At 38.9% G+C, this 231,350-nt stretch overlaps 1 pseudogene; it reads right to left on the reverse strand.

Annotated features, from left to right (window-relative positions):
* Positions 1–13,543: 13,543 nt before the first annotated feature.
* LOC126474798 (F-BAR domain only protein 2-like) lies at positions 13,544–131,685 on the reverse strand (annotated as a pseudogene).
* Between the last annotated feature and the right edge of the window lie 99,665 nt (positions 131,686–231,350).

Genomic DNA, 231,350 nt, shown 5'->3' on the forward strand with positions numbered 1-231,350 from the left:
CACATCTGAAGTTACTTCTACATCTGTTGATGACTCTCCATCTGAAATAACATGATGTATCTTCCCTACCAAAAAATGCTCAATCCAGTCACAAATTCCACTTGATGCCCTGTATGACTGTACTTTTGATAATAAGCATAAGGATAGTACAGAGTCAAATGAAATACTGCCTTTATCTATTTGTCTTTCAGAAAGTCATGTGAGGTAAGAGGGAGTTGGGTTTCACAGGATCAATGTTTGTAGAATACATGCTGGTTGACATGTAGGCTAATAGGCCATTCAGATCAAGATTCCTCATTATTTTTTAGCTCAGAATATTTTCGAAGATTCTACATAAATGGATGTCAAGAATGTTGCATGGTTGTTCTGAGATCATTTCTGCTACACTCCTTGTAGACAGGTGTGACTTATGGTTTCTTCCAATTATTGGTCACAGTATTTTGTCTGAGGGATCTGTGGTATATATTATAGTTGAAGACGGGTAATCTCAGCTGCAGATTCAATATACGAGTGTTGGAACTTAAATAGTGGCAACTACTTATTTACAACCAATACAAAAGAGTTACATATTTGGACCTGTTACTGTACTTCAAAGTAGTCGCCAGCATTGTGTAGAACCCGTTGCCACCAATGTGAAAGGCATAGTATACTGTTATCAGAGCCTGTTCTGTTGATGGTGCAAATGGAGTGGTGTAAAGTTATGGTGATTCTCATATACAACTGTGAAGGTGTTATCCTAATGTATTACATTCCTCCACAGCAGACCATCAATGCACAGCATTACTGTTCATTTTTGGAACATCACCTGTGATCAATTTTGTGAAAGCAGCAGCAATGATTTCTGCACAACCCACCCATCATTTTGCATGACAATGTGCGGGTGCATACAATGCAAGCTGTGGCTGCTATGTTCAGTCAATGGGACTGGGAAGTACTGTACCGTCCACCATACTCCCTGGACTTAAGTCCTTGTGACTTTGATTTGATTCCGAAGATGAAGGAACCACTTTGTGGCATTTGCTTCAGATCTGTTCCAGAGATTCGACAAGCAGTAGACTGCTCCATTTGCACCATCAACAGAACAGGCTGTGCTAATGGTATACTACACCTTCCACATTGTTGGCAACAGGCTCTACTTTGAAGGACAGTAATGGGTGCAAACATGTAACAGTTTGTGTCGGTTGTGAATAAATATTTGCCACTGTTTAACTTCCAACTCTCATAAAATTTGTTAGTGATTGATTCCATCAGGCTTTATCTAGCCTTTGCAGATAGTGAAGGCAGTTTTACGTGTTCTAGTCATATTTGTCTGCTGTGTACATGTATTGTGCTTGTTTGAGGACACTGAGGGAATCAGAGCAGATGATGAATTTCTCAACATGAATTCATTCCCTATATTACAATGTTCTCAATATTGCATGTAATTCAGCATCAAATACAGTAAATTCATTTGGTGAATGACTCTGGAGGAGACACTCAGGGAAAGCCAATGTTCGACCACGGGAGTTTCCATGCTTTGGTCCATCAGAAGATATTGCCATATAATCAAGATGCTCCTTCGAAATGTCATGAAATATTAAGCAAAAGACATAGGGCATGTCCTCCTGCTTCAATAAATGAAATTACTTTAGGCCTCATCAGTAACAAGGGTAGCAGTTGGCCTCAACTCTTTGTTCCAGTTAAGGTTTCTCCTACAACATCTAGTGCTAAGTTGTGCTTCACATGGATCTTAAGTGAACTTGTGCTTGTAGATAATTTATGAAAATTTCCTTTCATGGCAGTGTGAGCAACATATACAAATGTTGATGATTCAGGAACACTTAAGAAACTGAACATATGACAAACCATGAGGAACTGGCACCTAATAGCCAGTGTTGGCTCCCCAGCCTCAGCAGAGAGACTGGTATAGGCATCCATGATCAACCAAATCCCCTAATGGCAGATAATGTCAGTAGTCTTTGGGTAGACTTACATTGCTCTATAAACTGTGAATCCACAGTCTAACCAGGATCATATGAAAGCTTTACAAAATTAGTAAAGACATACTTTGCCTCCTCTCCAAAATCTGTGTCAGTTTAGTTTAGTTTTTTGCTTGTTCTATGGATCATATCCAGAACAACTCACTTTGATGTGGATCATGTCTATCGGTTTACAAATAAGATACATTTTATTTCACCTTTTTTTGGGAGTGCATGTGGGATATTATTAACTCTTGTACTGGTATTTTGGCTGACAGCCATTCCCAAGCTAAGTTGTTTCCAAGACTTTTAAAGTACTTTACACACATGTGCATGCACATTTACTCCACAGTGTAAAATGCTTTAAAAATTTTGCAAGTGACGTGACTTGGGAATTACTGAAAGGTTGTCAGCCAAAATATTGGTACAAGAGTTAATGTATCCTGGATACACTCCCAAAAAATGGTGGAACATTTGACCCTCTGGAATAACTTCAAGGAAAACAAGATACATTTTCTCTGATAAGACATGTTTACATGATAGTCATTTGCATAACAAGATATTTCCCTTATTTCTTACCTTACCTTAATCTTACCTTAATCTTTAATAAAATACCTTAATCTGTAACAAAATTACATAAATGTAGCCTAATCTATTCAGAAATTTATCTATGAAGTAGTAGGAGCTGTCAAGCTGGAATCATCTTATTTAGTTTTTACAACTTTCATTAGCTGCCAGAACTTTAATTCACAAATAAGGTGGTCAAATTTTCTTTGACAATGTATTTTGTTCCTTCCTATGTAAGGATAAGGTTAATGTGTCAATAGTGGATGCTGTTTTTGTTCCTAGTATTATATTTGAGTGTTGCAATAATTTTCAAATACATGCAGTGTGAATAAGGACACCCGATATTACTCTTAGCAGTTTGTTTCTGTGCAATGGACATTTCATGTCTACATGTGACATTGTTCAAGAAAAATTGTTCCATATGACATAAATGAAGGAAGTAATCAAGATAAACTAATCCTCTAACAGTTTAGTCACTTGTTCCATATTACATAAATGAAGGAAGTAATCAAGATAAACTAATCCTCTAACAGTTTTGTCACAAAAATAAGCAATAACACATAGAGAAAATGGTCATGAACTCAAGAATTTGAGAAGATTTGAAATTTAAATGTAGGCTTCCATGGCTGTTGTCACTTTCAATAAAATTCTTCTGGGTTTTGGACTACATTGCCAACTATAAGATTCCAATGTTTTGGCGACTATTGCAAGACACCATCCTCAGGGTGTACTGCTAACTGCTGAATGGGCACTAGTTTGAATACTTATATACTATGGAGGAGTGCTGTCATTGGATATGAGTGTGAGGAGGAAGGATGTATTGTGTTCTTTATTAGTCTTTGCATTGCGTGTCGTCATTGGCAGAAATACTGTAGGACTTTCCTTTATTGCTTGCCATTGCTGGAAATCAGTGAATGGTAAATGGTTATGGATGTGTTGGTCAGTTTCAACGTGAAGTCTTTATTTACAAATGTACCCATGATGGACATAATTAACATTTTAGAGGAACCAATGGCACTCGAGATCTATGAGTTAGTGCACCACTGTTTGATGAGCACCTATTTCAGGTGGAAATGGGATTTCTATGAGCAGACAGATGGTGTAGCTATGGGTTCCCCTCTACTGCCTGTCGCAGCAGACATTTTTATGCAGGTGTTCAAAGAAATAGCACTCTAGTCCACCCCATTACATCCAGAATGCTGGCTATGATATGTTGATGACACTTTTGTCATCTGGCCACATGGAGAAGAAGAGCTTCAGAACTTCCACCAACATCTCAATCAGCAGCACAGCAAAATTCACTTCACCATGTAAATAGAAAAGAATGGGGTATTGCCTTTTCTCGATGTGGAAGTTTACCATGAGCCTAATGGGAAGCTTGGACACAGAGTTTATAAAAAGACCACCAACATAGACAGGTATGTATCCTCCCACCACCATCCTACACAAAAGAAATTGACCCTGCAAACTTTAACTAAGAGAGTCTATAGGATTAGTGGTGAACACAATCTTAAAGCTGAACTATAGAATCTCAGGTTAATTTTTGGAGCTAATGGCTACAACATGAGGATGATAAAGAAAACTATGGCACCAAAGGAGGAGGGCAATAGGGAAATGCAGAACGAAGCACAGAACACTGTCTGCTACCATACATACAAGGGGTCACTTAGCATCTGGGCAAAATTCTCTGTCAGGCAGGTATCAATCCGATTTTTTGTAGTAACAACAAAATAAAAGATGTTCTGGGCTCAACGTAAGATACTATTGACAAATTTCATACCACCAGAGTTTACGAAATCAGGTGTGAATGTGGACTGGTGTACATAGTCAAGACCAGGTGTCCAATAAGCACAAGGTTATCTGAACATGAGAGACATATCCGTCTCAAACAAAACAACAAATCAGCGGTGGCAGAACACCAGGATCAGTGAAGGATGAAGGCAATTTTGAGAGGCCCACATGCTGGTGAAACAGCCATTTAGCTTGAGGAGAAAGGTCAGAGAGGCTATAGAAATAGCCAAGTGACCTGACAATAGGAACAGAGAAGACGGGTACCAACTCCCAGCATTGTAGCTGCCAGCAGTGACAGCTTTGCGGAAGGACAGCTCTTGCATAGCAACAGGTGCGTGGTAGGCTACAGTGGCGGAGGGTATACAGAGTGCTGAGGTGCCCTAGTCAAGACTAGGCAGTTAGTAAACAGTGCTATGCTGCAGCTGCTGCTTAATTTCCTATTCACCGATTTCCACCAATGGCAAGCAATAAAGGAAACTCCAATGGAAAATGCCTACTTCTGCCAATGACAACACACAATGCAAAGTCCAATAAAGAGTACCTAATACCTTTCCTTCTCACCCTCATATTCAATGACAACACTCCTCCGTGGTATATATGTAATCAAACTAGCACCCATTCAGCAATTAGCAGTACACCCTGAGGAAGGCGTTTTGCAGTAGTCACTGAAACATTGGAATTTTATAGTTGACAATGTGGTCCAAAACCCAGAAGAATTTTATTCACAAGATTTGAAATATGATATTTTCAGTCAGCAGTGCTGACCAATATCCATTTTCAGCAAAGAAGCACTATTTCTGTGGTACCAGTGTGAGATTGGATATCATATTTTTTGCATGTAGCAAGAACAGGAATCATTCCAGAATTGAACCTGTGGAACACTAGCAGCAATTTGTCTCCACTCAAAAGAAGATTCAGCATGAGAGCTGTCTATCAAAATCCTTTGCTTCCTATTAATTGAATATGAAGTAAACCACTTATTCAATGTACCTAAAAAGTCATAAAAAATTTCTCAAATTTCCACAGTAAATACTATTGAGAGGTCCCAAAAATCCAGGTTGGTGAAATCTTGCCACACACACATATTTTACACATGGTCACTGAAATGGCAAATGGCATGGTCAGTCAAGAGCTCCTTTTGTAACACAAATCATTAGTTACTCAGAATATTGTATTTGGAAATATGTTCATTTGTTCTTAAATACAAATGCAACCCCACTGTGTGTGCTATTCTTGGGCATGGGTTGAATTAGTTGATGTTTGTCAGCAGCTTGAAATTGCTCTGACTATTGTCAAACAAATTCAAGCTGCTGCAAATAGGTGTGTGGGGAGGACTACTGGAAGTCATGTACCAGAGATACCAAAGGTACCTTAGGAACTATTCTCACCTGCAGATGCTTGGTCCTTGCAGCAAGTCCAGGAGCCATCACAGCTCGTCCACTTGACTGTGAGTGATATGTAAATAGTAGTTCTACGCCCCTGTACAGGGGAGGCAGAGGCCAGGGAGAAGCCAGGGTGTTATACCTATCCCCCTAACCAGATGCTGTCTTTCACTGAAACTGTCAGTGGTACACTCACACCACCTGTTGGGTTCTGTGTCCTGTGTCAAGGTGAGGCAAACAAAAAAGAGTAGGAGTTTATTAATCAAGGCATTTCAAACATTTGGTGAGTGATGGTACCACCTGAGGGGAATGGCAGTAAGGGATGGGAAGAAGCATGGGGTGCACTCATTATGTAGATCTGGGCTTCATTTAGCATACTGAACAGACTATTACAGCAACTATTGAGAAAATAGGGTGCAACCAACTGCAATATTTGTGCATGTCACAGCAAAGGATTCCCATTGTCTGGTTTCCAAGGTTAGACTTGGATTATTTCAGTGACTGGCAGAGAACCTTGAGAAGATCAGCCATGCTCACAGAGTTTCAAAAGAGCTCACCATTGGCAGCATTGTCCACAGAATTAATTTCTGAATCAAGTGGAAGGGTTGAACCAGAGTCTTCGAGAGTTCTGTGAGAAGCTTGGCTACGACTTCCTAGACTTGCACCAAAAGGTTGAGAATTGAAGAGTCTCCCCATTTGGATCAGGTGTGTACTACACATCAAAGTCTTCTACCCAGTTAGTTAATTGTGTGTGGTATACACACAAGGTTTTTTTTAGATTATGTGACTCTCCACCCACACAATATAACAACATCTATATGAGACCCAAAGATATCAGTGTAAGATTCAAAGAAATCCCCACCACCACAGGTGAGAGAATGAAAATTATCATGAATAACTGTTGAATCATTCTCAACCAGAGTTTAAAGTGCTCCCAAAAAGCAGTGGAGCTCACATAATACTAGTTAGAGAAAGCTGTTTAAAATAAAAAATTGATAACAGTAAGATTTTTGTGGAAAATTTAAGTATATGTAGAAAGGATAGGCTAATGGGAAATAGAGACAGTCTATCTGTCACAGTAGACAAGAAACTTAATTCCATCAAGGTAGAAATTGAAGCTGCATTTTAGACTGTCTAAGAAAATCTTAGTATCAGGTTTAGGCATAAACTCTTAATTGGATCCTTCTTTCAGTCACAAGACTCACCTTGAAGTAACCAAAATGTTTACAGGAAACATCTATGCAGATGACACAGCTGTTGCTACATAGGGAGCAACATTTGAAGAAGTGGAATTCAAGCAACATTTACTCTCAAAGAACTTGCGATCTATTATGATAACAACCACTTGCAACTCAGGTGTGTGTGTTCCACCTAAACAATAAGGTGGCAAGCAGAAAGCTGAACATTACCTAGAAAAAACACAGTCTAAACCACTGTGTAACTGTCAGTACCTGGGGTTAGAGCTGGATCATGCCTTAACCTACAAACAACAGTGTATAGATGCCAGACAGAAGGTATGTACCGAGAACATACTTAGCCACAGACTGATAAACACTACATGGGGAGTGCAGCCCAGCATCTTCTGCATGTCTTCACTTGCTCAGTGTGTCTCTGTTGCAGAGTATGCCACACCAGTCTGGAGGAAGTCTGCTCATGCTAACCAAATTGATATGGCTCTTGAAGAGACAGGCCACATAGCCACAGCGTGCCCAATACCAACCCCAGACAATAAGATCTTTCCACTCATGAGAGTAGCACCTTCAGATATAAGAAGCAGAGACTGAAAAGAAGAAGCAGGAAGCAGATCCAAGGCATCCATCATTTGGAACTCACCACTGTACATCACAGCTGAAATCTAAAGAAAGTTTCCTACTTACAACAGCAACAGTTCCAAGTTCAACAGAAACCTGCTGAACTGAGCTGGAGAATTACGAACATGAAAAGAGAAGCTATCAGGTTGTATGCAATACTTCTATCTGCTGGAAGACTGTCAAAAGGGCGAGAATAAGAGGTGACAAGGCACAAGGCTAATTTGAAAGAGTGTGATATGAGTGATGATGAATTTTGTGACTGTGGGGCAAGGTAGCACTCTGAGCACTTGTTGGCTTGCAGTAATCTGAGTGAACCTGTGACATAAAACTCTTGTTTGCAGGAAATAATGTACCATTCTGCCTGCTGAACACTGTGAAATTCTCTTTAATTAATATTACATTTTGTGTACTTTGGACTCAGATAAATGAATAAATAAACTTACATTCATGTCTGAAAGAACAGACGCTACTTAAATCCACATCTGTACAAGTATCACAAAATTTATTCATTGTCTGTGAATTCTCACAGTAGAGAGAATGAGATAATAAGGAATGAAGACCAACGTTGCTATTGTCATATGCCCACCTAGGCTTGTAATACTTGCATAAATGTCTAAGAGAACAGACACCGCTGATGATGCACAGCTGTACAAAAAAATTAGATATTCATTTGTTGACTGCAAATTCCTGTGGGAATAGGATCTCCTGGCAATGACATATCAACTAAATAGCAGAAACAGTTCTTTTCAGAGCTCATTAACAAGAGACATTGGACCAACTATCAGACTCCTTCAACTGAATATCGAAAGCATTAGCAGGGGAAAGTGTGACTACCTGTCAAAATTTTTGCTGGACAACAATATCGATGTCGTTGCCATTCAAGAAACTCGTGTTTCCAGCGAAGAAATATTCTGAAGCCGAGGTCGAATTCCTGGATATTCTGTACTTGGTGTAACTTACCACGAGGTGTATGGAATTGCTACGTATGTCCGTAACAACATAAACGAAGCTTCGCTGATTTCTGTAAGTGTGGAGGCAGATATACATACAGTTGTCATACAATTGCACGGCATTACTATTACAAATGTTTACAAACCCCCAAAACAACATGGCCTGATTTTGTCCTACACACAGCAGAACATCCTGCAATTTACATAGGAGACTTCAATAGTCACCATGAACTTTGGAAGTACTCTCAAAACGATGAAAATGGGAGCATGCTTGCAGAATGGATCGAAGAGAATAATCTTCATCTAGTGTTTGATGCCAAAGATCAAGGCACTTTCAGGTCAGCTGCTTGGGACAAGGATTCAAATCCTGACTTATGCTTTGTTAGCTGCAACGAAACTGGCTTTCCCATCAATACCACAAGGAAAGTGATAGATGCCTTTCCTCACAGCCAACACAGACCTGTAATAATACAAATTGGCTGCACTGTTCCTGTCATACGATCAACTCCGCATGCTCGATGGAATTTCCAGAAAGCCGACTGGATGAAGTTTTCAACGGAACTGGATAAGACCATTCGATGGATACCTCCATCACATAATAACTATCAACGCTTCATTGGTGCAGTAACAGCAACAGCTAAAAAGTGTATGCCAAGAGGATACCGAAAAGAATATATTCCAGGATGGAATGAGGAAAGTGAAACACTGTATCAATACTTCCAGCAAAGTGGTGACCCAGAGATAGCTACGGAACTATTGTCCAGCTTGGACATGTCTCGGAGGCAGAAATGGGCAGAAACAGTCAAAACTATGGACTTTACCCACTCGAGCAGGAAAGCATGGAGTCTTCTGAGAAAACTGGGAGGAAGTGCACCAGCATGCAGAAAAAATTCCGAAGTAACACCAGACCAAATTGCTTCCCACATCATTACCACCTCAAGAATACCTCCTGACAAGAAACATACAAGACATATCAGACGACAGCTTCATGACCTTAAAAAGAAGGCATCTCCCTCATCTGAGTATACCCATCCCTTCACAGTTTCAGACATTGACTCTGGACTGAAGGACCTCAAACCTCTTAAGGCACCTGGATTCGATGGTATCCACCCAGAATTCCTGATCCATATGGGAGGAAAAGCTAAGAAATGGCTGGCAGAATTCTTCACTGACATCCTGCTGACTGGTCGACTTCCATCTGAGTTTAAAAAGGTGAAGATAATATCTGTTCTGAAACCTGGCAAACCCAGCAACAGGGTAGAAAACTATCGCCCCATTTCCCTACTCAGCTGCTGCTACAAGCTTTTTGAAAGGCTAATATGTAACAGAATAAGTAGCGCTATCTTAGAGAACGTTCCAGTTGATCAGGCAGGCTTCAGACCAGGGCGTAGCTGCTGCAACCAAGTATTGTCTCTCACATCCTTCATAGAGTCAGGATACCAAATGAAGCAGAAAACATCTGTGGCATTTGTTGATCTAACTGCCGCCTTCGACACTGTGTGGAGGGAAGGCCTTATCTACAAATTTCTCCGCATCATACCCTGCAGAACAATGGCTCGACTGATTAACAGCATGCTAAGTGATCGGAAGTTCCAGGTAATCACTGGAAGCAACGTAAGTAAGGAGAGGAAGCTGAACAACGGATTGCCTCAAGGATCAGTTCTCTCACCCTTACTGTTCAACCTATATCTATCTGATCTACCTGACACTTCGTCCAGAAAATACTGCTATGCCGATGACCTGGCTCTAGCCGTCAAACACCAGGAAATGAAGACAACAGAAGAGATTTTAGCCAATGACCTGTCTGCATTAGACAATTACTTCAAAATCTGGAGACTCCAACCCAGTGTGAGTAAAACAGAAGTGTGTTGCTTCCATCTAAATAACCAGTTGGCGAACGTAAAACTGGAGGTAAGTTTCAGAGGCAGAATTCTTCATCACAACTGGAACCCAAAATATCTTGGTGTCATCCTGGATCGTACACAATGCTTCAAACAACACCTTCTTAACTTAGCTCAAAAGCTGAGGACTCGAAACAACATCCTCCATAAGCTATGCGGAACTACCTGGGGATCTTCAGCAACCACCCTGCGAACTTCAGCTCTGGGCTTGGTATACTCAAGTGCTGAGTATTGTGCACATGTTTGGATGAATAGTCATCATACAAGGCTTGTTGATACCCAGCTGAATACGACAATGCGCATAATATCTGGCACAATCAGATCTACTCCAGTTTATTGGCTTCCACTGTTAACCGGTATAATGCCTCCTGATCTACGCAGATGTACTGCCCTTATGAGAGAATTCCACAAGATCTCCAGGAATTCTAACCTACCCGTGCATAGCGACCTGCCACTTTTAAATCGCAAGAGACTGAAATCACGTCATCCAACTCTGTGCGATGCTGCTGACATGGTTGCTAAGAATTTCAAACCTCTTGAAGAATGGAAAGGTCGGTGATAAGCAGTGACAGATGTGCACCTGCATCTTCTCAGGTGCTAAACTTCCAAGTGGATTCGACTTACCACGCAAGACGTGGTCTACTCTCAACAGAATCCGTACCAGCCATGGGCGATGCAGGGATGCTCTCTTTAAGTGGAACAAGCTGCCTGATCCAGCTTGTGACTGCGGGGCTCCATACCAGACTGTTCACCACATTGTCAGTGAATGCAGGATTCGAGCCTATCACAGCGCCAAAGAGGACTTCCTGCTAGCAACTCCAGATGCAGTGCGCTGGATTGAAGGACTGGATATTCAGTTGTAAAGACAAACTTAAGTTTCTTGTGTGTCAATATGTACATATGTATATGTAATTTCATGATATGTCTGTATTAGCTATACGCTAAATAAAAAATCCTGTGGGAATCCAAGTAATGATGTAAGCATTAGGTGATGAATATAGTGGACTGTGATACAAGGATGTAGACAGTTTGACACATGGAAGTTTGGGTCAGTCCAGGGGCTGTGCATGCATAGCCAAAGTGGTTATGGTGACTGCTTGTGATAAGCTCTAAATCCAGTTTTGAGTCCCAGTCCAGAACAAATTTTCATATGTTATTATTAGGTAGTGAGTCTATACCTAATACAGCTGATATCAAGGAATTCACAGTCAATGAATAAATTTTAAAATAAATAAAGTCAGTTTGATGTTATGTAAGTTCCCCAATCATAAAACAGTTGTCAGAGGAGATTTTAATGATCCAGTAATCAATTGGGACAATTATGATTTTGTTAGTGTTGGTTTTTACAAGGTATCCTGTGAATCCTTACTAAATACCTTATCTGAAAACTATACAGAACAAGTATTTTACAAGCCCATTCATAATGGAAATATAGTGGATCCAATGGCAACAAATGGACATGTCTTCTTTGAGGATATCCACACTGGAATTGGCATTAGTAACCTAGAAGCAAAGGCAGCAACTGTTATTATCAAAGTATAAAGGGCAATTAAAACAAGCAGAAAGATTTATATGTTCAGGAAACTTCAGCGCCTGATCAAAATACTGAAGAACCCAGAAGACATGGTTGGATGTTAATGTAACTTCATACATGAACACACCATCTGCTGGTATGTAAATTATCAAAGTTGCGATTCTTTGTTACAGGAAGAATGGCTACCAGAATTCATTACTATTGTTTGTGTTTTGTATTGTTAACAGGCCTGGTTGACTGAATACATCAACAAAATATCAGTTTTCAATTTTTGAAAATGCAATGTAACTGAATAGATAATAAAAATCTATTCACTGAAGTAGTTGCAGGAGAACACACACATACCAAGGTTAAGGAAGTTTGCAAGCTTTTGGAGCCAATGGCTCCTCCTCCTAGCAGAAGGGCTGAAGAGGAATAAAGAGAAAGGGATGGTGAGGTTTACAAAAGGTGGAGAGTATGGAAAAGTCACCCAGAACCCCAGGTCAGAAGAAACTTACCAGACAGGACGAGAGAGAAAGAATGATTCAGTCTAGTATGTGTTTGTTTTCTTGCTGCTGCTTCTTAGTAGACCTTTTATCTGTTCAGTTACACTATGTTTTCAATAAAAGGCCTGGTAGGGTATATAAATGGCATGAATGGCATCAGATGTTGAACGATAACTGTGAAGGACCTGGACATTCCATACACTCATGTAAGACAGCATTATCAGCAGCTGAAAGAGTTTCATTTGCTGGCTGGTCAAATCGTGCAATATCTAGATTTGTGGGGCCTTCAGATGTGATAATGACCAGAGGTTGGCCTACTTGGGAACATGACACCATGCATACTCATTGTGAAAGTTCTGGTTGACCCTGTATGAACACTGCAAGGGAAGATCAGCATACTGTGCACCAGCTACACTGTAACCTCTTCACATCTGTGCCTGCCATACAAGAACAAGTAATGGACTCCCTGCAACACTCTGTGTCATCCCACACTAATGGTGGCAGCCTAGCAACTGCTGGACTAGGGAATTACCCAGGCATGGCTAGGCTGCATTAGTACCAAAACAAATGACTGCATTTGGGACAGTGCCATGGCTGGGAAGCATGGACTGTTGATTAATGGTGTTGCAATGTATTCAATGATGAACTGTGTTTCTGCACTACATTGGATGACCACTGTATGATGGCAACTTGGGATGAACTTCCGTTTGTCCATTGTTTTGAAGGGAGCCACCAGGCATATTGCAGTATTCTCCCTCCCCCAGTTAGCCTCAAGGAATCATTGTCTATTTTATATGGAACAGTTACGTATGTTGGTAAGTTTTAACTGAAATGTCTTTCATAGTAACAGCATTATTTCACACATAATTTTGCAATGAATTTAAAATTCAAATAAATGTTGAGTATGACTTAGATCATTACAAACAGCAAATTTGGCAAATTAACTTTTTGAAACACACAACAGCAAATTTTCATTTCACTCACAGTGTTTTCTCATATACACTCCATACTTACACACAAACACTGTAAATGGAACTAAACAGCATGGAACTTATGAGTTTCCAAGAAACAGCACAGTTGATAGCATTCTGATTCTGGTGGAGTTCCTTGGGTCTGGGACACCATCATACATATAACTGTCTGAGACAAATCTTCATTTCATCTTCATTTCACTAGATACTGTCTGTAGCCATAACCAACCAGCTTAAATTCCAAGCCCAACAAGGAAGTGCCTTCACAGTTAAATGTGCTGCTATAGAGCTTTGATTTCTTGGTTCATTAGTTATTTCTGAACACACCCTCTGGGAACCAGCACCATGATTTTTACTGTGTTGGGAGAGTTCCATGAACTTCCATAAATCATGGCTATTTGGCATAGATTCCATAGTTTTGCCACCACCATCAACTGGGACAGCTACTGTGAGATTAAGCAGAAGAAAGACTGAAGACATTCCATGACTATTATATTTATAGTCAATTATGAGGCCAGTATGGCTGGATTCATATTTCCAATAGGCTGCCAGCTGGGAAGGTCAAGATCCTGCTACACTTTTTAGCTTTATCTTGTACTGTAAAATATCTACATTAAAGTAGAATGCTGATGGGTTCTGACATCATTGCCTTTTCAAGTACAGTACTTGGAGTGTCCTGACTTGGGGCACTTTCGCTGTAAGTCAGTTGATTGGACTCAAAAATCAGTTGACACACTCAGTTTATGTCCACAAATGTGTTTCTGCAATCAATTAGCACTTTTTTTTTTTTTTTTTTAAAAAAGGTCCTTCTTGAAAATAAAGGAATGACTTCTTTGACAACCTAAGTTTTTTGGAGAATAACTCAAGTAAATCTCTGTTTGAGACTATCTTCTGAAAAGTTTTCTTACAAATGGTAAAGACTATCTCCTCAGACATTAACAGTAGGGAGAAAATTAAAGTTCCAGCTCACAAGCAATACAAGGAGTTCCAGCATTGGTTGTAATATGTGGTGGTCTTGGGTGGCAAGGGCGATGTCAAGTCTGGGTGGCGGTGTGGTGCTGGCGATCTTCTAGTTCTGTTGTCAGAAATGGAACTGCCTGCTGCTTGCTGTGAGGGCAATTTTTCTACCTTTGTGGCAAATGAGTGAAGTTTGGCTGGTGTGCCTGTGGAGCTGGACCAATGACCCACATAGTGATGCTACATTGTGAGTTGGTGATGTTGCAAGAGATCTCAAAAACACGTCCGTACTGTCATGTATTGATTGGTTAGAGTCAATTGTGATGAGCTGTTTATTGGCTAGCATTCCCACAAGCATAAGTGTGTTACAAATTCTAGATGGAAACTGTGCAGGACTTAGACTGTTAGAAAGTACAGTAATAATTCCAGCAGGAAATGAGGGCACTGTGCCACTGGAAAACTTTATGTGATACTTTGTTTCATAGTAAAAGGTGGTGGTCCTGATGATGAACCTGCTGTAACATCAGCTGTGCAGAACTCCAAGCTTCTAACACTATTCACACAGGAAATTGGAGCTGGACTCATTCTCCCATGTGTAGATGGGCCCTCCCCTCATCTTGATGATGAACTTGTAACTGCAGCGATGCCCTATGTGGATGTGGTTGTTTTCAATGACTGCATTGATGGTAATGCTAGCTGTTGCATTTCACCAACATCAGAAAAATATCTCCCAGATCTGCATAGTGTGATGTTGTTTATGCAGATGGGCTGCTAACTGTAGGCTGAGTTGGGCACTGTAGCAGTGTATATGGATGATTTCCTGTTGTGTTTGAGGCACTAAATGCAGTCAGACATACTTTGGAAGAGATACAATCCCAAAAGATCACTACTTGGTTTCTCAACTAGTTGTTAAGAGACAGACTGTGAGCATTTGATATGAGACTCAAAGTCAGTAGATGAATCTCTTTTTGTTGTAACTGTAGCTACTGATGAAAGCAACATGTTTTCCTCCACTGGACAGAACTCGTTAACACTGGCACTCATTGGAGCAGACCTTTCGCTTAATTTATGATTGTCACACAAATTTTGTGTTCCTTTTCATCATATGCATCAGTGTCTGAGCTTCAATAAAAGCTCCCTTTATCAAATTCCTAAGGACAAGGTTTAGGTTGATACAGTAGCCCTCCTCATCCACTTTAGGAGTTTGTGTCCCTGACTTCCTATTGTCATCTTTGTCTTCCCTGGAAGCATCTAAACTTCCATTCTTTACATCTGACTTGTCTTCTTTGCTGCTAGAATTATCTGTGCCTACTATCTTCTTTTTTGCCTTCTCTTTCTTTTGCTTCTCACACATGATTCTTAAAAACCCTTCTTTCTTTGAAGGCTTTTTGTCAAAAAATGGTTCTAATGGCTCTGAGCACTATCGGACTTAACTTCTGAGGTCATCAGTCCCCTAGAACTTAGAACTACTTAAACCTAACCAACCTAAGGACATCACACACATCCATGCCCGAGGCAGGATTCGAACCTGTGACCGTAGCGGTCGTGCGGTGTTCCAGACTGTAGCTCCTAGAACCGCTTGGCCCCCCCCCCCCCCCCCCCCCCCCCGTCCGGTGAAGGCTTTATATCATTCATTGTATTTTTGAGTAATCTTGCACCTGTCTCATAATGGATGAAAGCCCTGATATCCTAAATTCCTCAAATTAAATTATACATGGTCTTCCTAAGCCAGTGTATTTCATCAAAATGAACTGTTCAAGTAGTTTTTCAGCAGTCATTTCCAAACACTGACGTTTGAAGTCAATATGTTTGTGTCTAATGAGTTCATGGTTGTGCTGGAGATCATCAGCATAAGTGCTGAGGAGTTCTTTCATCTGTTTCAGATCAGCGCCCTCAATTTTTTGATAAATCGAGAAAGCCAATATCATTTTCCTTTCAAATTCTTTCTTAATCATCTTGTATTTGTCTACCAGTGCTTTAAACTCTTCCTGCACATTCTTGAATTTTATTTCTTATTTTTCCAGATCCTTAGGTGATGCATTTTCTTTTCTTTTTTTTAACTTTTTTGTATTGGAAACCCCTTTGTGTGTATTTATCTTCAACCTTCTGTAATACTGGGGCTGGTGATTAAATAGCTTGGACCACTTCCAACATGCTTCCTTCATCCTCTTTAATCAATTTATGTATTTTCTTTGGCGTATCTACTAACTTCCTTCACAATTTCAGTAACTTTCTTTACCATCTGCATGCCAAAATTTGACAATTTCTCTGCTGAAGAGTGTATAACTTACCAAACTTGAGCAAATGTTGTAACTGGTAGTGATTGAGAGAACTTGGATGGCTCAGTGGTATGCCACAGAAATCATGTGTTACCTTTCATGAGGCAATATTATGGCACAACTTTTGCACCCAAAAGTGATGGTCTTTTGGGATTTTCTGAGAAACTACCCATGAGCTAAAAGTGCTTTTATAAGCTGTTTAATGTCCACCCTAGAACATAATTAATGCACAAGAACCAATCAACTTGCTCAATTTGCATGGGCTGGAGGAAGTGTATAATATTTAAATTTTGACTCTCTACTGTAGGATAGCAACATGTATAGCTATATAAATGATCACTAGGATAAGGGCTAACTAAAATCTCTTTATTGTTTGAACCTGAGATATGGCCCCCTAGAAAATCAAATTTTTGTGCATGGCATTTTGAAACATTTTAATACTGTGCACTTTCATGCACAGAGTGATAGCAAATACTTCACCTCTCAAAAAGTCTGAATGAACTAGGAACTGTAGCAGATCTTAAGAATTGTAATTGAACTGTCAATTACCACACATCATAAAAACCCAAACCGAGATCTCAGGTAGCCATGATAACTTTACAAGAGTGACTATATTTTATCAACAAGTTAAAGATGCTCTTTTTGCTGTATAAGTTTTGTTTCCTTGTGAGCTATTAGGTACAAAGATCAAAACTTATGAATGTCTGTGCTGCATATTAATTTGCAAACAAGTAAGTGGCGTGAGAAAAATGACCTCAAATTTAACATTGCAACTACAGGAGGTCAGGAGGACCAATGTTCCCTTAAAAGGTAGATTAAACTGATTTGTCTCTCATGTTTTAATTCAATAAATTTTAAGTTTTCAGTGTACTTTTCATAGTGTCATTTAGAAAGAACAATTAATAGGATGAAAGTGATTCATGATATAAATTAACATGTTTCCCTGTATATTAATTTGTATCCAAAATTTCTTGTAGCACATGCAAAAAATCACAAAATGCAAACCACTGATACCTGGTCTTTATGCATATTATTGATCAAAACCATATTAGTGTATGCATAGTTTGCATTTTTCCACTCCCAACTTACATATGCAGTTCTTCCATGGAGTAAATAAGCTGTCTTAAAAATTTGGTCTGAAATAGTAAAATGGCCATTGTGCTAATATATCTATGAAAATAATCAATGTTTGAAAATATAATGTAATTGGATTGATAAAAATCCTTTGTTGTTGTTGTTGTTGTTGTTTTAGTCTTCACTCCTGAGACTGGTTTGATGCAGTTCTCCGTGCTACTTTACCCTGTGCAAACTGCTTCATCTCCCAGTACATACTGCAGCCTACATCCTTCTGAATCTGCTTACTGTATTCATCTCTTTTTACCCTCCACACTGCCCTCCAATACTAAATTAGTGATCCCTTGCTGCCTCAGAACATGTCCTACCAACTGATCCCTTCTTCTAGTCAAGTTGTGCCACAAACTCCTCTTCTCCCCAATTCAGTTCAATACCTCTTCATTAGTTATGTGATCTACCTATCTAATCTTCAGCATTCTTCCGTAGCACCACATTTTGAAAGCTTCTATTCTGTTCTTTTCCAAACTATTTACCATCCATGTTTCACTTCCATACATAGCTACACTCCATACAAATACTTTCAGAAACGACTATCTGACATTTAAATCTATACTCGATGTCAACAAATTTCTCTTCTTCAGAAATGCTTTGCTTGCCATTGCCAATCTAAATTTTATATCCTCTCTACTTCAACCACCATCAGTTATTTTACTCCCCAAATAGCAAAACTCCTTTACTACTTTAAGTGTCTCATTTCCTAATCTAATTCCCTCAGCATCACCCGAGTTCACTCGACTGCATTCCATTATCCTCATTTTGTTTTTGTTGATGTTCATCTTATATCCTCCTTTCAAGACGCTGTCCATTGCATTCAATTGCTCTTCCAAGTCCTTTGCTGTCTCTGACAGAATTACAATGTCATCAGCAAACCTTAAAGTTTTTATTTCTTCTCCATGGATTTTAATACCTACTCCAAATTTTTCTTTTGTTTCCTTTACTGCTTGCTCAATATACAGATTGAATAACATCAGGGAGAGGCTACAACCCTGTCTCACTCCCTTCCCAACCACTGCTTCCCTTTCATGTCCCTCGACTCTTATAACTGCCATCTGGTTTCTGTACAAACTGTAAATAGCCCTTCGCTCCCTGTTTTTTACCCCTGCCACCTTCAGAATTTGAAAGAGAGTATTCCAGTCAACATTGTCAAAAGCTTTCTCTAAGTCTACAAATGCTAGAAACATAGGTTTGCCTTTTCTTAATCTAGCTTCTAAGAAAAGTCAGTATTGCCTCATGTGTTCCAATATTTCTACAGAATCCAAACTGATCTTCCCGAGGTTGACTTCTAGCAGTTTTATCATTCGTCTGTAAAGAATTCACGTTAGTATTTTGCAGCCGTGACTTATTAAACTGATAGTTTGCTAATTTTCACATCTGTCAACACCTGCTTTCTTTGGGATTGGAATTATTATATTCTTCTTGAAGTCTGAGGGTATTTTGCCTGTCTCATACATTTTGCTCACCAGATGGTAGAGTTTTGACAGGACAGGCTCTCCCAAGGCTGTCAGTAGTTCTAATGGAATGTTGTCTACTACAGGGGCCTTGTTTCAAGTTTGGTCTTTCAGTGCTCTGTCAAACTCTTCACGCAGTATCATATCTCCCATTTCATCCTCATCTACATCCTCTTCCATTTCCATAATATTGTCCTCAACACATTGCCCTTGTATAGACCCCTACATATTCCTTCCACCTTTCCGCTTTCCCTTCTTTGATTAGAACTGGGTTTCCATATGAGCTCTTGATATTCATACAAGTGGTTCTCTTTTCTCCAAAGGCCTCTGTAATTTTCCTGTAGTCAGTATCTATCTTACCTCTCGTGAGATAAGCCTCTGAATCCTTACATTTGTCCTCTAGCCATCCCTGCTTAGCCATTTTGCACTTCCTGTCGATTTCATTTTTGAGACGTTTGTATTCCTGTTTGCCTGCTTCATTTACTGCATTTATAAATTTTTCCTTTCATCAATTAAATTTAATATTTCTTCTGTTACCTAAGGATTTCTACTAGCCCTGGTCTTTTTACCTACTTGATCCTCTGCTGCCTTCACTACTTCATCTCTCAAAGCTACCCATTCTTCTTCTACTGTATTTCTTTCCCCCATTCTTGTCAGTTGTTCCCTTATGCTCTCCCTGAAACTCTGTACAACCTCTGGTTTAGTCAGTTTATCCAGGTCCCATGTCCTTAAATTCCCACCTTTTTGCAGTTTCTTCAGTTTTAATCTACAGTTCATAATCAATAGATTGTGGTCAGAGTCCACATCTGCCCCTGGAAATGTCTTACAACTTAAAACCTGGTTCCTAAATCTCTGTCTTACCATTATATAATCTGTCTTCTTCCATGTTTACAACCTTCTTTTATGATTCTTGAACCAAGTGTTAGCTATGATTAAGTTATGCTCTGTGCAAAATTCTACCAGGTGGCTTCCTCTTTCATTTCTTACCCCCAATCCATATTCTCCTACTATGTTTCCTTCTCTTCCTTTTCCTACTATCAAATTCCAGTCACCCATGACTATTAAATTTTCATCTCCCTTAATTATCTGAATAATTTCTTTTATCTCATCATACATTTCTTCAATTTCTTCGTAAAATCCTCTGTATATACCTTTATATGTGTATTCTCATGCTGCCACTTGGTGAGTGGATTTTTTTATCTAAAAGAAGGCTATCTGATGTACAACATCACTTACTCCAAGAGAATAAAGAGCTTAATATTATAATGGTCCCTAGCCGCTGTATTTGCTTCCCCAATGTTAAAGAAAATATAAATCATTCTGGCTGCTGGATTTTAATATATGAACACAACACAAGAACTGGACATTCTGTTCATTTATCGAACAGTAAGCTAGCTAAGATTCATAACATCCACTAATATATTGGCCACAGACTTTTCAACAGACTTCCAAAGACAGACCATTCTGTTTCCTGCAGTACATTTAAAATAGTCTTAGGAAAAAAAAGAATATTACTCAGTAAAAGAGAATGAGGAATCACATTCAACTGGGATAAAGTTCTGTCACACTAAGTTGTAACACCAGAGAATGCTAGAAAATACGAATAATCTATATCAAATGGTTTGTCAACAGATTCCTGCACATGTAATATCGACATTATATGTAACACAATATCATTGACACAAATGTCGTGAAATTTTACATATCTCTTCTTTTAGCTGTATAGGTAAATATTTTCACTAATAACATCTGCAATGTTCAAAGGTGAATAAAGAAATATATTTGTGAAGATCAGTTATGACAATCCTTCCATGGAATATGTTATTTTATTTTACTGTATATCATTCCACTTATTTGTTCTAACTGTATACTCATTTCTGTAAATATGGCACAGATCCAAGCAGAGCTACAGTTAAGTGAGGATTTCTTAAGCTGATGAGACATCTGCTGCATCACAAGTGAATTAGCAACATAATCATTACCATCTACTATGGTGGGATATCAACTAATAAAGTTGTGAGAAAAAGGGGAAAGTACAAACCAATGTGCAAAAGCCTATTCTTTCAGTCTACAAAAGAAAATCGAAATGAGAAACACCTTCACTGAAATGCTGTGTGGAATCTCCCTTCCATAATTTTACAGTAAATTTTGATATTAATATAATTAATAAACATTAATTCATAAACAAATGACTGTATGGCGGCTATTTGAATTGGATAGATTGCTGCTTGTCACACAGAGGAGGCAATGAATGGCAAGCAGGCACACTGAAAAGAATGCTGCTGTCAGACTAAGCCCTATTTTTTTCTGTAATCTTGTCTGGCACATGGTGTCCCACCTAATGTATATAGCACTAAAACTGACTTTCATGCTGTCACCCATCCTATTGCAAAACCTTCACCTTTTCCAATTCTGTCAGTCCCTCACCCTCACCAATTTGGTCCTTGATAACCATACAATCCAAGCTCAGACCATACTTGACAGCCTGTTACTCTGTGACCACAACATCCTGAGTGCCATCACTGTAATAGGAACTATTGTCCTTCACCAGCTGAATTAGCATTTCCAACACCCCCTGACCATGCCCTACTGGCATACTGGCATGCCCTACTGGCATAACCGGTTTCACTCTGGCAAACTACTTTTGCAGATCAATATCAAAGCTTGGAGGAAGCTGCATTTATGTAAAAGAAAACATAGACTATAAGATAATAGACTGTGTACATCACTTAGGAAGCAAAAGACACTTTGAAGCCTCAGCTATTGAAATAACATCAGGAAATAATAATGTGTGTTTACAGATCACCCAACAGCAATGTAAACATTTTCTTTAAAAAACTTGACCTTGCACTAGGAAAACTTAAAAATACTTGCAAAACTATAGTTCTGTGTGGCGATTTTAATATTGACCTCTTAACACACAGCCACCAAAAAGAAAAATCCCTTAATATTATTCAAGAATATAACCTGTGCGCTAAAATAAACTCCCCTACACACGTAACAAAAACTAGTGCTACACTTATTGATCCGATCTTTGTAAACACTGACATGCACACCTCAGAAAACTTTAATACCGACTACAGTGACCACAATGCACAGCTACTTGCCATATGCGGAAGTATTGATTTGTCTAGGAATGGAAATGTTATCTACAAGAGAAAATTCAGCATGCAAAATATTGAGCACTTCAAACATATGCTAAGTACCCACTCGTGGAATAAAATCTACAACAGTTACAACACAGATGAAAAGCTGGATAATTTCATGGAAATTTACAGACATTGTTTCAAAATTGCATTTCCAAAAAAGAAAATAATTTGTAAAGGCCCCAGCAAACCCAAACAGATAGCAGCCCTGAATTTGCTCACCACTTCAAAAAATACAAGTTAACTCTGAGTCATGTAATAAGGGAAGCAAAATTAAGGGAAAATGACAAACTTATTATGGAATCATCAAACAAAGCTAAGACAATGTGGAATATGGTATAGAGACTTACTGGAAAGGTGGAAACACACAAAAATATTGTATTGTCACAGGCGGGCAGCAAGATCACTGATCCAAAATTAATTGCTAATCACTTCAATTCTTACTACACCAATATTGCTCGTGAGTTAGCGAAGGAACAAATGGGAAAAACATCAAACAAAATATTACAGGAAATTTCTGGAAATAGTGTAACAAATACATCCATGTTCCTCCGTCCAATAAGTAGGGAAGAACTGTTAAACAGTATAAAGTCATTAAAAAATAAATATTCAGCCAGAGTCGACGATGTGCCAGACCTTATTATAAAAGTATCAGCTGAACAGATACTCGCACCACTGCTAGATATATGCAATTCTTCACTATCAAGTGGTATTTTCCCATGACAGTTAAAAACTGCAAAAGTTGTACCCCTTTACAAAAAGGGCGATCGGCAGCAGATGGTCAACTATAGGCCTGTGTCACTCCTATCAGGTTTTTCAAAAATCATTGAAAAACTTGTTCTGCTACAACTAACTGATTTCTTTAACAAAAATATATGATTTCAGGATGTCAGCATGGCTTCAGGCCTCAGTGCAGTACTGAAACAGCCACTTTTAGCCTCATAAATCGTATTTTAAATTCAGTGGATAATCACAAAAATGTTTCGGGGATTTTCCTGGATTTAACAAAAGCATTTGATCTAATAGACCATGAAATTCTCCTAAGAAAGTTAGAGTGGTTTGGTGTAAGAGGCCTGCCACACGAGTGGCTGAAATCCTACCTAGAAAATTGCTCTCAGATAACAAAGGTAAAACACATGGGAAAAAACGAACTCCAAGCTTATCAATCGAAATCTTCCACATTAACCCATGGTGTACCACAAGGATCAGTTTTAGGTCCCTTTCTCTTCCTAATTTTCATAAACGACTTCCCCCTACACGTTCAACACTCCGAACCAGTGCTATTTGCAGATGACACAAGCATATTAATTGAAGGTGAAAATGAAATGGCTCTAAGTTTAAATGCTAAAGTCACAAGTGAAAATGTCTCAGAGTGGTTTATGAGGAATAAATTACTGATAAACCCTCAAAAAACAGTCATCTTACACTTCCATACACAACAAAATAAAAACCCATTAAAACCAAACATGTCAATGGAAAACCAAAGAATTAACAGTGTCACTGAAGAAAAATTTCTTGGCATCTACTTACAAGACAATCTTAAATGGAATTCCCACATCACTTTATTAAATTCTAAACTATCCAAAATGACTTATGTGATGAGGATTATATGGAGCAACACAAGTCCTGAAACAGTTAGAGCAGTGTATTACGCTTGCATACACTCCCTATTAACCCTCTAACCGGAACATCTTTTACTCGGCGGTAAGATGGAACATCGGTCTGCTAGACCGCTAGGACATTTAAAGTGTATTTTTCTCTATTTTTATGACTTTTCCGCACTTCTACGTTGCTTCTCTCTCTCTTTAAGGTGTAATTAAACATAATAATAGGTTTTTGAACCATAATATTTGTTAAAATACCAGTAAATTCAAGTTTATTACTAGGAAAAACTTTAATTTGCAGTGTTTTGTTGTTTACACATTACTCCTTTAGAAATACTTTTTTTTTACATTATTATAGTTACAACACAAAGAAAATGAATACTAAAATGTAATGCAAAGAAAAAATTTAACTTTTATTTTTAATTGCACAAGTCTTGCACACTTTTCGTGAACACTCCAAGCACGTTGGTTCTTCGCAAGAAATACACTTGTAGGCAGTTTTCCTCTTTTTTTGATATGGACAAAATCGACAGGTTTTTCTTTTACCAAGTGTGTCCGTCGGACACTCATCAACTCGAACAACAAATTTATTCCGTTGGCTAACGATTTGCTTTTCTTTTGCTGCCTCTTCTTCTAAAGATGAAATAATACTTTGTAGCTCTTGAGGCAGATTGGAGATTGCCAGTCGGGATTTTACGAAATCGTAGACCAAATATAGAGAAACTCTTTTCAGGAAATCAAAACGTGATACGGTTTTCTTCTCTCCAAAAAGTCCATAAAGTATACTTGCGTTTGATCCAGCCATGGCCACCATGTGGTAAAAAATAGCCAACGGCCACCTTCTTGTTTTGCGATTAGTAGAATAAACACTGCACTTCATATCTAGCGTGTCTATTCCACTTTTTGTGGCGTTATAAAAAGATATGATTTCAGGTTTATCATTTGAAACGTCAGTGTAATTGGAATGATGCATTGACGAAAGAAGTAGGACTGCCTTATTCCTTTTTGGGACATAAGAAAGCAGAGTCATTTCTTTCGTAAAGCCATAAAGGCTGGACCCAATTTCACGATCGCTTCTTGCTTGAAATTCTGCTGGTATCTGGGGTCTGTTTCTTTTTAGTGTCCCAACTAATGTCAAATTGTGAGCTAGTAGCTCCTGGGCAAGTTCCACAGAACAAAACCAATTGTCGCAACTAATATTTCTGTTTGTGCCATACAGCCCTTTAGATAGGCGGATTACAGACTGCGTGGGAATGCTCTTTTTCTTTTCTGCTGTAGAAAGTGTGGCTCCATCACAGCCTTTGCCGGAGTAGATGTAGGCATTGTAAATATATGCATTGTGTGCATCTGCCAGACCCATGACCTTAATGCCATATTTAGCCGGTTTATTCGGCATATATATACGAAATTTAACCCTCCCTCTGAAAGGCACCAAAGTTTCATCAACTGTCAAATGCGCTCCAGGGCTATAAATTTGTTGGCAGTTCCAAATAAACTTATTAAATATGTCTGTAATGGCAGCAGCTGGGTCATATTTTTCCCTCTGTTCCCTCGTGCTCGAGTCATCGAATCTAAATGCCCTAAGCAATATTCCTAATCGCTTTTCTGTTATTATTGATCGAAAAATTGGCCTCCCCAAGACCGAAGTGGAAAACAGCGAGGTCATAGGCTCCCTCGCAGATTTGAATATGCTGCAAAGAACTGTGACTCCAATCACAGCGTTCACTTCCTGCACAGTAGTGTCTCTGTAAGCTACACTTTCTTTTAGTTCAATAACAGAACGAATTTTGGCCAACTTTTCATTAGTATGCTTTACAATCGTCTCAATCATGTCGTCAGTAAACAAAAGGCGCCACACTTCACCTGGGAGTGGGTTTTTCCCCACGGTAAGAGCAGGCCCTTGTATCTTTGATAGCCGTACCTTTATTATATTGGATGCTGCTGTTCGCGTCTTAGAGCGAACAGGAGTTGATGACCATGTGAAACACTTGTTTCTTCCGTAGTAAGAAACTGGAAGACGACTCTCATCTAGAGTGTCATCAGAACGCGTAGATGAGCTAGCAACATCAGCAGGCTTCTGTGGAGTGATTAGTCTGCTTCCACCAGAAGTTATGTCAGACTGTGGTTGCTCTCCAGTTTCTTCGCGAACTGCGGTATTTTCGACTTCAAATATTTCTCGAATAGTTTCATCATCGCGATCATCATCATTGGGAGAGTCATCGTCATTATCTGTTTCATTGCGAGGATCTTGGATAGTAAGGTCCTCATCTGGAATGCATGATTCATCTGAATCCACTTCCGAGTCTGATTCTTCAAGGTAATTTTGAGAGCGTGCAAGGGCTACAATTCTTTTCGACCGATTTGAAACATATTTCGGACCTTCCATTGTAAACCTGCAAGGAAAAAGGGAAAAATGAGTTTTAACGAAATTTAATGGGGATAATTCTATCGCTGTAATAAGTTTGCGCGGTAAATTGGAGAATGTGTGTGAAAAACGGAAAGAGGAAAAATTAAAACGTTAAATACGAGTTGTTACACTTTTTTCTCGTTCTTCTATGAACACAAAAGTATTAAGCATCGTGTGGTGGCAAAAATTTCAATCAAATAGATGAAATGTTGCTACACAGAAAACAGAAGAGTTCAAAGAGTGGAACATCGGTCATACAGACCGACAAATGCGTGATACTTTTAGGAACACCGGTCTGGGAGACCGGCAAAAATTTGACACTTTTAGGAACACCCGGTCTGTCAGACCGGGAGGGGAATGCATTTTTTCGGAACACGGTCTCACAGACCGACAATACGTAACAAAAATTCTACTTACTTGAAAACAATGCATGCGCCGACAATACGTTGTTGGCCAGCTGCGGTTCGGGACCCGACTGAAGATTACTGGGCTTCTCCCCACCCTCACGAACAATGCAGCGCCGTTAGCATTGTTAATGTCAACTATGGCGGTATCTCAGACCGATGTTCCGTTCAAAGGGTTAAGATATGGCATCATATTCTGGGGAAATTCTCCTCATTGCATAACCACATTCCGGAAACAAAAAAAGATTGTGAGGGTAATGAAAAATGCCAACAGCCGAAAATCATGCAAACCATTCTTTAAAGAACTGGGATTCTACCCCTACCATGTATCTATATACTAGAAGTTGTAATGTTCCTAAAAAAAAGCATGCTAAAAAATGGAAATGTATTTATTCAAAATAAATCTGTACATGAACACCATACAAGGGCAAATAGTGACATACACAAACATCATTGTTATACCACACTGTGCAAGAAAGGTGTATATCACTCAGGTTCACATTTGTTTAATAAGCTGCCAAGTAACCTAAAGGCCATAAACAAAATCCATAGCTTTAAAAAATCTGTAACATCATATCTCTTGGAAAACTGTTTTTACTCAGTAACGCAGTATCTTGAAAAATAAGTTGGTTGTAACAATATAAAAATGTAATGTAACAATATAGCAATATAAAAATGTAACAATTTATAAATGTAATGTATACACCAATGTAACAGTATATTAATGTAATATCATTTTGTCCAACATCTAAGGTATGGTATATGTACCACAAAGATTTAGGACATAAATAAATAAATAAAATAAATATACTGCCTAACACATCCTCATAAACTTCCTCCTCCCTCCATGAGACACACCACTCCTGAACACACAGCTCTCAACACTGTTGTCTGTCTTTCTGACAAAACTATCTTCTTTCCTTTTTTTTCCTGATAAATCTTTCAGGGGCCTCACTTCTAACCTTGTCACACCTTTCTTCCTAAATCCCTCCTCAGTCCACCATACCTGTATGGAACATACTGCCACCCGTAACCCGAAAAACAGTCCAGACCTTAACATCCTTCCTGCACACAAAGGCTCAGCCACAGAGGTCCTGAATTGTAGTGCCTATGTGGATAAGGGTCTCCACCAACTTTCTGGCATCTCTGCATTCAAACCTTACAACCATGAGTACATACCAGAAGTCTAATATGGCTTCAAGCAGCTTTTCAATGCCTTAGGTCCATTCCAAAACCTGACACCTGAATCCCTATCCCTCCTCACACCAGCAGACTCTGCAGTTCTACCTTTTACCAACTCTCCACACTCCACAAACCCAACTCAACAACTGGCTATCCCACTGTGGCTGGGTACAATGATCCTACAGAACAAATCTATGCCTTTGTTGACCAACACCTCCAAACTGTTGTCTGTCATCTCCCATTGTACAATCAAGACACTGCTCACTTCCTTCACTGTCTCTCCACAGTTCCTGTTCCATTACCACCAGACTCCTTGCTAGACATTGTAGATGCAATGACCTTGTATACCAACATCCCCCACATCCATGGCCTTCCAGTTGTGTGGCTGTGCATGCAAATGTGAGTAGTTTTGCTAGAAAAATAGCTAACTCAAAAGATATGGTTATCATCATCTTTGTTTTTAGATATATAACTCAAAAGATAGTCAGAATAATCTTTGTGATACAAAACTGACCACCTCTTCCTACTCCTCATAGCCACCTATATCCTGACTTATAAATATTTCACTTTTGAATGTGAAATCTATAAACAAAGCCATGGGTGCTCAGATGACACCATCCTATACCAATTTATTTATGGGCCATCTGGAGGGGTCATTCCTATCCAGTCAACACCTAAACCTCTTGTCTGATTCAGATTCATTGATGACATTTTTATCATCTGGACTCATGGCAAGGGCAACCTTTCCTCTTTCCTCCATAACCTCAACATTTTCTCCCAAATGCACTTCATATGGTCTTTCTCAACTCATCAAACCATCTTCCTAGATGTTGATCTCCATATCTCAGATGGCTCCATAAATAGGTTATCCATATCAAGCATATCAACTGCCAGCAGTACTGCTACTTTGACAGCTGGCACCTGCTCCATGTGGAAAAGTCTGTTCCTTATAACCTCACCTTCCTTCGGGCACTGTGTGTGCAGTAGAAATATATCAATAACCTTACCAGAGATTTTACTGACAGACAATATCCTATCCTGCTCTTTCATAAACAAATCTGTGCCATCTCCTCCTCCAACACCAGTAAACCTATTAACCAACCAACAACCAGCACTTCTCTGATCATCCTGTATCGCCCTGCCTTTCAAAAGCTCAGCCACATTCTCCCTCAGGGTTTTGATAACCTTTCATCATACCCCTTGTATTGAATATATTACCCAAAAACCTGTCCGTATCACCTACTGCACTACCCACACAATCTATAGAATATACTTATCCATCCTCATTCCAATGCTCCTCCCAATTATCCACCCTATGGGTCATTCCCCTGTGGTTGATCCACACAGTAGACTTGTCCCATACTCCCACCCACTACCTCCTAATGCAGTCCAGTCATAGCAATTTCCTACCACTAAAAGAGAGGTCACAAGTGAAAGCAGCTGTGTTATATATCAGCTGTGCTGCAATTGCTGTACTGTGTTCTGTGTGGGCATGACAAGTAACTAACAGTTTACTTGTATGAATGGCCACTAACAAATTGTGGCAAACGACAAAGGTTACCATCCAGTTGCTAAAAATGCTGCACACTACAACACAAGTGATTTCAACAGCTGCTTCATTATCTGGGCCATTCAAATACTCAGTCTCAGCATAAGTTTCTTTGAACTATGTAGATGAGAATTGTCTCTCCAGCATACCCTAAGTCCTTGCAGTCCTCCTGTCCTAAACTTTTGCTAATCTGTCCCACTGCCTCACCTAACCTTTTCCCTCCCTCCATCTGTCCACGCCACTACTTTTCAGTCCAGATGTTGCACTGCCTTCTCCCACCACATTCCCCCTCCTCTCCCCCACTGTGGGCATTCTGTATCTCTCTCCTCATTGTCTCTCTCTCTCTCTCTCTCTCTCTGCCCCTTATCCCCCTCTTTATCCTCCAATACCCCCCTCTTTCTCCTCCCTTTTCTAACACTCTCTTTTCTCTCTTTATTACCTTTCTCCCTCTTCATCTCCATCTTCCTCTCCTCCCCCTCCCCCCCCCCACCCTTCCTAAAACTCTTTTTGCTCTACTCTCTGTACTCCTCTCATCTTGTTGTGTAGCCACTGAGTCATCTGTTCAAAGACCTGCCTCTTGCCCACTACTTTCTCTTTGTATTCCCAGTTACATCTGTTCTGGCAACTGCTTTTAAGAATCAAGTATCAATAATTGGTCTTGTCGTGGCCATGGAAATGCTTATTTGGATGTCTATGTGGTTGTGCATGTGAATGTGAGTAGTTTTGCTAGAAAAATATCAAGAACTCAAAAGATAGCCAGAATAATGCTTACTGTTACCTGTCTCTGTGCTCCATGCATTGGTTCACTGTAGGAGGGTGTTGCCTTTCCATTATTTTATGTACCGACTAAGTCCTTTGTCAGGTATAGACAAAACACCAACATTCTCATATGCATAAGACACACACATATGGCCACTGTCATCACCAGATGCTAAAATTTGATTGTGACTGTATCAGGGATGGGTAGTGAGGATATAGGAGAGACATGGGGCACGGAGGAGAATGGATGGCAAGGTAGGGGTGAGGGAAGATGCTAGTGGTGCCTGTCAGGGTGTGCAGGAACATGGCGAGGACAGATTGTGGACTGCTAGGTGCAACATTAGGAGGCTGCATTTGATGGAGGAGGGTGGAAGGGAGTGGGGAATCGTAGAGGGGAAAGGAGAGAAGCAGAGAAAGGGAGAGGACTATGCAGCTGCACTGATGGGGTAGAAGGCATGCGTAGGGCTCAAGTGGAAGCAGGGAATGTGATAGGCAGGTGGAGGACATGGACTAGAGAAGGCTGAGGCCAGGGGATTTATGGGAATGAAGCATGTGTTGCAGAGAGAATTCCCAGTTGCACAGTTCAGATAAGCTGGCATTGATGGGAAGGCTCCAGATGATATCCATTTACAGGTCATGATAGGAGAAATATGTTTGCCACTATTATCCCTACTCCTCCCACAGAAGTATTCTATCACCCAACTAACCTTCACAATATCCTTGGCTGTCCATATTCCTCCCATTGTTCCTAACCCCTTGCCTCGTGACTCATATGCCTGCAAACAAACCTAGATGTAAGACCTGTCCCATACATCTTCCCACTACCACTTACTCCAGTCCTGCCATAGGCATCTCCTATCCCACCAAAGGTAGAGCTTCCTGTGAGAGCAATCATGTAATCTACCTACTTAGCTGCAGCCACACTGAAGTGTCCTATGTGTCCAGTAACAAATGACCTGCTTGCTTTTATGGCCACAGCCAAACAGTGACCATGTGTCAACTGGACCAACCAGTTGCTAATCATGCCACCCAACTCATTATACTTGACTTCAACAACTGCGTCACAGCTGGTGCCATATGGATTCTTCCCACCAACATCAGATTTACTGAACTGTGCATGTAGGAACTCTTCCTGCAATATATCCTTCATTCCCATAATCCCCCTTCCCTCAACTTTCACTAGTCCCTGTCTCCAACTACCACTATCCCTGCTTCAATCCAGCCCTACACATGTCTTATATCCTGCCAACACACCCACATAGTCCTTCATCTTCTGTACTCCTCTTCTCTACCTCTTACTCCCTCCCCCCCCCCCCCTCCCCCTCTCTCCCCACTCCCCAAAAATCTCCTAATTTTGTACCTAGCAGTCCACTAACCTGCATCCACTGCGCACTCCCACAGGCAGCATGAGCTTCTTCACCCCCCCCCCCCCTCTCACACATACCCATGCGTCTTCTGAATCTGCACTACTTACCCCAGCTGAGAGCACTGCTCACCTCAGACACAGTCACAGTTGGGCTTTTACACCCACAGACAACAGTGGCCATATGTGTGTGAGTTCTGCATGTGTGAATGTGTATGTGTTTTGTCTACATTTGACGAAGGACTTAGTCGAATAGCTAATGACAACTAGTAGTCTCTTTTAAGCATGCCACCAATACAATGTGCTTCAATTTAATTACTGTTTCGTAGACTGTGCCATCTGGATTCTTCCCAGCAGCATTAGCCTTCCTGAACTGTGCAGCTGTGTACTCTCCCTACAACATATGCCTCATCTCATGGTAGTTCTTGTTGTTCAGCTGCCTATCCTCTTCCTTGTTCCCATCGCAGTACTACAAAAACCTTCTGTGCTGCCAGTGCACCTATGTAGTCGTTTTCTCAGATTTACTTCTCTCCTCTATTCCCTCCCTCTCCACCCTCCCACCCCTCCCTTGCACTACACTCTGATGTTAGTAGTGCTATCCTGCTCCCACCACATCCCTGAATGCTCCCAAATGCAGAACTGGCTGCTTCCCCACCCTGACATGATACCCCCTCTCCTTCTCCCCATCTGCCACCACTTCTTTACCCCCACTACCCACTCCAAATGGAATGCTACTCATGTTGAACACAGCCTCATTTGGGCCTTTGCACCCAGAGACAGTGGCCACATGTGAGTTGTGTGGACATGTGTGAGATTTTTGTTACTAAAGAAGGACTTGGTCGAAAAGCTGGAATATTCTAGCACCCTATTTTGTTGTGCCTATCAGTGATTCAGGGCCTCCCCTGTGATGTGAATAGCAATATATTATTTCCATATTGTTGTTGATCCATACTGGAATTTCCATTGGGTCATTTTACAGCATAGTTAAGCCTGATCAGATTTTACATTATTTTACTGGTAGCGTAGTGTAGTATCTGTGACTAAAGCTATCCAAACCTACCAAAGGCAGCATCAATCTTCAGAGCTCATTTTTGTACAGTCTGTCTAATTTAGCTCTATCAATCAACTGGTACCACAGGGAAATAGCTTTCTACAGTTATGAGAGTAAAGTAATACCTCAACCAGTCAGCTGTGCATGTATTTTCACCTGGGATTACTATCACAGAACATTACAAGGAGATGCTAGGTATGCACATCTATGCACATTTTCAAAGTGACTCCCATTCAATGAGGTAAACTTCTTTTTTAGTGTTATTTGGACAATTTTTGATTGCCTCAACTTTGGAATAATATTATATAATTTAGAGCATATTTTGCATTTTAGTAGGTATTACCTGTATTATTTGTCAATGTTAGAATCATCTCTTTGGTTTCACCTCGGCAAACTTTCCCAAAATCCAGAAGATCCTCTGAGACATGAATGGTAGGAAAGATAACAGATATCTTTAGTGGTATGTACTGTAAATACATAGAATATAATGTGTGCAAATTAATTTGCTGGAATGATTCTTCTAATAAGACAAACACAGACAAATTTAAAAGGATAAACAAACCTGATGAAGAAATTTGTGTTGAGTCACTGAAATGCAACTTTCAAATTCAACCACTTTCTGATTTTTTGCGGTAATCAGTTCTTTACTCTTAGGATCCTGAAGTGCTAAAAGAGCTTCTGCAACATAATTTTGGTTAATTTTGCACTGGACAGTTAACTGAAATAAGAAATAAAATATGTGAGAGGGGCAGTTTAAGGAAATATGGTCCAAAAACTAAAAATAATAATGAGAACATAAAAGTAATGTAAAGGTACATAACAGAAACAGCTTCTGCCATGAATAACTAACAGCTTCTCATAGTTTTCTAGCTTTCTGGTTACCTTAAATTCTAACCCCCTTCCTGCCTTGTTCACGTTTGTTGAAGATATTTTCATAACCATATGTAGGGCCATGATACTTAGTCATTGTGCTTCTGCATGCTCAGCATCTCATTTCCTATCCATTTCAAACCACCTACCTCTATGTTAACATCCACATCTCCGATAGCTCCACAAAAACATCAATTCATATAAAAACTGCTTTATACCGGTCACCATTCCACACAAAAAAGTTCTCCCATAGAGTCGAACAACCTGTGATGGCACATCTGCAGTAACAAGCAATGTCTTGCCCAGTGTGCTGAAGAACTTAGTAAGACATTTGAAAACAAGCACTAACATTTAATCCTAGTCCATAATCTGTTAGTGTGCCAATCTAATTAATGAAATATTCCAGTCAAGCTTTATACCACACATACTCCTATTTCCTGTTGATGGCCCAAGCACTTCGCCTGTACTGTGCACTTACCAAGAACATTCTTTTCCCATCAAGCCACAAAAATATCCTGTCCTGTAACAACATGGTCACTTATGAAATGAATCATCTCATATACCACCTCTGCTGTAATTTCTGTGCAGTGTTTTATGTTGACATGACTGCCAAGTGGCCTCATCTGATTAATGGGGTCATACAGAGCTGCCAGAGCACTCCAGTAATCTCTCTTTTCACAAAGTCACCCTAAACACACTATGTCAGGTTTAGGTTGTAGCCAATATTTGATTTTCCAGGGCAGAATCCTACTTGCTAGTGAACAAATTTTTCTTTCATTATGTTTGTGATAAGTGGAGCATTTTATTTCTTATACTTAATGGAATGATGGAATAATGACACAGACAGGAATTTTTCGACTCATTTCATTCCTCCCCTGGTTTTGACACAACAACTGGCCTGACCTTCCTTCATGTCTCTGGGATGTGCAAGTAGTAAGATAAACTTTTATTGTCTCCAGTAACCATTTCATTGATTTGTATTCAAAGTTAATTTTTATTTATTTATTTTATTCAACCATTAGTTTCTTGATACCAGCTTTTCTGTTTTGCTTACTGTTAGATATTACCTACTCCAGCTCAGCCACTGTGGATGTATTTGCAAGGAAGCTTGAGACCTCTTAATGGTTTCTAAAGTCATGTCTGTTGTGATTTTGCAGCTGAACAGCAATTGGTGTACAGTCACTTAGGTGAAATAATTGCAGGCATCTGTGGGATCTCCACTGAGTTTTTTTGAACTGTTTCCAGACTACACTGCTTTCCACTTTGATGATGAGACTTTTTGCTAGTTTGCTCTACTTTGTCTTTCAGATTTTGGTTAAGACATTGTAACAGTTCTCCACCTGCATGTATGGCCTTTTCAGCAAATGGATTGTTCTGGTGAAGCTCCTGGTGTGGTATGGGTAGAGGTTTGGTAGTCCCTATCCAGCATCCTCACAGTATTAATCTGTTTGAAATTAGCTTGGTGAGATCTGTGAAGTCATAGTCTCCACACTTTTGTGGTATTCTATCTAGCTCTGTGCCAAGACCCTTTCTGTAGCAGTTCCAGTTGACTCTTGAAGTGTACCTCCTCTAACTTCACCACAGTGATCAGAAAATACATTATGGGTCTGTGCTACGTGTGAGGAGTCCAAGGTCTTGTTAGGATTGTACAGTCATCGCTATGTGCCACTGTCAGATGAGAATGGCAGTTTTAGTGTCACAGATCAGCGTTTGTTTCTAAGCCACTTATCATGCTTTTAGTGCAGCTCCATTGTCTGTCGTATGACTCCTAGTAACAAAATTTCATTCACTACTTCTTCTGTCATTGTTTTTATTTCTTAATTTAACGAACTTAATTGTATTCCCTGATGGCAGAAGTAATTTTCTCCTGTTTCAAAGCCAGTGTTATTTATTTCAATGACAACAAGAACGACAGAGCAATGTTTTACATACAAACACTCCAGAATTCCATATGTAATTTATACCTATTTATATTAATAAAAGATGATCCTGCCCTCCTTTATTTTGAAGAGGCTTGATGAGAATTTTCTTATTTTTACCAAACTTTGGCTAACAAAATTGTAAATTGTTTTATTTGTATACATTATCTTAACCATGACCAAAAAAGTTAATGTTATCTATTCTGAATTTATACCAATTATTGCTTTGTTAAATTGTAGGAATAAAATAGTAGGACTAAAAGAGTAAAATAACACACAAATAAAGGTGTACAATATACAAGAATTATTACTTGATAGTCCAGGTTCATTTACGTGGTGCCTATGACACAGCCTGGTGACATTTCTGTTCCTGAGAATACTCGATAACCTTGAAACTTGATTGGACTTTACAGTTAAAAAAATAAGATAAAATTGATTTCTAAAACAACTAACTTTGCTAAATGACATTTAAGACACATCATAAACAAGGAAGAAGAGTGTGCAAGATACAGGAGCCAGTCAAAATACCCAAATACTTCGAAAAAGGCAGGGCCTGACAGGTGTGAATATTACTGAAGAAATTCATGTAGTTATTTAATTTATTTACATTTTCTTTGCATGAGGCCACCACAATGGCTTTTTCAAATGCCAGAAATAATAGCACAACAGTAATTGCACTTACAAAATATTTTATATTCTGTAACTGTTGCATCTTATGCCTATTTTGTCCATTTATTACATTACAACTAGTATGTTACTGGTTTATGAATATAAACACTTTTCTATCAGAAAAGATTTTAATTTTGTTTGAAAATCGTTCCCTGTACATGTTCTTAGAGAGTTTGGTGGTTTGTTAAAGCAAATCAAATCATGGATGTGTGGGATTCTGTCATTTTTATTGTTGTACCTTGCTGGAAAGTTTAATAAGTTATGGCTGCAGTATACAGACCAAGTTATTTTCAAAATAACAGAAAACCTGAAACTTCCTGTCAGATTAAAACTGTGTGCCAAACCAAGACTCGAACTCTGGACCTTTGCCTTTTGTGGGCAAGTGATCTACCAATTGAGCTACCCAAGCACGACTCATGCCCCATCCTCACAGCTTTTCTTCTGCCAGTACCTCGTCTCCTACCTTCCAAACTTTACAAAAGCTCTCCTGCGAACCTTGCAGAACTACCGCTCCTGAAAGAAAGGATATTGTGGAGACATGGCTTAGCCACAGCCTGGGGGATGTTTCCAGAATGAGATTTTCACTCTGCAGTGGAGTGTGCGCTGATATGAAACTTCCTGGCAGATTAAAACTGTGTGCCGGACCGAGATTCGAACTTTGGACCATTGCCTTTCGCGGGCAAGTGTGAGCACTCATCACAGAGTATGACACAATCGTAGGTAGCTGTGAATGAAGATGTGTGGAGCTATTTGAGCATGGGGAGAGGCACACAAATGCACGAGATGTGTGAGCATATGCACTTAACTAATGTGGGTAGGGTGGAGGAGGGCGGAAGAGGATCAGAGCCCTCAACATACTCTGCAGGAAGGATCAAAGGTTAACCATACAGTGCCTCAACTACAGATGATTCAAAATCCTCTTTGAAGGTGGTACATATGCCCAAGAGGATGCACAGTAACATTTCTGCCCAGCCACTGATGTGACACAAGAGTGCCACTTTCAGAGTGCGATGCAAACGTCCTATAAGTCCGTTACTTTAGGGACAGTAGGCACTGGTACGAAGCTTGGCAGTACCCCACAGATTACAGAGCTTAGCAAAAAGGAGTGATTCAAACAGACAACCCTGATCTACAGCAACATGATGCACTGCCAAAGTGGGCCAGCCAGGTGTAAAGAAATGTATGGGCCGATCTGTCTAGTCCAGTTGATCATAGAGAAAATGTATTTGAAACCTTCCAATGGAGGCAGGGGATCAACTAGGTCAAAATGGATGTGGCAAAAACATCCTTTTAGGATGACAAAATGTCCAAGATAAGGTAGTGCCTGTTGACCAACCTTGCTACGTTGGCAGGCAATACATGTGCACACCCAGGTATGGCAGTCACTTTTCACGTCAAGCCAAACAAAGCACTCACTAAGCAGGTACATGGTGGCTTTTATGCATGGATGGTCCACATTGTGAATGATGTTGAAGATTGTGCAATACAAGGCAGAAGGGACTAGGGGTTGTACTGTACCAGTAGAACTGTCACACAACACTGGAGTAGCTGAGCCAAGTAGGAGTCAGAATTCCATTATAAAGAATGTAGACAAGTCTTGTAACAGATTCTGTACATCTGGATCTTGTTGCTGCAAGTGAGCCTGCTCATCCATTTCAAGAGGAGAAGTAATGGAGTTAATTCTCAACATGTAGTTGCGCCTGATGTTTACCATGCCCATAAACCTGCAAAGATGTGGTAGGTTTCAGGTAATGGTAGCTCAGAGATGAAGGCATAGAATGCCCTCAGGAGTAACTTCATGATCAAGGAACATGATACCATTATGATGAAGTTGACTTTTATCTTGATTAATTTTAAGACCATTGTCTGCAAGGACATGTAACATATGCAATAAGTGTTTCTTGTGTTTGTTATTGGAAGAGGAAAAGATAAGGATGTCATCCAGATATGTATAGCAGAATGGCAGTAGGAAAAGTAGAGAATCAATAAATCACTGCCAGGTTTGGGTGGCATTTTTCAGTCTGTAAGGTGTGAAACAATATTTGAGTAGGCTGAGTGGTATAATGTTGGTCATTTTCAGGGCATCATCAGTTTGCATAGGGTTTTGATGGTAAACCTTGTGGCAGTGTCTGACACTAAGCACATGTGCTCCATACAGCTGTTGTGTAAAGTCTCAGATGTGTGGAAGGGAACAGTTATTAATTACTGTGTTCATGTTTAGTGTGCAGTAGCTTCTGATCAATCTGTAGGTACCATCTCTCTTAGAGACCAGGTGGACAGGTGAAGACCAGTCACTAGAAGAGCGGTGGTCTATTACCCGTGTCTAACAGTTGCTGCACGGGGGCCTTAGTGTGGTGCAGTTTGTTAGCTGTCAGCTGCCTTGCCTTCTAATGGACAGGAGGGTATTCTGTGGTCATTAACCTATGACAGGCACCATTTGAAATAGCCATGAGGTGAGAAGAGGGGGTGGGAACATAACACACAATGCTCATACATGAAGGGTCACTGATGTGTCAAATCCATGGCTTGGGAGTGTGTTTTTTCATCAGCAAAAGTTGCAGCAGGCAGTACCAAAGTAGGAAGAGCATTGACTATGCAAATTTCACATGTCATGTTGTTGGATGCATCCATTACCAGTAGATGGAGTGTATTGTTGCTGGCATGAAGGGCATCGATGTCATGATGTTGGAGTAAGAGCTCAATCAGGGAGTTGGCAAGTTGAGCTGTCAGATGTGTACACTCTGATGACAGATGGACAAGCTTGTTACATCAAGATGTGGGGGTTGTAGCCAGTGGAATGAAGCAACCTGTTAGGCATGTGCCAGAAGTATGATGCAACAGCATGACAGACTAGATGTCCAGTGAGAGGCAGAAGTGCTTAAGGAAGTCAGTCCCAAGAACAGGACTCTCGACATCTGCCACAGGGAACTTCCATGGGAACTCTCATCTGGAGCAAGCTGAAGCTGTAGCATGGCTACACTGTGAACTTTGATATCTGAATTATTAATTGTATGGAGGGTACCAGGTGCTGGCAGGATGCTCAATGGAGTGAGAGTTGGTGGGATAACACTTGCATCCATGCTGATGTCAATCTGGAAACATGTGTCAGTAAACCTGTCAAGCATGTAGAGGCATCCAGACATGAGATGAACATTGTATGATGACTGATTTTGGAATAGGTAGAGTGAGCAGTAGTACGTGAAGTTCTGACGTCCACTGCCACAGTGTGCTAAGAGCCGTTGAGAGTAGAAGGTGTAGAGTGGGAGTGGAGAGTGCAGATAGTGCAACTGGTCTGCTGTTAGTGGCTGCTCTCTCCATCTCATGATGTGCACAATCTTGCGTGGCCTACTCTGGGTGAGCAAGAAGGAGGGGTACCTGTATCCACAGCAGAACTGTCAATATAGGTAGCAGAATCTATTCTTGCAGAAGTGATGAGCTGGCAGTGCCACTTGTTTGATATATGTAATCTGCATGTCAGAGTCTACATTCCAATGGTTCTGTAGAGAAAGGTAAGAGCTGCAGCTAGATGTCATATGGAAGCTTGACTATCCAAACCACCCACAAGGCAGTACCCTGCAGGTTGTTAGGATTGACAAAGGCATATAGGTGATGCCAGAGTTGAGAGGGCAACCTTTTGCTGATAATTTACACATAAATTATGTGGTAAAGTGCTTTCTACTGTGAGCGAGAAAGGTGGTTGACGATAGTCTTCCATGCGTTCAGGCATCGGGGGCAGAGGGTGATGGGGAGGGGGCAGGCGGTGGGATCAAGCTGGTACCGCTGATAAGTTCCAGGTCAGCATGTCAGTGTACAGTGATGCATACAGAGTGTGCATCATCACTACTGATGCTGCTAAGGTCCAGAACAGAGTCCGCCAGGTTGAACCATGTGTGACAGCTATCTTTGTTAGGGTGAGGCAGCTTAAGGAACAGGCCATGTGGAGTGGCCTAGGCCAGCACTGGAGTACAAAACTGTGTACTCAATGAAGGCAGTACACTCAAATGAATGAGGGTGGGGTGCAAAAATGGAATGGTGCCTGACATCTCAGCAGTAGTGGGAGGGGCACTTTGGGACATCAAGGATTGGCCATGGCTGCTATACTGAGTAGATGGGGTGGCTCTGCCTGAAGAGCAAGAAAATGACACAACATTGGGAGAGGTAGATTCTTAATTGCTGTGCAGTTTGTTGTGGGTTCAAGACACTGGGATCCTGTTTGATGACCACTTACTCAAGCTGAGCATTCATTGTCTATAGTGTCGAAAATAGCTGCCATCAGTGGGGGAGGGGGGGGAGAGGTGACGGAACCCAACGCAGGGATATTAAGGTGGTATGTGAAGCTGTGAGTGCATAGTTAAAAGTGGTGTCCAACATATTTGTGATGACACTCTGTACTGCACATGAATGAAGAGGTTGGCACAAGACATCTGATGTGTGATACGATGAGGAAGCACTGTATGGCAAAACATTTTTCACAACAAACAACAATGATCATTGCTGAACATCAACATGGCATGGGAATGCAGAATAATGGGTTACCAGTGTGCATACTCAATACTATACTACAACCAGAAGTACCAGAGACATACTATTAAATAGTAAGCACTTTGTTAACAGAGCATTTTTAATATCAGATACAAAAATGACACAGAACATGGCTGAACGAGAGCATACTGAGAGTAAGTCAATGAAGTTGTTCCTCACAGAGGTGGTGGTTGACTTGTACTAACTTGTTGACTGCCACCATACATGTAAGACAATACTGACCATACAATTTATCATACAAGATATGTTAAATACAGTTAAATTTATGTTTATAGCCGATGTACTTTCACTCATGATGTGCACGATTTCAGAGATTGCATGTCTGTACAGTTCACAGGTACACTTATAGAGGCCACCTGGGTCAGCCTCTGGGATGCTCTGGTGAGCCGCCAAAGAAACAGTATTATTTAAGCAACCACAAACAAATGTTTGGCCTATAACCTGTATTACCATTGTTCAGTCAGTGCGTTCAGAGTTATACTCAACCAGTACTTCATGGTATCTTACGTGTTTCTCTATAAAGTACTATGTTCCATAAATTACATTTGTTCTTGCTACAACAAACTGGGTGACGAGTGAGGGTTTCATTTTCTCCACATGTTAATGTCAGAGCTAAGTCATCTTACAAACATTTTGATGAAAGAAATACTCCATTATATCACTGCCCAGCATGCATCTTTTACACAGGCTTTTGTCACGAACGGTTGCGGATGGGGGAATAAAATGTAATATATATTGGAAACTGATTAACAATTGCTGCTTAAATAATTAAAACAGAAATTTTGAAAGAATAATTGAAAGTAATTGGAAGGTACACATATCCTGAGTGGACTTTAACTGGCACTAATATCAACAGACCTTCGATATTCATACATATATTCAGCATTTAACTTTCCGTACTTCTTTATCTTGTTACCGGTATTGCGCACACAGCTTGATATTACAATAATGGTTCTGGATTGTCCCCTCCTCTGCTCACACAAATTCTTCTTGTCTACTTTGATCCTCTTGATGTAGGATTCTCAGTGCATCACAGAATGATGAACGAATGGTTTTTAGATAGACTTCGTCTCCCAAATAATGTTTATAACACTTCTTTAATGTCCGATTTGAATATGCATTTTTGAACTATATATATATATATATATATATATATATAGTTTGATCCTCTTATATATATATATATATATATATATATATATATATATATATATATATATATATATATATATATATATATATATATATATATATATATATATATATATATATATATATATATATATATATATAGTTTGATCCTCTTGATGTAGGATTCTCAGTGCATCACAGAATGATGAACGAATGGTTTTTAGATAGACTTCGTCTCCCAAATAATGTTTATAACACTTCTTTAATGTCCGATTTGAATATGCATTTTTGAACTATATATATATATATAGTTGTCACGAACGGTTGCGGATGGGGGAATAAAATGTAATATATATTGGAAACTGATTAACAATTGCTGCTTAAATAATTAAAACAGAAATTTTGAAAGAATAATTGAAAGTAATTGGAAGGTATACATATCCTGAGTGGACTTTAACTGGCACTAATATCAACAGACCTTCGATATTCATACATATATTCAGCATTTAACTTTCCGTACTTCTTTATCTTGTTACCGGTATTGCGCACACAGCTTGATATTACAATAATGGTTCTGGATTGTCCCCTCCTCTGCTCACACAAATTCTTCTTGTCTACTTTGATCCTCTTGATGTAGGATTCTCAGTGCATCACAGAATGATGAACGAATGGAGGACAATTTGAATATGCATTTTTGAACTATATATATATATATATAGTTCAAAAATGCATATTCAAATCGGACATTAAAGAAGTGTTATAAACATTATTTGGGAGACGAAGTCTATCTAAAAACCATTCGTTCATCATTCTGTGATGCACTGAGAATCCTACATCAAGAGGATCAAAGTAGACAAGAAGAATTTGTGTGAGCAGAGGAGGGGACAATCCAGAACCATTATTGTAATATCAAGCTGTGTGCGCAATACCGGTAACACACACACACACACACACACACACACACACACATATATATATATATATATATATATATATATATATATATATATATATATATATATATATATATATATAATAGAGGGAAACATTCCACGCGGGAAAAATATATTTAAAAACAAAGATGATGTGACTTACCACACGAAAGTGCTGGCAGGTCGATAGAAACACAAACAGACACATACATACACACAAAATTCAAGCTTTCACAACAAACTGTTGCCTCATCAGGAAAGAGGGAAGGAGAGGGAAAGACGAAAGGAAGTGTGTTTTAAGGGAGAGGGTAAGGAGTCATTCCAATCCCGGGTACGGAAAGACTTACCTTAGGGGGAAAAAAGGACGGGTATACACTCGCACACACACACATATCCATCCACACATATACAGACACAAGCAGACATATTTAAAGACAAAGAGTTTGGGGCTCTTTGTCTTTAAATATGTCTGCTTGTGTCTGTATATGTGTGGATGGATATGTGTGCGAGTGTATACCCGTCCTTTTTTCCCCCTAAGGTAAGTCTTTCCGCTCACATCATCTTTGTTTTTTTTTTTTTATAACACAGATGATGTGACTTACCGAACAAAAGTGCTGGGAGGTTGATAGACACACAAACAAACACAAACATACACATGAAATTCAAGCTTTCGCAACAAACTGTTGCCTCATCAGGAAAGAGGGAAGGAGAGGGAAAGACGAAAGGATGTGGGTTTTAAGGGAGAGGGTAAGGAGTCATTCCAATCCTGGGAGCGGAAAGACTTACCTTAGGGAGAAAAAAGGGGTATATACTCGCACACACACACATATCCATCCGCACGTACACAGACACAAGCAGACATTTGTAAAGGCAAACTCTTTCCTGATGAAACAACCTTGGGTTGCGAAAGCTTGAAATTTGTGTGTGTGTTTGTGTGTTTTGTATTGTGTCTATCTACCAGCGCTTTCTCGTTTGGTAAGTTACAGCATCTTTGTTTTTTATATGTATGTTTCCCACGTGGAATTGCAGTAGCCACCAGAAAGATCACGGGAGGCACACATCAGGACGGCGCGTCACGGACATTAGTTGCCGCAAGTAAAGTCCCGTCCACCAGAGGGCACACGAGATTTCGGCCATGCCCTCTGCCAGCGGAACAACAACAACAACTCAGGCAGCATGGGCCGTGCCCAGTCAGTTCACATCGGGCATGCCTAGCAGACAGTTCTCGGTCCACACTATGTGAAGTGCGACAGAAACGTGAATCGTGTTACTACACAATTGGCGATGAGTAGGGTCATTCTTTCGCATGCTGCGTCGTTGTTCTGGTTTCGCAGCTTATCCATGGCATGGAGGATTTAGTGTGGGTTTTGGTTGAGCAGCAGACAGAGCTCATGGCAACCATGAAACAAGTGCTTCCGGCATTGCTCTCCACGCAGTCTGCTCCAGCACTGTTCCGTCCTCCCTTTCCCCGTATGATGAGATGGCGGAGGACTGGGATGCATATGAACATCGCCTTCGGCAGTATTTCCAGGCTTTTCTTGTTGTCAATGCGGAGGCATGTCATGCTTTTTTCTTGTCTTGGATATCTCCCTTGCTGTATCACATTTTGCGGTAGCTAGCGCCATTGCAGGAACCCTCGTCCTTGTCTTTTGACACATTGTGTTCATTGCTGTCTTCATATTATCGCCACCACACGCATGTTGTGGCTGCTAGGGTCGAGTTCTATCAATGCAAGAAACAGCCCCATCAGTCTTACCGGGCGTGGGCTGCTACCCTGCACGGTCTTAGTCACAAGTGTCATTTTGTCACGGAGCAGTCGCGGGAGTCGTATGCCCACGTGATGGTGTGCGATGTCATTGTTCGTTCGGCCCCTGATAGGGAGGTCCAGCAATGGGCCCCGTAGTTGGAAGACCCTTCCCTTGAGGAAGTCATGTCCATTGCTCAATTGTATGAAGTCTCTCATGCCACAGGTCAACAGTTGGAAGCGTGGTGGGACTTTGCGGCGGTTCAGGGCGGCGTGGCCACATCCACTGCATCCGGGATGGACAACGTGTGAGCAGTACAATCCGGCCGTTATGGGTGCTCCCGCACGGTGTGTAAACAGAGTTCCGGCTGCCGGCCCCTGTTACCGTCCTGTGCATCGTGCTATATACATCATGATTGGTCAGAGTGCCCCCAGCGTTGGGCCATTTGTCGCAAATGTAATAAAAAGGGACACGTTGCTAAAGTTTGCCACCCAGCCTCAAAAGAATCGAAGGAGGCAGGTACAGAGGATATGGACGTTGACATTCAGGAAGTTTCATCGGGCCAGGCTCCCGACACATTGGCACACAAACTCTTTATTGAGGTGTTGGTTCGGTTGTGCCGATTACAACTGCAAGTAGATACAGGTGTGGCAGTTTCCTTGTTGAATGCACAAACTTACTCCGACCTGGGGTCGCCCCCGTTGGCGCCAGTTTACCGGCGTCTACGCGGTTATTGTAAACAGTTAATTCCCCTACTGGGTCAATTCACTACCGACGTTATTTACAAATCAGTCACTCGGCCTCTTACTTTTATTGTTGTCAGTGATGCGAGCTCCGCTAATCTTTTTGGATTGGATGCCTCTCAAGCTTTCGTTTTTTCTATCGTAGGCACCATACAGTTGGTCTCTGAAGACGTTCCCTATCAATCATTGGAATCTTTGATCTCTGACTTTAAGGATATCTTTGAGGAGGGCCTGGGGCATGTTTCAGGCTTTGAAGCTCACTTAACGTTGAAGGCGTTGGCTCACCCGCGTTTTCTACGCGTGAGGCAGATCCCCTTGGCTCTCCGCCCTCAGGTAAAAGTGGAGCTAGACTGGCTGACAGCCCTCGGGGTCATTCTTTCCATTTCTTCTAGTGAGTGGGCTTCACCCCTTGTTATTGTCAGGAAACCCTCTTTGTGGCGATTTCAAGGCCACCATTAATTCCCAATTGGTGGAGGACACCTATCCCCTGCCTCGATCTGATGAATTGTTCTCCGCCGTGGCGGGAGGTCAATATTTTCCGAAAATCAATCTTTCGGAGGCTTATCATCAGATACCACTTGATGAGGACTCCAAACAGCTGGTGGTTGTCAACACCCCGTTTGGCCTTTACTAATACCAGTGGTTGGCCTTCGGAATATCCAGTGCCCCGGCGATATTTCAGCGTTATCTTGAGCACATCACGTCAACAATCCCTCATTGTATTAATTACCTGGATGACATAATTGTCACAGGGTGCAGCACGAAGGAACACTTGCACAACCTTAGAACCCTCTTTCTCAAATTCAGGTCCGTGGGCCTGCATTGCAGCCTGCGTAAGTCGAACTTCTTCCAACCGTCTATTGAGTATGTGGGCTACACCATCTCTCGGCATGGTGTCCAGCCGCTAGGAAGTTTGGTCCAAGGTATCATTGACCTTCCACCACCCGCTTTGCTGAAGGAGTTACAAGATTTTTTAGGCAAGATTGCTTATTACCACCAGTTCATTCCCAGGACTTCCTTCATAGCCCTTTCCCCTGTACTGCCTTCTGCACAAGGGTGTTCCTTTTGATTGGTCGCCTGCATGCGAGTGAGCGTTCACCTCATTGAAGGGCCTCCTCACATCAGCGCCTTGTTTTGCTACTTTTGACCCCAATAAGCCGTTGGTCCTGGCTACAGATGCTTCACTGTATGGGGTGGGGGCGGTCCTGGCCCATTGCAACGTGGATGGCTCCGAGCAGCCACTGGCATTTGTGTCTAAAACTCTTAATCCTGCGCAGGCCCATTACTCCCAGGTGGAAAAAGAGGCTTTGGCCATTGTCTATGCTCTTACCAAGTTTCACTCTTTCTTGTATGGTGCGAAGTTTCAGTTAATCACTGACCATAAGCCATTAATATCGTTATTTGGTTCCGCCTCTCAGGTTCCAGATAGGGTGGCCCACAGACTGCAGCACTGGGCCTTGTTCCTCTCTAAGTACCATTATGACATTCATTTTCGCCCTACCGGACAGCATGCCAACGCCAATGCTCTTTCCCGTCTTCTGGTGGGCCCGGATCCTAAGTTCGATCGGGAGGAGATTATGCGTTTTCATTTGGATGTAGTGTCCCGCCAAGCAGTTGATGGCTTCCTGATCACTAGTTCTAGAGTCGGCAGGGAAACGACAGCTGACCCGGTTCTCTGGCAAGAAGGTCACCTCATTCAGCAGGGGTTGTCGTTCCGACCTCCAGGCCAGGCCTTGGACCCTCGTTGTAATTATTTTGTTCTACGAGACAGCCTCTCAGTCTTGGAAGGAGTTCTCCTTCTGGCTACAGATGATACAGCTCCTTGTGTGGTTGTTCCTGCAAGTTTGCGAAGGGAGGTCCTCACGTTATTACATGAGGGGCACTGGGGTGTTTCCCATACTAAAACCTTGGCTCACAGACATGTGTACTGGCCCGGTATTGGCAGAGAAATTGAGCACTTGGTGGCCGCCTGTTCCCAGTGTGTGAGCCAACAGGTGTCTCCCAGGTCAGTGTTCTCTTCATGGCCGCCTGCAACCTAAGCATGGGAATGTGTTCACATAGATTTTGCGGGCCCGTTTCTCAATGGCTTTTGGCTCATTGTCATTGATGCTTATTCCTGATTCCCATATGTAGTTCACTGCTCCTCAACCACTTCAGAAGTTGCAATCCAGGCACTAGCAAAAATCTTTTCTGTGGAAGGTCTGCCAGTCACCCTGGTATCGGAAAATGGACCTCAGTTTACTTTGCAGACCTTCCAGGATTTTTGTAGGCGCTTTGGTATTCGGCATGTTTGCTCTCCTCCCTTTCATCAACAATTGTATGAGGAAGCCAAGCACACGGTGCTCACATTTAAGATGCAGATGAAAAAGTATGTGCACAAATTTCCTGCAGAGGAGGCGTTGACGTTTTTCCTGGTGGCATACCGAACCACACCAATGGGAGAACGCAGCCCCACAGAGCTCCTCCTCAGGCGCCAACCTAGGACTCTGCTGCACCTCCTCCGGCCTGGTCCTTGCCAGTCTTCACAAAATGGGGTACCCGGCTTACCACCGGGTATGTCGGTCTGGGCATGTGGGTTTGGTTGCAATCCACGTTGGATACCGGCGGTGGTCCTGTGCCGCAATGGCCACTGGCTCTATACCTTGCAGGCGGGGGACCGGGAGGTACGTCGTTACCAAAATCAGCTACATCCACGTTTGGGCACCCACCCTCCGACCCCTCGGGCACTGGCTTCCCCATTGCCGGCACCCGTGTTGTTTTCTCAGGGAATGCTACCACCCCTCCCACCTGTGACTCCGCCATACTGCGAAGGTTCTCAGCCTTGGTGGCCTCCAGCAGCTCCAGCACAAGCATCGCCATCATTAGAGGTGCCCCGGCGAGAGCCGACCCCCTCGCAGGCCCGGTTTCTCAGGAGGCTGGTTCACCTGTGGTCGTCCCTTCCCCATCATCCCTGCCACTGGGACTTGACCCTCCTGAGGTGGCCCGGGATCCAGAGTTCGACGGCTTGTTGCCCGTTCTGTCCCGGCCTTCGGTGGTGGTCGACACCAGCCTTCCCATGGATGTGGAGGTCATTGCTACTCCACGACGCTCCACCTTCTAATGTAGTGGATCACCGTGGCTTCACCTCCTGAAGGAGGAGGATTGCAGTAGCCACTAGAAAGATCACGGGAGGTGCACATCAGCACAGTGCTTCACAGACAATAGTTGCTGCAAGTAAAGTCCCGTCCACCAGAGGGCATGCGAGATTTCAGCCGCAACCTGTGCCGGCAGAACAACAACAACAACTCAGGCAGCACGGGCGGTGCCCAGTCAGTTCACATCGGGCATGCCTAGCAGACAGTTCCTGGTCTACACTATGCAAAGTGCGATGGAAGTGTGAATTGTGTTACTACAGGAATGTTTCCTCTCTCTCTCTCTCTCTCTCTCTCTCTCTCTCTCTCTCTCTCTCTCTCTCTATATATATATATATATATATCTAAAAAGAAAGATGATGAAACTTACCAAACAAAAGCGCTGGCAGGTCGATAGACACACAAACAAACACAAACATACACACAAAATTCTAGCTTTCGCAACCAATGGTTGCCTCGTCAGGAAAGAGGGAAGGAGAAGGAAAGACAAAAGGATATGGGTTTTAAGGGAGAGGGTAAGGAGTCATTCCAATCCCGGGAGCGGAAAGACTTACCTTAGGGGGAAAAAAGGACAGGTATACACTCTCGCACACACACACATATCCATCCACACATACACAAGCAGACATATTGAAAATGTCTGCTTGTGTATGTGTGGATGGATATGTGTGTGTGTGCGAGAGTGTATACCTGTCCTTTTTTCCCCCTAAGGTAAGTCTTTCCGCTCCCGGGATTGGTATGACTCCTTACCCTCTCCCTTAAAACCCATATCCTTTTGTCTTTCCTTCTCCTTCCCTCTTTCCTGACGAGGCAACCATTGGTTGCGAAAGCTAGAATTTTGTGTGTATGTTTGTGTTTGTTTGTGTGTCTATCGACCTGCCAGCGCTTTTGTTTGGTAAGTTTCATCATCTTTCTTTTTAGATATATTTTTCCCACGTGGAATGTTTCCCTCTATTATATTCATATATATATATATATATATATATATATATATATATATATATATATATATATATATATATATATATATATATATATATATATATACAAAACACACAGATGATGTGACTTACCAAACGAAAGTGCTGGCAGGTCGATAGACACACAAACAAACACAAACATACACATGAAATTCAAGCTTTCGCAACAAACTGTTGCCTCATCAGGAAAGAGGGAAGGAGAGGGAAAGATGAAAGGATGTGGGTTTTAAGGGAGAGGGTAAGGAGTCATTCCAATCCCGGGAGCGGAAAGACTTACCTTAGGGGGAAAAAAGGGGTATACACTCGCACACACATACATATCCATCCGTACATACACATACGGGATTGGAGTGACTCCTTACCCTCTCCCTTAAAACCCACATCCTTTCGTCTTTCCCTCTCCTTCCCTCTTTCCTGATGAGGCAACCGTTGGTTGCGAAAGCTAGAATTTTGTGTGTATGTTTGTGTTTGTTTGTGTGTCTATCAACCTGCCAGCACTTTCGTTTGGTAAGTCACCTCATCTTTGTTTGTATATATATTTTTTCCCACATGGAATGTTTCCCTCTATTATATTGATATCATTAATTTGAATCCAACAATTACGTTTGTTATTGTCACTGTTGCATTTCGAAATCTTTTCTGTCGTCTTATTTTCCTCTTTCTGTTTTAACCAGTAGTTTCACTTTGTATTCACCTTCTCCTTTTTACCGTAATCTGCTATACTATTTTATCCCGCCTATATATACTCAATAATACATAACCCACTTCCAAACCATAACCAAAAAAATTTTTTTGCCTCTTTCAGCACTACCGCCGCTATAATATCCACCGTTTCTAGTTCACAAACAGTTCCTTTCACCTTTTAAACAACCATTTCGGCCAGTTCTAATAACTTTCGCTTTATTTCCATTTCCGTTTTTCCCACATCACTTATAATTTTTAGCCGCTTCCCACATGTTTTAACGTCATTATTTCTTCGTCAGACAATTGTTAGCCTCATTTTCATAATCTGCCACCACAAAACCACTCCTTTTAATATACTACACGCAGTTTTTTCGAAATTTTCCCGAATTTCTCCGTCCTTTAACGTGTTTTGGCGGCAACACAACCACCTAACCTTTGTGCACATCGTTGTCTACCAACCCAAGTCCAACATAGCCCAGCTGTAACCAACACCTTTTCACCTTTTTTCATTCCAGATCTCCAGTTACTTTCCAGTTCACCTTTATCTCTCCCCATATATTTTTATTTTCATTTTCATTTCACCTCATGTTACACTTTCCACCTTCTAATACCATGTCACCCTCACAACACCCCCACAACGACCCCATTAAGTTTTGTTTACATTCCCTCCGCAAACATGCCTTCGCCCTAGCCAGATTACGCTCCCATATTCTATTTTCTCAGGCTTGTCTGACATTTGGCATTACCCCCAAAGGCCTCACACTTAAAGTTCCCATCTCTGGCTGCAACCCTTCCTTCCATCAGTCCCTATACCAGTTCCAAACTGAACAATCCATTGCCCTCACCCACCTAATCCTTCACCTACACATCAACTCAGCCATGAACACACCCGTCAACTCCTATCCTTAATAAAAGTCCTCGCACACACACACACACACACATATCCATCCGCACATACACAGATACAAGCAGATCTGTGTATGTGCGGATGGATATGTGTGTGTGTGTGGGAGTGTATACCTATCCTTTTTTCCCCCTAAGGTAAGTCTTTCTGCTCCCGGGATTGGAATGACTCCTTACCCTCTCCCTTAAAACCCACATCCTTTCGTCTTTTCCTCTCCTTCCCTCTTTCCTCATGAAGCAACGGTTGGTTGCGAAAGCTTGAATTTTGTGTGTATGTCTGTGTTTGTTTGTGTGTTTATTGACCTGCCAGCACTTTCGATTGGTAAGTCACATCATCTTTGTTCTTAGATATACACTCCTGGAAATTGAAATAAGAACACCGTGAATTCATTGTCCCAGGAAGGGGAAACTTTATTGACACATTCCTGGGGTCAGATACATCACATGATCACACTGACAGAACCACAGGCACATAGACACAGGCAACAGAGCATGCACAATGTCGGCACTAGTACAGTGTATATCCACCTTTCGCAGCAATGCAGGCTGCTATTCTCCCATGGAGACGATCGTAGAGTTGCTGGATGTAGTCCTGTGGAACGGCTTGCCATGCCATTTCCACCTGGCGCCTCAGTTGGACCAGCGTTCGTGCTGGACGTGCAGACCGCGTGAGACGACGCTTCATCCAATCCCACACATGCTCAATGGGGGACAGATCCGGAGATCTTGCTGGCCAGGGTAGTTGACTTACACCTTCTAGAGCACGTTGGGTGGCACGGGATACATGCGGACGTGCATTGTCCTGTTGGAACAGCAAGTTCCCTTGCCAGTCTAGGAAAGGTAGAACGATGGGTTCGATGATGGTTTGGATGTACCGTGCACTATTCAGTGTCCCCTCGACGATCACCAGTGGTGTACGGCCAGTGTAGGAGATCGCTCCCCACATCATGATGCCGGGTGTTGGCCCTGTGTGCCTCGGTCGTATGCAGTCCTGATTGTGGCGCTCACCTGCACGGCGCCAAACACGCATACGACCATCATTGGCACCAAGGCAGAAGCGACTCTCATCGCTGAAGACGACACGTCTCCATTCGTCCCTCCATTCACGCCTGTCGCGACACCACTGGAGGCGGGCTGCACGATGTTGGGGCGTGAGCGGAAGACGGCCTAACGGTGTGCGGGACCGTAGCCCAGCTTCATGGAGACGGTTGCGAATGGTCCTCGCCGATACCCCAGGAGCAACAGTGTCCCTAATTTGCTGGGAAGTGGCGGTGCGGTCCCCTACGGCACTGCGTAGGATCCTACGGTCTTGGCGTGCATCCGTGCGTCGCTGCGGTCCGGTCCCAGGTCGACGGGCACGTGCACCTTCCGCCGACCACTGGCGACAACATCGATGTACTGTGGAGACCTCACGCCCCACGTGTTGAGCAATTCGGCGGTACGTCCACCCGGCCTCCCGCATGCCCACTATACGCCCTCGCTCAAAGTCCGTCAACTGCACATACGGTTCATGTCCACGCTGTTGTGGCATGCTACCAGTGTTAAAGACTGCGATGGAGCTCCGTATGCCACGGCAAACTGGCTGACACTGACGGCGGCGGTGCACAAATGCTGCGCAGCTAGCCCCATTCGACGGCCAACACTGCGGTTCCTGGTGTGTCCGCTGTGCCGTGCGTGTGATCATTGCTTGTACAGCCCTCTCGCAGTGTCCGGAGCAAGTATGGTGGGTCTGACACACCGGTGTCAATGTGTTCTTTTTTCCATTTCCAGGAGTGTATTTTTCCCATGTGGAATGTTTCCCTAAGAATGAGGGAGAAAAGAAAAGATAATAATAACAGGAATAATAATAATAATAATAATAATAATGATAATAATGATAATAATAATATGATACATTACAATTACCCCCCACTATGCACTGATGTCATACAGAGGTGGACAGTGTCTGACCTTATTTTTATTTTTATAGGTTGATATCCCTGGCCGGTATGATAATAGCCTTTATTTTTCGGCCATTGGAGTTATCCTGTATGGCTATCAATTTGTATTGGCATGTTAGCTCCCTTAAAACATAATACATAAGTTTTCCTTCATAACAAAGTGATTGCTTAAGTGCATAGTCCCATTATTGTCATTCAGTATCTGCCCAGTGTTTAGCCTGCGAAGCATGCACACGCAGCTCAACATCCATTACTGTCCCTGCTCACTTTCACATGTTTAATACAAAGTCAGAGTGCCCGTGTCGTGCATTCATATAGTCTTCACTGCACAAATTTGTGAAGCTCGTGTTCAGTGGTGTGATCATTTGTGAAATCTTTGATGCAGTGACAAGTGGTTTCCATATCGGCAGCACGAGGAATGTATTTCAACTCGTCACTTGCACTTATTTAGTGGGAACCCCAACTGCACATCTAATATCCGCTGACAAGATAATTTTCTTGCCACTTTTACAACATTGTCGAGCACAGAAAATTCATGTTTTTATGATGTTGTCGAGCACAAGAAATTCCTGCTACATGAGGTATTGTCATTTTTAGTTCATCATGCACACACCCACATATCTCACATGCACACTTAAACACTTTGTAGGCAGGTTTCATATGTTTTTGACCATCTTTCATACCATTGCATTACACAAAATTTCTGTAGTATCCTTTCCACACACTATACAAAAAAAACAAACTTATCCAAGAACATTTTTTACTCTCATTTGATTTTACATTCTTTACATAACATTCATACAATAATAGATTCGTTTTTCCTTTATGGCATAAGTTGACATACATTTTATTCCAATTCACAGTGACTTCTTGTCGGAGCATATTTATCAGTTTCAAAGAATTAAAGAAGTAAATAATAGTCACTACAATAGATTCTATGCACTTAAATAGCTACGTGTGGCCTCACCTCTCTAGCATTCTCCAGGAAGGATCTACACACTACAGGGTTGAGGAAATTTCACAGAAAGGCATTTATGTGTTCATTCACGTCTCGTTATTAGACTTAACTGTGATCCCAAGAACAAAATAGCTTTTTGTTTATGAAAACAACACAAACCTGATGATACTAAAAAAAAAAAAATGTTCAAATGTGTGTGAAATCTTATGGGACTTTACTGCTAAGGTCATCAGTCCCTAAGCTTACACACTACTTAACCTAAATTATCCTAAGGACAAACACACACACCCATGACCGAGGGAGGACTCGAACCTCCACCGGGATCAGCTGCACAGTCCATGACTGCACTGATGATACCAACAGTATCAAATACTTATTCAGTGTTTAAAGTGCACCTCAATATTTACTTGTTGTGTTCATTGTGTAAAGGATAACCATTTCATATGCTGAGGTATACAGAGTTGTATCATCAATACTATATGTCGTGTACATGTCATGTACAATGAGCGTAAAATAGTGTTTATATAAGTAACAAACGTGTATGAAAATTTCAAAGTAAATCAGGTCTTAGAAGCTTTCATGAGTAGTTGATACTCTCAATAGTTAGGTTTCAACCCCTTGTATGAGTACTCTTCGACTAAGGTTGGGGAAATAACAAAATTTAGTTATCTTATCTGTGCATTTTGCAGTGCCATAATGGCCCCATGTATTGTGTGTGTATAAGATAAAAATCATCCACATATTCCTATGGGAAACACACGTACCATTTCTCTGGTTTGGGAGGTTTCCTATGGAACAGAACACCTTTGTGAATAGTGAAAAACATTTTTAACTTTTCATCACTGTTATGTGCAAGTTTTGCTCTTACCTTATTCCAGTGTGTGTCTTTCTGCTGTAATTGCTCCATATGTTTGCACATGTGGACACAGTATGGTCGGAGTGTTTTGCCCTCCATCAACATAGCTCTTATCTCATCTTCCCACTCTAAAAGATCGCTGAATTCCTCTAAAGCTTGTGGTAGTTGAGAGAGTGCATCAGATATTATGTTTTGATTTCATTTTATGTATACTATTTCAAAATTGAATTCTTCAAGATACATACACCACCTGGCTATCCATTGGTGTAGCATTTACAAGTTAACAAAAATGATAGGGGCTGATGGTCACAGTACACTTTTGAGTGTTTAGCCCAAAGGAAATATTCAAACCTTTTAAAGAACCAAATTACAGCCAAACTCTCTAACTCTGTGACTAAATATGGACACTCAGCATTGGATAAGGTGTGACTTTAAGGATGAGATTTCCCTCTTCTTCTACCCATTTGAAAAAAAGCATGCACCCAGCCAATGAGAAGACCCATAAATGGTGCATAAACAAAAATCTTTCTTCATGTCTGGTTGAGATAAAATATTAGCATTTAATAGGGCTCACTTGATGTTTTCAAAATTGGTTTGACATTGCTTGTCCCATACCCACGGTTTGTTTTCCGGGGAACATTGAGTAGAGCGTCACTGTTCATTAAGTTGGTTAGGGATGAATTTCCTGAAAAATGTCGCTAGGCCTAAGTATGCCTTTAATTGTTTCTTGTTTTGAGGGATTGGGCATTTCCTAATGGCATCAAGTTTTTTAGTATCTGGCAGTATGCCTTCTGAAGAGATTATGTGTCCTAAAAATTTACCTTTTCTTGTCCAAAATTAGATTTCTTGAGATTTACTGTCATTCCATATTCAGAAAAATGGCTCAATACTCGTTCAATTAATCTTAAATGTTCTACCCAAGTGGGTGTAGTGACTAAAAGATCGTCCACATATACTATTACCTTACTCAAAAGTTCGGGCCCTAGCACTCTGTCCAGTGCAGAGATAAATAGACCTGCACTTATATTCAATCCAAACAGCAATACCTGAAATTCTAAGCTCCTGCCCCTATATAAGAATGTGGGCTTATTTTCAACTTTCTTCATGTACTTTATTTGCCAGTACACAGACCGGATGTTGATTATAGTAAGAAATTTAGCATTATGGAATTTCATAAGCTGTTCCTCTAAATTGTTTGTACATATCTGGACTGGTACAGTTATCTTATTAATGTTATGTGGACAAGAACCAAGCACACCTTGCTATATGGGTTACTCACAGCCAGAAAAGGACTACAATAATGGGAAAATCATGGTTGTATTATGCACCATTCAAGCATTCTGTTAATCTCTTTTCTTACTGCTTCCCTCTTTGTCCATGGTATATGGTATCAGGTAGAACAAAAGGTTTCATGAGGATATACTTCCATTTTGTACACAAAAACCTTAATGACACCTGGTCTTTTTTCAAATACATGTATATAAGCAAGTATCAGTTTCCTAAGTTCCGCTTGCTATTCTTGAGACTAGCACTTTTATTCACTTACCTTTGATCTTATTGTGTCGACATTTACTTTCTTCTGCTGCTGGCTGTTCATTATTGTATGTGTTGAAAAACATAATTATGGGATTTATCAATTGAATTTCAGTGTCATGAGTAGCTTCAGTTTTACATCTATTAGTACTTTCCCTGATTAGGTCTATTAAAAATAATTTGTGAAGTGACACTGGTCCTTTCCTATATCAGTTTGTACTTGGTATGTACTAGATGTATCCATATCAATTAAACAATCAACTATTAATTTCTTTACTATCAAAAAATTGCATCATACAGAAAACTGTCCTAATTGTATGAGACTCCTTTCGATTTCTGATCAATGGCAGTTTGTACCTGACAATTTTGCACTGGCAGGGTGGGTATATGCCCATGTTTCTTCAGTCCTTGAAAAAATCCCTGTGTCATCAAATGAGTCATAGCACCTGTGTCAAGCACAATGGGTACATCAAGGTCAAATATGTTGGCTTTAATAGTAGCTTGAGCCTTGTGCTCTGTCAAGTCTTTCCGCATATCCTCATTATTTTGATGAAGATCATCTTTCAAATCACTACCTTGATCATATCTGATAATGCAAGTGTCGATCAAGCTCGTGCTCCTACACCCTTCCAAGGTCACAAAATGGGGGCCTACTGTGACTGGTTCAAGTTTTCCAGTGTTTTGATGGCTTCAGTCTCTGAGTTAGGTGCAACTTCCACTATATGGACTGTTGGTGTTTGATTATGACAATTAGTATCCTGTGAGGCCCTCAGCTGTAATTCCTCTTTGCCTTTACACATTATTCGGCTTACATGCATTACTTTGCTGGATGAATTCCACTGTCTGTGATTTATTTGGTTGTCTGATTATTGCTGGTAGCCTGTGTCTGTAAATATTGTACAGGCTGCCCATCACTACTTACCCATTGTAGTTGTTTTTGTTAAATTTTTGCTCATTTCTTTTATATCCATGTTTGAATTTATGGCTTTCTAGATTGCTGTTGTGATTACCTTCACCTTTACAATAGGTGTGTGAGGTAAAGTTGCCATCCATATTATACTACAAATCCATTGTTTGTTTGTTGGACTTCAAATCTTTATGGCTCTATCTGCATATTAACAGGATAGGGTTGTACTGGACTCTCTTCATATATCAATTCTATTGAGTCCAGTGTAGATAGAAAGTATTTGGTGTTGTGTTCTGGAATGGTAATGAGTTTTCCCCAAATGTGGGCAGAAAGACGGCTCTTTAAAATTTCAGCATGTCTACATGAAATACTGGGTCCATCCAGTATCTGGTTTTACTCAAATATTTTTCAAAATAGCCCCTTAAGCTTCCATGTTTGCTACTGAATGGAGCTACCTTGAATACTTCATGTCTGAGGCACTCTTGTATGGCTTGAGAGCAGTATTTATCCAGAAATTCTCTCTCAAACTGTTCATAGTAGTGGCAGTGTTCCGCCATGTCCATAGCCCATAGCAGAACATCACCCTGTGTGTATCCAACAACAAGTCTAATTTTCTGGGCTTTGGTCCAGGTATGAGGTAAGACATTTTGAAATGCTCTGATAAAGACCATGGGGTGTGTTCCTTTCCCTTCAGAGGTAAATATCAGACATTGTCATTGCCTTAGTAATCCCTCATCTGCAAGTAATGTTGACAAGCACGCTACACTTTCAACATGGCAACATGGCAACTGTGCTTGCTTGACTGTTACAGCTGCCCTCAAGTGTTGGTGCATTCTTCAACCTACAGTATTTTCCTTTGACGGACGACCCATGTATTGAGGGTAACCGGTGAAAGTATCTAACTTCCCTAAAAGCATGGGTTTGTTTTCCGCGAAATGTTGTTTTGAAATGTCAGTAGTTTTAGCAATACTGCCTAATAACCTCTCCTCTGCCTCCTTTAAACCTGAATTTACTTTAGCTAGAAGCTGACTTTCTTTCTCATTTAGAGCTTCTTCTACAGTATGTACATAAATTTTGCACTCTGACACAACCTTTTCAGCAAGGGTGCTGCCCTTATCTACCTACCTAACTATATCTACCTATATACTTTGCTAGCCACCAAGCATTGTATGGTGGAGGGCACAATTCATGCCAAAGTCATATTTCCCCCCCCTCTATTTCACTCGCAGATCGCGCGAGGGAAAATGACTGTCTGAACACCTCAGTAAGAGCTCTGATTTCCCTTGTCTTTGAATGGTGATCATTGCACAATTTGAAAGTTGGTGGTAATAATATATGCTCTACATCCTCGCCAAAGATTGAATATTGGAATTTAGTGAGCAGCCCCATCTGTTTAGCAAGTCCCACTTCAAACTTTCTATGAGATCTGTAATGCTCTCGTGATGGCTAATTGTACGTCATGAATCTTGCCACTCTTCTTTGAACCATCTCAATCTCTTGAATCAGACTCAACTTTTAAGGGTCCCATCCAAATGAACAATAGTCTTAGACTGGGCAAACTAACATATTGAAAGCAATTTCCTTTGTTGAAGGACTGCATCGCTTCAGGATTCTACCAATAAACCACAATCTAGAGCTTGTCTTGCCCGTTACTTGTGTAATCTGATCATTCCATTTGAGATCATTTCGAATAGTCACACCCAGGTCTTACCGCTTCCAAAGACTGGGCATTTATTTTGTACTCTTACATTAATGGGGATTTTTGCCTTGTTATATGCTGTAGGTTACACTTACTAATATTGAGAGATAACTGCCAGTCATTACACCACACATTTATTTTCTGCACATCCTCATTGATTTGTTCACAACTTTTGTATGATACTACTCTCCTGTAGACTACAGCATCCTCAACAAACAGTCTAATGCAGCTGTTGATACCATCAACCAGATTGTTTATGTAAATCGTAAAAATCTGCGGACCTTATACACTACCCTGAGGCACATCTGATGTTATACTTGTTTCTGTTGAAGTCACTCCATTCATTCAGGATGACATACTGCTCTCTGCCTGTTAGAAACCTTTCTATCCAACCACATATGTCATTGGATAGACTGTAGGCATGCACTTTTCGAAGCAAGTGACAGTGTGGAACTGAGTCAAATGCCTTTCAAAAGTCGAGAAATATGGCATCAACCTGGAAGCTGGTATCTAGAGCCTGTTGTATATCATGCTCAAAGAGGGTCCACTGTGTCTCGCATGACTGCTGTTTCCTAAAACCGTGCTGGTTTCTGCAGATTAGCCCCTCAGAGTCTAGAAAGGTCAGAAATACGGAAGCATCTGATCCCACCTGGATGCTTTGACACATGACTTCACAAATATGTCGGAAACGACCATAAACCACGAATCCAATATGGCAGATATGACGTAATTATGTAAACATTATAAAGACGAAACTACATCGACAAACAAACACACACACGTTCCACAAAAAGCCTAATGACACTAACGGGACAAGTGTGGGAAATTGGGGGTTTTTGGGTGGGGACAAACTAAATATAAACAAACTTAGACACCCGCCCCCATACAAAACCACACAAAACAACGAAAAAAACTGACAACACAAAACTCCCCAAATTACACTAAACACAATATCATCTGGAATCGGACACTTCATTGACCTATATAGCTCAACAGCAGCTACCGATCCCATAAATTGGGATCGAACACATCCCTTGGCCTATATAGCTCAACAACAGCTCCCTATACCACAAGTTAGAATCTACCACTTCCCTTGACCTGTATAGCTAAACAACACCTCTTGATCCCATAAATTGGGATCGAACACTTCCCTTGACCTATATAGTTCAACAACAACTCCCGATGCCGGAACACCAACAGCCGTAACCATACATTGTAATGGAACACTTCCCTCGATCCCAACACACAACACATACACTAAAAACAAAAAAAATAATAACTTACCACAACAAAGTTCCGGTGCCACAACCTATATTGGCCACCACAATCACACACACACACACACACACACACACACACACACACACACAACCACAAACCAATGAAAAAATACTCAACCAAAACAAAAACCCAACCCCCCCGCCCAACCAACCCAACCTCCCCCTCACCCCAAAATAAAAAACCCATAAACAAAAAACAAATGCAAAATAAAAAAATCTCAATCACGCACTACAACTCAACAAAAACTTCAACAAAATAGATCCTCCACAACTAAATCACAAACCAACACACTCCCCCCCCTCCCTTACAAACACTCTAACATGAAATAAACCACCCACATACCCTGAGCCACAGCCACCCACCAACCCACCCAAACCACCCTAACTAACCACTTTCAGCCTGTACATTTTACTAATAGCCCTTAAATAAACCCGAAAAAAACAGTAACCCTCAGGGATGCTCTTCCGCCAACAGTACTCATCTAAATGAGACTGAAGGTTGGAAGAGTGCCTCTCCCCCCTCCAAAGAACTAACTTAAGGGCCCCCCACAGCCCCTCTATAGTATTTTTACAAGCCCTTGTCTCATAATTTTTAAACTCTAAGCTATGGTTAACAACTAAATGATTGTGTCCCCTCTCACCCAACCCCATATACGAAGAAAATGCATCTGAAACTACTGTGGAACCTGGTTCTATATACTCCTCAATTAACCCCACTAATTCTGCCTTAGACCTCCCCTCCACAGCCCTGAAAACACATTCGGAACACCCACCCTCCAGAAAAACAAACCCCCACACCTAGACACAAACCACAGACTTACCCCTCCCATACTTCCTTTTCCGAAACTGTGACTCGCCCACTCCACAACAACCCCAGCCCCACCCCCCCCCCCCCCTCCCCAACTTACCCCTGTATTTAATAAACTCAGAACAAACTTCATGATGAAAACGAAAACCAATCAAGCGCACTCCTCTCACTCACACCAGTCTCATGTGTGCAAAAACTATGTGAGGATCTATAACAAAAATAATACGTCATCAGTACAATCTCACACATGCCCAACCTAGACTTCTTGAACCAGGAACCGCGCTGTATGGAATCCCAAATGCCATCCTTACGGCAGCGCCACATATAACCGTCCCTGGTCTCAGACGCCAGACCTTTAACCAATCTCATTTCTTGCCCACAAATAGAGCACTTCACGATCTCCGCTAACAAACCAAAGATCTGTAAAAACTTAAGAAGCTTCAACGAAGTATTGCCCATCATTGCATGCGGAAGAGTGGTGTTGATCTTCTCCTTCATATCCATACCTGACCAAAAACAACAACCAATTAATTTACTCAAATTGACACACAACCTACAGCGAACAGCATGACATTAACTTTCACACAAAACCACTAAATCGTTAGCTCACTGAAATGAATTCTGCTAGAAACACAGCCAACACTCAAACAATTCAGTACAATGAGCAAGAGCAAACTGAACCCATTACACCACACAAATGAAAGCCCTAAACACACCACCAGAGGGCACAACAAACCACAACACAATGACATCTACAAACACGCCACACTCACAAACCAAACTCCACGCCGTCACGATGTCACACACCACAACAGCCTTACATCACAGGTCAAATCTGACAGGTGGTATCAGATGCTTCGGTCGACCCAAAAGGTCTGAACACAAAATATGTTCTATGATTCTACAACAAATCAATATCAGTGAAATTGGCCAGTAATTATGTGCATCCAATTTGCTGCCCTTTTCATAGATTGCTATGACCTGGGCCTTCTTCCAGTCCCGAGGAACTTTACACTTTTCCGATGATCTCTAATAGATGATGGATAAGAATGGTGCTATATTTGTAGAATAGTCAACATATAATCTTACGGATATACCGTCTGGGTCAGATGTCTTCCTGGCATCTAAGGATCTTAACTGTTTTACAATCCCAGATAAACTAAACACTATGTCAGCCATCCTTGTGTTTGCTGAGTAATTGAAAGGGGGAATGGTGCTGCAGTCCTCTATCGTAAACAAGTTTTTGAAAGCTAGGTTTAGAATTTCGGCGTTCTGTCTATCATCACCCGTTACATTACCCATACTGTCAGCAAGAGAAGGTATTGAATTATTTGTAGCATTCATAAATTTTATGTATGACCAAAATTTTTTGGGGTTATTTTTAGAATCTGCAGGTAAAATACTGCTTTCAAATTTGTTAAAAGAACCTCTCATTGACCTTTTGACAGCTGCTTTCATGTTGCATAATTTCTGTTTGTCAGCATGACAGTGACTATGTTTGAAAAGAATGTGCAAAATTCTCTGCTTTCTCAGTAACTTCCTTATATGTTTGTTGCACAACGGTGGATCCTTTCCCTCCTCTATATTTTTGCTAGTCACATACTTCTCTAGCACGTGGTGGACAATACCTTTAAATTCTAACCAAAGGGGCTAAATATCTTTGTGTCCTGTGGTGAATGCTTGGAGCTGACTATGAAGATACTCATTAATGACACTTTTTTTTTTTTTGCAACTTCCACTGACATAGAAGCCACAACTACATTATGGTCACTAATAATTGCTTCTAGATTAACTTCCTCAAAAAGAACAGGTCTATTTGTCACCAAGATATCTAATATTTTCCTATCTTTAGTTGGTTTCCTAACCAATGGGCAAGGTTGTATGTTGAGAGTGCTCCTAGAATAACTTTGCTTCTGTCCCCTGTAATAAACATGTAATTTTCCCAGTCAGTGGATGCCAGTTTAAAGTCTCCGCCTGTAACTAATGGATAATTTGGATATTTATTTCCTATGTACTCAAGACTTTCCCTGAAATGTTCTGTGATGTTTGTTGTGGATGCTGGTGGTCTAGAAAAACGTCCTAATACAATGGTCAACCTTGTCTGATTGACAGCTTCAGGTTTTAACTGCAATGAACACACCACCTCCCATAGCATCAGTCCTCTCCTTCCTAAAAATTGTCCAACCTGAGTTCAAAATTTCGCTGCTATTTATGTCTGGTTTCAACCACCTTTCAGTAACTAATACAATATTGGCATTGCTACTGTTTATCCAACACCCAGCTTCAACTTTTTCATTTATTTCCTCTACATCTGCAAATATCTTATCTCTCTGTTTTTTTGACAAATTTTGACTCTGCACTTAATTGGTCTACTTTTAGACTTAACTTTTGCATTTCTGTAGGTAATTTTTGCATATGTTTTGCAGCTCGCTGACTGCATTTGTCACATTTTTTTTACTAACGCATTCACTTGGGATTGTGTCTCCTGATTTTGAGAATATGCTTCACTAAGGTTTTGTAACTAACTTGCAAGTTGTTCCTGTTTATCATCTATGGATGACACTTTTTCTGTTAAAGCATTTATACTGCAGAACATGTCATTAATTATTTCTTGTTTTAGTTGTTTACCTAACTCTGTCAACTTCCCAAGTAGTTTGACCAATAATTCAGTGCATGTAGTTTTGCTCACCTTACTCAACTGTTCACCAATACTATTCTTGAAATCATTAAATTCCTGTTTTTGGTGTGTAAAGTGTTGTCCTATACCCTTAAGTTGCTATGTTACAGTCTGCTGAAATTCTTGTTGTTTTGTAAACTGCTGTGTTACACTTTGCTGAAATTCCTATTGTTTTGTAAACTGCTGTGTTATTAGTTGCATAAGTTGTGTCAAATTGTGGGTGTCACTAGTATTTAAAATGCTTTTACAAACTGTTTCCTATTCTTGCATTTGCGATGTCATGACCAAATAAGGAAAGGTATTTTCGCGGTCGCATGCTTCAGTTTCATTATTTGAAAAAATGTTTCCTGGTGAAAACTGAGGAATTGTCTCATTGAGCGTCATAAAAGTGACATCATGATTAGTTATATTACCAGTGTCATCATTTTTTGATAGTGGGAGGCCACCATTGTTGTTTTGGTAGCCATCAGTCGGTTCACGAGTTGGTGCATTACCTTCAACTGTTGCCAAGCTTGGATTTTCGACATCTTGGCATATTCCATTTTGTAATGTGTGTTCCACAATGGCCATTTTCTTTGACTCCATTGTGAATAGTGTTTGACAGAATTATAAAAATTAAAAAAAAAAAAAAAAATTGTCGGTACCGGTACTTTTCAACTAAAGTTGATTTATCTGTGTATTTATTAATGAACCTGACTGATATCTGACACATTCTTATAGAATTCAATGACTTATTTCATACTTCAATGATGACTTTATACAAATTTTTGTCTTTTCCTTAGAAGTGCACTTTCCATAAAGGATATTAATTGGAAGGATAAGACGTCATCTACCCCCAGAGAAATGGTGCCAAGCATGGCCATATAAGCATAGAGCATAGCAGCTTCCTACCTTTACCTATGAAACCAGCATTCTCAGTGCATCTAGTTTGAGGCAGAATTTAATTTTAATTTGCTCCTTCAACATTTTTCTTATTCCCAATCTCACGGACATGTAACAAATACAACAAATGTCTCATTTCTTTCTTGAACAAAAAAATGGATCATTTATCTCAAAATTTTTTTATCTGGACAATTGAAAGGTCTGCTCATATTCGGCTCGGTGCCATCCTTTAAATGATTGCCATTGAATAGTGGCAGAATGTGTAGGGGGACAAATAATATAATGGAAACTGATTAATAATTGCTGCTTGAATAATTACCAAACCTAATTGGAAAGAATAATTAGAATTCATTGGAAGGTACACATATACTGAGTGAACTTTAACTGGTACTAATATCAACAGACCTTCAATATTAATCTGGGTCTGTATATGTGTGGATGGATATGTGTGTGTGTGCGCGAGTGTATACCCGTCCTTTTTTCCTTTTTCCCCCCCTAAGGTAAGTCTTTCTGCTCCCGGGATTGGAATGACTCCTTACCCTCTCCCTTAAAACCCACATCCTTTCGTCTTTCCCTCTCCTTCCCTCTTTCCTGATGAGGCAACAGTTTGTTGCGAAAGCTTGAATTTTGTGTGTATGTTTGTGTTTGTTTGTGTGTCTGTCGACCTGCCAGCACTTTCATTTGGTAAGTCACATCATCTTTGTTTTTAGATATATTTTTCCTACATGGAATGTTTCCCTTTATTATAAGATTAATATTCATTATTTAAAGTTGTGTACTTCTTCTCATTAGCTCTATTGTGCATAGAGCTGATAACAATAATGCTGAATTGCCCCTCTGCTGCTCACACAAATTCCTCTTGTCTGCTTCGAACCTCCTGATGCAGGATTCTCAACGCAGGTGAAATGATGAACAGACAGATGTGATTAATCCAAATATATACATGAATAAACTTGCCTTCCTAATAACTTTTATAATACTTTTTAATATACTATTGAAATACACAGATACAGAAATTAATTAATTGAAGAGTGTATCTCTTCTCTTTTTTATATAAAAACATTATCTCTGGCACAAAAGCAATTCATTAATCCATGTTTGTCTTTCCATTTATAAAAAGAAAATAACAAAGAAAAAACGAAAAAATAATATGATCCATTACAATGCCTTGCCTGGCAAAGATAAAATGAAGTTGAATAGACTGTGGAGATGACAGATGAATTCCACCAGGTGAAGAACTTTTTAGTACAATTTGTTACTTTGACACACCCTCACTCTGAAGTACATATAAACCTCATGACTGATGTGAGCGACATTGTGGTAGAGGCAGTGACTGATCAGGTGGTAGATGGGGTGCCCCAACCACTTCAGTTCCTCTTGAAGAAACTATCTCCCTCACAATGTAGCTGGTCAGCCTTCAATCAAGACCTCCTTGCAATATACATGGCAGTCAAATACTTCTGCAAGTTTATCAAGATCTGTCAAGTGACCATGTACACAGATCGTAAACTACTGGCGAATACCGTCAAGAACCCATCTCAGGATGCCCGTCGACACCAATTTAGACATCTAGATCTTACTGCACAGTACACCACCAACATACATCATATCTACACTGCAGACAATATCATTGCAGAATATCTGTCTAGGATCAATACATTTTCTCTCCAATTCAATTATGACCATATGGTGAATGAGCAGATGAACAATCCAAGCACCACAGACCTCCTAACAACTGGAACACAAACGCTCAAAATGAATGTCAGTCACTTACCACGTCTCAATCAACACTGCTCTGCAACATTTCATGGAACAGGCCATAACTGCTGATGCTGTGAAATATTTGAGCAGTTATGCAACCTAAGACAACCCAACATCAAACCAATAGTTTGCTTAGTGATGAACAGATTGTATGTGTCATGTTAAGTGAAACTGTTGTCACTGGGGACAAAGCTGTCTTGGTTGCTAGTGGAGCAAGAAAGGATGTCATGCACAGCCTTACCTCAAAAGCTTCCCCATCCTGAAGACTTCATTTTGGTAGGTTCACCTTGACATTGTCAGACTTCTGCTTTAGTCAGCAGGATTTTATTATCTCCTATCCATGAGTGACAGGTTGTCATGATGGGCCGAATCTGTACCTATCCAAGACATCACAGCTGAGACTACTGCTTGTGTATTTTTCAAGATTTGAATCACCCAATTCAGCACACTGAAACAGTTTATTACTGATCAGGGCTGCATGCCCCATTCAAAACTCTGTGCTGCCTCTGCAGTAGCACTCACACACAGACTATTGTACAGCATCTGCAGAGTGATGGCACAGAATTTGGAGGTGGCCCTGATGTGGCACAGCTGTTCCTGAACTGAGGTGCTCATGTGGGTCCTACTTGGCATTTGCTCAATGTACAAGAACAATCTACAGACATTGCTGGCAGATGTGGTTTACAGTGTGCTGCTGGTCTCACATGCAGAGTTTTTGCACCCTACAGATTACACAAATCAGATGAACTTACCTACACTATTGCATCATGTTCAGCAACACATCCAGAACATGCATGTTCTGCCACCCTCACTTTATTTGACCCACAAGTTTTTGTACACAAGACTTTGCCTTCTTTGACTTCATGATTTTGTGAGATGATTCTGTAAGAGCAGCTCTGCAGCCCCTTATTCATGCCCATGCAAGGCGATCAAATGCGGTCAATAGACATTCGACATCTTAGTGCATGGAAAATCTACAACTGTCTCACTCACCTATCTTAAGCCCTCCTGAGGGACTCCAGGTTGACTCTGCCTCAACACAACCAGATGCTAACATGCTGGTCAATGAGAATGACAACAAACACTCATTGACCATGTCAAACACTCATTACCCACACTGTCTCCACCCTCGGATTCAACGAGAGACAGACAGGACTTCAATGAGCTCCTGTCTCCACTCCCTCCTTCTGTTGCACCATCTCAGTCATGATACTGCCATGTTAGACACCACTTGCGACATATGGCACTGTACCACTTGTACAGCATCAACACATAATACACACCATGAGAAACAGTCCTATCATGTCTCACTTACACACCTGCCATGGCACAATTGGTTGTGCGCATCTACACTTTCTTCTCTGAGAAAAGGTCTGATCATGTCTCACTAATGCAAGTACTTCAGCATGACTTGTCATGCATACTTGCACATGCTGACATCCATTGACCCACACTTCTTGCAGTTCTCTGTACTCCCTGTGGGATTATCAACCTCTTCATGAGGCTCGAATCTTTCTGACTGCCATGAGGTGGGTGGCCATTGGACAGAGTGCTAGAAAAGAGTGTGTCCCAGAATAATGTATGAGTTGGGAAAATGTAAGTTGCTCTCATAAATGAAATTACGTTTCATAAATTTAACTATGTATGATTGGAAAAAGTTGCTACTGTACCGTGTGTGATACTTCCTAAAGCCCCATGGTTCGTCTTGTGGCCTGCCTGCAGTTCAGTCTGTCAAGCCCAAACAAAACAGGTAATCGAAGGGGACTAATGACCTCAGCAGTTGAGTCCCATAGTGCTCAGAGCCAGCCAGGTAATCGAAAAACATGAAGAGTATGACAAAGAAATTCAGAAAGCTCTTGACAATGTTATCAGAGAAAAATACTCAGGTGTTATAAAGAAGAGGGGCTATCCAACTAATGTTATAAATGAGGAATGAGATTTTGAAACATTATAAATTGGTTTGAAGCAGATTTCTACTCTAGAAGGTGTGCTGCATCAAGCTAAGGTGTCTTTTCAGTCAAAATGCAATTTTTTACCATTTAAATCAAGTGCAAAGTTTGGCCTTCATTTCATAACACAGTATGTCCAGCAGGAAATCTGATTGAAATTGAGATAGGTCCCATTGTTCCTGACTGTTAGTCTGACTAGTGCCTAAGGTCTAATAAAATCTATGACACCAAGACAGGAAGCATTTTGAAAGTTTGCAACAATGTTTCCATTGTATTTTACTTAGTGCTGTAGCCAACACAACATAATATACAACGGGTTTGTTGTCTAGCATTGTGCTTTTGTATGTGCCTGCAGCTCATGTTAAATATGACATTCATGGAAGAAAGAGAACGTGTAGAGGACTATTCTTCCAGATACAGGAAATGGCAGAAGGGTGAACTGAAAAGAAAAGTGGAGCTGATGGAAAGATAAATAATTGCAAAAGAAAACTTTTTATGAAGTTGACTACTCTTCTTTTTCTCCATTTAAAGTATTTATTTGGACTTTACAATAAGTTTTGGGGTGCTTTATCCCATTTTAAAGCCACTTAAAAGCAAAAGCTGTAAAGCATCATCACAATTGAGCACTTTAAAGTCATTTGAGACATAAGACTTTGCCATTTGGTTACAGATTCATGGTGAAAATAATAATATTCATTACCAAATGTACAGGAAATCTTCATTGCACACAAGTACATGTAGATATGAAGAATACAATAAAAGCAGATTTTTTTTCTGATAGTTGCCTAGAAAAATAAATAAAAATTCCAATGCATGCTCATTCACACTTGCCTGCGGACGGCCTTTTTGATAGAGTGGAAAAGAGTCATACAAACAGGTTGAAATATTAACTCCTTAAAAATACCATAATATTTATCAGAAAATAGAGGATGTTTAAATAATAGGAACAGACTGGAATATTTTAAACTTTAGGAACCTTTGCTATTCTCAAAAAGCTATAGGATCTTTCTATAAAGAAGTGTAGCAATGGATCATATACTTGACCAGAATGTTGTCAGTTTGATGTACTGCATAACATAAAAACAGAAGAAGGAATTTTTCAACCTTCTGAAACAACACATTAGTGATAGTGAAGATGAAAGATGGGAATTTTATGTTCAGCTTCTAGAGAGAAGTGATTTGGAGAACAATGTAGAAGAGCAATTTGAGGATGAAGAGTGTGATTGGTGGAAGGAGTAACCTGGATGCCAAGTTAATTGAAGAGGATTAAAAAACTTTCTTTCTGAAAAAATAAAAATGTGTCGTTAAAATACGAAGTTTAATTACATATTTTGTTGCACTGTTTAATGACTGTTTAAAATTGCAATGCCTAGTTACTATTTTGAATGAATGCTCAGAGAATAAATCGAAATTTCTCACACAAACAGTATATTACCATTAAACCACACTCATCAATTTTGATTGTGTTTTTTACACTGCTTTTGTACACATTTTCTTGTTTCTTTGTATAATGTATTATTGTCTAAAATAAAAATTAAAGAATAGATTCTTGAAGTTTTCTTATGGAAATTTGGCTTAAAACATGAAATGTCCCGAGTTGATGGAAAATGAAATAAGTCCACAGATTCTAAAAACTTGAGTAGCAGCTGTATGACTGAAAAAAGAGTGAGATTTTATGTACTTATCCTGTTTATTTATATTCACAATCATTAATAATTTCTCATATTCAAGTCATCAATTATTATAGAATTTTACTATTTATTAGGTTTGGTACATCCTGTAAATTTTTTATTTGTGGATTTACCACATTTTGATGATTTAGTCATCAAATGCAGTAATAATTCATACCTATAGAGACAAATGGCAAATTGATACAACCAATCACAACAAGCAATAGGTCAGATAAGAATGTAGCATTTTACACATACTTTAAAAAATGAGTCTACATTCTGAAGAAAACTTTTAGGGAATTTGAAATAAAAGTACCAGTGAGAGAAACAAAAAATATGGCACTTATTGAAAAGACTTTGCAGTAGTTTGTGACATAACATGATGATGACAGTAAAGATCCAGATAAGAAACTATTAAAGTCTGAGAATATATATGGGAAAAAATTACAAAACAATGGCAGTTTATACTTGATAATATGGAAAAAAAGGATCACAATGTGATAACAATTGAATCATATGAAGGCGTTAGAAATCATGTTTCTGAGAATAATGAAAAGTTTTAATAGATCAGATAATCTTAGTGGCACCAGACAACAAAATGATACACGTAGCTGATTGAATTCAATATTAGAAATTGAAATGGACATGTAAAAAGAATGTAGAACAACAATTATTTCCCAAAATTAACAGCTACATACCAAGAGAATGAAAAGTCTAGGCAGACAGAGAAAATGACTACTACTGCAACTGGCATATGGCTATTTTGTAAGTAAATAATAATAATAATAATAGTAATAATAATAATAATAATAATAATAATAATAAGTTCACCTCAACACATTCACATCTAACTAAATTATTTAACAGTTACATTGCAGACCCATACACATTCCCTGATACACTTACACATGGAATAACATATCTGAAACCTAAAGATCAAGCAGACACAGCAAACCCAGCTAAATATCGCCCCATAACATGCCTACCGACAATATACAAAATATTAACTTCAGTCATTAAACAGAAATTAATGACACATACAACACAAAACAAAATTATAAATGAAGAACAAAAAGGCTGTTGCAAAGGAGCACGAGGATGTAAAGAGCAACTGATAATAGATGCAGAGGTGACATATCAAGCTAAAACTAAACAAAGGTCGCTACACTACGCATACATTGATTACCAAAAAGCTTTTGATAGTGTACCCCACTCATGGTTACTACAAATATTGGAAATATACAAAGTATATCCTAAATTGATACTGTTCCTAAACATAGTAATGAAAAATTGGAAAACCACACTTAATATCCAAACAAATTCAAATAATATCACATCACAGCCAATACAGATTAAGCGTGGAATATACCAAGGAGACTCATTAAGTCCTTTCTGGTTCTGCCTTGCTCTGACATATACCTTACAGTTAAAAGGAAGTCACACTTGATCAAGGTCCGTGTCACCTTCCATTTTTAACCAGACATAACGTCTGAGACAAGAAAGAAACAATAATAACAGGAAGAGGCAGAGGGTGAGGAGGGAAGAGGAAGAAGAAAAGGAAGAAGAATCAATTTATGAAGTGTGTTGTTTAATGTAGTACTAACTTGATATTTTTAGTATTGCACAAAACTGTGTGCTGCATCTTAACTTACTTTCCAACATATTTGGTACCATTATTACGATAACTAGGACAGAAAATTTTTTAAACCTATTCTTGTGAAAATCTGTCTGCTTTGCCAGCTGATGTTGAAGAACTGTGTAGAACAAAGTAGTATTTCATGGGTCTTAGACCAGGCCACATGAAAGCTGACTGAGACATGTGATGTGATGATATTTTGTGTTTGTTCAGTTGTAGCCAAGAAATCCCTTTTCTAAGCAAGTCACGACTCTTGTTTTGGATTTCTTTTTGAGGAAGGTCTCACACCATGTCACAAAATTATGTGACAGTGTGCCAAATGGTTCCATTAGCAACACTTCTTCCCTATCCAGAAACACAGTGCACATGATTTTCAGACTAAAATTGATTGTTTGAACTGCACTGTCAAGTTGACATTAAATGCCTTCATTCCATAGATTGTCATTTTATTTCTGGTGTAAAAGAAGTACCCACATTTCATCTCCAGTGGCAGTTCAGCTTAAAAATTCATCACCTAAATCACTGCACTTTTCAAGAAAATTGAAAGCAATTGCTACTTGATTTGTTTTATACAACTCAGTCAGCATTTTCAATATCCATTGTGAACACTACTTTTTGTAATTTAAGTGTTCTGTGAGAATTCAGTAAAGAACCCTTCTTGAAACCTGAGGAAACTCATTAAATAAAGTCAAACTCATGAAGTATCTGTTCTTTTGAACTTCTGTAGCAACTTTATGCACCAAATCTTTAGTAATTACAAGTGGTTGGCTACTTAGCACTTCATCATCAACATTAATACAGCCTGACAGCTCCACAATAAAGTGAAAAACATGGAGGATCCTGAACTGCATAATACAAGTAAAAGGGGTGGCATCAGTGAAAAAAAAAAAATGATCACTTGGGGTGACAGGGAAGTGGATGACAACAAGTGTGACTGTGGTTCTGCACAACACATGGAACAACTCTTGGCATGTCCAAACTGTCCCTACAGATGCAACCTTGGCGATTTGTGGCTGGAAAAGATAGAAGCCCCATACATCACCCAGTACTGGCTGAAGGACAACAATTGGTTTCCTGACATGAAAAAGTAAAGTACACTAATACAGCCATTTCAAATTCTGTAAACCATTTTCTTACTGTTCTGTTGCTCATAGTATTGCCATGATAAACTTCACTATCTGATAGTGACTGTCACTGCTTTCATCTCTTCTGTATACAGAATACTTGTCAGAATTGTCAGTTAATTGAGGCACTGTAAATAAGAACAAACATCTGTAAATATGGGAATCTACTTCCATAAAAATATGGGTAGCCAACAGATGCAAGTACTTGGCACTCTTGTGCAGTGTCTCTGACTAGAGTACTGTAGTGACTGTGTTTAAAAATCCAGCAGTAAAAGATCAACAGCCGTTATTTTGGTTTTGTTTGTTAGACAACCAGTTTTGACATTACATTATGCCACCTTCAGGCCTGCAAATATCGAATAAACCTTATGTTAGAAATCAATGCAGCACTGTTGACTGGTATCATGAAGGTTTTTTTCTCATGGGCTTGTGCACTCCTTGGACAGTTGTCAGGAACTTTCCAAGGAGCACACAAGCCCGTGGGAAAAAAAATCTTCATGATGCCAGTTGACAGTGCTGCATTGGTTTCCAACATGAGGGTTACATGATGTATAAAGGCCTGAAGATGGCATAATGTAATGTCAAAACTGGCTGCCTAACAAATAAAACCAAAATAACAGCTGTTGGTATTTTATTACTGGAAATTGACTGGCTGAAGTCCCACACTCCAGACATAGGATGGAACTACATATATTAAAAAAATGTATATATAATAAGCTCCTGACACAGGGTCCAACACAATATCAATAGAATATTGTAGTAAGAACATTATTACTGCAGACTATTAAATTTTGTGTAATCCAATAATCTTAAGATGTTGGTTCCATATTCTATTGTAGTGACATTTGTTGTTTGATCTACAATGCCCATTTTCATGTTCAGAATTGACAGAACAAGGTAGAATTAAATGTAATATCAAGAATTTAACATCTGGAGCAATGATCCACTGTACATAAAACAGTATTAGACTTGATACTGGGAGGACAAACAAATATGTGTACCAAGGACCTATATCAGCCTGACAAATAGATTTGTAAATAGTAGGCTTCCATCGGAAGACACGATGTGTCCTATGATGAGGCATGCTGCCGACTGTGCATCAGCTACTGGAAACACACTATTTATAGACGACACGTCACCCAAGGTCATGGACTTAGAATAATTTTGACTGCAGCAGTGTGCTTATCCCGCCGTCGCACTGAGGAGCTGTAGTCAGTGTGACGGCAGCTGGGCGCGGCTGGCAGATGGCCAAACAGGCAGGCAACCTAACTACAAGGGGCGCAAACTCACGAGATATAGCAAGATATGAGTAACTGGAATGTTTGGGATGGGTCATTCATAATGACCCAACAGGTTTCTTTTTTGCTGTCATGTGCTTTATTAAAATAAAGGATAGGGCTCTATGTCTAGCGTTCAGAGGATGTACCACCATTTTATTACATACTATTATATACAGTCATATCGCCAACTATTTTACATTTCATATCAACACCTCTACCACGGGTAAAGACACAGATATTATCATCATGAGACAGTTTACAAGACCTATGGGTTCTAACACACAATGGTTTATCAATAAAAAAAAATAGTTGGTGTTTCACCAACACCACGCATTTGAGACATAGTTACCATGAATGTCCGATAACCGAGAACATCAGAGGAGGTATCTGCTCCAAAGACATTGCAGCCGACTTAGTAATATCTGTGTCTTTATCGATGGAAGAGGTGTTGATATGAAATATAAAATAGTTGGCGATATGACTGTATATAATAGTATGTAATAAAGTGGTGGTACATCCTCTGAATGCTATCTGTCCTGAGACAAATATTCTTCATTACTTGTTTATAAACAGTGGTTCAAGATAATGAAACCTTGTACAAATTGACAAATGTCACAGTTATTGTGTAGCATTATAAAATCATTTACCTCAGCTGTTACATTTTTATTAAGTACCACAGCATCATATGGTCTTCTATTTGAAACTGTACCATCAGTTGTAGTGATTTTACACAAGGTGAATGGCTCATATGTACTGAAAACTGCTGTTGCTTCTGCATTGTTATAGTTTTTAACTCTTATCACTTTCTCCTCCTTGTGTGATTTGTTAAATTTACTCATAATATCAGTGGCATACATTTTGAAGTTACAATCATCTTCAGGAGTTTCAACACACAGATATGGGATTTCAATGTCTGCTTCAATGTTCATCTTTATAGGGCTCATGTTGTACCCCATTTGTCTCTCATAAATATCAGGACAGAATCTGCAAGATTAAAGAAAATCTGTATTAGATCTTGGACATTATGCAATGCAAATGATAGAGCTAAATTAGACTGTATTGTAGACACAACCAGAAGGCTTGAAACAAATTCTTGAAACAAATTGTTTGGAATTTATTCAGATGAAGCAAAAACTGAAATAGACTATAGCAAAATTTATCTGGGAGTTGAAATGTACTAATATGTGATTATTAGGATAAGTATGATATGCTACTGCAGCTTCAGAGATGATTGATAAATGAAGATCAGTATTTGCTTGTATGAATGACTAAGTTGGCAAGTCATTATTCTAGAAAAATGTCAAAAAATGGAGGTGTATGTATCTTTACTAAATCAAGTATCAGGTACAAAAGAAGGTGTGTAGCTGGATCATTGAGTGTGGAAAATCATTTTGAAGCAGTAGCTATACAGTTGTATGAAATATGGGGAAAAGTTACAGTCATAACAGTAAACAGACTGCCTGCTGGGGATACAGACATATTCATTAATCAATTAAAAACACTGCTTAACATTCTTTTTATTGAAAGAGCCACTGTAGTTGTTTGTGAGGATTTCAGCATGAATCTTATAAATGAAAGTAGTCTAAAAAATCAATTCCTAAATCTATTACATAGTTTCAATATGTTTCCACACATACACAAACCCACAAGTATAACATATAATACAAACAATCTTATAGGTAATATATTTTCAAATGTATGATCCACAGAAGTAGAAGTAACAAATACTGATTTGCGATGCCACTGCAAGAAAAAAAAGTGTACTTCATGAATAAAGGAAAATTTTCAACTGAAAACTGTGTAGAATTTACAAATATCCTAACTAGTGAGTCCTGGGCAGAAGTGCTGTCCTTAACAAATACAAATGGCGCATATAACATTGTTTCTTCAATTTTCATGGGATATTTTAAAATGTGCTTTCCAAAGAAGCTGTCAAAAATCACATTACATCACAATACAAGCCCAAGTTCTTGATTTGATTTGATTTGGTTTATTTCGTGTTCCATAGGTCCAACTGTGTTGGATACACAAGGATGTGGAATGAGTCAGTTGTTTACAAATACAATCTGATAATCTTATAGCATATACAGAAATTTGAGTACATAATTATATAAAAATATATCTAAAAACAAAGATGATGTGACTTACCAAATGAAAGTGCTGGCAGGTCGACAGACACACAAACAAACACAAACATACACACAAAATTCAAGCTTTCGCAACAAACTGTTGCCTCATCAGGATAGAGGGAAGGAGAGGGAAAGACGAAAGGATGTGGGTTTTAAGGGAGAGGGTAAGGAGTCATTCCAATCCCGGGAGTGGAAAGACTTACCTTAGGGGGAAAAAAGGATGGGTATACACTCGCACACACACACACACACACATCCATCCACACACACATATATCCATCCACATCCATCCACTTTATTGCGAAAACTTGAATTTTGTGTGTATGTTTGTGTTTGTTTGTGTGTCTGTCGACCTGCCAGCACTTTCATTTGGTAAGTCACATCATCTTTGTTTTTAGATATATTTTTCCTACGTGGAATGTTTCCCGCTATTATAATCATATAATTATATAAAAATTTATACAGTAAATTCTTTGGGCAGCAATACAGAAAAAGAAAATACATATTTTCTTAGAATCATTAAACATTACTGAAAACAGATACAGAGCACACACAGATACAGAACTCAGGTCAAATAACATTCTTAGTGGGATTATGTCAAGTTGTATTATATAATATTAAAATATCACAATTTATTTAGTTAAAAATTCATCTAGACTGTAAAAAGCTTTTTCTAGCAGAAATATTTTTATTGCTTTCTTAAACTTACTCTTGTTATGAATCTCTGTCTTTATTTCAGGAGGAAGAGCATTGAAGAGTTTTGCTCCAGTGTAGTGGACACCCTTTTGAGCCAAGCTCAAATTTCTGAGCTCGCTGTGTACGTCATTCTTCCTCCGTGTGTTATGTTCATGATAATTACTGTTTGGTTGAAATATCTCTATATTTTTACAAACAAAACACATGAGAGAAAATATATATTGGCATGTAGATGTGTATATTTTAAGTTTATGAAAACTATTTCTACACGAGTCTCTTGGGTGCAATCCACATATAATTCTTAAAGCTCGCTTCTGTGCAATGAACACTTTCCTTGCTAATGGCTGGTTGCCCCAAAAAATAATTATGTACTCAATGAGAGAATGAATATAGCCATAGTATGCCACTTTTGCAGTGTTAGGTTCAACACATGTAGTGACAACCTGTAAAGCATAGGTAGCAGAGCTAAGCCTCTTACAGAGATCAATAATATGTGAAGACCAGTTCATTTTCTCGTCAATGTGCACTCCAAGAAATTTTGTTATTTCCATTCTTTCTATTGGTTGATTACCACATGTCACACTTATCCCTCTCTCTTTTTTCTGTTTTTGTACAGAATTGAATAAAGCTGGTCTTACTGGAATTTAATGAGAGACCATTCACCTTGAACCAATTAACCACATCTGAGAGTATGTGAATAATGAGTTCCTCAAGATTTTTGTCTGTTCTACTGCTCATAAAAATTGTGGTATCATCAGCAAATAATGTAAATTTACACAGCAGGCTTGTACATGATGGTAGATCATTTATTGGATCGCAGTTGGCATCAAAACTTCTTGTGGAACTCTAAAGCTACTAAATACGAAGTTTAAGACTTCTAAAGGTCCAAAGTTCATAGAACATGTTAAGAATTACAAGAGGGTCTATCGAAAAGTAATTGACAAAGCAAAATTTATGAGTAATGACAACTTAATAAGACAGTCTGATAACAAAACAAAAGCCATATGGGGTATTGTGAAGACTGAAACAGGAAAGAGATGTGAAGACCAGGATATCATTCTAAAAAACACAGAAAATGTCAATATTAAAAAGTAAGATTTGTCAGATTATATTAACAATTATTTCATAAATGCAACAGTTTATTAAGCTCAAAATGTGCAAAACAAGAAAAACCTGAATTTCCAAAAGCTGCTTGTAGTATGAGGATAGATCCAACAGTTAAACATGAAGTGTTCAAAGTAGTAAATAGCTCGAAACCTAAAATGTTAGCAGGAGTAGAGGAGGTGCCTGTTTATATTATAACAATGACAGCTGCACAAATTGCAAGGCCCTTGGCATACATAACCAACTTATCATTCAGTGAAGGAGTATTTCCAGAAAGGATGGAAATCTCAAAAGTGATGCCATTATTCAAAAGCGGTGACAAGTTTAAGGTAGAAAACTATCAAACAATATCCCTCTTTCCAGCATTTTCCAAAATAATAGAAAAATTAATCAAGCACAGAATCAACAAATACCAAAATGACCATAACTGACTAAATAGAAATCAGCATAGCTTACAGGCAGGTAAAAATGCAGAAACAGCTCTAATGTGCTACACTGAACAAATAATCAAAAATCTAGAGAAAGACAACAGCGAATAGAAAAAAATTTAGATCTCTCCAAAGCATTTGACAGTGCCAATCATGGCATTCTTTTAGAAAAACTGGAAGCATTAGGTAGTCATGGGACAGAGAAAAGTGGTTTGAATCATACCTACACCAGTTGACATTAAATGCAAATAAAACAAATTATAAGCAGTTTGGGAAAATATGTCAAAATGTAAATTTTGATGTGTTGTTGGGTAAAAGGCCATAGACAGACTGGCATCAACAAAAATGCTGTGGATTCATGTAGATGAAAATATTAATTTTAATGACCATGTATTGAAACTTGTGCAGCCTGTTTTGCTCTTAGAATTATTGCAAATGTCTGTACTGCAAAGAGTTCCAGGATTGTAGACACAATATTTTGGTTATTTTCAGTCTCTTGCAGCATACGGAATAATATTTTTGGGTTCCACCACTTGCCATCAACAGACACAATGCAAACCCTTATTCAACAAGTTTAAAGTTCTAACAATATCTGACAAATGCTGACTTGCATAACTGCAATACTCGTTATAGCATAACACTCCATACTCAGTGAACAAAAATAACACACACACAAAGGCATGTGAGACATATTGGTACAAAACTCTACAACATACTGCCAGCCAACAGCAAAAAGTTAGAATATGAAAACAGATTTAAAGTAGAATTTAAAGAATATCTACTTGAACAATGTTTTTACTCGGTAAATGATAATTAGGCCAATAAATAATTCTGATGTTTATATTAAGGAAAAACTGAAAACATCCCCTAAAGTTTCTGTTAATTTCGTAAATCTGATGGACAGCTGCTGTGTGTGGTAAAATCTTTACTGAATTATTGTAGTGTATATAAGGGCTTCCTGTTTAGGAAAGACAAAAGTAAAGCCTTAAGGCAAACAGACTATGCAGTTACAATACTGTTAGTATACTGTTGTATTACTGTGTCTTGTATGATGAAGTATTATTTTTTGTAAATTTTTTGTACTATTTTGTAAGTATTGTTCTTTGTAGTACTTAATGTAAAATTTTGTATGTTCCTTTTGCACAAATTGTTTCCCACAAATTTACATGTACTTTTGGACAACATCCACACAATCTTTATTTTGTACAGACGGATAAATAAATAATTAAAATAAACAAGTGCCGGTCCACCAGATGTCACTGTCTTGCGACCATTGTGTTGTGTGCAGTTCAGTACCACTTTTTGTAACTGCTGTTTGTCACAAATAATGTTACTGAGTGTGATAATTACACCGAGGATAAAAAATTTGTGTCAAGATAAAAAAGAAACTATCTAAGAAAAGTCATATGTAATTACATTTAAAATGTCACGGGAGTGATGATTGTGATACGAAGTACCTTCCTATTTTTAAAACTAAATGCGCATCAACCATTCGGTTCCTTAAGGACATATATGTTGTACAGAAAATATAATCACATGAAAAGTTTTATGGAAAAGGTTCATATATTATCACAGTTATCTGTTTTCATTACTAAAACATAAGTCTAGGAATATGTTTATCTTTTAGTTACTTTACCTGTCTTCTTCACTAATTTGTATAAAACCAGCTAACACAGCTCGCAGAGGTGTAAATCTGGTATCCTGGTCACAAATACAAGGGTAAACAGTTAGCTTCAGTGTTGCCTCTCCAAAAGGTTGCAGAACTGTTTCTTTTGGAAACACCTACATAAAAAAGTGCCATTATGAGTATACTGAAAACTATAAGAAAAATGATTTCTGAATACAATGTATGATAGCTATACCAGTAGCTGTGAATCTTTTTAAAACATATACCATAATAAATAATTAAAGTAAGGCTGTCATCAACCAAAAAGCTGGTTTGAACATGCTTTATTAGGCATGATCTGTTCAAGATGGTATGCCCTTGCTTTCTTTCAACCTTTGAGATGATTTATGTGGACAGTCATTGGAGGATTTACAGTTTAATGGCAACTCCAAAGTATTATTCAGCTTGACACTTGTCACGTTAAACAATTGTTGGTAGAGGTGAAAGAAGCAATATATGACAGAAAAAGATTGTGGGACCAATTGAAGATTGAATGCCTGACACTTGGATTTGTAATTTGACACATAGTTCATTGGAACATGAAGCCACACATGAAAGTAAATATTACTCTGAAAATGCAATAACTGAAATAGTGAAATATAAGTCCGATGGCCAGAAATAACAGAAAAAGTTTATTTTTGGTCACAGCAAAAGCCACTGATCATCAGATTCAAATACACCAAAACCGCAGAAAACTAGAGGAAAGAGGAATAAGATTAGGGTATAACATTCTGTTGACAATGAAGTTATTATGTCATAACACAAGCTTAAATTGAGGGGACGTGTGTGGAAGAAAATTGATCATAATCTTTTCAAAGGAACCATTCTGGCATTTACCTTAAGCAGCTTAGGAAAACTCTGAAAAAAAAAATTAGATGACCATACAGATACCTGAACCTCTATTCTCCCAAATACAAGCCCAGTGTGATACCCAGTGTGCTACCTCACTGACTGAAATGGCTGTGATCATGTCAAATGAAGATGCCAGTGGAAGAAACTGCTGTCACATGTTGGTGCAGTTTTGAATGATCCTATGTCATATGTTGGTCAAATTCAGAGTGATGGATATAAATACAATAAGATAAAATAATGTGTACAGGGTGGTCCATTGATCGTGACCGGGCCAAATATCTCACGAAACAAGCGTCAAACGAAAAACCTAAAAAGAATGAATCTTGTCTAGCTTGAAGGGGGAAACCAGGTGGTGCTATGGTTGGCCCACTAGATGGCACTGCCATAGGTCAAACAGATATCAACTGCATTTTTAAAAATAGGAACCCCCATTTTTTATTACATATTCGTGTAGTACATAAAGAAATATGAATGTTTTAGTTGGGCCACTATTTTTGCATTGTGATAGATGGTGCAGAGATAGTCACAAACATATGGCTCACAATTTTATATGAACCGTTGGTAACAGGTAGGCTTTTTAAATTAAAATACAGAACATAGGTACATTTGAACGTTTTATTTCGATTATTCCAGTGTGATACATGTACTTTTGTGAACTTGTCATTTCTGAGAATGCCTGCTGTTACAGCATGATTACCTGTAAATACCACTTTAATGCAATAAATGCTCACAATGATGCCGTTAACCTCAATGCATTTGGCAATACGTGTAATGACATTCCTCTCAACAGCAAGCAGTTTGCCTTCCGTAATTTTCGCACATGCATTGACAATGCGCTGATGCATGTTGTCAGGAGTTGTTGGTGGACCACAATAGCAAATCTCCTTCAACTTTCTCTACAGAAAGAGATCCAGGGATGTCATATCCACTGTATCCAGTGAATGTGCGGGCCATGGTATAGTGCTTTGATGACCAATCCACCTGTCATGAAATATGCTATTCAATACCGCTTCAACTGCACGTGAGCTATGTGCCAGACATCCATCATGTTGGAAGTACATCACCATTCTGCCATGCAGTGAAACATCTTGTAGTAACATTGGTAGAAAATTACATAGGAAATCACTATACATTGTACCATTTAGATTGCCCTCGATAAAATGGGGGCCAATTATCCTGCTCCCATAATGCCGCACCATACATTAACCTGCCAAGGTCGCTGATGTTCCACTTGTTGCAGCCATCGTGGATTTTCTGTTGCCCAATAGTGCATATTATGCTGGTTTATGTTACCACTGTTGGTGAATGACACTTCGCCGCTAAATAGAACACATGAAAAAAATCTGTCATCATCCCGTAATTTTTCTTGTGCCCAGTGGCAGAACTGTACATGATGTTCAAAGTCGTCACCATGCAATTCCTGGTGCATAGAAATATGGTATGGGTGCAAGCGATGTTGATGTAGCATTCTCAACACCGATGTTTTTGAGATTCCCGATTCTTGTGCAATTTGTCCGCTACTGATGTGCAGATTAGCCACGACAGCAGCTAAAACACCTACTTGGGCATCGTCACTTGTTGCAGGTCATGATTGATGTTTCACATGTGGCTGAACCCTTCCTGTTGCCTTAAATAACATAACTATCTGGTGAATGGTCTGAACACTTGGATGATGTCGTCAAGGATACCAAGCAGTATACATAGCACACGCCCATTGGACATTTTGATCACAATAGCCATACATCAACATGTTATCGATCTTTTCTGCAATTGGTAAATGGTCCATGTTAACACGGGTAATGTATCACGAAGCAAATACCGTCCGCACTGGCAGAATGTTATGTGATACCACGTACTTATACGTTTGTGACTATTACAGCGCCATCTATTACAAAGCGAAAAAACATTCATATTTATTTACGTACTACATGAATATGTAATAAAAAATGGGGGTTCCTATTTTAAAAAATGCAGTTGATATCCGTTTGACCTATTGCAGCGCCATCTAGTGGGCCAACCATAGTGCCATCTGGTTTCCCCCTTCAAGCTAGACAAGTTTTGTTCTTTGTAGTTTTTTTCATTTGATGCTTATTTTGTGAGATATTTGGCCTGGTCGCTATCAATGGACCACCCTGTATAGTAAACAATTGTTGCTAGTAGTTCAAGTGGAACTTTGTGTTACTAAGATGTATTACATTCAAAAACACACTATACCATGATCAAACTAATCCATACTAAACTAGGGTTGGCGCTTTCTTCTGCTAGCCTCCTCATATTATTGTAGACATGCTACACTATGACATAAAGGGTATTCATTTTCCATAAAGTTTATTTACTTGTTTATTTTTCTTGTCTTCTAAGAAAACAAGTCAGCCAGAGACTTCCAATCATGAAATAAGCTTCTTAATGATTCAGAAAAGCTGACAAAAATTAAAAAAAAAAAAAAAAAAAACAAACACCAGAAAACAAAACTCTTGCAATATTATATATGAATGAATCTAATGTACCATGAGGAATTTGTGTAGAGAATAAAAGTAGTGTACTACAAAGAAAGCTTTTCAACTGAGATCTCCTAATCTGTGGGTTATCTCTCAAATTTTTCAGGTCTTCAGAATGCTTATAAAAATGGAACCTGCAGAATATTGCATACCTTTTCTACAAAAGTTAAGGATGCTTTATGCAAATGGAAATTATTTTTCTGTTGATTGGTCACTGAATGAAAGCTGCGATACTTTTACATGAGCCTAATTTTAATTTAAAATTTTATTACGGAGTACATGTAAAGGATTGACAGTTCTTATGGCTTTATGATCTCATCATGGTATTATATGCACCAATTTTGCAGCTACTATATTTCACTTACTATTTCAATAATGCCACTTGCACTGAAATATAATAACATTTCTCCTTTCCCCCCTCGTCACTTGATTAGGGTGTTATGATAACTTGTCACATTATTGGATGTGGGAATAGGGAGGAGGAAAGAAGAATTTCTTTATAGGATGTAGCTTCCATTTGAATATTATTGGCTGACATTGTCATATCTACATCTACATATACATTCAAACTCATCAAGCCACTATAAATACTCACATCCTATCTTCATGGTCCTTATGCAAAATGTAGATTTGTGGCAGTAGAATCATTCTGCAATCAGCTTCAAATGCTGGTTCCCTAAATTCACACAATACTGCCTTGTGGAAAGAGCATCAGCTCACCTCCAGGGACTCTAAATTGAATTTATGAAGTACATCATATAATATTTACACGTTGAGTGAAGCTACTAGTAACAAATCTTGCAGCATGTCTCTCAATTGCTTCAATGTCTTCCTTTGATCTGACTTGGTGGGGATGCACAACACTTGAACAGTACTAAAAACTGGGTTGTACTAGCATTCTATATGCCATCTGCTTCATGGATGTGCTACACTTTCCCAAAATTCTTACAATAAAATGAAGTTGAGCATTTGCCTTCCATACTACCAACCTGATGTGCTTGTTCCATTTCATATCACTTAGCAGCATTATGCCTAGATGTTTAATGGATGTGAGTGCATCAAGCTGTGCCTCACTAATGCTTGATTCAAAAGTTACAGGAATGTTTTTCCTAACTTACATTTTTGTAAATGTGGAACTCCTGCCATTTATCAAACCAACTAGAAATTCTCTGAGTCATCTTGTATCCTTCTAGTTATTCAGCAATGACCCATTCCCATACAGCACAGCATCATCAGAAAACAGCTGTAAATTGCTGATCACCTTGTCTGTCTAATCATTTATGTATGTAGAGAATAAGAGTGGCCTTATCACACTTTCCTGGGGCACTTCTGATAATACTCCTGTTTCTGATGAATACTTGTCATCAAGGACATCATACTGGATTCTGTTATTGCAGAAGCCTTGGTACCACTCACAACACATCTGCGAGCCTAATGCTTGGACCTTTAATCACTAATAAATTGCGTGGATATACAAACGTAGAAACAATAGCTGGTTACATGGTACCAATTCCGTATCGGTCATTCTGCTGCCATGCTGTGACATGTGGCTGGCACCGTTCGTAGCCAGGTGGTGCTCCCGTGCTCAGCCGAGTTGCGGAGTGCCTCTATCGCCGTTTGCGCGTACTGATGTGGCGGCACTATTAAATGTCGTGGCACTGTCACAACACTTTTCCTCCCTTGAAAAAAAAACACTCACTTCCTGGGAGACACGGACAGTGCGGAGGACATCCATGGCCTCTTGGGAGGCCCCGAGAACATCCCGCGGAGAAACACGATAGTACGGTCGAAAATGTCCAGGGCGGAAGCCCGTGCGTGGAACGTGCCTCCTGGACGAGATGATGGCTGAAAACTGTGGAGCAGCATCCATAGGTGTCGTGGACCTGGAGGTGTGCTCCAGCGAGATGGGTCCTGGAGAAGGCGGCATCGCGACTGGGGCCGGTTCCGGCATACTCGGAAGCAGTAGCGACGTCAGCTGCAGCAACACGCATGGGAGATCGGCAGCAGCAACAGGACTGGCTTCTCGGGCTGGTGGAGGCAAAGGAAGGGGCGGTGGCACCGGCGTGGCCACCACTAGTGGGTGCATCTGGTCGTAATGGCGAACAACCATGCTGTCGTCCGTACGTATTTCACAAAGCCGGCGGCCGCGAAGAGCCTTCACCACCCCTGGAATCCATTTAGGGCGAGATCCATACCCTCGTGCCCACACGTTGGCACCCACTGAGTATTTTCCCGCATGAGGGGACACAGTACAAGGCCTGACAGGGTGAAGCAGGTGCAGTAGAGCGCGCGGTTGGTGGCCATGCAAGAGTTCAGCAGGGCTGCGATCACCCAGAGGCATTGAAGCGATGAGAACTCAGAAAATGCAACAGAGCGTCATCTGTGGAAAAATCACTAAGGAATTATTTCATCTGGCTTTTGAAAGTGCGGACAAGGTGCTCGACCTCCCCATTCGATTGCAGATGGAAGGGCGGTGTTGTAACATGATGAATGCCGTGTCCAGTACAAAAATCACGGAAGGCCTGCGAAGAGAACTGAGGGCCATTGTCCGTGACGATCGTGGATGGAAGACCTTCTAGCGCAAAGATTTTGGAAAAAGCCATCATCGTCACTGCAGTGGTCGGCGATGGACATCGAACAACAAATGGAAACTTCAAGAAGGCGTCAATCAACAGCAGCCAATAAGTGCCGAGGAAGGGGCCGGCAAAGTCAGCGTGCACCCGTTCCCATGGCTGCGCTGGGTCAGGCCACGAAGAGGGCATTGTACGGGGTGCAGCCAGTTGTTGAGCACACTGACCACAAGCAGCGACCATGTGGGCAATGTCCGAATCAATACCGGGCCAATAAACGTGCCTGTGGGAAAGGGACTTAGTCCGAGAAATCCCCCAATGGCCTTCATGCAACAGTTTGAGAACATCTTTGCAAAGAGAGGCTGGCACCACAACCCGTGGAGATGCGCCATCCGTGGCCAGAAGAACAACACCATCACGAACAGACAAACAAAGGCACAAGGCATGGTAGTTGCGAAGGGGATCCGATTCCCGGCCCTTGGTCCTGTCCGGCCAACCCCGTTGAATAAAACCGATCACCTGACGCAGGACCGGGTCCTGCGCAGTAGCCGACGCAACCTGCGAACCTGTAAGCAGAAAACCCTCGACCGCACGATGTTCTGCCTCATCAATGTGGAAACAGAGTAGTTCATCTCGATCAAAAACTGGGTTGGGGCCCATCGGCAAACGCGACAACACGTCAGCGTTGGCGTGATGGGCCGTGGGGCGATAGTGAAGCTGATAGTGAAAACGAGACAAGTATAAGGCCCAATGTTGCAGGCGGTGAGCTGCCTTATCTGGAAGCGATGCCGATGGGCTGAACAGAGAGACCAGTGGCTTGTGGTCGGTGATGAGGTGAAACTTAGAACAATACAAAAAAATGCTGAACTTTTTTAGAGCACAAATGATAGCGAGCACCTCCTTTTCGATTTGAGAATAACGCCGTTGCGCATCGTTGAGGGTCTTGGAAGCATAGGCGATGGGTTGTTCCGACCCATCCTCATACCGATGGGCGAGAACAGCCCCTAGGGCATACTGGGACGTGTCAGTCGCCAGAACCAAGTGCTGACCCAGACGAAATGTGGCAAGACAAGGAGCCGACTGCAAATGAGCCTTCAGGCAGACAAAAGCCTGCTCACACTCGTTGGACCAACAGAAAGGAACGTTTTTGCGTAACAGCTGATGCAGAGGATGAGCTACCACTGCTGCGGATGGAATGAATTTGTGATAATAAGCAATCTTGCCTAGAAACGCCTGAAGTTCTTTTACCATTTACGGCCAGGGTAGAGCGGTAATGGCTGCAACATGCTGACGTAGAGGACGTATACCCTCATGGGACAAGTGGAAACCAAGATACATGATGGAGGGTTGGAAGAACTGTGACTTGTCCAGATTGCACTTCAACCCAGCTGAATGCAGAACCCGAAACAGTGAACGCAAATTGCGAAGGTGCTCCTCAGTGGAGGCACCCATGACAACAATGTCATCCAGATAGTTTATGCAGCCGGGAACGGGAACGGAAGGCGTGAGCTGTTCCAAAAACGCCAAACGGTAACCGCTGGTACTGATAAAACCCACAAGGAGTGTTGATGACAAGAAATTCCTTGGAAGACGCATCCAACAGCAACTGATGGTACGCCTCTGATAAGTCAAGTTTGGAAAAGAACTGGCCCCCAGCGAGCTTGGTAAATAACTCCTCAGGACAGGGAAGAGGATAAGTGTCAATGAGGCTCTGAGCATTGACAGTGGCTTTAAAATCACCACACAATCGCAGACTCCCATTTGGTTTAGAAACCACCACGATTGGCGATGCCCATTCACTGGAGGTAACGGGAAGAAGAATCCCTGAAGCTGTTAACCTGTCTATCTCAGCCTTGACAGGTGCACGCAACGCCACCAGAATAGGGCGTGCCCGGAAAAACTTAGGGCGAGCTGTAGGTTTAAGAGTAATGTGGGCTTCAAAATCCTTGTCGCAATCCAGACCAGCAGAGAACATGGACAAGAATTCAGAACACAATCCATCCAGGTGTTGATACGGAATATCCTCAGATATGAGGTGCACATCATCATCAATGGAGAACCCAAACAACTGGAAAGCATCATAACCTAACAGGTTTTCAGTGCCCGCATGATCCACCACATAAAACGTGAGGGGCCTAACAACAGACTTGTAGGCAGTGGAAGCATCAAACTGGCCAACGATAGGAATTTTCCGTTTATTATAAGTTCTCAGATTTCGCGTAACTGGAGACAAGGGAGGAGAGCCCAACTCCAAATACGTGCAAGAATTAATGAGAGTTAGTGCAGAGCCAGTATCCACTTGCATGTGAATGTCTTTATCCAGAACACGAACAGTAACAAACAACTAATTTGTTTGAGAAAGCACACAGTTAACATCCATGTCCGATGCCTCATCCTCATTGACAGGAACTTCGGTGGGACTGACACACAGAAGCAATGTGGCCTTTTTTCCTACATGAATTACACGTGGCCCAACATTTTGGACACGCGGCCCTGTCATGCTGTACCAAACAATGTGGACAAGAAGGAAGTGTGGAACGAACCTGCTTCTGTGGTTGCTGTTTTTGCTGCGAGTGTGGTGGCCCAATGTGACATTGTTGACGCAAGTGAACTGCCGCTACATTGTCGGTCCCCTGGGAAACAGGCAAATTGTCCGTGTCGAAAGTGGTCTGTATAGTGCCTACATCACACCATGTATCTATTTGTGCACCAGCAGCGTGAGACACTTCAAAAGATTGAGCGATGCTTAGAACTTCCGACAACAATGGGTTTAGCAGTTGTAAGGCACATTGCCGAACTTCTTTATCAGGAGCAAGCCATAGAATAGCATCCCTAACCACTGAATCAGCATAAGACACATGATGAGTGTCCGTGACAAACTGACATTTCCTACTCAGACCATGTAGTTCCGCCACCCAAGCCCGGTAAGATTGATGGGGCTGTGTATGACACCGGTAGAATGCCACACAGGCGGCAACGACGTGGGCATTTTTTCAGTAATAGTTAGACAATAAGTCACACATATCTTGGAAGGACAGAGAGGCAGGTTCCCGCAGCGGGGCTAACTGAGATAGCAGCTGATAGATCCGTGGGGAAATCCAAGATAGAAATAACGACTTACACATAGGAGCGTCGACAATGCCGAAAGCCAAGAAGTGTTGCTACAAACGCTTCTCATAATCCTCCCAGTCTTCAGCGGCCTTGTTGTAAGGAGGGAACGGAGGCGGAGAAGAGGAAGACAGACGATGGGTAAGCGACGTTGACAATGCCTGAATAGCAGCTGTCAGCTGTGTTTGTTGTTCAATGAACGCTTGCATAAGCTGTTCCATGTCTGCCCCAAAATGAACGCACAAATCCACAACACAGGAACAAAAATATCCGACCTCATAAGCAAAAAGTGTTATAACCTTTAATCACTAATAAATTGCGTGGATATACAAACATAGAAACAATAGCTGGTTACATGCTACCAATTCCGTATCGGTCATTCTACTGCCGTGCCGTGACATGCGGCCGGCACCGTTCGTAGCTAGGTGGTGCTCCCGCGCTCAGCTGAGTTGCGGAGCACCTCTATCGTCGTTTGCGCGTACTGATGTGGCGGCACTATTAAATGTCGTGGCACTGTCACAACACTTTTATGTCTCAAGCAAATTTACTACCTCTGAACTGAGATGTATTAAAGATTTCTGCAGCAAACCAATGTTAAGGACATTAGTCCATAATATGTGAGTTAATTTTCTTACCTGCACTTTTTTCTAGTCATTAGGTTCTTTATGGTGGGTGAAAGATTTGCAATAACTGCAAACTATGTAATGGGCCAATGCTCCAGAGCACACCCTGTGGACCTGGTGACACATTTGTTTTCAATTCTTTCAGTTGATTTTCTATGCCAGGGATGCTTATTTCTATGTCCTCCATGCGGGAGTCCGTGTGACAGTCAAGTAAGGGTATGTTTGTCTGAACTTCTGCATGAAATTTAAAACTTCAGTTATCTTTTTGCCATCTTCTACTGCCACCTCAGACTGGAAAAGAAATGTCTGGATAGAAGTTTCTGCTCTGCTTAGTGATTTCATGTATGACCAGAATTTTCTCAGGTTCTCACCAAGAAATTTTGCTAGGGTATGACGGTGGAAGTTGTACCCTTTGCACATCGACCTTCTTCTGGATGGACAAATTTGCACTAACTTCTCCCTATTGACAATTGCATGTTGTTCTTTGTAATGAGAACACAACAATATCTAATTCTTCAGCATTTTATAAATTTTATTATTAAACCAGAATGTGTCTTTTCCATCCTTAACTTGGCATATACATCTCCAGGCTGCGATATACAATTACTTTAAACCTTGCCTGTAATTCTTCTGCATCCATCATGTTGGATCTAAATGATGTCCACTTATTGTCTAAGTGAGATGCTAACAACTTCTCATCTGCTTTCTGCTAGCATAAATACTCTTCTAGCCTTCTTCAGGAATTTATTAACTTTAGTAACCATTGTCACTATTGTGGCATCATAATCACTAAGCACTGTCTCTACACTGACACTGTCAGTAAGGTCTGGCCTGTTTGTAGCTATAAGAACTTAAATATTTCCATTGTGTGTTGGTTGTTTAATTAGTTCTTCAAGTCAGTTTTTGGAAAAATTATTCAAAAGTACTTTACAAGGTTGTCTGTCCATAACTCCTTCACCAAATCCATAGATGTCCCAGTCTATACTCGCAATCATTTTGCTTGAGGCGGAGAATCATTATGGAGGCTGGCTGCCTGGCCTTGCCCATTCACTTTTTGGGTGGACAGGTGACCACTTATGAGTAGAGTCTGAGCAGGCATACAGGGGGAGGGGTTTACTGGCTATTTAGAGCTCCAATGATAGGCACGTTAAGGAGTCTCTTAGGGAAATAGCATTGAGGGCTGGAAAGAAATCAAATTTACACTTGATATGCCTGCCAGGAAGGCCTCATCAAAGATGAGGTGGTGGCCCTAGGCCCTGCCTGCAGCCCTCAAGTGTACAGGTGCTGTAGTCAGCAAGTTGTTTTTATAGTGGCATTTGTGGTGTCTGTCATTTGGGTTCTTAAGACAGCCTCTGTTTCTATGGGCATATGGTGGAAACAGTGAAGACTAATGGCCTTGCTCACTGGGTGCAAGCAGAGCTCACAATTTTCAGCATCATCCTCAGAGTTGTACAGGATCCTTTGGCCTGGAGCTGAGTGGAGGGTCTCCGCCACATTCTTTGTTGATTCTGTGATGCTCATGGCTGCAGATTTCTGGGCCTGCATTATGGGGTGGAGAATTGTGAGATTCCTCTTGATAGGTCAGGTTTGCACTAAACAAAGGAAGCAGTAACTCAGTGCCAGAGTACTAGTGGAGTGAACATGGGGCTTTTTAGGTTAGTTGGTAGTTTGAGGTCCTCTTACGAGCACTTGCCAGTTGATACACAGACTGCTAAATCAGTTATTCCATGCAAAGTAAACATACATTGACTGTCAAAATTTTAACAACAAATTGTCAAAGTATTCATAACTAAGTTCCTGAACTTATTGCCCTCCAGAAAAGTTGTCATGCTCAAATTATTCTCAGAACCAAGACCTGGACTGAACCTGAATAAGAAACCTCTAAAATGTTTAGCAAGGCATGGGATGTATATTGAAAAGACAGATTAGGTGCCAAGACAGGGGGATTGTTCTCTTCTGTCAACAAAAATATTGTGACTATTGAGTTTGAAATTGAGTGTGACTGTGAGGTTTTCTGAACATTAATAGCAGACTTAGATGAACTCAAGTTAATTAGCAGATGCTTTTATCAGCCACCCAATTCTGCCACAACCATTGTAGATTGATTCAAAGAAAGTCCACACTCAGCATTACAGAAGTTCCCTGATAATTTAACATTAGTTGGAGGTGACTTTAATGTACTGAGAGGTATTAAAATAGCAATATCTCTGTCACTGTTTGTAAAAATAAAGTCTGGTATCAGCTAGCACTTGTGGTGATGTGAGATCTAGTAGCTAGACTGATTGTGTTAAAGTCATTTCTTGACAAACATTTGGAAAACTACAGTTTACTGTTACCATCATGTGGATAACTGTACAACTAATCAGTGTTCATGACGTTTCATATTTAACAGTTAAAAATATGATGTAGGGAAGTGATTTACATTAAAAATAGTTTCCACTCATCTCAGAATGGATAAATACAAGTCCTGGTTTTCAAAGGTATCTTTTGCCATTCTTGATGTAAATAGTGACAAGTTCAGGTAACGATGATGGAAGCGGATAGCGATCATGTGCCCTTCTTTCCAAAAAAGACCAGAAAGGCTCAATAATATTGGCATGTGGTGAGAATAGTAGGCAACGGCCTTGCCGCAGTGAATATACCGGTACCCGTGAGATCATCGAAGTTAAGTGTTGTCGGGCGTGGTCGGCACTTGGATGGGTGACCATCCAGGCCGCCATACGCTGTTGCCATTTTTCGGGGTGCACTCAGCCTCATGATGCCAATTGAGGAACTACTCGACTGAATAGTAGTGGCTTTGGTCAAGAATACCATCATAACGACTGATAGTGTGGTGTGCTGACCCCACGCCCTTCCTATCCACGTCCTCCTCTAAGGATGACATGGCGGTCGGATGGTCCCGATGGGTCACTTGTGGCCTTTAGATGGAGTGGAGTGGTGAGAATAGTGGTCAAGAGAGATGCGACAATTCATCCTTGTGCTCACAAAACCAACCCGCATAAAGAGAGCTGTGTGAAAAAGGGCTCTGTCGTCTTGGAACACAGGATCATTATTGAAGCACAAACACTATACAATGTGATGGACCTGACCAGTCGAAAAGGTCACATAATCCTTGGCAGTAATGATGCCATGCAAGATAGCCATGCAGTCTGTGGAATACTACAATATTACTGCTCAGTCCTCACTGGACCCTCACCATGTTTCACTCTTGGGACAATAACTCAGCTAGAATTGGAAACAGTGTGAAACCAAATGACATCCTGCCATTGCTTATCAGTTTAGGTTTTATGGCTTTGTCACCATATTTTCCTAATTTTTTCACTGATGCAGCTAAACCTGCAGTTCTCTTCATTTGGTGCTGACAGTGTTTATGAGCACAACACTCAGTTATGCAGTGGTGATGTCTGCAGCTGTCATCCTCTTATTTTTCGTCATAATCCTCTTCAATGACCGTACAACACACACACCCAACACATACTTTCATCTGCATTGTGTCTTAGTGGATTATATTTCTGCTTTCCCTGTATGCAGTATAAATCTTCAGTACAATGTCTCTTGAAACACCAAATACTTTGGCTACTTTGATTACCATATGCTCATCAACAATTTGCCAATATTGAAATGCACTGAGCTCTGACAGAATGCTCTCACAGCTACATCAAACATCTTTCTGACCATGACAGACACATGCAGCATATTGAGACATAACAGAGACACCATTTGTCATCAGATACAACAGTGCAACCTAGAGGCTTGGCTAGCAGCTGCATATATGTTGAAACATGCATTTCTCATGGTGTTTCCATATTTTTGTCCATCTCCTGTATAATCAGCAGTGATGGATGGCTTATCTGATGAACTTTTATCAGACAGTGACTGTGTTAATTCTTTTTGAAGTGATGGATGTTGTTTATTTTGGACTAGTCTCATGTCATGCACTTTATGTTTAACCATCTTGGTTTATTTATTTTATTTACCGTACTGCATCTACAGGGTAAAATTGCACACATACTATTAATTAATATAATAAATGAATTACAAACATATTATTAAATGATTGACTGCAAACAACAATATGCAAAAGATTAGGGAGATAGTCACTGCAGCAGTTACAAGTCCACATCTAAGCATGTCACCCACTGAACAGCACGTGGAGTAGCATTCATGATATCCCACCATTCCTCTTCAAACCTCCTTGTAGGACATTCAAAGATCAGGTGAGGGATTGTTTGTTCTTCTGCACTGCAGTCACATCGTGGGTCATCAGTGAATTTCCATTCGTGGAGAGTGGCCTTACACCTGCTGTGGTTAGTCCTCACATGATGAAGTCTGCACCAAGTTCTTCTGGGCATTTGCATTCCTTCCACTGGTATTGTAGGATCAGAATCAGTGATGAGAGGATGATGATTATTCAGTGACCAGTATTGTCTCCATTCCCTTGCTATGTCATACCTTTCTGGGAATTTGAGGACTTCGTCTTCCCATATAGGCTTCCTGGATTTTAGGCGGATAGTTGGTAGGTGGTCCAATATTTTTCTCTCACAGTCAAGAAAATCTACAAAGGAAAATGAATGAAGCATCTTGGTGAATGTATGAAAAACTTGAGTGTATGCACTGTTTACATAATCTATAGCCACTGTGTTACGCTAATGTCATGTCTAAAAAAGACTGTGTCTGCACATAGTGACTATTTTCTTAATCCTATGCCTGTGTATAGTGAAGTGGAGGGGTGTAGGTACCACCTGCATAAAAATGTATGATGTGAAATTTTATCCAGTCAGCTAATTTTTGTGGTGGTAACAAATGTGGAAAAAAGCCATGTTACTTGGAAATTTGTGTCGTGAACATTATTTTCATAGTTCCTGGAAATAAATTAACAGATATTCTATGTGGCTTTGATAATCAAGATTGACAATGCAGGTAGGTACCATTACAATTCACATCCATCTACAAAATGGTAGTGGAACTGATCCACAAAACTACCATCAAATATCATTGGCATCCATTTGTTGTAGAATCTTAGAACAAATTCTGAGCTCAAAAATAATGAAGTGTGTCAAACATTATGACCTCCTCCATGCAAACCAGTATGGATTCCTGAACAGACGCAACATTAAATGCGTCTTCTGTCACCATCTATTGCAAGACTAAGGAACGTGTGGGGACTAGTCAAAGGAGATCTTGGCTTCTGGGGTTCATGGTTTTAAAGGATTCTGTGTTAGTGTAGAATGTTTATGTATTGCCCATACATATCACACTAATCTGTATTATAAATACCATCATCATACACACCTAGACCAGCAAGATAAATCTACAGTAACAGAGCTTTTCTTATTGCATGACAGTCCATGCTTATGAGAAGACATAATATTGTCAGTTTCATTCATCTGGGAGTGGTTGATAAAGGAGCCAATACATATTCACGCAGCGGACAACCTCATCAGCAGAGTATCAGGATTCCACGTATGTACAGCCTGGTTCCCTGCACTTGCTGCCATTAAATATAGAGGAAAACAAGAATTTTCAGACAGCCCCACTGCAGTGTATTGGAGGATGCCACAGTGACAATTGTTAGACGCATCAGGGACAGAGTGCGCATACAGGAGAGCATGGCATGATTCGCACCAGGGGCTCTAGAAACACTATCATCATCTTTCTTGACTCAACTCAATCAGAAATGCATGACTCACAGATGGAGTCTCTGTAAGAATGCCATCACATGATGGACACCACTGGTTGCTACTTTCCAGCAGTAACGAGCAACATTCACCTGACAATGTCAAGCAACTGCCTGAGAGAAATATTGTGAAATTTACATGAGAGAGATCTGGCAGCAGAACCTAGAACCATGTATTCAATCAGAGACTGAACAGTAAAAATAATTACTTGATTTCACCTTGTTAACATACACAGAGAAGGCAGAGTGGCAGTCATCAGTATTTGTAATCTATAGAAAGCTTACAGCACTGTAACATTCTTTCCTATGACTCTTCACAGCAAGTAGTTGTGCTATTGTTTTCTCCTGTATTATCATACCTAGAGGACAGTTATACTATTCCTTTTAGGATTTTTACATTATATTTTTTTATGTTTGGATCTAATCTGAGACACATAGGCCTCAGGGATGTTTGATACATATTGATCAGAAAACATCATCCGCCCCTGGTAGCTGAACGTTCAGTGTGATGGATTGTCAATCCTCTGACCCCGGATTCGATTGCCAGCTGGGTCGGGGAATTTTTTCTGCCCAGGGACTGGGTATTGTGCTGTCCTCATTATCATCCTATCATCCTCATCGTCTGCAGGTCGCCAAAGTGGCGTCAAAATGAAAAGCCTGGCATCCTGCAAATGTTCTGCCTGACGGGGGATCCTAGCCACATGATTTAATAAATAAATAAATAAATAAAATCAGAAAACATTATGTACCACTTGAAAAGCATATGTGATTTGTTTCCTTTTTTGGGGCCACTATTGTCAATGCACAAATATGTATAATGAAGCTGAAAATAGATCATGCTCCATCTCAAATCTTGAACCGAATAATGTGGTTTGTGTTCAATGATGAAACTGTTAATAAGTCTCAAAGAGTAATTCCAATTTTAGACTGTGTATACGTATTAACTTTACTGCAAGAAGATCTGTCAGCACAGGAAGTCACCAATAAAATTGGTCTACACAATAAAAGTGTTATTTGAGTATTCAGACACTACTGTGACATTCAAAACACTGAATAGCCACCTCATAATTTGTTGACCACGGTCAAAAATACCAGCTGATGTATGCTATGTTCTAATTATGACTCTTAGGTACCCTGAAGAGAATTCAACAGTTTGGCAGTAACTGTTAGGTCTGTGTCAACCCACACAGAATGGAACCATTTCTGCATCATAAATTGGGCTCCTACATATCCATTAGGAGGAACACCTGGGGTACAACCAAGATCAATTGCATTGGGCTGTCACCACTGATGAGTGCAGGATTTGTTGATGTTTGTCATACAAAAGGGTGGAGATGGCCAGATGTATATAGATATTGCAGGCATGGAATCATACAAGTTCAGCAACTCTATGTTTCAGTAGTTTTTGAACCAATGTGATGTGCAGATTCAGACACCTCTTATCCCTGTTGAGAGTAATTTTAAGATTATACAGTATCAGGATTGGATCCTCCTATCTCTTGTCTGCTCCTACAGTCAAAATTTGGTGATGCATTCAGATTTCAAGATGATAATACATGAGAACTGTGCACCCACCTTATGTGCACCTTTTTCCTGCATGCAGATATCAACCAAACTGAATGGCATACAGTATCTGCTGGCATGAATGTAGTTAAATATGTTGGACCAGTTGACACTTACGGTGAAGAGGAACTTACCTCACACACTGAATGACCTCAGGAGGGCCATCATTGGATAACAGGACAGGCTTGAGTAACAACCTGTCAACAACTTTGTGGACACAAGACCCTGGAGGACCCACACAGGTTAAAATGCTTAGTGGGTGGGAATGTAAAGCAACACATTTTGTTTTCATGTATGTGCAAATCTGTTCACTTTTGGAGAGGCTGCCTTTATTTTTATTATTGTTTGCATTTTTTCATAACAAACAACCAAATTTGTATGAAAAACTCACATCTTTAAGTCCAGAGATTCCATGACAGTTGTTACAGGAAAGAGTGGTAGTTGTCTTTGACTGTACTGGAACAAGAAAAACCTCAACTGCAGGGGAAAAAATCTGATTTGTGGTGTTTTGTTGTTTTACTTGATGACTGAAATGGTTACTGTTATAATCTTTGGTTGCTTTTTAATGAAAGTAATGCTAAACTTCATTTTGAGTAAATCTAAAACAAGAGCTTATCAATATCATGCAAGACATCACTAAACAAGATGGAAAATAAAAAAAAAATATATGCTAACAAGAAAAGAAAGGCAGTGCAATAAAGCATCAGGGGAAGACAAATACAAACCACTTTCAGTGGATACAGAGGAAATTCTTGTTTCCACAAAACTTCTGTCTACTCTCCAGGGTCAGGTTTTTCCAATGAGCCAGCAGGTGCTATTTTTCCAGGCACAGAATTAGCAACTCTGTGCTCTGGGTGAGCAGAACTCATACCTTCAGCCATGGTGAATGGGAACTACAACCATTGCTGATGCTGACACTGAATACACATGGCGGCTTAAAGAATGCATTAGCTTATTTTTGAAATGTCACTGTGAGAAAATTATTTCAAAAGAAGTGGGATTATGAAGTTAAGAAGTTGTAGAACACTAGAAGCAGAAAGTAGCTCGCTACAAGCAATTTCCACCAGACAATGTCCTCAGAAGCTGAAAGCTGGTGCAAGGTGCAATAAATAATATATTTGCAGAAAATTGTGATAATGTTTCCTATTTAACACTAATAATAAAAGCCCTCATTTAATAAACAAAAGTAATTATAAGGGCGAATCAAATGAAAACAAGACAGCCAGGAAAAAAGTAAGTAAACTGTTTGTTATTTAAAAGTAATCTCACTGTGTGAGAAAATGATTGGTGTCTTCATGGAAAAATGTTTGTGGTTGCCTACAAAACCATAATTGTATCAGTTGTGCATCTCATTATCTGAAGCAAATTGATGGCCATGAATATCTTTCTTCAGGGCTTCAAAAATATGGTAGTCACATGGGGGGGGGGGGGGGGGGGACTGGGACTGTATGGAAGATGTGTAAGAGCTTCCCAGAAAAACTTCTGCAGTGCAGTCAAAAAAAACCTTTGCAAAATATGGGTGGGCATTATTCTGAAACAAAAGAATGTCATCTGCCAACATTCTTGGGCACTTGGACTTGATGGCACACTTCAGTTTTTGCAAAGTGTCCATATACTGCCGTGTATTAGTTGTCTTGCTCTTTTCCAGTAAGTCAATGAACAGCACACCTTTGGAATCAAAGAAGAAAATTCATGATAACTTTCCCAGAGCAGGAGTGCACAGCTTTGGACATTTTCGGTGGGGCTGGATCCATATGCTTCCTTTGTTGGCTCTGATGCTTGCTCTTCAGCCCAAAATAATAACACTAAGTTTCAGTTCCTGTTACAAAATGGGACAGCAAACAATATTTTGTATTGTGATACCATTCCAGCTGCTGAACTGGTGTTGATATTTTGTTCAACTTCTGCCACCCCATCAAGCTGTGTGGATCTCAATGTGCACAGATTTTCTGGGACCTCAGATGCTCTGTCATGAAAACTGAGCATACCAGAAAGGATGTCCAACATGAGCCGAATTCTTCCACCATGACTGATGGCAGAATCCACCACTGCAATGACAGAAGTGGTAATTTCATGATGAGTCAGCACCTGTCTTTCAGTTGCACCCAACTTTCCCAAAATTGTTTGGTCCAAGCACTCACACATGCACATGTGACATGCTATGTTTGCCATATATAACAGAATTTCAGACATGAATTTCACTTCCCAATACTCCTTCCACAGTAAAATTAAAAAAAAAAAACTGAAAAATAAAAAAGGGGAACTGCCCTACACCTCAATGTTCCTCTTTCCTTGCCCCCACAGTGAAATTGACTAAGTGATTTCACATCAAGCATGTCTAACAGGCGAGTGGCACAGCAGTGAACATTTTTACTGTTCCTTCCTGATTCCCAATAGAGAGCACTCTATACACACCCGCCTGCATTACCAATGCCTGTGCTCATCACTTTGTTTTCATTTGACTGCCCAATGTAAAACTGTTAAACTGAAGTGGACACCAAAATAGTAAGTATTGTGTGTTGGAAGTACTTAAAAACAAATTTAAAAATGAAATTAAAGACCTGAAATATGATAATAGAAAAACAAGGGAAAGATTAAAAACTTAAATTAAAAATTTGTCTTGTTTAATGGAATGTATAGACCAGACCTTAATTGTACAGACAGCAGTGCAAGTGCTAAACTCAGAATAATATTCATGAATCTCATGAGGGAAAGAGTAGATCCAAAGAAATATAAAACATACAAGGTAAGTTTAACTAAATTGAAGTCCAGTTTTCTAAGGACATTGTTAATGATAATGAACACCTGAGAAAATAAATTTACAATAGTATAAAGTTGCCAGAAAAGAATTCATTGAATCTGTAGGGGAAGCTAATAAGACTTAAATAATGAACATGGTGAATGATTTTCAGATTAAAAGACAAACAGGAATTTCTAGAACAAGAACATGAATCCCATAAACTTCAGTTTAAGTTAGATTACAACTTTTCTATCTGAATGGAAAAAAAGGTTTGAGATTTTTTGCAGAATGCATTAGAGTTTCTACAGTGCAGTCAAAACAATAGACATTCCAGTTTACTTGCTTTTTCTGTTCATTTTGTTTTCATTTGATTGCCCCTTACACAAAGTTTTTCTGCTGGTTCTTTTCCCATTAATGATTTTTCATGTCTTTCAATTGCTTTTCCTGTTGTTACACCAATTATGAGTGTTTGTAAAATGATAGCAGTATTATTGATATAGGATAACTAAAATTAATAAAATTGATATTTATTACATTTGTGGTGACATCGACTGCACATGACTCATTGGACAAATTGGTTTTCAAAGTTTACACCAGAAGATACAGTACATCTGATAATATTTGTGAGAACATTTTTAGATGTATTCCCCATAATGTGTGATACTAAAAAGAGAATGAAATCACTCTTTAGCCATCTGGAGTGGACTGGCACAGATGCAATGTTTCTGCTGCTGCCAAAAACAAATTACTGCAATATACTCCTCTTTATCAGTGATCCATATTGTTTTGTTCTGGATCCTCCAGCAGTATGCTCCAGTGCTGTGATTGAGGTATTTACATGTGTATGAGGACTGCAGGTATTTAATTGCAGACAAACAATTAATAACATAACTGTAATGGAAAAAGTAGACTGATACTCACTGTAAAGATGACACATTGAATTGCAGACTGACACTGCAAAAAGACTGTTACCCATTAAGCTCTTGGTCAAACCCTTCATTAGAAAAGAGAATTAGACACCCTTTCACACAAGGAAGAACCACTCACACACACATGACTGCTATCACTGTCTGCTCAGGCCACAATGAAATTGAAATGCATCAAATGGGAGCAACAATCTATAGTGAAGCAGGGCAGGGGGAGGGATAGGATGCTATGGACGGTTAAGAGGAAACAGCGCTGCCTGGCAGAGCATTTAGGGACTAGAGGTGGCAGATAAGGCTAACCAATGCAGAGTTGGAAGGCTGTGCAGGAGGGAGGGAAGGGGAAAAAAAGGAAGTGGAAAGAATAGGAGCAAAGAAAAGGAAAATATCTGTGAGTGCACTGGCAGAGAGCAGTACACAATGGAAATGGAAATGCCATGTGGCTAGGGCCTCCCGTCGGGTAGACTGTTCACCTGGTGCAAGTCTTTCGAGTTGATGCCACTTTGGTGACTTATGTGTCACTGGGCATGAAATGACAATGACAAGAACAACACAACACCTAGTCCCTGAGCAGAGAAAATCTCCTACTCAGCCGGGAACTGATCCCGGGCCATTACATATGACATTCCGTAGCGTTGACCACTCAGCTACAAGGGGGGCAGACAGCAGTACACAATGAGGATGGGGATGTGAGTTGGAAGGAGGAGGTAGGACAGAGGTAGCAGAAACTGTTGGGTGGAGGGTTGGGGACAGTAGGTTACTGTAGGTTGAGGCTGGAATTATTTTGGAAGTGGAGAATGTGTTGTAAGGATAACCTCCATCTGTGCAGTTCAAAAAGCTGGTGGTGGAGGAAAGGATCCAGATGGCCCAGACTGTGAATCAGCCATAAAAATCAAGCATGTTATGGTCAGTGCAACAGGTGATCCACCTTGCTCATGGCCACTGTTTGGCAGTGGTAAATCATCCTGGTGGAGAGCTATAAGGTAGACATTCCAACATAAAAAACCTGATCAGTGATTGCAAATTTGATACATGACATGGCTCCTTTTACAGGTGACCTGATGGGGTAGGATAAACCTGTGACAGGACTGGAATAGGAAGTGCCAGGTGGGTGGAATGGATATATCCTGCACCTAGTTCTTCCTTTGGAAAAGTCTCCTCTCCCCAAATCAATCCCAGCCCTTTGGCAAAGGGTTGAGTTTGGGAGTAGCATATAGGTGGACGATGTTGTAGAGGTTGGGTGGACTACAAAACATAGCTTTGGGATGGGTGTGGAGGATCTTGGGAAGGATGTCCCTCATATTAGGGCATGATGACAAACGATCAATGCCTGATAAAGTATGTGGATCAATAGTTCCAGTCTGACGTGGCATTGGGTGACAAGAGGGATGCACCTTTGTAGCTGCTCCCCAAAATCCACAAACCCAACAAACCTGGATGCCCCTTTGTAGCTCGTTATTGTGATACAACTGAAAGAACTTTGGCCCTCTTTGAATGACACTTTCAATCTATTTCTCGAAATCTAACCCACCCACATCAAAGGAAAATCCTTCAGATTTGTCAGTATGCATCAATTTTCATCTTAAACAATTTAATCACAAAAATATTTTCAGAAATACTTCAGTTTTTCCATCATAATTCAAATGCTGATAGTGAATCTACAATATATCATATCTGACCTATCTTCAAAATGACCTAATAGTTCCAACAATAACACACATACATTCTCCTACCCAAATTTCTTTTAACTAAGACAAAATACTAAGTGAATACATTTTATTAAGCAGCATATCTGACATCAATCGTAAGATATTAGTTCTGCTGTCAAAGAAAAGTTCTTTAAATTCTAAATAATCTCATAACTTTACAACTGCTTAATTTATTGGTGAAAGAAACAAGAGAAAAGTATAGTTTGGGCACTGCAGCAAGACAAGCATGTTGCTTCAAAATGAAAGAAGCTTCTCTTGTTGGAGAAGTTTAGCCAAAATTACCACTCATCAGGAGAAGGATAAAGAAAGTATAGCAACAGTGTTAAGCAATAGGATGAGTATATGAAAGGGATGAACTCCAAAAGAAAGCTGAGTGGTCTCCAATGGTAAGTACCCACCAACATTCACAACACAGATTGGCAGAATGTGCAGTTGAGGTTATGCTCCAACAGCAATGGAAAAATCATTTTCACTGAGAGATTTGCCCAAAACATAACTCTGTATGCCAGAGAAGATGTAAAAACGGACATAAGTGTGTGTATTTACACAAAGAAAACACATGAATGTAGAACTTGACGTAAATGCACAAATGACAAATGTTTGAGAGAACAGGTAGTGATCGTGATGACAATGTTGGCAATATTGGTCATCCAAAATGGGTGAAAACATTGAGAAGACATGTGCTGTGTTTCAAAACAGCCCCAGGAAATCAGTCATATGAGCTGCACAACAGATGGGAACCAAATGGGAGACACTGTGACATATCTTGCTGAAGACTTGCATCCCTTCCTGTATGAAATTTAAACCCATCAGCCATTAAGCATCAGGGGCACAGAAAAGTAGTTATGTTTCGCCACTACTATTGTCCACAGAATTGATGAACAAGACTTTGATGTGAATATGGTTTGGTTCAGCAACAGAGCCCATTTTCATTTGCATGGTTCATCGATAAGCAAAATTGGCGCATTTGGTTGACAGAGAATCTGCTTCTTTCACAATCAAGAAGTCTCTTCACCCACAATGGGTGAATGTGTGGTGTGCAACATCCAGTTACAGAATAATTAGTGTGATATTCCTTGATGGCACGGTGACTACCAAACAGGACATGAAGGTTTTGGAATATGATTTCATCCCCATTATCCAAAGTGACCCTGATTTCGACAAGATGTGGTTCATGCAAGACAGAGCTCGACCCCATCAAAGCAGGAGAAGGTTTAATGTCCTGGAGGAGTACTTTGAGGACTGCACTCTGGCTCTTGGGTACCCAGAGGCCACTGGTAACTGCCTCAATTGGCCACCATATTCTCCAGATATGAACATTTGTGACTCCTTTTTGTGGGCCTATATTAAAGACAAAGTGTATAGCAATAACACCAAAACCATTCCTGCATCCAGGAGCTCATCAACAGCACCCATGTTCAAACATTCAGCGGGTCCTATAGAATTCTGCTATTTGTCTGCACATCATCACCAATTATGGCAGGCATATCAAACACATCATAACCAAAATCCAACTTTCTGTAGTGATGTTTAAATGTTGAATAAAGTGTGTGCATGCCATAGTTTGTAACTAATTTATGCTTTTTCATATAGTTCAATAATCATCACTCTGTATTAAGCACTACAGTAAAGGAAATTAGCCTCCAACCCTGCTCCCTTCTCCCAAAATGCATTTCAGTATTCTGCAGACACTTTCCTACGACCAATGAGGGTACTTCAAAACCAACATGTTGTTGTAAAACTGGGACTATGTTAGGGATAGTGTGAATGTAAATGCAGTGCTTACATGGGTATTAGTAGTACAGCAGGGTTGGAAGGGTGGTGGGGGGGTGGGGGGGGGGGGGGGTGGGGGGGAGGGGAGGTAGCAGTATCATTATTATCATTATGTGGTGGTAGAGGGTAGTATCTAAGGAAGGTGAATGGTTGACTTGGGTTTATCGGGGGAATTTTGGAAAAGGTGGCTCATATGTAAAGGAGACCACTTATAGAACACTGGTGCAACCCATAATTGTATACTGCTTGAGAGTTTGGGATTCCCACCTGATCAGATTGAAGGAAGACACTGATGCAATTCAGAGATGGGTTGTTAGATTTATTAGTGATAGGTTGATCAACACACGTGTATTACAGATATGCTTTGTGGGCTCAAATGGGAATCCCTGGAGGGAAGACAATGTTCTTTTTGCAAAACACTGTTGAGAAAATTTAGAGAACTAGCATTTGAAGCTGGCTGCAAAATGATTCTAGATGGTGTTAATTTATTTCATGTAAGGACCCAGAAGATAAGAGAGGAGAAAATAAGATTTGTTTGGTAGCATATAGAAAGCAATTTTTCCTTCACTCTGTTTGTGAATGGAACAGGAAAGTAAATGACTAGTAGTCATATGAGGTACCCTCTTTCATTCACCCTACAGATGTTTGCAGATTATCTGGCATATGAAGATGTAGATGTAGATATAGATGCTAAGGAACATGCACACATCAGCTAGTACTTTTGTCAACAAGTGAGAGAAATGATAATGTGAAGTCCTGGTTTGAATATGAAGAATGTTTGGAGTAAAGGTGACTACTCACCATATAATGAATGCATTGACTAGTTAATAAGCACACAATTAAGATTTCAAATATATTTCAGTAGTTGGACAATGACCTTCTTTGTAACTAGGTAATAATCCTATCCAGCTACATTGTTCCAGCACTGCAAGCCTGATGGAAATTGTATTGCATGAAGTGAGTAAGAGGAGAAAAGAGGCAGGGAGGGTGTGTGCATGTGTAAGTGAGTTTTGTATCAGTTATCTCTAAAGATAGGTTTTGCCTGAAAGCATAGCTCTGTTTTATTCTTGTTTATGTATCTGTTAACTACTCAATATCACACAGATACTTTCACTTCTTTCATTGTTTGTGTAATCAGTTTGATGTCACAGATATGTTGTTGTTGCATGGCCCAGAAGAATCATCTGTAAATAAAAATAACAGTGCTGTAGGCTGTAACATACCTCTTCCAGTAATGACTATACAATGGCTTATACATTCCACGATTTTCCTCATTTTGATTGAAACTGAAAATGAACTCAGCTCTGAGCAATTAAACTTGTGTTTTGCTGATTCTTTTGATGTTGGTTTTGTTGTCTCTCATTAATATTTTGACTGTGTCAACTGTTTTTACTTGCATTAAGTAAAGTTATTATTTTCAAGATTGTCAAGTTGATGGCTCAGAAACTACCAAATAAAACAGGAATATTTACTGTGTTCCTGGATTCTCTGACTAGTTACTTATTACAATATTAATACACCTGACACATTAATATTGTTTTATCTGTTCCTTGAGATATAAAGTTATAAGTATTTGTTACATCTGAACAAGACATCTAATTAATTCCACTGCCTATCCCAAACTCTCTTTCTCAACTGTTCTTCCCATCCTTCCCAACCTTCCTTGATGTTACCTCCACCTCAAAGACGGCTACATCTGTACCTCCATCCATATCAAACCTACCATCCAGCTGCAATACTTCCATTTCACCAGCTGCCACCCATTCCATACCAATGAGTCCCTTTCATACTGCCTAGCCACACAAGACAATTCATCTGCAGCGACAAGCATCCTCTCAAAATATACCACAGGTCTAATTGAGTCCTTAACAGATCATAATTACCCTCCCAGCCTTGTACAGGAACAGATGTCCAGGGCCTTATCTCTCCAGTCACCCACCACTTCACAGTACCACCGTCCAACCATAGAGGAGCATTCCCCTCATGACTCAGTACTACCTAGGATTGGAGTAACTGAATCACACTCTCCACCAGGATTTTGACTACCTTTAATCATGCCCTAAAATGAGGAACATCTACCCACTATCCTTTCCACTCCTCCTGCAGTGGTATTCTGCCGCCCACTGATCCTACACAATATCCTCATCGATCCCTACACAACCTCTACTCTGAGCCCCTTGCCTCATTGTTCATATCCCTCAAGTAGACCTAGATGCAAGAGCTTTCCCATACATCCTCCTACCACAACCTACTCCAGTCCAGTCACAAACATCATCTATCCCATCAAAGGCATGTCTACCCATGAAATCAATCATGTGATCTACAAGCTAAGCTGCAGCCACTGTGCTGTGTTCTATGTGGGCATGACAACCAACATGCTGTTTGTCCACATGAATGGCCACTGAAAACTGTGACCAAGAAAAAGCTGGACCGTACAGTTGATGCACAAGTTGCCCAACACAGAGTTGTTCATTTTAATGACTTTTTTGCAGCCTGTGCCATCTGGATCCTTCTTACCAACACCAGCTTTTCTGAACTGCACAGTTGGCAATATACCTTAGATTCCCGTAACCCTCCTGGCCTCAACCTTCGGTAGTCATTGGCCTACACCCTCTCATCTCTTTTCCTGTTCCCACTTCAGCACAGCCCTCTATTTCACCAAAGCAATCACAGTCTTTTTACTTCTCTCCTCTCTGCTGCTTCCTCTCCCCCCGCCCCCAAGCCACTGTCTATCCTATTGAAAGCACATAGATCTCTCTACCACATTGTTCCTGTAAGCTCCCGCAATAATCAGCACTTTACTGTCACCCACTCATATCCCTATTCCTCCCCCTCCACACTTCAGCCTTCTCCTAACCCCCACCACCCAGAATGCTTCACCAATCATGCGCTGCTGCTCGCAGTCTGGCCTCAGCAATGGGAGAGAGTGGTCAAACATGTGTGTGTGTGAGTGTGTGTGTGTGTGTGTGTGTGTGTGTGAGTGTGTGTGTGTGTATGTGTGTTTCTGGCTGAAGGCTTACTTGTTTGACTATCTTTTCGTTGTGCCTATCTGTGACTCAACATTTCTGTTATATTGTGAGTAGCAATTTAGTCTTTTCATACTGTTGTGATCCATCCTGAATTTTCCATTGTTTCATTGAAGTAAAGGTTACACATATTTACCTGACATAGCTCAGACGGGAAAGACAAAAGTTTATTGTCTCATAAAAAACAATTTCAAATCATTGACTTAATGTACAGAAGACTTATCAAAACATGAAAATTTATTTACAGTTTTTTTAAAAATATCATTAATATAATATTGTGTGTTGGATAAATAACTGAAGCCAGCTGGAGTGGCCGAGCGGTTCTAGGCGCTACAGTCTGGAACCGCGCGACCGCTACGGTCGCAGGTTCGAATCCTGCCTCGGGCATGGATGTGTGTGATGTCCTTAGGTTAGTTAGGTTTAAGTAGTTCTAAGTTCTAGGGGCTGATGACCTCAGAAGTTAAGTCCCATAGTGCTCAGAGCCATTAGAACCATCTGAACATAACTGAAGATTTTTCTCTCCTGCCCACATTTTCAGTTTGTCCTTCTAGAACTCTTCAATTGAATAATAATATTTCTGCACCAGTTTGTCATTTACTTTCAGTAATAATTTATAATCATTCCTCCTTTTACATTGTTATAAATTTCACTCTGTCTGAGCTTTAAGTTTTGAAAAATGGTTGGGCAGCATATTATTATTTTGACTCCTAGTGTTGCATCATATTGAAATTGGTTCTTTACAAAAAATCATAGTTACTATGTACAAAGAAACTCACTTTATGGATTTACAATGAAGGAAGACTTAATGTACTGAGATTTTTTTCAGAAAAGAGCAATATGCTTTTCTTCATTTTATATTGAGCATATTTGTAATGATGGTTTTCTGAAGTTTTAATATTTGACACATATGGTTTGAGCTAGCCCAAAATATATTTCCATACCTTCATACTAATTTGAAGTATGATACACTTCTTTCCTAATGTTTATTCTGGGAGCATTGTGAAATGTCATCATTGAAGATGATAGGCTAATTAGTTTGTTTGTGAAGTACCATGTGTAGATTCATACAGTGAAAGTATGATGCAGAATGTATACAGCATGATATGGTATAGAAATATGCTTTATTTTCCAAGAGCATTATACAATGAGAGAAGCACATCTGTTCAAATGAAAGCATAGAATATACTGTCACTACGCAGCCAACAACAAAGATTTTCTAATCGTCCATTGTGAAGCAGGATTCATTGTCAGTGAGCTTACACAACATGGAGTTCCCACAGAGCCCCCCACCCTGTAGTGTGATCTTAACAGGATTTTTGTAGGATGTCAGTTAACAGGGCACTGTGTCAAGGTTGGCTTTTGGTGAGTAATTTCATTGCATTGTGGTAGTACTAGGCTGTAATGGAGATTTTGAGAAAACCATCAGAAGATAGCTGCAATATGATGGCTGCCATATTGATGTCATTGGGCAGTTCATAAGAAACTGCCAACTGATGAAACTATCCCCAGTGTTGCTTTCAGGGTGTTGACCTTCAATGACCAGGAACTTGGCACCCATGGCAACGCTTCCATCCAGTATCTGACATGTGCACATAAGAGCAGCTTTTAGGGTGTGATGTCACCACTCAACAAAGCCATTGCTTTGAAGGTGATAAGCAGTGGTTCAATAATGGTGGGCACCATACAAGTTACATAATTCACTGAACAGGACTCATTCGAATTTTCAGCCTTAATTGGTGGTTATGGATACTGGGCATCTGTACCAGGAAATCCAGATGTTGATGAAAGGTCTGGCTGTTGATTATGTTTACACATCTCATAGGTGGATGGCTTCTACCCAACATGTTATATAGTTGATGACTGAGAATAAATTTTGATAATATTCAGATTATGGAGGGGTCCCGCCAAGTCGAGGTTTACCTGTTGGGACTGTCCCTTAGATATTCTAAACTGTCTGAGGGGTGGCTGCACATAGCAACCCCATTTGCTTTTCTGACATTGTGTACAAATGTGTGTCCACTCCTTGGAGTCTTTATTGAGGTTTGGCCATACAAAATGATTTGTAAGAAGCTGTCATTGGTCAGATATCACAATGTGACAAACTGTGCAGCTGGTCAAGAAGATCTTCCAAAATGGTTGAGATACTAAGCATCAAGTTTAATTTTGTGAGATGTCTGATCTGCCTTGCTGTGTCTGGTGTCATGTGGTGTTCAGACTTGAGATTCATAATCATTGAGGAGATCTTGGAGCTGATTATCCTGCTGTTGTGATTACACATGGAGATAGTATTGATCTATGCAAGATAATCAGCAATGATGTTATCTGTGCCTTTCAGTGGTGTACATCAGTTGCAAATTGTGCAATGTAATCCAGGTGGTGAAAGCATCTTTTGACAGGTTACATATTCGAGTCCACTGACCTGTATAGATGACTAGTAGTCTACCTTCCATATCATCCCAAAAAACCATCAATTGCATCATAGGCTGTGGGGAGTTAGCAGTTGTAAGCAGGCTATTTGCTTTGGCAAGGGGTCAGTTTTCATGAAAAAAATCTGAGTGGTTATTGTACATTTGCTGCTTCCTGGTGGAGGACCATGCCAGTTGTGAAACTGCTTGCTTCTACCATTATTGTTAACTGTGCATAGATTTAGAGAACCATACAGTCTATTCAGTTGTAACATGAAGTATGTTTCTGTATCGGGGTCTGAGCTGAAAGGTTATAATGTATTTACTGTGGTGTTGATAACTAAAAGAAGAGTACTAAATGTTAATGTTGGAATGACAGAAAATGAAAGTAATTAATAGTGGGAAGTGAAAATAGTGAAAGTAATTAATAGTGGAAGATAATTACAATATAATGAAGTATGCTGAGTAGTATTATTTAGCATCTTTTTGATAAGACAAGTCTGATGATTTAAAAAGGGAATTGTACCACTGTTTTTTCTTAGTTTTCTGTGCTATATCCTCTATTTTTAAATATATCAACATTATTCTTTTCTATCCGTAATATCAATTTTCCATTTGAAACAAATCAAATTCTTGATTATTAGCACACTTGGACTGGTTTTCTTCAGCTAGAAATCCGTTGCTAACAGTTGGGCTCTTATTCCTCACACAGTAGGCCTTCACAGGTGCTATATGCTCAGGCACACAGTACTGTGACATCTCCATGTGCAAATGGCTGCCAACAATAAGGTGAGTGTGCATGCACATACTAATTGCCCTGAAGCAAACCATGTAGTTTCAACATTCTGACAAAAACTGTTCAGAAGCTATGACAATTTTATTTCATATAGTTCAAAAATGTCACACTGTACATATTAGTAGTATACCACTTAAGTACAAAAATTATGGTTTTGTTAGTGGTTAGAATGATAGTACATCCTGTAAAACATTACCAAATGCCCTCTCTGAAAACTTCCTGTGAAAGACAGTTAGCAACCCAACTCATGTTTGAAATATTTTGGATCTAATGTCAACAAATAGACCTGACCTCTTTGAGGATGTCCACATCGAAACTGATATCAGTGGCCATGATGCGGTTGCTGAGTACTGGCATCGCTTCCACTTACTTATGCCAGGCTCCTCACTATTATCTTTCCTATTTGGCCACCCTCGGCCAACTCTTGTTCTTTTCCGACCCTGACGCTATTAGGTTTCGAGGGCTAGGGGTCTTCCATTTCCAACCTATACTTCTATTGAGCCGAATATCTCCCGGGATAAGAAGATTACCTTCTATCAAGTGCCAACAGCCTTCTAGGAGGGCGGATGAGCGGCTATAAGGAAGGGCACTCTCTTGCCCTTGGGGTGGGAAACTGCTCCTAAAGGCGGAGGAGCCACAAGGTGGCCAACAGCATAGAATGGAGAAGGCAACGGGAAACCACTCCATTAAAGACCTGGGCGGGTATCCCAAGTATCAATATGATGGAAAGCTCTTTGGTTAAATTCTCCGGAGGTAAAATAGTCCCCCATTCAGATCTCCGGGCGGGGACAACTAAAGAGATACCAAAATCCAAAAGCATTAATGTAAGAAGGATAGCAACATGGAACGTCAACTCACTTCTTAAATGTGGTAAACTGGAAAACTTGAAAATGGAAATGAAACAAATGGATATTGATGTACTGGGAGTCTCAGAAATGAGATGGCCAAACGCTGGCGACTTTTGGTCAGGGGATTACAGAATCATACACACTGGAACAGCACAAGACAGTCCCGGGATTGCAGGAGTGGGAATTATCCTCAATAAAGAGATGGGGTTAAGAGTAAAAGGATTTGTTCAACATAGTGAGAGGATAATTTATGTCTGATTGGAAACTAAACCAAGAGACACAATCATAATCCAAGTATACATGCCAACTACGAGGCACAAGGATGATGAAATCGACATGATGTATGACCACCTTGAAGAAGCAATTGGCAGAATTAAAGGAGCTGAAAACCTTGTCATCATGGGAGATACGAATGCCATTGTTGGGGAAGGTAAAGAAGAGGATGTGGCAGGGAATTTTGGATTAGGATTAAGAAATGAAAGAGGGGATAAAATTGTAGAATTCTGCCAAAGAAATAAACTTTGCATTACAAATACCTTCTTTAATCATCATCCAAGAAGAAGATATACTTGGAAAATGCCTGGTGACATTAACAGATACCAAATTGACTTCATATTAGTGAAGCAAAGATTTAAAAACCAAGTTAAGGACAGCAGATCATATCCAGGCTGTGATGTGGAAAGTGACCACATACTCATTATGATGACGACTGAACTAAAATTTAGAACATTAAAAGAAGAAGTACATGTAAATGGGATTTGACAAACCTGAAAAACAAAAATACACTGAAGCACTATCAACTAGAAACAGACAAGAAAACAAATACACAGGGCTGCAATGACATCCAAAGCAGCTGGGAAAAAATAAAAACTGGTATTTTAGAAGCAGCAGAAGAAGTAATAGGAAAAGAAAGGACAGAGAAAAGGAAGGAATGGATCACTAATGACCTACTAAATATGATGGAAGAAAGAAGGAAATTAAAAAATTCTGTGAAGAAGGAAGACCAAGAGAAATACAAGGGTCTGAAAAACAGAATCAACAGATAGGCAAAACAAGCAAGAGAAAAATACCTTGATGATCTCTGTATTTCAGTTGAGGACAACATGAGCAAGGGAAATATCAACAAGGCCTATAAATGTGTGAGACATTGCTTTGGAGACAGAAGAAACAAATGTAGTGCTGTGATGGATGAAAATGGCAATATGTTGGATGACGATGATGAAGTTGCAAGAAGATGGAAACAATATATAGGAAAACTGTACAGCGGACCAAACCTGTCTGAAAACATCATGGAAGAAGAAACAGAAGTAGATGCACACAACATAGGTGAACCTATATTAAAGGTAGAGTTTGAACTAGCTCTGAAAAAATTGAAAAACAACAAATCGCCTGGTATAGACAATATCCCAGCCAAACTTCTGAAGTCTGGAGGAGCAAAACTGAATCAGGAGTTGTATAATCTTGTTTTCAACATGTACGAGCAGGGTAAAATTCCTACAGACTTTGAGAAAAACATTATGGTCCCCATTCCAAAGAAGGCAAATGCTACAAGATGTGAAAATTATAGGACACTCAGCCTAGTTACTCACGCCTCTAAAATATTAACCTCAATTATCCTAAAACGCATAGAACAAAAAGTCAAAGCTACACTCTCCGAAGACCAGTTTGGATTCCAGACAGATAGAGGAACCAGAGAAGCAATATTTGCTCTAAAACTAATAATAGAGAAACGACTAGATAAGAACTTGAAAACATACATAGCTTTCGTAGATGTACAGAAAGCCTTTGATAATGTTAAATGGGATAAGATGTTTGAGGTACCCAAAAAGTAGGAATAGACCATAAAGATAGAAAAATGATATGGAACCTGTACAAAAACGAGACAGCAGTTATCCGTGGACGGACAAAACAAGAAGAGGTGCAGATACGGAAAGGTGTCCGGCAAGGTTGCGCACTATCCCCTGTTATCTTTAACATATACATTGAAGAGGCGCTGAAAAAAGTAAGGGAAAATTCACAGACAGGTGTAGTAATTCATGGCCAACGAATAGATATGATAAGATATGCCAATGATATAGCTGTCCTGGCCGAAAGTGAAGAAGATCTTGTAGTCCTACTGAATAGAATGGATAAAGTTATGGGTGAAGAATATAATATGAGAATTAATAAAGCAAAAAAAAAAGTAATGGCATGCAACAAAGAAGATCAAGTGAAAGTCCAAGTTCATGTAGGCAATGAACTGCTTCAACAAGTTGATAAATTTACTTATCTGGGCAGTAATATTACCAGGGATGGAAGGAGCAAGGCAGAAGTGAGAAGTAGAATAGCTCAAGCAAAGGCTGCTTTTAACAAGAAGAAAAACATATTAACATCTAAGAGCATCAGACTTGAAACCAGGAAAAGATTTTTGAAATCATATGTGTGGAGTGTGGCATGCTATGGGTGTGAAACATGGACTCTCAGGACAGAGGAACAGCAGAAGCTAAATTCTTTTGAAATGTGGTGCTATAGATGCATGCTCAAAATAAAATGGATCGACAAGGTCACAAACAAAGTGGTTCTGGAAAGAGCAGGTGAGAAGAGAAGCTTCTGGAGTTTCATTGTTAAAAGAAGAGTGCAATTTACAGGCCATCTATTAAGACATAAAGGACTCCTGAACACAATCATAGAGGGATATGTCGAGGGAAAAAGACCAAGAGGAAGACCACGACTGAGGTACATGGATCAAATCGTGAAAGATGTGGGATGTAACACCTACAAAGAAATGAAGAGAAAAGCTGAAAGACGCACAGAATGGAGACAAGCTGCCATTGTAGCTGTTGCAAACCAATCCTTGGATTGACCACTACAGAAGAAGAGATGCGGTTGTGGCAACAATGATTATCAAAGTATAAAGGACAACTAAAACAAACAGAAAAATTTATATGTTCAGTAAACAAGATACAAAATTAGTTGTTTCATATCTCAGTGAGGAACTTGAAACTTTTTAGCACAGGTCAGGAGAATGTAGGGGAACTATGGCTCAAGATTAAAAGAATAGTTGACCATGCACTGGATAGATATGTAGCCAGCAGAATTGATCATGGGATGCCGCATGGTATCATGGTATACAGTGATTGTAACGAAGCTTTTAAGGAAACAGAGATTACTGCATAATAAGTGTAACACAAACTGTAGGGCTATAGACAGAGAGATGCTGAATGAAATGCATTTGGCTGTCAAGAGATCAATGTATGATGCCTTCAATGTCTACTGTCGCAGAATATTGTCAAATAATCTTTCACAGAATCCAAAGAAATTCTGGTCATATGTAAAGGATATTGGTGGCATCAAAGTTAGTGTCCAGTCCCTAGTGAATGAGACAGGAACTGAAATTCATGACTGGATTCATAAGTTTTTGGTAAGGAGGATGCAGCATGTTATCTTGGATGGAGAATAATTGCTGGATGTAGAAGTAACTTCGGATGTGCCCCAGGGAAGTGTGTTGTGGCCCCTGCTGTTCATGTTGTATATTAATAATCTTGCAGACAATATTAATAGTAACATCAGCCATTTTGCATATGATGCAGTTATCTATAATGAAGGACTGTCTGAAAAAAGCTGTATAAACATTCAATATAAAATTGTGCACTTCATGAAACAAAAATATGTAGTAGCCTTGATTATAACATCAATGAGTCATTGTTGGAATTGGTGAACTGTTACAAATACCTGGGTGTAACACTTTGTAGGGATATGAAATGTAATGACCACATAGGTCTAGTCATGGGTAAAGCAGGTAGTATACTTTGGTTTATTGGTAGAATACTGGGAAGGTGCAATCAGTCTACAAAGGAGATTGCTTACAAAACACTCATGTGACTGATTCTAGAACATTGCTCAAGTGTGTGGGACCTGAACCAAATAGGACAAACAGGGGATGCTGAAGTATACAGAGAAGGGTAGCATGAATGGTCACAGGTTCATTTGATCTGTGGGAGAGTGTCACAGAGATACTGAAGGAACTGCTCTGGAAGACTCTTGAAGATAGACATAAACTATCCCAAGAATGTTTGTTAACAAAGCTTCAAGAACCAGCTTTAAATGATGACTCTAGGAATATACTACAATCCCCTACATTTTGATCACATAAGGATCACGAAGATAAGATTAGAATAATTACTGCACATGCAGAGGCATTCAGACTGTGATTCTTCCCATGTTACATATGTAAATGGAACAGGAAAAAAACATAATAACTGGTACAATGAGATGTACTCTCTGCCATGCACCTCATGGTGGTTTGTGGCGTATGGATGTAGATGCAAATTATTTCAGCTAGGGAAGATTTCAGATTTTCTTTTTGAGTGGATCAGATTCCAAGTGGGACTCATAGTAAATCTTCCATTCACTGGTCTCTGTTACACATCAATGCAGCCTTCATAGTATGGTTGTTTCAGCTAACTAATCTATTGTTTTGTAGATGGTGAGCTGCAATGTGAAAATGTTCCACACCACACAATATACACAATTCACTGAAGAGATGCTGTTCAAACTCTCACACCTGGTCAGTCATCACTGTCAACAGGCATCCAAATAGAGCAATCCAAATATTAACAAAAGACAATGTTGTAGACACAGTTGTCATGTGCTTTAATTGCAACTTCCACCCACCACTTTGCCCTGTTGATTGTGCACAAAATATATTGAAATCCATTTGATTTGTGCAATGGGTCAACGTAGTCCAAGTGAACATACTAAAATGACCTTTTGGCATGCCAATGTTCCCTGTGGTGGGAAGACAGGGCAGGCAAGACAGGTGCATGTCCACTTTTGGCAACCAGCCTTTACCCCTGGCTAAACAAAGAGCTCAGTTGCTAGCTTTGAGGTGGGATGAACAGCAGGGTGTGATAGGTTATCCAAACTGTCAAAGATGGACCTGGGGAATTTTTCCACAACCAAAGGGCTTGGCCTGCCCTGTGTTATCACACCATTGGTGCAAGTTAATGTTGGTAATCTGAATGTGTTACAACTTCAAACCTGTGCTGGTGTCTTCCCAAAATGCTATTAACTGCCCCTCTTGTTTATGTTCTATAGCTAATTGCCTGAAATCAATCAGTGTACTAAGTGTGTGAGTGCATGGCAGGTAATTGGTGAACACATAATCTATCACATTTATGTGCTGATGGTTGGTTGTGAATGTGCTGTGTGTGTCTGAAATAATAGGGAGAACTGTTCTGACTCAGATTACATATTGAATGAACTAACAGATGGTAATCAATAAAAATTGTTAGGGGGCAGCCTTATATGTCCTCTCTGAAGTAGTGACTTATATAATGCCAACAATTCACAGTCATAAGCCAGCCATAACTGCTTGGTCTTAGTCAGCTTATGTAAAAAGAGCCATAAGAGTTGTTGGGTGTTGTAGCAAAACTGCACCTGTAGTGGGCTCATTTGCATTAGTCACAACAGATAAATGTACCAGAAGTAAGGGACGGGTCAGGGTAACAGCACACTGATAGCACTGTTTAATCACTTCAAAACTTCTAGAGTTTCTGATGTCCAATATAAAGGCTGTTTCCCCTCATATTTTTGTCAGCCAAAGCAGTGGTTAGTCATGCCTGGATTCTAGCAATTTGTGGAATATGTTGCCTGTAAAAATTTATCATCAAAAAAACCTTCTGAATTCCTGAAACATGGTAGGCCTAGGTCTCAGTATTATTAGTTCATTGGTCTGATCCTGGTGTGCAACACAGAATGTCCCAAAAATATCACTAACTTCTGGCATATTTGACAGTCTTTCTTGTTCATGAAAATGCCTAATTTATTCAATGTATTAAAGACTTGCTGGAGGTAGGCCTTTCGTTGTTGAGGTGAAGATGAAAAAACTAACACTTCTCCAGGTAAAGGAAACAGAGTGGATCCTTTCCCGGAATGGAAAATAAAGACTATGGACCAAGACCAGTGGACCAAAAAAAGTTATTGTGACTTTCATGGATTAATGGTGCTTCAAATGGATTGTGTAGTGCAACAAACAATATGAAACAATACAAGTATAGCGCTACATGTGAAAGTGATTACAGTCCACCTGTAGCTCACACCCAATGACATGTGGATTCCACATGGTGCAGTTCCTTGTTATAAATCTTATAGACTTCTTTCCAACAAAGGAGTAGAGGAGACTGATACCAACAGGTGTTACTGGACCTGCTTCAGATTTTTGTGTTCATACTCCTCCCAGTTCAATCTCTGCTTCCACACCAGTTTTTGGAGGGATGAATCCATTTCTGTCACATGAAGGAATCTGAGTTACCTACCACACTGTGACATCAGTGGGGTTACGTTCGATTATATTTGCTGGATGATCTCAGTTAGTGTCATACAGACACATTTCCAGCAGTGTGCCAACCTGTGTTGGCTAAATTGCCCCTGTTTTCCACCCCCCCCCCCCTGCCCCCCCCCCCCCCCCAAAAAAATGGTTTGGCATTGTAGAATCTGTGTGTGCCACTCAATATAGCTAAATATTCCACATTACTGTGTAACATCACAGGGCATACTTCTACCATCAGTGATATCAAGCAGTTTTCTGTGAGCAGCTGTAAAGACAGACTCCATAGTTTTTGCACAGTATGTGAACCTAAGTGGACATGAAACTATGAGTTAGTAAGTTGCCCCTCATTATTCAGGTGTTCCAGATAACAAATCAAGGGCTCACACAAGAAGTTAAACAGAAAATGGCAGACCTGTTTTCACATTACAATATGGATGTTCTTGCTACCCACCACAAACACATCAGCAGACATTTTATGCTACAAGTGGGCATGCAGTAACTGAGCCGGGCCAGGTGCACCTGAAGAGTCAAGATGCTCCTGTCTCAGATCAGTGCCTCCCAGATACTGAGATACAATGTGATTAGCTGACAATAATAGACAGGCCAGTACATCACACTACTCACAGTTTAAACATTTTGTGCAGTGGTGGTGGTTCCACACAGGTTTCAGTACAGCCATGAGCAAAATAATCTCTCTGTGTGAGCACCCAAATGCCAGTCACAATTTTCATTAGGTGTCAGATGTCATAAAACTGAGAAAATACATGAAGAGACTATGTATGTGAATCAAACTAGTTTGCTTTCCACATCCAACTATAATGGCCGTAAGGGCCAACCAAAATTTTCTAGGGGGCTGTGGAGGAATTATTAAAAGACGGAGGCGGGGGACCGATAAGGTCAATAGGTACATAACGGAAACCTCCCTTAGGGATGTCAAACTTGCCGAGCAGTGGAGAGGTGTGTCATCCTCTTTTGTTTTGTTGACAGGAAATGCAGCTGTGTGCCCATGTTTAACAGTCCCAGTTCACATCTTTCCACACAAAATGCTCGGTGATGAGGTGAGTGGTGGCTCGGATGCCAGGGTGGCAAAGATTATGCAAGGTGTCAAAAACCTGTTGGCGCAGTGTGCGTGGTAGTAAAGGCCACAAAATGCCTGTAGAAGAGTCGCACCACACTTAATCTGAAATGCTAGGGAACTTAGCCTTGGTAAACACGAGTGAAGACTGCGAGTCCGTGAGCAGAACATGAGTGTCCCCATCTGAAGCTCATAGAGCGGCGAGGTTGGATAAATTGACAATACTTGAAACAGCATTGATCCACTGGGGGAAATCAGCAGGGATGTTCTCTGTGTCTTTCATGTAGCGTACGTCCGTAGTAAATTGAGAGACCAGGTTGAAGTGGCAGAAACGTTGGGGGGGAGTATCCTCTGGTGGGTTGCAGGTTGCAGAAGGCATCTGCCAGTGATTTGTGATCAGTAAGAATGAAGAAAGGATGGCCCTCAATGTCAGTGTGGCAATGTCTGATGGCCTTGTGCGCTGCCAGAAGCTCTCTATCAAAATCGGAATATTTCTTCTGTGCTGTAGAAAGTTTTTTGGAGAAGAAATTAAGTGGTGAAACTGTGTCGCCTTTGCTCTGTTGTAATACTGCCCTGACCATTATGTCACTGGCATTCGTAGTGATGAACAAATCGGCAGATGGATCTGGGTGGGCAAGTATGACTGCATGAGCTAAAGCTGTTTTAAGAACCCTGAAAACCTGTAGCATGGGTTCAGTCCAATGGACTGGTTTAACACCCGAAGTTTGTTTGCTGGAGAGCGAGTCCATCAGCAGGGCCTGCACAGCAGCGGCAGAAGGTAGATGATGGTGGAAGTAATTTATAGTACCTAGGAAATGTCTGAGTTCTTTGTAAGTAGCTGGGGGTGGCAATGATGTGATAACCTGCATGTGGGATTTGGGAGGCTATATTCTGTCTGCAGAGACAGTGTAACCCAGAAATGTCACAGAAGACTGATGCAATTGGAATTTTTCTTTGTTGACCTCAACACTGTTGGATGCCAAAGTCTGGAGGACCTGGAATAAATGACCTTCGTGGTCTTCAGTCAATTTGCTGAAAATGAGTTTGTCATCCAGGTATGTGAAGCAGAACTCAAATCGTCGTAAGACTGAGTTGATGAAACTTGCCACGTTTATGCTGCATTCTTTAAGCCGAATGGCATAAAGTTGTACGGGAACAAACCGAGTGGAGTGATGATCGCAGTCTTTGGAATTTCTTCCAGCACTATGGGAACCTGGTGATAAGCATGTTTGCAGTCAAACACACTGAAGATTGTGGTGCCCAATAACATATGAGTGAAATCGTTTATGTTTGGAATGGGGTAATTGTCCATGACAGTGCGAGCATTTAAAAGTCTGTAATCACCACACATTTGAAAAGAAATGTCATGTTTGGTGATGAGGTGAATTGGTGAAGACCAATTGCTGTCTGATGGCTGTAGAATGCATGCCTCCAGAAGATCATTAATTTGCTACCATGCTGCACACAACTTAATGGGTTTGATGCATCTAACCTTGTGAATAATAGGAGGGCCGGCAGTAGTAATTACCTTGTGTGTCATTCCGTCAGTGATGGAAGAGACTGAGAACCGCACACGAGGCTGAGTAACATTCTGATGTGGAATTTTCGGATGAGTGGGGCATGATGAGGTATAGCCATTAGTGCGAGTGGGAAAAGGCAGCATGAAGGTCACATGCCTATTACGCGAGCACGGTGTGTGCTTGTTTGTAGATGTTGGCAGCGCATGCAGCACAGAGTGGAGTGGGGCACGCAGTGACTGTCTGTTGTTAACTTTGCCTTGCATAACCAGTGCAGGTGAGAGAGGTGCTAGTGTTGCGCAAGGGACAGCAATGGCCGCCAAGTTGCTCGGATGGTGCGTGGGAGGGGGGAATGTTTATCAACAGGCTGCCTGCTTAGTGGATGTGGTCGTGCTGCACAAGCGACTGTTATTAGAGACACTGTTTGAAACATGAGGCACTGTGCATAGTGGATGCTTGGGCAGTGTGGAGGTCACTGAATGCAAATTGTCACATGCAATGAATATTTTTGAACTAACCTGATGAGTGTTTGAACTGATGCTTGGCGATGAAGTTTGATCTGGTGAAGGAACTGTGGATTGCAGTTTCAACAGTGAGGTGTGGGCCACAGTGATCTCATTGTAAGTGTGAGCAATGCATTGTTTCAGCTCATCATTCTCCCAGTGGAGGTGCACCAATGAGTCATATTCTGAAAGTAGGTTAGTGACACAGGTCACAATATTGCCTGCAAGGGCAGAACACTCGTGAACTAAATCCCATGTTATGGCGGAAACGGAATGAGGAGTATGGGTGCTGGAGCACAATATCTGAGTGTTAGACAGGTGGTGTAACACTGAACACTGAACTACGTTCGGGGAGAGCTTATAATGGGACAAAAAATCTATACTGAGAATTGGTTCATCAATGTTGGTGATGTAGAAGGTCCACAGGAAATGCAGAGAAGGGAATAGGTGCACCATCACTTTCACAGAACCGACAGTTTGTAACGTTGATGTGTTGACAGCTCACAGGAGAGACTTTGTTGGTGAAAAGCCGGTAGGAGCCAACGATCAAGGTATGATAGACACATCAGCTCCAGTGTCAATTAGGTAGACAATCTGTGATGAAATGTCATCACGTATAAATGACTGCTCAGCCGAGGGGATGAGTGGATGGAGTGCAATGCTAGGGGAAACCTGTCGGCATTTGGGTGTTGGCAAGGTAACCTGTAATTCTTGGCCTCAGCCCCAAAAATCCTGTGGTACCAACAGTATGGATGAGCTGGATGTGGTGGTGGTGGTGGCTGTGATAGTGGTGGAGGCTTGTCCCCATTGATCTGTTCTGGGACGTAAACCGGAACGTATGGAGCAAGGGCAAGTCTTGAGTGCTCGGAACAAGGAGAGAGTGAATGAGTACTGCCTGGTGGTGTAGAAGGTGTGGAAGTGGAACGAGCCCTGCCCCTGCCTGCAGATGGCTGGTAAACAGGAGGTGTAGTGTCACACAGCGATGGGGGATGAGCTGGGTGTTTCTGGCACAGGAGTGCATACAGCTGATCTGCGATGCATAGGTGAGAATCAATAGACTCGAAAGAGTGTGGCAGTAGGTGTATCTGTAGGTCAGTAGGTAACTTGGCAGACTATATTGCCCACAGAGTGATGTCTGGCATTGTGTGTTCACTCATGAGTAACCTGAGGCAGCGACAAAGTTGTGACAGAGAGCAGTCCCCCAGGTGCTTCTCGTACAGAATTTTGATTATCAATTCCTGTGGTGAGCAGACAAGTTGGTCCAATATCATTTTCTTGGCAGACTCATACTTTGGTGGTGGTGGAGGCTAAAGTAGATCACAAATTAAATCCAAGTGGTCTTGAAAGTGTGTGACCAAACGTAGGAATTGGAGTTTTCAGCAGTCACTTGATGCAGCTAGAAGAGGTGCTCCACTAGTGCGAACCATGAAACTGGATTGTCCTTGTATAGGGGAGGTAGCTTGGGTAGGCGGCCTGGAGGTGGAGACAAAGGTGGCTTTGGCATATCTTGGAAGGCCTGTGGTCCTACTGCACAAGAGTTCCTGCTGAGAGCGGAAATGTTACTAGCACACATGTTCGGAACAATGGCTGGTTGTAATGTCTCAGAAGATACCTGAAAACATGATGCAGCAGGCACGGCCAGTACCAGGGGAGTGAACGTGTGAGTGTCGCATAATGAGGGCCCATAATCTGGACCGGAAATTGCAGGAATGCCACTGACATTGTCCAGCTCGGAAATGACGCAGAAGGCTGGCACAGCAGATGCAAACGGTACTGTGGAAGGAGTGAGCAGTTGTAGGGTTGGAATCTTCATAAAGAATGTTCGGTGATGTAGCCATGGCATTGGACATGAAACCTGTTGATTCTATAAGACCGGTGCAGAAGGCGCGGAAGACATAGAACATTTTTGTCTGGGGTCACCAATATGGGATTCCAGATACAAATCATGATATATGTAATAAACAGCTCCCAATTTCTCTATACACACACATATTTTACCATAAAGACTGATACACATGAACACTGCATGAAGTACAAAGGCAACTCATCAGAGAAGTTAATATTCCAAAGATTGCAATTTGTGTGGTCGATGTGACCTATCAACACCACAATACTATATTTTGAGGTATTGGTTGGAAAAAGAGATATATTACTTGCAACAAAAGTCATTAAGGAATAAATATACTGAGAAGCAATGGTTAGAATACAGAGTTCCTTGAACAGGCTTCTACATGATGTTCTTGAATTTACACCACAAATGATTTTTATTACACACTCTTGCATGCTAAAAGCTTTTGCTCAGTTTTATGATTTAACCCAGAATCCTGCATGACATAATAGAAAGAAAGTAAGCAAAGTATGCAAGTTTTTTTTTATATTTATGTCTCCTACATCTGACATCATTCTCATGGCAAATATAGACTTGTTTAGGTGCTTCATCAATTCTGCAGTATGTCTTTCCCAACTGAATTTATTATCGAGTTGTAATTGCAGAAATTTAACACTGTCAACCTCTTTGATCTGCATGTCTTCATGTGTTATATACATGCTGGAAGGAAATCTCTTACAGGTTCTGAAATGCATATAATGGGTCCTTTCAAAGTTCAGTGACAGAGAATTAGCTTTAAACCATTTCTTAATGCCAGTGAAAATTTGATTAGCAGCTATTTATAAACCTATACTTGACTTGCTACTTATTGCAATGTTTGTATCATCTGTACACTAAGGAGATTCAGAAGGATGTAGGTTGCAGTAAGTACTGGGAGATGAAGAAGCTTGCACAGCATAGGGTGGCATGGAGAGCTGCATCAAACCAGTCTCAGGACTGAAGACCACAACAAACGACAACAATGTATCACCTGCAAACAAAACAGTGTTAGCATCTGGCAATGTAACAGACAAGAGGTCATCAATGTACACAAGAAGAAGTAATCGACCCAAGATGGAAGCTTGAGGATCACCACATGTAATTAATTCCCAAACAGATGAAGACTGACTGCCTACTGCACAGGTATTTCTCAATGACATTGTTTGTTTTCTGTTAGTTAGATAGACGCAAACCATTTCACAGCATTACCTCACAGCATTACCAATGACACCATAATATTCTAATTTACTTAAGAGAATGCCATGGTTCACACAGTCAAAGGCTTTTGACAGGTCACCTTGTGACCTGGTAACCTAACCCTAGTTCATTCTGCAACAGTTGGCCGACACTACTATGTGAACTTCCTAATAAAAAAACTTACTTCTTCTTCACAAAGTTTTCTGACTTCTTACTTTAAAAAGCTTTTTGAAAATTTTGTTGTGTTCTGTCTACTCCTACATCTTCTTGTGACTCATCAGTTTCCAATTGTGACAACAGATCAAACCTGTTTTCCACATTCACAACACTGTCTGAGAAAGTCCTACTCCTATTTCTTCTAGAACCTGTTGTTGCTTCCCACCTTTCTTTTCCCTTCTCTCCCCTCAATCTTTCAAGATCTTGCTTTGCTTTATCTAGCTCTGCCTGTAGGGCAGCATTCTTTTCCTCCTGTTCCACTACCTTCCTATCTCTACAGCAAATCCTACACAACCAATGAACTTTGTTTATTCCCTCCTCAATTCCCACACCGCTAGAGCCACCTACATGACAGAAACTGCAACAACCCTCACACAACACTCCAGAACTAACAATCCTATGGCAAACCACACACTTCTAAAGTGTGAGAAAACAAATTTTAGGTTTAGTCTAAGTTAAACAAAAATAACTTTCTTAACAAGTCAATCAATATATTAAATTTCTTAGAAAGTTTATGCCTAAAGTTCGGATACTATTCAAAACTTCTAGAAAAACAGAAATGATTAAACCTGTAGCCTTTGGATGACGAAACAAAGAGTAAACATAGAACTGGGCCTACACTTTATAAACTTTTCACTTATTTCAGAACTTTTCACTTCAGCTACATAGTAGAGAATGAGCTACATAGTAGAGAATGAAATGGATAGCATGTAACAATACACTATCAGTAAATCAGTAAATAAGTAAAATAATAAACTCACTGAAAAGTTAAAGCTCTTACGGAACTGATGGCATTTCCAGCAAGGTACTTAAAGCTTGTTCCCCACAGATAAGTAGGATTCTCAGCCACGTATGTAATAGCTCTTTGGAGCAGGGTGTTTTCCCCGATAGACTGAAATATGCCATTGTAAAACCATTGCATAAAAAGGGGGATACGTCGGATGTCAACAACTACCGCCCAATCTCAATTCTGACAGCTCTATCAAAAATTTTTGAGAAAGTAATGTATTCAAGTGTAGCCTCCCATATTTGTAAAAATAAAGTACTAACAAAATGTCAGTTTGGTTTTCAGAAAGGCTTTTCAACAGAAAATGCTATATACGCTTTCACTGACCAAATATTAAATGCTCTGAATAACCAGACATTACCTTTAGCTATTTTTTGTGATCTCTCAATGGCCTTTGATTGTGTAAATCATGGAATTCTTTTAGATAAGCTAAATCATTATGGTTTGAGTGGGGCAATGCACAAATGGTTTAATTCATACTTAACTGGAAGAATGCAGAAAATTGAAATAAGTGGTTCATGTAATGTTAAAACAACAGCTGATTCCTCAAACTGGGGGGCTGTCAAGTACGGGGTCCCACAGAGTTCGGTCTTAGGTACTTTACTGTTCTTGATATACATTAATGACTTACCATTCCACATTTATGAAGATGCAAAGTTAGTTCTTTTTGCAGATGATTCAAGTATAGTAATAACATCCAAAAACTAAGAACTAAGTGATGTAATTGTAAATGATGTTTTTCACAAAATTATTAAGAGCAAAAAGACTCTCTTTAAATTTTGATATAACACAGTATATACAGTTCCGTACAGTAAATGGCACAACTCCAGTAATAAATATAGACTTTGAACAGAACTCTGTAGCTAAGGTAGAATTTTCAAAATTTTTAGGTGTGTCCATTGATGAGAGGTTAAACTGGAAGCAACACATTGATGGTCTGCTGAAACGTTTGAGTTCAGTTACGTATGCTATTAGGGTTATTGCAAATTTTGGTGATACAAATCTCAGTAAATTAGCTTACTATGCCTACTTTCATTCACTGCTTTCGTATGGCATCATATTCTGGGGTAATTCATTGTTGAGTAGAAAAGTATTCATTGCTCAAAAACGTGCAATCAGAATAACTGCTGGAGCCCGCCCTCGGTAATACTGCAGACATCTATTTAAGGATCTAGGGATCCTCACAGTAACCTCACAGTATATATATTCACTTATGAAATTTGTAGTTAATAATCCAACCCAGTTCAAAAGTAATAGCAGTGTGCATACCTATAACACCAGGAGAAAGGATGATCTTCACTATGCAGGCTTAAATCTGACTTTGGCACAGAAAGGGGTAAATTATGCTGCCACAAAAGTCTTTGGTCACCTACCAAACAGCATCAAAAGCCTGACAGATAGCCAACTAACATTTAAAAATAAATTAAAAGAATTTCTAGATGACAACTCCTTCTACTCATTGGCTGAATTTTTGGATATAAATTAAGGGGGGGAAAAAAAACAAAAAGAAAAACAACAACAACTTAAACATTTGTGTCATGCAATATTTTGTGTAATGTAATATCTTGTACAGACATCTTTTATTAACCTGACACGTTCCACATCATTACAAAGTGTCGTATTCATGATCTATGGAACAAGTATTAATCTAATCTAATCTAGGAACACAAAGTGTACTATATTGGAATAATCACATAACTTGTAGTATATGATAATGTAAACAAATCCTAGTAAAAAATTCGCATCTATAATATGAGCTAGATGCATGGAACATTTCATTTTGGAAATCATTGAAGAATTCAGTATTCTGAGATCCACAGTGTCAAGAATGTGCTGAGAATACCAAATTTCAGACATTTCTCTCACCATGGACAATGCAGTGGCTGATAGCCATGAGTGCAGCATTTGTGTAGAGTTGTCTCAAATCTAACGTACAAGGAACACCATATATAATAACCACAGAAATCAATGTGGGCTATATGATGTATGTATCCGTTAGGACAATGTGGCAAAATTTGGCATTAATGGGGGATAACAACACACATTCGACATGAGTGACTTTGCTAACAGCATGATATCTCTTGCAGCATCTCTTCTGGGCTCATCACCATGTCAGTTGGACCTTAAGTTACTGGAAAACCATGGCATGGTCATATGAGTTCCAATTTCAGTTGGTAAGAGTCGATGGTAGGGTTCAAGTGTGGTGCAGGCCCCATAAATCCATGGACTCAAGTTGTCAACAAGGCACTCTGCAGGCTGGTGTTGACTCCATAATGGTGTGAGCTGCATTTAAATGGACTGGACAGGTCCTATGGTCCAACCAAACTGATCACTGACTGGAAATGGTTATGTTTGGCTACTTGGAGATAATTTGCAGCCATTGATGGACATGTTCTCAAACACCAATGTTATATTATAGAACCACAATTGTTCACAATTGGTTTGAATAACAGTCATGAAAATTCAAATGAATGATTTTGCCACCCAAATCACCTGACATGAATCCCACTGAACATTTACAGGACATAATAGAGAGGTCAGTTCATGCATGACATCCTGCATCAGTAATACATTTGCAATCATGGATGGCTCAGTACTTCTGCATGGGTTTCCAATGAGTTGTTGAGTCCATGCCATGTTGAGTTGCTGCACTATGCTGAGCAAAAGGAGGTCTGACATTGTGTCAGGATGTATCCCATGGCTTTTGTCATCTCAGTTTATTTTGCTGTTTTTATTGAATGCAAATATAGTACATGTCATACTTCTCATCACATAGTTCTTTAAATTAGATTCATATCTTTAATACACAGAATAACTTCACAAAATAGAGATGAAACAAAACTTAACTCAGTGGGGCCATAACCACGAAACAACGTAACACAGATTGCCAACATGACATCAACTTACAGCAATAAACTATCATATATCAGAGATGATTTTCAAAGAAGTTACTTTTATTTATTTTGTGACATTAATTCTGTACATTAGAAAAATTGAGATTTATGCACTAATGTAATATATAATTTATATTAACATTAATTATTATTTTTAGCCAATTTCATTTAGATTTCATATAAGAATACATGGATGACAAATTTTTTAGAAAGATCATATATTTGTATGAAAAGCATACCAAGTAATTTCATAACTATACTATAGGATAAATAAATAGAAATAATGAATAAATACAATCAAAACAGTATCCATAGTAAAACCCAATATCTCTGTGACACTCTCCCATTTATCACCAAAACTGATACCAACTGCCGGCTGCGGTAGCCGAGCGGTTCTAGGTGCTTCAGTCTGGAACCTCGTGACTACTACAGTTGCAGGTTCAAATCCTGCCTTGGGCATGGATGTGTGTGATGTCTTTAGTTTAGTTAGGTTTAAGTAGTTCTAAGGGACTGATAACCTTTGTTGTTAAGTCCCATAGTGCTCAGAGCCATTTGAACCATTTTGTTACCAACCATGTTGGCCTTCTCTGTGTATGTTCAGTATCCCCTGTTAGTCTCATTTGGTGTGAGTCCCACACACTTGAGCAATATTCTGGAACCAGTTACATGAGTGATTTGTAGACTAACTGCTCTTCCCCAGTGTTCCACTAATAAACCAAAGTCTACTACCTGCTTTGCTCATGACTGAGCCAAATTGATCATTTCATTTAACATCCCTACAAAGCATTACAACAAGATATTTGTATAAGTTGGCTGATTACAGCAGTGACTCATTGATATTATAGTCAGAGACAACTAGGTTTTTTTTAATTTTGCATAGTGCAGTTTTTGCATTTTTGGACATTTAAAGCAAATTGCCAGTCTTTTCACCACTCTGAAATCTAATCAAGATCTGACTGAATATTTATCCAGCTTCTCTCAGATAGAACTTAATTACAGATAACTGCATCATCTGCAAAAAGTCTGAGGTTCTTATTAATATTGTGTGCGAGGTCATTAATATACAACATGAACAGCAAGTATCTCAGCACACCACCCTGGGGCACACCTGAAGTTATTTCTGCATATGACAAAGATCGTCCATCCAAGTTAACATGCTGTGTTCTCCCTACCAAAAGTCTTCAATCCAGTCACAAATTTCACTTGATGCTCTGTATGATCATACTTTGTGCACTAATCATAGGCATGGTACTGAGTCAGTCAAGAAATACTGCATTTACTTGAATGCCTTGATCCAAAACTTCCAGTGTGCCATATTAGAAAAGAGCGACTTCAGTTTCACATGATCGAGGATTTTGGAATTCACGCTGGGTGGCATTAAGGTCATTCTGTTCAAGATACCTCATCATGTTTGAGCTCAGAATATTTTCCAAGATTCTACAACAAAGTGATGTCAAAGATATTGGATGGTAGTTTTGTGGATCACTTCTACTACCCTTCTTGTAGACAAGTGTGACCTGTGCTTTTTGCAAGAACTGGGCAATGTTTTCTGTTCAATGGATCTGCAATAGACTGCAGTTAGAAGAAGGGCTAACTCAGCTGAAAATTCAGTGTAGAATCTGACAGTAAATCGTCTTGTCAATAGAGTTGATAGTAAAGAAGTAATAAATGAAAATATCATGTCTGATGCTGAAATTTTTCTGCATGAGTACAGAAAATGTAGCAAGCACTAATCTTTTTATCATTTTGTGGGGATTGTTGGTGAGAAAAAGTTTCATAAAAATTTGTAATTATGTGTTAAGTTTGGTGGAAATCAACAAGCACTCTCATTCTCAAATAGTGAATGACTTAAGTCCAGATATTTGCACCCCATCATTTATGCTGCCTCAAGACAAACCCTGTTTCCAAATGTAATACTTGTCTTACTGTGTTACGTTATTAATATAAGATTTTATCTTTTAATGATTCAATGATAGTATTTGAACTTTTAAATTCACTAAATAGTTTTGCAAAAGGTTGAAAATTAAATTTTTGCTGCCCCTGAACTCTGTTGATAGCATACCCAGAACTGGTATCAGGTTCTGGTTTCTGGATTCCAGGTTTTGGGTTTTGAATTCCACATTAGTCACTTAGCAATGTAAACACCACTTTCAGAAAAATTCAGCTTTTGTTTTTTCTCCATCAAACAGTCCACTTTGAACATAAAACCTATCTTCAGAGATGGTATTACCAACAAACCTTGTTCACACTGTATTTTAACTTTAATAATCCTTGATATCACACTGTACTGTTTTACTCCTCCAACTATATCTGGAACATATATACCAGATAATGAGAAATGGGTACATTTTAGTATTTTTATTAGAGTCGATACAGTTGAATAAGTAATAGTGAGTAAAAGACATTTAGTGCCAGTAACTATATTTGCACTTCCAGGTAAAATACATCGAACACAACAACCAAGGAACATTACATTACATATGAGAGAGGTCTATTATATTCGACATGATGCACTTTGCTGCCATCTCACATGAAATATATTGTTCACACAATTCCAGTACCCCTCTTTGAACACACATTTTGTGGCTTGCCTTCACAAGATAAACCAAATAGCCCCACAATCTTTTCAAACTTCTCTTTGTCCAAGGGTTTTGTCAGAAGGTCAGCCAACATGTCTTCTGTGCACAGGTAGTCCACAGCGATGTTCTGTCACTCTATGTTGTCCCAAATAAAATGGTGCCTTATATCGATATGTTTTGTCCTAGTACTAGTGACATCATTTTTATGTAGATTTATGGCTCTTTTATTGTCATACAAGATTGTTATAGGTTCCACAATTAAATTGGGTTCTATTTCACATACTAATATTCTTAGCCACAGTGCTTCGTGTGTAGTATAAGATAGCACCATATACTCGGCCTCTACAGTACTCAATGCAACAGTTTTATGCTTTGGACATGACCATGAAATGAGGGCTGCCCCCCCCCCCCCCCCCCCCCATTAATTTAAAGCAGCAACCAGTACTGGAGTGCTTGTCTCCCAATTCACTCCCCCAGTCTGCATCACTGTAGTATTCTAGTTTTGCATTGTCTTCTCTGTGGTATCTCAATTCATGGTTGAAGTTCCTCTTAGGTATTGGAATATCCTTTTCATAGCTTTCCAGTGCTTTTCCTTTGGGTCCCTGCAATATCTGCTCACTGCATTGGTGGCAAAACCAATGTCAGGTCGTAAAGTTTGAGACAAATATAACAGACTCCTACTGCTCCTAAACATGGAACATTCTTATCACATTCCACATATGCCTCATTTATATTTAACTTCACTCCTACTGCCATAGGAGTAGTTATGGGTTTACAATCAGTCATGCCAAATTTCTTAAAGATTTTTTCTGTACCATAAACTGGGGTGAATAGGGACAGAATTTCAGGTTTTTAAATAACAAATCCAGAAATACAGTCTGAATATAAGTTTTTAATCATTAAAGTGGAAGATAGTATAATCATTCAACCTTGAAACTAGGTATATTTGGTATTGCTTAATATAATTTGTAGTAATTAGCAATTATACAGTGTCCATATTTACCACTTGGTAGGGGTCAATAGGGACAGTGATAAATATAGCTCACAGAACCCTACTGCAACTGGCACAGGGGTCAAAAGGCACATAAAAATGGTTTGTAAAAATACAAATTTACCTTTAATACTTTAGAATATTAAAACATCAATTAAAAATATGTCTGCCTCATCTTATTAACGGTTCTTTCATGACTTGAATTACTTGAATAGAATCAAATTCAGATAAATCTTCTACAACTGAGAAAACATAAACACTATTGTCTTTGGAGTTTTGTCTAAAAAATAATGCCACATATGTTTTTCCTTAAAGCAAAACTTTGGTAAGTCTACCAATAAAATATTTTGGAGCCCTCTTTAAGCTCTCAAATTTCACTTTCAGCCAATCCCCAAAGTGTAACACCCTATCAGTAGACAGTTCTTTGGTTTATGAGTAAGTGTGGAGTCTTCTCTCTCTTCATAACTGTGATCACTGTTGTCACCATCACTGTCTTCTTCTGATTCATTCACTGAATTTGACAAGTCATGTGCATGAACACTCCTGCCAGGTGGTATGTTCAGTTTCCTTTTTCTACTTGGTTTTGGCAAATTATCATCAGGCCATGTTTGATGCTTTACGAATTCAACCAGGCTGTCATTAACAGTGCCAGAGCTGCCTTCTCCACTTTCTTCAGACAGCAAGATTCCAAGAACTTGCTCTTCATTGAAAGGATAAATACCAATCTTCTTGAAACCTGAACAAATGTTTCTTTCTATGGTTGGTGATAACATGTCAAGGGTTTCTTTCAAAAATCAAGAAAAATATTTCTTATCAATTCCTGAACACTTGTTAGTTCTGCTTTTCCACTTCTCCAGAACCTTTTGCCAAGCCTGTTTCAATGGCCTAAACATTGCAACATCTATAGGTTGTGTAAGATGAGTTGAGTTCGGTGGTCAGAAACCACACTCAGTGTCATGTTTTTAGCACAAATCAATGACAGGTGGAGACAGATGAGAGTTCAAGTTGTCACTAATAATGACTTCTCTTCCCTCGAAACAATGAAAATAAGGTATCGCTATAGACTTAAACCTATCTAAGAAACAGCTGCCATCCATCCAGCCTGATTTACTTCTGTTAAACCTTGCCCCAGCAGGACCACCTTCACTCCACAGATCGTATAGGTGTTTAGCTTTATATATCACATAAGGTGGCAATAGTGTACCATTTGATTCATAAAACTGTCAGGATATTTTCAGCCTCTTTTGTGCAGAAATTTTTTCCTTCCAGGGTTGTCCACCAGGTTTGTCTCATCATAATTTAATATTTGCTCTGGGGGAACACCATTAAGAGTTATTTTCAACTCTTCAAAATAGCGAACAATATTCTGTGAGGTAACTTTAGCCCTGCTTTGTGATACATTTTGAAATATTCATGGAGAAATAACTTTGTGTCTCTCAATGAAAGTTTGTGCCCAATCTGGACCTGGAAGATTGTTTTTAAATTGCCTTATTATTGTTTCTTCTCTGTCAAAACAGTACTTCACATAACATTGGACGTCAAGAGCTGTTTGTCCTCCCTTCTTAATTCTGTTTTCAATTTCCTGCTTAGACATTTTTTTGTACCTTTGTAATGCAGATTTCACAATTTTAAAATTTTCTGAAGCTTTTTGAAGTGACATCCCTTTTCTAATGGCTTATATAGCCCTTTCCAGGTACTCTTGTGTAACATGTTTGTGGCGATGACCTCTAGGATCAATCTGATATTTTCTAACCATGCTGTCCCTATTCACACCTGAAAGTTAAAAAATGTTACAGCATAAGAGAAAACATATTACAGTTTTTACAAAAATATGATTGTATCATAAATCGCTGAGCATGTCTCTTGTGTATAGTGATAATATTTACCTGTAAACTTTTGAAAATATCCCTCAAAAGTATGTAGCACGTACAGCTGAAGTTTTTCTGCCAAAACAAAAACAACACAAACAGATGGCAAGTTTGAACAAGGGTGCCAACTTCTGAAATGAGTCAAAGATGATAGTATTTCAGAGAAACAAACTCATAAGGTGTTTTGGACATCAGATCTCACATAAAACTTTTTCCTGAACTGCTGTCCCTATTCACACCTGAGTCCCTATTCACCACAGTTTATGGCATATGATGATCGATTTATGCTCAATTCTTGTCTTTCTTCATCTTTAGTAATCTGCACACCTAAATATCATCTAACTCCTCCCAAATCATGCACCTTAAACTTGGTTTATAGCTGTTTCTTAAAAATTCTCATCTTGCTTTCATTTTCAGTCAGGATAAAGAAGTCGTCCACCCATATTGCCACTATTATTATCCCTTTTCATCCTCATTTATAGTATATACTTGGACCTACCTTAGATTGATTCAGATTCATGTTTATTAGAGTTTCATGTAGACATTGATTCAAGCAATGTCCATTCTGTTTAAGTCCATAAATACTTTTTCACAAACGCCAAATCTTTTCCCTTTCTGATCTGGCTTCTCTTGGTGGAATGTCATACATCTCCTCCTCCAATTTCAAATTTATATAGGCTGTTTTTACATCCATATGATGTACTGTTAAATTTAGTTTTGCTGCCAAGGCTAGAAGATATCTCAATGAGGCATACTTTACTACAGGTGAAAAAATTTCTTTGTAATCTACCCCTTGTTTTTGTGACTATCCTTTTATTAGATGTCATGCTTTGTATTTTGGTGATGAATTTTTGGGGCTCTTCAAAGTGAATACCCATCTTGCCTGTAATGGTTTCTTATCTGCTGGCTTATTTACCCATTCAAAGGTTTCATTCTGAGATAAAGATTCGAATTCCCTCTCTACTGCTTCTTTCCATTCTTGGGAGTTCAGGCCACTCATTGCTTCTTCTGCTGTTGCTGGCTCATCATTAAAAGAGTAGGCTGCATAAATCTCAAAATCCAGATTTTTTATATTTTTATTTTTGGTATATAAGAAGAATGCCTTATATTGTTCTCTTCATTTTGTTTGTCCTCAAACTCATTGTCATCATAAATATTGTCCATTTGCCTTTGACTATCCTCTTCCTGTTATTCACTTTCTCTTTCTTTGAATAAGGTTTCACTCTCAGAACTAAGTGCAGTTAACTTAGTAATCTTGCCTTCTTCAGAGTCCTTTCTATTTTCAAAGAATCTCTGTGTGTAACTCTCCTTTTATTCAATGGATCCATTAATCAGTAGCCCTTTGAATTCTCACTAAATAGCCTCACAAAAATGTACTTTTTAGTTTTTGGGTCCCATTTTCCTTGGCTGTTTTGGAATGTGCCCCACTGCATCACACCCAAAAACCCTTATATTGCTTAGGTGAGGTTTCCTTCCTACCCATATCTCATAGGGGGATCTGTTCCTTAATGATTTTGAAGGTGATCTATTGCTCAAATATATGGCCATCGATACTGCCTCCGCCCAAAAATCTTTTGGTAATTCAGCATCAGTTACCATGCTCCTTGCTTTTTTGACAATGGTCTTATTGGCCCTCTCAGCAACCCCATTTTGAGATGGGCTGTACCTTATGGTAGTTTGATGCCTGATTCCCATTTTTGTCAGAAGTGATTTCAATTTCTGGTTAATATATTCTCTCCCATTATCAGACCTGATGATCTTAATCTTCTTTCCTGTCCACCTTTTGACCATATACAATATTCCTCAAAAATCTCACTCATCTGATCTTTGGCAATAAGAAAATAAACATGAGTATATTGTAAATTTACTTTTGCTAGTCTTAAAAGGTAACCTCACTTGTTTTCCTTTAGTGCATATCTCACAAAGGTCCTTGCATACACTATAACTCTATATTCCCTTTACCATATCTCTTATTAAAGACATACTCTTTCTGTTTAAGTGTCCAAGTCTGTGGTGCCATAAAAAACCTTCTGCTGAGTATACTGAATGAGTAACATTTCTATGTTTACTGTCAATAGTATCGAACTTAAAAATACCACTTTCATTACTTTCTGTAGTTATAATTTCACCATTTACGTTTATTACTTTTGCTCTGTGCAGGTCACAAATGACTGTATTTCTCTTCTTGACAATTTCCCCTACAGACAGTAGGTTAGTCAGAACATTTTTTACACAATGACCATCATGTGGTATAACCATTTTGGGTTCACCATTTACACTTACGTGTAGGTCTAGTTTCCCAGCCAAATGACAGTGGAGCTTGCTGCCATCTTGTAAGGATACCTTGTACCTCATGCAATTGCACTACCTGGAACTTTTCTATGAGTTTTTCATTACTGTATGATGTATATACTTATTCCAAATGCATTGCTGGGCCCACAACCTATTAGAGTTGACACACTTGAATAAGTAATAGTAAGTAAAAGACATTTAGTGCTAGCATGGAGAGCTGCATCAAACCAGCCTCAGGACTGAAGACCACAAAACAACAAAAACTATGTTTGGACTTCCAGGTAAAATATATCAAACACAACAACCAAGGAACATTACATTACATAAAACTCAGAGCATAAAACATCAACAGAGAGGTCTATTATATTCCGCACTTTGCCGCCGTCTCACACGAAATATGTTGTTCAGGCAATTCCAACAATTTTATTTAGTTGTTCATAAAGCTTTGTGTAAGTTGTATTTAATTCATTACTGGCAGAACATGAATGCAGGCAGTTATCAAAAATTTTTAGGTTGAGAATCCACTTAGTCTGATTAGCAGTTTGCTTACATTTTCTGAATATTCTAATTTCTGTTCATTGTAGTCTTATGGATGAGCAAAAGTCATACAAAAAGCAGTTATGATACTTTGGAATTTTGTAGAATTAAGTTCTAGGACTTAAAAATGAGGAGATAATCATGTAGCATGCTTCTTTTAAACTGTGACCTTTTGATAGTATATATTAGGCAGTTTGTGTTGGGGCTCTTTATTAGGTGCAAACTGTTACACTTGTTTGAAATGTTGTGGACGCTGTTGGTACCTAAACATTTGTGAGTGGTAATGCATTAGTTGGGAAATTTATTTAATCACTTAGTCATTAATAAAGTGTCCTTCAGAAAGTGTGCTGGTTTTGAATAATGTAGTATATCTTTGGCTGTCCACTCACCACATTGTTACATACCATTCTGGTTTCCATAAAAATTCCAAATGTTGCTTAAGTCTGAAATTCCACATTTATTCATTTTATGTTTAACCATGAAGCAGTTTACTATTGTGTACCATGTGCTAATTGGTTAAACATTTTATTAGAAGGGAGGAAGTTATACAGCAACTGGGCACAGTGAAGCACTAATTCAATCAATGGTTTACAGATTTACTGTAAAAATTCAATGAAATGGGCTCAGTAGTGAAGATCTAGTTCTGGCCAGTCTGTGTAAAATATGGCTGTTAGTCCAGTGAAGTCAGTTTGCACACAGGATATTCTTGATTATGGTGAATTCTCTGGTATTATATCCACTACCACTCTTACAGAATCAGTTAACACAGCAGGTGAAAGAAGCTAGTCATGAGAAAAGGTGACATTTTGTTGACTGTCTCTGAAAAGATGACAGGAAGATGATTTTGCAGGGAAAATATCTTTACTGATGAGGTGCATTTCCACCTAATTGTACCTGTGAATAAACAAAACTCCATTATCTGTGGGTCAGAAAAGTCTTGCTTGGTTCCAGAGAGGGAAATGCATTCACAGGGAATGATGGGTTGGTGTGGCTCTCCAATGGGCAGTATCATTGTCTCTTACTTTTTCAAAGTTGAGACAGGACAGACTGTGACAGTTACAGAAAAGTGACAATGCGTGATGATAAGAAATTTTTTGTGGCTTTATTTCACTGGAATGGATGTTCAACAGTTATAGTTTTCAGAGGATTTGCCACTTGTCACACTTCCCATGAAACAATAGGCAGTTCCAGGATCACATTACCTTTTAATAGTAATCAACAATGTCCAATAAGGTCATGTGGATTAACCTTTTGCATTTTTTTTGTTTGTAGTATCTTAAACCAATGGTGTATGAGGCATGTGAGTAAAGGAATGAGACTGACAACACTGTGAGTGATGTAGCAATACTGTTGTTCTACTCATGTAGACTGGTGTGTTCATCCCTCCCAGATACTCTGAGTTTCAGCTTCATACTGTCATCATATGACTTTTCAGAGCACCATCAGTGAAGTTGTGTTTTGTTGGCTCCTATGAAAATAGAACAGCATAATTTAGAGCAGCATTATGCCATCAAGTTTTGTGTTGTACTTGGGGAATCCATTAGTGTGAACTTTGAAAAGCTCAAACTGACCTATGAGGAACATTCATTATCAAGAGTATCAAGAGCACAAGTATTTTGCTGGCATAAATTATTTTTGGAAAGTCAAGAACACACTGAAAATGAACCTCACTTGATGCACCTTCAACTTCAGAAACAAATGAAAACATTAAACATGTGCATGCTTTTGTGAGATCAGACTGATGTTTAACAATAAGGATGATAAGTGACCTGTTAAACTTAAACACTTTCACCATGCATCAAATTTTGACCAAAGTTAGCACATAGGAAGGGTTTGTGCCAAAATGGTGCCAAAAAACCTCACAACTGAGCAAATGGACAAAGAAATGTGTGCATATCTTGTTGAGAGTATTGCCAATGATCACAAATGATTCAGTCATGTGATCACAGGTGATGAATCCTGGATTTTTTTAGTATGATCCTGAGACAAAGCAGGAGAGTGAGGAGTGGCACATTGAGACATCTCTTCAACATTTAATGAGCAAATCAAAGATCAAAACAATGCTGATTTGCTTTCTTGACAATAGGGATTACTGTGCAAAAGGGCAAACTGTCAAGCAAGTGTTTTACAAAGATGCCCTCAAAAGGCTCAGGAAAAGGGTGAATTGAGTGAGACAAGACATTGCAGACAAGTGGATGCTGCATCATGACAATGACCCATGTCGTATGACCACTTCTGTCATAGAAGTTTTGACCTCAAAAGGCATTCCTGTTTTTTGTCAGCCCCCCTATTCACCTTATTTCTTTTCCTTAAATTGAAAAAGTCTTGAAACAATATAATTTTTGGACTCTGGACACATTCATATCTCCCTGTGTGTGTGTGTGTGTGTGTGTGTGTGTGTGTGTGTGTGTGTGTGTGTGTGTGTGTGTGTAATGATGAAATCCATACAAACAAATTTGTCTATGGATGAATGAATAAATAAATAAATGTGACTGACAGCATAGGGGAGTTTTGTAGGAATTTTATGGAGGAGGATCAGATAGTGATAGTGTGTGGAGCAGGGAACAGTCTTGCTAAGGAAGGGGAATATGATGTAGGTGGTGACCTGGTAAAGATAGCTACTCAAACTGGCGGCACTAATGTGCATTTTAAGCAACTGTTTCAGTGTCATAATCGGCCTCATCTTGATGCTTCTGTTAGGTGTTTTAACATGGGGTTGGAGAGGCCACTGATGGCAGAATGCATGGATCACATTTCAATGGTGCCAGTTGATTCTATCAGTAGATCGGGTTTCACTAGGCATGGCGTGCACCTCAATAGTATGGGAAGGGGAGGCTGGCAAAGCTTAGAGGTGACAGTGTAGTGAGTGGTGGTGGGATCACTCATGGAAAAATTCCTGTTGTAGTTGGTGTTAGAGATGCAAATTTTCTAGATTGAAGTCAGCTGGTACGTATACCTGCTTAAAGGAAGTCCATCTAAATAAGGGCTCAACTTCAGAGGATGTCATGTTTCCAAATAGATAAGGAATTAGCATATTTCATCAAAATACACTAAACTCTGGCTAATATGGCCCTCAGTAGTCCAGCCTCTCAGTAATCTGGCACACTTCCAGCTATTACTCGTTCAACTTGAAATGACACCTACAAAAATGAAATTTCATCTGCAATAATGTTGTTAGTTAATTATAATGTTCAACATTCCTGTACATTTTGAAACTGTTGCTTTCCTTATGGATCATTATCATGGCTTCTAAAGGGAAACTCATTATGCTAGACCTCAAGCAGAAACTCGAAATTAGGTGTAAAATGAACTGAGGTTCTTCACAGACCACCACTGTTGGTGGCAACAGTGTTGGATGAGCAACTATTTATGACCAAACTTCAGCATAAAAGGGCTAATCATAAGCTCACAGTAAAGCTATGATGAAACTGATGAAGAACAGGACATAGGAGGAGAGAACATGAGGATATCTCAAACTGCTGGAGACGTCTTCCTGGGGTGCATTATGCAACAATCATAAACATGGTAGGACCTGTGAAATGCTTGTAAAGCCACTGTGTGATAAAGCATACTACCATCATGTATCATCAAGGAGACAACCAAAACTTTAGAACTTGTTTCATAGTGAATGTCGAGTGTTACTAATATGCATGTACACACTGAAGGACTAAGTTTTCTGTAAAAGTGAATGTATCTTTTGATTTGATAAGGTACAATCCCCACATGTTCACACTAAATTTTATACACTGGCCAGCTTAGCAAGAGTCTAGCGTATAAGAGGTATTAGAGATAAAGTTAGTGAACTGCTTATAGATGTTGACTTTGAAATTATTGTTATGTCAGAGCACCACTTAAATAATTTGACAATTCAGAGGCTTTCTTTACCAGGATAGAGATTAAGTGGCTGTTTTCCAAGGAGTTCCTTATGGGGTGGAAGAGTGGCTATGTACATAAAAGCAGTATTCCATTCGAGTCCATAGATATATCACGGCACTGCACTAACCAGATATTTGAAAGCTGTGCAGGGGTAGTTGAATTTAGTGAAACTAAACTTCTAACTGTTGTTGTTTAATGGTCCCATAACTCTGACTTCAGAGCATTTCTGCTCGAGCTAGAGAGGGCTCTTGATTCACTTTGTAAGAAGTACCAGAAATTAGTCATATGTGGTGACTTCAATACAAATTTTGTATATGATGGTGCAAGGAAAAGGATGTTGGTAGATCTCCTAAATTCATATGATCTGATGCAGACTGTGTTTTTTCCAACTAGGGTGCAGGGGAACAGTAGCACAGCCATAGACAATATTTTTATTCATTCTTCATTACTAGTGGGCATTCTGTTATAAAAGGGTGAATGGCCTTTCAGACCATTATGCACAAATTTTAACACTAAAACGCTTTTGTACTTAAACAAATGTCACATTTAATTATAAACTATGTAGGAAAGTTAATCCAACAGCAACAGAGAGTTTCTTATACCTTGTCAACGAACAAGAGTGGCAGAATGTACATAGTGCTGATAACATAGATGATAAATTTAATGCTTTCCTTAACAGGTTTCTCATTCTCTTTGAGACTTGCTTTCCATTAGAATGTTCTAAATGGGGTACTAGTAGTAATAGGCAGCTCGGGTGGCTGACAAGTGGTATAAGGATATCATGTAAAACAAAGTGGGAATTGTATCAAAATGTTAGGAGGAGTCACAATCAAGCTACAGTAGCCCATTACAGACAGTATTGTAAGGTGCTTAAAATGTTATTAGGAAGGCAAAGAGTATGTGGTATGCAAATTGAATAGCTAATTCACAGGATAAAATTAAAACTATATGATTAGTCGTGAAGGAAGTGTCTGGTTGGCAGCACAAGGTTGATGATTTAAAGTCAATTCGTAGTACAAACATTTCTGTTACTTATAAATTAGATACATGTACAGTATTTAACAATCATTTTCTGGGCATTGTTGGTGAATTAAATAAAAATTTAATTTCCACAGGGAATCATATAACTTTCACGGTAAATTCCTTTCCGAGATTGATGTCTGAAATACTCCTCTGTGATACAGACAAGTGGGAGATTGAGTCAATAATTAAATCACTAAAGACTAAGGACTCTCATGGTTATGATGGAGTGCATAGCAGAATATTAAAGTCCTGTGCTGCACATGTTAGCCCTGTATTTAGCCATATTTGTAATTTTTCCTTTAGGAATGGTCAGTTTCCTGAATGATTAAAGTACTCATTAGTAAAGCCACTGTATAAAAAGGGAGAAAGGCATAACGTAGACAATTTCAAACCTATTTCTATGCCATCAGTGTTTGCTACAGTTATTGAAAACATTGTATATGTAAGGACAATTGATCATTTTATATCACACGATTTGCTATCAAATGTACAGTTCAGCTATAGAAGTCATTTAACAACTGAAAATGCTGTATTCTCTTTTCTCTGTGAGGTACTGGATAGGTTAAACAAAAGGTTTTGAATGCTAGGCATATTTTTTGATTTAACTAAGGTGTGTGATTGTGTTGATCACAAAATATTGCTCCAGAAGTTGGACCATTATGGAATATGGGGAGTAGCTCACTGTTGGTTCAACTCTTACTTTAGCAACAGACAGCAAAAGGTCATTATTCACAATGGTGAGAATGGCTGTGATGTAGGGTCTGAGTGGGGTACGGTTATGTGGAGGGTGCCCCAGGGATAAGTGTTGGAGCCACTCCTGTTGCTTATTTGTATAAACGCTGTGCCCTCTAATATTACAAGTAACTCTAAAATATTTCAGTTTGCTGATGACATTAACTTGGTAGTAAAGGATGTTGTGTTCAACACTGGCTCTGTTTCAAATAGTGCAGTTCATGACCTTAGTTCATGGCTTGTAGAAAATATTCACAGAATGGGCATATGGTTAGTGAAACTAAACAGTTCAATCTTCTAGGTGTTCAGATATATAGTAAACTGTTGTGAAAAGCCCACATTCAGGATCTTGTTCAAAGACTTAATGCTGCCATTTTTACTATTCGAACGGTATCTGAAGTGAGTGATCGTTCGACACAAAAATTAGTTTATTTTGCTTATTTTCATTCACTTATGTCATATGGTATTATATTTTGGGGGTAATTCTTCCCATTCAAAAAGGATATTTTTGGCTCAGAAATGGGTGGTTCAGGCAATAATTGGTGTAAGTTCACGAACCTATGTCGACCGCTCTGGGTATTTTGACGTTGGCCTCTTGATATATATATATATATATATATATAATGGAAGGAAACATTCCACGTGGGAAAAATTATATATAAAAACAAAGATGAGGTGACTTACCGAACAAAAGCGCTGGCAGGTCGATAGACACACAAAGAAACACAAACATACACACAAAATTCAAGCTTTCGCAACAAACTGTTGCCTCATCAGGAAAGAGGGAAGGAGAGGGGAAGACGAAAGGAAGTGGGTTTTAAGGGAGAGGGTAAGGAGTCATTCCAATCCCGGGAGCGGAAAGACTTACCTTAGGGGGAAAAAAGGACAGGTATACACTCGCACACACGCACATATCCATCCACACATGTTGTATTGTTTATTGTGTTTACTTAAACTTACGGGCAGTCATATGCAAGACATCATTTTTCACATTTGTTATGAGAATGTGTGATCAACATGTTGACATATTTCTTTAATGTCTACACTAGACTGACAGATTTTCTAGCAAAGAAAATTGGATGTAGCTTCCTCAAGATGATACAGCCTGATAAGGTGTAAAGGGATTGGCTTTTACCAGGTATCATACAACAAATAAAGCTGAATAAAGTATTCATACTAATAATCAAGAAAGATAAATTGCAAAATTTTAGAATGTCTAAGTAGAAATACAATAAAAATGGATAGAGATTTTGGAAAGTATCTTATAAGAAACATAAACTGATGGCCACAGGCCTCACGAGTATCAAATTGATTGTATTGTTATAATTTTCAGATGGATTCACTAATTTTAAATATTACCATCACATTCCTTAGAAGCATATAATATGATCAATAGTGTTCACTATGCTAGTTAGTAATTGACACACCAAATGGAAAATTAAGTTCATAAAATTGTAAAATAGTGGAGACTAAATGGTTTACCAGTACTTACCATCAACACATGAATCTCCCAATACTGCCTATAAAAATAACTAAAGTAGAAAACTAAATGTCTAGCTTTCAGAACTATATATTCACTCATCCCAGAAAAAGAAATTTGTTGGGGGTGGGGTTTGAAGTGAGGGAGGACTAATACTCACATCTTGGATTAAGTTTGGTTCACCTGTTATCGCAATAAAGTGATGTAAATGTCTTTTTCTGTAGGTACTTTAGAGCCTTCCACTATAGAATTATGCAGGAAGAACAGCACCACAGTCACTACTCACCTGAAAAAACTTGTATTGTTCTCTTCCCTGGAATGGTATTATCCCAAACTGAATAGATGAATCCAGAAATGGGAGCTGCATTGTGTTTAATGCAGACTCAGGGTCAATTGACATGTAATTCTTTGTATTATTTTTCTTCTTTGGAAATGGAGAACAGATGTCAAAAACAACGTTAAATGGATCATTTTCTGGCTTATTATCTTCAAGTGGTTCAGTCACAAAAATATGCCAGAGAATACTAATCATCAGGCAACTTTGGTTTCTCACAGAAACTTTTCTTGTTTTGGTGTGAGAATGATAAGCTAGTGTTCCAAAGCTAGAATGGGTGAAAGATCATCATTTAGTCTAATTTTTTAAGTCACACAGGCATACATTAATATAGCATTTTGCTGGCACATGTGTTTCATTACTTTAGTAATAAAAAATATTTCCACACATAAAATTACATATTAATGTATAAAATATTTTAGCACCAGACGACTTTAAACAACAATATGTGATAACTTAGAATCTTTCTTCATATGCACACCAGACAAAAATTAGTCACCACCAGGAGACATCACACTAATACTAAGTAACATTGTCTTTAACCTTGACAGTGAAGAAGAGAGTCCGTAAATTTCTTCAGGTAAGCTGTATGTAACTGGAACCATTCATTGATGATTATATCTCACAGAGCTACCAAAGTTTGGGGATGCTGACTGCTCCAAATAGTCCAAGACAGTTTTGTGGTATTAATACAAGTGATTTGGTAGGCTAGTTGAGTTGTAACAGGGTTCCAGAGTGTTTACCGAACAAGAGCTTGTGTGTGCTACCCTATAAATTTGGCTGTAACCATCTTGAAAGTTGGGAGTATCCACAAAATGGCTGAAATGTCATAAAATACTCATTATGAAGATATAGAAGAAAGGGCAACAATTGGCCATTGTGACTGATGAAACATCCTGGTTCATGCTCTTGGTTACCTGAATAAATGGACGCAAATCACAGTACAAGAAACACAACCAAAACATTACAGAATCATTTGAATGTCACCTTCCATGCATTTTGGGCTAAATATTTCATTGGGATATTAGTGTACTTGATGCCTTGCATCATTTGAAAAGAGACAAAATTGCAACTCAATGGACCACACCATGCAGCTTTGTGTGCTGCAGTGAGCAATGGCCTTTTGTGAAGTGCCTGACTCCAGTGTCCATTACAAGTAGTCCCCTTTGTAGTACTTGCCTGTACAGTGGTCAAGAGGGATCTGCATTCACTGACAGCAGCAGTTCCTGCTGGCTGTGAAACTGATTATCACCGACAAAGTATGGCACTTGTCTCTGATTTATGTTGATTAGGGTCTTTTTATGACCACTGTTCTTATGCTGTGTGGCAGGGCTGCAAGTGGTACACAATTCCTTGTAGATACTTTGGATGGTCCACACTGATACGCCAACAAATAAGGCAACATTGTCAGGGGCATGTCCACACTTGGTGCTTCTTTCTACCATTCTGTCACATCTCCCTGTAGTTTTCTAGTAATAAAGTAAACTTCAAGGATCTTCAGCCTGTTGTCAACAAAAGTAGTGGAAACAATGAGATGCCTGCCAAAATATGTGTGTGATCTAGAATTTAAAAATGAAACCTATGTCTGCCTGTGCATAAATTTAAGAATTTTTAATGTAGAGGACTATAAATGGGCAGCCTATGTAGAACATAGAGAGAGGAGGACATGTTATGCTTGTTTAAAATAACATCAAGATTGCAAGACTTCTCTGAAGTTTGGAACATAGGGGAGAGATAGTGCTAAAAATAGAATTATGAGGGTGGCTCAGGGATTGTGTCTGGATAGCTCACCTGTCAGAGCCACTATCCACAAAAACTAATAGTTCTAGGCTTTGGAGTTGAGTCTCTGTCCAGCAGACAATTTTAATTTGCTAGGAAATGTTAAACCAGTGTACTACACTGTAGAGTGAAAACTCATGTTAGAAAAAACCCCTGTGCTACAGCTAAGCCATTTCCCTGTGCTATCCTTTCGTCTAGGAGTTATAGTCCTACAAGGCTACAGGATAACTTCTAAGAGGTTTGGAAGGTAGGAGATGATCTTGGCAGTAGTAGACATGTGAGAGCAGGTCATGAGTTATGGCTGGAGAACTTGTTCAGTACAGCAACTGATTTTGGAAGCCAAAGGTCCCTGCTTTGAGTCCTTGCTCATAACATAATTTCAATCTGCTATGAAATTTCAAATCAGTTTACACTCCTCTGCCAAATGCAAAGTTATCCTGGAATTCCAGGACATTTGAAGAGATCTTCATAAGTTAAATGACTTTTTTCTATCCAGATACTTACAGATTCCTTTCGTTGAACAAAGATTTTATCCTAACAGCATTTCCACAGAAAACAACTTGATAAGACATAGAATATTTTAGGCTTGTATCATAAGTCAATGTCCTGTTCTACAAGCCAGCATAATGATCGGTAGTTCACAAGCAAAATGCACTGAACTAGGTTATATGTTTATCAAGCAATGGAAACTCCAGATAGGAATATCAACAATGTAGGAAAAGATACATCGCTACTTACTGTAAAGGAGATATGTCACGTTGAAGACAGGCACAATTAAAAGACACTTACATAAAGCTTTTGGCCACAGCCTTCATCAGTAAAAGAGAGATACACACCATACACATCCACAAGCAAGCTCACCTTATGCACATGACTGCCAAATCCAGCCCCTCAGGCTGGAAGCTTGTGAGGCATGCTTGTTTTGTGTATGTGAATGGTGTGTGTCTCTATTTTACTTGTGAAGGCTGTAGCTGAAAGATTTATGTATGTGCAGTTTATGTGTTTATTTCATATTAGTTTTGTAGTGGCATTGGTGAGGATCCACTATGGTGTAGAGGTAGATGTGCAGTGGGAGAGAGGGGGGAGGGAGAGAAACACAGCTAGAAGGTAAAACACTTTTAATCTTGTGCTACAACATTCATAGTACTGTCACGCCATGGAACACACACCCTCAGGAGTGCAGCATGGAGGCCTCAGTGACAGCTGCAGAAGCCAACTGCTAGTGGTATGGTAGGCCATGATGCCTGCACCCAGCAATGCTGGCACTTGCTTAGCTTACTCAGCAAATATGTGCCCCAGTTTTCACAGCGTGATATCTAGTATCAAGTGCCCATGGCGTGTACGAGTGTCAGTGTTCTCATACAGACTGTCAGGACCCAGAAGAAGAGCAGATCCCAGCAGATGACAAAGGTGGGTGCTGGGGTGCTCACCCTGGTGTGGATGTGGGCATGTCAACAACTTCTCCACAATAGATATCAACTAGTGCCCAGAAAGGCAGAATTTTGGCTGTTACTGAAGAGTGGCTCATCTGCCCCACAGTGCTTGTTGGCCCTTAACCTGTTGGTGATTGGTGTGGCCCTCACATTGTGGTGGCTGCTGGCAAACTGCTCATATTACTACTAAAATAAATGAGTATTTGCAGTGGTAATTGGCATGTTTGTCATATGAGTGTATTGCTTTCAACTGCATATGAATCAACATCTCTGTGAGTCTGTTGATGAAATTGGCATGCCATTGCTGGCCTGGGGAAAAAAATCCTCTTCACATACATGGCAAAACATACATCATACATCATGACACTTCTTAACACTTCAAAGCTTGAACCACATGATTCAGAGGCCTGATTCACTATACACTTGTGGCACATCAATTCTTTGCCCATCCATACTCATTTATAATTCCACACATTATGATGTCAAACTTTCACTCTCACTACAAAATCCTCTTTGTGCATTAAGCCACTGCTAACATCATTCATCACTCATCATTCCATCACAGACCTTTTCCAATCCATTCAGGCAACCAACAGTGATGGTTCCAGCAATCAACTCAGGACACCATGTCCTGCCATCTGAGGTTTGCACATTTTGAATACTAGAATACACATCCCTTATTACTAAATTTACCCTTAACTTGAACTTTATGTACTCCACCTTTCTACTTGGTGTATGAATAGTTAACCAGTCTAGTGATACTGATACACTTGAGGGTCAGATGGATAAATGGCTCTGTGCCTAAGGTAGACAGTGGCTGCACAAAACAGAGTCAAAACTAGCTCTGTGCCTGTTACTGTGACACTCTTGGTCATGACAGTAAGTCATTGTTGCTCCCAGTATTATCACACATGCTGAAGCACCTGATCTGCCAAGATTTGTTCCTCTTCTTTGTCTTTTAGCTGGTTCAACGAAATGATAAGGTCAGAGCATAATGTTTCCTTCAGATAGGTCAAGTTTTGCACTGGGAGAATCTCTAGTGATTATCTGGTCTGTACAACTGTGGCTGCATATTATTTAACTTGGTCTCTCCTTCAACAATGGCTGACAGGTCAAATGTTGATCCTGTTTATGTTTCAGTTTGTTGCATTAGATATTGATCCAATGCTTTGCAGTTCCAATCATTTAGTAGCTCAAAGCCTACCCTATTCATAGCAACTAGCTACCACCATTGTCGTATTGTCCATGGAATAAACTCTGTGTGGCTCCACTTTTTAGAAGTAGGGTTGTGGCTCTAGAATGTCATGTAGACAACCCTGGTCATTCATCTTGCCCAGATACAACTGAATGCATGCATCTGTGCAAGTCTGGATTACCTGTGTCAATACTTCCCAGCAAAACTACTCTCAAATCGAGAAGGAAGCTGTAGCTATTGTATACAGAGTGACTAAGTTTCATGATTTTTTGTACGGTCGCAAGTTCTATTTGGTAACCAACCATAAGCCTTTGATGTCGTTGTTCCACCCATCAAAGCCAGTTCCAGCCCATATGGAGATAACATCTTGGACCTACTAATAACAAACAGACCTGAACTTTTCGACTCTGTAAGTGCAGAACAGGGAATCAGTGATCATAAGGCCATTGCAGCATCCCTGTATATGGTAGTAAATAGGATTATAAAAAAAAGGAGGAAGGTTTATCTGTTTAGCAAGAGTAATAGGAGGCAGATTTCAGACTGCCTGAAAGATCAAAATGAAAATTTCAGTTCCGACACTGACAATGTTGAGTGTTTACGGGAAAAGATCAAGGCAATCGTAAAATGCGTTTTAGACAGGTATGTGCTGAGTAAAACTGTGAGGGATGGGAGAAACCCACCGTGATTCAACAACAAAGTTAGGAACCTACTGCAAAAGCAAAGAGAGCTTCACTGCAAGTTTAAACGCAGCCAAAACCCCTCAGACAAATAGAAGCTAAACAATGTCAAAGTTAGCATAAGGAGGGCTATGTGTGAAGTGTTCAGTGAATTCAAAAGTAAAATTCTTTGTACCGACTTGACAGAAAATCCTAAGAAGTTCTGGTCTTATGTTAAATCAGTAAGTGGATCAAACCAGCATATCCAGACACTCTGGGATGATAATGGCATTGAAACAGAGGATGACACACGTAAAGCTGAAATACTAAACACCTTTTTCCAAAGCTGTTACACAGAGAAAGACCACACTGCAGTTACTTCTCTAAATCCTTGCACAAACGAAAAAATGGCTGACATTGAAATAAGTGTCCAAGGAATAGAAAAGCTACTAAAATCACTCAACAGAGGAAAGACCACTGGACCTGACAGGATACCAATTCGATTCTACATAGAGTACGTGAAAGAACTTGCCCCCCTTCTAACAGCCATGTACTGCAAGTCTCTAGAGAAACGGAAGGTTCCAAGTAATTGGAAAAGAGCACAGATAGTTCCAGTTTCCAAGGAGGGTCATCGAGCAGATGCACAAAACTATCTGCCTATATCTCTGACATCGATCTGTTGTAGAATTTTAGAACATGTTTTTTGCTCTCGTATCATTTCATTTCTGGAAACCCAGAAAGAAGGGTCATCAAGCAGATGTGCAAAACTATCTGCCTATATCTCTGACATCGATCTTTTGTAGAATTTTAGAACATGTTTTTTGCTCATGTATCATGTCATTTGTGAAAACCCAGAATCTACTCTGTAGGAATCAACATGGATTCCAGAAACAGCGATCATGTGAGACCCAACTCGCTTTATTTGTTCATTAGACCCAGAAAATATTAGATACAGGCTCCCAGGTAGATCACACCGCTATTTGTGCAATCCGTATACAATCAGCTATGGACTGTATCAGCCTCATGACTGTTGTCTTCATGTCCAACACAGCTACCCAGGCCTATGTAGCTCCAGCATCCTGGTTCAAAGGGTCTATCATCATCTCGATAAACTGTGTCACATCTGTAATTAACTTTTGTTATATATGTGTATTATTCAGTACTCCTTGCTCCAAACTGGATAACTGTGTAGTGCACCCTTCAGTGGCTGCTTTATTATTTCTTGCCATCTCCCTCACTCTCTCCATGGTACTTTTTAGCTCCTTGATATAATCAACATTTGCAGTCTCAAACATCATTTCCGGTATCCTCCCTCCAGCACCCAACCACCCTGTTTTGCATCGATGGAAGGGATGCAGCACTACTTCCACTGTCTGAACATCTGCCCCATAAACCGCTCAAGGACTTATGTAACTCTTACTATACTCACATCACATCTCTTTATATACCTTCTTCCTTTCTGCCTCTCACCATAATCCCATAAATACACCTTCCAAGCCCCTCATCTCATTGTACATGTCCCATGCAGTTGAAGTTACTTCCATCATCCATACATGACTGGTGGGAACCCCATGGTCTTGCCAGTGAAAAGCCCTGCACTTTTCAATGTCTGTTCTTGCAGGGCCCCCACTCAACTTCTAGTGGAGAGGTGAAGCATCACTACAACTAGGATTCCTCTCATCTCCACCTCTGGCATGTGTAAACCTGGGAACAGGGAGCTGCAATCATTTCCCCTCCCTCAATTGGAAAGATCTGCCATCCAGTAGACATGGAAAGAAACACTTAAATATGTAAATAATATACACCAAACACAAAACTGCAATATACCACTCACTACACAATAAAACCTAGCCCCCAAACCATCACAGCCAAATTCTGCCACATATCCACACATTCGCTTCCTCACATTTACACAATAGCACACCTCAATTAATACTACAATTCATCTGAACCCCTTAATTGCAGACAACACAATATGAAATGTGCTTTCCTTCTTCCTTGACCTCAAATCATATGGAATTTATGTGCAGGTCATGCAAGGCTTTTGCACTCACCCTTCTTCCTGCTGCCTGTCACTTTCTCCTTTGTGGATGGTGATACTTGCACCAATGCATATGGAGCACCTTGAAATTGTTGCAGCATCCAACATGAACTATTGTTGTACCAGACAGTAATAGCAGTTTGATGTTAACTGTCAACATTGTTTCCGTTGCCTGATACAGTCCATCATACCTGGTAACAAATTTTTGGACTTACCCTCCAAGATACAATTGTTCAATAATATTACTCATTGTCTTACCCAATATTGTTGTAATTTTCCCATGTGATTCCACACCTGCTCTTGTCATTCTGGGGCTTTGGTGTTTGTCATCAAACATGCCTCCATACCTCTCCCCACATTTTGGCAAAATGCTTAACACATTCATTGTCCTTGCAAATTTTTGATCAGAACTTGATGAAGGCATTTTCCTTTCATAAACCAACTCATATGGAGATAACCCAGTACTAGTATGGATCTACAAATTATATGCTGCCATGACAAATAGCAAGTCTGTATTCCAGTCATTATGGTTCTAGTTTATATAGTTACTCAACATGTGCTGGTATATAAAACCCATTGCTTTGCACTGCAGCATTCACACTGATGGCTGGGCTGCACCAGTGATATCCAGAATGTTTAATATTTCTAGCATGAGCTGGTGGCCAGTACAAGTCATTGAGCTATGCTTCAGCTTCTGCAGGGAATATATCAGATATCTCCTATCTGTCTTTATTAGTAATGTCACTGCCTGAGTGTTTTTCTTTATTTCTGTTATCTTTCTCTTAACTTTACTTAGTCCATACATTTACTTAACCCACCTATTATTGTACATCTATAGAAACAAGGAACTAAAGAGCCACATTTTTTTAACCCTTTTCAATATTTTCAGATTAGAATGGCAAAATTCAAATCCTGACATCACAGACATATATAAAGAAGAAGTTGAAAAAATTGGCAAAATTGGGTCAGGTGATTGAGGGAAAAGACCATTGAAAAATAGTTCCACTTGGCCTTGATTTCATCACAATTTCTTTAAGGCTACCTTGATTCCAGGAAATACATACAATTCCTTGTCAATAGAAACAGAATCAGTGAGTCAAACCATCTCAAAAATTTTTGTTTATAAATCTGTCTCAGAAGACAAAGAAGATTATTCTGAGTGGTTGGCATTGGCTCCAGTCAATAAACCACTAAAGTGCCAACTACTATATCATTAAGAAAAGTGGAAAAAAAGAAAACAACTTGTGTAAAAAATACTTAATTTTTGCAACTCAAAATGGCAAAATATCCTCTCTTCAATGTAGGCACAGTAAGATATTACTGAAATTGATGATGCTAATTACTTCCTGATGTGTCTCATGTCCTGAATTTTCTGCAGCATGTACTGAAATATATTATGATTCATTCTCTAATATGGAAAAAAATTCTCATGTAAGTTTTTACTTCTTTATGTAAAATAAAAAAAACTCTGCTAAATGGTTGTTGCTATACATGGGATGAGTTCATAACCTCCCACTTCTTCTGTGCTTAAATGTGTCACTGCACTGACAAAACAATGCCAATGTACAATAGCACAGACTGGCTGATGGTGAAAAACTGATGGCTGCAGATATATTATCTAAGACCTTGTATGCAGTTGTTAAAGAGTGAAGCTTCCCTTTCCAGAGCTGTTTGGTCTGCCAAGGAGAGAAATGGAGAGAAAAAAACAACAATGACATGCACATGTGCATTGATTGACAGTAATTAGATTACCCATTGTGCAGTGCTTGAGAGTATGCTGACATTGCCCATTATTAATCATGTTAATCATCTTTAATGACCTCAGTACCAACAGTGCATTAAAGTCCTAAACATCCTTCCTCCTTTATGTTATAACAGAAAAATCAAAATCTAAACTCCTTAGAGACAGAGATGAGATTTCATTATTTATAACTCATGGTACTACACTCTCATAGAAATACAAAATTGAAAATTTTAAAGTATAACATCTTGTGCAGAAACATGTATAAAAGTAACTCTATTTTTTTGCCTTCTGTCTTTTTTACCTCCAATTAGAAAGCAATCAAGTGGAATGCTGCAAGTCTGTACCCAGCAAAATCTCAGGTCAGTTTATTCTTATCTTCTACAAGGTGTATATTCTACTAATTGTAGAATTTTGACAGCAAATATTTGCTTACTTTTTTTTAATATCAAGGGTGGCCTATTGTAAAACCAAAGCTAGTGTAATCACTCATCATTGAGGGAAAAATTCCTGTGGAGTTTTCTGGACATGGATCATTAAAATAACATGAGAGACTAGCACTAGGCCTACACTGATCACCAGTAATTAATTTTTTTTTTTCAATTCTGCAGTGTTTGACACAAATCTAAACATACATGAATTCAGTAGGCTTGTGATCACAGTACTGATGCCATTCGTTGCAGATTTACTTGTGAACAGATACAGATCTCAGTGTCACTACCTTTTCAAAAACTTTTTTGTACTTTTAGGTATATTTCACTTCACCTGCAGCAATGTATGTTCTGAAATGCATCTAACAGGAAGCTACCCGCTAAAAACTATTTTGCTACAAGATATGTAAATCGACTTCATGTGTTTGACAAATAGCCGGCCGAAGTGGCCGTGCGGTTAAAGGCGCTGCAGTCTGGAACCGCAAGACCGCTACGGTCGCAGGTTCGAATCCTGCCTCGGGCATGGATGTTTGTGATGTCCTTAGGTTAGTTAGATTTAACTAGTTCTAAGTTCTAGGGGACTAATGACCTCAGCAGTTGAGTCCCATAGTGCTCAGAGCCATTTGAACCATTTTGTTTGACAAATAGCATCATTTTACAGTAACTGTTATGAATTATGAAAAGGTAAATACTTCATTAAGATCTTAAGATACTACACTGACAGTTGTACAAAAACGAGATTTTTTAACCACATATTTTCTTCTGAATCAACTGAGAAACATTACACAATTAAAACATCATGAAAATGAAATATAGACTTTTCTTTTTTCATGAGGAATGTAGAGCTTTTAAAGAAAAAAAATTATAAGAGTATGTACAATGGTCTTATATCCATCAAAAGTTCTTATAAAGTGAATGCAGAGAAGTGGATTTTCACCCTTTTCACCACCCTGGCCTGGTATGCAGCATGAACACTCAACATAACAACATGTACTGCCTGGGTTTGGGCTGGGCCATAATATCCTATTGTGGCCTCTCCTAGTGCACAGTGTGAATGCAGCATTAGTTTGTGAATGTGTTGCACTAGTTCTTAATTTCTGACCCCATAACAAGTGAAGTAGTTGTTTAATCAAATCCAGCATAAAATTCATCTCTTGGCCCATGATTATGATCTCTGGCATACCAAAGCTGGGCAACCAGCTGTTGACAAATTCTTGCACCACTGATTCTGTTTGTTGATTAGGAATGGCAATCATTTCTTCATATTGATAGAAGTCTTCAGTAATAGTTAATACAAAAAGGTTACCTGCAGGAGTCCAGTCAAATGGTCTGAGGACATCCACCTGATTATTTGAAAAGGTTTAGTCATCTCCGGCAGCCTTTGCAATTTTACTAGTTTATGGCTCATATCTAATCATTGCACACATTGTATACAATTTCTTTCATAATGGTCCACATCTTCCTTCCTCATCTCCCATCAGTAGTCCTCTGCTACTCTCCCATTCATTGGCCTACTGATTATTTGAAAAGGTTTAGTCATCTCTGACAGCCTTTGCAATTTTACTAGTTTATGGCTCATATCTAATCATTGCACACATTGTATACAATTTCTTTCATAATGGTCCACATCTTCCTTCCTCATCTCCCATCAGTAGTCCTCTGCTACTCTCCCATTCATTGGCCTACAATCTCCATACCCAGGCAGCATGTGATTGTGTGCTTCCTTCAGAGCATCTTCTTTCAGCTTGGTTGGTATTAACCAGTGGTGGATACATATAGGGGGTGCCCCCCCCCACCCCCTTGTGGGACTGCCCTCATTGTCACCTATGCCCCCCCCCCCCCTAGTCATCCCAGACACTATTCGTTCTTCTTGCATTAGTCGACTTGACTGGATCAAATTATGGAGTAGTTGTAGTTTCCTATGTGATACACGCTTCCACATCATCATATTTTGTACATTTCTGTCTGGCACATAGATGGCTAACACATGCCTATGAGAAAAGTCACAACCATTCTAGTGTAACTTTTTTATATCATAAGATGGCATTGTCATGTATATGTGTATAATCAGTTTAAATGAAACTTTCTTAAGCTTTGCATGTGACTTGATTATTTTTTATTATAGTTAAAGTAAAGGTAGCTCAAGATATCTTAGCACCCCCTCCCTGAGGTTTTACTTTATTCACCTCTGGTTCTACCACATGTGGTCCCAACTTAGTTGTCTTACATATGAGGCTATCACATAGAAATGAACAGCACCTGCATTGTGTACAGTTTGCATTTGGCATCACCTTGATGCACTGCATTATATTATGCAATGCCATGACCCAGTGCCTGTATCACTGCTACCATTCTGCTTAAACCATCTGTGTTCTTGTGTTTCTTACAAGGCTTATGTACAATTTTATATTCGAGCTTGCTCAAAAGGAACTTTAGCCCTAACAACCATTTAAGAGCTGCATTTTCAGTTACCACTACAAATTTCTTCCAAACTGAGTTTTCACTTTTTGTCATGGAGTAGTTCCTATCCACTCTATTCACCTACATCTACATGACTACTTTGCAGTTCACACTTAAGTGCCTGGAATAGAGTTTTTCAAACATCTTCAGACTATTTCTCTACCATAGCACTCTCTAACAAAACACAGGAAAAATGAACACTCAAATCTTTACTTTTGGGGTTTGTGATACTTTTTATTTTATTATGATGATTATTTGAACCTACATAAGCTAATGACAATAAAATATTTTTGCATTCAGAGTACAATGTTGGTGATAGAAAGTTCATGCAATGAAAAACATCTTTATTTTAATGATTGCAACCACAGTTTTCTTTCATATTTGTGAAATCATCTCCCAAGTTTCATGATAATATAAAATGAGCTGCCGTTCTTTGGAATTCTCAGTGTCTTTCAGAAATTCTGTCTGGGAAGGAATGTATGATACACAGCAATACTCTAGCAGAGACAGACAAGCATAGTATATGTACTCCATTTAGTAGACCAATTGCATCTTCTATGATTCTGGCAATAAAAGGCTGTCTTTGGTTTGACTCCCCTACAAAATTATCTAAGACACCATTCAAGTTTAAGCTGTTTGTAATTGTATCTCCTAGGTATGTAGTTGTATTGACAGCCTTTAGATTTGTGTGATTTATCATGCAACCAAAATTTAATGCATTTATTTTCAAACTCATGTGGATGACCTCACACTTTTCCTTATTCAATGACAATTGCCACTTTTTGCATTATACAATACTGTGTCACTCACATTTTGTAATTGGTTTTGAGAGTCTGATGACGTTACTAGATGGTAAATGACAGCATCATCTGCAAACTATCCAAGAGGGCTGCTCAAGTTGTCTCCTTGATTCGAAAATAATCAATATTTTTGACAATATAATGTAATTAGACAGATAAAAACTACTCATCAAGCAGGGGCAGGAGAATTCTCCTTCGACCCATGGTTCTGGGCGACTTTTCCAAAATCAGCACCTTTGAAACTTCCTGGAAGATTAAAACTGTGTTCTGGACTGACTCGCACTTGGAACTTTTGCCTTTTGTGGGCAAGTGCTCTACCAACTGAGCTACCCAAGGATGACTCACAACCTGTCCTCACAGCTTTACTTCTGCCTGTACTTCATCTCCTATCTTCACAGTTTTAATCTGCCAGGAAGTTTCATATGAGTGGACACTCTGCTGTAAAGTGAAAATTTCATTCTGGAAACATCCAACAAGCTGTGGGTAATTCATGTCTCTGCAATATCCTTTCTTCCAGAAGTGCTAGGTCTGCATGTTTGCCAGGAGAGCTTCTGTAAAGTTTGGAAGTAGGAGATGAGATACTGGCAGAAGTAAAGCTGTAAGGACAGGTCATGAGCTATGCTTGGGTAGTTCAGCCGGTTGAACACTTGCCCACAAAAAGCAAAAGTCCAGAGATGAGTCTTTGTCTGGCACACAGTTTTAATCTGCCAGGAAGTTTCATATCAGTGCACACTCTGCTGCAGAGTGAAAATTTCATTCTGGAAACATACCTCAGGCTGTGGCTAAGCCATGTCTCTGCAATATCCTTTCTTCCAAGAGTGCAAGTTTTGCAGAGCTTCTGCGAAGTTTGTAAGGTAGGAGAAGATGTAATGTTGGAAGTAAAGCTGTGAGGACAGGTCATGAGTTGTGCTTGGGTAGCTCAGTTGGTAGAGCACTTGCCTGTGAAAGGTAAAGGTCCTGAATTTGAGTCTCAGTCTGGCACACAGTTTTAATCTGCCAGGAAGGTTCATATCAGTGAACACTCTGCTGCAGAGTGAAAATTTCTTTCTGATCTGCCCCTTTTCCTAGACCTCTCCAGTCATTTTTCTTCACCCCTCGTTCTTAGCTTTCAACCCTTCTGCTATAAGAAGGAGCCACCGGCTCCGAAAGCTCACATAAGTATAATCTTGTTTTATGCGTGTGCTCTCCTGCTGCCACTTGGTAAGTAGTCTTTTTATCTGTCCAGTTACATTATATTTGTATAGAGTCAGAACAGCAGAGGGCCTACATCCTTGGGGAATACCAGATATCATTTTTGTTTTATCAATAATATTCTGCCAATTACTACATACAAGGGTAAGTCAATTATTATCCGCAATTTAGTTATATTTTTGTTTATTTTGACAGCACTGTCATTTTATGTTGTGACACATGCTTTGTTTATTTGTTGTTATATCTTTGCAATTTTCAAGCTGCTAGGTTAGTTTTGTTATCGCTGCCGTGCTGTTAATCATAGCTTCTCCGCTGTCTATTTGCACCAAAGAAGAGCAACATTCAGTGATCCATTTTTTGTGGTCAGAATGCGTATCACGAGCCAAAATTAATCAAAGACTTTCAGTAAAGTACGGGAACAGTCTACAAATGGATTGAAAAATTCCGAAATGATCGCAGAATTCTTATGCACGATGAAGGAGCCGGATGACCGTTTATCGCCACAAATGAAGAAACCATTGAGCATTCACATGAAATGAGTCTCTTAGACAGATGATTAACTATTGATGAAGTAGCACATTGTCTGCAAATTAGTCACAGTTCTGCCTATGAAATCATCCACAACAGACTTGGGTTTCATAAAGTTTCTGCAAGATGGGTCCCAAAACAACTCACACAGTTGCATAAACAAACACAGTTTGACATCTGCAAAAACATTTGGATCACAATGGTAATGAAGGAGACAACTTCTTAGACAGTATCATTACTGGTGATGAAACATGTATCCATCATTACAAGCCAGAGAGTAAACAGCAGAGTATGGAACGAAAACATCCAAAATTTCCATGCAAGAAAAAAGTTAAAGACCCAACCGTCCACAGGAAAACTGATGCTTACGGTTTTTTGGGATGCACAAGGTCCAGTACTGGAACATTATGGGGAAAGGGGCACAACAATAAACAGTGTACATAACAGTGAGATGCCTACTGCCAGGCTAAAGCCTGCAATTTGAAACGAATGCCAAGGATCACTGTCAAAAAGTGTTGTGTTGTTGCACGACAATGCCCATCCGCATACTGCTGCCCACACTGCTTAAACACTCAAGGTACTAAGAATGAAGTACTGAATCATCCTCCATATAGTCCCAATCTTGCCCCTTCTGACTATCAATTGTTTGGTCCACTGAAACAGGCCTTAAAGGGCCATCGATTTACTTCAGACGAAGCAGTGAAAGAAATGGTGCATTCCTGGCTCATGGCTCAACCGAGAACCTTCTTTTATGAGGGCATCAGGAAGCTTGTACAATAATGGACCAAGTGCATTGAAATGAATGGAGACTATGTCAAAAAATGATGTTCTTGTTAGTTACCTATTTGATTACAATAAAATTTTATAATTACTTTGCGGATAATAATTGCCTTACCCACGTACTGCAACTTTCCGGCGGGAAGTCATGAATCCAGTCAAACAATTGACAGAATACTACATAGGCACGCAATTTTATTAGAACCTGCTTGTGAGGAATGTTATTGAAAGCCTTCTGGAAATCTAGAAATATTGAATCAATTTGAGATGCCCTGCTGACAGCACTCATTACTTCATGAGAACAGAGGGCTAGTTGTGTTGCACAGGAATGACATGTTCTGAATCCATGCCAAGTGGAATATACCATTACTTTCAAGGTAATTCATCATTTTCTAACACAGAATGTGCCAAAATCCTACTGCAAGTCAATGTCAGTGATTCGGGTTTGTAATTCATCTGATTACTCCTATTTTCTTCTTGACTACTAGTGCGAGTTCTACAACTATCCAGTCTTTTAATACAGATCTTTCTTTCAGCAGTTATATATGGTTGCTAAGATGGATCTATTGTATCAGCAAACTCTGAAAGGAAACCAATTGGTGTACTGTCTGACCTGCAAGACTTGCCCTTATTAAATGATTTAACCTACTTTGCTAAACTGAGCATGTCAGTTTCTAAGTTACTCATATTGGCACCCGTTCTTTATTCAAATTCTAGAATATTTACTTTGTCTTATTTTGTGAGAATTTCAGAAAACTGTGTTTAATAATTCACCTTTAGTTACACTGTCATTGATAATACTACCATTGATATTGTGCAGCAAAAGTATTGATCATGTCTTGCCACTGGTGTAGTAGTAGTAGTAGTAGCAGCAGCAGTTTATTCATCCAGCGACAATGTACATTTATGGATTTCATCAAAGAACATAGTATAACAAAAATAAGATAAGAGTGTACAGTTTCCTACATAATAAAATGGTTCATTGTACCCATCACAATATTTTTGGGCAATACAACTTTGATTGCTGTAATAATATAAAAGTATAAGAAGGATCTTTTACATGAAATACATTACAAATAAATAACTGATTTAACACTTTTGTTTATGGCCTTTTGCATGAAATACATTACCAGTAAATAATTGATTTAACATTTTTGTTCAGAAAAATTAACATTGAGACTGTGGCAAGCATTTGACTTATGGTACTATTAACACATAGTAAATGAATGTAGTTACTGCAGATATTCATTTACACTATAATAGCAGTTGGTCTTTAAGAATTTAAATGTTGCTTCCTTGAATGTAGATAATGTTGTTATTTCTTTTAGCAGAGTTGGAAGTTTGTTGTACAAAATACGAGGGCCATTCAGAAAGTAACCTCCGGTTGATTTAAAAAAATACACCAAGTTAAATAAAAATATTTTAATATATACATCTTACAACTACATCTTTGCACTATTTTTCTACATAGTCTCCATAGCGATTGAGGCACTTATCGTATCTCTTCACAAGCTTTGAAGTTCCTTCTGCATAAAAATCACCCGCTTGTGCCTGGAGCCAGCCTGTGACCGCATCTTTGAGCTCTTCGTCATCATCAAACCGCTGTGACCCGAGCCATTTCTTCAAATGCATGAAGAGGTGATAATCACTTGGCGCCAGGTCTGAGCTGTAAGGTGGATGGTTGATAACGTCCCACTTGAAGGACTCAAGAAGGGCCGTTGTTCTGCGAGCAGAGTGAGGACGGGCGTTATCGTGCAAAAAAACGATACCAGAAGTCAGCATACCACGGCGTTTGTTCTGTATAGCCCGTCGTAACTTTTTTATTGTTTCACAGTACACGTCTTGATTAATGGTCGTACCACGTTCCATGACTTCAACCAACAATACCCCTTTGGCATCCCAAAACACCGTTGCCATCAGTTTTCTGGCAGAAAAATCTTGCGAGGCTTTCCTTGGTTTGGTAGGCGAATTTGAATGTGCCCACATCTTTGATTGTTCTTTTGTCTCAGGGTTCACGTACTTAATCCAGGTTTCGTCACCGGTCACTATTCTGTTTAACAATGGTTCTCCTTCGTCCTCATAACGTGACAGAAAGTCTAATGCAGGGGCCATTCTTTGAGTTTTGTGGTGGTCGGTAAGAATTTTGGGCACCCATCGTGCACAGAACTTACAGTAACCCAATCTTGCTGTCACTATCTCGTACAAGAGAGTCTTAGAAATCTGTGGAAAACCAGTAGACAACTCCGACATTGAGAAACGTCGATTTTCACGAACTTTTGCATCAACTGTCTGAACGAGTTCGTCAGTCACCAATGATGGTCTACCACTCCTCTCTTCATCATGAACATTTTCTCATCCACTTTTAAATAAACGTACCCATTCACGGAAAACTCCTTCACTCATAACTCTTGGTCCGTACACGGCACAAAGCTCACGATGAATAGCTGCTGCAGAATATCCTTTGGCTGTAAAAAAACCTTATGACAGCATGCACTTCACATTTGGCGGGGTTTTCTATTGCAGCACACATTTCAAACTGCCACAAAAACTAAACTAGCGCAGGTACGACGTTCACTCGACCACGGCTTGATGCCGACTGACCTGTTGAGTGCGTGAACGCACAGATGGCGGCGCTACTCCCCCCACAACCCGCACTGTGACCAATCTGAGGTTACTTTTTGAACCGCCCTCGTAGTACCCTGAATGTTTGTTTGCTTTTGTGTGAAAGCCTTGTTTACTCTTTTTATGAACCGAGCGGGGTGGCGCAGTGGTTAGACACTGGACTCGCATTCGGGAGGATGACAGTTCAATCCCACGTCTGGCCATCCTGATTTAGGTTTTCTGTGATTTCCCTAAATCGCTCCAGGCAAATGCTGGGATGGTTCCTTTCAAAGGGCATGGCCGACTTCCTTACCCGTCCTTCCCTAATTTGATGAGACTGATGACCTCGCTGTCTGGTCTGCTTCCCCAAAACAACCAACCAACCAACTCTTTTTATGTGGATGTCATTGCACATTCTTGTATTGTACAAGTGAAGATCCGAGTTGGTATTGCAATTATCAATGTGCATTTTTATATTAACAACACTTTTTTACATAGAGGCTTGGTAAGGACAGAATATTTAGGTGTTGAAATAACTGTTTGGAAGGTATTAGCCTTTTACTGTTTGAAATTATTCTAACAGCTCGATTTTGTAAGGTGAAGATGGTTTTCATGTTTGCCTTATTATGACCCCAGAGGGCGAGGCAATAGGTGATAGCAGAATGTATGTAAGCGAACTAGACAGTTCTGCTACACTCTCTACTACACACAGCACTAATTATGCATAATGCAAAACAAGCAGAGTTTAACTTGTTAGTGAGGTAGAGAATGTGGGCTTTCCAGTCTAAATTTTCATCAATTTGCACACCTAAGAATTTTGTGGCATTTGTTTATTTTGAATTTTGAGGTTCACATCAAAATGAGACTTTGTTTTCCTGTAATTTATATAATTAGTTTTTGAAATATTTAAGGTTAGCCTGATCTGTTCAAATCAGTATTGTATGTATTCCAAAACCCTGGCGCAGATGTTGGCAATACCCTATTTATGTCTGTTATAACAATATTTGTGTCATCAGCAAACAAAGTTATGTGTGTACCACTGATTGGGATCTTGATATTAATAATATATACAGGGTGAGCCACCTAACATTACCGCTGGATGTATTTCATAAACCACATCAAATACTGATGAATCGATTCCACAGACCGAACGTGAGGAGAGGGGCTAGTGTAATTGGTTAATACAAACCATAAAAAAATGCACAGAAGTATGTTTTTAACACAAACCTACATTTTTTAAATGGAACCCCATTAGTTTTGTTATCACATCTGAACATATAAACAAATACGTAATCAGTGCCATTTGTTGCATTGTAAAATGTTAATTACATCCGGAGATATTGTATCCTAAGGTTGACGCTTGAGTACCACTCCTCTGCTGTTCGATCATGTGCATCGGAGAGCACCAAATTACGTAGGGATCCAAAGGGAACGGTGATGGACCTTAGGTACAGAAGAGACTGGAACAGCACATTACATCCACATGCTAACAGCTTTTTATTGGTCTTTTTCACTGATGCACATGTACATTACCATGAGAGGCGAGGTACACGTACACATGTGGTTTCCGTTTTCAATTACGGAGTGGAATAGAGTGCGTCCCGACATGTCAGACCAATAGAAGTTCAATGTGGTGGCCATCATTTGCTGCACTCAACTGCAATCTCTGTCGTAATGAATGTCGTACACGCTGCAGTACAACTGGTGTAATGTCGCCGCAGGCTGCCACAATACGTTGTTTCATATCCTCTGGGGTTGTAGGCACATCGCGGTACAGATTCTCCTTTAACGTACCCCACAGAAAGAAGTCCAGAGGTGTAGGATCAGGAGAATGGGCTGGCCAATTTATGCATCCTCCACGTCCTATGAAACGCCCGTCGAACATCCTGTCAAGGGTCAGCCTAGTGTTAATTGCGGAATGTGCAGGTGCACCATCATGCTGATACCACATACGTCGACACGTTTCCAGTGGGAAATTTTCGAGCAACGTTGGAAGATCATTCTGTAGAAACGTGATGTATGTTGCAGCTGTTTGGGCCCCTGCAATGAAGTGAGGACCAATGAGATGGTCGCCAATGATTCCTCACCATACATTTACAGTCCACAGTCGCTGTCATTCTACCTGTCTGAGCCAGCGAGAATTGTCCACGGACCAGTAATGCATGTTCCGTAGATTCACTGCCTCGTGGTTTATGAAACCCGCTTCATCGGTAAACAGGTAGAACTGCAACACATTCTCTGTTAATGCCCGTTGACAGAATTGCACTCGATGATTAAAGTCATCACCATGTAATTGCTGATGTAGCGACACATGAAACGGGTGAAAGCAGTGATGATGCAGTATGCGCATGACACTACTTTGACTCAGTCCACCGGCTCTCGCAATGTCCCGTGTACTCATGTGTGGGTTGATGGCAACAGCGGCTAACACACCAACTGCACCCGCTTCTCCTGTGATGGACCTGTTTGTGTGCTATGACCATACCTGTTGCATACAGTTGGCGGTAGATGTTTTGCAATGTGCGGCATGTTGGATGCTCTCTGTCCGGGTACCGTTCTGCATACACCCTGCAGGCTTCAGCTGCATTTTGTCGACACTCGCCACAGATGAGTATCATCTCCGCCTTTTCAGAGTTCGAATACACCATGGTCACAGTTCCTACAACACTACACTATCACAGACATCTGGTAACACGGTGTACTACAGTTGGTCTGCGTGCAGAGACGAATGCAGAATAACAATAGCAGCAAGCGCTACATGCGGACACTGCGACAGCTAGACCAAACCACAACAGTGCACTACAGCCACACTTGTAAACACGGTCGTTATCGTAAACATGTCCCTGCAGATGCTGCTCGCCAACCGTGGTCCGTGTTTGTTACAACATGCAACTGAACGTCGGAGGTTTCAAGCATCAACTTTAGGTTACAATATCTCCAGATGTAATTAACATTTTACAATGCAACAACTGGCACTGATTATGTATTTGTTTATATGTTCAGATGTGCTAACAAAACGAACGTGGTTCCATTTAAAAAAAACGTAGTTTTGTGTTAAAAAAAACATACTTCCGTGCATTTTTGTATGGTTTGTATTAAACAATTACACTAGCCCCTCTCCTCACGTTTGGTCTGTGGAATCGGTTTGTGAGTATTTCATGTGGTTTACTAAGTATATCCAGTGGTAACGTTAGGTGACTCATCCTGTATAAGAAATAAGAGAGGTCCTAGAATGCTGCCCTGAGGTACTCCGGTTGGCACAGTCTCCATGTCTGATCTGTACACAATGCTTTGGTTTTTATTGTTTGCTGAGGTAATTTCTACTACCTGTTTTCTATTGTGGAGATATGACTGAAACCATTTTAATGCAACACTTTGTATATCTATAGCTTCTAGTTTGTCTAGCAAAATATCATGATCAACAGTATCAAATGCTTTCAATAAGTCCAAGTTTATTCCTACTGTACTGTTATTTCTATCAAGTCCTATTACAATGTTTTTGATGAATTGGGTAATTGCTGTTTCTGTACTCATGCAGCTGGCCGCTGTGGCTGAGCGGCTCTAGGAGCTTCAGTCTGGAACTGCGGACTGCTGCAGTCACAGGTTCGAGTCCTGCCTCAGGCATGGATGTGTGTGATGTTCTTAGGTTAGTTAGGTTTAAGTAGTTCTAAGTTCTAGGGGACTGATGACCTCAGATGTTTAATCCCATAGTGCTCAGAGCCATTTGAACCATTTTTGCTCATGCTTTTGCAAAAACCATGTTGGTTTACAGACAAGAGATTGACTTTTTTGAGGTAATTTGTAATTATATGTTCCATGACAGCCTCTACTATTTTTGAAAATACGGAAAACAAAGCTATTGGTATTATTTCCTACTTTATATATATTACCGTTTTTATACAATGGTTTTATTTTTGAAATTTTTAATCTTTGTGGGAATGCCCCTTCTGTTAATTATATGTTTATGATATATGAGAGTGGTTCTGCTATCACACTAGCACATTTAATTATGACTGTACCTGGTACCTCATCAATTCCAGAGGACATTTTATTCTTCATTGTTTTCATTATCTTAAGAACTTCTAATTTATTTGTGGGACATAGCAATATTGAATTACCACTTTGCTCTCTTTCAACTGTGGTACTACAATTACCATCAAAATTTTTACTCAGTTTGACTGGAGTGTTTATGAAATAGTCATTTATTTAATTTGCTAGAGTATCATTTCTGAGTAACACATCACAATCGTCTTTTAATAGAATGTCATTTTGCTTTTTAACACTTTTGTTTGTTTTTCCTTTCTTACTATATTCCATATTGCTTTCTACTTGTTTGCTTTCTCTATTATTACTTTGTCATTGTGCATTGTCTTGGCTGTTTTAATTACTTTCTTATAAGTTTTCTTCTATGTCTTAACATATTCTGCAAAGTGATCATCTTGGTTATCTTTTTTCAATTGACTGAGAAGTTTTTTCTTTTGACTGGATTCTCTGATTCCACTGACTACTGTTTCTTGGCATGACATTAATCCTTGTCAGTTTTTTGGAAAACACATCTCAAATATGGACATGAAAGTATTATAAAATGCACAGAATGATTCATCAGTTGATGATTTTGAGTACGCATCTTGCCAGGTTTCTTTTGCTAATGATTGGATAAAAATATTAACCTTTTCTGGGTTAACCACCTCAGGTACAGAAGAGTTTATGCATGTTAGTAGTGTGTTGTGGTCTGAAAGACCTAAGTTTACATTTTGTGCCTCAGTAACATCATATTCGATATTTGTAAAGATATTATGTAATATGGATGAAGATGACTGTTATTCTAGTGGGGTCTGTGAAGAGTGGTTTCATGTGAAAGCTGTTTAGGATACTCAAAAGCCGTCTTTTTTTCTTCATTTTCAATTAACAGGTTGACGTTCAAATCTCCACATAGTAATAAGCTCAATTCATTGTTATACAAAATGTTTAGCACTGCTTCCAAATTTTTGAAAAATATGTTTTTGACATCTAGTGGTGACCTGTATATTGATATGGCAATTAGATTTTTATGCTTCTCCTCACTTTTTAGCTCTACGGCACATGATTCAAAATGTTTCTCGATATTTAGATGGCGTGTTTCAGATCTAACTTTATGCTGCAGCGCAGCCCTAGTATATATGCATACTCCACCATTTTTACAAACACTGTGGCAATAATGAGATGCTAATTCAATATTACTTATATTTATAAGACTTAATTCACTGATCCTGCACCAATGTTCTGATAGACAAATACAAGAGATATCTACAAAGTTGTTTATGGTGACTTCTAATTCTAATGCTTTGTTTTTGAGACACTGAATGTTTTGACTCATTATCTTGAAAGTTTTGCAAGTATTTGTTATTTTGTCAATAACTGGTGAAGTGCTGCTTTGTTGCTTATTTTTGACACTTGTCTGTACTTTTTCAGGCTTATTTGTGACAATATCTTCCTTTTCTTCGTTTAGTGCCATAAAAAATCATCACTAAGTGAAGTAGCTGTACCTAGCCTTTAGCTCCTCCTCAGGAAGTGTTGATCAGCTACTACTGGTGTTGGAAGTTTAGTGGCCACTGCTGTTGGTGCTGCTGGTCCTGTCGGTGACATGCTTTCTTGTACAGTGACTGTGTTTGCTTTTTCTACTGACACTGTTTCTGCTGGAGGTGAGGCTTCTGCTGTAACTGATGCTGGTTTTCCCTCAGCTACTGATGGTTCTTCTGCTGTTGATTTAGTTTTAGTTGTTATTGCTGTTTCTTCTGTTGTTGTCATTGTTTTTTTTTATATTGTTGTCATTGTTGTTGGTGGAGGTGTTACTGCTGCTTCTTTTTCTTCTGCGGGTGACATTATACCTAAAAAAAATTCTTGGTGTGTTTGTTGAGTATGGCTTCTGCTTCTTGGTGATGATCAAGTGGTGAAGTTATTTTTGGAGCTTGCAAAATTTGTGCTTCATTCACCACTGACCTTTTTGGCTTGAACCATTTTGTAATTTGAGGCTGTTTCATGATTTAATTGTTTGTTTCTGGCCTACTGGGTTTAAACCACTTCATAATTTGCAACTGATTGGGGGCTTTACTGTTTGCTGCTCACTAAAAACAGTTTGTAATTTGCCTTATATTGCTACTTGTCCTGGTTTCTTTATTGTCAAGTGAGATACTAGTAAATATTTTATCAGCAAGGGCCTCTTTTCCTCATGCATTTAAATGAAGGCCATGAGCTGTATAGAACCTTCGCTCTAAAATGTTTGTGTCTATGACATCAGCATTCTGGAAATGAGTACATATTTCCATGAAACTCTTGTTAGTGATACTAATTTTGCAGTTTACGCATGACCAACTTGGTAAGTCATGACGCTGTGGCACATTCACAAAGAGAACATTTGTATGAGGTAATTATTCAAACAGTTTCTCAGTTCTGTGACAGCCTTGTATGATTCATTTCTATAAACTTCATTAGCTCCTCCAAGCAAAACAACAAAATCATCCTTAGTCAAGCTAGTTACTTCATTACATTTTGTTAGGTTTGTTAGTTCTCATAATGGGGTCCCAGTCTTCACAAATCCAGATGCCCAGAAGTCGTATTTTTCTGTTAACACTGTGGAAATTCCCTGGGCGTGACTATCCCCTAACACACAGATCCTCTTGCGTTTTCCAATTTTTGCTCTTGGAGGATCAATTAGCAATGGTCCATTTACTTTATGTAATTCATTTCCAAACTTTTTGGCTCCAGCTGGCATGTTCAAAGAATCTTCAGCAATTTTACATACAATCAGAATCTCTTTGGATCTTCTGTCAGATATTTTTGAACAGATGTACTTTTTGGTAATTTTTGGTGTAGTTGGATGTAGCAGTGTTTAGTCTCACTACGATAACCTTGTGGTCACTGTATCCATCATGATGCCCCCTATTTGCTCAGAATTATTTGTTGCTAAGAGGTCAAGTATGTTTTTACAACCTCTACTCTTTGAGTGGAGTGCTGAAGGTAGTTTTTGAAGACAGCATTTAACAAAATTTATGATAATTAATTGAAGTGCAGCTACACACAAATGTCCAGTTTGGACTGTAATCATCATACAACAGAAAAACGTGACAGATATTCAAATGTATTAATGTTAAACCAGTTTGTGTGGGGAAACACATGAGATCCAATTTAGCACCTAAGAGCATATCTGGCACTGTGACTTTAAGAAAGATGTATACAAATATTAGGAACTGGATGTCAGCAGAAAAAGTAAAACAAGTGAGAAAGGCATAATGTTCATTTTATTATTAACTGCCACTTAGACAATTTGTTCAACATAAGCAGTGGAGACATCAAACTTCCTGGCAGATTAAAACTGTCTGCTGGACTGAGACTCGAACTCAGGACCTTTGCCTTTTGCAGGCATGTGCTCTACGACTTGAGCTACCTGAGCACAACTCACAACCCATCCTCACAGCTTCAATACTGCCAGAACCTCATCTCCTACCTTACAAACTTCACAAAAGCGAAATGCAAAGGTCCCGAGTTTGAGTCTTGGTCCAGCACACAGTTTTAATCTGCCAGGAAGTTTCATATCAGCGCACACTCCACTGCAGAGTGAAAACCTCATTCTGTAGTGGAGACATCAACATGCATCTATAAGATAATGTGCTCAATAGTTGCTCTCGCAGCAGTTCTGGTGGAATGTGAGAGATGTGTTCCTGTATTATGACCTTCAGATGTGTTGAAGACTGAACTTGTCTCTTGTACCTGCATTCTTTTAGGTATTCCCAGAGCTAAAAGTAACATTGATTCAGATAAGTGTTCTTGCAGGCCATTTATCTGGAAGACCTCTGGAAATAACACTTGTAATGTTACTTAGCGAATGAAAAAAAAAGAAGATTGTTAAGAAAAAGAACTTATTTATTTGAGAAGCATATCTGTGATTTTATGTGACAAACAAGTAGTCACTGAAACTGTCAGAGAATCATTACTGGAAAAGAAAAAGTTTATCTTTATGATCTTCTTTGTTACCTGTTTGAGGAAATCTTTTCTCTTGTGCTGACAAATTTGTGAACTACACAAACCTCTTGGTTTGTATGAGAAGGTGAAGCAGTATTTTGTGTACTCTACGTGCAAGGAATGGTGGTTCCCACAGAACTGCACTCTTTCAAAGCAGATATATGCTGCACAGTGAGGTTTCATTAACACGCAAAAATCGTGGTTCACGTGACAGGCCCTCTGGGTGTATTGTATTGTATTGTATTGTATTGTATTCTTATTGATCCAGGCAATCATAGTATTGTACAGCTGTACATATGATATTGGATAGGTCAAGAGAGCTATTTACAGTAATTTTTACAAATTGATGTTTACATTATTTTGTAGCAAGGAAATTATCTTTCTTCAACAAAACAGTTAATACAAATCAAAGAGATGTAAGGTTTTACATACAATATTGGATAGGGCAAGGGAACATATTTGCAGGTAATATTTAATAAATTGTTTTTACATTATTTTGCAATGAGGAAGTTAGCTATCTTTAACAAAACAGTAAATGCAAATGTTGTATGGTAAAATACAAACAGCCAATACAAATGTAATAGTAAAGTAGTCCAGTGTATTTCATAGACATGCACAGTATATAATTTTCAGACCTAATTGAACATTTATCATATTTTTTACATTTTTAACCCCTTTCAAAAAAATGATCAACTGCATAAAAGCAATGGTCCAAGAGATATTTTTTTAACTTATGTGTGAAGGCTCTTGGGTTCTTTGTTGCTTTGATTTCATTGGGTAAATTATTATACATTTTTATCCCAACATTTAAAACACTTTTTTGGTAGCAGGTAGTTCTGGACTGAATCATATGTAGGTCAGATTGCTGCCTTGTTGCATAGTTATGAATATCTCCATTGAATTTTAGTGTGCAGTCATTGTTTAACAGGTATGACTTGACAAATGAGACGATATTATAAATGTAAGCAGAGGGCAGTGTCATAATGCCATTTGTTTTGAAATGTTGTCTGCATGATTCGTTATGTCTTAGATTACATATTATGCGTATTGCCATTTTTTGCATAATATGTTCTCTTCAAAGAAGAACAGACCAAAAATAAAAGTGCTTGTGAATTCGTGTCCCACTGTCACATATTGTGAGTGCAATGGCTCTTCATGTACAACATGTGGTTTAACAGTACCCCAAATTTGGCAGTTCTGTTTAGTCCCTGCACCATGTAGGAAAATGTGCCTTTCCACGTAGGAAAATGTGCCTTGTCATTCCGTAGAATATTGTTCAGCCAAATGTCACCAAATTTGATCTGTGGCAGAAATTGAAGACAAAATCCAGGAACATTACTGAGGATCATGAAGTATCAGTTGAAGCACTGCTGATCTTGTATGGGTACTAGTGCAAAATAAACCCCAAAACTTTATGTACTATTGGCCATGGGATGGACACTTCTCATGACACTGCACGAGCACTAGCACTACCCATGTCATTTGCTGCTTGGTCAGTTACCGAACAGTAACTCTATCAATAACTTCCTCTGCAATAGAATGCCTTTCTCTTGCATGTGCCAAACTAAGCTCACCTGTGTTTTCATTATCATCTTCTTTAAACCATTTAATGACATTGGGCCTCTTCTCAGACCTTCAAATCAGTGGTACTTGCTCAATGTAGCACTGTAATTGCTGCTGTTTCGCTAACAGTGCATTGTCTTGCTAGTTGATAGCCATACTGTTCACTCACATTATGGCTTGTCAAATGACAGTGTGGATGTCATAACAAACAATGGACAGTACAAGATTTGCACCCGATGGCCAAAACTGGAACTTTTTTCCTTACCCAACCTAAATCAGTTCCACATTAACGCATTAGCATACCTACCAAATTTCACTGTCAAATGATAATTACAGCCCACAACAGAGCTCTGTGAGTAGCTGCACTTTAATTATAAGCACACAGTATAATTTATGAGCAAGGTACATATTTGATATGGTACTCAAGTTTTTTTTTACTGTTCAGCAAGTGAATCATCTGAGTTTTGGGGTTAGTAAAAGGAAACAATTATTATACTTTTCTGGTTGTTAAGTATAACCTCTGCCCCTACTAACTCATGGGAACTATCTACACATCTCAACAAAAGTTTGGAATATCATAGAGTTTACTTCAGTGACTTCTTATGTTACACCCATTGAGGTTTTTCCAATACTTTGTTGACAAAATAAACATAATTCCTTCTGAAAACAAGAATGATTTTAGTTAGTTACAAAAAATAATTATAAAATGAAGCAATCTCTTGTCTAAGTGTACATCTCAAAAAAAAAATTTTAATCTTCATTTCATGATGATGATTATTGCTCTTTAGTAGTGAGTATGTCCTCCCCTCACATGGATGTGTTCTTCCACTGTGCAAGGTATGCTATGAATGAGACCATCAAATTTATCTTGGGGCATGAGGTCCTACTCCTCAATGGCAACTTCAGTGAGGTCTGAAGATTATCAGGTGCATTTGGATGCAGTGCAATGGCCACCTCCATGCATGCATGCATGCATGCTCAATTGCATTCATGTCTGGAGACATTTGGCTGATGTTGCATCTTTGAAGATACTGAGACACTGCTAGGGTACAGTGTGGTCTTGCATTGTCTTTGATTAGGACATGAGTAAAAAAAAATCACAATATAGCACTGGTAATACAGGTCTGTGATGCAAGCAACACTTCCAGAGTCACATAATAACAACTACACTACTACAGATGTAACATTCTAAAGGTATACTGTCATATTGAGAAATTTCTGTCCAATGATACACATAACCAACTGGCATAGTGATATACTTTTGAAGTCAAATTGCAGAAAAACTGTACATGATAGCAAAAAACTGAAAACAGATTTGGAATCAGGGTAAAAAGTTAAAGTAGTATCACATATTAGTTTTCTGTCATCTGATACCTTGCGGATTAGTGTTATAGAAGACACAAGGAGATTCTTAAAATAAATAAATAAATAAAATAAAATAAATGGAAAGATAGGAAGCAAAATGTGGGATACAGGGTGACGATTGTTGAACTACATCAAACAAAATCATCATAACTTCTGAATGGTAGCCCACTTTCATATGGATGAGTTTGTCAATAAGCAAAATTGGCACATTTTGGGGACTAAGAATCTGCATTTCACAATTGAGATGTCTCTTCACCCTCAATGGGTGACTGTGTGGTGTGCAATTTCCTGGCATGGAATAATCAGTGTAATATTCCTTGATGATATGGTTACTACCAAACAATATGTGAAGGCTTTGGAAGATGATTTCATCCCCATTATCCAAAGTGATCCTGATTTTGACAAGATGTAGTTCGTGCAACACAGAGCTTGACCCCCTCAAAAAAGGAGAATGTTTTATGTCCTGGAGGACCATTTTGACAACCACATTCTGGTTCTGGGGTACCTAGGGGCCACTAGCATGGACCCTGATTGGCCGCCATATCCTCCAGATCTGAGCACATGTGACTCCTTTTTGTGTGGCTATTTTAAAGGTGAGGTGTACAGCAATAACCCCAAAACCATGGCTGAGCTGAAAACAGCCATGCCGGAGGTCATTGATGGCACTGATGTTTCAACACTTCAGTGGGTCATGCAGAATTTCAATATTTGTCTGTGCCACATCACTACCAAAGGTGGCAGGCACATCAGACATGTCATAACCTAAATCTGAATACCTATAGTGATGTTTACATGTTAAATAAATTGTGTGCATGCCTTATTGTAACTAATTTACATTTTCTTCATATGGTTCAATAATTGTCACCCTGTAAGAACAAATAGAAAAGTCAATTTGATGATGAAAATTACACACCGAAGTATCAGAAATAAAAGAATTACACTCAAACCAATCAACTGAATAAGAATGATAATAAAAAATTGACTTCATTTGACAATATTTGAACATTCAATCTTCTGACTGTCAGGCTTGTATGCTAACCACTGTGCTATGCCATAACACTGGGTTAATTAAATATATTTATAACTGTGGTGACCCAGTTACACCAATGAATTGCAGCCTCAAAAATTTGTCTTCACACAATGTCATGCAAAGCCTATCTAATATACACCAATCTCTGTCATGATAACTGTATACGTAATGCAGAATAATGCTTTGTGTGAAACTATCCAATGGTATTCAGTTAGTACTGCATATGAAATGTGTGTATTTCATTGCCTTTTGTGTGTGTGTGTGTGTGTGTGTGTGTGTGTGTGTGTGTGTGTGTGCAATTGTTGGACATACTGGCTATTAGGCAAGTGGTCATAATGGTCTGACTGATCAGTGATTATGAGTTGAAAGACACCAAAGAGAAGCAGTTACTAAGAAGGAAGAGAGAGAGCATTATAGCTTCTCTCTCAGGTTATATATTTGCACATTGTGCAAGAAATTAAAGGAAACTAAGATGAAATGTGAAAAGGGAATTAAAGTGCAGAGAAAAGAAATAAAAACTTTGTATTTGGCAATGACATTATAATTCTGTCAGAGATGGCAAATGGCATACAATATCAACTGAACAGAACTGATAGTGTCTTAGAAAGATGTCATAAGATGAAAAATAAGGGGAAAGCAAAGATAATGAAGTGTAAGTGAATTAAAGCCAGTGGATTCTGAGGAAATTAGATTAGGAAATGAGACACTGACAGCAGAAAAAGAGTTTTGCTATTCAGGCAGTAAAACAACTGGCAGTGTCAGAAATAAAGAAGATATGAAATGTAGACTGACAATAACAAGAGAATCTTTTCTGAAAAGGTACACTGATGAGCGAGAAAATTATGGACATAGCCCACCATGAGATTGTATGTTGCCTGGTGGAATGCAGTAAGAAAAATATATAAGCAGAGCAGATACAAATGGGGTTTCATCACAATGATAATATGAACATCAAATGGGACTACTGCTCACATAAGAAACTTTGACTGATATAGTCAAGTTACTGGGAACAAGCATCTTGGAAATGATAAAGTTAGATGGCTCTTCAAGTGCTACTGCTGTGGGCATCTGCAGAAAGTAGTTGATTGAAAATGAAATCATGAGTATGTGTTGCACATTCACACCGCTTCACTGGATGTTGCCATTTTATAAAGATGGAAGGTAGCGATCTATGGTAGATAAGAGGATAGAGGAATAATTTTTACTCAGCACATTATTTAGTGCACATCACTGAACATGCCTACATGTTCCTGTATAGAGTTAACAACACTGCCAATCGCACTGCAGTGGGAATAGAACCACTGAGACTGGATCATGGGTGGAAATTTATTGCCTGTTTGGATGAATCTTGCATCTTGTTATACTAGCTCAATAATCGTGCCTGGATACACTGTCATCCAGAGGAATGGCTGCCCAAAACAAGCATTGTGCCATGGGTGAAGGCTACAGGGGCAGTATTAGGCCAGAGGGAACATTCATCTGGCTTCCATAGAACCTGTGGTAATAATCAAAGAGACCATGGCAGCTGTGGAGTACATGAACATTGTTGTATACCACATACACCCTTTCACGTATGATACCTTTCCTGACAGTGCTAGCGTATTTCAAGGATAACTGTCCATGTCTCAAGGCCAGAATCATGCTATTATGGAACACTTTAGAGGGTAAATGGCATCAGCTCCATATCCACAGACCACTGGCCTGCAAGTTATGGGAACTGCATGACCTGTACATAGACATCTGATGCAACATACCTTGGCAAAGTTACTGAGGAATAATCGAATAAATGCCACACAAAGTGATCAACAAACTATTAATCAGATGGTAATAGTTTTTTGATCATAAGTACATGTTAACATTAAATATAAGTAAAGTGTTAGTAAGTCTTTCCTGAAATTATTTGTTTGGAATATTGCCTATTATGGAAGAGAAACACGGTTGGTAAAGAGCACAGAGAAGAGGAAAACAGATTGTTTTGAAATGTTACACAACACTGTTAAAGATTAGATGCATGGAACACACAGTTAATGAATGGGTACTGAATAAAATTTGGATAAAGGAGCTTTATGACACAACTTGAGAAGAAGAAGTTTTTTAGGACAGCCATAAGTCACACTCAGTATGTTTTATTGACCAGTTTCACTCTTTCATTTAGCAAGATGTGATGTGTTAGTAGAATATGTCCTGAGACACCAAGAAATAATTAATTTTGTAATGGAGGGAAGTGTAAAGGTAATAAATGTAGAGGAATACCAAAGTGGGGATATGGTGAGCAAGTTCAAATAGATATGAGATGCGGAAATTAGGCCAATGTTAAAATACTTGTGCAAGATACACTGGCATGGAGCGCTGCATAAACTGGTCTTTGTTTGGATTGTGGACTGCTATATCAACAATAACGTAAATACAGTTAACAGGTACGCAGGAGATTGAAAAACAGCTGATTAATCATGGAAAGATGTAGTTGCATCTCTGACTTTTGTTTCTGAGCCAATAGTTCACTCAACCACCATCTCATAGTTATACTGTATAACTAGGTGTTGAAAACAACCAGATATCCAGTTTTCACAATGACCATTATTGTAAAGTGAACAGACTCTAAATATTATGAATTCAACAACTACAACATACCAGAGGGTGGGTACATTTGTTTTAACATCTTGTCGCAGTGCAAATGATGCAGGTGATCCAACAACTTCTACAATAAGATGAATGTAAAATGGAGGCAGTCCATCAACACAGCAAGTTATTTCATCATAGTATGTTCCCCATGTGTGTCCATATATCCAGATATCTACAGGGACTGCACCTTTAGGTGGAAGATCTGATGATAATGGTTGGAGCACAATCACAATGCCTTTGCCTTCTCCTACACGTGATTTCCATTGATCTGAAAAATGAAGGTGTGACATTATAATTAGAACTAAGACACTTTTCTGTTAGTCAGGAGTCAGTTTATTGCTCCCAGGGAAATAAATTTTGTCACTAAATGCATCACAAAAATTGTGGCTTTCTGTTCTGTTCTATTCATGATCAAGTATGTTTTACTCAGAAGAAAATTCTTCTTTAATTTGTGAGAATATTGCAAATTAATTCTGTATCATTAGGATTATCTGAATAGCAGGATGTATTCTAATAGACATCATCAACATGCATTCTACATCTAAACCTATATTTGAACTCCAAAATCCACTTTATAATCTAAAGAAGCAAATGTTATGTACCTGTATGTTACATTTGCAAATCACACACAGAAATTATAGCATTGTAGGATAAAATTTCTCAGATTTTACCATCAAGGTTTTTTCATGAGATTAAGTAATAGGTTACCCAGCTCATGTAGGAACATAGTTTATGCTATTGTTAATAATAATCTTTCCTGTTGATGCACAATAGCTTTCTTGCAGCATTGGTGAGCATCTCCTTGATAATCCCCCATTAACCAAATGAACCTGTGATGAAATGTGCAGCTTATCTTTGAATCTTTTCTAAAATTTCTCTTAATCCTGTCTAACATGGGACATAGAGTGGCTATAATTTTCTAAGATTTGTTCAAACAACTGTTTTGTAAACTACCTTCTTGTATGAATTACATTTCCTTAGGTATTTTTTAGAAAGTGGCACTCTGGCAACTGAACTTATTACAACTTTTTTATGTTGTTGTTACACTTTAAATTTCTTTGTATGCATAATCCCATATGATTTATAGTCATGATTTTTTAAAGAATTTATAGAAATGATTGTGTACTCAGCTTGGGAAGCAACTATTGAAGAACACCCAAAGCGATTATCCAAAATAGCTTTTCTTTGATTAAGTTATGTTTCATTTAATGAATGTTATCAGTTTGTGACTTAAGTGAACCCATTACCAATGGAAAACTATTTAGATCCTTATTGGGTGGACTACATCAAGATTTCATTTTTAAACAACACCTACAACATAATGATAAAATTCAAAACACACAAGAATTAAAATTTGTAATAACCTTGGCAAAATTCAGTAGCAACATTGCTATTAAAGTTTCTGTAACTGATCACAGTTGAGCTATTCATTTGTGTTTATCCATGGAGATGAAATTTCTCAGTAAAGTGTAGTTGCTCCTCTATTAGGACAGGACACAAATGTTCTTGGTCTAACCACCATGAGATATAAGGAAATTTCATAATATGAAAATGTGCTTGTGGTATAATTTCTTCCTGTGCAGTTGAGACCAGCTGGGCCCGTTGTGAAGGATACAAATGACTCAAGTATTGGAGCAGATTTCAAAGTGTCTAATGTTTGTAAAAAACGCAGCGCAAACGTGGCAGTGTTTCATTGACTTCATCTTATGACAGTTTGAGTTTTGCTTCGCATATCTGGATGACATACTCATTTTCAGCAAGTCAGCTGAGGAACATGAAAATCATTTATCCATGGTCCTACAGTACTTGAAGGTCAACAAAGAAAAATTCGAGTTGCATCAACCTTCCGCCACTTTCTTGGGTTACACTGTCTCCACTGACAGCATACAGCCTCCCAAATCTTCCATGCACACTATCACTCCACTGCCACCCCTGGCTACTTACAAAGAACTCTGAAATTTCCTGGGCACAATAAATTACTACTGTTGTCACCTGCCTTCTGCCACCACCACGCAGGCCCCACTGACAGACTCACTGTCGAGTAAACAGACTTCAGGACTCAAACCAGTTCACTGGACTGCACCTATGCTGAAAGTTTTAATGTATCAAAGACTTCTTTAGCTCATGTCGTGATGCTCACCCACCCCGACCCCTCAGCTGAGTTTTTCGTCACTACGGACACCACTGACTTTGCAAAGGGACTGGTACTAAAGCAGTGCAAGGCATACATGACATCCCCCTTTCATTTATTGTCTAAAAATACTATCAACAGCTCAGAAGAAATACTCCGCTTTTGATAGAGAACTCCTTGCAGTCTGTGAGGCCATCAAACACTTCCGCTTCGATGCCCAATGTGGAGGGTCACTCGTTCTTCATCCTCACGGATCTAAAACCACTCACATATGCTTTCTGATCCCCACCCCCTCGGCATTTCTGTCACTTTGATCTAGTCTCGCAATTCACAACCGACGTTCACTACATCAAAGACATGGACAACATTGCCTCATATGTTTTTCCCAGATCAATGCTATTTCACGCATCATTGACTTATCCAAACTGGCCACCCTACAAGCCTTCGACGAGAAATATCAAGCTCTCCTCTCAGACCCTCAAACATCCCTTATGTTTACTAGAGCTAAATTCCCCAGCGTTGTGGACGAGGTGTGGTGTGACTCTCCTACTGGTACCTTATGTCTGTTGCTCACCCCCTCCCCCTCCCCCCCTCCCCTCACCGTCATGCAGGCAGGCCTTTGACTCTCTGCATAACCTCACTCACCCTGGCATCCATGCCACTACATGGCTCATCTCTGAGCATTTCATTTGGAAAAATATAAGACAGGACTATCAGATCTGGGCACACAGCTGCATCCCCTACCAATGCAACAAAATCGGCTGCCACACCACCTCACCACTGGGAAAGTTCGACATCCCTCCAGGATGATTTCATCATGTATATATCAATCTTATCAAATATTTACTATCAAAAACAGTCTTGATCACAAATTATTTATTGCGGTGGCTGATTTCAACCACTACTGTGGCCATCTTCAGACCTACAAGTTGTATACAAAGCTTTAATTAGAGGGCTGCATACATTAAAGAAAATACATAAAGTTATAAAGCTATAAAATGATGAATTACTAATGAGTAGGTACCTCCTTCTGCTGGAGAATCACTACTAGAGAAACCAGTGCACGTCTCACTATACATAATGGAGGCTCCGCCCACTTCTGATGGAATGATGTCATTACTAACCAATGGGTTATAGGTTGAATAACAATGTAAAATTTCTTAGTTAAAAGAACATTGTCAAGAAAGAAAAATAAACACACACTAAACTTAGCTTATTTAACAACTATTGTCAATTAAGAAGTGTTAAAATTATTTAAACATGTAGGATAAATGAACTTTGTTTTGACAGTACATGGGTTGCCCTCTCAATGCCTGTTAGTGAACCATTTGGAACCACTGGTTGCCATGGTGAAGTTGGAGGCCATTGCAAAGATGTGGCAGCAGGCTTCTTTCCACTGAAGTTGTTGTAAAGTCGACATGCAAACTAGTGGTTTCCATAGTGAGGATAAATGCCAGTGAAAAGATGTGGCAGCAGGCTTCTTTCTAACAAATTTGTTGTGAAAGTGGAATCGCAAAGACTGTCACATCAGATGGTGTACTAATGAGCAGCAACACGTCTTTATTGAAACAATTTCCAATGAGTAGGCTGCAATAATCTTTAACTGTCATTTATAGTACATGCTGCACAGATACAATTTACTGGTGTAATAAGAGACTTTTATTGACATAGATTACATAATAATTTTTACAGATCAATACTAAGAGGAGAAAAAAAAAAAAAAAAATCGAGAGCACGCAGTAGTTGTGCATAGTTATGAAATATTGTCTATGAAGTTCATATGTAGATTTTTTCCTATTTTTGTTTTTACATGTGACAATTTTTAAAAAGGCATTGCTATGTCTTATGTTACATGCCAGTCTTATAAACAAATAAAAATAATGAAACTGGAAGGAATTTAAAATTATAATACTATGAACCGTAATGTGAAAAATAAAGGGATGTGAATTAGCAATATGCAGTCTAAAAGCATGTAAGCAAACATTCTAAAAACAGAATGAGATTTTCACTCTGCAGCAGAGTGTGCGCTGATATGAAACTTCCTGGCAGATTAAAACTGTGTGCCCGACCGAGACTCGAACTCGGGACCTTTGCCTTTTGCAGGCAAGTGCTCTACCATCTGAGCTACCGAAGCATGACTCACGGCCGGTCCTCACAGCTTTACTTCTGCCAGTATCTCGTCTCCTACCTTCCAAACTTTACAGAAGCTCTCCTGCGAACCTTGCAGAACTAGCACTCCTGAAAGAAAGGATATTGCGGAGAAATCCCCCAGGCTGTGGCTCAGCCGTGTCTCCGCAATATCCTTTCTTTCAGGAGTGCTAGTTCTGCAAGGTTCACAGGAGAGCTTCTGTAAAGTTTGGAAGGTAGGAGACGAGATACTGGCAGAAGTAAAGCTGTGAGGACTGGCCGTGAATCGTGCGTCGGTAGCTCAGATGGTAGAGCACTTGCCCGCGAAAGGCAAAGGTCCCGAGTTCGAGTCTCAGTCGGGCACACAGTTTTAATCTGCCAGGAAGTTTCATATCAGCGCACACTCCACTGCAGAGTGAAAATCTCATTCTGGAAACATCCCCCAGGCTGTGGCTAAGCCGTGTCTCCGCAATATCCTTTCTTTCAGGAGTGCTAGTTCTGCAATGTTCGCAGGAGAGCTTCTGTAAAGTTTGGAAGGTAGGAGATGAGATACTGGCAGAAGTAAAGCTGTGAGGACCGGCCGTGAGTCATGCTTTGGTCGCTCAGATGGTAGAGCACTTGCCCGCAAAAGGCAAAGGTCCCGAGTTCGAGTCTCGGTCGGGCACACAGTTTTAATCTGGCAGGAAGTTTCATTCTAAAAACAGTCAGTCATAAAATAATGTTTGGTGAAATAAAATTACAAAGTAAAGATAAAATATTTCCTAAAGGTCTTGATAATTTTAAAAATGAAGGACAGAAGAGTGAACATTCTAAAGCAGATCATCGAAAAGCTCAAAGAAATGTTTGTCTTTGAATTGAAGTTGTTTGTTTAAAACAGATAACAGATTACTTTCATGAAGTGAATAGCTTTCAATTTCTTCTAAAGTATTTAGCAGTAGTCCTTTTGGCACAGTATGTAATATTTTCAAATTGAATGATTGTATCCATCAAGAGGCTGACCAAATATTGATTTGGTATGTGCAGTACCAGTAGTATGTTCCTCAAAATGTGTTAAAAAGTTATGGCCAATTTGGCCAATATACTGTTTCTCACAGTCTTTCCATAGTATTTTGTAAATGTCTGACTTTTGGTATATATTTGATTCCCCCGTTGTGTGTTTCAGTTTCATCTGCAGTTGGTTATTGGTTTTAAATGCTATTGTCATGCTTGTATTCTTAAATTATTTATTTATTTTATCTGAAATAGGTCCTATGCACGTCATTTTTGTAAATCTCCTCTTGGAATTTATAACACCAACATTTGTTTCTTGTAATTTTTGAAATAAAAGATCAACCTGATGGGAATTATAATTGTTAGCAACTGCTATATGTTTTAATGTATCAATTTCCTTCTGGATTACATCAGGCTGAAAAGGTAATTTCAATATCCTATGTATCATTGTTTTAAGAAATGCCATTTTGTATCTTAATGGATGGCATGATGTAGCATTTATTATTACGTAGGTTGATCTGGGTTTTCTATAAATAGAAATATTATGTTTTCCATTCCTGTTTGCAATTGTGAGGTCCAGGAAATTAATACTATTGTTACTTTCGTGTTCAACTGTAAATATAAAATACAAGATACAAAATGGCATTTTCATTATATTTGCTTGTTTAAAAAAAAAATTAAAAAAATATGAAATCTACGTATGAACTTCATAGTTAATATTTCATAACCACGCTCAACTACTGCACCCTCTCGTTTTTTTTTTTTTTTTTTTTCCTTTTAGTATTGATCTGTAAAAATTATTAAGTAATCTATGTAAATGAAAGTCTCTTATTACACCAGTAAATTGTATCTGTGCAACATGTACTATACATGACAGTTAAAGATTATTGCAGCCTACTCATTGAAAATTGTTTCAATAAAGACATGTTGCTGCTCAGTAGTACATCATCTGACGTGACAGTCTTTGCCATTCCACTTTCACAACAAATTTGTTAGAAAGAAGCCTGCTGCCACATCTCTGCACTGGCATTTATCCTCACCATGGCAACTACTAGTTTGCCTATCGACTTTACACCAACTTCAGTGGAAAGAAGCCTGCTGCCACTTCTTTGGAACGGCATCCAACTTCACAATGGCAACCAGTGGTTCCAAACGGTTCACTAACAGGCCTTGATAGAGCAACCCATGTACTGTCAAAACGAAGTTCATTTATCCTACATGTTTAAATATTTTTAACACTTCTTAATTGACAATAGCTGTTAAATAAGCTAAGTGTAGTGTGTGTTTATTTTTCTTTCTTGACAATATTCTTTTAACTAAGAAATTTTACATTGTTATTCGACCTATAACCCATTGTTTGGTAATGACATCATTCCGTTAGAAGTGGGCAGAGCCTCCATTATATATCACAAGATGTGCGCTGGTTTCTCCAGTAGTGATTCTCCAGCAGAAGGAGGTTCTTACTCACTGGTAATTCATCGTTTTATAGCTTTATAACTTTATGTATTTTCTTTAATGTCTATAGCCCTGTAATTGAAGCTTTGTATATGACTTTTAGGTCTGAAGATGATCACAGTAGTGGTCAAAGCCAGTCACCGTAATAAATAAATTGTGATCAAGACTGTTTTTGATAGTAAATATTTGTAACACATTGATCACTGTTCAGTCCCATAATGTATTCAAAAGTAATCAATGTTATCAGTCCTCTTCCACCATCGGAGGGCCACAGATACATTCTATCCACAACTGACCACACGTCCCGCTGGGTAGAGGCAGCCCCCTTACCTAACATCACTACCAATACCGTGGCCAAGGGTTTTATCTCCTCATGGATTGCTAGGTTTAGCTGTCCAACCACCATCATCACCGACCAGGGTCAGCACTTTGAGTCTTCCCTGTTCACCATTTTATGTAACGTCTGCGACATAAAGAAAATTCACACCACATACTACTACCTACAAAGAAACGGGTTAGTGGAACTGCTGGTCAGCACTTTGAGTCTTCCCTGTTCACCATTTTATGTAATGTCTGCGACACAAAGAAAATTCACACCACAGCCTACTACCCACAAAGCACTGGGTTAGTGGAACTGTGTCACTGCACTCTATAAGAAAAAGAAGATGGTGCCTACTGAAAAGTGCAGTGACACAACCCTCATAAATAGGCAAAAGTTAAATGGTGCATCGTGTAAAAAGTGTCAGAAATGGGTTGTTAAAGGAATTCTGTGTGTGAAGTACAACTTTTGGCTGCAAGAAAGGTGTGCAAAAATTTGCTTGAAATTTATTAGCAACAATATTCAGTGGTCATGCCTAGACTGTTTGCATGATGAAAACATGAAACTAGCCTCCACAGTTAGCTCACAGGAAGTGCTGCGTAGCGACATTGACACTTTAAAAGCAGAATTATCAGTGCAGAAGCAAGAAAATAGTGATCTGAAGCATGGGAAAAAATGTTCTTGCAAAACAGTTGGGGCGATAGATGAAAATATTAAAAACAGGTGGAACGATACATCTGTTCACTGAAACGATGATTCTGCTGCACCTACAGAAGAAACGCAAGCAAAAGTGTCAAAAACTGAAAACAAATACAAGTGGACAAGTGTAACATACAGTATAAAGAATTCAAAGTGCCTGAATAACGAAAAACAAAACGAAACAAATGACTTCCTCGTTATTGGCGATTCTCTGCTCAAAAATGCGGTAGTGCCAAAATGCAAAGTAGACGTTCGCCCATGAATCAAGACTCACTGGTTGAACAAACACTTCAGCAACATACATAGGTCACAGAATGGTCCAGGAGAGGCTTCTCGGAAGAATTATAAAGGAGTCTTCATTCACGTAGGTAAAAATTCTCTTAGAAGTAACACTGAAGAGAAAATTGTAAGTGAAACAAAAAACTTAGTTTGATCAGCCAGTAATCTCTACAAAACATCTAGAATTGTAGTGAGTGGTATTGTATACAGACGATCTGTCAGTGATCAATACATAGACGGAATAAACCATGATGTAAACGAAATCTGTAACAATCTAGGAGCTGTGTTTATAAATCCAAACAAGTTCTTAAACAATAAATGCTTGGGTAAAGACGGTCTGCATTTAAATAGGCTAGGATCCAGAATTCTCAGTAAAATGTTCGCTGATACATGTAAAATTCTGAATAATAAGGGAAACTTGTAAGTAATGATGGGGATGGGAAACAGTGTTTGCTAACAAAAATGGCGAGACCGAAACAGTACCCAAGAAAGAGTAGGCCTATGCCTGAACCCATAAATAAAAAAGAGTGTCCATGTATAATGCACTTGAATATAAATGGTCTCAGTGCCGACATTTCAAACAAAAATCATAAACTTGAAGACTTACAAATTATCTGCCTCAATGAACATTTGCTTACATGTGGTAATATAAAAATTCTCAATAAAATCGAAAATTCCGAATTAGCTAACAGTTTTTATAGAAGAGAGAAATCACATGGAGGTTCTTGCTTACTTACTCATTCTGACATGAAATATGAAGTTAGGAATGATTTTAATCATTCGAATGAAGAATGTATATTTGAAAGTTGTTGTATCGAGTTAAGGGACCTAAATGTCTTTAGTAGTTTCTATTTACAGAATACCATACAAAACTACAATTGAAGCTTTCCTGCTCAAATTTAAGTGCCTTCTTGAAAATCTTAATAAAGAAAAAATGAAAAATATTATAATAGCTGCTGATTTCAATATTAATATCATAGCTGACAGCAATGATGTGTCCAAATTCAATGACTTAGTAAAAAACTTTGGCTTCTAAGCAAACTTCATGCAACCCACTAGAATAAATGCACAGTCAGCGACCTGTATTGATAATATTTTAACAAATTATGTGTTTGAAGATGTTAATAAATTTTGCTTAGATTTAGGAATCTCTGACCACTCCGCATTATTCATTGAACTACCAAAACTCTATAAAGAAATTTCATGTAACAAAAGCCACATGAAAAGGAACTTCAATGAGAAAAACCTAACTATATTTAGAAATAAGTTAAGAGAGGTTGAATGGCCTTATGACAGCTGTATCTCAAGTAGTACTAACTTTAACAAATTTCTTGGTAGCTTTCTTGAAATATTTAATGAAAATTTTCCACTTAAAGCCAAATGTAACAAAACGACTAGGAAGATTAAATGGATAACTCAGGGTATAAAAATTTCTAGTGCCAGAAAGAGGCAACTACATAATGATCTGAAATATAAGAAAAACAAATATTTTGCTGTGTATGTAAAACATTATAAAACCATATTCAAAAAAGTTGTAAAGGCAGCAAAACAAATGGTAAACAATAAGTTTATTTTACAACATAATAGTAAGACAAAGGCAGTGTGGTCTGTTGTCAAATCAGAGTTAGGTGTTAAGGTCAGTAGTAATGAAATAATTAAGATTAAAGTAGATGATAATGTTGTTGTAAACCCAGCTCAAATATCAGAGTGTTTAAATGAATTCTTCATAAATGTAGCCAAGTCAGAAATTGATGTAGCAGGATATCAGAGTAAAGTAAATCCCAAGAAGCTGTGTATCTCACAGATTTTAAAAAAGTCACAATAAAGGATGTGAAAAATGTTATATTGTCATTAAAAAATAAAAATTCTGCTGGGTGGGATGGGACACCAAGTAAAGTGATTAAAGCAGTATATGACATAATAGCGGCCCCGCTAGCTAAAATAATCAACCAATCTTTTGAACAGGGGTGCTTTCCTGATGTGTTAAACTATGCCAATGTGAGACCTCTGTTCAAGAAAGGGTCGAGGGAAGATATGGGAAACTATCGCCCTATTTCAATTCTCCCAATCCTCTCAAAAGTGTTAGAGAAAGTAGCTGCAAATCAGATCAAAAATTTTATCGTAAAAAATGATATTATTGTAAGTAACCAATTTGGATTCCAACAAGGAAAAAACACACTGGATGCAGTAAATAACTTTATTGAGGAGATAAAAAAATATTGGATCAGAGGAGTAAAGTCGCAGGTATCTTCTGCGATCTTTCAAAAGCATTTGACTCGGTGAACCATGACTTGCTTATCTACAAATTAAACAAATATGGGATTAAGGACAAAGCTCTGAAGTGGCTCACATCATACTTGCATAACAGAAAGCAAAGGGTAAATGTCACATCAAATGCAGTGAATTATTATTCTAAATGGAGTACAATATCACAAGGTGTGCCTCAAGGCTCCATTTTGGGGCCAGTCCTGTTCCTATTCTATGTAAATGACTTGCCCATAAATATAAATTCCCTGTCAGTTCTGTTTGCAGATGACACTTCTGTTTTAATTGAAGATGATGCAGAAAAAATTCAGAGCTCCATTGTGAGCACAATGGGTACTCTAGAAAACTGGTTCCAGTTAAATGGTTTGAAACTGAACATTGCAAAAACCAATATGGTACATTTCAAAACCAAACATTTGAAATGTGTGGATCTTAGAATACATCATCACAATCATCCTATGGAAGAAGTTAACACAGTCAAATTCCTAGGACTAAATGTGGACAACAACTTAAACTGGAGTACACATATTGAGTTCCTATTAAATAAACTAGGCAGCTTTGCATTTGCAATGCAAATACTAACAAACTCTTCTGACATGAGTACACGAAAAATAGCATATCATAGTTATTTGAATCTGTCATTGGGTATGGTATCATTTTTTGGGGAAATTCAAGTAGTGTATCTCGAATACTGAAACTGCAAAAGAAAATTATGAGATACATGTGTAGCGCACAACAAACTGAATCTTGTTGCCCATTATTTAGGAACCTGCAAATCCTAACAGTTCCCTACATATACATTTATGAAATTATAATCTTTGTACACAGCAGAAAAAAATTATTTGAGGAAAATCATTTTAACCACAAAAACAACACAAGAGATAAAAATAATTTTATGTTACCCACACACCATTTGAAATTATATGCAGGAACTCCACAGTATATGGGGATGACAATGTATAACAAGCTAATTGGCAAAAATATATTTAATATGAAGCCAGAGAGTCTAAGAATAAGGCTACAGCAGATTCTGTGGGATAAATGCTACTATTCAGTAGAAGAATTCGTAGAGGATGACATGATAAGTTGGGCAAGGGGTAATTAATTGTTAGTCTTTTATTGTATCTGTAACAAAATTGTATTATTATTATGATACCATTTGTTAAAATAAGTTGTTGTAATTAATTGTTAGTTTTTTATTGTATGTATATTTTTATATTGTATTATTGTTATGGTACCATTTGTTAATTCAGGTGTTGTATGTATATGGTAAAACTTTACCAAAATTTTGACGTGTCTCCTGTACCTAAATCAAATAATTTAGATTATGTACGTTATGAGACTAATAAACCACAACTCACAATTCACAATAAATGGCGCTCAGTTGCCACTACTGCCTCTGGTCCAAAACACTTCCATGGGTACTGCTCAGCTTCCGTTCAACTTTCAAGCCTGACCTGATTTACAGGGAACTATCTCAGAACTCGTTTTCAGGGAGAACCCTGTCCTACCTGGGGAACTGATTGAGCCTCAAATATCTGAGGACTTCCCTCCCTTCCTGGATTTCATAAGTCACATGCGCACCCAGTTCAAACATGCATGCCTGCACCCACCTATCAGCCACTTCCCGCCAGACACTTACGTGTCAACCACTCTCAACACTTGCTCCCATGTAATGCTGAGAGACAATTCAGTCCAACAACCTCTGCAACCACCTTTTCTTGGCCCCTTTAAAGTCCTTCAGTGGGGTGATACAACTTTCTACATCGTTTTCAAAGACAGTCCACAAACTGTTTCATTACACTGACTCAAACCAGCACTCGTGGACCCCGACGTCCCTCAGCTGGCTCAGTCTGACTCTCTTAACGATTCTCCAGCCAGTCTCCCTCCCACTGTGGAGTCTGACAATGTTTCTTCTTGGGGGGGGGGGGTGCAGAGGGGGGGGGGGGGGGGGGTAGGGTAGGCTTGGGGGCTGTGTGGCGTTGATAGGTCATATCAACCATAGACAACATTAATATTTGGGACTCAGGGACTAGCAAAAGTATAGGGGAGGGAAAGGATCAACCTTGGTACGACAAACATATTAGGAAGTTTCTGAGAAAGCAGAGAATTTTGCACAGTCATTTTAAATGTAGTCACTGCCCTGCTGACAAACAGAAATTATATGAAATGAAAGCAGCTGTCAGAAGGACAATGAGAGATTCTTTTAATGAATTTGAAAGCAATATTTTATCTGCAGATTCTAAAAATAACTCCAAAAAATATTGGTTGTGCGTAAAATCTATGAACACTACAAATAATTCAATACCTTCTCTTGCTGACAGTGTGGGTAATGTAACTGATGACGATAAGCAGAAGGCTGAAATTCTAAACCTAGCCTTCAAAAACTCGTATACGTTAGAGGACTGCAACACCATCCTCCTTTCAATGATTGAACAAATGAAAGGATGGCTCACATAGTGTTTAGTGGATCTGGGATTGTAAATCAGTTAAGATCCTTAGACACCAGGAAGGCATCTGGCCCAGACGGTATCCCCATAAGATTTTATGTTTACTATGCTACAAATATAGCACCATTTTTATCCATCATCTATCAGAGATCATTGGGACAGCAGAAATTTCCAAGTGACTGTATATAGCCCAGGTCATAGCAATCTATAAAAAGGGTACAAAATTGGATGCACACAATTACCGGCCAATTTCACTGACATTGGTTTGTTGTAGAGTCATGGAACATATTTTGTGTTCAGACATAATGATCTTTCTAGACTCTGAGGAGCTCATCTGTAGAAACCAGCACGGTTTTAGGAAACAGCGGTCATGCAAGACACAGCTGGCCCTCTTCGTGTGTGATATACAACAGGCTCTAGATACCAGCTCCAAGGTTGATGCCATATTTCTCAACTTTTGAAAGGCATTTGACTCAGTTCTGCACTGTCACTTGCTACAAAAAGTGCACGCTTATGGTCTACCCAATGACATATGTGGTTGGATTGAAAGTTTTCTAACAGTCAGGAAGCAGTATGTCATCCTGAACGGGGTGACTTCAACAGGAACAAGCATAACTTCAGGTGTGCCCAAGGGCAGTGTAGTAGGTCCTCTGCTTTTTGCAATTTACATAAATGATCTGGTTGATGGTATTGACAGTGGCCTTAGACTCTTTGCCAATGATGCTGTAGTCTACAGCTGGCCGGAGTGACCGAGTGGTTCTAGGCGCTACAGTCTGGAACCGCGTGACCGCTACGGTAGCAGGTTCGAATCCTGTCTCGGGTAGGGATGTGTGTGATGTTCTTAGGTTAGTTAGGTTTTAGTAGTTCTAATTTCTATGGGACTGATGACTTCAGAAGTTAAGTCTCATAGTGCTCAGAGCCATTTGTACCATTTTTTTGTAGTCTACAGGAAAGTAGTATCAGACGAAAGTTGTGAACAAATCAATGATGATTTGCAGAAAATAAATGATGGTGTAATGATTGGCAGTTATCTCTCTATATTAGTAAGTGTAACCTACTGCATATAACAAAGCAAAAATCCCCATTAATGTACGAGTACAAAATAAATGCCCAGTCTTTGGAAGTGGTAATGTCCGTCAAGTATCTGGGTGTGACTATTGGAAATGATCTCAAATGGAATGATCAGATTACACAAGTAATGGGTACGGTGAACTCTTAGATTGCAGTTTATTGGTAGAATCCTCAAGCGATGCAGTCCTTCAACAAACGAAATAACTTACAATACGTTAGTTCATCCAGTCTTGGAGTATTGTTCGTCTGTGTGGGACCCTTACCAGTTGGGTCTGATTCAAGAGATTGAGAAGATCCAAAGAAGAGCAGTAAGATTCATGACTGGTACATTTGGCCATCACAAGAGTGTTACAAATCTCACAGAAAGTTTGAAGTGGGACACTCTTGCAGATAGACGGTGCACTACACGGAAGGGGCTGCTCACTAAATTCTGAAATCTGATCTTCACCGAGGATGTAGAGCATATACTATTACCACCAGCTTTCAAATCATGCAATGATCATGATTCAAAGATAAGGGAAATAAGAGCTCATACTGAGACATTCAGACAGTCATTTTTCCCTCATGAGATCCGCGAGTGGAACAGAGGAGGGGAAATATGACTTTGGCGTGAATTGTGCCCTCCGCCACACACTGCTTGGTGGCTAGCAGAGTATGTGTGTGTGTGTGTGTGTGTGTACACATATATATATATATGTGTGTGTGTGTGTGTGTGTGTGTGTGTGTGTGTTTCCAATGGCCAGCTTCACACGTCCGTCCACATCAAACCCACCAACAAGCAACAGTACCTCCATTATGACAGCTGCCACCCATTCCACATCAAACAGTCCCTTCCCTACAGCCTAGGTCTTCGTGGCAAACGAATCTGCTCCAGTCCGGAATCCCTGAACCAATACACCAACAACCTGACAACAGCTTTCGCATCCCGCAACTACCCTCCCGACCTGGTACAGAAGCAAATAACCAGAGCCACTTCCTCATCCCCTCAAACCCAGAACCTCTCACAGAAGAACCAAAAAAGTGTCCCACTTGTGACAGGATACTTTCCGGGACTGGACCAGACTCGGAATGTGGCTCTCCAGCGGGGATACGACTTCCTCAAATCCTGCCCTGAAATGAGATCCATCCTTCATGAAATCTCCCCACTCCACCAAGAGTGTCTTTCCGCCGTCCACCTAACCTTCGTAACCTGTTAGTTCATCCCTATGAAATCCCCAAACCACCTACCCTACCCTCTGGCTCCTACCCATGTAACTGCCCCCGGTGTAAAACCTGTCCCATGTACCCTCCCACCACCACCTACTCCAGTCCTGTACCCCGAAAGGTATACACGATCAAAGGCAGAGCCACGTGTGAAAGCACCCACGTGATTTACCAACTGACCCGCCTACACTGTGACGCATTCTATGTGGGAATGACCAGCAACAAACTGTCCATTCGCATGAATGGACACAAACAGACAGTGTTTGTTGGTAGTGAGGATCACTCTGTGGCTAAACATGCCTTGGTGCATGGCCAGCACATCTTGGCACAGTGTTACACTGTCTGGGTTATCTGGATACTTCCCACTAACACCAACCTATCCAAACTCCGGAGATGTGAACTTGCTCTTCAATATATCCTCTCTTCCCGTTACCCACCAGGCCTCAATCTCCGCTAATTTCAAGTTGCTGCCACTCATACCTCACCTGTCATTCAACAACATCTTTGCCTCTCCACTTCCGCCTCGACTGACATCTCTGCCCAAACTCTTTATCCTTAAATATGTCTGCTTGTGTCTGTATATGTGTGGATGGATATGTGTGTGTGTGCGAGTGTATACCCGTCCTTTTTTCCCCCTAAGGTAAGTCTTTCCGCTCCCGGGATTGGAATGACTCCTTACCCTCTCCCTTAAAACCCACATCCTTTCGTCTTTCCCTCTCCTTCCCTCTTTCCTGATGAGGCAACAGTTTGTTGCGAAAGCTTGAATTTTGTGTGTTTGTGTGTGTTAGTTTGTGTGTCTATCGACCTGCCAGCGCTTCGTTTGGTAAGTCACATCATCTTTGTTTTTTTTATATATATATATATATATATATATATATATATATATATATATATATATATATATATATATATATAGAGGGAAACATTCCACATGGGAAACATATACCTAAAAACAAAGATGATGTGACTTACCAAACGAAAGCACTGGCACGTCGATAGGCACACAAACAAACACAAACATACACACAAAATTCAAGCTTTCGCAACAAACTGTTGCCTCATCAGGAAAGAGGGAAAGATGAAAGGATGTGGGTTTTAAGGCAGAGGGTAAGGAGTCATTCCAATCCCGGGAGCGGAAAGACTTACCTTGGGGGGAAAAAAGTACAGGTATACACTCGCACACACACTCATATCGATCCACACATACACAGACATAATCCAAGCTGCCAGGTTAATTCAGTATGGTCTTATACCTTGTACTGTGTGCACATGCATGATAGTTGTCGAAATATATGTATGTGCAGATATTAGTGGGGACAGTTTATTCCGTATAACACTATTCATATCCTGTTCCCATACACCCTATCTAATCCAAGCACTTAATTCTCAGTCTTCCATTCTAATTGTTCCCTCTTGTTTCTTGTTCATACTGTGTATTATTCATCGTTCCCATTACACCTATTTTTCTCAGAATTTTCTGGATAACTTTTTAGGAAAGTTGAAGATATTGTCACAATTTTACTATGGAATCAATTGAATTTGAAATTAGCATCTCATTCCATTAATCAAGCACACTATGAACATCTTTTTTTATCTTACTATAAAAACAACGTATACTGTTCTAATCAATAAACCTCACTTATTTACATGGATCTGCCTCAGCGCTGTAAGATAGTTTATTACCATTTATTGTGTATCTTGATTAGATAGCCTCTTAACAACTGGGTACACATTAATTGTTTCAGCCTGGGCACTGTCTATAAAAATATTACCAATGTGTGCTCTATGATTTTCCTGCACATGAGCTGGAAAACTGAGTGCTGAAACTAGATTGAAATACTCAAAAAATGACTCCAATTCATTTTATCTGTCAGCATCTTTTAAGAAATCTACAGTGAATTCTCATAAACCTATTCATTGTTTCTTCTTGTCCAATAGTTTCCTAGAGGGGATCCATACACTGTTACAATTGCCAGAGAGGTATTCTATAGTAAGAATGCTTCTGGGTTCTGGGCTACACAAAAACTATTTCTTTCTATATTTCTGGCTTTGTGTCCAACTTTGACATATATATTGCTACTCCTCTTTATTCCATGCTACCTATACACAAAAATAATGCTTTTCTATAATCATAGTGTGGGAAGTCCAGGATGGAATAATAACAATATTATGAAAAGGATAGATTGCTACTCACCAGGAGACATTGGGTTGCAGACAGGCATGATGAAAAAATTGCTATACATTTAACCTAACAACCAAAAGGCATTCTCTCAAATTATAAAACAACCACATTCACACAATGAACACTTGTATGACCACTGGTCATGTGATATTTTAATTTCTTTTAGTAATCCCTGTCTGTAACCTGAATAACCTGAAACAAAATGTGCCCCCCTGACTCCAGTAACCACAGGGATTTTGTCTCATGTGTCTGTGGCATCCCATAGACTTTCTGCAAGATACTCAGCTAATCTGTCCTTCCCCATCCTTTAGGTTCAGGCCATGATTTGTGAATACCCATCTCCCAGTTGCAGCAACAGGCTTGGCGCATATATGACATTTTGCTTCACTCAAAAGTAACCCACTCAGCTCTGGGTGTACACAGCTAATAGCCATGTTAACTCAGGACCTGTCAAGTCACTGTAAAACCTCCAAACACTCCACATGAGTGTGTGGTATAGTTGCTCCTATTTCCTTCATGTCACCTTCAATACTATACTTTAAATTGCTAGCCTGGCTGTTTCCAGATCCTCTTAATATATGTCCCTTATTCTCTGCATCCAAATCTCTGCATAAGGCTCCTACATTATCTGTCATCTGGCTAAGGGCTTGGTACTAGATCTTATGATGCTTGTGACCTAGTATTACAAACCTAGATTTTCCTGGATCATGTGGCCTACAGCTCTTCCATGACTGCTGCTTAGCAGCAGACTCTTCTCTTTCTGCTTGACTTTTCTACCAACCTAGATTTAAAGTTGTTCCCATGAGTCTGCTGCGCTCTACTTTGCACAAATGCTGATTGAGGGTCTTTCCCTATTTGCTAACCACAATCTGAACTGTGATTTCTGAGATTTTCTACTTTTGCTTCTTACATGTTACTTTTCTCCAGCTCCCATTGTCTCTCTCTTCCTTCAACCTATCTAATTAAAAATGAACCATTTCTAATTCTGCCTGATGGACATGAATCTTTCTCTCCCATGCTCCACAATTTTCTTGTTTCAACAGCATAATTTGACATTGCTGTCAGCAGTGAAAGTGAAGAAGAATTACAGGACATATCGAATGGAATAAACAATCGAATATATACAGAACATGAATTGAGAGTAGGCTATCTTTCAAGAAAGGTAACACATGAAGACAAAGCAAGGAGAACATAAAAAAAAGATCAGCACAGGCATGTCCTCATTGAACCAGTCAGTTGACAGATGCTGACCAAACATCAGTACTAGTACAAAAATTGGAAGACATCCATAGATTTGATTAATAAAGTTGCCAAATGCTATGAGGCATTGATTTTAACTTCCTTGAATTTCACTGCTGGTCAGTAAAATTTCAAAACCATGTGGGTTACATGCAGCAAATGTCATACTACCAGGAAGTGTATACTACATGTTTGGATAAGCAAATGATTGACATTTCAGTTGAAACATACCAATATATGATAATTAGGATAAGTTGACATGAAGTGTTAACTTCAGGAGGCAGGCTGCCACATTTACAGGCTTATATAAATTTTGTAACATTCTTTTTTCATTTATCTGATCATTCTAAAACTCAGTTTATTACACTGCCGTTAATTTCATTTCAGTTTTATCATGTGCATGTTCATTTGTTCTGGTCTGACTGTTACTAATCGATATGTGAACATCAATTGTAAACAGTTCTCATTTTGTAGCTCCAGATTACTTCTCACCAGAAGTGAAACTAGCTTTTCATTTTTATTTATGTAAAGAACTTACACAACATTTTCTAGCAAATAACTCTCATGATATAAGTGATTTTATAAAATTGTTAGAGAACATGTTTTTTTTAAATTTCAGTACTAAAATTAAGAGCCAAGTAAAACTTAATGTCACAGCATCAGAGAAGAATATTAATACATAATCCTCTAATGCTAGATTGTAAACACCAGGAAGATTTTGAATGTAATCCTCAAATTTTCTGTCTGTAATAATGGATGATGTCACTTGTAATTACTGAAACAATGTATCAGCAGTAGTGATAAGCCATAGTGAAGCCAGTTTTGTTACTGTTTTCAGAACACCAGCTATGTTATGGTTTTTGGAGTCTGTTTTGTATCAGTTTTTGTGCAATAAACATGTAATTGTGAAACTGAAACTTCATGTCAACCTGTTTATGTAAAGTGTCTTGTGGCTTACTGAATCATTAGCTACCTTGTGAAGAGCTCAGGAACTTACAGCAAATTTGGTGGAGCAAATACTCGCAATTTTACTATAGCCACTGCAGCATTAGAGTTCATCAAAAAGTGCAAAAGAATATTTTCCACTAACTGTTATACCCAGAATAATCCAGGTATATTTCAATTGTTGTGGAGGAGCTCAAATTACAGCTGCCCTGCGAATGAGGTTTTGTTAACAGAATTTTGAGTTTCAGGTTGATTTATGCAATAATGTATTCAGATATAATGGAAAATTTAAAATAACAGAACATGAGGCACAAAAAAGAAAGAAAAATTATTTGAGGCATGGAACTTTGTCATTGTGGGCAATTGAGATATGTACTATAATTGTTTATTCCTTTTATTGTGTGGTAAAAAATTTTGTGTGGAGACTAGAATTATTGTGGGAAGACTCAAATTTTCGCTCAGAGTGTTTATAACCATGTTGTTTATCAATATGGTGAGCAATATAAACCAAGGCAGTGTACCACTAGAAAGTCAGGAACAAGTAGCAGACAATGTTGCAAATTTAAACAACAGCATTACTGGTAATGAAACAGAAACTGAAGTAAACAGTGAGGTAGCACCAGACCAGATCTGTGGCAATGAAGCAGGAGGAAATCGTAATGTGAGTGCTTGTTTACCACTTCTTTGTTTTGATAAAACTGAAGCTGCAGGCTCAAAGAGTGGACTTGAGAATTATTGTCAAGGTTAACTGCTGAAACTAATAATATAACCAAACCCTTAGGTGGGAGAATTACTGAACTAGCCGAAGCTTTAGGTGAAAGAAGTGCTGAAACAGCTAATAGTTTACGTGGTAGAATTACCAAAACAGTTTATAATTTAACTAGTACCTTAGGAGGCCAAATTGCTGAAACAAATAATAATTTGAAAGAACGTAACATGCAACTGGAATATAGTAAAATAGGAATAACTAAAAATGAAGAGGAGATAACAGTACTTAAAAATGAAGTAGAAGCAGATCAGAAAAAGGTTGTTGCTCAAGTTGGGTCTATGGAAACCAAACTTGGTACTCTCAAAACAGAATTCAATGCAGAAATTGCCCATACTGAACACAATTTCAAAGTTGTGCAGAAATATGTAGAAGGTAGCTGTGTTGCATTGAAAAATGTAATAAATAACAATAAGTTAGAATTTAAATTAAAAAATTAAAAGACTATTATAATAACAGAGTATTGCAGTTAGACACCAAAGTCACTAATATAGAAAAACTTGTAACTACCAATATAGATGCATGTAGAAGCAAAATGAATAATATGAACAATATATTTACTGATTAGCAAGGAAATCTTGTAGCTAAATTTTTTAGTAATAATTGTACTGGCTCATGGGATAACATTTTAATCAAGCAATTTCCAGGTGACAGTAAAATTCCCCCTGCAGATTTTTTACACTAGTATAGGGACAATTTTGTAAGTGGTATTGCTGATAATTTAAAAATCACATTTATAAAGAAGCTTTTGGATGGGAAGGTGCTATCATGGGCAAATCAAAATACTGATACTGATTTGTCTTATGATGAATCTGAGAGATATTTTTTTAAGGTTCTGGTCGAAAATAAATTATTTAGGCATAAAGGAGATGACTCACCTAAAGGCCCACCACCACCAGTTTTTCTGAGCTCTGCAAATGGCAACTACTCTTACAGCACATCCTTCACTCCTGTAACCTTGCTGGCCTAAACCTAAGGTACTTACTTCCCACCAAATAATATGTTTGTTTGTCTGTGTGTGTGTGTGAGAGAGAGAGAGTGAGAGAGAGAGAGAGAGAGAGAGAGAGAGAGAGAGAGAGAGAGAGAGAGATAATTGTGTGCCATCTCACACCCCAGTCTGTGAAATCGAGTGCTCATCTGTCTCTTTTATGCCCCAGTCTGTGAAATAGAGTGCCCAGTCATCTGCCACATGCCCTCTCTATCTGTACCCCTAGGTAGCCCATGGACAGCTTCCCACTCTCCCACAAGCTGCTAGATGCTTCCTTCCCAAGCCTCTCCCTGCCTCCTGCCTTTCCATCCCTTACCCCATTCCACACTGCACCATCACCTCACCCCAGTACACTCACCATGGGCCAGGAAAAGAGCTGGCATTGAATGGGCACGATGTAGAGAGACAGGTTTGTGCATGTGTGGTGTGTGTGTGTGTGTGTGTGTGTGTGTGTGTGTGTGTGTGTGTGTGTGTGTGTGTGGGTGGGTGGGTGGGTGGGTGGGTGGGTGTGTATGTGTGTGCATTTTTCTCCTTACAGCTAGAGAAAGGAATTTCTTTTCAAAAGCTAGCAAAATAAAGCTCTGTACCTTTTGTGTACGTATATGTCAATGATGTTGTGCTTCTGCCTTTAACTGAGACATCTCTTTTATTCGTAATTAATTAGACATTTTTTTAAATAAATTTTGGTCTGGAACAGAGCAAGCATGAGTAATGAATGACTTTTTTAATTGGTTGAATCATAGAGAGAGGCATTTTGTGAAAGACAACTTATGACAATAATTCATTTAAACAAACTATTTGATGAACTCACTCAGATTGACATCTTGGAAAGGAGACTTCATGAATCTGGGGAGGAATTTATAAAATACATGGGCAAACTCAACAAGTCTTAGAATGAAATGGAAATCAAGAGAGTAACTTTTGTAGGAATAACAGATACCAACCAAATGGATGGAAACAGAGTAATAACTGGGATAACTATGTGAGGAGAGATGGCAATAACTTCAGAAATGATTGTCATGGAGGTCAAAATAAAAGTGATAATCAGTGGAATGATAGAGATAAGAAAAGAAACAGAGGAAGAGATAACAGGAATAGACCACCAGAGAGAAGACAAGAGAGTCAATGATTAAGAGAAGTGGTCACCTCAACAGGTGGCTGTCAATTTGAGGTGAATGAAAATGATTGTAATCAGGTACAACACTATCGGATCAGAGAAAGCAAAGTGAAATAGCACAGATTCAATAGTACAGGGAGTTGGTGGGTCGATGGATTATGTTTTCAGAGAAAATTTTGGAGAATAATGAAGTCTGATGAACACAACAAAAGAGATTTAAAAAATGGAGAAAGATGCAAATGTAGACTGGATGGAGAAAGTTTTTGTAATCTATACAGCGAAGAGAATAGTAAGAATTTGGCAGGTGAAGGTGTTAATGGTCATGATGACTTTGATCTTTATGGTAAAAATGATCTAATGAGTAATGAAAGGATGTTTATTCTGCTGTTAAAACAAATGAGTCTGGTGATCTTGTGCCAGAGACCTTTGAAATGCAACTACCTTCCCATCCCAACTTGTTACTGATGAGGTAAAAGAAGCAGACAAGCTTACTGGAGATGACAAGTCAGAAACATAAGAAATATTAAGATCCTATAAAGATATACTTTGTTAGTAAGAAACCAGGTAGAGTTAATAACTACACATGTAATTTAAGGCTTAGACAACCAGCCTTTCTTTATAAAACCATATTCCGTTCATATTTGTAACAGACATATTGTGGAGAGAGAGTTGCAGACAATGTTAAAAGTCTACAGTAACTGAAAGGAGTACTAGCCAATACAGCAACCTTTCGGTTGTTGTAATGGAAATGGATGGTGGGTCAAGCTCATGGTTGATTTCCATCATCTAAATAAATTTTTGGAAAGAGAAACTGATCACCCTGAGTCAATGGAAGAATTACTCAATAAATTTTCTGGTACCAAGTATTTTTCATGCCTAGATTTGACCTTAGGTTTCCAACGGATAACATTAGAACCAGAATCTAGGAAATATAGTGCTTCCTTATTCTCTGGTGAAAGCTATCAGTATTGTGTAGTACCTTTTGGTTTGAATGTGTCTGTAGCAAAGTTTATTAGAGTCTTAGAGCTTGTGTTGAGTAGTTAAATATGATTGAAACTGGTAATTTATGTTGATGACATACTCATAACAAGCAATGTCAATGCAATCAAAGAGGTAGTTAAGAAGTTCAAGCAGGGAGATATGACACTTAAGTTTGCTAAGTGTAAGTCTGGTGTAATGACTCTGAATCTTTAGGACATATTATTTGCAAAGAAGGAATATTACCTGATCTATAAAAATTAAAGCTATTGCTTAATTTCCTAAACCTAGAAATAAGAAGGGATTAAGGTCATTTTTTAGTCTATGCAATTTCTATTACAAATACATTAGGCCTCAAGCTTTAAACACACCTAATTTATTTCGTATTTTAAAGGAAAACATAATATGGGAATGGTCAACTGATTTCCAGTTAGCTTTTGATGAGATTAAAAAAAAAAAAAAGCTTTGTAACAGCCAAATTTTACATAGACCTGAACTTAGTATACTATTTTGTCTTATGATTGATGGTAGTGACTATGGTTCAGATGCTTATTTATTCCATCAAAAGGAGGTAGCTGAACAGGTGGAGCAGGTTGCAGTCAACTTTGCAAGCTGTAGTTTGTTGAAACATGAGAGAAGCTATACTGTAACATATAAAGAACTACTTGCTATTGTATGGGGATTCAAAAAGTTTAGAACTTATTTAATTGGACATAAGGTCATTGTTTTTACTGATTGTAAGGCTTTATGCTATTTGCAAGAATGTAAACTTTATCATAATGGATAACACATTGGACCTTATTCCTGCAACAGTTTTATTACACTATTTTGCATGTTAAGAGTAAACAAAACTGTGCTGCAGACACTCTGTTTAGATTGTGAATAGGGAATGAGCAGGAAAATGTTGGAATACAGGATAAGAACTTCAGAATCATCTTTATCAAAAGTGTAAAAGGTGAAGAAGAAATAATTAAGATATGTGGACAGCTGAGGAGACATCAAAATCAGGTGAAGACCTTACGTTAGTAAAGAGCTTACTTGAAAAAAAAAAGGAGTATGAGAAAGCTGCAGAATACTACCAGGTACACATGGGAATTCTATTTAGAAGACATAGACCTGATTCTGATCAGTGGAAATTATGCTGGCCTAAACAACACATTGGTTTACTTATTAAGTCTGTACATAAGGTTTCAGACATCATGGCAGCATGAAGTGCATCCAGAAGTTGCAGGAAAATGTTTATTTTAGTAATACCTCAGTAATCTGAGTGATATATGCACTGAAATTTGTTAATTGGAGAACAGTGAATTGATATTTGAGTTGATTGCTTATTTATTTATACAGTGACTGTGAGATTTCATCATTAACTTTAACCCTCAGCAGGATTTACACTCATTGTGCATTGTGTGTGTGACAAATGCAAGATCCCTAGCTAGTGTGGTATTTGCTTCTACAGTTTTACACATTTATTTATTTAGTGCCCATATTATCACATTCATGATATTGGACTTGTCAAAGTACAGAACAGTATAAAATATTACATATTTACATCATGTACAAAATAATATCATTGTTATCAACACATCTTTATAACAAAAACTTTATTCTGCTTAATTAGGTTATAAAATTATATACATACATACAGATAGAATAAAAGCTAGCAAAACCCCTTGGTTGATTTTACTAAAATTATTAAATACCAGTGCTTTAGTTAACTAGGCATAGTAACATATGGCACAAAAGCTAGTTGCATAATTAGATACATACATGGATGAAAGAAGTTTGGTTCTATCTAGGAAAGGTTGATAATTATGAATTTTTGTTTAGAGAGTTATGAATCAGACCTACAGATTTGAGCAAAATTCCAGGTATTCATTAATGTGGTAGAAGCTGTCATTTATTAGTAGATTTTTAGTTCTTTTTTGAATGTATTAATGTTTGGTATTTTTTGATGTTATCTGGCAGTGTACTGTACAGAATTTTTGGTTTGTAAACAGCACTGTCCTGATGTATTGATCCTATTACGTGAGATTACACAAATCTTTCCATATGATGCTGGATACTGTGGATTATCTATAGAACTGTGGAGAACTGGATAATTTAGCTTACCTTATACTTGTTACACCATCATTGGGAATATACCTATACCTTAATATAATATGCCCGAATGATTGACACATTATGCTTTTTCACTAATATGCTTTTATGCTTTCCACATACATGAATGCAATGCCTCAGAATGACTAAAATGATGCTTATATTGACAGTTGTTACACACCTGATACACTTTCATACAGAATGTCTTACACATTACATTTATTGTGTGGTACTTTGAGAAGGAGGTAATGCACCATATTTATTATCCTGTATATTTTGATGCAGTTGCGCTTTGTGGTCTGACCTTATGAAATATTTAATAGGATTCTGTCATTCTACTGACATCTTATGATGAGGATATGAGGTTAATGGTTTTGTTTCGATGACTGACTCCACCACCCTGCTGAGTGTTCAGTAGTGTGTTCTCTGATTTAGCCTCTATGCTTCGCATTGTCCTAGTATGACAACAGAAAAATATACTTAATTGCTTCCTGCATTGTCCTAGCATGTCAACAGAAAAGTATACTTAATTGCTTTCTGAATTGACCTAGCATGGCAACAGAAAATTTACCTAATAATTCTCTGACCTGAACTTTATGCTTTGCAGTTTTTTGTTTTGTCCTTCTGTGACAGCAGATAATTTACTCATTTTATTTCTGTTTTGGCCTAATGTGACAACAGATAATTTACTTAAATTGTATTCTTTTGTTTTTGCCTTGTGTGACAACAGATAATTTACTTAGTTGCTTTCTGTTTTGTCCTAGTGTGATGACAGATAGTTTACCTACTTGTGTTACATTTCATTCCTTACTGTAATTTTTGTTAATATTTAGCCAAGAGTCTATGAACTTGCTCAATTATATGTGATTTTCAACTTTATTGGATTGGACACTTATATATACTTGACCCATTCTTGTTTTCTTGTATTTGATGGTACTCTTGTCTTACTTGAATTTCTCCATTTTCTAGCTTTGGTGCAGGATCCCTTTGAAATTTCAAACACGTTGTGTGTGGCTGATGAATCTTGGGTGTTTGTTCACCAATCCTATTCTGTATAGCAGAAATCTGTTTTAGTGATATGGGATTTTGAGTTGAGGTTTGATGTGAAATTCTAAAATGAACTGATGATGATATCTCAAACTGATTGATCTGTGTACGTATGTATATGCCTTTGTCCTTCTTGACTCATGATACCTTCTTTGTAATTTTGACTTTCATGTTTGTATCTTACAGTACAAGTTATGATTGTGATAGTGGTCTGGAACTGAATTTTCCATCTTGCCGTTTTTTATGTCTCTGTGAAAGTATTAATGTTTCAATGTTGTTATATACATGTGTATATGTATGTATCGTTCATATCCTTTAAAGGTTGTCTGTCACATGTCTCATAAATTCTTTGGTTCATTTTTGGTGTAGTTGTGATGATCTCTGGATGTGTTTTGAAATATGCAGTTGGTGTTTTGTATCATATTGTCATACTGTGTGATGCTTAATAAATGATTAATTTCTAAAATGTCATTTGGTGATTTGTCGACATCGTAGCGGATGTGCACAATTGATACAGTTTGTATGAAGTGTGACAGTTGTGCCAATTTCAGAAAAGAATTCCTCAATGATACAGAAGTGCAAAGACAAGACAATGGCCAACGAAAGACAACAACTGGATAAACTCACCAGTGCAGAAAACTGGGGAGCTGGAGAATTATTATGAGAACTATTTTAGAGTGTGATGAAATGTTTGATGTCATAAGTGGTGAACTGATTAGGCCAGAAGGAAGAGGACAGAGTTATGAAACTGAAATTGCAAAATGGACAAATACTAATGCAAAGGCAAGGAAAAGACTAATTCTATCACTTGACACCAAGCCTTTATTTCATGTTGAGGAATGCAAGACTGCTAAAGAGGTTTGGGATAAGCTACAAAAGATCTATAACGTGCACTCAGCTGAAAACATTGATCTGCTTAGACATAAATTCCATAAAATTGTGTGGGAGGCATCTGGAGGTATACAAGGTCATCTATCCAAATTTGATGATGTGCAAACTCAGCTTTCGTTGTTGGATAAACCAATTGACGATGGTAATGTTTGTGCATGATTTTTGCAAACTTTGCCAAAAGAGTTCAGTTACATTTATATTACATGGCATGATCTATCTGATGATGAAAAGACATGGAATAAATTACAAAAATGGTGTTTGAATTATGAACTAAGAATAACAGATGGTGGTGTTGCTACAGCAATGATGTCAAAAATGAAGATTAACAAACCACAACAGAAGTGCACACAAACCTCCTCTGAAGCAGATTCATTAAAAACACCTCATTATAAAAGGAATGAAGACAGAAAATGCTTTTCATTTGGTAAAGTAAGTCACTTATCTGAACAGTGTAAGACAGGGATGGTTTGTTTTATATGTAAGACAAAGGGTCATCGATCAGATGAATGTAGTAGTGTAGACAAAAGAGAAGATTGTGCTATGTTGTTAACTGATGTAACATCAGGAGATAATTCAAGAAGCTGCAGCTACACAGGTACTTCAAATTCCGTGGAAACAGTATCAATGGTGGGACACAACAGTTTTTCAGTAGATGTGAATACACTGGTGCAACACATCACATAACAAATTAGCATGATTGGTACACTACGTATGAACAATTTGAAACTCTGAGGAAGATGGATAGTGCCAAGAATGGTGTACATATTGAAGCATTTGGTACAGGCCAAATTGATGTACAGTTGTTCAATGAATAGAACAATATTTTGAATATGTTTGGTTTTGCCCTGATGCTTCCTGTAACTTGTTTTCTGTTAAGAAAGCTGCACAGAAGGGAATAAAACAAATAATCAAAAATGATGGCAAATCATGGGTATTTTTTGAAAACAATATTGCAATTGCTATTGCCACATCCTGCTGTGAAAATGAGCTTTATCATTTGGCTGCGAAGGTTGTTCGTCAAGAAAAGTCTTGTGTTGTTACTGAAACTGACACTTTACAGAGCTAGCATGACAAAATAGATCATCAAAATAAACGCTATGTGCACCAATTTTTGAAGGATCATGGTGTAGAGGCAACAACTGATAACAGTTTTTGTGCAGGGTGTCATGGTAAACATCACCTGCTGCCATTTGGTGAAATAGTGCAGAAACCCACTAAACCTGGAGAGTTAGAGTGTACAGGTGTTTGTGGTCCAATGGAAGAAAATGATCTGCAGGGTCATTGATACTTTGCTGTTTTTAAGGACAATTTTTCCAGTTTTAGAGTAACATACCTTTTTCTGCACAAAGATGATTTTAAAGAAAAGTTGCCACTGTTCATTAAAATGATAAAGACTTAGGCTGATGTTACTGTGAAAGAATTACGTACAGATGGTGGCAAGGAGTTCCATAATAAAGATGTGCAAAAATTTGCTGGCTCAGTTGGACTGAAACATTCAATCACAGCACCATATACAACCCAACAGAGTGCAACTGCTGAACGGGAAAATAGAATCCTTTGTGAGATGGCACATTCTTGGCTTTGCTCTGCTGAACATCTGCCAAAAGCTTTGTGGAGTAAAGCTGTTCTGGCTGCAACATACACTTTGAATTGGACAGGTCCCACAAAAATTAAAGGTAAAACTCCAATTGAAATATTTTTGAAGAAAGAAGGTTGTTTTGATAATTTGGTGATATTTGGAACTGAACACTATTCTTGGATTCCTTCACAGAAATGGAAAAAGTTTGATACTAAATCTTCAAAAGGATATGTGGTTGGTTATGATGATTGTGGATACCATGTTTATTTTCCTGAAAAAATGTGCATGTGTGTTTGCAGAGATGTAAAGTTCAATTGCAAACCATTACAGAAACCTCTTATCGGTACTCAAAAGTCTAAAAGAGTTGTTGAAATATCAGCTATAGATACGAATGCAGATATTTTGGAGACTGAACACAAAGATGTTGATTTTGAAGGGGATTGCATGAACCAAGATGTTGCTATAAGTGATGAAAGTGTTAACAACCAGTCATATGACACTGAGGGAGAAGTTGAAAGTAACTTGGAAGCAAGAAATGAGGAAAGAGGAAGCCACAATTTATGTGAATGGCAAAATTTGAAGAAAACATCCTGTCACTGTGAAGATTCAGTTCATCAACCAAGAATGGTGTTTATTTGTGAGACACCAAGAAGCTATAAAGAAGCATTGCAGTCAGAGAATTCTGAAGTATGGAAGAATGCATTGGAGAAACTGATGGATGCTCTAAAGAAAAATGGAACATGGGAATCAGTTTACAAAATTAAACCAAACAATGTGATTTGAAATCAATGGGTCTTTACTTCAAAATTAAATGCAAATAATGATGATGTTTGATATAAGGCTCAACTGGTGGCAAGAGGATATACTCAATGGTTTGGAGTAGATTATGTTGACACGTTTAGCCCTGTTGGAAGACTTGAGACAATGAGATGCCTTTTGAGTGTTGCAATTCAACATGATTGGTGTATAAGGAAATTTGATGTGAGGACAGCATTTCTCAATGGTATTTTGAAGAAAGAAATCTACATGAGCCAACCAGAGGGATTTGATGATGGTACAGGACAGGTGTGTAAGTTACTGAAGAGTCTATATGGTTATGTTGATGATGGATTCGCTATGGGCTCTACTGATGCCACAGCTAAGTTCATTGAACAGTTGGGTAAATGTTTTCAAATCAGTGTAGAAAAAGCTGATTACTTCTTGGGTTTACAAATCAAGAGGTGTGACAACTGTATTCAAATAAATCAATCTGCATATGTGAAGAGGATATAGGAGGAATACAATATGATGGATGCAAAACCATTGTCTTTACCCACTGAACCAGGATGGACACCAGGTGAGACACCTCCTTTTAATAATACTGGACTGCATCGAGAAATGGTTGGAAGTTTGATGTATTTAACACAAGGCATAAGACAAGGTTTATCATATGCTGTTAATGTTTCCTCAAGAGATCAAGACTCACCAACTCAGGAGCACTTTGCATTACTCAAATGAATATTTATGTATCTTAAATCAACAATTAGAGATGGCATTGAGTTGATGAAGGATAAAGACTGTAGTATTGAAGCCTATAGTGAAGCTCACCGTGGTGGGGACAGAGGCACTAGACGATCAACAAGTGGCATCCTGTTCAAGTTCCATGGGGGGCCAGTTGTGTGGAAAAGTAAATTACAGCAGTGTGTTGCTCTTTCCTCAATGGAGGCAGAATATGTGGCTGCAAGTGAAGCTTGCAAATCATTTGTATGGTTAGACTGACTTCTGAAAGAAATTGGAGCTGTTGATGAGTCATCAGTTCCTGTTTTACAAATTGATAACCAATGTGCTATCAAATTTATTAATGGATCAAAGTTTTATCAATGATCAAAACACATAGAGACAAGGTATCATTTACATTCATCAACTGGTTAGAAAGAGGAAGATTGAAGTGAATTACATACCAACTGGTGAACAGACAGCAGACATTCTGACAAAAGGGGTACCATTCACAAAGCTACAAATGATGAAGGAACTTGTTGGTGTAGTGTCTCCTTCATCATATATCTAAAACAATGTGGGAGAGTGTGAAAGTATTAATGTTTCAATGTTGTTATGTATACATATACATATGTATCATTCATATTCCTTGAAGGTTGCCTGTCACATGTCTCATAAATTCTTTGGTCCATTTTTGGGTGTTGTTAAAAGAAAAGAAAAAATTCCTTGACGCCTATATTTATGTGCTGCGCCATGACTCTGCTGTCAATATCTTTATTCTTGGCTTGTGTGTAACTTCTGTGTATTTTCTTACAGTAAATGTGTTTTTTTTTCGTATCCAGGGTGTAATTACAAGGCTAATAAAATGTTTTCTTGCCTTTAAATAATATTTTTCATCAGGTTATGGGCCCAGTACACGTGTAAAGGCAAACAACACAGTTTAATTAAAACAATATTTGAAATGAGCGTATGTCTTAAAGAAACATGACTGCTAGCGGCGATTATAAGGTCAGCATTGATAAGCTTGAAGGACCTGACGACTGGGCCAAATGGAAATGCCATATTTCTATGGCGCTACGTTCATATGGACTAGAAGATATTATTAACGGTACACGTGAACGTGTAGAGTTGCCGCAAGATGCGACAAGTGAACAAAAAGAAGCGTATGCGGAATGGCTCAAGGACGACACAAAGGCAGCAAGTCTTATAGCAAGTGCGCTAAGTAAACCTGTTGCAGAACTCGTCTTAATGTGCAAGAATGCTAAAGAAATCTGGGAAAAATTACGCGCCCGATTTGAACGTAGCAGTACTCAGTGTTTGAATATGTTGATTGAAACATTTTTCCGTGTTAAACGTGATGAATCGGAAGATATTAGTGCACATGTGGCCAAACTGCAAAAGTTATTTGTGGACCTGAACGATGAATTATCAAAACATGAAGAAAATACGCTATCTGAAAGAATCTTAAATGGTCGAATTTTGTCTACACTGGGAAAAGACTACGACAATTTTAAGGATCTCTGGGATATGATACCAACAGAAAAGCAAAGCTTTAATTTGTTGATTGAAAAACTCTGTACTATTGAACTGCGTAAACAAGACGGTAATGGAAGTGCAGCTTTTGTCGTTTCTAAAACAAGAAAACGGCAAACAAGTAATCAGCAAGTAAAGATGACAAAGTCACAATTAAAACAGAAGTTTCCGCGTAATAAATGCAAACAATTAGGTCACTGGGCAGCAGAGTGTCCACAGAACACTCGTGACAGCAATAAAAGAAAAGAGAAGAAGCGAGACAGTGAACACGCTGCATTTACTTCATACGCTATGGGTGTGTGTACCAGTAATCACAGTGACCCAAATAAATGGTATTGCGACAGTGGTGCTACAAATCATATCACTCCCAACAAACAGTATTTTGTTTCGTATAGTGAATTTGATGTTCCTCAAGTAACTTCATTGGGAAAACAAGATGTGACAATGTGTGCGTACGGTCAAGGAACAGTTTACATCCAAATCCGATGAAACAATAAATGGTACAATGCTAGAATGGACAATGTTTTATACGTCCCTGATGCAAGTGCTAATCTGTTCTCTGTGAGAGCCATTGCCTGCAGAGGCTACAGTACTAATTTTAGTTATAATAATGTCTGTGTTCGAAAACAAGTCAGTGGCAATATTGTTATGACAGGTTATGTGAAAAATGGACTTTATGTGTTGAACATGCGTGTTGTTAGAAATGCAAAAATTAATCGTATGAGCTTGATGACTTCATCCGAAACATTGCAAGTGTACCATGAAAGGTTTGGTCATCAGAATAAACAACATGTGAAGAATATTTTAAAAGGAATGAACATTAATGTGGAAGATGCCAAGGGTGAATTTTGTGACGGCTGTGTGGTTGGAAAGATGCATAGGCTGCCATTCAAAACACGAACAATACGCGCTACCAGTACTGGTGAATTAATCCACATGGATGTAAATGGACCAATGAGCACGAAATCTTTTGGAGGCAAGCATTATTATGTATGTTTCAAAGACGATTTTAGTAAATTTCATCAAATTTTCTTTTTAAGACACAAAAGTGAAGTGTGTACTGTGCTTAAACAGTTTTTAAATGAAGCACGAACTAATGGACATGTTGTCAAACAATTTAGATGTGATGGTGGCAAAGAATTTAACAATAAGAATGTCAGTGAACTGCTTGCAGACAGGGGAATAGAGCTACTGATTCCTCCTCCTTACACTCCTGAACAAAATGGTGTGGCTGAACGGGAAAATAGGACCATTGTTGAAGCTGCCCGGTCAATGCTAAATCCGAGTAAATTACCTAAAGGGTTGTGGGCAGAGGCATGTAACACAGCAGTCTACCTAATAAATTGTACTGGAAAATCTTCAGTTGAAAATAAAACCCCTTATGAACTATGGTTTAATCAACCAGTAGGACAACTTAATCATCTCAGAATTTTTGGTACAGGCTGCTATGTTCACATTAACAAACAATTCCGTTCCAAGTTTGATGATAAGGCAGTTTTCGGATTACTTGTTTGATATGTTAATGACAAAGATGGGTTCAGAGTTTGGATTCCATCTAAAAGAAAAGTGGTGTTGAGTCACGATGTAAAATTTAAGCCAGAAATTGTTTGTGATTTACATAGTGATCATGTTGAATTTGAAGTCCCTCAGGAAGAATTTAATGATCCGAATTCATCTAAAGATGGCCAATGTAAATCTCCTAGGCTATACACTTCTGGAGGAAGCCAAACTCAAGAAAAAATTGGCACTCTTGATTCTAGAGAAAGTCAAGAGTCGAGTGAATCTGAAGAAAATAAAGAATTAACATAATTTCTAAAAGCAGAAGCTGCTGAATCTTCTAATGAAGAGAAACAGAAGAATAAAAGACAATGAAGAAAACCAACCTGGATGGAAAGTGGTGAATTTTGTATGGCAACAACAGTTGATGCACTTGGATACAAAGATCCAAACTGTTTTTCAGAAATATTGCAGTCAAACGAGAAAGAAGAATGGATGCAAGCTATTAATGAAGAACTTCAATCACTTAAGGAAAACAATACCTGGGTGCTGGTTGACCGTCCGAAGAATGCCAAAGTATTGCAAAACCGCTGGGTTCTACGGCGAAAGGTCGCAGTCAATGGAGGTGCTCGCTTTAAAGCCAGATTGGTTGCAAAAGGCTGTATTCAGAAAGCAGGAATTGATTATGACAACGCCTTTAGCCCTGTGGCACGTTATGACACCATACAAACTCTGTTGGCTGTAGCTGCTTCAAAGAAAATGCTGCTAGAACAATTCGATGTAAAGACAGCTTTTTTGAATGGAATACTTGAAGATGAAGTATATATGGAACAACCAGAAGGTTTCGAAGATGGTACAGGCCGAGTATGTTTCTTATAAAAAGATCTTTATGGGTTGAAGCAAGCGCCACGTTGCTGGAACAAACGTTTTGTTGAGTTCATGAAGAAAGCTGGTTTTTCAAACAGTGATGCAGACCCATGCCTATTTTATCGTAGACAAAATGGAAACAGCCATTATGTGGCAATCTACGTTGATGATGGCCTGATTGTCGGCAGTAACAAAAAAGAAATTGCTGTTTTTATGGATGTTTTACAACATGAATTCGAAATAACAACTGGCAGTCTTGACAATTTTCTTGGCATAAAAATAAAGCAATATGAAGATGGAGCAATAATGATAAGTCAAGAGAAATACACAGAAGAAATTCTGCAAAGATTTCGTATGGCAGAATGCAATACAATCTCAACTCCTATTGGACGTGAGGACAATAATCAAAACGAAGAAGTTTCGTCATCTGTACCCTACCGTGAAGCAATTGGTTGTCTCATGTACCTTTCAACAGTAACTCATCCAGACATCACTTCTGCAGTCACCAAAGCTGCTCGAGCTATGGAGAAACCAACCACTGAAGACTGGAATAGAGTAAAGCGCATTTTCCGGTATTTGAAAGGGACCTTAAATTTTGGAATTGTATATAATAAAAAACAAGAGTTAAAGATTTATGCTGATGCAGATTTCGCAGGTGATAACCGGACAAGGCGCTCAACAACTGGAATTCTTGCAAAGTACTCAGGTGGTGCAGTGTCATGGACAAGTCAGTTGCAGAAAGTAGTGGCCACATCCACAACCGAGGCGGAAATAATTGCAGCTAGTGAAGGAGCAAAAGAGTTAGTTTGGTTACGTCGTCTGCTATCAGAATTAGTGGAAATGTCGGGGCAGCCTCCAGTTCTTTACATTGACAATGCTAGTGCATTGAAGTTGGCAAAAAATCCAGAATATCATCGACGTTCTAAACATATAGAGGTCCGACATTTCTATGTTCGTGAAAGATATCTGAACGGTGAGATTTTCTTGGAACACATTGATGGACACAACCAGTTGGCAGATGTTTTGACGAAACCTCTTGAATGAGTTCGATTTAATTTTCTATGTTCAGAAATTGGCATGCAAGAGACAAAGCAATAATTTCATGATTTTTTCTTTTGGAGGAAGTGTTAAAAGAAAAGAAAAAATTCCTTGACGTCTATATTTATGTGCTGCTCCATGACTCTGCTGTCAATATCTTTATTCTTGGCTTGTGTGTAACTTCTGTGTATTTTCTTACAGTAAATGTGTTTTTTTTCGTATCCAGGGTGTAATTACAAAGCTAATAAAATGTTTTCTTGCCTTTAAATAATATTTTTCATCAGATGTAGATGTAATGATCTCTGGCTATGATTTGGAAAGTTCAGTTGGTGTTTCATATCATATTGTCATACTGTGTGATGCTTAATAAATGATTTGTTTCTAAAATGACATTTGATGATTTATCAACAGTCTAGAATTTTGGTTTTCTTCTTGTGTAAACACATACACTATTTAAGTTTGTTTTCAATTTTCAGTAGCATTTTAGGGTTAGTTTGATTAAACTTCATGTTATATTACCATGTCTATCTTATATTATACAGCCTATTATACTAGTTTGGTTTTAAGCATTTGTTTCTTGCTGTATGGCAACACCTACATCCGGGTATCACCTCCATTGATGGAGTGGGCAGTATGCAAAGAAATATATGGGGATTCTGTATTCTGTTTCTCTGCATTCATAACATGCTATAAGTTTCGTCTATCTTTTATACTATGTCAACCATGTGATGACCACCCAACCAATTTATCTCTTCTCCTTATGCATATGTTTCTGTTTAAAAAGGGAAATTAATAGGTTTAATTTAGATATAGAGGGAATTAGTGAAGCCCAGTGGCAGGAGGAACAGGACTTCTGGTAAGGTGAATGCAGGGTTATAAATACCAAATCAAATAGGTAGTAAAGGAAATCGAAGAAAAATTTGAAGTAGGAATTAAAGTTAAGGGAGAAGAAAAAAAAGCTTTGAGATTTGCCGATGTCAGAGACAGCAAAGGATGTAGAAGAGTAGTTGAACAGAATGGACAGCTTTCTGAAAGGAAGATATAAGATGAACATAATCAAAAGCAAAACAAGGGTAATGGAATGCAGTAAAATTAAATCAGGTGATGCTAAGGGAATCATATTAGGAAATGAGAACTTAAAGTAATAGATGAGTTTTACTACTTAGGCAGCAAAATAACTAATGACAGCAGAAGCACAGACAATATAGAACAAAGACTGGCAATGGCAAGAAAATCATTTCTGAAGAAGAGAAGATATACATGTTAGGAAGTATTTTCTGAAAGTTTCTGTCTGGAATGTAGGCATGTATGGAAGTGAAACATGGACAGTAAAAAGTTTAGATAGAAAGAGAATAGAAGCTTTCAAAATGTGATGTGGTACTACAGAAGAATACTGAAGATTAGATGGGTTGATCACATAACTAATGAGGAAGTACTGAATATAATTGGAGAGTCAAGAAATTTATGGCACAGCTTGACTTAAAGAAGGGATTGGCTGACAGGACACATTCTGAGACATCAAGGGATCATCAATTTAATACTGGAGGGTAGTGTGGTGGGTAAAAATCATGGTGAAGGCCAAGGGATGAATACAGTAGGCAGATTCAGGAAAAGTAGATTACAGTAGTTATTCAGAGATGAAGAGGCTCACACAGCGTAGAGTAGCATGGAGAACTCCATTGAGCCAGCCCTCAGATGGAGAGCACAACAACAACAACAACAACAACAACAACATTCTTATTTAATTCACATGGTCATTTTAAAATTCAGTTAATTATAATGCCATTGGTCTCATTTCAATTTTATCAAGAGCAAAAATATCTCCATTTTCGTTTGACTGTTACTAACCATTATTTGAACATAAATCATAAACAATTCTCATTTTGTAACTCCAGAATATTTTTCACTAGGAGTGAAACTAACATTTCATTTGTATTTATGTAAGAATCTAAGTACATGTTAGCAACATTTTCCAAATCAATTCAGTTCAATTCAGTTTCAATTTATAGCCACAAATTTTTGGCCTGTTATCTGGAAACTCTACACAGATCATACATATTCAATAATCATGGTGACATATGACGATTTATGTTCTGTACATAGAACTGAAATGAAATGATCGTATGGCATTGTTGACCACGTGGCCCTGTCCGGGTAAGTTCGGCTGCCTTGTTGCAAGTCTTATTTTGTGTAACACCACATTGGGTGACTTGAGCATTGATGAGAATGAGATGATGATGAGGAAAACTCAGCATCCAATCCACAGGCATAGAAAATCCCCAATCCAGCTGGGAAACGAACGTAATCACTCAGCTAAGCAGTAATAAATTATGTTAACAGCAACCATTGGTAAAATTAATGTAGAAATAAAACAGAAAACTGAAAATGAGTCAATTCTTTTAGAAAAAAGAAAAATAGAAAATAAAAGTAATTAACTCAAATTCCAAGTGAATAACTTTCAGTTTATATTACTAAATATGTTACTAGCAGCTTGAGAATAATTTGAGATATGCTGACTAACTACAATTATACCTACGTCTTAACCTAGTGTTGCTACACAATTCTACATTGGCCATGCAGGTATGTGTGTACCTAAACAATTCTTGGGTCTATGCATATCTGTGTGTGTGGCCATATTACTTTCTCTTAGTTAAAGTTACATGTGCCCGTCATTATCCATAATGGAGGAAATGCTTCTCATGATCTGTTGATTTTATTTTGATATTCATAGCATGCACTTGATCTTATAGACTGGAAGTTAAGTAGCTGCCTTTTAGATACATTATGTGCAATCATATTACCTACAGTCCACAAGTTCCAGTCACTTACAATTATTAGCATATCACAGTCAAATTTTCTGCAGTCTCACTCTACCTGAAAAAGGTAGCAACTCAAAACGACATGATCAGCAGAACCTTCCTCTCCATATTCACAGATTGGTGTGTTAGCATACCCCACTCAGAGCATTTACCAGCAAATAACTTTGTAAAATGCATTGTTAGCAAACATAATTTAAAAATTCAATATTAAAAACTAGGAGCTAAGTAAAACTAAATGTTATGGCATGGGTAAAGTGAATTAATACTTAATTTTCTATTGCCAAATTGTAAATGGCAACAAGCTTTCAAGTTTTTGATCATAATCCTTAAATTTTCTATCTGTCATAATGGATGATGTCATGTGTAATTATGGAAACAATGAATAAGCAGTAGCAAATCATCCAGTGGGAAGCCAGTTTTGTTACAGTTTTGAGAACATCAGTTTTGTTGTAGTTTTTGAGGGAGACAGTTTTGTATCAGTTTTTGTGCAATAAACATGTAATTCAGAAAGTGAAACTGTGTATTAACCTGCGTACTTAAAATTCCTTTTGGGATATCAAATCATTAGCTACACTGTGAAGACCTCCAAAAGATGCAGCAAATATGGTGGAGCAAATACTAGCAATTCTATTACAGCCAGCAGAGGATTGAAGTTAACTGAAAAATGAATATGAGCATTTACTACAAACTATTACACCCAGAATAACCCTGACATATTTCATGGTGGAGTCATACAAAGTACTTAAGAGTAACACCATGTACATCCACCATACAATGAGTGATGAAAAATGAAATGAGCATATGACATCATTAGCTGAGAGGTCCCACCCAGGGAAGTTTGGCCGTCAAGTGCAAGTCTTATTGCAGTTGACACCACATTGGGCAACTTGCGCACTGGTGATGAGGATGAAATGATAATGAGGACAACACAACACGCAGTCTCTGAGCAGAGAAAATCTCCACCCTGGTCGCGAATCGAACCTGGGCCCACTTGTGTTGGAGATGATCATGTTACCACCCAGCTAAGCAGGCAAACATAATGAGTGATTATGTAGCAGGTTTCTCATTCAGAAATTGTGTTTGAATGTTGTTTTTTTGTGTGAGAAGTAGTGTTGCCTCGTACGAGACTTCGCTGTCACAAAATGTCAGAAATCAACAGCAGAAGTATTGTGCCCTATGGAGACTGTGATTTATCAGTCCACAATACTGGTGCTCTTATTTATTCAGATTCAATAGCTGTTACGCGGATACAAAATCAATGGGTTCACAGGTACCATGACAATGCCATGCAGGATCTGAATGGTCTTGTGTGGCTTCAGTCCAAGAGGACACAATTATTTTCTGCTTAGCGTAGATCATTCAGTTATGTCACACAAAATGACCTCTTTCCCCACAAGACAGTTATCCATATGAACAGTGCAATGACCTCTGAAGCACTACTGACTATCAGCATGGTGACCATTATTGCAGTTTTCCTTGATGTGACAGCAGAGAGAGTGACAACAACAGTGATACTCCCAAAAAGAACACAGAAATGGCAGCAGACAATTTCTCCCAGAGGAGTCTTAGTTCTGTGCACAGCATCACAATGGACATATCCATGGTATGAACCTCCACAGAAGACCAACTTTGCTAGATTGCTATTCTCACTGCCATACCATACTAGCATCAGGTATGATTGTGTGAAATACCATTGGGTACACTATAAAATCACTTCTAGTTCACAAGCTGGTAATTTCACAGCATCCACTACATTTCTAACATGTTAAAGCTGGTTATTGTGCACTGTCTTTAAGTATATACCAGCAGCAGTGATGGACAAAATATAGAAGAAAACTCTAGAGATAAATGAGAACAAAGTCAGTGCTCTGAAAAAATCACTAAAAGAAATTGAGAGTAGAGGATGATTGCTCAAATACAAGCTTTTTGAAAAATAGAACGAGCCTGAACAATATCAAAGACACTATAATCCAAGACTGATCAGGATTTCAGAGAATAACAAAGAGAATACAGATGAATCTTGCCTGAGAGAAGCTAGGTCTGCAAGTAACACTGTAAGACATAGTTAAAAGTCACAGAGTGGGATGTAAGATGGTAAGATCTACAAAACCTAGACCCATAATAGGGAAATTTGTGCCATACAGGAAAAGAACTGTAATCTTGAAAATGACAACTACTTGATGTTTACACATCCAGACTGTGGGAGAATTTTCTAAAACAGATCTCTGATGTGTTCCTACTGTACAACTATGATGCAAATTACACCTGAGGAATAACATCCTGAAAAGTCAGTCTTTGATTCATAATCAGTTTTCATCCCCTCGATTTGTAAACATGTTCAGGTATGCATGATTCAAGAGCAGACACAGAAAAACCTGATAAATGTGAACCTCCTGTTAATTATTGCTTTGAAAATTGTGAAGCATGCTGTAAATTGTGCAATAATATTACAACAATCAGATGTGCATGGTGCACAGTGTGTATGTGCAATGAATAATACAGCATCCCCTCACTATCGCACTGACTGTCAAAGATAATGCAACACAACATAATTCTGCAAAATGACTAAGCAGATGTGAAACATCATATGCAATACCAATCAACCAAAGAAAAAAAAAAAAAAAAAAAAAAAGAAAAGGCCATAAAAAAAATGGGAATAGACTCTCACCACCTCCGCATTGGTTGTTCCCAGACTTGACAGAGAGTGAAACCTTATTGTTTCAGTTAAATCCTTCAAGAGCTTGTCTTTTATGGTTGCACTGTGAAATTGCAAACCACACTATTGCCATGTATGAAAAATGTCACATAGTGGACAGAGCATGCATGTAGTGTACTTCCAACTCTATCTGACTATTGTAACTTCATGATGTAACTTAAACATATATGGTTGAATTTGTTGTTAAATACACTATTAGATTTACTACACATAAACTTTTTACTGTTTCAAAAGTTGTGAGTTGAGTGGCGGATTTCAAAATCCATCAAAATGTTTAAAAGTGTGATTGCACAGTTGCAAAGTACAGTAGCAACCATGGAAATCATGTTTTAACATTTTTGTCATATCTCTGTTTTGATGACATGTACTCAGAAAGAGGAAGGTTGTCACCGCTTCAATTGCTATATGGGCACGTATAAAAAAATATGTGCCTCATATTTTGAGTTAGGCTACAACATAGTCAAAGTATATCAGAATTGGTGAGTGGCACTTGGGTAGTGTTTCTTATAAGCAGGAACTTATAAAACCATTATCCAATATCTACCAAACAACCCTCTGACTACAAGCCCATTTACGTTCTACCAGCATTATCCAAGACTTTAGAATACATAGTTCATGAGCTGTTTACTATCTATTTAACATCAATTAACCTTCTATTTGAATACCAGTCTAGTTTCTGGCAAAACTGCAGCATGACAACAGCTCATATAAATGAGACTGATGAATTGAAACAAGCTATGTACCAGTAGCAGGTGCCTGTTATGTGATTTATGGATTTCAAAAAAGTTTTTGACTTTGCTGAATGTAACACTGTACTTGCTATAACCATGAGTCAAAAATTTTCTATAAGAGCTGTGCATCTCCCCTCATACCTTACATTCTGTCAACACTGTGTAATGATCAGAACAAAGAGGTCACAATGTAGAGACTTGGTACAAGGGGTGTCAAAAGGATCAGTACTGTGCCCATACTTTTATCATTATAATATAATAATGGGTCAACTATTCTCTCCCAATGCAGATATCACTTATATTCTGAGAGCCCTCAGTTATATCTAACAGCATGTTCAATACACCTGTCTTATCAGAGAGGACATAGGATGCAGGTGTGAAGCTTAACCCACCTAGAATGGAAGGAATCTTAGTTGCTCACAAATGATTTACCACCATTCAGTTCAGAGAATCTCTTTCATACTTAATCCTAAACATCACAGAAATAACATTTTCTTTTTCAACAAAGAACTTAGGGATAATTCTGGACCATCACTTAAATTGGAAGGAACACAACTGCCATTTGTAGGTGTTGGTTCCCTTCATTCAGTAAAGAATATAAAAAAGAATTCCCTTTCAAGCTTAAAAAGAAGCCTGTAGAGTCACTATGATTCCCCATATATACATCTACATCTAGACTCTGCAAACCACTACGAGGTGCATGGCAGATGATATGTCCCATTGCGCCAGTTATTTGAGTTTCTCCCAATTTCATTCACAAATGGAATGCGGGAAGAATGATAGTTTGAATGCTTCTGTGTTTGCAGTAATTGTTCTAATGTTATCCTCATGATCCCTATGTGAACAATACATAGAGGCTGTGGTATATTCCTCGAGTAATCATTTAAAGCCACTTCATAAAACTTTGGTAATAGACTTTCTCAGGATAGTTTCTGTCTGTCTACAAGTGTTCCTTCAGTATCTCTGTCAGTCTCTCTCATGGATTAAACAAACTTGTGCCTATTCATACTGCCCATCTCTATATACATTTAGTATCCCCTATTAGCCCCATCTGGTACAGGTCCCCTACACTTGAGCAATATTCTAGGATGGGTTGTGGAAGTGATTTGTAAGCAATCTTCTTTGAAGACTGATTGCATTTCCCCAGTATTCTACCAATATAGGAAAACCTACAATCTTATGAAAATGAAAGTTTCTACTCATCATATAGCAGAGATGCTGAGTTGCAGATAGGCACAAATGAAGCTTTTGGCTAGTAAGGACTTCATCAAAAGTAGATGACAAACACACACATACAAACTCATGCAAATGCAACTGACACACACATGACTGCAGTCTCAGGCAACTGAGGCCACACTGCGTGCAGCAGCACCAGTGCTTGATGGGAGTGGCAACTGGATGGGGTAAGGAGGAGGGTGGGGCAGAAAGGGGGAGGGATAGTGGGGAGGGGTGGTGACAGTGATGTGCTGTTGGGGAGCATGCAGGAATGAGGTGAAAAGAGAGTAGGGCAGCTATGTGCAGTCGGAAGGTTAGACAGAGGGCAGTGGGGAGAGGGGATAGTGGAAAAGGAGAGAAGTAAAAAGACTGGGTGAGACAGAGGAGTGAGGGCTGTGTAGTGCTGGAATGGGAACATAGAAGGGGCTGGATGGAAGAGTACAATGAGTACTGAAGGTTGAGGCCAGGAGGGTTACAGGAACATAGGGTATATTGCAGAGAAAATTCACCTGTGCAATTCAGAAAAGCTGGTGTTGGTGGGAAGCATCCATATGGTGCAGGCTGTGAAGCAGTCATTGAAATGAAGGATGACATGTTTGGCAGCATTCTCAGCAACAGAGTGGTCCACTTGCTTCTTGGCCACAGTTTGTCAGTAGCCATTCATGTGGATAGGCAGCCTGTTCATCATCATGCCCACCTTCTTAGCTTGTAGATCACATGACTACTTTCACACATAGTCCTGCCTTTGATGGGATAGTTGATGTTAGTGACTGGACTGGAGTAGGTGGTGGTGGAAGGTTGTATAGGGCAGGTCTTGCATCTAACTGTATCACAGGGGTATGAGCCATGAGATGAGGGATTGGGAGCAGGTGTTGTGTAAGGATGGATGAGTATGTTGTGTAGGTTCAGTGGACGGCAGAATACCGCTGTGGAAGGTGTGGGAAGGTTAGTGAGCAAGACGTTTCTCATGTCAGGGGATGACAAGGGTTAATCAAAACCCTGGTGGAGAATGTAATTCAGTTGCCTCTCTCTTGGGTGGTACTGAGTTAAGAGGCCAGATGGTGGGACTTTGGGAGTTTGTAGTTAATGCCTTGAAAGGAGAAGTAATTGTGGGTGAGGGTATAGTTGGTCATGGTGACTAGGAAGGAGGTTATAGGACAAGGAATTCCACCTTATGCAAGACACCTTTTTTCTGTTTTGTTTCACACAGACATGTTTCATACTTTTAGTGCTATCTTCAGTGGGTTAGCTTTTATTTTCTAACTGTAAAATTGTTGTTACATATTGACATTTAGCGAAACTTTTAGTACATAATATTTGCAATTGTGAATGAATATCTGTTGTATAATATTATACATCATTTGTTCATAGTTCACAGTTGGGATATGTCTTAATGACCTGATGCACTGTATGTTATTTATAACATTATGTCAAAGTCCTATTTTTATCTTAATTGGCAATAAGCATTAGTTTACATAGCTTACATGATGCCATTGGACATTTATTTTATTAGATATTCTGCTACACAGTCTACAACTTCTCATCTGCAAGCAGCAAAACGTAATTTTTATTTTTGTGTTTGTTGTGGCCAGCTGAAATAGCCGAGCAGTTCTAGGTGCTTCAGTCTGGAACTACGTGACCACTAAGGTCACAGGTTTGAATCCTGCCTCAGGCGTGGATGTGTGTGACGTCCTTAGGTTAGTTAGGTTTAAGTAGTTCTAAGTTCTAGGGGAATGATGACCTCAGATGTTAAGTCCCATAGTGCTCAGAGCCATTTGAACCATTTTTTGTTTGTTATGCTTTTACAAATGTAAATGAGTATATATGACATTTTTAGTGTGTAACTTACACTTTTGATATTGTCGTGCTTTTTCATATGTTGTTGGCAAAGTGAACAGGCCGATTTCATGGCCCATGGTCGCTTGACAATGCACTTTCTCCAATTTTTCAAAACATAACTGGACTTTTCGCTGCCATTACATGTTTTTGTGGCTGTGTAGCATTCATTTGTTTCATAGTATGTTTGACTGGGCGAGGCGCATGAGTTTGAAAAGTATTTGGCATCTGTGGTGTTTGGTTTAAAGAGTGTTTTATTGCATAGTGATGTGTATTCGTTGAGTACTTTCTTTCCTTGAGCTATTGATTTTTGGATGTGATAGTTTACAGTTAATTTTTGGTATAAGCTGCTACTAGTTTTAAGGATGTATAAGTCATTTTCAATGTTTGCTGGGTGGTAAATGTGTGCTAACAGGTGGTCTGCAAATCCTGAGTGTGAGCTATTGCTTTTCAGTGCTCTGATGTGTTCTGTATATCTGGTTCTGAAATTCCTGCATGTTTGGTCCACATATACAGATTGACAGCAGTTGCAAGTAAGTTGGTATACACTGGACTGGCTGTATTTGTCAGTGTTGGTGGTATTTCTTCCAAGTCTGCTTTGTATTGTGTTGTTGAGTCTGTCTGCTATGTTGAATCCTTCTTTCTTTAGTTTATTACCCACCCTGCATGCAGTTTTGTTGTTGTAAGTCATTATGTGCCATTTGTTGCTTGCTGTCTGCTGATTTGTTGTGTGTTGTGTTGTGTTTGTTTCTGTGTGTGTTTCATGGTTATGTGTTGTTTGTAATTTTACTTTGTGGTTTATTTTGTCTGCTGTCTTTGCATAATATCCATTCTCCTGTGCAATTTGTTTTATTGTTTTCAATTCTTGAGTGCAATCATGTTTGTTCATGAGTATTTTGTTCAGTCTGTGTAGTAAATATTTAAATCTTTCTCTCTGTGAGTTTGGGGTGATTGGACTGGTTGTGAATTATGGTTCTGGTGATTGGGGTTTTCTGTAGATTGTGAATCATTTTGCTTGTTTCTCTCGTGTATGGTGAGATGTAAGAAATTAAGTTTTTCATCTGTTTGTGTTTGAATGGTGAACTGTATTTGGGGGTGGATGGAGTTTATGTTGTGATGAAGTTTCTTTTATGCAAGGCTGTGGTTCATCTATTAAGCAAATTATGTCATCTACATATCTATACCAATATATTATTTTGTACTGTTTTGAAGTTACTATTTTGTTTAAGCTTTGTTTTCTATCTGATTGAGGAAAATGTCAGCTAGGAGGCCAATGATTGGGGGTCCCATAGGCAGTCCATCTTGTTGAGAGTAAAATCTGTTATTGAATGTGAAGTAGTTTTGCTCTGTGATGAGCCTGAGTATGGCTGATATTTCTTGTATGTTTGTTACGAGTATGTTTCCTTGTAGTTGGAGGTTTCTTTTTTTAATGTTAATGGTTTCTTCAGTTGGGATGTGTGTGTACATCGAAATTATGTCAAATGAGATCAATGTTGCTGTGTTTGCTATGTTTTTTATTATTTCTTATTTTTTCTATTAAGTTACTTGACTTCTTTAGACTTCCATTTTCAGTGTATTTGTATACTGTCAGTAGCAGAGTGTGTGTGGGTTTGGCTAAGTAGTATGTTGGTGCTTTGGTAAAGTTCAGTATAGGTATTCTGTGTTTGTTAACTTTAGGCAATGATTCTAGGGTGGGGACCTTGGGATTTTTCTGTGTCATTCTTTTAATATGTGTTCCTGTTAAAATTGTTTCTATGTCTTTCAGGGTTTTCTTTAACTTACTTTGGTATCAGTTTGTTGGGTCACTTCTTAATTCTGTGATGTTACTTTGGATGAATTCTAATGTTTTGTCAATGTATTCCTGTCTGTTTATGACTACTATTGAATAACCCTTGTTGTATTTTGTGATGATGGCATTTTCTTGTATTAATTTGTTCTGTAGGTTTTTTGTTCATCAGTCCATGAGTTTTCTTTTATGGTGGCTTTGTTCTCTTTGGTCATGTTTCTTATTTACTCAGCAATTATTTCACTTGTTAGATTTGCATTAAATTCAGATGTATTTAATTTTTCTTGTTGCTTTATGATGTGTTCAGTTACTGTCATGATATTTTCTACTGTCCTGTGTGACACCATTGTGTTTATGTTATGTTTGGGACCCTTTTCTTGTAGGCTGCTTTCCTGTTCACATAATTTTAAGTCTGTTAAAGTAATCACTCTTTTGTGAAAGGTTTGTTTGTTGTTTGGGGGTGAGATTAATAGGTGTCTGTGTGATTTATCATTTTGGTGAGTTTCTTTTGTTGGTGTGTCTGTTGTCTGCCTATTATGGTATCTGTGTGTGATCTAACCCTGTACATCAATTCATCAAAAAATGCTGGATACTTTATATGATTTGCTAGTTCTACATGCAAACTGTATAGTTCCATATTCCAAGCCTGTTTTTTGGATTACAAATACCAGTTTCTTGCTGTATCCACATGATTTCAGCCTCATGTTTTGTCTGCTGTGCTGCTGATGACATGTTATTTACAGTTATGGTTACATAGGTAGGTACTATTTTATAAATCAAACACAGTTTGTTGAATTTTATGTTGAGGATGATTTTTTGAAGTTTGATGGTTGTATTCTGGAATTTGTTGAAGAGCTGCAAAGGAAATACCTCACTTGGCATAGAAATAATCATCTTATGGTGCAGCAGTTCTTCTTGTTATGTCAATGCTTGCTACGAAAATAGGACAAGGAATTCTGTCTTATGCAGAACACCTTTTTTTCTGTTCCGTTTCACCTGGACATGTTTCAGCACTTTTTGTGCTATCTTCAGTGGGTTCTTTTTTATTTTCTAACTGTAAAATTGTTGTTACATATTAACATTTAGCGAAACATTTGGTTCAAATTTTTAAATAAAAGAAAAGAAAACACAAGAACTGCTGAAGAAAAAACCTACAGAAAACTACAGAACAAATTAACACAAGAAAATGCCATCATCACAACAGAAGAAACCATTAACATTAAAAAAGAAACTTCCAACTACAAGGATACAAGGAAAAGTACCTATAACAAACGTACAAGAAATATCAGCCATACTCAGGCTCACCACAGAGCAAATCTACTTCACATTCAATAACATATTTTACTCTCAACAAGCTGACATTTTCCTCAATCAGGTGGGAAAACTAATCTTTGACAAAGTAGCGATACCAAAACACTACAAAATAATATATTGGTACAGATATGTAGATGACAAAATTTGCTTAATAGATGAACCACAGCCACACATAGATTAAATTAGATTAGGTTATTATTATCATTCCAATTGATCTGTAGTACGGAGGTCCTTAAGGATGTAGAACATGACAAATGTTTACAACAAAAACAAATAAGCTATTGTACCTTCCACAGATCCCAAGTGGAATGACTGTCTTTTTTCTAATGAACCCTATATGAAAAGATCATTTTACAACACTCATTTACTAAGAACACATTTATGCACTGAAATTAAAATTAAAAAAATGTTTTTACTTATAAGGTAATAAACATATACTAGTCAAACAATGGAAAATCCAGGACGGAATGTAACAATATGAGAGAAGGAAATCTGCTACTCACTATATATCCGAGATGCTGAGCCATGATAGGTAGTAGTTTCTGCTCTCTGTGATGCAGATGTGTGTGCAAGTTGCACTTGCGTGAGTGTGTGTTTGTGCATGTGTGTATGTGTGTCTACTGCTGACAAAGCCCTTAATGGCTGAAAGCTATGATTGTGTGCATCTTTTTATTGTGCCTATCATGGCTCAGCATCTCTGCTATATGGAGAGTAGCAACTTTCCTTCTCTCGTATTGTAAACATATACTAGAACTGCTATGATACTTATTTACAATGAACACATTACTGCACTGAAATGAGACAATTTGGCAGCGCATACAGAAGTTTTAGTAAGTGGTTCCATGAAAAATGCCTATATCGCAAATATAAAGTGCATTGTATGCAGTGCAAGACTTTTAAATGGTATTAGACCATGTTCAGTGTGCCATAATGGATTCATTCAATGTTTATCTTACGTTTCGATGAAGAAAACACAAAATGTGCCTGTGGTGTAATTAACTGTTGTTCATGAATGGAGTATTTACAAAAACATATTAGTGCATATGAAGGAAACATTCTCCATTAGAACAGTACTTATTGTATGCAAAACAATATATAAATAATCTGGAAACATTTATAAATGAACTCAAACAAGAACAAAAAGTGGAAAATGAACCGTTTTTTAGGCCTAAAAAAAACTGGTGTGTGAAACGAAACGAAAAACATTTCAAACTGAAAACAATGAACAAATATGATCCACCAGATAAAAATGAAGATAAAGTCAACCAGGGAAATAAGAAAAATGATTTCACGTCTCCAGGAAGTACCTGGGAGAAGTGAGAAAATACTAAACATTAGTGAAATATTGCACCAAGTGAGAAAAATAAGAAAGGTGATGTTTACGTATTTCCAACTAGCCACGGAAAAGGCTTAGCAGGTATTATGGCCACTATGCAAACTAAACTAAAAGTAACTGGTTTAACCCATCTGGGCACACCTCTAAATAAAGTTCTAAAAGACTGTGAAACAACAGTGACATATGTGTTATTATTGGGGGAGGAAACGATGTATATAAGAACCAAAGTGTAAATGCAAACAGGGCTCTAAGAGAATCGTTAGGAAAACTTATACATTCTGACGTATATGTCGTAAGCATTCCACACAGGCACGATCTGATGGAAGTTTCATGTGGAAACAGAAAAATCGTCAACACAAACAGAAAATTCAGGAAGATATGTAGCTATTTCTCTTATGTTATATTTATTGAAGCAACAAGCTCAGTGAGAGGATAGTTCACAAAGCATGGCCTGCACGGAAACACCTACGGTAAACAGATTCTGTGCAAAGAAATATTATAAAAAATTAGCAGGACACAAGAACAGGTACATAGACCCATACCATTGTCAGTGAGTGAAGAAATAGAAGATACAATACTGTATCCAGTATCAGACTCAAAGCAACCACAAGATGAAAGAACAGAAGAGGAAACTACACTCTGCCCTGAAAAGGAGGGAAAAGCAGTGTCATCACCAGCAGAAAAAAAAGCAGTGTCATCACCAGCAGAAGGAGTAGTGTCATCAGCAGCAGAAGAAGCTGTGTTGTCACCTGCAGAAGAAGAAGCTGTAATAGAGGTGCCGCAGGTGAGATACGGGAGAGGAGAGAGAACAAATAAGCAAAAGCATCTCAAGGAGCAGGATTTTTTGTACCAGCAGGTAAAAAGAAAGGTGCACAGAAAATCAAAACATCAACACAAATATTAATAATACAAGAATCTTGCAACAGAATTACCACATATATTTATTATGTCAGAATATGGGCTGAAAGGAAATGATATTAATGTTTACAGCACACAGGAATATAAAAGAGTTGCAAATTTCTGCAGATCTGAACATAAGGGTGAAGGGGTGACAGTCTATGTACACAGTAAAATAGAGTATACCGTTCCATGGTCAGTAGACAACTGCTGTTTGAAGCTGCAACAATACAGATAACATATTATGTGGAGAAATGTGTGGTAATAGGTATCTACAGATCACCAAACAGTCAGATAAATTGATTTGTAAAAGAGTTAGAAGTACTGTTGGATAAGACTAGTAGGGAATTCTCTTATTTAATTGCGACTGGTGACCTAAATATTAACACTAAAAGACAACTGTTATACAAGGAGTTTTCAAGATCTGATTAAAACCTATGGACTTTATTTAGCAATAGACAGTCCCATGAGATACCATAGAAATACAGAAACATTAATAGATCACTTGATCACTAATGTACAACAGAGCAGGCAGACAGTACAGGTCATAAACAAGACCATTCCAGACTACTATGGGGTAGTAGTCGAATTAGCAGGCAACATAGGAAAGCCAGAAAAAATATTTAAAGAGTTTAGACAAACAAAGCAAACAAACATAGATAGGCTACAAAGGCTATTGGAAAGCAAAGACTTTAGTGAAGTATACTTAACAGAAAACCTGGATAAAGGATTGGAATCATTCTGCAAAACATTAGGCCACTACATAGATGTTGCATGTCCATTAGTACATAGAGAAATAAATAAGAAGAAGAATAAAAATTGGGTCACAGTAGAGGTAAAAAGGGAGAAGAAAGAGGTCAAAAGCATGTATGAAAAGTGTCAGTTAAGGCCAACCCAAGAAAACAGGTATTCATATAGGGAAAATAAGGAAACACACCAAACTGATAAAAGAGACTAAATCGACATATTATGAAAACAAGATAGCAACCTCAACAAATATCATTAAGACCATATCATCATCAGCCAATTCAATCATTAAATGATGTGGCCTCTTCGAGTCATGGATTCAGGTAGGCTTTCAGCAGTCTTCTCCAGGTGGGACGGTCTTGGGCAGTTCTCTGCCAGGTGATGTCTTTGTCCCATCTGTCTGGTGGTCTTCCTCTAGGTCTCCAGTGCCTGGAGGAAGACCACCAGACAGATGGGACAAAGACATCAAGAAGATCGCTGGTAACACCTGGCAGAGAACTGCCCAAGACCGTCCCACCTGGAGAAGACTGCTAAGACCATACAGTCTCTCATAAATGCAAAGAGGAAAGGTGTAGGTGTGGAAAACACTGATAACATAACACCTGAGGTAAATGGGAGGGAACTGAGGGATGCACAAAAGTCAGCAATACTTTAAACAAACACTATATTGAAGTTGTGGACAAATAAATAATTCAAAATAATATTTCCAAAATAACCACAATAAAAATTCCATTGAGACAAAAAGCTTATTCCTGAACCCAATTAATAAATCAGAAATTATAAAAATAATACATAGTCTAAAAACAAAAAAGACTGAGGGACTCGATGGTATATCCACTAAACCAATTAAATGCTGTTTACAATGGGCAGTAAAGCCAATAGCCTGTCTGATAAACTTATCTATAGAAAAAAGAATATTTCCAATGTTCCTGAAAAAGAGTAAAGTAATCCCTATACATAAGGGAGGCTGCAAAAACACAGGAAACTACAGACCTATATTACATCTGTACTCTCTAAAATAATAGAAACCACAATGAAAGACAGAATATTAAATTTTATGCATACATGCAATATTCTAAATGATGAACACCATAGATGCAGGAAGGGCGAATCTACCAAAACAGCAACAGCTGAGTTTGTAACACTGGTAACTATAGAACTTGATGAACAGAAGAAAGTTTGTGGTATGCTCCTGGACCTATCTAAAGCATTTGATTGTGATGAAACCCTATCAGAAAAACTTCTTTATGGTGTAAAGGGGAAAGCAGCAGAAATCATCAAATTGTTTTTGGAAAATAGGAAACATTGTATAGAAATAAAGCAAAAAGTGAGAAATAATATTACAAGACTCTTTTAAAATTATGAAATTGTTAAATATGGAGTTCCCCAAGGCTCTGTCCTTGGTTCACTACTTTTCATTTTGTATGTCAATGATATGACCAAATCAGTATCTGATAGTGTAGTCATGTATGCAGATGACACTTCATTTGTTGTTACCAGTTCTACAACCGATGACCTGCAAGAGAAGGCTTTGCTAAATATGAAAAGTGGAAACAATTATTTCAGAGAAAACAATCTCTTTATTAATGGAACCAAAACAACATATATACAGATACATGCAAACAAATAACACGCTTTGGACAACATCACAGTCAGGCTTGGAGACCTAGAACTAAAGGAGACAGACAGCTATAAATTTCTAGGTGTAACAGTGGATAGGGATATGACATGGGAGAATCACATAAATAACATGTGTAGCAAATAAGTTCAAGCATATTTCTGATGAGAAAAGTTAGTAAACAGACGCAATCTACAAACAATGTACTATGGAATAGTCCATTCACACCTCTCTTATGGCATCCTGCCATAGGGAAATGCTGCAAATATGCGCCCAGAAAGGGTAATAAGATTACAAAAGTAAGCCGTACAATGCATTGCAAAAGTATCACCTAGAGAACTCTGCAGAAATAAAATCAGGGAGCTAAAAATACTTAAAAACTGCACTGCATTGCTAAACGGAGAATATCATGAACATAATACAAGAATAAAAAATGACTATCATATAGAAGGAAGCAGGCTAACATTAACAGACAAAGAACCTGTAAAAGTTGGGTGCATACTGTACAACAGTTAACCACAATGTATAAATATGATAGAAGGTATGTCTCTTTTTAAAAGAAAATTAAAAAGACATCTGATCAATATTTGCCCTTATAGTGTTAAAGAATATCTTGAAACAAAAAATTAAATAGTGTGTATGTATACACTTTCTATAATTTACTTTAATTACATTTTCTGTGAATACTCTATAAAATATATGTCTGTGTACTACCTTTTTGTAACTAGCTATGTCTATGCAAGATTTATGTAAAAATGAAAGTATCCAACATCATCATAAGAAATGATCCACAGACAAATAAAGAATAAAGAAATTCATCAATGGAGTAGAAGGAGCTGGCCACCAATAATTCCTTAGACTTCTCTTAAACTGAATTTCATTGGTTGTTAAGCTATTTATCGCTGCTTGCAAGTTATTGAAAATGTGTGTTCCCGAATAGTGCACACCTCTTTGTACAAAAATAAGTGACTTTAAATCCCTGTGAAAATTATTCTTATTTCTAGAACTGATTCCATGAACTGAGCTGTTGGTTTGAAAAAGTGATATATTTTTAATGACAAATTTCATTAAGGAATAAGTATATTGGGAAGCAGTAGTTAGTATCCCTATTTCCCTAAACAGGCCTCTGCAGGACGTTCATGAGTTCGCACCACATATAATTCTTATTGCACATTTTTGTGCCTGGTTAACTTTAGCTTGGCTTGATGAATTACCCCAAAAAATAATCCCGTTTGAAGTATGGAGTGAAAGAAAGCATAGTATGCCAACTTTTTCATTTTTATATCCCCTATGTCTGACCGAATTCACATTGCAAATAGAGATTTGTTTAGATGCTTCAGCAGTTCTGTGGTGTGCTCCTCCCAATTGAATTTATTATCAAGCTGTAATCCCAAGAACTTAACACTATCCACTTTTTCTATCTGCTTGTCATCACATGTTAGGCATATACTTGTGGGATATCCCTTACAAGTTCTGAACTGCATGTAGTGAGTTTCTTCAAAGTTTAGTGACAAAGAATTGGCTAGAAACCAGTGATTAATGTCCAAAAATATTTTATTAGCCAATCTTTCTAAGACTACACTTGATTTGCTATTTATTGCAATGTTTGTATCATCGACAAACAAAACAAACTTAGCATCTGGTAGTGTTACTGATGAAAGATTTTTGATATACACAGGAAGAAGTAAGGGCCTTATGATGGAGACTTGTGGGATCCCACATGTAATTAGTTTCCAGTTGGATGATACCTGATAGCTTAATACATTTCTCTTTCCTAATAACACCCTTTGTTTCCTACCAGAGGTATAAGATTTGGTACCCGTTTTTCAGCATTTCTTTTTACACTGTAATATTCTAATTTACTTAAAAGGATATTGTGATTTACACAGTCAAATGCCTTTGACAGATCACAAAATATACCAGCTGCCTGCAATTGTTTGTCTAATGAATTCAGTACATTTTCACTGTAAGTGTAGATAGCCTTCTCATTATCAGAACCCTTTAGAAATATGAACTGCGACTTTGACAGTATGTTATTTGTGATAAGATGCTTATAAAGCCAAGTGTACATTATCTTTTCTAAAATTTTTGAGAATGCTGGCAAAGGTGAAATTGGGTGGAAATTTGATGTAATTTCTTTATCTCCCTTCTTAAACAGTGGCTTAAATTCAGCATATTTCAACCATTCAGGAAATATTCCACTGATAAACACCTGGTTACACAGATAGCTTAATATGTTACTTAACTCACAAACACTTTCTTTTATTACCTTTGTTGATAATTCATCATATCCACTAGATGTTTTTGATTTTAAAGATTTTATGATGGACATTACTTCTGCTGGGGTAGTGAGGGTCAAATTCATATTATGGAATTTACTTGAAATGTGTTGTCTGAGGTATCCCATGGCAGCATTTACATAACCTGACAATCCCATCTTTTCAGTAACAGTTATAAAATGTTTGCTAAAAGTTCTGTAACAATATACACATCTGTCACCAATGTATCATTTACTCTTAATGCTATAAGCCCCTCTTCATGTCTGGTTCAACTGGTCTCCTTCTTCACTATATCCCATGTTGTCTTTATTTTGTAATCTGATATGACTATCTTTTCCTTGTAATATATCTGCTTTGATGTCTGTATTACAGTTCTTAACATTTTGCAGTATTTCTTGTAATGTGCTAGAGCATCAACATCAGAATTGTTTCAGATTGACAGATATAGTTTTCTCTTTGTTTTACAAGTTACCAGAATTGCTTGAGTAATCAATGGCTCCTTTGTAGGCTTTGCTCTAACATTGGTTAGTTTTGGGGGAAAACAGTGTTCAAATAAGGTAAGCACTTTATGGCAAAAGTATTATATTTTTCATTCATGCTAGGAGCACTGTAAGCATCACTCCAGTGAATATCTCTGAGGAGTGTCCTAAAATAATCATTTTTTGCTTATTGATTACCCCATTGAGTTCAGATGTAACAGGATTTTATATCCTGTTCAGTATTAACATGACAACATAAACACCATCCACCCACAAAAACTGTTCACCATGCAAACACAAACATATGAAAAACTTAGTTTCTTACATCTCACCATACACAAGGGAAACAAAAAACATGAATTCACAATCTACAGAAAACCCACAATCCCCAGAACCATAATTCATAACCAGTCCAGTCACCCCATAACTCAAAAAAGAAACCAGCTTCAGATATTTACTACACAGACTGAACACAATACCCATGAACAAACATGATTACACACAAGAACTGAACACAATAAAACAAATTGCACAGGAGAATGGATATGACACAAAGACAGTTGATAAAATAAACCACAAAATACAAAAACAAACAACACATAACCATGAAACACACACACAGACAAACACAACACAAAAACCAGCAGACAGTAAGCAACAAATGGCACATAATGACTTACAACAACGAAGTCACATGCAGGGTGAGAAATATACTAAAGAAACAAGGACTCAACATAGCATACAGAACCAATAAGAAATACCATCAGTCCAGTATATACCAACTTATTTGCAACTGTTGTCAATCTGTATACATAGACCAAACATGCAGGAATTTCAGAACCAAGTATACAGAGCACCTCAGAGCACTGAAAAACAATAGCTCACACACGACATTTGCAGACCACCTGATAGTACACATTCACCACCCTACAAACATTGAAACTGACTTCAGTTATGTTTTGAAAAATCAGAGAACGTGCAGTGTCAAGCAACCATAGCCCATGAAATGCATCCTTAAAACTAGTAGCAGCTTATACCAAAAATTAACTATAGAAGAAAACTATCACATCCAAAAATCAATAG

This window comes from Schistocerca serialis, chromosome 4, assembly GCF_023864345.2.
Source record: "Schistocerca serialis cubense isolate TAMUIC-IGC-003099 chromosome 4, iqSchSeri2.2, whole genome shotgun sequence".
Classification (NCBI taxonomy): Eukaryota; Metazoa; Arthropoda; class Insecta; order Orthoptera; family Acrididae; genus Schistocerca; species Schistocerca serialis.